Source organism: Ptychodera flava (assembly GCF_041260155.1).
Source record: "Ptychodera flava strain L36383 chromosome 23 unlocalized genomic scaffold, AS_Pfla_20210202 Scaffold_23__1_contigs__length_28996876_pilon, whole genome shotgun sequence".
Taxonomy (NCBI): Eukaryota; Metazoa; Hemichordata; class Enteropneusta; family Ptychoderidae; genus Ptychodera; species Ptychodera flava.
In genome coordinates, this window is record NW_027248277.1 from 27,844,730 (window position 1) to 28,133,087 (window position 288,358).

The 288,358-nt window shown below is 38.2% G+C and overlaps 3 protein-coding genes and 4 long non-coding RNA genes across 7 annotated transcripts; 3 read left to right on the forward strand and 4 right to left on the reverse strand.

The window, feature by feature from the left end:
• Positions 1 to 10,806: 10,806 nt before the first annotated feature.
• LOC139123702 (uncharacterized) lies at positions 10,807 to 201,785 on the forward strand. Its single transcript, XM_070689865.1, has 12 exons — positions 10,807 to 11,184; positions 154,697 to 155,982; positions 156,818 to 156,889; positions 159,109 to 159,191; positions 181,570 to 181,635; positions 181,767 to 182,180; positions 184,381 to 184,496; positions 185,521 to 185,641; positions 187,702 to 187,985; positions 188,729 to 189,747; positions 198,684 to 199,042; positions 201,521 to 201,785. The coding sequence occupies exons 6-10, from the start codon at positions 182,093 to 182,095 to the stop codon at positions 188,744 to 188,746; spliced, it is 627 nt and encodes a 208-aa protein (XP_070545966.1). The 5' UTR covers positions 10,807 to 11,184; positions 154,697 to 155,982; positions 156,818 to 156,889; positions 159,109 to 159,191; positions 181,570 to 181,635; positions 181,767 to 182,092; the 3' UTR covers positions 188,747 to 189,747; positions 198,684 to 199,042; positions 201,521 to 201,785.
• On the forward strand, positions 27,832 to 29,175 carry LOC139123889 (uncharacterized protein F54H12.2-like). Its single transcript, XM_070690040.1, has one exon. The coding sequence runs from the start codon at positions 27,832 to 27,834 to the stop codon at positions 29,173 to 29,175; it is 1,344 nt and encodes a 447-aa protein (XP_070546141.1).
• Positions 142,451 to 148,426, reverse strand: LOC139123700 (uncharacterized). The gene is made up of 3 exons (XR_011549770.1): positions 148,320 to 148,426; positions 144,179 to 144,252; positions 142,451 to 142,665 (listed from the first exon to the last, which is right to left on the reverse strand). It is a non-coding gene; the product is annotated as an uncharacterized lncRNA (long non-coding RNA).
• LOC139124202 (uncharacterized) lies at positions 159,918 to 161,385 on the reverse strand. Its single transcript, XR_011549884.1, has 2 exons — positions 161,271 to 161,385; positions 159,918 to 160,127 (listed from the first exon to the last, which is right to left on the reverse strand). It is a non-coding gene; the product is annotated as an uncharacterized lncRNA (long non-coding RNA).
• A 9,496-nt stretch (positions 201,786 to 211,281) lies between the features above and the next one.
• On the reverse strand, positions 211,282 to 213,241 carry LOC139124203 (uncharacterized). The gene is made up of 2 exons (XM_070690340.1): positions 212,887 to 213,241; positions 211,282 to 211,862 (listed from the first exon to the last, which is right to left on the reverse strand). The coding sequence occupies exons 1-2, from the start codon at positions 213,115 to 213,117 to the stop codon at positions 211,377 to 211,379; spliced, it is 717 nt and encodes a 238-aa protein (XP_070546441.1). The 5' UTR covers positions 213,118 to 213,241; the 3' UTR covers positions 211,282 to 211,376.
• Positions 213,242 to 225,315: 12,074 nt separating this feature from the next.
• Positions 225,316 to 234,089, forward strand: LOC139124204 (uncharacterized). The gene is made up of 3 exons (XR_011549885.1): positions 225,316 to 225,754; positions 233,009 to 233,110; positions 233,966 to 234,089. It is a non-coding gene; the product is annotated as an uncharacterized lncRNA (long non-coding RNA).
• Positions 234,090 to 283,811: 49,722 nt separating this feature from the next.
• On the reverse strand, positions 283,812 to 285,062 carry LOC139124207 (uncharacterized). The gene is made up of 2 exons (XR_011549887.1): positions 284,859 to 285,062; positions 283,812 to 284,031 (listed from the first exon to the last, which is right to left on the reverse strand). It is a non-coding gene; the product is annotated as an uncharacterized lncRNA (long non-coding RNA).
• Between the last annotated feature and the right edge of the window lie 3,296 nt (positions 285,063 to 288,358).

The following is a 288,358-nucleotide window of genomic DNA, read 5'->3' on the forward strand; positions in this document are numbered from 1 at the left end:
CTGAGTTAACTAAGGCACAATGACTCGAGATTTAATGAGGTTTGTCAGAGTAAAAGTCAAAATAAATAACGCTCATTAAATGCACAAACCGAGTTTAAAATGTTCCTAAGCCAAAATCAAAAGAGTATTGTTACAGTAGCTATTACTCAACGTTTTCACTTGTATAACAACAAAGGCATTGCGTCTTGGCCTCAATGTGAATGACCTTCCTCATTACGTCAATATTTTCATAGCCTGTGAAAAAAATAAACAAATCAAAAATTCATAGTGAAACACGAACATTCCAAATAAAATACGGAACTCTTTTTGCAGCTGGTCGTGTTGCTCCATCAGTGGACGCTATCAGCGTTGCAATACCGGTATGCATGTAATCTTATGGTTTCCACCGCGGCCGTCTGGCATGAAGTGACGGTACCCGGGCGATTGACATTTACTTCATTTTCTTGACAAATACCCAAATTTTTGTGTATGGAAAATTTTCGATTTCATTTTTAAACCATTTATACTATTTCGTAGTGTAGAAGTTTATCTTGAGGAATTGATATATCACTTGCACAGTATAAGGCCAAGAAATATAAAAAGTTTGTTCTCATCCTAGACATATTTGAAAAAGGATGCGAAAAATGCAAAATGATACAGCAGTGTTGCTTTGTGATTTTTGTATAGCAACAGTTCAGCGGTTTGACTTTCAGTGCAGGAAAGGATAGTTTTGAGGGCGTAATATAACAGTGACATAAGTTTACAGTTCTGAATGGAATGTTCGTGTCAATTATTTTGTTGACGGTTCTGTTTTATACAGTATTAAGTTCTATAGTATCGTCGCGTATTTTTGCGTTTCTTTTTTTATATCCTCGAAAAGTTGACGCGGCGGGTCTGAATTGACGCGCGCGAGGATGAGAAGCAAACTTTTAACTTTTCTTGGCCTAAATGCGGTTTCTTGCTCACGATACAGCTGCCACCAGCGTATCGGCATATTCATGTAACGACAGAAATAATAGTGTATAATTTTTTAGGTGTCCGGCCGATAAGATACTCGTATGTCGTGAAATTTAACCAATTATTATCTTAAAATTCAGTTCCGTATATTTGTAAGGGCTGATCAAGAGTTGAGGGCAAACGACATACAACCGGGCCGTCGTCGACCTGTGTATTATATGAGTCACACACTGGTTGCTGTTACACCCGTGGCCACTTTAGTGTTGATTAAACCTGTCTGATGCAAGCAGAAATTTTGTCTACGGGAGGTTGATAAAACGGTACTCTTCCCTGTATCAGTGGTGATAATGATCCTACTATCGGTACCCCATGGACACGCCGATTAGCCTGAAATTATGGAGTGATTACAAAATACACTGTATACAAATGATGTTGACCACAGCATTTGCCCTATCAGTATTTAGTTTCAGGTAAAACTCATGTGTTTCAAATGCAGTCAGTGTTACAGAACATCACACATTTTGTGCCGATTTCAATATTGCAGTGAATGAATACCAACGATACTATAGTGTGTATCGCAAGTGTCGTGTTCAGACTTTGTTCAGACGCGGGAATTGAGAAAATGCCAATTTGAAAATGTTAGCAATTAAATTACAGACATAGCCGTCTTGACTGCAAAACTTTCGAAATAAACATTCACTTGCACTAAGCCATGTTTCTTTCCTACAAACCATGAATAAACTTACTCCAATTTCACTTGGTACTGAAAGGTAAGAGTAAAGTACAGTCGGGGTAGCGTTTTACATGTACATATATTCACATGTGTGTAACCATATGAACGACACTTTTCTCATCCCGGTTGAAGGGAACCTGTCCTGATACATGTATAGCTCTTCCAAACTTTTCTGGCTCCCTCCACGCTTATCTTAAAACGGTCGCTTGCTTGTTATTTTGTAGCTCCTCGTGGTACCTCGCTAGATGCCAAATTGCCACCACAATGTCTTATATTTTGAACAATCAAGCTGCCCACGTCCTTACTGAAGGATTTTCCCGTATGATATTCGCGACCGTTGTTGTTGATGTTCATTGTCGGAGTGCAGACTTACAGCGTGTCTACAGTGCAGTGTTGTGATCGATTTGAATTGGGCAGGCGAGACATTTTAGTAGAACGTTATCTCAATCCTAACAGTGGGGTGCCGATAGTGAGCCTTACATTTATTACACCGACCACCACTTTGTTTCGTTTATACAAACAGAATTTCTGCTTGCACCAGACAGGCTTAATCAACACTACGTGGGTGTATATTAAGTGACCAGCTTTTTTGAGCTTTAAATAGAATGATTCATTACAAGTCTTTTCTATTGTGTTATTCAGTGCCTAGGTGTGGACCTTTCTACTCGAATTCAATACGTGTTGTCTGAATCAGCCTGGCAGTTATTGATAGCGGTCAGTTGAGGTCAACTCTTGTAAGAAAGTATATAGCGTTGCTGTTTACAAACCCCATAACATACAAGGTATAAGCGTTTGCTTTTCTAGTGGCCATAAACCATCTCATGGGAACTTGGCACGATTATACCAGTTTGTCCTCATTCACCCCTTCATAGAAGCTGTCATATCACAGGACAGAGACGCAGACAAGACCTAGTGCGTACATCGGAACTTCTCTATGCATGATGGGTCATTGACGGACATGTTTTGGCAATCATAATGGTATATGTACACAGTAACCTGCAATAATGGAAAACTTCATGTGAAATAGCGATAATCTAAATAGCTTAGCGTAAATTAGTGGAACTGCAGTTTTTCAGAATCAAACGACAGTTTCACAAACGCACTTTTAGTCAAAATACGGAATGTTTCATCATATAATTTCTATACCACTATCTTTCCGAAGTCGTAGAGAATCTGAAGCAGCAAAATGACGTTCTTCTTCGAAGTATGGCGCGAGAACGGGGCAAAATAAGAAAAGGGATCAAAATCGTACAAATCTTTTTACTGATTATTATTCACACATTTGCCTTTCTTATTAACAGTAGCTATTGTTATCTCCGTATCATCTCTGAAAATAAAGAATTACCATGACTGAAAATGTTGTGTTTATACGACTTTCAACATTATAGTACCTACAAAGCAAGTAAAACGTCAAATCAAACTTGCCTGTGTTTGTTTAATTATTTTTTATACCATAGTAAGTTATGTTTTTTATATGGGATGTATAGATTCCTGAATAAATAAATAAATAATAAATAATAAATAAAAAAATAAAATAACGGAGCTGAATTCATAATATTAAATAGATAGATATGGGGTTTCCTTCATTAAACTTAAATCAGTGAACAGTAATGTGATTGAGTCGACACGATCAGACATAAAATCGGAGAACAAGTAAACACATGTCTCACACTAGGGTCAGTCTGGGTCATCCCTTTGTTCGAGTTCTCAATGGAGTGTGAATTGTATATCGCTTATCCTCGCATTCGTTATTCAAAGTTTGGTGGAGTGAGTTTAAATCTAAATTCAAAATGTGTATAAGGCCGAGTCTTTTTTCGTCGCGAGGGCCTTGTTCCTCGCTTGGGTTCTGAAACACACAAATATCGTCTATCATCGGATACATAAGTGTCTGTTTGACTACGCCTAACAAACTTGCACTTTTCGGCTTTTACAGTCAGTTGGTGGGGACGCCAAAGGCCTGACTATATGTCGCAGTCACAAATCACGCGACCTTGTTTGCGCTGAAAGTGAAAGACTTAACGCATGCGCTGTCTTTGTAACTTTGCAGAAGAAGGAATTTCAGGTGAGTGGTAATTTCATTTCCTTAAAAACATTGTGGGCAAATGTCGCGGAACATGTCATAAATGTACACATGTCAGATAGAAAAGGCACATGTACAAAGTGTTAAGTTTACCGCACCGTCATAAGAGTCTCAAGTAATCTATAATCTTGTAAATTTACGTAAATACACCTTTGGTATGTTGATAAGAAAAATGTCCTCGTTATATGCACTGAATAATCTCAAGCATGTATTCATAGACGTACATTGTATTTTCATAGGTGTATAGGTTGCACATTTAGGAAAAAAGTCTGTTTTATAGCATTGCCATGTTGACAGAGTTATTTAGTTTGCCTTTGAGGTCAGAATGTTGGAAATATTGTAAGCACATTGTCCTCTCTTCAAAATGGTGAACTTTGAACTATGTTTTACATATCTGAGTCCTACTTAATAACAAGGTAGATACTTTCTCTAATATATATTCTAAAGTATAACGGCATTCTACACTGTTTGCTGCGACCCGGGAAGTCACAGATTCAAAATCCTCACCATGTAGTATCATGCTTTTTGCATCAGTGTGTGTTTGTGTCTTTTGTGAAGTTACTTTGCAGTATTATAAAACTATATTTAGAAAGAAACAATGTGAAAAAGTGGCTAATAGTAATTTAAGTGTTTCATTCAGTAAATATTATGAAAAGAGAGACTTACTGATAGTAAAATGGCACAGTGGACAGACAATATTTGGCAGATCAGTTTAGCCACCAATAATTGACTACATGTTCCACTCAAAGGGTCGCACTGAGTGACCTGTTTTGTTACCGTTTTCAATAGAAGACGCATGAATAATTGCAGCCATTCTGTGTTTCGTTATTCAATGGTTAGATGTGTATGTGCTGATAGAAATCAAGAAGGGTCACGTCTAACGACCTGGCTACTGTTGTTAGCTATTGACAAAGGTCAGATGTCACTTATTCAAGATTTGTGACACAGGGTCGGACTTTTAGAGGTCACTCGTGTTTAATTACCTGTATGGCATATTATAGTGAACTGTAACTAAAAATTGTTCTGACTAAGAGAACAGGAAAACATATATTCTGCAGTTATCTAACAGATGAAAAGTGACATGGAATAGAGACATTCAGTGTCGTTTCAGTCATCGCAGTCCTGATAAAGACATCGTACACACTATAGCTTGTACATTCTCGGTATGACTTTCCAGGGATTATCGTATCTGCTGTAGTGGGATTCTGTGACAGTACTTAAACTTCACGGAATGCTATGGCTATTCAGAGTCACTGTACGAATTGGTAACGTAAAGGTACCTTCCCTGTAGTGTATTATCTATAATGGTGTCTTTTTTGTGTCTAATTGATGACAATTTTCAGCGAAATGTGTCTATCTTGGTACTAAAACTTGTCATCAAGCAAGTTGGAGTTCACCTGTTCTACTTGATGCACTGTAGATTGTACTGTACAGTAGATTCAGACGACACGCAAAACGCCTACGGACATGAAAGCTGTCGCTTGTATATGCTTACAAACACTTTCATTACCGCGTTTATTTTCATGGTGGGGGGGGGGTAAAATAGTGCTTGCTCTTAAATTCAAAGGCAGAATACTGCAATCAAACAACACAATTATGAGTATAACTTGACGTTTCTGAGAGTTATTTGTTCCGTTTGGTCAGCTGTTTACGTCTATATCTTAACTCTCTAAAGTAGTTCCAATCGCAGTGGAAATAAATTTCATATTTAAACACGATAAAAATATCTATACTACCGAAACGAAATGGGAATGGCAATAAAGGCATAGCATGATCCTCATGTCTCGGTGGTTTTGCTAAATAAGGCTTCCAATAATATACATGTTCTTGGTTTTATTGGTTGTCCAGTAACGTGACTTCAAATGTTATATGACATATTTCATGGATCACATTCTTGGGTATCAACTTTTCTTGACATTGCTCTATTCCATTCATTCTGAATAGTTTCTCATTGTCTTTATGCACATAACAAAGTATCATATGTGGACTTGCGCATCTATCCTATTATGATAGGTACAGCTTAGCAGTGAAGAAATATTAAAGGAACAAAGTCGCTAGGGGTGGCTCGGGCCGTTATGGCGAGCATTGTAATGTCGTATAAAACAAAAAAGTAGCGATAAACTAAGGCAAACTGAAATCGTTCATTTAAGCCAAACAACCTATTATATTACGAACTATTGGAATTTCACCCAGTGATTATTTATAAAGTTCAAAAAGGATTCTTTGAAAATTCAAATGTCAAATGGGAAATAATAATTCAATTAAGATATTATTGACTCGTACTGTGACATCTGAGGGAGGGTCACTGTTTTTTGTGCATGAAAATTGGAGTGGGTAACTCTTTTTCTTGCAAATACTTTTGGAGGGCCTAATTATTCAGCCCAGGGCTATAGGGTGCGAAGAGTTTATGAATCAAATGTGATGATTTTATTTATTTATGTATTTATTTTTTTTTTTGGGGGGGGGTGTCACATTTTACAATGGATGGGTTGAAGGGATCAAATTTAAGAAATTTGATTTGGAGGGGGTCGCTTTTTACATTCCATTAGTTGCTCAAGTTCCACCGACCCCCTTCCCTTAAAAAACGAATGCTTAAGTTTATTGCTCCCTTAGTGTAGGATATACAAATAGTGCATTGTGATTATATATAAATAATCGGTAATTGTAATTAGTGTCTTTTGCACTTCGAAAAACATTGCACAGGAATGTTCTGGCGCCCTGTATATTCAGAATATTTAATTCTAAAATAATGAATTTTTAGCACCTTTAATATCTGTACACTCGCAAACACATCAAAGGATTACAGTTTTATTTGTTTGTTTGGTCTTTTTTTGTTCTCAGCATTTATGCTGTCGATATAGTGCGTTTTCTGTGTGGCTTTACTCAATGAATTATGACACAGTTCAGCTTATGTTGCAACGAATCCATACCATGAAGTAAACGTTAGTTTTGCTTTCGATGCCTGATGCACTGGTTGTCGCGAAGTATATATATACGGGGAAGTAAAATATTTGCAAAACGTGTCCAGCTGTTATCATAAAAGTTTGTTGTCCGTTCTGTGATTTCGTAGGACACGTCGAAAAATATTCGCCGAGCGGTGGAATTCCTCTTATGTTTCTATTACAGTCAATGCATTGAATTGCCCCTCTCACCCGGTCTCTCACTATATGTAAGTGCTCTCATTTTAGCCGAACTGAGCTCAGCGAGCTGGTGAAGCCACACAGGTGCCCGTGCGCTGCATGGATCTGCTGCGCGGTCGATTTTGATTTCGATCTATCGATCCCGTATTCAGGCTCAATCTGTCCGCCACTGAGTATTTAGGTTGCAGTAGCGGGCAGATCGAGTACGGGATCGATCACAGGCGCTTGGCACATTGCTGGGATAATAATCGTATTTAATATGTAGAATGTCTATATACGACTTGATTATTCAACAAGTCATCGTTGATGACACAGTCCCCGCTTGTCCATTTTGTAATAATCTTTGGTGTCTAGGTAGCTGTGGTCTAGGTAGCTGTGGAATGACATTGATGCAACGGGTGCATCAGGCCTGTGACTTGCATAATAAAATAATCTGAGGAATGTTCAATAAATGACTAATCTCTGCCGGTAATGACCACTCAAGGAACTTTTGATTACATCACACATAACGATGCCCTTACTGCCTCCAGTGTCATGATGGCACATACTATACACATGGTTTGGTGGAATTTTCGAAATGGTATGGGATCGGGTATGTTGTTGTAATCAGCCCTTTCGGATCATATAATGAAGCAAATTAATGTGCACAAGAATGCAGCCATAGTATTTTATCTTCGTATCACGTTTGAACAAAATCAGTCCATCGAGGGACAGTGGCCTATGTTTATGTTTAAAAGACATAAAAAATCACACCAAAATTGAAATCAAATGGCTGTCTATTGACCATATGGATCATAGCACAAAATTAGTAGACATGCATATGTATGCCATAGTACTTTATCTTTGTACCAAGTCTCAACAACATTGGTTGAAGAATATTTGCATATGATTAAGAATATGATATATGATTAAAATCCAAAAATGACCATCTGACAGCGAAATTGGAAAAAATAACAATCTGGCAGCCATATTGGAACATGTCACGAAGTAAATTGACATGTATATGTATGCCATAGTGCTTGATCTTTGTGCCAAGTTTGGACAAAATGGGTGTAATGACCTTTGAATTACGATTCAAAGACATGCAAAATTCCAACAAAATGGCAGTTCTGCAGCCATATTGGATCCTATCGCAAGCTTAATTGATACATGCATATGTATGCCATAGTGCTTTGCCTTTGTGCCAAGTTTGAACCAAATCGGTTCAAGGATGTTTGAGTTATGGTTCAAAGACATGAAAAAATCGCAAAAAAATGGCCGCCTGTCGGCCATATTGGATCATATCAAAATAAATTGGTGTTCATATGAAGGGCATAATGTTTTGCTTTTGTGCCAAATTTGAACAGAATCGGTTCAAGGATGTCTGAGTTATGGTTCAAAGACATGAAAAATCGCAACAAAATGGCCGCCTCACGCCCATATTGGATTGTATATTGCAATATAATTCGACATGCATATGTAGGACATAGTGTTATGCCTTTGTGTCAAGTTTGAACAGAATCTGTTCAAGGATCTTTGAGTTATGGTTCAAAGACACGAAAAATCGCAAAAAATGGCCGCCTCGTGGCCATATTGGATTGTATCACAAAATAATTTAAATGCATATGTAGGCTATAGTGTTATACCTTTGTGGCAAGTTTGAACAGAATCTGTTCAAGGATGTCTGAGTTATGGTCCAAAGACATGAAAAATCGCAACAAAATGGCCGCCACGCGCCCATATTGAGACATATCGTGAAATAATTTGACATGGATATGAAAGCCATAGTGTTATGCCTTTGTGCCAAGTTTGAGCAGAATGTGCTCAAGGATGTCTGAGTTATGGTCCAAAGACATGAAAAATTGCAACAAAAATGGCCGCCACGCGCCCATATTGAAACATATCGCGAAATAATTTGACAAGGATATGAAAGGCATAATGTTATGCCTTTGTGCCAAGTTTGAGCAGAATGTGCTCAAGGATGTCTGAGTTATGGTCCAAAGACATGAAAATCGCAATAAAATGGCCGCCTCGCGCCCATATTGGATCGTATCACAAAATAAATCGACGTGCATCTGTAGGTCATAGTGCTATGCCTTTGTGCCAAGTTTGAACAAAATTAGTTTAGCAGTGTCTGAGAAACTGTTGATGACGGACGGACGGACGGACGGACGGACGGACGGACACACGGACGGGACCCAATCTATAAGTCCCCGCGGACGAACTAATAAAAGAATCACCCGTACGTGATATTAGTGTAGGCCTATAGGCCTACATGTTGACTTGCATTGCAGTTGTACCTATGGCTGCCAGGCTCGGGCCCGGCGAACGCACTGCATAATCATCAATGTGTAGAATGTCTACATGACTTCATTATTTATTAAAGAATAACGGTGCGTGATATTACTGTACATGTCAGCTTGCTTAACTGACCGGCTGTAGAGCTCTGCAGGGCTTTGGCCCGGCTTTGGCCTGTTTTCTACTGCTGCACAGACAGGAAGTCAAGGCGTGAAAGTAATTCACAGCCCGATTTCATAAATCAGCGAAATTCACAAACTCTGAGCGTTTCCGGCGATAAAAACTGGCCAATGGTCAGATGGTTGCATAAACAATCGATCGACTGGCCTCTTTTGCCTAAAATCATACCTTACCCTATGCTACTGGCGAGAAATTGTCCTGAAATCGGCTGGGCACACCAACCCAGCGCCGGCCATTTTGAATGAGCTGCATTCAATGTATGCGTCCAATGAGAGAAGAGCAATGACGTCATCTGCCAAGGGTTGTATGCACTGGCGCATACATTGCATGCAGCTTATTCAAAATGGCCGGAGCTGGTTGGTGTGCCCAGCCAATTTCAGAACGATTTCTCGCCAGTAGCATAGGGTAAGGTATGATTTTAGGCAAAAGAGGCCAGTCGATCGATTGTTTATGCAACCATCTGACCGTTGACCAGTTTTTATCACCGGAAACGCTCAGAGTTCGTGAATTTCGCTGATTTATGAAATCGGGCTGTGAATTACTTTCACGCCTTGACTTCCTGTCTGTGCAGCAGTAGACAACAGGCCAAAGCCGGGCCAAAGCCCCGCAGAGCTCTACAGCCGCTCGCTTAAGCTAGCCGACATGTACAGTAATATCATGTACTGTTATTCTTTAATAAATAATGAAGTCATGTAGACATTCTACACATTGATGATTATGCAGTGCGTTCACCGTGCCCGAGCCAGGCAGCCATAGGTACAATGCCAGTCAACGTGTAGGCCTATAGGCCTACACTAATATCGCGTAGGGTGATTCTTTTATTGAATAATCAGGTTCAATATAGACATTCTACATATTAAATACGATTATTATCCAAGCAATGTGCCAAGCGCCTGTGGGATCGATAGATTGAGCAGAAAATCGTTCGATCTAGCAGACTACCCAGCGCTCGGGTGCCTGTGTGAAGCCGGCAAAATTGCTTTGCGGCCTGCAGGGTTACCCCAGTCTCGGTTCCGGTTACGCAGACTGGGCTTACGGTTCTCATCCGGGCGTACAGACGAGAGCCCTCAAGTGCAGTCTGGGTAACTTGAACTCGGGCGTGATATGATTTTGTAGAAAAATAGAGGTGAGCAGTATAGCTACGTACGTAGCCTTTACCTGTAAAAGGACTTGAACGCATTCAAATAATGATATCATTTTACGTATATTTGCTCTTCTTTCAAGCTAAAATGACTTCTTTTTAAACCAAAATCTTGTACTTTTATATGTTTACTTGAAGTTCTGTAGATTTGACTGTATTCAGGTCGGAATAATTTTTCTTTTAAAAATAAATTCATCAAAGGGCTGTGAGAGTGTCTATGAATGGCCGTCTATTAAAATCGATCAGGAAAACTGTAATAATCCTTGAGAATCTGAGCAATTAAGAACTAGTGTTTTCCTGAGTGAATGACGTACAAGGGGTCAGCTCAGGTCATGCGACGAAATGGCACCTTATCAGTCCCTACAGCCGCCCAGTTTATTTGTCGTTAAATATTAATAATTAACCAAATTCTATTATCAGTCTGACAGCCTTGACTACACCATTACTACAGAGTAGCAAATATTCCGGTTTAAGTTGCGTATGTTGATGGAAATTTAGTGAAGGACACTTTGTAGGATTAATTGGCTATCTTATTGACGGCACGGTCCCTCCACAGAGGCAACCAGTGCAATGTAACATCGACTGTGCTTGTGTTAAGACTGCGGAACATCAGCAGAGCAGCAGAGCAGACTCAGGCCTACACACCAACACCAAAGTAATAATGGCGTCCTAGTACAGCTTGGGACAAATACAAGAGGTGGGTTACATGTGTTGCTACGCTATCTCACAGCCCCGTGATGGCAACAAATGTTATAGAGGCTTATCTTCAAACAATGAGTTCAGTGCCTGAATAGTTGAACCAGACATGCATAGAGAATTTGCACAAGTTTGGTGTATAATACGGCAGGCACTAGTGACGTCAGATCAAGATAGGCTATTGACTAAGGTGTAGACTGTTTGTGATCCCGGGGGTCTGGAATATTTTCGAAAGAAAAAAATTCCAAGCAAATGTCAAAAAAATCAGCCAGAGAAGGATTGACAATAAAACGGGAGAGTTGAAAAAATGTACCTAATGGATCAGGTACAAAAATAATGCTACATCATCAATCTTCCAGACCCCCAAAGATATCATAGGGTCCACCCCCATTCACGCCTTGTCGGTCTGTCCGTGTAGACTATAGTAGCCATTGTGTATTCTAAACTTAGTACATGCTTCTAGTGTCTTCCTCGCTCGTCCCACACTACAAAATTATTGAAGATGAGCTCAACATTTGAACTAATGTTTCTGTAACTTTCGTAGGCGATGTCACAGAGTTTAAAAGAGGAACAAACATTTTGCTTACTCACGTTACTGGTCACAATTAAAATGAAAGAATGTGGACTTTGGTCTTTTGGTTTAGCCAGACCTGTTGAGCAAGATATGTGGTGATGTGAAGCATTGCAGTCGAATCGATAATGCGCCAGTCAATGTAAACCCCCACCCCCCCCCCCACCTCGGGCGATACGGGACAAATGTGGGGGATTAGACCGTGTGTGCCATGAAACTGTGCCCGAGGGGGTGGGGCAATTGCCTCGTTTTGATCCCCCTATTCCTTTGACGGACAGGCCCAGAAGATGTTCGTAAATAACTACGCATGCGCACGTATGCAGGGCCTGAAAATTACCCTGATCCGAGGTCCCGGACCAGTGATTTTTTATCCCGAACCAGTACTAATTACCCCTAAAAAGTCCGCAGACCAGTACAAACAGGAGCTAATTTACTTTGCAAGGGAATGTCCAGTGTTTTTCCCATATTGTGTTCTAGTGTCTTTTGACGAAAAATTAGAAACTACGTCCCCCCAAAATACCGAAGTTACTGAAACCATGGAGGTAGCAGAGACGCACTAAAGCCAGTTACACCACAGAGTAATATCAGACAGAGTGGCAACAGCTATTGTTTAAGGCGTGAAGCGGTTACGTAAGCAATCCATGTTTGCCTCGCCTCACGAAGCTCTTGGCTCTCTTTTCCGAAGAGTGCCGACCATGCACCCTTCGGTAATTTTCGGATTTTCACCAATTGTTAAGCGAAAGTATGTTCGACAAAGCTTGTGTTGTTTGTTGTCGTGTGGTGCTGATCGGAATTGATGTGCTGGCGAAAACGGGAGTGTTTTGAGCTTCAGGAAAGTGGGTTTTACCGTTTTAAAAATTCCTCTAATATTTTTATGAATATATAATGAGTGTGTTTGAACCAATTTGAAAGTCTTTTATCGATACTGTCTGGTTTTACTCAATGGTTTACGGTCAGTCATACCGTCTTTTACACGTGCGCCAAGAAAGGACATGTTTATGAAACTGCTGGCGTGTTATGTTTTGATTGGCGTGAGGCAGTGTTTCTGGCCTGAGAGCTCACAAAGTAACTATGGTTGCTACGCGACTGGCAGTACGATGCCATCTCGTCGTATGTTTCGCATAATCTCGTGTAATTATCAACCACAAACCAAGCCTCCAAAAAGTTTAACACCTTTTAAGCTCATTGTATATGAAAAGCCAATAGTCTACCGAGACGACCATGGAACAAAAGGCATGCAAGTGTTGCCACTCTGTTTATTTTACTCTGTGGTTACACTAAAACCAAGAGCCCATTCCATTGAGAGACTACGTCTTTTAGCTACAAAATTACAATAATTATCGCGTCTTTAAGTCAATCAAACATTTAAAATTTAGTCTATTTCTTTCATCAAAACGTAAACTCCAAAGGAAAATCAGTTACTCTATTACAGTTTGCGATTCATGATTTGAGCCAGGCGATGTGCGTCCATAGCATAGCAGCCACTGCACTGCAAAAATCAAAAGACGGGCCACGTAAGCTTACTCATTTTACATGCAAAATTTAATGTGGTAAAAACCAGACCATAGCCTCAGCTAAAAATATCAGCAACCCCAAAATTGTGTGAAAATATTATATCTCTGTCTATCAAAGTAGTATTTTGCAGTAAAATTCTCTGGAAGGAGTCTCATTCCAACTTTCCGATCGTCCGTAGCAAGCAAGCTTCTGAATTTAGAAAGTCACCATGCTGAATTCCTTATATAGTCAAGACCCCCTAGCTCGATTGTAATTGACCTTAACAAGAACCGCCTAGCTTGTCAAAACAGCGTTATGGCAATTTGCTATTGCTATCAAAGAAAAAGTTCCTCTCAGATATTTGGTGTTTTCAACCTATTTTTTACAATTTAAATGGAAAAGAATCAACCGCTTGGCAATTATAAAAATGCAGTGAACTCTATAGCAATTAAAAAAAATGTCAAGTGTGTGTACAAGAAGTTGAGAAAACTACCAAGTAAATATTTATGCAGTGTGTCTGTATTAAAAAAATTGGCAGTTTATGCTGTATGTAAATCCCAAGCAAATAACATGAGTATGAGAAATGAATCATTCTTATATTGTTATGCAAACTTTTGAGGAGCAGTGGATTTTACCTTAGGACCAGTGAAAAAAAACAGGTCACTGGTCCTGGGACCAGTGGGAAAAAACAGAAATTTTCAGGCCCTGGTAATGGTATGTTGTTGTTCAGAGCGGTAGCATGGCGAAAGGTGGCTGTCAAGGCCATGTGGACCGGTAAGCAGCTTTTCAACAGGCTATTAATGAACGCGATGCAGCAATATTCAGAGGTGTGTATGACAGTATATTTGTGATTGATGGCTTAAATATCGATAACTAAATAAATGATTTTCATCCGCCGTGTATTCTTATTTTTTGGAAAATTGAACATACCATACGCAAAATTTCCCACATTTTTCCACGTGAGCGTGACATTTCGGATGTTCACGATGCGTCATCGACATGCTATGATCCAGCACTAAAAAGACCTCCGGGTCAACTCTATTTTTGATAAAACTTAAAGGGACAAAGACAGCCATTTTTCATGAATTTTGTTTGATGCGATATACTACTTATTTTGTTTGACATGTTGAAAGATACTGAATGAATGAGTGACCATACATATATTCGACCCCGGTTTTATACAAATTAAGTAAAACCATCGCGAAAACGAATTAATGGTCATGACCATTAATTCATTTTCGCGATGGTTTGCATGTATCGTGTCTAAAACCGGGTCGAATATAAGCATGGTCAGCCATTCATTCGGTATCTTTCGACATGTCAAACAATATAAGTAGTATCTCACATCAAACAAAATTAATGAAAAATGGCCGACGTTGTCCCTTTAAATTGCTTGTGTATTTGGAAAACATGTTCGGTCACGACGGGATTCCCGTATTATCAAATTTATTCATGATGACCCATATAGCTAGGGAAACAGTTCTGTTTCATCAGTGTGATCATTCTGATCATCTAATCTGTTGAGTTTTACACAGTATCTTTCTGCCGTGTTTTGTGATGAATAAACACGGACCATTGTGAATTTTCATTCCTCTGCTTGTTTTAAATCAGTGCATGACTGATGTAGAATGTGTCATTGTGCTTGTAACATGAGAGCGAGAAGACAAAAAAGCTGCACTTGTGAGATTGGACATCATGTATCTTGTTCATCAGCTTTAATTAGTTTATTGAGGCGACATGTCTTGTGTGATACATCTGGTGTTTTGATCTAATTAAATCATTTGTTCTAGCCTGAAATATGTTTATGCCTGACAACATACATGCAAACTAGACTGAAAAATATTGTAAATTCTTGCTCCAAAATAGGTGAATTACGTGACAGTGACACCTCAACACTTTTATCTGGTCACAGTATAAGTGGCTGAAAAACAAATGCGAAAAGTATGTTATTTTCCTGGATCTATTTGTGTTGATTGTGATAGACATTTGTGAACAGCATAAATGTCACAAAACCCTGTTTTAAATGATAAAAGTTGTTCTAAAGTTGAACATGAACTTTTTATATTGATGCAGGTTGTTACGACATGAAAATTCCAAAGAGTGGTTGTGTGTAGGAATTTACAAATTCCCCACCCCATATGTGGGGGATTTACTTGGTTTAGGTGGGGATTTTCCGATGTCCTGCCCCAGGGGGTGGGGCATTTGGCAGATTTCACAGGACTAATTTCCAAATCCCCCACTAAACCCCGAGGTGGGGGGGGGGGTTAAATTGACTGGCGCATAAGGACTTAATCATTAAAATATCTCATGCGAGTGATCTAGAATGGTAGGCGTCGAAAAAGCTAAATATACGACCACAAAACACCATTTTTCCTGAAAAAGTAAGAACAACTTTGCAAATTTCAATAGTGAAGTCAGCGTACATCATGTTCTGTACGTCATGAGCACAGGAATGATGATATTAAATTACAGGACAGAGATGTTGTAAAATTTTACAGAAGATTGTCTCTAATGAATTCGTAATTAAAATTAAAAAGTAGAATAAAATGGTAAAAACTACCAGGGGGAGTGCTTCAGGATAACATAAAAAGCTAATTCCACAAAGTATATTATAAAACAAGTCATCGTTGATGACACAGTCCCCACTTGTTAATGGGTACTTTGATTACATGTCCTCAGAGAGGATAGAGTCCTCTTCATTAATTAGGTCTGTGATAAAATACTTTGATACAGATAGCGCTCAATGGCCAAGAATGACCTACATACAAGAAAGTTCTACATATGTATGACATAGTTTAATGTCCTTGTACCAACTATGAATAAAATCGGTTGAGATATGCCTGAGTATTATGGCTCTGTACATGAAAAAATCGTAACAAAATGGCCGCACGGCAGCCATATTGGATCGTATCACATAACAAATTGACATGCATATGTATGACAGTAGTCAATCTCCTTGTACCAACTTTGAATAAATTCGCTTGATACATGTCTGAGTATTATGGCTCTGTACATGAAAACATCGTAATAAAATGGCTGCCTAGCGGCCATATTGGATCGTATCACAAAACAAATAGACGTACATATGTATGACATAGGTCAATGTCCTTATACCAACTTGGAATAAAATCGGTTGAGATATGCCTGAGTTTTGGCTCTATACATGAAAAAATTGTAATAAAATGGCCGCCTGGCGGCCATATTGGATCGTATCACAAAACAAATCGACATGCATATCTATGACATTGGTCAATGTCCTTGTATTAACTTTGAATAAAATTGGTTGAAACATGTCTGAGTTATGGCTCTGTACATGAAAAAATTGTAATAAAATGGCCGCCTGGCGGCCATACTGGATTGTATCACAAAACAAATTGACTTGCATATCTATGACATTGGTCAATGTCCTTGTACCAACTTTGAATAAAATCGGTTGAAACATGTCTGAGTTATGGCTCTGTACATGAAAAAATCGTAATAAAATGGCCGCCAGGCAGCCATATTGGATCGTATCACAAAACAAATTGACTTGCATATCTATGACATTGGTCAATGTCCTTGTACCAACTTTGAATAAAATTGGTTGAAACATGTCTGAGTTATGGCTCTGTACATGAAAAAAATGTAATAAAATGGCCGCCTGGCGGCCATATTGGATCGTATCACAAAACAAATCGACATGCATATCTATGACATTGGTCAATGTCCTTGTACCAACTTTGAATAAAATCGGTTGAAACATGTCTGAGTTATGGCTCTGTACATGAAAAAATCGTAATACCAGATATGAACTGAAAATGCTCACGTGTTTCATTATATATTGCAGTTGTGTAAAATTGAACCTTTGCCACATGTTTACAACTTCATTGAAAGTATTATGATCAACATAATGAACAATAATCACTGCCGATTAGGTCATGAAGTATACAAATATGTAATAAGCTGAAATAATATATTAAAGTTCTTTGACTGCTGTCATTGTATCTCCACTTTATATAGCAAGTGTAATTACCATTGGCCAAGTCCTTCAAGCCATATATGCCGAGCTGTGAAAGCTCATTAGATATGCAAATTATAAATTAGCTGACAAGAAAATGTGAAATGACTTTCGATATTGTTTTAACCTGGTATAATCATCAATGTACATAGCATGTTTTGCCAACTTTGATCAAGTAAATCTCGGTATATATCCCTAATAAGCAAAGTTCATTAAATATGTAAATTAGGAATTGGCTTAAGTAAAAATGCTTAATGATTTTCAATAATGTTGTATGATGGTATATGCAATAAAAGTAGCAAGTTTTGTCAACTTTGGTCAAGTCGATTCAGATATATATCCCTAATTAGGAAAGTTCATTAAATATGCAAATTAGGAATTGGCTGAAGAGAAAATGCTTAATGACTGTCTTTAATGTACATAGCAAGTTTCATCAAGTCAATGCAGATAAATATCTCAAATTATGAAAATTCATTTAATATGCAAATTAGGAATTGGCTGAAGTAAAAATATGTCTTTTGACTTTCAATAATGTTATATCACAGTATCTTTGATGTATACAGCAAGTTTCAACCACTACAATCAAGTTTAATTCAGATATATATCCCTAATTAGGAAATTCATTAAATATGCAAATTCTGAATTGGCTGAAGTAAAACTGTTAAATGACTTTCAATAATGTTGTATCATAGTGTCTTTAATGTATATAGCAAGTTTCATAAATTTTGGTCCAGTCAATTCAGATATACATCCCTAATTAGCAAAGTTCATCAAATATGTAAATTAGGAATTAGCTGAAGTAAAAATGCTTTATGATTTTCAATAATGTTATATTATAACATCTCAAATACATGTAGCAAATTTGTCAACTTTGGTCAAGTCAATTCAGATATATATCCCTAATTAGCAAAGTTCATTAAATATGCAAATTAGGAATTGTCTGAAGAGAAAATGCTAAATGACTTTCAATAAAATTGTATCATAGTATCTTCAATACATGTAGCAAGTTTGGTCAATTTTGATCGTGTCAAATCAGATATATATCCCTAATTAGCAAAGTTCATTAAATATGCAAATTAGGAATTACCTGAAGAGTAATGCTAAATGACTTTCAATAATATTGTATCATAGTATCTTCAATACATGTAGCAAGTTTGGTCAATTTTGATCTTGTCAAATCAGATATATATCCCTAATTAGGAAAGTTCATTAAATATGCAAATTAGGAATTACCTGAAGAGAAATGCTAAAAGATTTTCAATAATATTGTATCATAGTATCTTCAATACATGTAGCCAAGTTTGGTCAATTTTGATCGTGTCAAATTAGATATATCCCTAATTAGGAAAGTTCATTAAATATGCAAATTAGCAACTATCTTTCACGTCACCCCTTAATGGTTCCCACTGCTGATATATCTTGGTGTGATCAACATTTGTAGCAAATCTCATCAAATTGTGTGCAGTTGTTTTAATGTATATCTGTTTTCTCTAAAATCATTAATTATGCAAATTAACAAAAAGTATGCAAGCCACGCCCACCAAAACCTTTTCAGTTCTAGCCATTTGAATTCTGAAGATGTCTACCAATTTGACTGAAATACGTTCAGCCGTTTTTGAGATAATGGGGATACAGACACACGGACACACAGACACACACACACACACACACACACACACACACACACAGACAGACATGGCTAAACCATATGCTCACGTGTGTGAACACGTGAGCAAAAAATGGCCGCCTGGCGGCCATATTGGATCATATCACAAAACAAATCGACGTGCATTTGTATGACATATGAAGTAATCCTTGTACCAAGTTTGAATGAAATCGCTCCCTGCATCTCTGAGATATCTGCGTGAACGGACGGACGCACAGACGGACGGACGCACGCACGGACGCACGCACGGACATGACCAACCTATAAGTCCCCCCGGACGGTGTCCGTGGGCACTAATTAAGGATGTACGATCGGAAAAAAATTAGCGTACTGCGCGGATTTCCACGCATAAATGTATCCATCGTAACCACGCGCGCATAGTGACGTTCCAAACGTTTTTGCGTTGTGCAAAATGTCGTCTGCAGGTAAAGGAAAATTTCTATTTCGCGGAGAAAAATCGCAACGAGAAAATTTTCAGCGTGCCCTCAAACACGCTGGAAGGTACGAGAATTATGCAAGAGATAAAAAAATGCAACATGACCATAGCCTGTACAGCGTAAGTCAGAAGTGTGACGTCCGACTCGCTATGAAGATCTAGAGGAGGTAGTGGACAATGTGAAAGACGAGTAGGCCTATTGTAATCCCAATGATAGTGTCGCTAGTAGACCTACCAGAGAATGGAAGAATGGCCGTCGCATTGTCGATTTGAGTGTACTAGCCGAAAATCTTGACACTTGATTTGTGTCACTTGTGGGCTTGCCTTACGATTGTCATTGTGTATTGGGGAAACGATTCACGGCCTCGGCTCCTGGCTCCATGTAGTGTGTGACAACTTAGTCTGCAGCGAAGTCAACCTAATCCCCACCGATAAGCGTCACGGCACGGCAATAAATATTACGTGATTTTTTGTATGCTGTATTAATATATAGACTCTTAAAAGTAGAAGAATCTGAAAGTCATTGCTTTGTTCTGTCATTCCCTCTCATTAAAGTATATGATGCGTGACGTGGACAAGGCCACTGCAGGTCAGCAGCATTTAAAGAGCGCCTTCGCGCGACAAATGCGGGAGAGCATGGTTTATCGCCAGAACCTATAATCCTAGTTACATTTTGCAAAATTGTAATCGAGTTCGGTGACCTACTAAACAAATGTGGTTTTGAAAAATTCACAAAAAGGGCTATTATTTAGCAAAGTTTGAGAAAATTGACATATGTAGAAACTATCAATAATTAATAAATTACCCTCTCCCATTCCTAAAATTGGGGCATATCTGTTGCAATTTGGTTAAAAAATAAATATCGTGACTTTTTAGCTCAACTTCAATGTAAGTAAAATCTTCAAAGTAGCTTAGGTTTATAATTTCTTTATTCTTTTACAGTGTAAACGTGAAAAATGCAATCATGATATAAATATGAAAATGATGACCTGTTTTATTGATTTTTAGTGATTTTGTGAAAAACCGTGAATTTTTAGTGTCATTTTGTAAAAAACAAGCGCGGTGACCCCATCTTTTTTTCCTAATTTTGGACTACTCTCATATGTAGGTATTCAAAAAACCCCATTTGAAAAAATTGACATTACTTTTACTTTTTCCGATCGTACATCCCTAACTACCTCGATATCTTTTATCGCTAGAAAATAATTTAGCATAGTTCAAAAATACCAGCGATAGAGATTTCTTTTATCTTTCAACCAAATGGAAATTTAACCTGTACATTAATTTTTTTTGTTTTCTGTGTCTTGTTTATTTTCTCTGTCCACTTTGACAATCATTTCGGTAATCTTTGAAAAACACAATATTGCAGAAACAAAATTTTAAATAAAAATTGCATAACATGATTTCTATGCATACTTAGGGGTTATTACACGAAGTTTGGGCGATACCGCGTCGTATTCGAGTGATGTGTCCGTATTTTGACGAGTTGCGCAGCAACGAGTCAAAATACGGACACATCACGAGAATACGACGCGGTATCGCCCTAACTTCGTGTAATAACCCCTTTATCATACATGCATGTTTTGGTTATGACTGTTTTCCCACAGACGCTCCGAAATTAGCGACGAAATCAACTTGAAATCGACCTTCCTTCCTCCGGGCTGTACTTACAAAAAGTTGGTTGCTAAGGAGTGATGACAACCGTATCACTTCTTGATATTATTCCGCTATTGGGCCATTCCACTTCAAAGGAGGGTTTATGGAGCACTTTTAAAGCGAACAATTTAAATATTACGATGTCGACACAGGTTTTCACAATTTGAAGAAGATTTATTTTTAATTTAAAATGACAGTGGATGTAAAACATAGGCGGGAGTTTGTAAAATGGGTGTGTTTTCGTATTTTAATATATAATCTCATCCCTGCGTGAAAGTTATGAGGCCGCCAAAATCGGGTCAAAATACTCGTGCCACGCCAGCGTTCGATTTCAAACTCGATCGAGTATGAACAGCTAGCTGAGAGCATGGAGCAAGCAGCTCTGCGACATCTATGAATGCACAATGGATATAATACCCGTACCAGTCACTTTATCTCAAATAATTATACATGTCCCCAGACGTCAAATATGCCGAATTTATCTTCTTAGTAAGCGGATTAGGAAAACATGAAGTAAGTACACTGTTAAAGCTGTAGTGTCGTAACTCATTCGTGACGAATAAAACATTTCAAAGGTATATCCGTCGTCTTGCTCGTATATTTTCGTTCCTGGCTTGCCTAAATAGAACTAAACTTCCTTTAACAACCTAAGCGAAAGTTTGACTTTCCCTAGATCTTACATTGTATCTGAAACCGCACCGCATTGGTGCCACCAGACACGATCATGACCTGTGAATCTCACTGACACTACAAATCGGAAATATTATGTGCACCTTCAACCTTGTCTGTCGCGAGTATTTTCAGCCCGGTTGGATTTTTGTGGCTCATTTACGGCTGTAAACGATGTAATTCACCGACCAGATACTTAAGCTCATCAACAGGAAACTTGTCGTAAAGCGGTTCTATCATGATGCACTGTCAACCGGGATCTTAATCTTCAGCAGCGTAGACGACATGAAAACACTGCACCGCCACGGGACCGGCCGTTAACAATGACCTGTGTCGGAAAAAGATACAAATTTTCAATGTGTTCGTTTGTATGTTTTTGGCACAACTGTACTTGTGCCTAGTTGCAATGCCATGAATTGACTGCAAACAACAGAAATTTTGGGGCTGACTTGCAGCAGTTTCGAAGTTGTAGCTGGTTGGCCGATTCAAATTATATAATTTGCATATGTGCATAATTTACCTAGAAGCAGTAATGCATTGACGGTTGTGGGCTCTGTTCAATGTTGTCAATTAAACCACAGTAGTAAAAATTGGGATGAGCTAAGTGTTCTTGACTATTTGTGCGTCTATTTTTTTTAAATGTAAATTTAGTAGGCTTGTTCTACACTTGGTTTTTTTTTTGAGGGATTGTGTTGTTCACGACAGCTTGTTCATGCTTTAAACTTGCGTTCGTTTCTGTTGATCATAGCAGTAGTAAAAGAAGTCTAGATAGCACACTTAATATTCATATATTCATAAAAATTATGAATATTTAATGAGTTACATCATACGTGCATACATTAATGACGTAAGCAGGAAGTACATTAGCATAAAAAGTATGAACAGTTTTACGTAATGATGACGTAGGCAGGAAGTCATTAATGACGTAAGCAGGAAGTACATTAGCATAAAAATATGAATAGTTTAGTGTAATGATGACGTAGGCGGGAAGCGGATTAACATTAATATGAATGCATTGGTATGATTATGAGGAGGAGTCGGAAGTTCATTAAAATGAATGTGGAATACATTAGCATGATTTTAAAAAAGGGATGAAAGGGTTAATTTGCTTCAGGAAACTGAAAAAATTGTAGTATTTATGAATGGGCTATTGTTCCCAGGCACCGGTGACTTTGACCTTCATGAATAATGTTCAAGGACAGGAACTGGTGAATTATGCATACCGGTAGTAGGGGGCAGGCAGCAACGTGCCCCTCTTTTGTCATTCAGGAAGTAAGGCGAATGAATGAAGCATACCGGAGCTACGTCGAGCTGTAACACGCTCGTAGCTTGACAGGTAGCCTAACACATATAAAGTGATGGTGGAAAAATCGAAGAGACATAAAAAAAAACTCTTCCCAGCTGAAAGCATACAAGTGTGTACTATAGCAACACCCACATCTGCAAGATGGCCAGCTTCCAACCTTCAAGCTACGAAAACGCTTCCCATTAAACAGAGATGGAAAGGTTGTATCAACATCTTTATGGAAGGGAAAGGTGAAAGTCCACATCCGACAGTTTTTCCAAGGTTGGCCGACGAAGAAAGGCATGACACTCGACCTGGAAGAATGGGAAGTTCTGAAGTCCCACATCAGCAACATCGATGAGGCGATAGGGGAGCAGATAGACATTCTGCAGAATGTTTCACCCATACAAGATCAACCACCAGCCCCACGAGCAGATAGACACAGACCAGTGCTAAGGCAGAGGAATATGTGGAGATCCCAAATTTCCAACCTACAGATGAGGAAGCCGTACGAAAAGGAAGACAGCCACTCACCGAAATCGTCGGGTTCAGGCCTTTTGTTAGACTCTATTACCCAGAACAAAGAAGATAATTATATGGGAGCAGCGCAGCCATCAATACAAGCTGTGAAGCCGTACCAGGATTGCAGTGATGAATGAGCTATTGTGTATAGACTTGACTGAAGTCCTGAGACTTAAATCACAAAAAACGAAAGAAAGAAAGAAAGAAAAAACTTTCAATGTGTTCTGATTCTTTACATACAATTTTTTTTTTATTTATTTACCAATATTATTTTTTCATGTACTCTCCGTGATCGTTTTATTTGTTTAATGAATTAAACTCAACCATTAACGTTTAAAGCAAACATTCATTTACATGTCTTTATTTTTTCATTTGCAAGTTGTGTGTTTGTGGGTGGGTGTGTGTGTGTGTGTGTGTGGGGGGGGGGGTGTGTGGGTGGGGGTGTATGCATGTATGCTTGTGTTGGCAGAGGAGTATGGTCATGTTGTTGTATATATAGATTGTAAAAGTCCCTATTTTACTCCTGGTACATGCAATAAAGAGGGCATCACCCCACTCATTTGGCCATTGCACATTTTATAGCATCACTGATCAGTTATACTCCGCCATTTGGTGAGTTGACAGAAATGTCCTGCTTTGAGTGCCTGCCGCCCCAGTTTTCACGGCTCCTCAATAGGCTAAGGTGTCTATGTATCTGCTGCGGTGGTAAAGTGGAAATTAACAATTCAACGCTGACGGATGGAGTTAAGCAGGTACCTAAGCAGAAAGTACAGAAACCCAGACGGTGTTGCTGCTTTTCGTGGTGTAGACGGGTTCTACAATGCCATAAAAGATGAAGGGACGCATAAAGTGTCAAAGGGAAAGATACGTAAGTGGTTATCGACAGAAGACAGTTACACCTTACATAAAACTGCACGAAAGAAATTTCCTAGGAATAAAACTGTTGCGTACAAGATAGATGGTGTATGGCAAATGGACTTAACCGATCTTCGTTCACTGTCGAGATATAACAAGGGTGTTAAATACCTATTGACATGCATCGATGTCCTTTCACGGTTTGCCTTTGTTGAACCTTTGAAAAATAAACGACCAGAGAGTGTAATTAATGCAGTCAAAAAGATTTTCCGTACGGGAAGAATTCCTTGGAGGGTACAGACAGACAAAGGTGGCGAGTTCATGAATAAAAAGTTTAAAGATTTTTTGAGGCTGAAAGGGGTTGAACATTATACATCTGGTAACGAAAACATAAAATGTGCCATAGTTGAACGGTTTCATCGCACGCTGAAGGGCCGGTTGTATAGATATTTTACACAGAAAGGTGATTACAAATACTTGGATCAACTTAAGGCGTTTACGCGGTCTTACAACAACTCAATACATAGAACTATCGGAATGAGACCGAACGAGGTTACAGAGGACAATCAAACATCGGTATGGAGGAAGCTTTACAGCGAAGATTTAAAACGTTCTCTAACAAAACCGGTGAAGTTTAAATTTAAAGTCGGTGATAAAGTCCGGATATCGACAAACCGGGGCACTTTTGGGAGGGGGTTCGATACTAATTTTTCGGAAGAAATATTTACTGTGTGGAAGCGTGTTGCGCGGCGCTATCCAGTGTACAGACTGAAGGACTACAATGGAGAAATTATCGACGGGTCTTTCTATGAAGCGGAGTTAGTAAAAGTTGTTAAAATGGATGGTTTATACCGTGTTGAAAAAGTTATCAGGAAACGACGTAGAAGGGGTTTCACAGAATATTTAGTTCGTTGGCTGGGTTACCCTTCCCAGTTTGACTCTTGGGTTCGTGATATCAACATAAACAGGAGGGGTGAGAGGAACTGAATGAATGGATTTTTACATGCTCTTGCCCAGCGACTCGAGTCAGTATGTGTATCCTGATAATGTGACAGGCCACTACGTGACGAAGCTTGCGCATCAAGTGGATTTGAAGGGTGACTGGGAGGTTGCACTGGTTCAGATGATTTATCCACGTTCTTGGAGTAATGTACTGGGAGAGAGTACGACGATTTCATGCATCGATATGAAACCAAAAGATGAGGGTGTAGAGGAAGGGGGAGAAGAAGAAGAGGAATATCAAAACAGAACAAACATACGTATTCCATGGGGTTACTACAGAGACAGTGCAGATGTGGTTACAGCTTTCTCCCACAGAACTCCCGAGGAATTAAAAATCATGTAAAAATGAATACAGCTTCAGGAGAGGCCGTATAGGGTATGAATTAAGCGATGGCTACTGTTTGGAACTGAACGAGAGCGCGGCTGAAATACTAGGTATGACTCCGGGGACGAAAACTGGTATTGGAATGGGTGAAAAACAGCCTGACTTAAACACTACGCTCCACGTTTTATATGTATACAGTGATGTGGTGCAACGCCAGCTGGTTGGAAATGTGTCAACACCACTGCTTTGTAACCTCCCCGTGGAAGGATCCCATCGCCAGACAGTCACGTATACAGTTAATAATCCCCACTATCTACGCCTCAGCCGCAACCAGTTTGAGACGATCGAGATCGATATAAGGGATGAGCGGGGTAAACCAGTCCCATTTGAGTCTGGAAGGGTCATCGTAAAACTTCATTTCCGACAGAGACGCCACCTTACTTTCTGTGAGAGGAGATGGCCAGCGAACCCTATTACAATTACTATATCAACCAAGCAAGGAGTAATTTCCCCGTGTATAGGGGATCCTACCAACGCGGATATGGGCTTGGGGGTTTACTCGGTAGTGTCTCGCGCTTTGTGCTACCGATGCTGAAACGTGGTGCAGCAGAGATAGGCAAAGCAGCACTTCATACCGGCATTAACGTGGCTAGTGATGTAGCTTCGGGGAAGAACTTGAAATCTTCTTTAAAGTCCCGGTCTCGCGAGACTGCTAAAGGGCTAGGGAAGCGTGCGTTGGAGGGAGTTCGCCGAAATATAAGCACCGGTAAGCGAAAAAGGCGGTCTATTTCCTCAGCAGCACCTACCAGGAAGAGATCGAGGTTTGCCCCTCGTGACATTTTTGACTAAAAGCGAAAAGAATTTGTCCAAAAAATGGCTTTCAACGAGGTAGTTGATAAAGCATCATGCGTGTGTACAAAAAGTGAACTTGATTTGTTTTCCGTGCCACCACGAATGAATGGATTTTTACATGCTCTTGCCCAGCGACTCGAGTCACTATGTGTATCCTGATAATGTGACAGGCCACTACGTGACGAAGCTTGCGCATCAAGTGGATTTGAAGGGTGACTGGGAGGTTGCACTGGTTCAGATGATTTATCCACGTTCTTGGAGTAATGTACTGGGAGAGAGTACGACGATTTCATGCATCGATATGAAACCAAAAGATGAGGGTGTAGAGGAAGGGGGAGAAGAAGAAGAGGAATATCAAAACAGAACAAACATACGTATTCCATGGGGTTACTACAGAGACAGTGCAGATGTGGTTACAGCTTTCTCCCACAGAACTCCCGAGGAATTAAAAATCATGTAAAAATGAAATACAGCTTCAGGAGAGGCCGTATAGGGTATGAATTAAGCGATGGCTACTGTTTGGAACTGAACGAGAGCGCGGCTGAAATACTAGGTATGACTCCGGGGACGAAAACTGGTATTGGAATGGGTGAAAAACAGCCTGACTTAAACACTACGCTCCACGTTTTATATGTATACAGTGATGTGGTGCAACACCAGCTGGTTGGAAACGTGTCAACACCACTGCTTTGTAACCTCCCCGTGGAAGGATCCCATCGCCAGACAGTCACGTATACAGTTAATAATCCCCACTATCTACGCCTCAGCCGCAACCAGTTTGAGACGATCGAGATCGATATAAGGGATGAGCGGGGTAAACCAGTCCCATTTGAGTCTGGAAGGGTCATCGTAAAACTTCATTTCCGACAGAGACGCCCACCTTACTTTCTGTGAGAGGAGATGGCCAGCGAACCCTATTACAATTACTATATCAACCAAGCAAGGAGTAATTTCCCCGTGTATAGGGGATCCTACCAACGCGGATATGGGCTTGGGGTGTTTACTCGGTAGTGTCTCACGCTTTGTGCTACCGATGCTGAAACGTGGTGCAGCAGAGATAGGCAAAGCAGCACTTCATACCGGCATTAACGTGGCTAGTGATGTAGCTTCGGGGAAGAACTTGAAATCTTCTTTAAAGTCCCGGTCTCGCGAGACTGCTAAAGGGCTAGGGAAGCGTGCGTTGGAGGGAGTTCGCCGAAATATAAGCACCGGTAAGCGAAAAAGGCGGTCTATTTCCTCAGCAGCACCTACCAGGAAGAGATCGAGGTTTGCCCCTCGTGACATTTTTGACTAAAAGCGAAAAGAATTTGTCCAAAAGATGGCTTTCAACGAGGTAGTTGATAAAGCATCATGCGTGTGTACAAAAAGTGAACTTGATTTGTTTTCCGTGCCACCAACGCAGACCAGTATACTCGAGAGTCGGACCGTGCAGTTTAATCCAATTTCTACACTCGCTGAAGGATCACCAATCGAATTCGTGGTGGCAGGTTCTCCTTCTGAATACATCGACTTACCAATGACAAGGCTTTTCATAAAAGCTAAAATTACAGCCGCCGACGGGTCCAATTTGCCGGCAGCTGCTCAAGTTGCGCCGGTGAACCTTCTCCTACACAGTCTGTTTTCTCAACTTGAAGTATCGTTAAATGGTAAGGTGGTTAGCTCATCGAATAACACATACGCCTACCGATCCTACATTGAAACTTTATTGAACTACTCCAATGAAGCAAAATCAACCCACCTCACTTCAGCTCTCTTCTACAAGGACACACCGGGTAAATTTGACAGCGCCAACCCTCTGACGGAAGAAGGAGGCAATCAAGGGTTGAAGAAGCGCCATAGTTTTACCAGCCAGAGTAAAACGGTGGATTTATTTGGACCGATTCATAGTGACATCTTTTTCCAGAATCGGCTCCTGCTAAATGGCGTGGACTTAAAGTTGAAATTGACTCGTGGAAAGAATGACTTTTGCTTGATGTCGAGCCAGCCGGCCAACGGGTATAAAATTCAAATTTTGGAAGCCAGCCTGCACGTGAGAAGAGTGAAAGTTGCGCCGTTTATTATCGAAAGTCACGCTCGAGCATTGGAGCTTTCACCTGCCAAGTACCCCATCTCAAGGGTGGAGTGTAAATCGTACGCCGTGACACCCGGTCACTTGACCTTCACGAAAGAAAATGTGTTTCTGGACCCTTTACCAAGGCGTCTAATTATTGGATTCATTGAATCAAACGCGTTCTCTGGTTCATACGAAAAGAATCCTTACAATTTTGAAACACAGAATATCAATTACTTAGCTGTATTTAGAAACAGTGAATTAATAACTGGAAAACCCCTAACCCCGAAATTTAGCGTCCAGGGAGGTCGGAATTACATAAGGGCTTACGAGACCTTATTTTCGGGGACAGATATTTTTACCGGGGACAAAGGCCATAATTTAGACAGAGACGACTTTGTGGGTGGAAATTGCTTATTTGCTTTCAACCTCACACCGGATTTGTCGACAGGCGGTGAACACTTTAACATAGTTGATAGTGGCACACTGAGTATTGAAGTGCATTTTGATATAGCCCTACAGGAGACTGTCAATTTAATTGTTTATGCGGAATTTGACAACATAATACAGATTGATAAACCTCAAAATATCATCACCGACTACTCAAGATGAACTCTGTACAGATAGATGATGTATTAAGAAAGGACCCTATTCAAAAAGAGATCACAGGGGTGTTTTTGCAAAGGATGAATTACCACGTTCAGTTTCCAGGTTTCCCTCTGCATACGTTGTAAATACACATCCGTCAACCCTGCCGGGGGAACACTGGTTAGCAGTGTATTTTGATAGCCATGGTGAGGCAGAATTTTTCGACTCGTATGGTAGGCATCCTTCAGAATATGGGCCGGGTTTTATTAATTTTTTGAAAAATAATTCAAACACACCGTACCAATATACAGGGTAGGATTGCAGGGGGCATTATCCACAGTGTGCGGTCAGTATGTTATTTTTTATATTCTTCATAGATGTAGAGGTATTAGTCTGTCAAAGATACAAAGTATGTTTACCACAGTAAAAAGTTGGAACGATCAAATGATTAGTGATTTTATACAGGCACGCTTTGGTATATTTACACCAGTAATAGATACTGACTTTTTTATACAGGTTTCAAAATCAATGCTGGAGTCATATCAATAAGATGTAGGGAAAACACACACACACACACACACACACACACACACACACACACACACACACACACACACAAAAGAGACATTCCATTGTATTGAATTAAGATTTAAATGTAATTTAATGTTCTATAGAAAAAATAAAAAATGGGAAAAAATACATTACAATAATGCACGCTTGTCTGTTTGAATATTTACAGTGAAATGGGATTTATCATAGCTCATATCCGTTATTAGTACTTCTCCCACTTAATTCGAGTCTTTGTTGTCTTTCTCTTTCTAATGGGTGTAGATAGAACTCTCCTCGATCTACCTGCTTTCAGCTGATTGCCACTATTGTCATCGTTTAATAGAGGTGTGAATGGTTGAGATACATAGGTAATAAACGGCTCGAAGTCACAAATACACCGTAGTAGTTCGTTGCTCGCCCCGCTTATTATGCCTCGTCGTTGCCTGTCGTTACAACTGGCGAGTACACGAAGTATGTCCGCGTGCTTCCTCATACGACTTGACATGGTGAAATGATACCCGGGCTAATCGGCGTAGGATTTTATTTCTTAACGTACACAGATGTCACCTCCCCTGGAAAGATGGATGTCCTCAGACGATACTCTTCACGGGTTTGGGGTTTTAAATCAAACACAATGTACCCGTAGGGTTTGCTGGTAGCATCAGCATACGCTTCTTGAACATATTTAGCATGCCCGGGGTAAATTTGTTTGGCTAGATGGGTAATCTGTGAGCTGTCTCTGGCATTCTTGAAAACTATAATATAATGCGAGTTAAGACTCAGAGTTCTCATACATTTACCGTTCTGGAAAAGGTTTTGCACCAGGAATAACACTGAAGCGTTCAGGTGATGAGTTCCTCTGACAAATAAATTGCTGATAGCACGATTATCCACACACTCTTGCAATAAATCATCCAAAATAATTAAATTCGGTGTAGAGGTATCCAACAAGTCTTCCAGGTTGCCAGGTAACCCTTCAATGAAGTTAACTCGGGGTAATTTCGACTTTATCTCCCCAAATACTGGTTGGAAAGCTCCATAACACCATATTATATTTTCTGGAGGTGGCGAGAACATCTCATCCGATGAAAAGAGTAGTTGTTTCACAAAGTGAGTTTTACCACTCTGGGAGGGTCCAGCAATGATGGCATTGAACGGGTGCTCAAATTTAACACTCATCTTGAAGTCTTGCATGCCTCGAACGAATGATAGGAAGTAGCATTCTTTTTGACTTTATATCTAACTACTCATCTTCATTGTAGAGCGATGCGAGTAATGCAACATCCCCGTCATCATCGTCATCAAGTGCTTTATAAAACCCATACGGTAGTGTGGAAAAGTTCTCGCACATTACCCGCTTGTCGTAGACCAGCCGGAATTTCTTTTCCTGTACCTCTGTGGTGATGTCCATCTTCTTCTTGTCACGTTTTATCTTGTATGGTTCAGTTGTTACCAGTGTACATGGACCACTTCCCGTCACCAAAGCCTTCATCGATTCGAAATTTATGACACTCGAATTTCTGAAGTTTAAGGTGACCCCTTTAACTTTACATTCGGTGACTACTCTTCCGTCATTATCAGGGGCTAGTTGGTATGCATAACTCTTGGGCCCCGCACTCACAAACGTAGTGATGTGATTTCCCCCAAGTTCATCGGTGAAGTCACCCAAATACGACCCTAACTCGGGTTCGTATTGCCCAGGCCTACTCACGAATATGCAAGAGTCCGTATCGTAGTACAGGAGCTGGTCATCATCGAACTTCTCAAGTGTCTCATACAATTTCAGCCTGGCTTGAGCTGTGGTGTAGCAGGCGAGGACGACATTGGACCTCGGGTTGGATCGTACAAATTCGTCAGCTTCCTTGTAAGTCACGTGAATCAGTTCGTCGTTCATCAAGTGCACATCTTGTACTTCCCTCTTGTCATCATTGAGGATGTCGTAGTACGTCTGTAGATCGGAGATGTAGGTGGATTGTGAAAGCTGGGGGCGTTGTCCTAACTTACCCCAAAAATTGTTCAAAAGCAACTTGGCCAGGGAGCGCATGCCAGGATTCGGTGAAATGTTCTCCTCATCCAGATGTATTCCCTCATGCTGGAAATAATCCTCCGCGTAGCGTTGTTTGTCTTCTCTGGATCTACACCAGCCGGGATATCCGCTAGCTTCTTGTTTCATCTTGAGAAACGTGTTTATGTACTGGGTGAAAAGTCCGCTGTTATCAGTGTCTTTGACGTAGGTGGCTGTTTCAGAATAGTGCCATATCTCGTGAATTTCTGTAATCTTGTATCCTAGGGAAACAGCTTTCTTCAGCTCGGGAGACGTCCAGACACCCGTTAGCGATTGCTGGTTGTTTGAGTGCCCACATGTAGGAGTAGACACTGATCGTTCAGAACACGTCCGGCACAATGTAAAAACCAGTTTGTTATTACACCTGCTCGGGAGCAGGGGGAGAAAGAGCTTATACGGTGGAAGTACTTCACACTTAATTAACCCTTCAAAGCCATCGATGTTATTATCAGCGGGGAATCCCTCCGTTATTATTTTCGGGTGGCCCACTACATAAGTGCCCCATTTACAAATATACGGGTAAAGGCTACATATGTCCACGTATTTTATCGTCTCCCCGGTTGAACGGTATAGTACAATTTAACTGCATTTGTTCGGCCACCAAAAAATGCATCTCGCGGTTTTAAGGGGTCATGTATTGCTAGATTTTCAATAAATTCCCGCATTTCTGGATCGTTTGTCAACTGTTTTCTGTACTGGCACTCCCATACGTCATGGAGGCGGTACCCCCGCTCGATGAAACCTTCAGCGCGCCTCACAGTGTCATCATTCATCTCACCCATTGTTTTATTTGTGACGGGGTTTACTGTGTCTCTGGAATAACATTTTAAACAACCGTGGTAAAAACAGCCGTAAAATTCAAACACTAACTTCTCAAGTTCAACGCACCCGCCGCATTGCTTTCTACCTATCCTGCACCCCCCCCATTACCCACATGCCTGATTTCCACTCCATGTACATGGGCCATGTATTTTAGCCAACGCAGTGCACTTTTGGAATATCGTACAGGGTTTTTCTTTCCCTGAGCGGGAATAAGTCCGATCGTGTCTTTTTTCAAAAAGTTTCTCTGGAACAACATCATGCATGCTGACGACATTGTGATTGCATTCTTGAAAGGACACATACCGGGGTCATTGGGATTTGATTTTCTCGCATTGGCCTTGGATACGTTGATAAATAAATCGCGGAAACGCAGGCAAGCGAGGCGTAGCACGTCAACATCGTTTTTACAATAGGCGATGAACTCTTTCTTAAAATCGAATTGTTTTCCCTCGGCAACCATCTCATTGTACCACCGGAGGAATTGTTCTCTTTCTTCACAATGCTTTCCATCTATGTCGTAACACTCTACAGGTGGCATAGGCCCTACGTAGCTCTGATTGTCAACCACGTTAATGGGGAAAGTCACCCTTTCGCAGGTTTTGTAAATTGAAAGCTTTTGGCAGCTTTTTAAGAGCCATTGGTAGAAAATTCAATGAATCGATTATTTTAATCTGCACCTGTGATACGACTATACTCATAATTTTGCCTCCATTATAGATTATGTCAGGCTTTACGCCGTTTCTCAGTAAATACTGCATAATAAAGTAAGAATCGTATCCTTTCAAATTATGTGCAAGTACAATAGCATTTGCATTTTCATTTGTGAAAAGCCATCGGCAAAATTGATCGGTGGCATCATCCCCGATAAAAATCTCTTGATTTTTCCCACAAATTTCACAGCGAGTACTCTCATCGATGTTTTCATTTGTAAGGCACTTGGTACATACACGTTGGGTGACACATAAATTTGGTATGTGGGATCGTGTTTCAGGGTCCATACGGGTCTCAAAATCAAAAAATATGAACAGGTCTTCGGTCTTTTGCTTAACCGATTGCTGCGCGGGGGAAGCTTGAGGGGGCACTTGAGAGGAAAGCTGTGTATTTTTTGCTGCGTTCAACCTTAGTTTTCTCTTTTGTCTATCCTCCCTTGATTCAGCTGTCTTCATGTAACATTTATGATCACTAGGTGTGAACCGATTACACGTGCGACAAACTGACTCCCCACAGAAATGCTGACCCCCTTCACGCTTCGGGTCCTCGCGATTCACCCCGATACCGCAGTCCCGGCACCTGTAGTAAGTCTTGCAGGTTGTCTTACCCGTTTTAGTTGGTTTCATGTGTAATTCAAAACATTTTTTAGTGTAAAACACACGGTTGCATGACTGACAATGGATTTTTGCATCCCTATCTACAGGCGGGTTGTCGCATTGAATTCTCTTACAATTAAGGCAAATACGCTCGCACGTATGCTTACGTTTTTCATCGTAACCCACTTTACACTTATCACAATAGTATGATTTATTTACCATGGCTTTCATACTGGTGATGACGTCGAAATGGTTATTGTTGTAAAAAAGGTAGATATATTTTTCCGCCGGTGGGCCTGAATAAATTATACCATTGTCAGCCGAATTTTGGGGGGAAAATATATTTATTTGATACCCGGGTAAGACTGTCTGAAATTGCTTGACCTCATTTATGCCACATCAACCGATCGGCACACCAGCCCTCTCATGTAGTTCCCGCGCTAGAGTTTCTTGGATGTTTCTTCCACTCCTTATCTGCTTATATTGGGGGTGGCCCTCTGTACCTGCCTTTGCCGTAACTATGGCCCTAGCACAACATATTTCATCGGTATTTTGAATTTGCACGATGCACCGCTTCGACCGCCGGAACGCATCGATATCGACCGCTTTAAATACCGGCCCCTTACCACCTTCTGGGAGACTGACGTGAATTATGTTCACAAACACTTGGTCATCGATGCCAAATGACTCACACGATTGAAGTACGCGAGCAACCTCAGCAAATACCCTATCTACAGTGAAATCCCTCACTCTTACAAATGGTAAATTGATTGCTCTTTCAAGATGCGGCGTGCGCAAGACAAGCCTTACGACATCATTTGATTTCATACCTTTTGTTAGGCTACTGATGAGGGCATCAAATGCGTGGTATAGGGCATTCAACGCCTGTTGCAAGTTTTTTGTCTGCACGGGGGTAAAATTGACTACATAGTCACTTGCCGTAGTCTTAAATTTTTTAACATAGCGCTCATTTACCTCTCGGATAATAAATAATTCCACCCTCTCCTCTTCTAAATTTTCCACACCAACCCATCTACGTTTTGGAGAAGGGGCAGGTAGTGCTTCCCCAACTCGTAGTTGCCGGTTTGGAGACCTCCCTACCTCAATCACATCGTCAAGGGTTTCGGATGTACTTCCACCGCACTGATTTAAATTATTATAAATCACTGACTGGTTTTGACATTGTGGCCGGAAAGTGGATGAACAAGGCTCTACCTCTGCATGAGGACTTACCTGAAACTCCCGGCTTTCACCGCAGGGTAATCGTTGATCCACCCGTTGAACTAGTCGGCAGCGTACATCCATTGCAACCATGAGAAGCTCAAGTGGCAGCTGTCCTTCTTGGGACTTCAGTAACGCATCAAGTTCATCGATGGAACGGCAGGCGTTGATTCTGTCCTCGCTGATGACATCTCTTTGACGCCCCTCCTGTATCAGACGACATCGTACATTCATGGCTAAAATTTGTAACTCAGGGGCCAGCCGACTTTCGCAGAGAAGCAAAAGTTCATCGAGGTCCTCGAGGGTACGGCAAGCGAGGATGGTCTCGGCATTCACATTGGTTTGTGCAGTGTTGAAGGCCATAGTGCTGGGTATAGTAGGGTAGTGGGGTTGTAGTAAATCTGACAACAAGGAAGCTCTCCACAGAATGAGTCGACGAGAAATATTTGCTTGAAAAGATATGAAACTTTATTTATTTGCTTGGGGGACGTTTGCCTTCTGTTTTAAATTATTATCATATGAAAAGACCACATACACACAAACACAAACACAAAGAGAATACAGTATGATTAAGTCTTAAAGTAAAAGTTTTAAAGTATCAATTAACACTGCATATACATGAAGAGTCTCTGACGGAAACTTCAAGTCCAACTGTTCAGTCAAGTGCAAACAGGACCGTTCAAGTTCAGAAGGCTAAAGTATAAACATACACCGATGATGATACGAAAAAAATAACGCAAAGCTAAAAACAAACCCCAAACAAACCCCTCCAAAATAAGAAAGTGTCCACCTCTGACTTGCGACACAAAATGAATCTATTGTTCGAAGCGATCGATTAAGTCCTCTATAAAATCGGATTTGAGTTTCGCTGCTTCCGTGGTTGCACGATACATCCACTTGTAGGTCTCCAATATGTCCAACAGCCGTGTGTTAAAATTCTCTGCTGGTCTTTCACGCTTCAACGTGATTATAATGTCCGCAAAGTCTATCCTCTGGACGGCCCGATCAAAATACCTGTGTATATTTTGTCGGCGATTGGTAGCATCAGGCAGGAATGATTCTTTTGTGATGGGTGTTGTATTTTGCAGCCCTCGCAACATTCGATGGCTATTTGATTGACCAGTCGGCATAACTGGCTTCCCAAAGTGCCTGCAAAATATTCTTCCATTGAAGATACCTCCGATACACCATACTCCCCACTCTCCGAATCAGCAATCTCCTCATCGGGTGTGACTTCAAAGTCATCTTCGTAGTTCTCCATATAATCTTGCCATTCTAGAATAGCGGCAGTACGTTCTGCTTCAGTGACGACTGATGACCTCTGTGCCTCTCTAGCTGATGCAGAGTTCATACCACCATAATAGCGAGATGCGACTCCTGTAATGGCTGCCATATTTCTGTCTTCTAGGACTTCTTCTGTTACAACTTGTGTATCAACTTTGGGTGAGTTTGTGAGGATTGTGTTCTTCCAATCGTTGCAGAAGCAATTTATTTCCAATGGCACCTCATTTTGGAAAACGTGTGAAATGTCAGAAACAACATGTCCTAACCTCACTTTAATCCCGTTTGCGCGGGAACTTTTGTAAGTGTACTCATCTCTAACTTCACAAAGTTCTGAAAATGTCGGCGGTGGATTGAATGTTGCCAGAGCTAGTTTCCAGAAAATTTCTAACACTTTATCACCATTGACACGGTGTAAAAAATAGTAAAGCAACTCTGACAAACATGACCGTAGATTTTCAGAATACAGGTTAAACAACTTCTAATAAAAAGTAATCTTCTCGAGTAAAACCGGCCCCCGCGTTGAATTTCATCCACAATAGGTAAATTCATTTCACGCCAATACCAATGAATGTATATCCAAACAATACACCTCAATGGCAAATTAACACTTACTTCATTCTGCATTCAATATACCGCATTGAGATATGACACTTGAATAATTACATAGCGTTAGAGTATTCATAAACACTACGGTGTCTCAGTCAAAGAAATTCGTACAGTAATAATAATCTTACGTCTATGCCATCAATCAACGTATTTCATAGTCCTAATTATGCTACATCCCAGTGTTCTTTGTGATTCATCCTGAGAGCGTGTTACAGCTCGACGTAGCTCCGGTATGCTTCATTCATTCGCCTCACTTCCTGAATGACAAAAGAGGGGCACGTTGCTGCCTGCCCCCTACTACCGGTATGCATAATTCACCAGTTCCTGTCCTTGAACATTATTCATGAAGGTCAAAGTCACCGGTGCCTGGGGACAATAGCTCATTCATAAATACTACAATTTTTTCAGTTTCCTGAAGCAAATTAACCCTTTCATCCCTTTTTTAAAATCATGCTAATGTATTCCACATTCATTTTAATGAACTTCCGACTCCTCCTCATAATCATACCAATACATTCATATTAATGTTAATCCGCTTCCCGCCTACGTCATCATTACACTAAACTATTCATATTTTTATGCTAATGTACTTCCTGCTTACGTCATTAATGACTTCCTGCCTACGTCATCATTACGTAAAACTATTCATACTTTTTATGCTAATGTACTTCCTGCTTACGTCATTAATGTATGCACGTATGATGTAACTCATTAAATATTCATAATTTTTATGAATATATGAATATTAAGTGTGCTATCTAGACTTCTTTTACTACTCATAGCTAGGCTTTTTCTGTGTTGAGCACTGTTGATTGTGTTGATCACAGGCTTTTCTGTGTTGAGCAGTGTTGATCATGTTGATCAGTGTTGATCACAGGCTTTTCTGTGTTGAGCACTGTTGATCATGTTGATCACAGGCTTTTTCTGTGTTGAGCACTGTTGATCACAGCTAGGCTTTTTCTGTGTTGAGCAGTGTTGATCAGTGTTGATCACAGGCTTTTCTGTGTTGAGCACTGTTGATCGTGTTGATCACAGCTAGGCTTTTTCTGTGTTGAGCACTGTTGATCACAGCTAGGCTTTTTCTGTGTTGAGCAGTGTTGATCGTGTTGATCGTGTTGATCACAGGCTTGTCTGTTGATCACAGCTAGGCTTTTTCTGTGTTGAGCACTGTTGATCGTGTTGATCAGTGTTGATCACAGGCTTTTCTGTGTTGAGCAGTGTTGATCGTGTTGATCACAGGCTTTTCTGTGTTGAGCACTGTTGATTATGTTGATCACAGGCTTTTCTGTGTTGAGCACTGTTGATCACAGCTAGGCTTTTTCTGTGTTGAGCACTGTTGATCATGTTGATCAGTGTTGATCACAGGCTTTTCTGTGTTGAGCACTGTTGATCGTGTTGATCAGTGTTGATCACAGGCTTTTCTGTGTTGAGCAGTGTTGATTGTGTTGATCACAGGCTTTTCTGTGTTGAGCACTGTTGATTATGTTGATCACAGGCTTTTCTGTGTTGAGCACTGTTGATCACAGCTAGGCTTTTTCTGTGTTGAGCACTGTTGATCATGTTGATCAGTGTTGATCACAGGCTTTTCTGTGTTGAGCACTGTTGATCGTGTTGATCACAGCTAGGCTTTTTCTGTGTTGAGCACTGTAGATCATGTTGATCAGTGTTGATCACAGGCTTTTCTGTGTTGAGCACTGTTGATCACAGCTAGGCTTTTTCTGTGTTGAGCAGTGTTGATCGTGTTGATCACAGGCTTTTCTGTGTTGAGCACTGTTGATCAGTGTTGATCACAGGCTTTTCTGTGTTGAGCACTGTTGATCGTGTTGATCAGTGTTGATCACAGGCTTTTCTGTGTTGAGCAGTGTTGATCATGTTGATCGTGTTGATCACAGGCTTTTTCTGTGTTGAGCAGTGTTGATCGTGTTGATCAGTGTTGATCACAGGCTTTTCTGTGTTGAGCACTGTTGATCGTGTTGATCAGTGTTGATCACAGGCTTTTCTGTGTTGAGCACTGTTGATCACAGCTAGGCTTTTTCTGTGTTGAGCAGTGTTGATCATGTTGATCGCAGGCTTTTCTGTGTTGAGCACTGTTGATCGTGTTGATCACAGGCTTTTTCTGTGTTGAGCAGTGTTGATCGTGTTGATCAGTGTTGATCACAGGCTTTTCTGTGTTGAGCACTGTTGATCACAGCTAGGCTTTTTCTGTGTTGAGCACTGTAGATCGTGTTGATCAGTGTTGATCACAGGCTTTTTCTGTGTTGAGCACTGTTGATCATGTTGATCAGTGTTGATCACAGGCTTTTCTGTGTTGAGCACTGTTGATCACAGCTAGGCTTTTTCTGTGTTGATCATGTTGATCAGTGTTGATCACAGGCTTTTCTGTGTTGAGCAGTGTTGATCATGTTGATCAGTGTTGATCACAGGCTTTTCTGTGTTGAGCACTGTTGATCACAGCTAGTGAAAATGCCACCAACAGAATACCTGTTAGCCATGCTAACACTTATTCTCAAAAACAACACATTTGAATTCGATAACGAATTCTATAAACAGATCCTGGGTGTATCGATGGGTTCTCCGTCGTCTCCGAATGTGGCTGATATCACATTTCATCAAACGGAAATGAAAATAAGACGTGAATACAAATCGAAAATATTACTCTGGCTTAGATTCAGAGACGATGTTTTCATGATCTTCATAGGAACAGAACACGAACTGAACGAATTCACATCAGGCATCAACAAAATGCACCCTACTTTCAAATTTTCGTTTGAAAGCTCGACACATGAGATAACATACCTCGATCTTGTGGTATACAAAGGTCAACGACATAACAGTGAGAAAATACTGGACATAAGAATGCCACGAAAACCACAGATACGTTTCAATCCTACATAGAACATCATGCCATCCAAAATCTACCTTTAAAGGCCTGATCAAAGGCGAAACACTAAGGTACATCAGAACTTGCAACAATGAGAATGACTTTAGTGCTAAAGTCAATTCATTCAATGCAAGATTAGTTGAACGTGGCTACAGACAGGATGAAATCTCTAGAATTACATCACAAACAAAGTTCGCCACCAGAATTACGCAATTACAACACCAGCGAACAAAAAACAGAACGAAAAACACACTTGTGTTCACAACAAGATATAGCCCATACATAAAGACACAAGCTATCAAACTAGCTCTGTGTGAAAACTGGGATCACATAGAAAAGGACGAAACATTAAGGAATTTATTTCCTAAACGACCGATCATCGCTTACAAAAGAAATACAAACATCAGCGACACACTGATTAGGGGAGAACCATTTGATTTTTTTGGGGGGGTTTGGAGGAAATGGGTATGGGAGCAATTTTTTTTTCCTGTCACAGTGACAGCAATTTTTTTTCTACTGTCAGAGCTGCATCAATTTTTTTTTAAATGGAGTAGCAATGCAATTTTTTTTTCTTTGTCATCAAGTTTGTGATGCCTTGTATATAAGGGAGCCGTCATTATTTACAGCCTGAAACTCAGAAATTTCAAGTGACACCACCCCCCCCCCCCCCCGTCAACCATGATGAATTTGAGTAACTCCCCTCTCTAACTCTGAAATTTTGACTGATCCCCCGCACTTAGAAAAGTTAAATACAAATACATGTATTTGTAAATTTATAAAATACAGCAATTTAACAGTAAAGACCTTTGAAATCCTGATGTACTCTGCTAGACTATCATCAGTTATCTCATGCGATGATGGTTCAAAAAAAAGTGAACCCATCAAAATGAAATTGCAAGTCACAATAAAATAAAAGCTCACGCAGTATCTAACCATATAGTATATTGTTTAATTTGGATGGGTATTATGACAAAGTTTTCACTAGGATATCTGACCGGGCAGAATTTGAAAGTACAGGGGGCGAACCGTGAGAGGCTTAGGGGGAAAGTGTCACAGGGGCTTTCCCCTATCTTGCATGGAAAGTTTAAGATATTGATGTGTGCAATGGTGCAGTCTGGTGTGATCTGAGAGGTGTTTTTTAATTTTTTTACTAAGTGAAACTGTTAGAACACCCCAAGGGGGAGAGCACGAGAGGGGGTTTCCCCCTCTCGTATTGGAAATTTTGGGAAATTGATGTGTTTAATGGTGCAATCTGAGAGAGTTTCAGGTTATTTTGCATTTGGTAAAACTGTTTGAAAATGACATTGAACACTGCAATATTTTTTTACATTTTATGCATGATCAGTGTTTGTGTCACAATATTCAACAACCAAACAATGACAATACAATTTGTGAAAAACATTTCTGTTTGCCAGAGACTGAAGATAAATAAATATACAGGAACGGAAAATCTGTGACCTTCTTGTGTCATTTCTCCAGCTGCCAGGTTCTAATGAAAAGTATGAATATGGTATGTTTGACTGTCAAAATGGTCATTGAACTGAGGTAAATGAAAACATGTTTCTGTGATAATAAAGGATGAATTCACAACAGTTCAGTTTTGTCCTAGATCCTGTGAAAATTTTGAGAAATTGATGTGCGCCACGGTGCAGTGTAGTGCAAACCGATAGGCATTTTAAATTTGTCTTTTACCAGTAACACTGTTAGAAGAGCCAGGGGGGAGAGACACGAGAGGGGGTGCCCCTCTCGCATTGAAATTTTGAGAAATGGATGTGTGCAATGGTGCAATCTGAGATGTGTTTCAATTAATTTCGCCAAAATAAATTGAGTAACTTGTCCCCCTTCTTCCTCTCCACATTTTGAGTAACGCCCCTGAAGTTTTCAATTTTTTTAGTGACCCTCTCCCTTGTATTTCATTACATTTGTTGTTCCTCAATTTTTCATCGTCAACTTGTACATCTTCCTAATATATTTATATTGAGAGAATACTATATTGATTTCAACACTAGTTTATTGACTCCTGTCTTGTGTTTTAAAATTTTCACAATTTACAGAAGTCAAAAAGTCCCCTTTAGATAGTGCCTATGCCATTGAGATATTGCAACAGAAATCCTGAAATATGATTTCTTGGGTCAGAAAAGGAAAGGAAAACATTGAGTGCACTGAGGTGTAAATAGACCTATGTAGTGCATGCTTATATCATAAGTGCTGGGGAAAAAACATAAGAATTGCTTGTGGTAAAAACATTTGCGCCGCCTATGGCGGCGCGCCGGCAAAGAATACATGAGAATAGGGTTTCCAAATTTTGCTAATTTCTGGTGCATTGTGACAATTTTTTTTTTCACTTCTGTCTGTTATGACAATTTTTTTTTCTCAGGCCATGGCAGGATCATTTTTTTTCTCACCTGGCGACAAATTTTTTTTCTCAAGATCCTCCATACCCCCCCCGAAATCAAATGGTGTTCCCCTTAAGGCTAAAGTCCATTGCATTAGAAACAAATCAATGAACGAACGAACACATTACGATCCAAACATAAGCATTCTGGCTTCACTGCTAGAAGAACAGGAGATCAACAATATCGACATGACATAAAACAAAAAAGATATACACATATCTTAGGCGACTGAGGAAGAGACCGCTCTGGTTTCGAAACGTGGGGATAAAAAAAGAGTCACTGCTGTCAAGGACACATCTGACTACGCCCACGTCTCGCCATGGCTTATTTGAAAATTAACGACTCGCTTGTTAATTTCCACACTAACAGCCAAAACACAACTCAGACACTAAACACACCAAAGCACATACAAGACGAGATGGCTGATGTGTGAAGCCACTTTCCCTTTATTACACTGCGATTCGTTTGTTAATTTTCACACTAACAGCCAAAACATTTCAGACACTAAACACACCAAAGCACATACAAGACGAGATGAGTGATGTGTGAAGCCACTTTCCTTTATTACACCACGACGGCCTTTTTCAAGGATACCCGGCCCAAAATGAACCAACGATTTTTATGAGCACGCTTCACGATCAGTCGTACGACCGTTATCAGTCGTGAACTGCTGCCAATGGCTATGAGCCTTGTGTGAAAAGATCATGTTTAAAAATACCCGGATGTAGGATTGATACTGACCGAAAAAAAAAGTTTATTGATATGTCCAGCTTCTCTGCATCCCGGAGTTGTACGGATAGATCGAGATGGATAGATCGTTTGGTCGCTGCGATGCACATGGGTTGAACTAAAGTACTTTTTTAAAGTTTTGCAATGAAAGTAATAATAAAATGTGAATTTGTCGGTGATGTTGGAATCTCCAGGAATCACTCATCAGGCTGTACACAGGGGCTGTACATAGGTAACCATGCTTTTAGGCCATCTGCACATTTCAGGCTAACCTTCGACCCATAAAACATTGCCAGCTGTACTCATGCGCTACATCCATTATTGCGGATTGCGAAGAGGAAACTGGCGACGAATAGTAGCTGAAGCAGTGGAGAAATACAAGAAAATTCAACTTTATATCATGTAACTTTATATCCATATTTATATAAAGCTGCGACCAGCAACCATTCATGGAGAAGAAATGCTAGTTAAAATGTCGACCGGTCGTGAAGAAACATGCAAAAAAATATCTACTGAAAGCTACGCACGACCTGCGACCGGTACAATGCCACTGAAGGTTTTTGAAAGAAAAGTCAGTGAAAATTCGTCCAACTTCTGGTGTCGGAAAGAATTACAACATCCGGCTGGAAAAGATTGGTGGGAATTACCATGTCACGCATGCGTGTTTAAAACGGTCATGACCAACTCGAACGGCGCATATTACAAAAAAAACCACGACGAAAATTGAGTCGTACGACCGGTCGTGTAGCGTGCTCATTAATATCGTTGGTTCATTTTGGGCCACATATGTTTTCAAGGCCAGCAAATTCTCCAAAAAAGAACTACCGTAACACAAATGCAAAATACAAATTTACACGATACTGTGTCACCAAACACAGAGACTTGAAAAACAACAAAATTGCCAGAAAAAGACGGTACAAGAGGAGACACCATATTATCTCAAACACAATGAAACACCGTACAAATGCCGAACATAGCATAAACATAAATAACAACACGAATCTTAGATTCATCAAAATCTATCATTACACAAGTTAACAACAGCAAAAATCAATGCACTGGGTAAGGGTTGAAATTCATCCCAACACCAAATCGTCCTCACAGAGTTCATCTCATACAAGACGCAAACATTAGGAGAAGGAAAATCCAATACATTATGCGACACAAATTGACCAAAAAAAGACAAATTCAAACACAAGTCTCGATGGACTCCACATACAACTAAGAACACAAATCGACAGATTTGAATTCTTACATAAAACATCAGGCCACCTGAAATCTACGCTTTAAAAGCCTGATCAAAGGCGAAACACTAAGATACATCAGAACTTGCAACACAAAAATGACTTTGTTTCAAAGGTCAATACACTTTATGCAAGATTAATCGAACATGGCTAAAACAACAGGAAATCTCCAGTCACATCGCAAGCACAGTTCGCCGCACGAGTTACGCAACTAGAACACAAGCGAACAAACGAAGAAACAAAGAAAACACTAGTCTTCACAACGAAAATTATAGCAACAATATATATAAGAACACAAGCTATAAAAAGCAACAATGTGCGAAAACTGGGAACACATAGACAAGGACGAAACACTAAGCCTGAATGAAATATTTTCACAACAACCGATCATCGCATACAAAAGAAATCCAAACATTAGCGATATACTGATACAGGCCACAGTCCACGGCATTTTTCTATTAGGAACAAGTCAATGAACAAACGACGAACACACGACGATCCAAACATAAATATTCTGGCTTCATTGCTAGAAGAACAGGAGATCAACAATATCGACGTGACATAAAACAATAAAGATATACATATATCTTAGGCGACTGAGGAAGAGACCGCTCTGGTTTCGAAACGTGGGGATAAAAAGAGAGTCAAGGTTGTCAAAGACACATCTGACTACGCCCACGTCTCGCCATGGCTTATTTTAAAATTAACGATTCGTTTGTTAATTTTCACACTAACAGCCAAAACATTTCAGATACTGAACACACCAAAGCACATACAAGACGAGATGAGTGATGTTTGAAACCACTTTCCCTTTATTACACTACTTTACTAGAATGCTGAAATTGAAAAAATACGCTAAGAGTTAAAATGTTTTGTCTAGTCAAAATAGTCCGGGGTCAATTGTCATTCCGTGTGTTTTGAGTGAAGATTTTTGCCAACATAGCTCATCAATTTACTTAATGGCCAAGTTTTTCAAAAAAAATTGTTGGCATTTTTTCTGACAACTCTGAAGGTCATTTCAAGGTCATTTCCTTAAAATCGATAAAAATCGTTTTTTCTTAGCCATAAAAAGATTTTATGGCCAGTTTGCAACCATATTACCTTTAGAAACATGCATTTTGATGTGAATTATTCCTTACAATCATTAACATTGAGGTTTTTTGAAAAAAAAAACGGTTATTGTATTAAAAATATATAGAACTACTTTACCAAAGGTCAATTGAAGGTCAGTATAAAATTTCTTTCTAATTTTCGTAGAAATGCCTTCCATATCTTAAAACATCACAATGATTATCTTGTATACAATTTCAGATTCATAAAACTTATACAACATTCTCAGGAAGTCAGATGTCTAACATTTCCTGTCAAAGGTCAATGACTTTTAATGCCATAATCTCTAATCTGAAGAAAGTTTTGTTATAAAAGTAATACGATCACACAGCAACTTCAAAACTTTGATAACTCTGCATGAGTGACTTTCAAAAAAACAGAAGATTTTCATGCTTAAGTTGTTAATCATTATCAAAATCATCAACAAAAGTGTCACTTATAGGAGGTGAACAGTTCGGACAATAATTTTCATCAGCCTCACAGTGACACATTTCCGTACATGTGATGTCATTGCATTCATCTTGCAAGAGCAGATATTTGTTTTGTATATATTTTGTTTACAAGAATATCTGATCAAATGCACAACAGCTTCAGGGAAAGGAGGAAGCATGCTTACTATGGGTATGAATGTGTTTTCCTCCAGCTTCCATTGTTAGTTTGCTGGAGGTGGCAAGTCGGGTTAGGCAATGATATCATTTTCCATATCATTGTTTGATAATGGGCTCTGAGAATTGCTTGGGTAAGACTGCCTTTGGCTGGTGTACTTCTTGAAAATGATATTGCTTTTCTCAAAATTTTGGCAGCTTTGAACAGTACTCTTACATTTTCCTCTGTACTTTCCTCAGCAACTCCCTGTATCTTTAGTAGCATTTAGCAAAACCAGTTCTGGTTCACTGTGTCGTGCAGATTTTCCAAATTCCAATCTTTTATGTGATCAGTTATAATTTTCTTTAATTTCCTATTTCCAATTGATGGGTTCACAATTCCATGTTCCTTACGTATTGCCAAATATGAGTCATGTACTTCACCCAGGTTTAAAACTGAACCTTCAGCTAAAGAATTTTCCAACAAGGAAACAATTGACATCTGCAGCAAGCATAGTGGTATTTATCATTACCGACATTTGCAGATCCAGTCTCACACAATGGGTCTGCATTTGTGTTTAAATTTCGCAATACATTTTCAATGTTTTTGGTCCAACATCTTTTGTGATTGATATTTAATGTCAATGGCTGTAGCATCCTTTGGATCTTTTGCACCACTTAGTCTGACTTTTAACAAGTCAGATTTTCCTTGGTTTACTGCTCTCTGTAGTTTTTCCCCAGCATTGAATGAAGAATCCTCATCGAGAGGACCCAAAGGAAATATATATTGTTGACAGAAAAAACACATGCTTTTGTCGTATATACTAGCTGATGATCTAGTGGAAGCAACTTTAGATTCAGGTGAACCAGCACTTTACATGGTAGATAAGGGTAAAGTTGATGTACAGGGTCGTCCACGAGCTAAACCTATTAATACAGAGCTATAACCTTGCTCTAACGCTTTTTTCATATAGCGCAATTTTGCTCACCGGAGTAGACCTTTGTGGCAAGTATTTGCATAGCATTCCCTATATGCCAGCTAGCACCACAATCTCGAAGGGAAGAGGAATCATCATCCTTGAGTCTTGAACATTATTGGAAAGAAATTATCACAAACTTCACCTCTCTGGTGACCAAACTCCAGCACTGTGTCATATTCAATGGGATATGTGACACAAGCTCACCACTTGCTTCCTGACATATCAGGCATAACGTCCTCTTTTCGGAGGAATGAAATGCTTTTTTACTGAAAGTTTTGACGAAGTTATTTGCATGCAATGTCAGTTATGTGAAATATGTATATGTGAAATGCAACCACTAAATGTCAAGATTCCGTGACAATAAAATATCGAGTAAATAGCCTTTGGATAACGGTTTCTGAGAAACTACTAACACCGTATATGACTAATCTCGTCGTTTTTAACCCTAAATAATCTACGGACTTCTAGTGTCTCACAATAAAGGTTCAACCCGTCGTTTTTCGTACTCAGTATCAATATTTTAACAATGGGTGTCTTGGTTAGTACAACATTTTGCGTACTTGAGTTGATTTTCAAAAGCCATAGGTAATAGCCTATATTTCTCAGCGCAGAGGCTTAGTTTTGATAAATGGCTTCTGCATGTAGCCTATGATTAGCAACAAGTCTCTAATCCCTGCTATTGTTCGGAAAAAATACAAATCGTTTTATATGACTTGGAGAGAAATGCGAGGAAAAGGGATGACTTACTCTCAGTACAAGCAGAGAGTACACACTGCTAGCTGCACAGCAATCCTGTCTACTCTAATGAAATTTTGCATAGAGGTCTGGAATTTACAACCTACCAGAGTTGGTAATACTGCGGATGGCTTACGCCGAGATGCAGGTAAATTTATGATGTAGTTGTCAAGCAAAGTGCATGTCAAAAACCGATCTGTGTCATTATTTAACACTGTGCATGGAAAAAGATGTACAACTGCAATATAAGCAAATCCTTATAATTGCATATAAATTCATATAAAATGGTAAAAAACAAAAACAATAAGGTTTTTAAATCTACAATGAGCTGTGAAGTTCCCTTCCACCACTGAAGGTATTATAAAGTAATTTGGTCAATGAGTATATCCATATTGTACGCACTACAATGCTTAATCAATGGAATTTGTGGAGTAACGAATGTCCTTGAATTTGACCTTGACGAAGTGGAAAGAAAAAATGCCAACAATGTTTTTTGGACTCTCCAGATATTAAGGAACAAAATGATATATGTTGACAAGAGTCTTCACGAAATGCACACGGAAGCCAAAATCACGACAAGTGACCCCGGACTAAAACGATACACCTACCCGGCCAATGTGCTGTGAGGTCGCCCATGTGACATTCCGGCCGGCGATGCAAGTCAGCGGTGCGCTTAGCCATGCGTTCAATGCTCTATTCCGCTACACTGCCTACGGGGGCCACCGTTCGTTATTATGTGAATATGTCATTTGGGGAAGAGTGATTACTATTTTGATCTCTACTGTTTTGTTTTTCTGGTTTTGCACTTGTCTCAAGCCAGCGAACATAACAATGTCTGAACAATGTCTGAACTCGCTGAACAGCAAAACTTTCTAAAAGCCATTCCCCAGCTGCTATGACCAATCTACTACAAAAAACCTTATCCAAAACATGAATTCACATGTTATTCTGTTCATTCCATTCACAATCCAATGTTCATATAAAAATGCAGACAACCCTGTGTAAGTCAAAATTCACATTTTGTCAGCAGTATTTTTCAAAATGGACAGGGCATTCATATTTCAATTTTTTTTAACAAACTTTAATTTTAAAATAGTCATGATGCGCATGTTTTCCGATGACACGAAACAATTATACATGTTAATTTGTTTTTTTTGCCTTTTCTGCCAGCCGCCACTGTGAAATCTTTGATTATAAATATCAGAATGAATGGGACACAAAAGTATTAGCATCAATACACAATGTGTAAGCCTATCCACATTTCTCCTAGCCTCATACACACTGAGATCACTTCTTGGACTACAGCAAATATCTTGTGTACACAATATTTCAACAATCCAACACCATAGCATTGGTGCAGTGCCACTTGATCTTCTGGATGCACATACAGGATTATTGGAAAATCAACCCTTTTGTAAATTTTTCACCATATATTTTTGACAGTAATACATAATATTTTTATTTTCAACATTAAAAAACTATTCGCTGAAAAGCACCTTGAAGATGAGACGGCCATAAATTTATTTTCAAAAAAGTTTATAGTAGATGTAAGCACTGTAAAAAGTTATGTAGAACATTTAAAAAATTAGAAAGGGTAAAATTGATGAGAATGAAACATACAAAAAAAGGAGCAGAAAAGAAGAGTAGCAGTAGCAGTAGTTTACTCAAAGGATGAAGTGGGTGTATATTTGGGGTAAAAAAACCTCAATTTTTGTATTAATGATAAAAAATAATTTAAGTCAAAAACTAGCCGGCTATTGAACCACTCTTTTTTGGGAGTGGAGATTTAGCCGAGTGGTTCTGTCTGTGGCCTCTCAGCTAGGCGACTGATGCCGTATGTTGTGGGTTCGAATCCGATTGAAAACTATCCGTATATAGTATATACTAGACAGTATTTTCTGAAATGTAATATTTCACTTGAAAGGAGAGTATTCATGTAGAAAAAAACAACTATTTTATTTGGCATTATCCATCCTCATTTTTAAATTGTAGGGGTTTAAAGACTGACACTCTAATAATTGATTAAAATCATGATCAGCAAAATTAAAATGCCTCTTATTCAAAATGCCTCTTATTAAAAATGTAAGAGCTTTATTGCCAAATAAAAAACATAATGTGAAATTTCAGAAAATTTGACCCAGCCGGAGTGGAGTTAAATTCTTTGGAAATTTTGAAATTGGGAGGCAAAAGAAGCCAAGAAATCGGGTGATTTGCAACATTTGCATTAATTAACACTTCTTTATCATGCAACTTTCAACTGCTTTACAAGCTACAAGGTAAACCCAACCTTAAAAAGACATTTGCTGTAATTTTTAGCATTTGTTCAATGTTCATCTCTGTGTATCAGCATTTGTTTGTTATTCTATCACTACATAGAACACCCAATGCTGTATTTAGCAACATACCAGTGTGAACATAAATGACCATTGTTATTGTTGATAAATGAATTCTAGTCTGGACTTGATCTGAGATCTCTTTTCAACAAAAACAATCCTGACTGTTCACGGTATGGTTTGTATTAACATGTTAAATACTGGACATTTCATAACGCTTCAGGGAGGAGAACAAGATACTGCAGTAGATGCATAAAACAAACCACTGTGAATATTACCGAATTTGGCAGCTAAAGGAGTTTAACTAAACATGTTGAGTTTATCTGTCACCCAGGTAGCGTCTATGGTCCTCTTTTGTAGAGATCAGAAATTCTGGGCAAATATTGAATTGGTGTTTTTTTTCCTTGGCCCCCCCTAAAAGATTGTGGTACTTTTGTCTGGCCCCCCTAAATTTTCTTGGGAAAAATGGGTGGCCCCCCCCCTGAAAATCCTCCACCCCCCTGGAAGTAAATTCTGAATCGTCCCTAACTGGTTATGGTTTTTGAAATTATGAAAGGGGAGTTGTTGAAAAACTTCTTTAACTGAGTGACTTTTCTCCTTTGTATTTGTGGGAATAATTTTACCATTTTGTCCAGAAAGTAGCGTCTAATGACGTTATTTCAAAAAGATGTATTTTGCCAATACGCGGACTACACCGTACACGTTATGTCTACGGAACACGGCGTTTCACTGCGGTTGTCGGCCCGACGCATACTACATATTGCAATATTGCTACTCATGCTCTCGTTCAAGGAAATTTCGGAACCAAAGTCTTTATATATGTAACTTTTGTTGTTGAGGGTCAAGAAAGTTCATGAATTCATGTTCAGCCAAATTTCGCGTGAGGGGCAGCACTAGCCCTACGAGTATGGCGAGAGTGTCCGGCTTTGGCTACGCCGCCTCCGCGTAGCCAAAGCCGGACACTCTCGCCATACTCGTAGGGCTAGGGGCAGCACGTGAGTAGCCATTTTTACCAAAGCGTCCGTGTATTGGCGGAACGAGTGTAGTACTAGGGGCCAATCTACAGCGAATATTTTGGGCAGAATATTTATCAGGGAAGTGGGCAAGAACAGAAAAGAAAACAGACTATAAAGAGATAGGCGACAGGCCTATGTGACATTCCGAACACTGCAGAAGTAACAGAAAACTTTGGGTTACCTGACTGTGCGGGACGGGACCTGACTGTACGGGGCTGCCAGGCACTATTCGAGAGTTGTGGGTGTAGAGCTGCTGTACGGCGCGGCATCAAAGACTGCGTAGCATCGGGGTAACATCAGGCATAGCAGGACGGCACCGTGAACACATACACACAATTACGGGGCTTCCTTTCCCCATCGTTTGAATTGCAAGTATAATAGAATGAAGAGCTGAAGACAAAAACAGTTAACTAATTTTTTTATCGATTAAACTTGGTGTTTACACCAACTGACATTAGTTTGATTCACGTACGTCAACATATGCTTTCGATAACTTGCCTTGACTTACATGTAATCGTGTCTCGTACGTAGTCATACTGTGTTAGTCAATCTGTTTTCAAAGTTGGATCACGTATTTTGACAAGCATACCAAAAGCGGTCTTTAGATAGAAAGAAACCACAAAGTATTGAGATAAAAGTTTCAGGCCCGGTTTATTTCAGTTAAAAAATACAGTGTTTTCAATTGGCTTCGAACTCACAAAATACGGTTTCCAGTCACCTTGTGGTGATGCAACAGACACATGTAAGACGCGACGCGACGTAGGATATATGTCACGATGTCAACAGAAACAACACATAAATTTGTAAACAAACTAGGTCGACCGTCATGGCTCTCTCGCTACAGTCTGGATAAGGCCACGATATCAACAGTCTGCATGAGCTTATCGATTGCAAGTCACTTGAAAATCAACAGAATACACTTCAGTTTAACTAAAATCTTACAAATTTCTTCATCAAGCACATTGAAAGAAAACCTCAACCACGGGGACCGTCTGGAGCGTTCAGCTTCACGCAATGATGGCCATACGGGTGGCCATACTGCTATCCAACGCTACGTTCAGTCGCAATCAACTTGGCTAGCAAATCGCTCGATTTTTCCATAGAATATTATCAAAAAAGTGGTAAAATCTACCGTTTCTATCACTCAGAGAGCAATAGCTGTACATGATATAATCGTCTTCTGTGTCTGAGTTGCGGAAAAGCTATCATATTACAGGTCTCTCGACTCTCGCTCTCGTTGAGTACACGGCAGCGGGGCAGCTGAGCTGATTAACTATTCACGTAAACCACTGACCCCTTCTCGGAAAGTTCGCATAAATTACTGGAACTCTCTATTGTTAGGGTTGATGATGTCATTATTTTGGTCCTTATATGGTACTAAATTGGGTTCAAAGGGTAAAGAAAAAGCTTTATGGCTTGCCTAGTTTGGCAACGCGTACCGAAGCTGGACAGAACGCATAGTACGCAAGCACTGTCGGGTATCGTAAACTTACGTGGCGCTGAGAGCGAGATTATAGTCACATTGATTTCATCACCTGATAGTATCGCATCGTCCACCGTGAATTTGACCAGGGTCTTTGAGTTTGAGGCCAGTTCGCCACACTTTCATGAGCGTGGCGAACCAGGAAGACATTTTAATCACCACCCAGCACTTTCTGTCGCACTTTGCGAATGTGGCTAGCGCTAGTGCGACCCCTGCCTAGCAGGCTCCAGGGATAAGCATCCACCATTGTAATGGAAATTTGACCTTCAAAATCCAAAATACTTGTGCTCGCAAAACATATATGCATAGTGATCCCCCTAGCAGGCTCCACAAGGATTGGGATTGCGCGCTATCCTAAAACCGTTGGGGCGGAGCCTGTCACTCAAACACACCAACCAATCAGTTCCAACCTTGGAAAATCGCTGCGAGTCAGCAGGAATTTTGACCATAATCATAATGACGTTTCTGATTGTCATTTGTCTTATTCGCTCAGCTGTTTGATAGGAACATATACCAACGAAGGTCATTCATACCAGCGAAGGTCACGCCTACGCGTCGCTGTAAGTAGTTCGGTTACAGTGAAAATATAATTCGTATTTTCACTAGTTAAAATACGGGTTCATATCAGTACCGTCTGAACAATAGAAAAATGGCAATACAGGCATAGCATGTATGATATAAAAGATTATTTGACAATGTATATTTTACTCTTATAAATGTTAAATATACAGGAAATAAATACTTTAAGAGAAAAATAAATATTTATTACACGAAACTACGCAAAAATGACCAAAGTACAGTATGTATAATCCATTATGTATATATTTGTTGCTGATACACTCAAAATGTGAAAACGTGTGATTGATAATCACTTTGACATTTAACCATACCCATCCAAATTAAACAATTCTATATGGTTTGATACTGGTTATAGGGTGATAGTTTGTATTTACATGCATTTTTTATGACTTTGAATTTCTTTCTGTTGGTTTCACTTTTTTCAACCATCATGAGGCAACTGGTAAAAATATAGTGTACAATTGGGATAATCTTGTTTTTTTCTACAAAACATCTTGTTTTTTTAACAAACAATCTTGTTTTTTTAACACAGGGAACTCCCTCTTACGCACATGCGCGTAAAGAGGGAGTTCCCTGAGTCAGGTCACTCAGCGCTAGCTATGACTGCACCTAACATCAATATATACTGTACTAAAATTTTTAAAAAAGAAAAATTATTACCTCCCTTCGGAACGAGTGTTGTCATTCCGGCCGGTCGACGGAGTCAAGCTAGTTGTGCTCCTTCCCCAGAACTACTCGTTGCTGGTAACCCCCGGAGCCGGAACGGGCTTTGTTATTGATATGGCTAACAGATGGTTATCTAAAAATAATTCAGTGTGGTATGTATAGACATGAAAGCTGCTGGTAGGTCCCCTACATGAAGTGAGGGTGACCTCACGTACGTGGACAGTCGGCACTGACGTCACTCATTGACAGATTACTCATTGTAATAGCTACCGGAAACTGACGTCAGTGTTTTTCCTGGTATTTCAACATCTGTACAGAAAGAAATAGCCACATTTCAATAATGGACGGAGACTCTTCAACACAGACTGGCACTTTCAAGCTCTACAGATGGATTGGAGTCCAAATAGCTCTGAGTGAGCGAATTAGGCGTGTGCGTGTGTGATATAGTTATTGGAACCAACACTGAAAGAACCGGGAGAATTTGAATGGTTGTTATATTTGATGACCAGTGGACCCCACCCCTCTACAGTGCGCAGCTACATACCCTACCGGAACCGTAGGGATGTTGCACAATACCCCTATCGGAACGTTTTCCAGTGGATGACTTTTGCAATACCATTCCGTTTGCTTAGCAACTTGTGATGTCATGAGTGAGATGTAACATTCTACAGTTTTCATGAAAAATCGTTCCGATAGGTTTCTACAGAATTTTTTCTGAACGATCTCGTTAACTAACTTTCATATCCATTTAATCCATAATGTCGTAGGTATCGTTCCAGCGGCGGACTAAATCCTTCTTGTTTTTGTATTTCTAGTGCCTGTTTGAAAATGTCCTGAATAAGTTCTGACTCGTTTTCTGTTGTTGCACCTTTTTCTTGTATTTGAGTAAACAACTGCTTATATTGCACATAATAATGTTTATACTTCTCTCGTCTCTTTGCTACACCCGTTTTTCCTTGTATCACATCAATAATAACACCTGGTATAGGAGTTAAAGCTAAAAGAACTGGAACTGTTGGAATTGCCGCTATTACAGCTGAACTTACAAGAATTCCCTTAGTCACATTAAGAGCCATATCAATTCGACCCATCAATTTGTAACTTCGTCGATATGCAGCGCTAGTTCTTTCAATATAGTCGGCCAATTGTTCAACGCTTTCAACAACTGAGATGTGCATTTTTTACTGTATATGTAAGGGATGATAAAAAATAATTGTAGTAATATAGAAAGACAATATGGCAGAAGGAGGAGAAAATATCGAACTCCAGGATTTCGATGAGGCAAATGTAAATGATGATGCTACTGCTGAAACATACTTTATAGACGATGCCCTTGCAGAAGCCGATCCTTTCCAGGCTAGCTCACGAGATAGTCCGTATGTAGATCCTACGATTAAACATAGAGTAGAAATTACCAAGCAAATGGCTGAACAATTCTTAAACGAGAATAAAATTGAAAATCCGACAGCACGAAGCGAATTAATTTTGAATGCTGAGATTAGGAATGGAAAGCTGTATTATAAAAACCTCAGGCTATCAAAAACTACAGGACGTGGATTTAGATCGCTCGAGACAGTAAAAAGAGAAGAAGGAGGATATGAATTTGTAAGTAAAGTATACCAATGGAGTGGAGCCGAATATCACTCTAGCGCAGAGCCCGAATTTGTGAGTTCTACATTGTATTCTGAAGATGTGAAAAACGATAAAATACCGGCTGAGAAGATGACGCCAGAAGACATGGGTATATACAAAGATGAACTGACATTCTTACGACAAGATGCTTCTGGTAATGCAGATAAAATACAAGCTTTTGAAAATAAAATCGAACAATGGAACAATCTAAACCCAGAATATAGAGCTATTAATGATGAATTAAGAATTGCGAATATGCGTATTAGCGACCTTAACAATGAAAAAGTTAAAATAAGGCTAGAGAAAAGAGAAGTTGAAAAACAGTTAAAGGAAATTCCTGAAGAACACACCCAAGCAAAAGAAAAAGCTGAAAAACTACTAGCTGAACTCATAACAAGAGAAGCTATAATTGACAATCGAATTGAATACGAATATGGTAAGATTAGCGGGGCACGTGAAAGTCTCGCTACTACTAGGTCTCTTCGTGATGTAATTTCCGATCCAGAATTATCACTCAAGCTGAAGCTGACAGAGTTATTTAAACGAAATGGTATAACAATCGCTGCAATACTGACTGCCCTTGGAATGACAATATCAACGATTGCCTTGGCTGTGGCTAAAGGAGGGGGAGGAGGAGACTGGAGCAAACACAGGTGGTTCAGGTCCGCCCAAAGTATATACAAAAGCGAAAGAAATTGTAAAGCAATTTGGCGAATGGTTAAAAACCCTGGCCGCAAAAAGTGCTGCTGCAATACCAGGTTTAATCGGTTCCCTTGTCAGTTTTCTATTAAAAACAGCAGGATCGGTTGTCGGATTTGTTGGAGAACAGCTATGGATATTTTTAACTGGATTAACATTAGTCATTATAAATAAAATTATGTATTAATATATGACTCCCCTACGGAATCGCCATGTTTGGTGAAAAGAATATTACAAAGTTTCTTTCTAAAAATAAAGACCAGTTAGACCTGTTTGGTTTCTCTGTCGAATTGGAATGGTGTAAACTCCGACGGGTAAATCGACATATCCTTCGGGCAAATCCAGGTGTCCGACTCAAAGATGATAATCTGTATCATAACATTTTAGCTTTCGTGAAGGAATGTCAAAAGACTAACTTCTTTAAGCGACTAGAATTCATAGCTGTATTCCAGGATACTGAGGATGACCAAGAGGCTCATCATCTCCAAGAATATTGGGTTCTTCGATTGATTCGCGACACAGGTAATCGATTTATATTTCAGGCAGACGGAAATATTTATGTAAAGATGTGATTTATTTTCTTTTTTTCTTCACTACTATATACATTACACGAAAATGGGGTACGATAGAACATTATCACCGACTTTCACCAACCGAATATCGAAGGGAACGAAGTCAGAAAGAACTCATCATGTGGTTGCTCATAATCCAAGTGAGGCAGATCCAGGCCAGACACTTATCATACGATGTCCAAAGTTAGAAAGCGGAGTAGTACTAGTTCCAGATACTTTCGACCTGGTTTTTGATCTCGAAGTAACGGGACATGAAGATAACCGAGTAGTACAAAATGTTGCAAAAAATTTGGTGGAGCGTATGGTTCTCACATTTGAGGGTCAGGCACTTTTCAATTTGAATAAATATAACCTTATTGAATGTTATCGTGATCTCTTCAAACATAAAAAGGAGAGAACGAACATGACACTGTATGGAATTCAGAACGAAAATCTAAGAAAATTGAGAAGTGGCGCGGCCGATGCAAATGCCGACAGGCTTTCAAAATGGGACGATCTTTTACTTTTCGACACATATAAAACAAAATATGCTATTCGTCTGAATCACCCCCTCATAACAGGTCATGGGGTTGCATATCCAAAAGCGTTAGGGAGTCATATCGAATGGGAAATTACGTTGGCACCCACCTCCCAATTACTTGTCAGTAATCATGTTGTTACACCAATTATAATTAAAAAACATTCAAATGGAATACGAAACAATTTCTGACCCCAAACTCGCGATAGAAACTGCTGGTTATTACAACGGTGGAAAAAGTTACCTTTACGAGCATATACATTATTTTAGAACAATCCCATTCAAAGAATCAACCACGGTTATCAATGAAAATATAAATGTACCACGACGTAGCATTAGAGGTATCGCTATACTCTTCACTAAAAATCAGAATCAGTCAGAACTGAACAGTGAACTTTTCTTTAACCCATCCATTGAATCTGTGTCTGTATCAATCGAAGGCATTGCAAATAAAGTGTACGCTCAGAAGATGATACCAAGACAATTTTGGCGAGAGGCACGACGGTATTTTGCTGAAGATAAAGATTGGTGTGAAATTGATATAGATGAAGTTGATTATTTGAAGAATATAAATTCTGTCTGTTTATCGATCTGCGTAGTTTTAAAGATATTGAGTTTCATGGAAATGGTTTAAGTGTAGAGAACACAAAGGATGGAATTCAACTTGAGATAATAAAAATGGACACTTCAGTAAAAGTTGGCGACGACGCTCGCGATGATAATATATTTGCCCACGTTTATGTTATCAGTGATGCAATGGTCGACATTAAGAATACTAAATTAGATTCTTTAATATTTTAACCGTAACGTAGGTTATTCCTATCGGATCTGTTTCTGCCAGCCATTCGCCCGTGTCCAGATCGCATAACTGCACACGCTTGATATCATTTGGCGCCATCATAATTTTACTACGCTTTTCACTACGGATTTCTCCAGCCTTTTTCCGTACAAACTGTACAAATTGTGCCCGCTCGGGCTCCTTCCTAGTTTTAAACAGATCCTTATAGTCTTCAAAGTTCAAATGTTTTCTAACACAAACATCTTTTATCCCTTTATTTTTTTTCGTCTCCGAAGTTGGAGTCCGAAAAGCATACACTTTCGAGTGTATGCCGACAAATTCAAGAATAGGTACACCATTCAACTCATCTTTAAATTTACCTATCACTTTTTTATTAATCTTCGGAAAGTTGGCGGGGCCGCTCATCCCACTAGTATCATATATAGACTTCTCACCATTCTTTTCCACATCTTCCCAAACTATATCATTGAAAGTTACGTCCGGGGAGGGTATTGGCACATTGTAAATAAAACTGTCAGTATCTATGTAGGCTAATCGTATTCCAGGGAACTGCTTTCGAAAGTAATTGTAATGTCTCTCATACATTAGCAGCTTAGAAAGTTCAAGCACCGCCGCACCAATGAAAACTGGCTTTTTATATTCATATCGATCCCTTTTCAGTTCCAGTAGGACACTGTCGCAGGAATCTCCATCCTTTTCACTAGTTATGAAAGTTATATGTTTCGTCTTTGGATTATACTTCTGAATCTTTTTACGGCCACTATCCGTACCATTCCAGTCCGAAACAAATTTAAAGTCTCTGTACTTTCGAACATCTTCTATTGTCTTACCGAACATTGCATTATTCATCAACTTATAGAAATTCTTTTCAAAATCTGTCTTTCCCTTTGCCCTCATTTTAGTGTTAAAGTCGATATATTTCGCGAGACACGGAGCCTCTACGAAAGCAAGCGCCCGATACACCTTTTTCAGTCGCATCCCCATCCGAAGATAGAATTCCAGCAACTTGTAGTGTAAGATGTATCTCTCTCTGTCCAACACACTTGTAATCAGTCGAGTGCCCTGCCTCGGAAATTCATAGTGATGCGGCGCTAATGGCAAATCGCTGTGTTCTTCATGTAATTCGGCTGGATATTCTAAGTCTACTTCTAGAAAACTTGGAGGAAAGGTGGAACCGGGTCCCCACCCTCCGGAACCTGCTCCGCCATTCTGAGCATACCATTCCTCCCACTCTTCCATCGTCATCCAATGAAGTCCGCCCGTGGGCATTGCCTGACTCATTGCCCAGCCGTAGAGATTGTTAGCATCGAGATATTTTATTTCGGTTAACGGTTTCTCCGGATCACAATTCCCGCCTATCTCGTCTGTTGCATAAGCCGGATGATTTGTCTGTAAGTAATGAATATTACACTGGCTGATACCACCTCGGATTCCCCGTTGTACGAAATTCATCTGCTCGGCATCTTGAATGAGCCCAAATTTATTACCTGTGTAAAGTAACATAGCATCCCATGTTAGACCGGGCGCCGACATGTAATGGGCCGGGTCTAACTTGTATGCCCCTAAACATGTGTCGCGGAAATTTTCAAACACGTTGGCAAGAATGAGAACGTCGGTCTCACAATAGAATTCCATATAATCTTTAATTGTCCGGCATCCCACTTCATCCCACACCTTCAATGCATGTTCATAATCAGACTCAGAAATCCCCTCTTCCGTCAATTCGCTATAAAATTTATCCCTCTCCGGGAGCTCCTCCTCTCCCAGTCTGTCAACCGAGTCTAAATATTCGTAGGGGAAGAAACCTTTCCCCCTTTGAATGTCCGGGTACATAAGTGGTACTGCCGTCCATCCGTGGTCCGGCACAGTCTTTGCCAACTTCGCGAGCGACCCCGACATCAATTGAGCACTGTCCATAAACTTTATCGAAAAGAAACGTTTCTTTATCTCCCTCTTCCGGTTCTGCCACTCTCCGCCGACAACAACTGAGGCGCTAAAGATAAATGTTTTCGAGAGACCCATAATTCCACCATTGCTCGTCTTAGCTATGATATTGGGCTCTGGTCCGGGACCCCCTCCAGTGTCGATTTCATGTAACTTTTTTAAAATAAAAGATCCATCGTATCCCTTGAGGTTGTGAAAGTATATAGGAATGGTTCTCGACGGATGGCATCCCTCACAATAAAAAGTCGTAGGATCCTTCACTACTCGGTACCCGGCAGGCGCCTCGCAGGCAATACAGACTGGATCGTTGTAATTAGAAGGATCTTTCATCGGTTTTATTTTCCAATAATACGATTTCGAATAATTCTCAGCCCTCCGCTTCATATCTTTTAGAAAGTCTGTAACACAGGAGAGGCCCGTGAATGTTCTTTTACCATAAACTTTCGGCTTACTGTCCAGGTCCCACCCCCGTTCCACCATAACATACGAAAGACAAATTGGAATGTGTCGGCCGGTCCCCTTCTCAATAATTGCCTCAGTATCTGCATACACGACGTAGGGGGAAGGAACCTTCTTCTTATACCCTTCGAATTGACATACTTCCTTAGGAAAAACTGGCTGAGCAGTGTCTGTTCCACAGTATACCTGATGTTTTTCTAATTCTTCTGTTGACTTAAAACCTCTTTTACAAACCAGGCACATACACTTCCGTCTACGCTCATTCTTGCGATTAGTATGAGAATTAAGAAGACGATTTAATGAAGTAATTGGCACGAAGTGACCCCCGTTCCCGTCTTCACCGACTATCAGTAATATATTTGCTATTTGATCCGCTCCGCCTTCCGTTCCGTCAGGGGTTCCACTATATAACACAGTTATGTCGGACGGGGCGGGATCGGACTCATAGATCTGAAACACTTGAAGTTTCGTGCCCGGATTTTGCTGCTCGAAGCGCCCGAATATAGTCAGATCGGCGGGCGTGGGAAATGGTATTCCATCCCAACAGTAGTCAGCAATAAATTTGTCAAACGTATTCCATTTTCTCCTTACCTGACCACATTTCTTTTTGCGAAACGAGGGATCGCTCAACTTTATACTTGCTACGACGGCATACTGAAAACAATTCTCGCTGCCAGAAGGTAGAATAAGATCACTCACACAATGTTTATTTTTTAACCATCCGGGAAGTTGGACTGCGCCAGCCCCCGTTCCAGCCCCGAGTAAAACTTCTACTAGAATTACTTCAAAATTAAGTATCTCCTCGAGAACGAGGCCAGAACCCTCAACAGCTTCAATTGTATCAAGCATATCGTCGTAGCGTTTTACTAATTGTTGTTTCACATCCGACCCACCTACATCTTTTGTGTATGTATCTTTTAATTTAACAGGCAATGTACGATTTTGTGTATTACCAGTTTTCGGATCCGATAATTTGACTTCCATTTCGGTATAAACAGAGTACATCTTTCTTTCTTTGGCCATACCTTCAATATCCACCAGCTCCCCGATATCCTCGACTCGCTTGACTTCAGGAAATTCTTTTCGTAAAACTGCTCCCTTGAATGCTGTATGTAATCGACGGGCCATAATAATCTTTATGATATATACTATCCTAAAATTTTTTAAAATGAAAAAATAATTATTCTATGATAGGTCATCAAAATCCACTATAATATTTTTGGCAGCATTTATTTGTTTATATATCTCGCCTAATCTTTCTAAGTCGACTAGTTCTTCCGCATCTTGAATTTCTGGTTTATTAGGCGCAGCACAAAATAATCTCTCAACAGTGAAAGAAAGGGTACGCTTACTTAAGCGCGGTTTAAATGCTAAGAATTCTATCTTACTACCTTTCCTGATATTACGAGGTACAATAGCAGGATTTTCTCGGACTGGCAATGGACTCACTGCTTTAAAACCACAGTCAATTTCTTGAACCATATCAATACATGTAGCGAAATCGGAAGCCCCTCTTTTAAACCGAAATTTAAAATACGCCACGCCCTGTGCCCCGCTCCCTCGCTTCTGATACACTTTAGATGGATTGTAAAATCCGCAGGAATTCCCTTCAGTTACGGTTCCGATAGGATTCTTGGAGTGAGCGGCCAGGCTTGCAGCATAACTTTTAGCAGTGCTTGCATCGAAACTTTCACCTAAGGTACTGAATACTATCAGATCGGTAAACTTTTGAAGACTCGGTTGCCAACGGACACACATTTCATCACATGTAGCAGGATCGTTGGATCCATATTTAGGTCCGATGTTGAAAACTACTTCTAGCTCACTGTCTACATATATAATAGGATCTACCAAAGATTCACCAAATATGAGTTTGCCGTCACTGATTTGAATATTGTCTTCTCCGGTTTCAAGTATTTTTATTGCATCTGAAATAGAAAGGATTGTCATTGTCTTATCGTATATATCTTAATAGAAAATAATTTTTAAAAAATTTTTCCTATGATATAGATATCCCAAAATGTCATACATATTCATAAATGGACCAACTGGAAGTGGTAAGAGTTACGATGCAGTAAATTTGGCGGAGGGAGTTGCTACGGTGACTCACGTACCAGAATTTGACACTAGTTTTTCCAGCAACATTGCCGACTTTTATAATGGGCGTGTCGTTTCGATTGCTGATTTTCAGAACCAGTTTATAGAACATACTCTTAGTTTACAATGTCGGGCTGGGAGGGCCTCCCCTTCGGAACGCTACATTATTTGTGACTCTTCCATAATTCAACATCTGACTTTTTCTAGAATCCGGGGCGTTTCCGTGGCAGCGGAAGAAAAAAAGATTGTTTCTAGAGCATTTGACCATTTACATAGTTTCATTATCATATTCAAAGATATGCCTTGGGATTATTGCAGGCAGAATGTGTTGACTCGAGCCAGGTCGTACGAAATAACCGCCTTAGAAGAACTAGAAGAGATTCATAACAAGTTCAAACAGACTTTCTTAGAAATTTGTAATGACTACAGACTTCCATGTTTGGTAATTCATCAATCTCTTACGCCTGACCTTCTCAAGAATATACTTAATCCAACAATTGATACCGAGACAGTCGGGTCAGTAGAATCTCCACGAGCTTTTGACTTTGGAATTGCATGGGCAGCTCACGCGATAGCGGCAGCCAGGGATTTTTAATAGACGGTTTCAGCAAGGAGGAACTTGAAAAAGCTTACTATCCACCTGGTCAAGAACAACTAGAACAACCTCGAGTCTCACTCAAGAACCTACACAAACTTCTTAATGCTTGTGAAACAGTGTGTGCTTATAATGCTCCGTTTGACTTACAGGCACTTGATATGATGAAACCTTACGGTTCTGTAAGAGGCTTTGAAGTTACTTGTCTATGGCTCATGTCAGTTGTGTACATTACACTTCAACCAGAACTTATCGATAAAGCTGAAAAAGGGGGACTCGAAAGAACGGACCATGGCAACATGAGAAGTCGCTTTGAAGATCTTGCAAACTTAATATGTTCAGGAACCGAGGTACCACCTCATCCACATACTGCCGAAAAAGATGCAATAAGTGAACATTACTTACGACAGTACATGATAAATACTTGGCCAGGTGGTTGGAAGCGGGGTGGTAAACTGACACTTTCAGCTTTCAAGAAATTAAGACTTCTTCCATGGTACTTATTGAATAACTTTCGTAAATACTTGCGTTAGTACTTACGTTAGTACTTACGTTAGTACTTGACAAGTACCAGCACAGGAACTTACGAAGTTCTAATAACATTTTCCTCTGGCTCCCAACTATTGAAACTTTCCGGATAACCTTTCCATTTTATCAGATAATATTTCTTTCCTCTAATTTTTTTCGTCTTCAAAATTCGTTCTACTCTGTACAGCTCGTCGAGGCGTTCCGAAAGGGCACTCTGCAGTTCATCAGAATAGAAAGTGCCGAGTATTTCCTCTCCATTCAGATCTTTTATTTTGTAAACTGGTGGCGTTCCTAGTCCAGCTGCGTACACCACTTTTGAAACTACGAAAATCTCCTCTGTCCAATTTGGTAAATATCCTTTCTTAAAAGTGGTCTTGTATTTTGTAATTCGGACCCTTTCTCCCGGCTTGAATTCAGGGTTAACTCCCATGGCTGCCAACTCAGGGTAAAGTGTATAAAATGCCTGCCAATCGTTGTCCTCTGTTACATCGACGGGTTTCATTTTGATACTTCCGTGTACGGTGTTATTGTAATTCTCAAGAAGTTCTGGTAGAATGGGGAGCCAGGAACGTGTCTGTTTATATGTAAAGTATTTCCACATCATCGTCTTGAGGGTCCGATTAAAACGTTCAACAACACTAGCTTTTTTGTCACTGTAGGTGTGAAACCAGTGAATTCCCGCCTCCTGGAGCCACCCCTGCATTTTTCGGTTCGTAAATTCCCGCCCCTCATCTGTCTGAAGTTTGTCGGGCCTTCTCCCGGATTTCTTAATCACGTCTTGTAGCGCCTGTAACGTGTGTTCAGCCGTTTTTGACTGTATCGGCCTGGCCCATGCATATTTACTGAGTACATCGATTACTGTTAGCATGTATCGAATGTTACGATTCTCTTTTGCGAATGCTGAAGGGAATTCCACAAGATCAGCCTGCCAAAACTCGTCCACCGATGTTACGAAAACGCGCCTCCCGCCACGAGTACGAGGTACCAGTTTATGTAGATTATAAGTTCGGGGGTCCTATCGGTGAAACCTTCCATGATTAGCTATATTAAACGAAAAAATTGTACGTCGTACGGATGCCGTAAATGAAATACTAGTTTACTGAATGGCCTACTTTTCAATTGTCTGACCAGGTCCATGACCTCCCGTTCTGACACCTCCATTCCATATTCTTTTATAATAGTTTTGTTGTCTGTCTTGCTCGGTGTGTAAAATAGTACTAACATCTGTATGTTTTCCCTGAATGGTTTACTAATACTAGTATATTGTTGAGTCAGAACCCAGACAGATAATCCGTCGTGTCTTGCGCTGAAACCAAGTTTGACTAAAACGTCACTGCGCTTCTTCATATCTTTGGACGAGGCGCAGTCGTCGAGTATTATTAAAGTGTTCGTGCGGGCCCATTTGTCACGTACGAAGGCTAGAGTTTTGTCCACAGCATCGAGTCCGACCGGAAACACAAACACGTTGTCATCTGTGAAAATGAATCTTTTATTGTACGTTTTATTGTTCATGAATGTCGGACAAATGAAAACTATATATTCGAATTTCCTTAAGTACGGACCGGTGAGGAGATCCATTACATATTCTGTTTTGCCAGAATTTGTCGGTCCAGTTACAATCATGTTGAATGGTACAGTTGCATACATCGGATCTATATACTGTACATGAATGAACTGATTCTCTCTTCTAGTTCTTTTAAGGTACTGGCTCGAGTTAGATGAAACATAATTTCCAGTCACATCGACAGCATCTGAATGAACTATATATTTAGTGACTTTATTCCACCTACAATAGTAATGAATATTGCTAAAGATAACAAACCAATTTTGCCGTATTCATGAATAGGGTCTGCGTCGGTCACGGATGCTGCTCGTTCCGATAGGGGAGGGGGATCCCGACTCGTATCATTGTGAGTCGCTCCTCCTCCGGGCTCGTCCTGCCACTTCACGGGATCCTCCCACCCTTCCATCTCATGTATAGCACTTTCTCGAACTTCCGTGTTTATATCACCGTTCACCCCGAACACCATAGATTCAGTTGCGTATTGCAATTCATTATTATAACCCGAGATTGCCGGGCCCGAAAGAATAACCATCTCAGACGGCAAGAGAAGTAAATTGGGCGAGACTGCCATATCAAGTTTGACACCAGTATTCATTATTGTGTCTTGATATCGCCTATAACTGATTACTTTGTCGGTATTGCGAATTTCATCTTCGAGGAGAACGCCGAATTCTTTTCTTACTTGCACTGCACTGCCAGTATCACCCACTATGGTACTGCGAATATTTGCTTGTGCGCCGAGTATGCAATATACGTAGGCTTCAAGGCTTTCATTGAGGCGAGCGAGACCGGCCTTTGTTAGACCCGAGTCTCCCGTCAGAGGAATGAAACTATTATATTGCCCCTCCGATCCATCATTTCGGAAGAAATAATAGTGTGGTCGGTCTTTGTCGGACAGTACATGTTTTTTCTTTCCAAAAATTGTATGTGTATAGAAAACACCTCCGTCGGCGGAGAGGAAAAAGTCATGACCGTTGTATATCGCTTTTGGCTGTCGAACGGGGCCACGATTAGTGTAATATTCATAACCATAGCCAAGACCTGAGTTTTGACCTTTTTGATAACGAAAGTCGGACTTCGTTGGACTTATATTTCCAAATTCTGTACATAGAAGTTCATATTGAACGAGATTGTACGGATTGTCACCAGCTTTGAAGGTGGGGGTATCGTCTGGAAGTGCAACGCCCATTTCATGAAGAATGCGACGTATTGTAAAATATACATGGAAACGGCAGAATGATCGTATTTGCGGAGGAAATTTCTTATCGACGAGATGGGCGAATGATATACCGCAACCAGTAGTGCTGCACCATACAGCGAAATTTAATTGCTGGTCCCAGTATTTCATGTGCGGGCTGCCCAGCCAGACATTACTTTCTTTAGCTGTTCGATGAGTGATTACGTTATCTTTGAACACATCCCGAGGATGAAAAGTAAATTTATCTGTCGGCGTTACATATATTTCTAAGTCCATGAGAATAGGTTTTATTCCCCCATTCGGTTTGGAAGGAATATCAGCATGCTGTACTGTCGGTATGCTCGTCTTATTCAATTGAAAAGCAACTGGGAATATGTCTGTACTCATTATTCGTGTTTCTATATACAGATAGATTTAAATGGAGGAGAATTTTCCCGGAATCCCTGTCGGAATCATACTAACATTCCAGACTATGTTAATACTTTATTTCGGATTCAGGTTTAAACGAATTTTTTATTTTTTACTAAGAATAGATAACATACTGCAAACAATGGAGAATTTAATAAAGTCATCGGCAGCGGCAAATACGCGTTCCGAAGGGCCTTCGGAACTACCTTCGGACACTCGATCCATAATAGAGACGAAACGTGAAAAAATACTCTGTGTCATCGCAAGTGGTCAAAGTAAGTTATTTTTTGGTAAGGAGTTTACAGTTAGAGAAGTGGAAAGGTGGAACGATGAATACATAACACGAGCCTTTAAAGTCTATGAAGCGAAATACAGTTCTCTTATAAGTGATACCATCACTCAAAGTTTCATAGATCTAGGAGCCCGCGCAATAAGTCAGGTAGTTCCAATCGATGATCGAGATAACTATGCCACTGATCTTAAAAAGGATTTTATTCTAAACAGTGAAATAAAACGATTATCAGGACGGATAGCGTACACGTGGGGGCCCGTGATTGCTCTAATTTCCACCGGTTTAATTACGGGTAAACATTTAAATTTTAAAAAAATCGGGCTTAATATAATACCTGAAATAAATGGATTCAACTTCGCAAGCACCGACTCAGCAAACGGTTCCAACACCGACTCAGCAAACGGAAACGACTCCGACACCTCCGACACAGCGCAACATAGAGAAAATTACGTTACCGACGAAGCATCCAGGGAGAGTTGCTGCGGGCAGGCGACTAGCGGAATGGAACAGGCAAAACAAGGAGAAGAAACGCCAAGCAATGGAGGGGAACGATGCGGTAGCGAGCCCCTTTCGGGACCCCTCTCGGCACGGATCCGTAGGGTACCACCACAACAGTGTGATAATAAATGGTATAATAAATGTTATCTTGTTTTAGGAATTGTGGGAGTTTCATTGACTGCATTAGGACTATATTGGGGGCGTGCTCGGCATACCCCCTGTCCAGATCGGAAAGATCCTCCCCAAAATCAGAAAGCGAAAAAAAACAGAGCCCGTAGCGGCTCCCTCCGGAACCGTTCTGACAGGGTTCCCAGCTCCTCTACATTGCATGAGATGGAGTAATACATATTTTATTATGACTAATGTTAAACTGTTCTCCAACTCCCCCATATTTTTTATTTTTATTTTTATATACTAGTCAGCAATCATGGATACTAAAACAGTTGTAAACACAATGTACGATGGTATTGTAATCGCAGGACTTGCGATGGGATATCTTATGATCTCCAGCAAATTTCTGAAATAGAGGTGGCGATCCAAGTCGACCAAATTTGACTCGCTTGGCAAAATTAGGCGGTGCTACTGCTGCCGCGGTTGCGACTAAAGATCTTCTTGAACAGAAAAATATTATTCCTGCAGAACCTTATACTTTGTAATGGGCACCTTCGGAATAATAATAATAATAATAATAATATTCATCGAACACTTATACTTTGTAATGGGCACTTCGGAATAATATTATTCATCGAACACTTATACTTAGTAATATATACATACAACGTACAACGATGATCATTTGGATTGTAAGCAAAACAGGCAAACCGGTTACTGTTAATTTAACCCTAGCATTGACATGACACAGTTTACGAAGATACGACTGCTAGAGTGCGGACTATATAATTCATGGCATAACATAACGAGGGCGAATAATGTACTAAAATATCAAGAAGGAAACGACCCAAAAAATAAGACAACAAAATCAATACGTCCGGGTAACTACAATATTGATACGTTAAACAAAGCAATCGGGTTGAAGCAAAAATTAATTTTGAAAAACATCTGCCGACAAACCACGTTCTTCTAACTTTGGCTAAAGATATTAAAGTCTATTTCAATGCCACAGGTAGCTTCGCCAACGTCGTCGGCTTTTCAGATAAACCTGAGGACAACCCCGTGACAAAAAGTACTATGAGTTCAGGTCGAGCAGATTTCTTAACAGTTACTAAATACATAGTTCATTCAGATGTCGTTGATGTTACTGGAAATTATGTTTCATTTGGCTCTGGTGAATACATACAGGGAAAATTATCGGACTGTTTACAAATACTTCCCGTCAAGGATACAAAAGAAATAAGTGAAAAGGTCACCTATGATTTTAAAAACGGAGCACTTTCCATGCCATTGAGAAAAGGTTCAGACCATATGAGTTCAATGCGTATTTGGATAACAGATCAGGATGGAAACATGATCAATTTCAATAACTGGCCAACTAGCTTTTGTATTGAATTATTGTAGTCGTTCCGAAGGATCCTACCGGTGCGTTCCGAAGGAACCCTATCGGAAGATAAACCATCCCACGACCAATCCTCCAGCAATATAAATCATTTCATATTTCTTTTGCTCAGGACTGGGCTGATAATAATCTGAGAATTGAACTGGCCTTGACGTAGAGTTGCTTTGCACCGCTTCTGCTTCTTCCAGGATTTCTGCATCTGTATCTCTTAATTCTGCCGCAGCATGCGCGTCCTTTGCCCGATTTTCTCTTTCCCAGTCAGCCTGTAGTAATCTTTTTTCTGACCAGACGTTGCGATCATGTTCAAATTTTTCTAATGCTTTATCATGTCGGACCTTTTCTTCAATAAGAGCGTCACCATTACCGGAAAGCTTTTGTCCGATAATATTCCTCCTGTGAATGCCGTTGCATTTAATACAGCACCGAGAACTGTCATTCCTATAGCTGAAGCCATGGTTGTATATTATTACAAGGTATTATTTTAATTTTCACTGTATATAGGTTAATTATGTCTGGTCCAAGTAACTTCGGTCTAGGTGCAATTCACGTACAAAATCTTGAGCTGAAGATCTGAGTGATGTTAAAGTTAACAATAATACTAAGATAGCAGGTAATCATAATAAGGATTACGTCCTTCGTTATAAGGACGCGAGAAACTTTTTGTGTTAGCCTCTGCCGCGGTGCAAACCCACGAGCATGCAGTAGAGTTTTCTGAACTGAAAGACATTGATGAGTCCATAATAGACGCTACAAAGGCTTCGAATGATCCAACTCCTTTTGCTCTGACGTGGGATGGGGATAGTCAGAAATTCATGCCTTATAATGTACCGCGTAACATCTTAGATATATTGGATAGTGAAATTAGTGGTGGAGTTACTGAACTGCCAGGAACTCCAAATGTTATTTATTTCGATAGCAATTTTAACAAGTACAAGTTGTTAGATTTTCGTAGTTGGCTTACTCCTACGAATCCATACATTGCACTTCTTGGTATACCGATTCACCTTAAAATTAGTCCTCTTAATACAATAATGAAGGCAGATAATACACTAAGAAGGTGGATAAACGAGGGGGAGAATTATTGCTCGTATACAGCTAGCGGAGTTCCAGTAAGATTATTTTGGGACACAACTTTAAAGAAACTGGGTCTTAAATGTCGGTGATGAGGCAGCTGAATTAACTTTACAGACAGTAAATCAACAGATGACTGATAATATGAAAATACTTCAGCATGGTACAGTTCTCATTAGATGTGTAAAGTTAGCTACGGAGACGAGTTTGATGATTTGGTTGGATATTATGCTATGAAAACAGATAACAGAACAACTTGTGACATTATCATAAGTATTGATAAAGATCGCAATGAAATGAGTATTGAATGTTTTGTTGGTGGGAATAGAGTAGAGAACGACTTAGGAACTACATTTGTACGTAGAGATAAAAGAGTGAACACTTTAGATATCAGTACCATTCATCTGAAACGTCTCATTTTATTTGAAGTAATGGTCTTCCGTCACATTTTAAGTTCAGAGGAAATTACTAAAATTTTATCTATCGGGTGAACAAGTTCGCACCGATAGGTAGCCCGTTCCGGCTCCGGGGTTACTGCATATTGGAGCAGTTCTGGGAATTATTTTTTCTTTTTAGTATAGTATATATTGATGTTAGGTGCAGTCATAGCTAGCGCTGAGTGACCTGACTCAGGGAACTCCCTCTTTACGCGCATGTGCGTAAGAGGGAGTTCCCTGTGTTAAAAAAACAAGATTGTTTGTTAAAAAAACAAGATTGTTTGTAGGAAAAAAAACAAGATTATCCCAAAAGTACACTATATTTTTACTACTTATGAGGCAACTGATGATAATCTGGCAGGGTAAACCAGGATTGAAATGTCTTTAATGTATCCGTATATTATACAAATACATGTATTGGTGTTTAGCGTTTCTTAATTTTTTTTTTTTTTGGGGGGGGGGGGTGGCGTGGACTCTGCTAAAATTTCAGTGAGGGGTGCGTTACTCAAATTCATCATGGGTGGCTGGGGGTTTTAACAATTTCTGAGTTTCTATTTTCTGATGTAATTCTTCCGACGTATCGGTGTATTCGTTGCCAGCCCTATGGAGTTACATCGAACTCTCAGTCGCAGGGCCCCGATAAACTTATGCATTAGAAAAATTGGCATATACAGCGAGCCTCGCCGTGTATTGAACCACTAGTGACTGTGTATATATCCACCATTTTATCACAGTCTGTTAGAATCACTTCAATAATTGATATGTCATCACATGCACATTGAATGCTACCTTTCACAATGTGGTCAACGGGATAGAGACACGATGTTGCGCCATTGGTTACTTTATGTTCATAACTATCAATGGTGTAGAACTAGTAGTTAAATATGAAGGCCGTTGCACTTTTAGCTTCTAATATACAATGTCTTGCAAAGATGTTAAATCGAGGTCAAAGGTCATCTCGGTAGCTTGACATTTTAGCAGAAAACTTAGCTAACGTAATCATCCCCGTCCACTAAACTTCAGACCTCTACCTTTGTTGGCTAGCCTATAATTATAGATAAGCATTATTAGTGAGGTACAGGATGATTTGAGGGTCAAAGTTCGGTGGCCCATACCAGTCATAGTTCAATAGACACCAGCTGTCTTTGACTCTTACGCAGGATAAGATATAGCCACAGTTTAGCTGCAGAGGTATAGGGCAGGTCAAAGGTCATAGAATTTCTCAAAAATAATATTGTAAAAATCTCCTTCAATGGACAAAGTTGGCCATTTTTCATGAATTTTGTTTGATACAAGATACTACTTATATTTTTTGACATGTGAAAAGATACTGAATGAAAGGCTGACCATGCATTTATTCGACCCCGGTTTTAGACATTATAAATGATTCCATCACGAAAATGAATAAATGGTCATGACCATTTATTCATATTTGCAATGCTTTATAAATTTGTACCCTTGTACATTATTTTTTCCCCACTTTCCCACCTTTTCTTGTTGTCAAGCCTTCTTAGGCTGATTTTTTTATTGACATTTGCTAATGTATGGATCTGCTTGTCCCATTGCTATAGAAGTTGATATGCATGTTTCTAAAGTTAACCTTCAGTACCTAAGTTGCAGACCTTATTTGCTTTTGTCATTCTTGTTTTTCTTGTTGTACTTGTTGATGTTTGGTACCAATACTAGTACCAATTCTGATCAAATGTAAGCAACACTATGTCATTGGTGGTATTTTGAAGTGGTAGGATAAATGATGTTAAAACCTTTCAATTTACATGCCACTTTCGACCCTAATGACAGTTTTATACACTTCTGTTTCAGGGGTAGCGCTAGGATTTCAAAGTTGTTAGCCACAGATTCCTTGCGTGGCGAATTGGTCATACATCTTGTTAGCCACACAAAACTTATGTACACTAAAAACAAAACAAAAATATTTTAAGGTCTCATCTTGTTTGAAGTGCAAGTTCACATGCAATCCACCCCTACCTACCTCCCCCCTCTTCTCAGACAAGGACTTTTTGAACGCAACTGCTTGTTATACTTCTTTAGAAAGACTGGTGCAGTTCATTTTCTGAGATAAGGAATCCTAGCAACCCATATGATTCAATTAGTACAACCAATAGAGGTAAACTATTGTGCAACACATACACACAAATACAGGGATTCCTTTCCCCATCGTTTGAACTGCAAGTATGATAGAATGAAGAGCTAGCTGAAGACAAAAACAGTTAACTAATTTTTTAATTGATTAAATTTGGTGTTTGGACCAACTGACATTAGTTTGATTCACGTACGTACAACATATGCTTTCGATAACTTGCCTTGATTTAATCGTGTCTCGTAGTCATACTGTGTTAGTCAATCTGTTTTCAAAGTTGGATCACGTATTTTGACAAGCATACCAAAAGCGGTCTTTAAAGAAACCACAAAGTATTGAGATAAAAGTTTCAGGCCCAGTTTATTTCTGAACAGTTAAAAAAAAACTGTGTTTTCAATTGGCTTCGAACTCACAAAATACGGTTTCCAGTCACCTTGTGGTGATGCAACATACACATGTCAGACGCGACGCGACGTAGGATATATGTTACGATGTCAACAGTAACAACACATAAATTTGTAAACAAACTAGGTCGACCGTCATGGCTCTCTTTCTACCTCCATGGTCTGGATAAGGCACGATATCAACAGTTTGCATGAGCTTATCGATTGCAAGTCACTTGAAAATCAACAGAATACACTTCAGTTTAACTAAAATTTTACGAATTTCTTCATCATGCACATTAAAAGAAAACCTCAACCACAGGGACCGGAGCATTCGGCATCACGCAATGCAATGGCCATGCTGCCATCCAACGCTACGTTCAGTCGCAATCAACTTGGCTAGCAAATCGCTCGATTTTTCCATAGAATATTATCAAAAAAGTGGTAAAATCTACCGTTTCTATCACTCAGAGAGCAATAGCTGTACATGATATAATCGTCTTCTGTGTCTGAGTTGCGGAAAAGCTATCATAAGTTCTCTCGACTCTTACTCTCGTTGAGTACATGGCAGCGGGGCAGCTGACCTGATTAAATATTCACGTAAACCACTGACCCCTTCTCGGAAAGTTCGCATAAATTACTGGAACTCTCTATTGTTAGGGTGGATGATGTCATTATTTTGGTCCTTATATGGTACTAAACTGGGTTCAAAGGGTAAAGAAAAAGCTTTATGGCTTGCCGAGTTTGGCAATGCGTACCTAAGCTGGACAGAACGCATAGTACGCAACCACTGTCGGGTATCGTAAACTTACGTGGCGCTGAGAGCGAGAGTATAGTCACATTGATTTCATCACCTGATAGTATCGCATCGTCCACCGTGAATTTGACCGGGGTCTTTGAGTTTGAGGCCAGTTCGCCACACTTTCCATGAGTGTGGCGAACCAGGAAGACATTTTAGGCCGCGTTCAAAAAAAGTGGTGTGGGGGGGGGCTGGAGGAATTCAGGGGGGATTCGAAATTTTTTGGGTAGTTGAGGGGGGGGACTTGAAAGTTTTGCTCTGCCTATAGGGGGGGACCTGAAAATATTTTGACTCCCAACATTTTGATGTCGTCCAATGGTTCTAATGTTAGTAATAATTAAACAAAATCTAGAACCGTTTTGTCATATTTTATGTCTTTAATCTCAAAAAGTCTAAAAATGTATGAATGCCATTAAATTTTCGTAGAACAAGTTGGCCTTGTAATGGGGCAGGAGCTACAACTGTTGATAATTTTTCAATATTTCTATGTAATGTATCAAACACAGTTCCTTGTTGTCTCTCTACAGCATGCTGCTGAAAAACACAATATTCAGTTTGTCAACAAAGCCCGTTTGTCTAAATATTGGTGATAATTGAATGATGCAAATGCACGGTACACGTAGGCTGTGTTGGCAAGCTGAATACTGGATAGCTCAACATTCTGTAGGGAGTAGAACAAGAACACAATTGTACAAACTGAACAAAAATATTGTCAAAATAAAAAGTTAATACAACTACTGCCCTGCTACTACATACTGGCAGTGACAGTGATACATGTAGCTCTGACTCTGATGTAGTTTAAGAAGAGTTTCAGTCATAGGACACTCAATTGACAGTGAAACATACATCTACTTGTACACAAGATCCAGCCAGAGAGCAACGCATAGAAGACTAGGGGACTAACAGTTACCATGGATTTTTGAATTCTGGCATATGAGAAGAATCAAATATTAGAGAAAAAAGATGGGGTCACAATACTTGATCTTATACAAATATACGATGAAAAGTCAGTTTTTCTAAAATCACTTAAATCAATATATAAAACCATTCATTTCAAGTTCATGCAGTGAATGAAATTTTCACATCTCATTGTACCAATAACACAAAAGTAAAACTTTGAACAGTACAGACTCTAATTTAAATGGAAAAATGTGACTAAATGGAATCTTTTATTTTTTATCAAATTTGCCATTATTACACCCAAAATTTCTGAGATTAAAACATTAATTTCATGGAATATTTTAACCTTCCAGTATTGTCAATTTTGTAAAACATTTTATAAGTGGCATCTAAGTTGTACATACATGTATGTCTTGTACTTTTGAAAAAAAAATTCTCGGTAGGTCACTGTGCTCATTTTTTCACAATTTGGTTAAATGTAGATAGGTATACACAATTTTCATACTCTCTCATGATTGTCATTTTGTGTGCTTTTCAGCTGGTGCCATTGAACTGGCCACAGTTGGATAAACTCAAGTCAGCTTAGACTGAGAAATCCAAAAAGTTCACTGATGCATTTAAAAATGAATCAATTTAAGAACTCGCCCTAGGTATATGGCTCTACAACCTGCTGATAAGAGGTAGTGTTGAACATTGCGTGCAGAACGACACATTACATGTTTTTTTTACTCGGCGTGCATTCCTAATAATATGCGGCTATATGGTAATTTGGGGGGGGACTTGAAAATTTTGAGGGTATCGAGGGGGGGGGGACTTGAAAATATTTGAGGGTATTGAGGGGCGGATCCGAAAAAAAATAAGATTTCAATCGCGATTCCTCCAGCCCCCCCCCCCCTCACCATTTTTTTTGAACGCGGCCTTATTCGCCACCCAGCACTTTCTGTCGCTTTTGCGAATGTGGCGAGCGCTAGTGCGACCCCTGTTTTGAGTCTTTAATGGATCTTATTCAAAGAAAACCCACAAGGAAAACTAAGGGTATTTTGAGATCAGTTTATTACACATTTGCAGCTATTGGGGCTTTAAAGGTTCATTCTTTTGCGTAGCGGATGATTTAAGTTCATTCACAATCTGCTTGTGATTACACAAAACGATATGTGATGGGCATACTAAAAACACTTTAATTTTGACTCTTTTTGGTGAAATTGGACCCTACTTTGGCAATAACTGTGCTGTATGATGTACACGGATGTAAATTCTTGTATTTTGTGAATAATCTTGTATTGTCAATCTATTTAGTGGCACCAATAAGCATTAAATGTATCGCAGCCATTGTCCAAAATTTCCACCGAGCGAATATTTTAGTGCATAAGAAACACAATTTATTACCGATTTAAAGTGGTTTCTTTGTTAAATTGTATATGTTTTTATATGCCTGAGACTTTTCTTTGAAGTCTCAAAGGCATATTTGGTGATTTTGATTGTCCAAGATGCTGGCCGTGTGATGGCCATTTTCCAGTACAGCTTCTGAACACATCCATATGCTGTTTTCAGCTCCACTCTCTTTGATGCAGAGCTTATCGTATAAGTGGTTGTGTAGCGGTGCCAATCAACCATCGTGCGTTGTCTGTCATCTGGTGTACTTTTTCTGGCGTCCATCAACTTTTCACATTCAAAACTTCTTCAAAAAATTGGCTAGTCTTACTCCTTTAATATTTGGAATACAGGTCCAATGGAATGACCTTATAGTCATATTTTTGTTCAAATTCTTATGAGATATGCAAATTTGTATTTTTGAGAGTAATTTTTGCTCCCATAGCCATATGTATATATGGCAATGGAAGCTATTCTTATAGGCTAGGGAAATATCTGTATGTCTGTATGTCTGTATGTCTGTATGTCTGTCCGTCAACATCAAAAACTCCAAAACCGCTGTACATTTCATCTTGATATTTAGTGTGTACATGGATGATGGGCTGTAGATGAGATTTTCTTCAAATGAAGTTGTCATTGCCAAAAATATGCAAATTAAGTGAAAAAATGTAAAAACAGTCAACATTCAAAAAAACTCAATAACCACTGAGCAGATTACATGAAAAATTAGCATACAAGTACTTTGGGCTGACATGAAATGATTGTGCACATCTTGGGTCAGTATCTTTGACTTGCTATTTTTCATTAATTTTTTTGTAATTTTCTCCCATTTTTGGTCAAAAAATCTCCTGCTCTGAAACCACAAGTCCGATTGATTTGAAACTTGAAATGAAAGTGCATAGGAGTGACCTTTCCCAAATTTGGGCAAATCGTGGTGAAATTTGCATATTTTTAGTTTACACGTCCATAGACTCCCATGTATAAGGCAGATCTCCATAGACTCCCATGTATAAGGCCACGAAAAATAAAAAATTAGTTTCTCATCGTATTCATATTGCAAAAAGGATGCAGTGACACAATTTTTAGTCCCCACGGATGAAGTCCAGTGAGCTTATAGCAGGGTTTTACATCACTTTTAACTTTGAGAGTCCCTGGGACTCCTGGTGTTAGAAAATGGGAGTCCTACATCAAAATATGGGGGTCCCAATTTATTTCACAAAAATGTTTTATAGTTTATCAATGCCATGGTCTTCACTGTGTTCAATTAGTATTAAAACACACAGCAAATAGTTGCATATTTCTTAAAATAATTCCTACATGAAAATTCTAGTTCATACTGAGGGCCCTCATTGATCAATTCAAAGAACATTATTCATGATATTATCTCATAACTTTAATGACAAGTTCACAACGTGAAATTTGAACAAATATTCAAATTTGTCAAATTGACAAGAAGGTAAGTAATTTCATACTCTGAAATGGCATACACCTAGCAAGTCCAGTAGGTTTGAGTTCACACTCTGCCAGCAGCTCCTTCAGCAAATAACCTACAGTAGCAGTGTTCATGAAGTCAAAATCATCTATGATGGGGCCAACCAGTTTGATGAACATTAGTCTATTAAGCTTTTGAGGATTGAGTCTATTTCGTGCCCTCTGTTTGATGGCATTTTGTACTGAAAAGCCCCTTTCACATGGGGCAGAGGACACTGGTATGACAAGAGCAATTTTAGCTAGGATGGCAAAATCAGGATACTCCTCTGTAAAATCAGTTAGCAACAGCTTGATATACATATCAAATTCAGTGCCTCCCTATGAGATCTTGTGAAGTGTTTGTAAAACAAGGAAGTGTGCCCTAGCTCTATCAGCATCAATACCTGGTGTATTGTTATAATGAATCAACAGTTGATCAAGCTGGTTGACCCCATAGTCAGGTAGGTTGGCCACATTTTCAGGATATCTGTGTGGGTTGAGAATCACATCAAACACTCCAGAATATTCATCTCATCATCTGGAAATCTGCTATCTAAATTCTGCAGCAGTTTGTTGATATAATTTTCTCTTGCATCACAGAACCTCTGTCTGAGTGGCTGATTGTCAGTATTTGAATGTTTTTGTATGTGTTTTCTGACCATTGCCAGGAACATCACCCAAATCATTAAAGACGTCTCTGACAGTGTGTGAATCATTAGTCATTCTATTCAATGTGTCCCTAGTAGACTGAACACTTTTTTGATATAAGAGGTGACAGAATCTTTCTGAAATGTAAGGCTCAAAATTCCAATGACAGTAAGAACATCAATCAATAAGGCAGTGAATAGCAGACACAATGAATTAGAGATAAATTTCAACAGCTCATCAGCCTTTCCCCCTTTTTTGTCACTTGCAAGTGCCAAGGCAATTGGCTCAAAACTGATGAAAACCATCTTGACAGCTGATTCGACCGACAGCCAGCGAACAGATGTAGCCTCAGTAATTTGTTTTGTTTCCCATTCAACAGAGTTTGAATTTCCCTAAGTTTGTCATATCTCACACTAGAGTCAATGAAGTATTTATACAATGAATGGATTATATTATATTCTTTGCAATATTCAATATCTCTGCCTGCTTGGGAAGCAGCAAGATTCAATCAATGTGCAACACAATGCACTTGAACAAGGTTGGGATTTCTGGCTTTTAATTTTGCACCCAACCGTTCAAACGGCCGGTCATTACGGCCGCCCCGTCTGTTCCTAGTCCATATATTTTGTCCACGGCTGCGTCACAGATTTCTTTCCTAGTCAAAAATTCAATCAAGGCGTTTTCAATCTCTGCAGCATTGGCATCTGTAATTTGCTGGTTACAGAGGAAAGAAAAATTCGCCTCGCCATTCTGAATATATCGAACATATATTGCAAGTTTCTTATGAATGAAATGTCACAACACAGTCTCATCCAACATTATACCGATGACGTCACTTGCATGTATGCTATCAATCAGGGACTTCTCGATCGCACGTTGAATACACTCTTCAAACTCCATAACTATCTGAGGACGTTTACAATATTCAATGTCTAAGCCGTTCAGATTCTGCAGATGAATGATGTCAGTGAATACATCGCATGGAAGGTCACGTTTAGCGATCAGGTAAACAGTACGTAATTGTGCAGCGTACGCCTCGAGTTCGTTACTCTTACCGCTACGTATCACTCCACTCGTAACTGTGCTCTTACCCTGCAACTGCCGGTCCTCATGCTTAGGATTTTAACGCTTGTGAGACGACTTTTCGAGTCCTGATGACGAGTGAGAGTTGAATGTTGAAAATTACAAAAACCTTCCATGAACGGGCATGTAACATTCGCTTTCAAACATACACCGCATTCCATGACGTTTCGCTCTTCAGAATATCGAAGCCATTTATAGTAAATCTATTGAGTCAACTTCTGTTGAATGTTCGTAATTTTGCTGACTTGGTCGGGGGACCTGATGTATCAGTATCGCATGGCGTAGCTGCCGTTTCGGCCTCGACCAAACCTGCATGGTGCTGGTTGCTGCGGCCGCCGAAAAACCTTCGCAGATCGGCCTGTTTGACACGACCCGCCATGATGCATAAACATATGTATATGTTAATCGACACAAACAAGAAATCGACCAATTAAGAATCAGTTTACATTTTGAAAGTAACTTTTCACAGCAATAGAATTTGTTTCCGCGGTTACCATTGGTTATGAAACAGTGGAGGCCAATGCACTATGGAGCATTCCATTAAAGTACGGGGTCGGTAAGGTTTACTGGATGTGTTTTACGTGTTCAGCAGCTTCGCGAGGTGTACACCAGCAACAGATATTGCTGCGTCCCAAGGGACGCGTGGTTTAGTTTTTGAGGGGTCCTGCGTCCGGTTTTATGCGTAAAGGACGCAGAAATGCGCGTCATGTAAAACCCTGTTATAGATTGGGTCATGTCCGTCTGTGAGTCCATCCGTGAGTCCATCCGTTCACGCATATATCTCGGATATTTTGACAAAATGTCATGTGACTTTGATGACCTTTGATCTCAAATATACATATTTGTCCATAACTCAGTAACCACAAGTGCTACCACCCTTCATATATGGTATGATGGGACAGCTTATGACGCCACATATTGTACCTCATTAATTATGCACATATCTAATTTTGAGCGAGCCAAGAGAGGTAGAGGTCTGATTTTTGGTATATAGGGATAACTTAGCAAAATAATTTTTTGACAAAATGTCACGTGACCTCGGTGACCTTTGACCTCAAATATACATATTGGTCCATAACTCAGTAACCACAAGTGCTACAGCCTTCATGTATGGTATGATGGGACACCTTATGACGCCACATATTGTACCTCATTAATTATGCGCATATCTAATTTTGAGCGAGCCAATAGAGCTAGAGGTCTGATTTTTGGTATATAGGGATAACTTAGCAAAACAATTTTTTTGACAAAATGTCACGTGACCTCGGTGACCTTTGACCTCAAATGTACATATTTGTCCATAACTCAGTAACCACAAGTGCTACAGCCTTCATGTATGGTATGATGGGACACCTTATGACGCCAAATATTGTACCTCATTAATTATGCGCATATCTAATTTTGAGCGAGCCAATAGAGCTAGAGGTCTGATTTTTGGTATATAGGGATAACTTAGCAATACAATTTTTTTGACAAAATGTCACGTGACCTCGGTGACCTTTGACCTCAAATATACATATTGGTCCATAACTCAGTAACCACAAGTGCTACAGCCTTCATGTATGGTATGATGGGACACATTATGACGCCACATATTGTACCTCATTAATTATGCGCATATCTAATTTTGAGCGAGCCAATAGAGGTAGAGGTCTGATTTTTGGTATATAGGGATAAGTTAGCAAAACAATTTTGTTTGACAAAATGTCACGTGACCTCGGTGACCTTTGACCTCAAATATACATATTTGTCCATAACTCAGTAACAACAAGTGCTACAGCCTTCATGTATGGTATGATGGGACACCTTATGACGCCAAATATTGTACCTCATTAATTATGCGCATATCTCATTTGAGCGAGCCAATAGAGCTAGAGGTCTGATTTTTGGTATATAGGGATAACTTAGCAATACAATTTTTTGACAAAATGTCACGTGACCTCGGTGACCTTTGACCTCAAATATACATATTTGTTCATAACTCAGTAACCACAAGTGCTACACCCTTCATGTATGGTATGATGGGACAGCTTATGACGCCACATATTGTACCTCATTAATTATGCACATATCTAATTTTGAGCGAGCCAATAGAGCTAGAGGTCTGATTTTTGGTATATAAGGATAACTTACCAAACAATGTTTTTGACAAAATGTCACGTGACCTCGGTGACCTTTGACCTCAAATATACATATTTGTCCATAACTCAGTAACCACAAGTGCTACAGCCTTCATGTATGGTATGATGGGACACCTTATGACGCCACATACTGTACCTCAATAATTATGCGCATATCTCATTCTGAGCGAGCCAATAGGGCTGGATGTCTGATTTTTGGTATATAGGGATAACTATAGGAGAGAAATTTTTTGACTGTCATGTGACCTCGATGACCTTTTACCTTAAATTTATGTTTATGTCAATAATAAGTAACCACAAGTGCTATGTCCTTTGTATTTAGTAGGATGGGAGACCTTATGACAACACACGCTTTACCTCATTAATTATGTACACATCTAATTCTGGGCAAGCGAATAGAGCTAGAGATCTGATTTTTTGGCATATAGGGATTAATTAGCAATATAATTTTTTTTTTCAAAATGTCATGTGACCTCGATGACCTTTGACCTTGATTATACATATATATGCATATTTCAGTAACCACAGTTCTATACCCTCCAATTTTGATAGGATATTAGACCTTAAGATGTCACATCTTGTACCTCATTTATAATGCGCATATGTATTTCTTGGCTGGCCAATACTGCTAGAGGTCTGATCTTTTTTTCCCGATTTAGAACCATAACTTAGACATGCCTCATGTGTTTCAAATTGGGAACAACGACATAGACCTATGTGCCCATAGATCTCAACATATACACTCCAGTGATACTTCTTAATGACCACATTTTCCTGCCCCATCAAGACTAATACTCCTATTACAAGTGGGGACTATGTCATTGTAAATGACTTGTTGAGTTAATGGTTGTATCACAGTATTCGATATATCTAATTCTGTATTTTTTCCATTTTATATTCTGAATAATTACATTAAACATATTTAACTGTCTCCAGTACATTTCATTTAAGTATTTTCACGTCATGCACTTTATCCCTTTCACACATGTTTAAATATCTGACCAGAGAACAAACACTAAATAGTCCAGGATGGGAGCTACAGTGTCATTGAGTAATTTTTGCTATTTTGGGCACATCGTCGTAAAACCATGCGCCTCTTTACGGCAACAGCTTAGCGCTACCTGTTAAGAGGCTGTGGTTGATTACGCAGAGATTCGCGGATCTATCGCTGGTTTCCAGCGCTGGCTAAATGGAGCCAATCAGAAAGTATGTCTCATAAAACCATATAAATTATTATAATTAGCAATACACAACGACGTGGCTGATCTTGTTGCTCACCACCACACCATGCTCACTGTCGATGAAGAGCACGCAATGTGTAAATGTGTAATGCTTTTGGACTCAACCGCTCTATTTAAACCAAAAAGACGTCATTGATATTTTTTTACAAGGAAAAGACGAGTTTCTTCGCACGAGGACCAGCAGTGGCAAGTCTGTACCGGTATGCTACCAGGCAGGCTGTCCCCATCGTGTTTCACAAGCATTGTATCGAAGGGCATTGCATATTGCAGGCGGTCTCACACCTGGCTGTGCACAGCTACCGACTCAGGCCTAGAGCAACACCACTGTGTAAAACATATATATATATATATATATATATATATATATATATATATATATATATATATATATATATATATATATATATATATATATATATATATATATCAGGGCTCGCGTTCACATCTATTTCTTGCTTTTTCACGCAAAAAATATGCTCTGTGCACGCAAATATTTTGTCACGGTTGCGTGACTGGCACGCAAAAAATCTGATATGCGGTATACGAACGCATAGCGCTACCAGTGACGTCGACGCCGCGCCTGCCTTGCATTGTCACGATAATGTAGGTGCAGTAACCTAGTGACGGAAAATTTCGCGCTGCCTGAGCTAAATAAGCATCCTCCAGGCGCCATGGCTTGCATACGTATGTACGTGATAACCAAAACAATAGACGCCACTCAATGCAACCATCCCGTTTTCCAGACATTCTCATGCAAATTATCAAAATAAAATGTTTCAATTTTGAAAAATGTGGCGACTTTATCGAACACGTTTTGAACCCTAGAGTAAACAACGACTATAAATCATGGCAGGCAGACAGCTATCGCTCTTTGAATTACACGTAGCTAACATCAAAAGACGGCAAAAAAGACCACTGAGGATAGTTCTGTGAGTGAGAGTCAGTCTAATAACATCGAACACAATTATGTTACCGAAGGAACCAGTGATGTTCCACACAAGATACGCACGAAACGCTATCAGCGAGATTGGGAACGGCAGTTTAACTAGCTCACGCTTAGCTATGCATCGTCGGCTACCCCCAAAATGCTGTGCCCGTGGCAAGAAGAAAAATAAATTCACCGTAGGTTGCGACAACTGTCAACGATCAGCTCTTATCAACCATAGCAAAAGTAAAGACCATGCTGATGCAGTGAAAGAACTAGCCATGAAACGGAATTTCGTGACCCGGGTAAGCAATGCCAATAAAGCCAGCGAGGAGACTTTGATTGTTCAGTTACGAAGTGTATATTAGCTGATGAAAGAGGAAATGCCATCTCGATATTTCCAAGTTTATTGACTTTGCAAAAGTTGAATGAGTGTCCGTCTGTAGCTGATGCAAACATCTATACGCATCACGATTGTGTGTCAGACATGCAGGATGCTATCGACAGCGTAATACGCGAGGAAATTGCCGCGGACATCACACGCAGTCGAGTTATCGGTTGCAACTCGACGAAAGCATTGACATCACCGTGTACAAGAAGCTTGATCTGTATCTAAAGCTGGTCATTGATGGAAGGGTACGGACTCTGTTTGCCGGGAATATTAATGTCCCTGACGGCAAAGCAGAGACCATATACAACGCGGTCATTCAGTACTTTCAGGACAACGACATTCCTATCAACAAACTAGTCGGACTTGGCAGCGATGGGGGCAGCCGTAATGACAGGGCAGCGGAGTGGCGTTGGAGTTACGCTGAAAGTTGATATTCCACATCTGATACACATTCACTGCGTGGCCCATCGACTCGCCCTTGTCAGTTCTCAAGCCGCAGCTTCAGTAACACTAACGATATCAGGACACTGTAAACCAAGTTTTTCACTACTTTGACACCTCAGCTGAACAATATAAACGTCTCCGAGCTTGCTTCAGGATGTGGTTGAAAGTACCAACGTAACACTTAAAAAGCAAACTCCGATGAGATGGCTATCGCTTGAGTCAGCAGTTAAAGTGATTGATAAATGTGGGCCAGCTATATGCATAACTCTCGAGAATGATGCAACTGCCAATGCCAAAGCCCATGGAATACTCACAAAAGTGAAGGAATATTCATTCGTTGCAATTACCAAATTATTATTGGATGTGCTTCCAACCATTATGCGAGTTAGCAAGATATTTCAAACTCAAAACTTAGATCTTTCCTTTCCACGAGTGATGGTCTTATCAGCCATCGATAGTTTGACAGCGATACGTGATAATAACGATCTACTTGTTCGCGTAACCGACTTCAAGACAACATCAACATTTCGACGGAGAACGTGCACGCTTTCGCGACGTCGAAGTCCTTCAGTCACACGATCAACGTCAAGCTCAATTTGATCGTGCTGTCACCGACTTCCTGAACAAACTCACATCGACAACTTAAATACCCGATTTCCATCAATGCCCTTGATGTCTTGTCCGCATTCGACATCATATTCAATCCCAGCGTCTTCCAGCTGCACAGAGAGAGATCGCAAATTTCGGTACGGCGGCCCTGGAGACGATTGTGAACCACTTCGGATACCAGAACAGGCTTTTTGATGTGGCACTACTGAGAGCTGATTTACTGCAGTTTAAATATCTCGCGAACGGGTATCGTCAACTGCTATTGCCCGATTTCTGTGAGGAACTTATTATGAATCACGGAGCAACATTTCCCGACTTCGCATCCCTTGCGGAAATTGCGGTGTGCATTCCGATAACGAGCGTCGAATGTGAACGTGGCTTCTCGTGCCAGAACAGAATAAAATCAAATTTAGAAGCTGCATAGGGAAAGGAAGAGCTTCAGACTCTGATGCGTGTATCGATAGAGGGGCCAGATATGGCAGTGTTCGACTTCCGCCGTGCGCAAGAAATTTTTTTGGCTCAAAAACGAAGGCAGAAGCCTTGAGGTCGAGTTCAAAGGCGGTCATGGGACGATGATGATACTCTAGGGTCTCTTGCTTGGTTTCGGTGTACGCCTAGCTGCTTCTGAAGGTTTTCAGAGGCAGTTCAGCGTACACCAAAATCAAGGAGAGATCCTAAACTATGATGATGAACATTCTCATAGGTCTGAACTTTTCCCCAGGACTTGTGTTTATATTTTTGTTGATGAAACTAAATACGTATAATACGTATCTTGATTTGAAGTTTGCAACCCGCACTTTCATCTTCTCCAGGCAAACAACAATGTAATAGCGTGAGCACGTGTCAACTTCATAATGTATGTAAATGTTATTCACGCAGTTGATCTTTATACATAACAAAAGGATCTAGGCCGGGGGACATTCGCGGTCGCTTTTTTCAGTAGGCGATATGCCACGCCGCCCTGGAAGATATCCTATAATGCATTGCTGTAAGGCCAACGCCTAAACCGGAAATAGGCTCATTTGGCGTCAAGACACCAAGGCGAGCGGATCGGCTTCGCTCATCCAATCTTGCCGCATATGGCAAACAATTGCGATAATGACGAATGCCTTATTTCCAAAAATCAGTAAATGACATGCTTTATCCATCCCCACTTCAGTGAGACACGTTCCCTTGTCAGTAAATGACAATGGGGCCGGGGTACCCCAGGCCTCCCACAAGTATCAGATTGTTCACAGTCCCGTGGATTGTTGTAGCGAAGCCAGCAGTTTTTCTCACAGAAACAATGTACTCAGTAAAACGTTGTCAGGTACATGTAACATGAAAAGTGACTGAGGTTGAAGTGACTAAGGCACCGGGATTGATTTGACCACAAACAACGACAAGAGGGTGTGAATTACTTGGGTCAAAACGGACAGGGGTCGAGGTGACCTGCTGCCCCGGGCCCCAGCTGCAGGCCTAGCGGCCTGGCTATGTTTACATAAGGCGTCCACATTTTAGAAATACGCTAAAAGTAGGTAGAAAGAAAGCTCCCATTAAGTGAAAACGCTAGGGGTCGATAGGGGTCGGATGACAGTTTGACACATTTCGTACCATTAAGAGTCGAATGATACTACATTGACCGGGTTGACCATATGACTTTCATCAAAAAACGTGCGGGGAAAAGTGAATACATTGGATGTTTGACCAAACTTTACAAAGCATCAATTTTTCGATCAAAAAATTCATGCGTAGAACTAATGAAAATTCGTAAAAAATACCACTGCCTTGTACATCAGGCAATAAAATGTCGTAGGCGTGAAAATGAGTTTACTAGAAAATACATAGTGGCTCTTAAAATTAGTTTGAAAATTTAGCGTCTTTACCGCGGTATCGCTAGATGGCCGTCATTTTTGAAGCGAAGATGAAGTGGTGGATTCTGGGATATCTTCCAGGGCGGCGTGGCGATATGCGAAAATGTAGTCGGGTACAGTGTATACCATTGTGTTTTAGAAAAAAAAATCAACACAACCCCTTCCAAGGTACAAAGTATTTTATTCACCACATTGTATTAAGCATTAGCGTCACTAGACAGTTCAATGTACACATTAAAGTGGTTACTCCCTGCCAAGCCAGCTTGTCTATTGTTACTTTGTTGCACGTAATTGAAATTTGTATTTACGCAAATTTTCTAGGGCTTTGCGTGCACTCCACGTGAAAAATAAAATTTCGAACGCGAGCCCTGATATATATATATATATATATATATATATTATATATATATAATATATATATATATATATATATATATATATATATTATATATACACACAAAATGTATACAATGTGCCCTCCCGGTTATCACCATAATGGCTTTATGGCAACCTCTGAACTTGGGCACAGATATATATATATATATATTATATATATATATATATATATATATATATATATATATATACATATACATATACCGGTATATGCGCACTTTTTCTCTTTCTGGCCTTTGTGTCATGAGTCGGGTTCGTACAGGGCTTTACACAGTGAGTATATCTTAACAGGAAAGTGGTAGCCGGCCTGAGTAATACTACACTGCTTAGCGGCCCCGTAAGGGTTTCTGACTTAATGGTACCTGCCGGCGAAGTTCTGCTGGGGTTAACGGCCCAACCCAGGCCAATAAAACACTGGGAGTCGTGTATTACAGCTCTCTGCCATTCAGCTTACAGTGTTATATTCTTTAATGGTTAAATACAGCATTCAACAGGAACTACAGCAACAGTAAAGCAACAGCTTTACTGCTAAACTCTCTGCTCTCTAAACTCTCTGCTTTACTTTACTCAGGATCGTACGTAGCTCCACTCAGCAGGGAATGAATGTCTGGAATGCCAAGTATGCCCACTGGAACTATTTGACAGCTACGGAGTACTGGAACGAACTGTCTTTCTGCTAAGACAGTCTAGCAAGGCTAGAGCAGCAACACCAGAGTTTAAGGTGGTACTCTGGGGACAGGAACGAGCAGCATACAGCCATTAACCAAGTCCTTAACTGGACTTACCCCTCTGCTCGCTTAACAGGAACCTGGTCTCAGTGGGGTTGGCTGTCGGCACACTGGCCGCTGGATCAATGCTGAAGCCCCTCGAGGCTAAGTCAGCAGCTGCTCAGGATATCTGCAAGCCTTGCCGCCGAGACGTCTGAGACGTCTCGTACACATACAGCAACTCCGTCTATCTGCTTACAAAACTCTAAGTCCAGAGCTTAGAGATCTCTGCTACTACTGCTGGGCATAACAGCATCCTTCCCCTGTGCGTGGAGTAGCGCCCGATGCTAACTCAACAAAATCACACAAAACACTGGCTTAAGTATGACTTCTCTGCCAATCAGAAGCTACTTTTGCACACGAACAAAGCCTTAAGCCAATGACATACAATATCTTGCTCATTATGATTGCCTAATCTGTATATTAATATCCCTACTTAATATCATCTTAATACTAATACTGCCACGTTGGCAAAAACAACTGTCAGAAGAAGTGATAAATGACTACACACTCTAAGACAAAGAGACGCATTGGAATGCAGTCCAGTCATGTCATCGGATATGTCTACTGACCTCTTATGTGTATGTACCAAGGACAGTGCGCTACTCGATACTATAATTAAACGTAAACAACAATTAAAAGGCACTTAACTAATTAAAAAACCATTACAAAGACGTTTACACATCCAGAAACGTCACATATATATATTGATCACATATATAGACCCAGTTACCCTATAGTATAACGTAACACTCTAGGTATATGACTACGATGAATCCATATTCCACATGTGGTGGATATGGGACCCAGACTACTTTTAAAACGTAAATCAGCTGTTCAGAACTTATTTTCAAATCCCTGAAATGCAAAAGTGGGAGGGTAATGAAGCATAAGGAAATATGGAGTATTAAAATATATGTGTTAAATACAAAATGCCGTCGATACTAGAATTTTTATGAATTTGTACGTGTTTCTTCATCGTTGATTTGCAATTGAAAAGTTTGATGACTACAACACTGATATTTTAATATGCTATATTACTGGCATTTTGTGTTGTCTACCTCGTAACAATTGTCCTTGTTGATATCCATCAAACAACATTAGCATAGCCGATAACCCAAGACACGTACCTCTTATCACTGCACCAGTAAGAATGTTTTTTGAAGCAACATTACGGGTTTCAAGTTCAACATCACAATCAATACTGCCGTGGCAGTCAACCAGTAGAGCCCCCGGGCGAGCCGATGAAGCAAAGAGCGTACATTCTTTCTGACAGCAATGACGATACTCCGGACTTGACTCATCAGAAGAAACGCTATTTTATTTTTCAAGAGCAACGAGTTTACGAGGCTATCAGTGTATTTAAAGGAGCAAGCTATTGTTTTGTCCATGCATATTATGCATCACGTTTCCTGTATTGTTCCTTGTTGTTGAACTTCAGTCGTCTCGTGTCTTAGCTGAGAAAGACTCATTGCTTGTAGTCTTACCTATTGAGTAAGAGCCTAACACTGTTCTTCATTATAATATTCAAACAAGCTCATTTTATTTGTAAAATATTACACATGCAATTGATAAATTTGTAAAACATAATGATTGTTCATTTTGAAAATCTCATACAAACATTGCAAAGCAGAATTCTTTGAACGATGGTCGAATATTGACAAAAATAACCCGTTCTTGGTGACTGCGGCTGAGTGTAACGACGTCCCGCCCGCTTGTACGTCCAATAATTTTATGAATGAATTTTCACTCAAATTGATGTTATAGTAAGTAACAAATCAATACCTTGCATTAAGAATCCATAGTCTTTCCTATTTCCGCTTGATTCGCACACAAATCTGAGAGATGCTAATTATCCATAGGAGCAGTGTCTGCGTGCTCCAAGTTAACCTCGATACGTTGAGCTGAGCGCAGTCAAGTCAGCTGTGACCCAGCCACGACCGCATAACACAAGCGTATGAATTCCTGTAAAATACTCCCACCCGTTCTTTCCCATTAATTATCATACCTGAAAGGTTTATTCACGAAAACCTGGGTCTATGCATGTGATTAAATATATAATCCCCTGTATTCCTCAACCCTGTGTGTCTGTGTCGTGGACTCATGATTCCCCGTGTAGCTCGGAGGGATACGGCCGATACATGGGGAATCACTCGTCAATGACGCGTTTGGAATACTGGGGATTATATATAAATATATAACGAGCTCCTCTGTGTTTGATTTTGTGTGATTTGATTTTGTGTGTTTGGTTTTGTGTGATTTGTTTTTCAGAAACTACTTGTCTGATAGCTTTGATATTAGGTTCCTAGGGAGGATATTAATGTAATCTTCAATTGTGTATTGTTGCAGTTATGTTTGCCATTTTTGGTCAGGCCATCCTGAAATTTATGAACTATCATGCATTACCACCTTCATCATCAACACATGTGTCACAAAATATACCGTATATCACTGCTCGCTGATTTGGACCATACCTACACGTTTTAAAGGGCTGAATAATAAACAGGTGCCGCAATCATAAAATGGCGCCCTCACGGAAAAGTACAAAAAAAACCTCAACAGTATTTCCTTGCACATACACATAGTGATCATACCAGAAAGAAGCATGGAGCCGTTTATTTGAATGCACAACACTGATGGCTAACATTTTGTGTTGTAATCTTTATATTCTCTGTCATATGAAAAGTAAGTTTATGAAAATGGCAGGATGATGTTAAAACATTTGGATACATGTCACTTTCGGCACTTATGATAGTGTTATACACTCTTTCAGTCTTTAATGGGTCTTATTCAAAGAAAACTCTTAGAAAATTGAGGATATTTTGTGATCACGGTTTTTTACATATTCACAGCTATTGGGGCTTCAATTTTGAGCATTCACTCTCAAAGTTTTTGTGTCAGCCCCATTGTAAAGGAATAGGAGGGCCTCTCGTCCGGTCACCCTAATATAGTCTAATTCATAGGTAAACAGTTTCCAAACTTCAAAGGAAGGCTGCTACTATTGAAACTTGACATAAATGTTGCATACATTAGACATGATTTTTTCAGTGAACTAAACATTTGTAAAAACGCATTCAGAGGCACACAAGACCTTATAAGAACATCTTTTCAAGGACAGATAAAGCATCACTATGTGAATTGGGAAAATACATACATACATGTTTTAAGGGGTAGACCCACCTTCCTTGAGTGATTTTGGTCATTTTTTGTTTTATGGTAATTTTGAATCTGTCTAATATGGCCTTTGAGTGGATGATAAGTTTGAAACCATAACATTATCGGAAATGGGTTAGATTTTAACAAAAATTAACATTGTAGGCCAGTTCGCGTGCCGTACGTGTTTTCTTATCGGGATGTCTTAATGGTTTCCAGATTAGTCAAGGCTATCTCAAGAGCGTAAGTAGATTACGTTAATTCCGTCCGGAGGAGTGCGCATGCATCAGTCTTCTTCCCAGCTGCCGGCAGGAAGTATGTCGCGGCTACTGAACATGCTGAAGGTAGCCGTTGATTACAAAGGATGGCCACAAAAGCGAAATTATCAAGCATATGGCCGGGAATGAGAGAAACAGTTACAATTGTCAGAGTTACAGTCAGGCTTAAAACTCCAGTTCCAATGCGTTGAAAAGGTATAAACTGGAAATGGTCACAAGCGAGGACTGTATGTAACGCAGACGCTTACTCATTCAACAAGTTGCCTGTCTGTTTTTCTAGAGGGTCTATGACTAAACTGAGCTTCGAATAAAAACTTGAGATACATCTTGCGCACAACAGAGAGGCTGCTCATTGTAGTTTACGTATTTTTACCTCGCTTTCCTATTACACATCTTTAAAGTTGCAATATGGATCAGAATTGACCTTCATATTTCGAAGATTTAACTACATAGAAAAATCCACAACAATTTCATTTGCAGATTCGACCATTAACAGGAACACGGGGATGACTGTAATTTGAGTAAATTGATTTAATTACCAAATAAATTGCTGTTTGGTACGTACTGTTTGCGAGAGTAAAGCACAGAATTTGAAACGTCATTTTTACTCTTTGAATATGTACGCATGCGTATTTGATGCATGGTAACGGTTTGTGAAATTGCAACATCGTGTCAACATGCCTAGCTAGCCTTCCCACGGGCAAGCGGTCAGGTCTCTGCCCGCGCCCTGGGTCTCTGCTGACTGATTCGGCCTTGCAAAAATGGAAGAAATCGGCCAAAAATGTCGGCAAAATAAACATTGTTTGGTCAGATCGAAAGATGGAACCAGAAAATGAGTGACACGCGACTACTGCACCACGACGAGGAGCCAGACTCTGTCTACAGTTTCTCTCGAAAACACCAACGACGCCACTGTGTGATGATCAACTTCGCTAGCTAGCGGTGTTTCCTCGGGCAACACCGACCTACCAACACTGTGGCCGTGCGGACCCCACGATTTGTAATGTGAACCGGGCCATAGTCCCCCCGCAAGGAATAACTTAGATCTGTTAGCATTCATTGATAATCTATAATATCCTTCAGGTCAAATATGCATTTTTCGGAAACAAAGAAAAACGGCAGTCTCCATCATTTATACATGTCATGGCATGGTCTCATTTACGACGCGTCGATCGACGCGCTGACATGGCCATGCAAGACCAGACTGAGGGGCAAGACAGTTGCCGAACTTCTGCAGTGGTGGATGATACTGAAGTGGGCAAAGCTTTCAAATAAATATAGCGTGCAGATACCTCGCCTTTTAACATGAAAAATATAACAACATGCAACGGGGAGAGGATTGCGGAAACGCTGTCAGGCACGCGGTGAACACAACCAGATCGGTGTACGTGGTCTGGACGCTCGATCGATCGAACGTACACAGTAGGTGCACACGGCTCGGCAACATACATGTATATGGGTGAGAAAAATCAATCACACGATCTTTTGTAGAGCTGTACTTTATCATATCGATATACTTATATTTCTGAAACATTGTGATGCTATCAAAGTTAGGCAAACGCAAAGTTTACAAGGAATTATCATTATGTATGTCAAGTTCTGTCAGCGTAACAACATCGCCCCTCCAACGTGCACTCCAGTGCGACGTCATCACTCTTGGTTGTACTTGTCACGTGCACAGCAGAAAACGCCAATGTTTTTGTTTTGAAAGTTTGTTTACAAAACAGCTTTTCTAGGCGGCCGCAACGTATCAAAATGAACGTATTTGTGTGTCGGGATTGGTAAGAGGCTTAGCTAAGAAGAGTACTTCAACGTAGTATGGTCTATTTGCTTTAGTTTACGAAAAAAAAATCGACAATTTTGATCCATATTGCAACTTTAATAAAACTGTTCCCGTGTAAAACAAATAACGGCCGAAAATCCAAATAGTAGGTATTTGTCTTTACATGTTTGCCAAATAAAGTCCAGCACTCAAAATTAATCGTCGCCGAAAACCAAAACGTACATTTGTGTCCGCTAACAAATGACGTGGACTCAATGCAAAGTATAGTCTGACATTCAAAACTGACCCCGCCCAAATCAAACTAGGCAACTCCGAAAATCCAAAAATTACGTCTTTTTCTGATAACAGTTTACACGTTTGTCTGCACCTAATGAAGTCTGACGTTCAAAATTGATCCTGCTCCAAACTAATTGCGACTGATGATAAAAATGTCAGATGATTTTTTTACGTCTGCTAATGCCCAGTGAAATCTGGCAACCAAAACTGTTACTGTCCCCGCTTACGTTACAATTTACACGTAAAGCATGCAATGAAGATTACGTTCCTGTACGTCACCACAAGTTTTCTATCTTTTTTGTGAAAATGGTTGCGACGTCTTTTTGTTTCGACAGTTGGGCGAGCAACATTCCTCTCAGTAGAAATTAGAAATATGGCAATAGTTCGAAATTTTATAACGATCTCGATTGAAAAGTATGCGATATTTCACAGCACAAATTCATGTCGGTATAGCTTTAAAATCATTGCAATTGAATTGTTATTACGTAATTATAAACTTTGCGGTAAATTTAAAGAAACCAAAATTGAAAATGATAAATAATTTCCATGAACTTGAAAAAATTAAAACAACCATGAACGTGCTTTGTTCGAATCAGCAACTACTTTGTCCTGTGGATAAACTCAATCACGCTGAAAAACAGCGTGCTTCTGGTCTGTCTATCGTCGTTATTATGCCACCGGAGAACGACGAATGCTCGTTTCCACACATCAGCCAACGCGATATTCAACTGTTTGACTGAAGTTTCACGCATTTCATTACTTGTACGAAATTCGACCGTCGCGATTTAAGAATGACGCATTCAATTTAATATTAGCGTGGTCACAGATTCACATTGTTTTAGGTACTCGCCTCCATGGTACTCGGCGAAGCCGAAAACAAGTCGCTTTTAGAATTGTTCAAGTTTCGTGTCAGTATCGATTTATTTCAGTTTTTCGCCAACTTTTTATCTTGCTATTAGGAAATCGTTTTAGATACCAGATATTGTCAGGTGTTATATTTAGTTTAGCCTAACGATGGGTTCTAACCTGGCACAACACAAAGTTAGCCCGGCACTGGTGCTTCTGAGGTCGGAAACCGCGTTCATGTAGCTGTCCGTTTTTAGCTCCTTGCTATGTTCAAGGCGGACTGTGGTCGTACTTCAACATGTAGTACGGAACGTAAAAGCTAACGTACGCAACACGGCGTCTGAATGAACTCCGTCTTTGTCGGTATGTACCACATTGTAAATTCATTGTCACGTGTCTCTCTCCGGGCAGGAAGCTGAAAACGCGGTGACGATTGCGCAACCAAAAGAGAGGAAAACACAATGTCATCGGACTTGGCATGCAAAATCACATAATTTTACGAAGTATATACGCAGCCAGCCATTTCTTCGCTTGATAATCAATTTTAACTGGTACACTACAGTGCACAGTTAATACGCTAGTTTGTATTTAGCAAGAAGATTATCCCCAGATTTAGCTCGGAATGACAGTTGTGTAAATAAAGCCTAACGCTTACGCCGCGAACTGGCCGTTTCAGTGTTCATTTTCTTCCAATTTTCACGTCATGTATCATTTCATTCATACCACAAATTCAGACAATTGTGTAAAAAGTCCTGTACTTCATTATGGGCTGGGAATTTCCACTGAAAATGTGAGCTAACCGGAATTTTAGCTGACTTTGTGCGACTCCAAGGGTCGCATACACATTTCTGCGATTTACTCCGTTCCGTTTTTGGCAATGTATCGCAACTTCTGGAGAGTGTAACTTGGCGCCACGTTGACGGATTAGCCTCATCTTTGCACAGGTTGTAGTTAGTGACTGTTTATACAAATTTATGTCTTAGAATTCCGATAATGTTCCAGAAACAAAAGATATCGTGACAAACGTGGACAAAAGCCGTTAATTTATTCAGAATCCACACTTCTCACTTTCAAGGCTAATTGTGCAAAAACAGAGAGGAATATAAAATCAAAGACACTGTTTTTTACACACTTACCTTGCTATCGATTGCAGTAAACGGCTCACCAATGGCCATCACCCTCTCGTACTTACACTTTTTTAAGTGAAAAAACTCAAAAACACAAATTTTTGAGCAAAACAAACACACGCAAACAGATTTTGAAATACTCTGACAATTTTATAATCTTCAATTGTCAAGCTACCCAAACTATACTACATGTCGGATTAAAGATTCATTTTGAGTGAAAAATCAGGTTAATGATAAGTGTCTGCAAATGTGGGTCTCCCCCTTAAACTCAGACAAGACAAAATGAAAAAACAAAGTAAACTATTATGAACCTGTAATATGTTGACTCATATATATATATATATATATGATATCTATATATATAATATATATATATATATATGACCTCATATATATATATATATATATATATATATATATATATATATATATATATATATATATATCTTTCATTGTTTTTTGCAAAACCTTTATTGTACTTATGATCAAGATTCCAACTGGGATACGATTTCAATAAAGGCTTACTTTAGTTTACTTTACATGATGTATTATTGGAAATAATTACTTTGTTACAGACCAACCATGGAGTGAAAATAACTCTGATTGTGCAAGTAACATTTGTTTAATGTTTGTATTTTAGTCCTTGTATGGGGTATATATGTCAAGCCATTTTCATAGCTTAGATCTATTTTCAGCTAAAGCATTCTAAGAACATCCCTTCCCACCTGTAGAAGCTGTTGTAAGACAAGCCTGTATAGACTTACCAAGACAAGAAATTAGTAAGGCAGAAAACTTATCAACTTGTCTTCCCACCATAGTGGGCTGTCTTCAGAGAATTGAAACAGACAACTACCATTATTTCTGGGAATGTTTGATAAACTGTAACAAGACATTTTGACAGGATTGAAAGTCCTTAAAAATAATCTACCCCTTATTATGTTTAGAAAAAAGCATGATACCCTTTTGCAGTTTGAAATTTCAGATGACCTCCCCGCCAAATTTTGCCAACCATAACAACTGAACACTCCCCAATAGCATCTTTAGCATAATTAAGTACCAGTATTTGGCTTGTAACTGGCATTTATGTGGTGGCTACCATATTAAAGAAAAAGACAGCATTTGATTTAAGTGACTATGTTAAATATATTTTTAAATCAGTACAAACCTGTAATCACCATTTCAATGATTTCAGCAATATTTTATTTTCAAATTTTCTCATTTCATATTCACACAATATCAAGAAATTGCCAATAATGTGAATGTTTTTCCTTATTAAACATATTACTGCAAAAAGTGATCTAAGATCACAAAATACTTTCACACAGTTATCATGCTATTAGTTCCAGAGACCAGCTCTGGAACTGTTAGTTTTTGCTCACTTTCCTTCTTTCTTTCTTTCTTTCTTTCTTTCTTTCTTTCTTTTCTTCTTTCTTTCTTTCTCTATTTCCGGTATTACTACCATAGACATGCTACACACAAATTTTACCTTAATTACCCAGAATGCATTGCAACACACTTATGACGTCATTGCTCATCTCAGACGGGTTTTACGGGCATTTCTTGTTTGTTTACTTATTTATTTTTTATTTGTATTGCTCAACTATCATATTGCGATCAGCTATTAATAATTCTAGCTTTCTTTCGCTTTGTTTTTGTTGCTTTTTGTTGGCGAGTATTTATTCTCTAAATACTCACCGTACGTGGTGCTATACTGTTTCGCCCGAATGCTCATGGTTGAATGACATTAACAATGGCGGCGGACACTATCGCTTCGCTCGCATAGAGAGAGAAAAGTAGGCTTTCCATAAGTTTACAAGCGCGGCTTGGCACATCGTGTACCTAGGCGAGGTGGGTGTGCTCGAAAACGAAGATCAATGCAAAATTTGGATTCAAAATCGGCTGTTTTGGCGGAGAAACTGCCCGCCGTATTTCTGAGGAGCCACCAGCGGTTTTTCCTATATCAGTCTGCGGGGCTGTGGTGGGAGGCCGTTTAACGCCGGTAACACACAGCCCTGCCATGCAGAGCTAGGCATTCATAGTGAACTGTCTGTCACCGCACCGGCATGCGTTGGCTGCACGTAAAAGCAACTCAACTTTCCAAGATCAAACGGTCAGTATCTTGTGAAAACAGCGACATAGCAATGAAAATTGTTTTAGTCTGTGCTTTTAATCAAATGAAAATGCATGTGGCCTCGGCTTTCAATTTCAACGGGCTAGGTCCGATGTTTCCTCTCGTCTGATCATCGTCGTAAACCATGCGCCTCTTTACGGCAACAACTCAGCGCTACCCGTCAAGCGATTGATTTTTGCGTAGGTCAGCGGAGCAAAAATATTGCTCTGGCTCGCGAGAATGTCGTCTGGTAAACATTTCCGTGCGTTGTCGCCCCGTATGTATCTGTTGCGTTTTTACCGTACATGTAGGCATTTGTAATCTGTGTACTGTAATTCCCCGGACTGCCTTGCTTTTACTTTTATTATGATGTTTACTGCTATCAGCCCTAACTATAGGTGTGTGCTTGAATATTAAAATCCAAAGCACTCTTCATTCTGCACCTATCTTTGTCACACATTCTCTTGTTTCTTCCGCTGCTCTGGTCTCTGGAACTTCGCTTTTGCTTGCAAATGCTTTCTAGTTCTGATGTCATAGTGCAAAAGTAACAGTAGTGAAACATCATTATTTGACCAATGCTATATTACTGTTACTCATTTTTTTAATCAAAACACTGTTCTCTGTCGGACTGGTCTTAGTATTTTGAAATTCATTATTTCAGTTTTTTGAATGCCCTAATAAGTTCTCTTGTGCTGAATTAGCAGAGGTCGCACAAGTGTTTTCTTTCCTGCATCCCCTGGGACGCAGTTGAACTCAAAATTATGTCCTCTACTCTTTTGAATGCATTCTTACCTAATTTGCATAGGTAAAGTTATAGGTTTGGTCATGTCTTTGCATCCGTGCATGCGTGTGTTGGTGCGTGTGTCCGTCCATCCGTTCAGCAGATATCTTGGAGATGCCGAGCAATTCGTTCAAACTTGGTACAAGGATTATTACTTATGCCATACATATGCACAACAATTTGTTCTACGATCTGATCCAAATATGGTAGTCTGGCGGCCATTTTGTTTTCCTGTATTGGATGGCGGTCTGTGTACGTTCATGCAAATTTCTCAGTGATGCTAAGAGCGATTCCATTCAAATTTGGTACATTAATTACTCTATATATATACATTGCACATGGTTTTTTGTTTTGATCCGGTCTAAAATGGCTGCCTGGTGGCCATTTTGTTTTCCTATATTTGACGACAGTGTGCGTTTGTTCATGTAAATTTCTCAGCGATGTCAAGTGCGATTGCATTGAAAGTTGGTACATATATTAATCACTATCACATATACAGTGTTTCAGTCAGCGTGCGGCATTGCGACATTTGACGCAATGTTTTTTTGTTTTGTCCCGATGAAATAACAGTTGTGGGTCACCATGACGCAAGCTGAGTAGGCCATATATTAGTGGCTATTGATTTTTAGACAGTGCTCCTGAAGAAATACGCTTTACACAGTCCCTCTTGTGGAAGGACAATGTAAGCTAACAAGAAATGTTGTAAGATGTTGAAACAGTTTACCCTCCTTCCTACAAAGTTGCAATGTATTGAAACAGTTTACTCTCCTTTCTACAAAGTTACAAATTCCCTGGTACGTAAAACAAACATTGTTGCTGTTCGATACTACAATACATCACCGATGTACAACGTCCACACTGAGCTTGGTTTGCGACAGTCCCTGTGGTTTTGCCATGGGTGAGTGCCGCGTACCGGTCATCCTTGAGTTCAAGTTCAAGCTTCAAGTTCACCTACATTGCTTGCATCAAAATTTGGCTTGCAGCGAAACTTTCACAAACAGAGTCATTGTACAAGTGAAAAGGAGAAAAAACTGAGGTTTTCTGAAAGGTCAAATCTGGGTCATTTCACGTGATGTCATGAATGAAGACATTATTAACCAATTATAGTTCAAAAGAAACCACCTAGGGAGGGCCAATAGGTACAATCTTATGTTAAAAAGAAATTTCTTGGTGTCCTCCAATTGAAATGGCATTTAGCTTGACTGTCAGTTTTAAATTATACTTTATTAAGAGTCATGGCAAAGGGAAATTGTCAACAGTACTTGCAGTAAGCATATTCATTTTCAAATCTTCACATTTGAGAGCTGCAATTTTGCATGGTAACTTTACATCAAAGCAACAATTCAAAAGTAGAGCTATTAAAATTGTCAATTTGGCATATTTCAAACTGCTATAACTTATACAAGAAATGGTGTGATTCTAATGATTTTAATATTTCTGCGGATTCCACCAGTTTAATGATATTAGTGAACATCACTAAACATTTCTTGATGACATCAAAATATAAATGAAAATATTTCTGGGCCAAAATGTTATCAGAATCTTTGAAACAATGATTACTCTAAAACATTGGGAAATTAAATGACAATATCATTGTGTATTGTTTTACAGGATTTGGGTTTGGCCAAACATTTTTGTCTCAAGAAAGTTACTTATGCTTAAGATGCTATTGAGCCTGCTTGATCACAGCTATGACAACACCAGGGCCTTAAACACCACAATAATTGTATCTACATTGCCGCTATGATACCAAATGCCATTCCTCTGCATGGAAAATTTTTATCTTGTGGCTCACAAAATTTTCGTCATGACTTAAAAACTGCATAAATTTGCCACATAAGGAGCTTGTAGCTTAAATGTATTAAGTTGTCATTCTGGTGAACACTGACAGAATGCTACAGAAATATTCTGTATCTTTGATAATATAATTTCACATTGCTACCTGATTTTTAGCTCCCATAGCCATATGTATATATGGCAATGGAAGCTATTCTTATAGGCTAGGGAAATGTCTGTATGTATGTATGTCTGTATGTCTGTATGTCTGTATGTCTGTATGTCTGTCCGTCAACATCAAAAACTCCAAAACCGCTGTACATTTCATCTTGATATTTGATGTGTACATGGATGATAGGCTGTAGATGAGATTTTGTTCAAATGAAGTTGTCATTGCCAAAAATATGCAAATTAAGTGAAAAAATGTAAAAACAGTCAAAATTGAAAAAACTCAATAACCACTGAGCAGATTACATGAAAATTAGCATGTAAGTACTTTGGGCTGACATGAAATGATTGTGCACATCTTGGGTCAGTATCTTGGACTTGCTATTTTTCATGAATTTTTTTGTAATTTTCTCCATTTTTGGTCAAAAAATCTCCTGCTCTGAAACCACAAGTCCGATTGATTTGAAACTTGGTATGGAAGTGCATAGGAGTGACCTTTCCCAAATTTGGGCAAATCGTGGTGAAATTTGCATATTTTTAGTTTACACGTCCATAGACTCCCATGTATAAGGCAGATCTCCATAGACTCCCATGTATAAGGCCACAAAAATAAAAATTTAGTTTCTCATCGTATTCATATTGCAAAAAGGATGCAGTGACACAATTTTTAGTCCCCACGGATGAAGTCCAGTGAGCTTATAGATTGGGTCATGTCCGTCTGTTCGTCCATCCGTGAGTCCATCCGTTCACGCAGATATCTCGGATATTTTGACAAAATGTCATGTGACCTTGATGACCTTTGATCTCAAATATACATATTTGTCCATAACTCAGTAACCACAAGTGCTACCACCCTTCATATATGGTATGATGGGACAGCTTATGACGCCACATATTGTACCTCATTAATTATGCACATATCTAATTTTGAGCGAGCCAATAGAGCTAGAGGTCTGATTTTTGGTATATAGGGATAACTTAGCAAAACAATTTTTTTACAAAATGTCACGTGACCTCAGTGACCTTTGACCTCAAATATACATATTTGTCCATAACTCAGTAACCACAAGTGCTACAGCCTTCATGTATGGTATGATGGGACACCTTATGATGCCACATATTGTACCTCATTAATTATGCGCATATCTAATTTTGAGCGAGCCAATAGAGCTAGAGGTCTGATTTTTGGTATATAGGGATAACTTAGCAAAACAATTTTTTTGACAAAATGTCACGTGACCTCGGTGACCTTTGACCTCAAATATACATATTTGTCCATAACTCAGTAACCACAAGTGCTACAGCCTTCATGTATGGTATGATGGGACACCTTATGACGCCACATATTGTACCTCATTAATTATGCGCATATCTAATTTTGAGCGAGCCAATAGAGCTAGAGGTCTGATTTTTGGTATATAGTGATAACTTAGCAATACAATTTTTTTGACAAAATGTCACGTGACCTCGGTGACCTTTGACCTCAAATATACATATTTGTCCATAACTCAGTAACCACAAGTGCTACAGCCTTCATGTATGGTATGATGGGACACCTTATGACGCCACATATTGTACCTCATTAATTATGTGCATATCTAATTTTGAGCGAGCCAATAGAGCTAGAGGTCTGATTTTTGGTATATAGGGATAACTTAGCAATACAATTTTTTTGGCAAAATGTCACGTGACCTCAGTGACCTTTGACCTCAAATATACATATTTGTCCATAACTCAGTAACCACAAGTGCTACACCCTTCATGTATGGTATGATGGGACACCTTATGACGCCACATATTGTACCTCATTAATTATGCACATATCTAATTTTGAGCGAGCCAATAGAGCTAGAGGTCTGATTTTTGGTATATAGGGATAACTATAGGAGAGAAATTTTTTGACCAAATGTCATGTGACCTCGATGACCTTTTACCTGAAATATATGTTTATGTCAATAAATAAGTAACCATAAGTGCTATGTCCTTTGTATTAGTAGGATGGGAGATCTTATGACAACACACGCTTTACCTTATTAATTATGTACACATCTAATTCTGGGCAAGTGAATAGAGCTAGAGATCTGATTTTTTGGCATATAGGGATTAATTAGCAATATAATTTTTTTTTTCAAAATGTCATGTGACCTCGATGACCTTTGACCTTGATTATACATATATATGCATATTTCAGTAACCACAATTTCTATACCCTCCAATTTTGATAGGATATTAGACCTTAAGATGTCACATCTTGTACCTCATTTATAATGCGCATATGTATTTCTTGGCTGGCCAATACTGCTGGAGGTCTGATCTTTTTTCCCGATTTAGAACCATAACTTAGACATGCCTCATGTGTTTCAAATTGGGAACAACGACATAGACCTATGTGCCCATAGATCTCAACATATACACTCCAGTGATACTTCTTAATGACCACATTTTCCTGCCCCATCAAGACTAATACTCCTATTACAAGTGGGGACTATGTCATTGTAAATGACTTGTTGAGTTAATGGTTGTATCACAGTATTCGATATATCTAATTCTGTATCTTTTCCATTTTATATTCTGAATAATTACATTAAACATATTTCACTGCACTTTATCCCTTTCACACATGTTCAAATATCTGACCAAAGAATAAACACTAAATAGTTCAGGATGGGAGCTACAGTGTCATTGACGCTATTTTTAGAATTCCCATCTAATTTTATTTCTGGCGGTAAAAGTTTACCACAAGAAATGAAAAAATGTTTCTATCACTTTAATGTCATAAAAACATAGATAATTAATGCAATAAAAACTGAACAAATATTTCTTTAATGTAAAATACAAAACATCTTGATTTGAAAAATGAAGAACTCCTGAATAACAAGAAAGTTGTTGCCACACTTGAGATCATAAACTGCCTAAAATTTGTTCAAAGTGGCTACAAGATTTTGATTTGGCTAATGAGTTGGCTAATCATCTTGGTAACTTAGGGGGAGCCCTACCGTAACAGTTTATGCGCATACCACGTGGTAGCAGTAAACTTAATGATACTACAAGTTTCATGTTGGCACAATTTTGCACAACACCATTGGCCTAATATATATACTTACCGTTAATGTACTCACCTGACTTGCCTAGATTGAACATCAAATATAGTACCAGGTCATAATGACACATAATGACACTGTACTGTGTTGTTTTATTGAAATACATTACATGTCCCCCAAAAATTTAATTTGTCCCCCATTCAGACCTACTATGGGTCACTGTGTCCCCATGCAAACAAAAGCTGGCTGAAACACTGCATATATATGCATGCCAATTTTTGTAATGATTCGATCAAAAATGGCTGTGTGACGGCCGTTTTGTTTCCTGTATTTGGTATCCATCCACAGGCTCCCCAGGTATGATCCACAGGCGTTCCAGGATGAAATTAATATAAATGCATTGTCCATTCATAGGGGCTCATGAATGCAGATATCTGAGATATGCCTGTGCCAATTCTTTTTTGTGCCCACGGACACTGTCCGGGGACTTATAGATTTGGTCATGTCCGTCCGTCTGTTCACACAAATATCTCAGAGATGCCTTGAGTGATTTCATTCAAACTTCATACAAGAATTACTTCATATGTCATACATATGCATGTCGATTTGTTTTGTGATATGATCCAATATGGCTGCCGTGCGGCCATTTTTTAATGATTTTTCATGTACTGAGCCATAACTCAGGGACATCTCAACCGATTTTATTCAAAGTTGGTACAAGGACATTGATCTATATCATACATATGCACGTCATTTTGTTTCACGATATTATCCAATATGGCTGCATGGCGGCCATTTCGTTACAATTTTTTTATGTACGGAGCCATAACTCAGGCATGTCTCAACCGATTTTATTCAAAGTTGGTACAAGGACATTGACCTATGTAATGCATATCTACATTGATTTGCTTTTTCATAGGATCCAATATCGTCTGCGTGCGGCCATTTTGTTTTTAGATTTTTTCATGTACAGAGCCATAACTCAGGCACATCTGAACCATTATATTCAAAGTTGGTACAAGGATATTGACGTATATCATACATATGCATGTCAATTTGTTTCACGATATGATCCAATATGTCCGCATGGTGGCCATTTTGTTACATTTTTTTCATGTCCTTAGACATAACTCAGACATGTATAATCGGATTTTATTCAAAGTTGGTACAACTTACAAGGACATTGACCAATGTAATAAATATGCATGTCAATTGGTTTCACAATTAAATGCAATATGACTGCCTTGTGGCCATTTTGTTTTGATTTTGTCATCTCCTCTGAGCCATAATTTGGATATGTATCAACTGATTTTTTTACAGCTCCGATATATGCTTATGTATATATGCAAAATGGAGGTATTCGTATAAGGTGGCAAAATGGCGTCTGTGTGTATGTATGTAAGTATGTATGTATGTCTGTTAGTCCGTCCACATCAAAAACTCCTAAACTGTAGCACCTAATGTCTTAGTATTTGGTGTACAGGTGCACCTAGGGGTGGAGATGTGAATTTGTTCAAATGAACATGTCAGTGCCAAAAATATGCAGATGAGGGGGAAAAAGGAAAAATCCTGCAAATGGCTAAAACTTAGTAAGCATTGGTTAGATTTGGTTGAAACTAGGTATGCAGATTTCTTGTAATATTCTTAATTATGTGTGCAAAAATTGGGATGAAATTTGCGTGTTTGTATTTTTAGGGTATTTTTTTCCCTTTTTAGTCAAAAAATCTTGTTCTCTGAAATCGCTTGTCTGATTGCTATGAAACTTAATATTCATGTTCCTCAGAATGACGTCGATCATTCTTGTACAAATTGTATTGATATTGTCATATTTGTAATTTTTGGGGCAATTTTCCCAATTTTTGATAAAAAAATTTTTAATCCAAAAACTGCTGATTTGATAGCTTTGATACATGTACCGTATTTGGTATACAGGTATCTAAGATTAATCTCAATATAATGTATCGAAGGTATGTTGAAACTGGCATTTTTTTTTCTTATTTGGGTGCAATTTTTGCCTTTTTTGGTCAAAAAAATTTTCGCCTAAAACTTCTGATCTTGTAGCTTTTTGATATCTAGTGTACCGGTACATGTTTCTAGGGTTTATGTAATTATATTTAAAATTAGGATGAAATCTGCAATTTGTATTTTGGGGGGCAATTTTTCTCATTTTGGTCAAAACATTTGTTTCTCAAAATTTACCAGTCTGATTGCTTTGATATTTAGTAAACCAGTCCTTAGGGTTTTTGTTAATAAGACATATTGAAATTGCTTTGATATTTAGTAAACCAGTCCTAGGGTTTTTGTTAATAAGACATATTGAAATTAAGTTGAAATCCGGAATTTTGAATTTTTGGGGCAACTTTTTGAAACTTTCAGTTTTACTGGAATATCTTTCATTTGGTATTTTTAATTTTTTTTTTGGTAATTTTATACCTACTGGAACTAAGAGTATATAATGTGGTGATTTAGTAAGCATTTGATATGGTAAACAGTATTGGTACATTGAAATGCGGTAAAAAAATCCTGGTAGATTTTGAAAAAATTTCCAACAAATGCCAATAAAAATTCAGCCAGAGAAGGTTTGACAAAAAGAAAAGGTGGGAGAGTGGGGAAAAAAGAATGTACAATGGATCGGATAAAAAAGATAATGTACCTCATCGATCTTCCAGACACCATCCCTTATCAAATGGTCCACCCTGATGTATTTTTGTGCACAATTAACTATGCAGTGTATTTTAGTTTAAGATGTCAAGTTAGGTAAGGATTTGAAAGGAATAGTCAAGTTCACCACAGTTTAACTTTACCTCTTGTGTCATCATCATTGTGCAATTGGTTAAGTTTGTAAGTTGTTCCAGATGTGGATGTACCAGCTGTTCTGGAAGAAAACAATGTTTACTTTTTCCTGTAGGGTTTCTGAGTTGATGATTGTATGTTGAAATTTCTCCATGTATCCGGTGTATCGGCAATGTGTAAACATTGGTTGCATGTTATGTATTTCAGTCTTTGTCAAATATTGTAAATGAAAAATCAAGAACAGTTTACTGTGTGCTTGTAAAAGATAACATATTTGTCCATACATAAACTGCCTTGCAGGTTGATTGTCTTAAATATTATCACAGAAGTAGAAAAGGAAAAGATCACAGTTCAACGCACGTATGATATACACACATTGGGTAAAATTAAAGATGGTGGTGTATCGCGATCGTGGTAGCAAGTTTTGCAGCCTTCGTCATAGTTACACTTGAAGTAACTTAGTTCGTTAAAAAGTCATAGATGGTGAAGCAACTTAGTTAAGAGTCATCATGCCATGAAATGGCATAATGTTTGCCTGGACATTAATACGGTATGTGCGCGATCTCCACAAACACGCAGGCAGACCGTACATGTTTTGCAGGGTGGACGTGGGAGCTCTTGACTTCGAGTTGTTTTCTGAATGTTTGTAGTAGTACCTTAAATCGACAAAATAACAAAAACTATGGTAGTAAAAAGTTAAAATTGTTTGGCATATTCAACTGTGAAGAGAATGCGTATGCAATCATATTGCCTTGTTGCGAGTGGCCGACTTCTCCTGGCCGACTTCTCCCACTGGCCGAGTTGGTCGACACTGGCGCTGGCCGAGTTCGCAACTGCCCGACTTCTCCGGTTACCCAATGGAATATCGGTAGCCTATGCCTACGAGGACTACCGCGAAATATTAACCCAAGTATCAAATATAAATATAACATAAGTTGGATTGACAACAGTAAAATATGTGATATTGTGCAATCTTTGGGCCTAAACAATTTGTAAACGTGAGCAAGGCGTCAGCGGAGTGCAACACGTTCCTCATTCTAAGCGGCCATCTTGTCTTCTGATGGCGGGACGGTGTACGACCTACGGGGCCAAAGCAGTGACTTGCAGGGCATGAACAAGAGTAAAACTAAGTTAGGGGGCTTAAATAATGTTTAGACTGTCTAACTATTAAAAATATTCACAATAATCAGCTGGGCCTGTAGTTGCGGCAGCCCAATGGTAGGCCAATGTTTAGCGAGCCATAAATTGACAATACACACATAGCACCAAAAGTAAGCCGTAGAAGTCGATAAAAATTCATAGGCACAAAGTTACCTGCCTTATATGACCATAGAAACGTCTCTGACATCGTTTGTTGGGAAAAATTGGGCTGAAATTGCCCCCCCCCCAAAAAAAAAAACAGGAAAAATCACACTAACGGTCAAGTAGCGCCCTCATCACTTCCATTTGAACGAAATTCTAATTTAAATATGCAATAGGGGTATCTCTGCTCAGGCTGTTTAACTGTGGCTCCTGCAAGACGCCCTGCCACATGGTAGACTATACAAGTACTCTGTGTGTAATGCCTGGACTGACCACAATGCCCACAACACTACCAACATATCAAACAGAGACCCCCCGGCCTTTTCGAGGGATGTGACCGTCCACAACAGCTACAATCACAATGCCAAAACGGACAACATCAATCAATCTCGCTAATTCTCAGGTGCTGTGTAAGACTATGGTGGCCTGGAGTTGTCACTAATAAAAATACGTCTAAATTATTATTGTATTTTGTTTTTATGTCAAATATTATTTAAAAAGCGAGTTTTTAACAAACGAATTCGTGCGTAATAAGTGATATCGAAACAAAAACGAAACACTATCGCAAAATAAGTCAAAATAAATTTGAAAAAAATATTTTTTTTTTCTTGAAAAGGAAAAATCAAACATAGACATTGAAAACAAACTTGTTTGTTTTGTGATTATTTTGATTAAAAAAGCAGGAACATTTCATTTGAAACATTTTTTAAGAAACAAAAAAATAAAATCATAATTGAAATGAAAATATGATAAAGTGAAATTAATATGAAAAACATTTCACGTGAAATAAAGAAATTAAAAGTTAAATGAAAAAATTAAAGTAAAAGTGAAAATAAAAATTCAAAGTAAAATGAAAATAAAAGTAATTCAAAGTAAAAAAAATTAATTCAAGTAAAATGAAAACGAAATGAAATGTATTTCAACTATGGCCGACAGTTGTCATAGTAGACCAGCATCCTTTCGGTTCCCATAGAGTTACATGCAGTCTAATGACAATCCTCGGCCGTTGTGTCACAAGCAAAAATTTTCAAAAGACAAAAATCACAATTTGGCGATGGCCAATTCAATTATGATTTTATTTTTTTTGGTTCTTAAAAAATGTTTCAAATAAAATGTTCCTGCTTTTTTAATCAAAATAAAAATCATAAAACAAACAAGTTTTGTTTTCAATGTCTAATGTTTGATTTTTTCTTTTCAAGAAACAAAAAAACTATTTTTTTCAAATTTATTTTGACTTATTTGCGATAGTGTTTCGTTTTTGTTTCGATATCACTTATTACGCACGAATTCGTTTGTTAAAAAATCGCTTTTTAAATAATATTTGACATAAAAACAAAATACAATAATAATTTAGACGTATTTTTATTAGTGACAACTCCAGGCCACCATACAAGACCATCCACATGCACAGTTCACAGCCTACCTCATTCACGACCTCATTCATGGTGCTGACATCGGCTTCAGTGCGACCCACGCAGCCAAGAGATGACAGTGTCAATGACTACATCTACAAGGAGGACTACACCCTCACCTACTCCTGCGTGGATGATGCTGTTGCAATTCGCAATGGTACAAAGACTTGGCAGGGGCTTGCTTCTTACAAAAGTGGAAATTAAACATGAGTTCCATCTCTGCCCAGTACAGAAAACAGACTTGTACCTCCTTGGTGTCAAATGTCAGGGACTCTTCTTCTTCAATCCCATACTACCCTTCACCCTACACTCAAAACAATTCCTATTCAACGGCCTAGCCTAAGGACTCCTCTGGATCATCGAAAGCATGGCAAACTCACAGGACTTACGGCATTACCTAAACAACTACCTTGAAGCTGGGCCCCTAACTCCCCTCAATGCCAAAACCTGACCTCAACTCGTACCGTATGCGCAACGTATGCAACAACCTAGCATTACTGTGATGGAAAAAATCGAAGGACCTTCATACCCATCATCACATTCCTGGCATTACCTTGAACACTCTCACCATGAGGCTCCGCCAGCTGGATGATTAAGCTACAGGATCAGTGTGCCCTCTAAGGGCAAGGGAAAAAAGAGTCAAATTGAAGAAAAGTTGACATGCTGTGCGTCACCGCAAACATGAACAGGTTATAGCTAAAAAGTCAGCAGTAAGAAGTATAGCGCCCTCTATGGTCATATGTCTTTCCGACACTTTTCACCTTGATGCAAAGTGATGATGTGACTTTCTACTGACATGAAATGGCACTGCCTCATTCCTCAAAACAAAATGTACTCTGTCTCGCCACCTTGACCTTTACACTGATAACTCTGGCATGGTTGAATGTGGTAGCTATTTCAGAGGTCATTGTAGACTATCGCCTGGCCCGGTTCTTTGAGAGCCTCAATCAAATTGAAGGGGATGTACCCGTTACACATGTCTTGTTCAATTTTTGGGCACCACTTGTGTGGCTGCGTACTTTTCCACTGGTACAATCAAACTGTTGTGCATATCTGAAAAAAGGCACAATGAGATGTCCTGACATATGCAACTAGTAGGAAGCATCTTTTACAAGGGAGCCAAAGAAAATTATCACGTTGTGATCGCCCATGGCAATGGAATGGATAACTCAATTGCTGATTCACTTTTCCCTTCAGAGATAAGAGATTCAGATCATTGGTGCCCAAAGTAGATGCTGGCCCTTATACTCTTGTGCTACTGTGCAGAATATGTGATGCATGTACAAGGTAGAACAGACTTGTTATGCAGATTTCTGCTCACTGCAGCACACACTAGTGCCCGTACCTGTTATGGCCAGGATAGCCATACTCTTTGTGATGAGCCTGACTTGCATTGGCCGCAACTGCCAATCATCATTTACCTTCAGGAATGCCTACACCAGTACAACGACATGTGTGGCACGTTAATTTTATGATATGGGCCAGCTTAGTGCTGACTTTCTATGGTGTCCTGAGCAAATTCACCTTGCAAATGCCAATACAGTTCGATGTAAACATCACACTACTTGCCCAGGACACAATGCAAACAGACACAAAATCAAAATCAAATAATCGAAGACAATCTGTATGAGGGCATCGCACCAACTGGGTCCTCTGTGTTTGAGGGTCACGCGTATTGAAAGTATACAGAAAACAGATTCTTTGTGTGTCCTGAGGAACCAGCATTCTGATTCGCTGATGGCACATGGCTTACATGACAAGGACTAAATCAGTGCCTGCAGGAATTGGTAATGTTGGCAGGGATTGCCTATGCTGGGCTATATGCCACTCATATTTTCCATAATGGAGCTGCTAAAACTACAGTGGAAGCTGGCTTGCCTGACTGGCTCATCATCAAGACACCAGGCAGATATGCATACCAGATCTATATCAAAAACACCGTGAGAGACTCTAGATGTGATGCTGATGGCGCTTGCCACATGGAGAGTGACACTATAATAACTTAGCCCCGGACTTGATTCTCAGCAGACTTTGCAAACAGTGCAACAGCACAAATGTGAACTCTAGAGATAGGAAATATTACAAACTGTGGAAAACACTGTCAGATATCATCCAGCAGCGTGGCCCCTGCCGCTCCACCCCAGCCATTTGTGCCTGCAGTTCGGGGGTTTCTGTCATGGGCCTGTAGAGGGTGCCCAATAACATGCTGCCCAGTGTGTGGTGGGATCCCGTGAGGGACCCGGCACTGCTTTCCAGGCCGCTACAATCCCTCAGTGCCCCCACTGTGGCAGCCAGTACGTCTATTCTGGTAACATGCTGCCCTCCCCAAAGGCCACTCGTAGATTTGAATGGCCAAGGCTATTCATCTGCGAGTGGCCTGGGAGGAAAGATGGTGACAATGCCTGGATGTGCCATCGCCCAACCTTTGTCTTTGAGACATTTCTTTGCATTAAGTTACCATTTAAAAAGCTGCTTCTATTGACACTTTATATTGAGCTTACTTTTACAATACGATCTTACCATCTCTCCTTGTCTATTCAATGGGACTTGGGAAGTTAATAGAGCCCATCACATTTGCATAATTAATTAAAAGTAAACAAAATAATTTTAAGAGCAATAAAAACGTTTTGTTTCACCTCAAATATGTCACAAAAAACAAATAGGGAAGAACTGAATCTTGTAGGACATCAGTAGGGTACCAGTAGGGCAAGGCAGGCCCTATAGAGCAACACTATTTATGCCCTATATGGCAATATTATACCCTGTAGGGCACTTACCCATGCCCTATAGGGCACTTTTATTCCCTATAGGGCACTTACACATGCCCTATAGGGCACTTTTATTCCCTATAAGGCATTTACCCATGCCCTATAGGGCTCCCAAATGTTTTGCCGTATTGACCACTGAAAACATGTTGCATGCAGCAGTATTTACACAATGGGCCCCCTACACTGTCCCTGTGTAGCACAGTTACTTGACCTATAGAGCAATATCAAGCCCTGCAGGGCACATATAAGTGACATACAAAGTGTTTACAAAAAAGTATAGAAAGTAGTCAGTAAATATCATACACTTCTTTTAATCTACACCACATGTGTTTGCCGGTACCACCCCTATGGGATCTTAGTTTGAGTAAAGAAACAACGAGCATTTAAGAACAAGATCTCACGTAGGGCGGGATTTCGGCGGGATTTCAAGTGGCAAGTAGGGACCCTGCTAGTGTCTTATAGGGTGGCCATGTAGGGACCCCTCTTGTGTCTTACAGGGTAGCCCTATAGGGACGCTCTAGTGTCTTATAGGGCAGCCCTATAGGGACCCCTTTAGTGTCTAATAGGGTCACCCTATAGGGACTCCTCTAGTGTCTTATACGGTAGGGCAGCACTAAAGGGACTCCTGTAGTGTCTTATAGGGTGGCCTTATAGGGAATCCTCTAGTGCGTTATGGGGCGGCCCTATTGGAACTCCGCTAGTGTCTTATAGGGCGGCCCATAGGGACTCTTCTAGTGTCTGATAGGGCGGCCCTATAGGGACTCTTCTAGTGTCTTGTAGGGTGGCCCTGTAGGGACCCCCCAGTGTCTAATAGGCTTGCACTGTAGGGACTCCTCTAGTGTCTAATGGGTGGCCCTACAGGGAGACTGCTGGTATCTTATAGGGTGGCCCTAAAGGGACTCCTCTAGTGTCTTATAGGGCGGCCCTATAGGCACACATCTAGTGTCTATAGGACGATCCTACATGATTTCCAATAAGGATCCAAAAGGTCTTTTTGTAACTGGTTAATTGCTTTCATTGTTCATTTATTCCTCATTTTGAAGTATCAAAGGGGTAATTATTCAAACCTATAGATCACATAGATGTCCAACATGGAGTTGAGAAAATGAAAGTTATACGTGCATTGCTGACCTTTTTCTACACAGGGATATATGCCAGCCGTGATAGATCTCACACTAAAGCCAGCAAATGTCAACAGCTTTACATTTCTGTGAATGGATATCTCAACCTTGTTACATCTGCTCATTTTGGCTGCCAGTGAGCTGTATAGAGGTGTCTTGAGCTGCCATTGAGCTGTGACAAGTTTACCAATGTCAACAGTTTTACATCAGATGATTTTTGAGCTGCATGATAGCTGCTGTTCAAGCTGCACACTTGATACTTGAAGCTGCCAGAAATAAATGACAAAGTGTTCCCCATGATTTTTTACAAGAGGGCGAAGAGTGATGCAAAGTGTGCATGATCGAATCACATGCTTGCATTCTGCTTGTAAATCACGTGGTATCTCCCTCTGGCTGTTGGAGGTTTTAAAAAGATTAGAATGGTGTTATTTTGTGGTCCATTGGGAGTATTTTTTCAGATTTTATTCGTATAAAAAACTCAAAGAAAAAGAAATCTGTGTTCAAAAACTTTAATTAAGTTCACTAATTTCAATGAAGATTACATATTTTGAAAACAAAAAAATAGCAACAGACTTATTCATTGATGTCCAAACACATAACACTCACGCATTCTCAGCCTCTTACATGTCTGTGCTGAGCCCTAAAAAGGTCATTTAGCTAACCTCCTAGAAAAACTTCAGTATACCGTACTCTGCTGTCCTCGGTTACCCTCACACTCTCTGGCATGTTTACTCAGCTAAGTACGTAGGCTAATTTTATGGCCTGTGTCATGCAAACATGGCTGCAATTGATGACTTACAGATGGGCTTATGACCTTCAATGACATCACAAACTCATGAGATTGCAAGATCGATAAGAATTACATTTAATTTACAGCTTGCATGATCAAATCACATGTTTGCATTCCGCTTGTAAATCACTGTAAACGTTTCTGTTTTAAAAAAAGTAAATCTTTTCCATTTGTGGCAAGGAGGCTCTCAGAATTTACAAGAGGGTACTATGCATTTGTTACCTTATTCAGGGAGAACACTATATTATTATAGCTCCAAATATTCTGTGCTGATCTGTAGTTTAGCTGCTGTGAACTGTCACAGTTCTGAAACCAATCTGTGACAGTCAAGTGCAGATCTACAGCTTTGCAAGGAACATTATTCAATTTTCGGTGGTACATATATCTTTATTATTTTTCAATAATATTTCACCATTATCACTAATTGTTAGTCAAGTTGTAGCATATTGAATGAAGATACAAAATTTATGTAGGTGTGCATGTGTTGGTTACTCAGTTAAAAAATTGTGTGTAGATACAGGTATAAATAAATCTTTGCCAACTATGTTACGCAACATATGTACATTGTACATAACAAAAACCAAGTGAACTGATGAGAAACCTTTGAGATGACCTTTTCGCTATTTCACAGATAACAACATGGTTCATATTTATCGGAACTGTGTGATATTAGTCGTAGTTTGTGACATGTGAATTCCAAAAGACTATTTGTAACCTTTGCCCATGTTATGAAGTTGGTTGACACATTTTCTTTTAAGCAAAAACATTAGGCTTCATATTTCATATTTATCACAAAATTACTTCTACATGTATATTGACTTTGCCCTAAGAAGATATTCAAAGTTTGTCTCTTATTGTAACAGTGTTTCTGTTGAAAATGCGGACCAGTTTAAGACTAGGTTTGATTTAAATCATGGGAACCCAGTAACATTGAAACTATGTTTATTCCCAGCGGATGAAGTCCAGGGACTTATGCTTTGGGTTCCATCCGTGCAGTCATGCAGATATCTCAGACATGCCAGAGCCAATTCTTTTCAAACATGGTACAAGGATAATACACTATGGCATACAAATGCACAGCTATTGTTTTTGGTGTAGTACACATAATTAGTGCTAATTTGCATTATAAGTGATTTTTGGAGAAAACCGCTCTCGTTCTTAAGAGACAATGTAAAATTTGATGAAATTTTGTGCAGATGTTGGTCATACAGAGTTCTATAATAGCAAACACAGCCATTTGTCAGTATTGTGTTAATTGCTCAATTACATATTTAATGAATTTCATAGTTTGATGAAACTTGGTACAGATGTTCAAATACCAGAGCTGTAGGAGTGTGTAAAGTCATTGAGCAGGACTGTGTCAAGTAATTGCTAATTTGCATATTTGATGATTTTTTGTAATTAGGGTGATATGTCAAGAAATATCAAAGTAAATTTTATGAAACATGTTACAGATGTTGATATACAGGAGCTACAAAAATGTGCAAGTACATTAAGTGGGACCAGTATAATTAAGTGCTAATGTGCGTATTTGATGATGTATTTAATGTATTTCATTTTCTCATTTTGTTAGCTTTTCTATTATATATTTACATTTTATTTCATAAACAATGAAAAAAATGTAAACAAAATGACAGAATGGCACAAAAATGCTAACATAATGAAACCAGATATGAACTGAAAATGCTCACGTGTTTCATAATATTGCAGTTATGTTGGGATTTGAACCTTTGCAACATGTTAGCAACTTCATTTAAATATTATGATCAACATAATGAACAATATTCACCACATTAATTCTAAAAGGCCATGAAGTATACAAATATGTAATTAGCTGAAATATAAATTATTAACTTTTTTTACTGCTGTCATTGTATCACCACTTTATATAGCAAGTGTAATTACCTTTGGCCAAGTCCTTCAAGACATATATACCAAACTGTGAAAGCTCATTAGATATGCAAATTATAAATTAGCTGACATGAAAATGTGAAATGACTTTCAATATTGTTTTAACCTGGTATAATCATCAATGTACATGTTTTGCTAACTTTGATCAAGTAAATCCCAGTATATATCCGTAATTAGAAAAGATCATTGAAAATGCAAATTATGAATTGGCTGAAGTAAAAATGCTTAATGATTTTCGATAATGTAGCATCATACAATCTTCAATATATGTAGTGAGTTTCATGAACTTTGGTCAAGTTAGTTCAGGTATATATCACTAATTAGGAACATTCATTAAATATGTAAACTGGGAATTGGCTGAAGTAAAAATGCTTAATGATTTCAATAATGTTGTATCATAGTATCTTCAATATATGTAGAAAGTTTGTCAATTTTGGTCGAGTCAATTCAGATATATATCCCTAATTAACAAAGTCAATTAAATGTGCAAATTAAGAATTGGCTGAGGTTAAAATGCTTAATGACTTTCAATAATGTTGTATCATAATATGTTAAATGTAGATGACAAGTCTCATCATCTTTGGTCAAGTTAGTCAGGTATATATCACGAATTAGGAAAGTTCATTAATTATGCAAATTAGGAATTGCCTGAAAAGAAAATGCTAAATAACTTTAATAATATTGTATTATAGTGTATTTAATGTATATAGCAAGTTTCATCAATTTTGATCAAGTCAAATCAGATATATATCCCTAATTATGAAAACTCATTAAATATGCAAATTAGCAACTATCTTTCATGTCACCTCTTAATGATTCCCTCTGGTAATATATCTTTGTGTGATTATATTTGTAGCAAGTCTCAATGTATAGCGTTTTTCTAAAATATTTATGCAAATGAGCAAAAAACTAAGCAAGCCACTTCCGCCAAAAACTAATCAGTTCTTGCCATTTGCAAACTGAATCCATGTACCAATTTTTTTTTTATACATGCAACTTTATTGAAAAGAAAACAAACAAGGAAAAGTTACAAAACAGAAGCAAGACAACCTGAACTCTTCTGGAGTCTACTAATTGCATTTGTCATCACATCCTTTTTGTGTTTAGGCTCATACTCATATCTTAACTTATAACCATTCCACTTGTCTCGGTAAACTTTTGCAGCATTTACGATAGAAAATATAATTAAAACATTTTCAATAGCTTTAAACATTGGATTACCTAGTAAGGTATCAACTTTAGCTAACCCATGAAAATTCCACTTTGTGTTCTAAATTTGATTCTGATCTGATAAGCCGTTTTTACATATATGTATGGCGAATGGGAGGTTATATGGTTGAAAAATGTCTGTATGTGAGATGTCTGTCTGTCTGTATGTATGTATGTATTGTTATGTAGGTCATTTACCCCACACTCATCATGACCTGAGTTCAATTAGTCTAGAAATTCTCAAGGTCACTGCCCTTGATGACCTAACAACCTTGAATTCAATTAGTCATGTTTGGAATGTTCTGGAAAGTTGATTAGTTGTGTAAGGGAGATAATTTTAGAACAGTAATTAGCATGTCAATAAAAGTTCTAGATTGTTCTTATATGCCTTTATAAAAGGGACGTGCTCAGCTTCCAGTCAGACTTTTGGGATCGTGTCTCTTGTGTGTTACTAAACTCCAGCAGTAGTCATTCTCAAGACTTTTCAAGACCTTCATGTCAACGCTGGATTTATACTGTGGACTTTGTGCAACTACAAGCCTGCAAGCCGAAGGACTGTTCATTCATCCGACTGACTGTTACAACTCTGAGACTGGAGCTTGCCGTCCCAGCTGAGATAAGTAGTCTGTACACTTTTAAAGCTTGTACTCTATCCCTGACTTAGCAATTAGTTTTATTTTCGTAATAAATTTTGTTTAAACGTTAACTGCTGAGTTCACCTTTTTTTTGTTTTCTCTGCACGTAACAAAATTGGGGGCTTGTCCGGGATACGAATATTTTGAGCCGTTTGACAACATTTTGACAGCCTTTTCAAAACTACTGTATACTGTGAACTCAGCGAAATTCAATCATGGCGGAATTCAAGCCAGACGAATTTATGGATGACCTTGATCAGGACACATTTAATTCCCTCAGAAAAGACAACCTCATAGCACTGGCAAATTTCCTTAAAGTAGATGTCAAAAGATCTATGCGCAAGCGAGAAATTCAGTTCAAGATTGCAAAACATTTAGTTAATTCTGGCCATTTTGAAGAGTCTGCCTTAAAAGATTATGAGCCTGAGTCTTCCTTCGAACTCAAAAAATTAGAATTAGAAATACAGGCAGATTTGGAGCTTAAGAAATTGGAATTAGAAAAGGAAAAATTGCAAATGGAAGAAAGGGAAAGGCAGGAAAAATTACAAATGAAAGACAAAGAATTACAAATGGAAGAAAGACAGAGAGAAAAGGAGAGAGAATTGGAAGAACATCGACTACAGTTAGAAATGAGACGTTTAGAGCTTGGACAGTCAGGAAAATTCTTCCCTTCAGACAAGTTTGACATCACTAAGCATTTCAGGTTAGTTCCCCCTTTCCAAGAAAAGGATGTTGATAAATATTTCCTCCATTTTGAGAAAATTGCTCAGAGTCTGAATTGGCCTAAGGAGTCCTGGTCTATGCTTTTGCAGAGTGCTTTGGTGGGGTAAAGCCAGAGAAATTTACATTCAGTTGTCAGTAGAGCAGGCTTCAGATTATGATTCTGTGAAGGAATTAATTCTCAAGGGCTATGAGTTGGTGCCTGAAGCTTACCGTCAGAAATTTAGGGATTGTGAGAAGGTGAAGGATCAAACTTATGTTGAATTTGCTCGAACAAAAGAACAACTGTTGATCGTTGGTGTTCTTCGGAAAAGGTCAGTCAGAATTATGACAAATTACGACAGCTTGTTTTGATTGAGGAATTTAAAAGGTGCATCCGGAGTGACATCAAGACATTTATCAATGAACAAAAGGCAGATACATTGGAGGTTGCTGCACGTTTGGCCGATGATTATTCATTGACCCACAAATCTTCATTTCTCAGCAAACCATCCCAGTCCTTTTCATACAGAAACAATGCAGGTAAATTTAACTCCTCCTTTTCATCCAAGAATTTCTCAAAGGACAGTAGAAAATCAAATGACAACAGTTCACAAAATTCAAGTAACACTCCCACATTATCAGATCCCAAGTCTCAATCTCCTTCTGACAAACAGTTCGGTACACTTTCTTGTAATTATTGTAAGAAAGACGGCCATTTAATGTCAGATTGTTTCAAATTGAAAAGAAAACGTGAAGGTCAAAGTGGTCAAAGTGGATCTAAGCCCACAGGCTTTATTTCTTCATCAACTCAATTAGAGTCTAATAATGTGTGTAACACATTTTCTGAGGTTAAATTCCTCTCATCCCCAATTAATGAGGTCAAGGTCAATTCTTCTCAAGATAGCATTATGGGTATTTTCGAACCATTTATTCATGATGGTTTTATATCACTTTCTAGTGATTTTTCTTCCGCTACCCCTGTCAAAATTTTAAGAGATACCGGGGCTTCCCAGTCTCTTTTGTTGGCAGATACCCTGCCGTTTTCTGAAAAGTCATTTTCAGGTTCTAAAGTTCTTATTAAGGGGGTAGATTGCAATGACTACATTCCTGTTCCTCTCCATAATGTCTACTTGTCTTCGGACTTTGTTTCTGGACCTGTGACTTTAGGTATTAGGCCTTTTTTGCCTTTTGAAGGGATTCACCTTCTTCTTGGAAACGACCTTGCTGGGGACAAGGTCATTACTAATCCACTTGTGACTGATAATCCTAGTTTAGATCAGGATCCAGAGCCAATTGAACAAGAGATACCCGATTTATTTCCTTCATGTGCCATTACTCGAGCCATGTCAAAGAAAACTTCCGAGAATCAAAATACTCTCAAAAATAATGTCACAGATGTTGACTTAAATGACACCTTTCTCAGTCAGGTGTTTGACACGGATCATTCCGTTATCCCTCGTGGATTTGAAACTTCCAGTAAAACTTCTGCTGACCAAAGTCAGACATTTTCTAGATCAAATCTCATTGCAGAACAACACAAAGACCCAGATATTTTGTCTTTGTTTGACAGGGTAGATGATGAAGGTAAAACTTCAGATAGCTCTGTTTCCTATTATACAAATCTGGTATTCTCATGCGTAAATGGAGACCTCCAGACGTCTTGGTTGATGACGATTGGGCTATAAAACATCAAATTGTGGTTCCAAAGCCCTATCGTGCTGAAATATTGCGCCTGGCCCATGAAACGCCCTGGGCTGGTCACTTAGGGGTCAGGAAAACTTATCACAAAATTCTCAGTCACTTCTATTGGCCTAATCTCAGGCAGGATGTAACACATTTCTGTAAAACTTGTCACACATGTCAAATGGTAGGAAAGCCAAATCAGACCATTCCAAAGGCCCCTTTACAGCCAATTCCTGCATTTCAAGAACCATTTAGTAGGATACTAATAGACTGTGTTGGGCCCCTACCAAAAACAAGATCAGGAAATGAGTACATGTTGACAATTATGTGTACATCAACTCGGTTCCCAGAAGCCATACCACTGAGAAATATAAAGACAAAGACTATAGTGAAAGCTTTAGTCAAATTTTTCACTTTATTTGGCCTCCCTAAATGTGTCCAGTCCGATCAAGGCTCCAACTTTATGTCTGGTATTTTTCAACAAGTAATGGATCAGCTAGGCATTAAACAGTATAGGTCATCCGCCTATCATCCAGAAAGTCAGGGTGCTCTTGAGCGATTTCATCAAACTTTGAAAAACATGATTAGGACCTACTGTTTTGACACAGAGAAGCAGTGGGATGAAGGAATTCATTTTCTGCTCTTTGCTGTTAGAGAGTCAATTCAAGAGTCTCTTGGTTTTAGCCCATTTCAGCTTGTATTTGGACATACAGTCCGTGGCCCACTTAAGCTCGTTAAAGAGAAATTCCTATCAGACGATGATGATTGTCTGAATATTTTGCAATATGTGTCAGATTTTCGTACAAAACTCTCTAAAGCATGTGAATTAGCCAGAGAAAATCTTGAGTCATCTCAGCAGTCAATGAAAATCAAATACGATAAAACCTCAAAACGGAAGTTTGAACCAGGTCAAAAGGTTCTTGTTCTACTTCCAATTCCTGGAAAACCATTCCATGCTCGTTACTTTGGGCCATATCTAATTGATAAGAAATTGAGTGATTTAAATTACATCATAATAACACCTGACAGGCGAAAACAAAAACAGCTATGTCACATAAATATGCTTAAGCCATATTTGGATAGGGATAATCCTACTATAACTCAGCCTGTCAGTGCAGTCAGTTCAAACCATTATGAAGATAGTGATACTGAAACTGACTTGAGTGAAAATACTCTAAACTCAAAGCTGGGCTCGGTCAAGCTTCAGAACTCAGAAATCCTGGAGAAGCTGGAGTCTACAAAGTTGGCACACCTCCAGCCAGAACAACAACAACAGGTGAAAGAACTGCTCCACGAATATAAACACCTGTTTCAAGATGTTCCAACGAGGACGAACGTCATCTATCACGACGTTGATGTTGGGGACAGTAAGCCTGTAAAACAACATCCATACAGACTGAATCCAACAAAGCAAAATATCTCCAGGAAGAAGTCAAATACCTGCTGGACAATGACTTTATTGAACCCAGTAAAAGTAACTGGAGTTCGCCGTGCATACTTGTTCCCAAATCAGATCACAGTTATCGTATGTGCACGGACTTTAGGAAGGTCAACACTTTAACAAAGACAGACACTTTCCCAATCCCGAGGATTGATGACTGCGTCGACCGAGTGGGAAAAGCCAAGTACGTGACGAAATTTGACCTACTGAAGGGATTTTGGCAAGTCCCTCTGACGGATCGTGCTCGTGAAATATCCGCCTTTGTTACACCAGACGGATTGTTCCAGTACAAGGTGATGCCATTCGGAATGAAGAACTCTCCGGCAACGTTCCAACGGATGATCAACGATGTCATATCCGGGCTAGACGGATGTGCAGCTTACGTTGACGACGTCATCCTGTATAGTGACACCTGGGAGGAACACATTAAGCTCATGCGGAAGTTCTTCGAGAGACTGAGTAAAGCAATGTTGACTGTCAACCTTGCCAAATCTGAGTTTGGTTGGGCGAGGGTAACTTACCTCGGACATACTGTAGGACAGGGTGAGGTAAAACCTGTTGATGCCAAATTCAGTGCCATTTCAAGTTTTCCAACAACAAATTGCAAGAAGATAGTCATGGGACATCCTGTTTGCTACTTTTCACACAAATTTAACAAATCCCAGAGAAACTACTCTACAATTGAAAAAGAGTGTTTATCTTTGATATTAGCTTTACAGCATTTTGAAGTTTATGTTACTTCTTCAAATCAGCCAATAGTGGTTTATATGATCACAACCCTCTTGTTTTTCTGCAGAAATTTAAAGGCAAAAATCAGAGATTGCTAAGATGGAGTTTAATGTTACAGGAGTTTAATCTTGACATTAGACATATCAAAGGCAGAGACAATTTAATTGCAGACTGTCTCTCTCGTATTTAGAGTTTATTGTTGTTCACTTTCAAGAAATTTTACTTTAGAGTAAAAAAATTTTGAGTACTTAAATCTTTTTCAAGATTACATTTGTAAAAGAAAGATTTTTCTTTGAAAAATTTTCTTTTTTTGAAGAGGGGGTGTGTTATGTAGGTCATTTACCCCACACTCATCATGACCTGAGTTCAATTAGTCTAGAACATTCTCAAGGTCACTGCCCTGATGACCTCAACAACCTTGAATTCAATTAGTCATGTTTGGAATGTTCTGGAAAGTTGATTAGTTGTGTAAGGGAGATAATTTTAGAACAGTAATTAGCATGTCAATAAAAGTTCTAGATTGTTCTTATATGCCTTTATAAAAGGGACGTGCTCAGCTTCCAGTCAGACTTTTGGGATCGTGTCTCTTGTGTGTTACTAAACTCCAGCAGTAGTCATTCTCAAGACTTTTCAAGACCTTCACTGTCAACGCTGGATTTATACTGTGGACTTTGTGCAACTACAAGCCTGCAAGCCGAAGGACTGTTCATTCATCCGACTGACTGTTACAACTCTGAGACTGGAGCTTGCCGTCCCAGCTGAGATAAGTAGTCTGTACACTTTTAAAGCTTGTACTCTATCCCTGACTTAGCAATTAGTTTTATTTTCGTAATAAATTTTGTTTAAACGTTAACTGCTGAGTTCACCTTTTTTTTGTTTTCTCTGCACGTAACAGTATGTATGTATGTATGTATGGATGTCTTTCCAACGCAAAAACTCTGAAACTGCTACACGTATATAGCTGATTTGTCCCCACGGACACCGTCCGGGGGGACTTATAGGTTTGGTCATGTCTGGTGCGTCCGTGCGTGCGTGCGTCTGTGCGTGCGTCCGTCTGTTCACGCAGATATCTCAGAGATGCCTGGAACGATTTCATTCAAACTTGGACAAGGATTACTTCATATGTCATACAGATGCATGTCGATTTGTTTTGTGATACAATGCAATATGGCCGCCGGGCGGCCATTTTATTACGATTATGAATATTTTCATTTACAGAGCCGTAACTCAGACATGTTTCAACCGATTTTATTCAAAGTTGGTACAAGGACATTGACCAATGTCATACATATGCACATTGATTTGTTTTGTGATACGATCCAATATGGCCGCCATGCGGCCATTTTGTTACAATTTTTTTCATGTACAGAGCCATAACTCAGGCATATCTCAACCTCTTTTATTCAAACTTGGTACAAGGACATTGACCTATGTCAAATATATGCATGTTGATTTGTTTTGTGATACGATCCAATATGGCTGCCAGGCGGCCATTTCATTACAATTTTCATGTACAGCGCCATAACTCAGACATGTTTCAACCGATTTTATTCAAAGTTGGTACAAGGACATGACCAATGTCATAGTAGGTACCGGTATACCAGATGGCCATACAATGGCTACTGAACGCGTGCGTGACTACAGAGAACGACCATGTTCAGAAATAAAAAATGTTGGGTTTTTTCAAGAAAATGAGGCTAAAAAGGTGCTAATCCGAGTAAAAAGATACCTTAGTGTCACTTACTTGTCTTTATTTCGAAATTTTACGTAACAAAATGAAGAAATGGCCATCGTAAAATTGCCACAGGGTGAGCTCTGAGCACTGACCTCGAAAGACGCATTTTGACCTCCAGCTGTTTTATGACCTTGCCCATAAATCATCGGGTGTCGCTGCTGAGTATGCGCAGCTAGACAAATGAAATGTTCCGGGTATTTTTCGCAATGAAATTGCCTTTCGAATGGTACCATTTTCGTCTGCAAATTCTGACTAAATCTTGTGAAAATCGTCATTTGAAAACTTTTTGAGCACATTTTGGACATTTCTAAAGATTTTAACCAGGGGAAAATTACATTGATATGTTCACTGATACCTCGTGTATTCATTAAATTTGAAATGTAGATGAATCAGAGACTCAATAGCGATATGTGATTTTTTTGGTGAGAAAGCCGCTGAACCGCTACAACCAGGCGAACTTTGAGTCTTGTTCACGACATCTGTAACTATGGACGCTACCCGACACTTGGCACTTGATCTTTCCGGCTAGGCTTGACGGGGGGAAATATTGGTGAGATTTTGTCAAGATTCTCATAGAATGGTAAGTTTGTTGATATTTTTCTCAATAAATATTATACTTTTCTTGTAAGGAAGATATTTCTAGTATAACAATAATTGTGAACGACTGTGATTTTTTGCTCTGAGCTGGAGACTGTAACTTATTTAGCATCATGTTGGATGAGAAGTAATCCCGTTATTTTGATATGATTTGGTTTTTGAAGCAACAAATTCAGGTAAACGTTAAACTTTTTAGTATAGTACATTTCCATTTCTCCCCACAAAATTTTTTCCAATATTTCATAAATTTTTTCTTGAGTTTATTGCTGATTGTCTGGGTTTAATCTGCTGAACAGCAGCTGCCATGGGCCAGTTGCCCATGCAGGGGAAACCTGTGCCCAATTTTTCAATTTAAAAAAAATTAAGTTCTGTCTTTCTGGTTGACACCGGCCTTAGTTTTGCTTGCTCATCTGATGTCAACTCTTTGTTCAATTTTTCATATTTACACTGATATGTGGATAAAAATGGACATTGAAATTGATCTAAATGTTACCACACTTGTGTACTTGGTTTGTAAAGTTTTTCATAAACTTGCCTCAGAAGTTGCACTGACTTGTGAAAATCGAAGAGCTTTTATGGACCCATAATAACACACAGCAGCAGGGAGTACACTTTGCAGTGCACTTCACATACACAGAATCATATTACATTCCTGGACACTGCTGGTCTGAGTTACATTGTATCACAGCTGTGTCAAAGTCTTGTTGTCATATGACTTTTGTTGCCTTTGCATTGTATGAAGTTCTTTGGCAAAAAATCATGATCCACAGGAAAAGAGGTGTACATACGCCAGAAGCAGTACGTGAGTTGTCGAAATGTACAGTGAGAGGTCAGGAAATATCATGTGTCTGTTGTTTGCTGCAACTCAACTAACATACTGACCTTTAGTAAATTTTCAAGCAACTTTACAAACCAATTACACAAGTGTGATAACATTTAGATCAATTTCACTCTCCATTCTAGAGGCTTAACTTTAGAAGTTTAGCTCTGTCAAATTTTTGTCCTAGATCTCACCAGAATTCAGGGAATATCATGGCAAACTTTAATATAAATTAAGAAAATATAGCAATAATATGGTTTAATTTCATTTTCATTGCAGATGGGAAAAAAATCACAAACGGAATTTTTCTTCTTCTGTTGATGGTAGCAGGAAGTCTTGTAACTTCAGTATGATTGTTTGAAGTTGCACTGTTGCCATGGAAACCAGTGGTTTAGAATAAATTTACAAGCCACTTTAATTAATGTGTACAGTTTCCTTAAAAACATTGACTGCCAAAATTTCATGGTGATATGACATTGAGAACCAAAACTATGTTGGTTTTGCATATTTAATTAGGGGCGGATCTGATTTTTTCCAAGATTATAAACCAAAAATAGCAATATTTTAATGTTTATGACCCAATTTTTCTACATCAAAGCAAATATATCAAATTATTATACTATAAATACATTAGAAAATTGTTATATTTTCTAAATGTACCTAAATAACTTCATTATGTATTGATTTTTAGTATTAATCAACCCTTGAAACTTGCAATTTGTCTGAAAATAACTACTTTGAGCCTTACTTCGGTCAGAATTTTGGTGAAAATTGCCATTTTAACCCCATTTTTCCAGAACAGAGGCCAAGCTATAATGTCAAAAACACTTTTTCTCTGTAAACATATTCCTTTTTTCCTCAAAGGACTATATAATTTGTTTTGGAAGTACAAATTATTGAAAAAAAATCATTCCAAATTTTGGAATTTATTTACAATTTCATATATTTACACCTATGACGGATGATGTAGGCTTTTTGAGCAACCTTTAGAGGCTCATAACTTCTGAACCAATAACGCAATTTTCATCAGGTTTTCAATTTTATTCATCCCTTGCATAGTTCTTGCTGTGAATAAAGAACATTTATTGCAATTCTGATTTTAAAATTTTGGTCTGGTATACTAGTCATAGATATGCACGTCAATTTTAGTACTTTGTGCCTCTGGGCACAAGGTACTAATGTGATGACGCGGCCCAATATGGCCAACATAGTGGGCCGTATGCTGTGGACGCAGGTATCTCAGAAACGCTTCAGTAACTTTTTCTGAAATTTGGTCTGGTGGTCACTTGGGCATGTATCTCAAACGGTCTTTCTCTTTTTTTGATTGAATCATTTTTAAGGTCACTTTTTAGCTTTTTTCTGAAAACCACTATTTCCACTTTTTCCTCAAAACCACTGATTTGATTATTATGATGTTTGGCATGGGTGTTCATATAGTTGAAATACCGTCAGAAATGTTCAAAATTTGGTGATACATGCCTTATATTATTTTTAAACAATATTTTTATCCATTTTTATTTTATATTTACTTGATTTTGCCTCACTTTCGCTAAAGCTACTGTCTGCGCATGCGCACAACTGTAGGACAAAATCTGAGTTGAAGAATCGAAACGGACGCCATCTTGTTTCTCGGTATGGGCACTTTTTTTACGTTGTGAACGTTTCACTGTGTATTTCAATATGTTCTAATTCTATTTGAATTTGACAGTGATGCACTTTTGCAGCTGTCCTGTATTTTTTGGTACGAAAGGCGCCTTTGATCGACTGAAGAATGACGGCCTCCGTAGGCGATAAACTGGCAGGCATATCAGTTCTACTGAGGAAGTAATCCACTGGCCCGTATAGGTCAGGGGCTCACTTAAGGGAGAACCACTTGATTTCGGGGGGGGGGTATGGAGGATTTCGAGGAAAAAAAATTGTCACCAGGTGAAATAAAAGAAAAAAATTAAGCCTGTAATGGCTTGAGAAAAAAATATTCTCATAACAGACAGAAATAAAAAAGGAATTGTCACAATGCTGTTGAAATGAGCAAAATTTTGGAAACTTCATTCTCATGTATTCTTTGCTGGCATGCTGCCAAAGGCACGCAAATGTTTTTACCACAAGTAATTCTTATGTGTTTTTTTTCCAGCACTTATGATATAAGCATTCACTACTTTACACCTCGGTGCACTCGATGTTTTCCTTCCCTTTTCTGACCCAAGAAATCATGTTTCAGGATTTCTGTTGCAATATCTCAATGGTATAGGCAATATCTAGATGGGACTATTTGACTTCTGTAAATCGTGAAAATTTAAAACACAAGATAGGAGTCAATAAACTAGTGTTAAAACCAATACATTATTCTCTCAATATAAATATGTTAGTAAGATTACAAGTTGACAATGAAAATTGAGGAACAACAAATATAATGAAATACAATGTGTGAGCCTTGTTTCTCTGACCACAAAAGATAACATCTCCCCTGAGAACTTAAAAGGAATTGACTGTTTTAAAGAAAAGCAGGTATAGTACTGATCACAGTTGATTTGCCAAAAAAGTGTTCTATAATTTAAAGTTGTATATATAATAGACTTTCCATTTTGTTTGTCATTTGTTGGAATTTAAAATGAATAAATAAAAACATCCTGTGATATGTGAAACACTGGCTTAAATTTGAAAATTGCACTGCTACTCCATTTGAAAAAAAAATTGATGCAGGTCTGACTGTAGAAATAAAAAATGCTGTCTCTCTAACAAAAAAAAGTTCCCATACCCACTTCCTGCATACCCCCCGAAATCAAATGGGTCTCCCCTTAATATGCGCATGCGCATATAACAAGTTAGCGTTGTTTTTCAAGGACTTTGAAAAATCAAACCGACGCCATCTTGTTTCTCGGTCAGTGCAATTTTGACGTTTTAAAGGTTTTAGCGTATATTTGATTGCTGTCATGTATTTTTTGGCACGAAACGCTCCTTCGATAGACTGAAGAATGATGGCCTCCGTACTCGGTACTCCCCAGTACCGGCGAATCCATTGCTTTTAATAGCGAGGCAATCCCACCGGCGGCCCGTACTAATAGCTGGGTGAGAGCGAGGGAATGCTCTGTCCTTCTACCTCCGGCCTCCATGTCATAACAAACTAGCGTCTTTTTATGTTGATGTACTGTCCTTTCGACACAGCGATAACTTTTAGTTTTCTGTTGCTTATTTTGGGTAATTTCGACAGTTGTGCATTGATTTTGACATCATTTTTGACTTCGTATGTTGACCGATTTACTATATTAAGGAAGTACGCGCACTTCAGAATCACGGCATAATCCGACATGGTAATTTGTCTTGATCATCAGATCATACATGATCCGAGATTGCACTTTAGCAAGGTCACGATAACTAATGTTGTTTGTTTCACTGTCGTTTAATACCTATATTTCCACTAAAAGACCATTAGAATTTCCTCCTGGCTACTTTGAAATCGTGCACTGGCATGCATGTAGTTGTCAACATCACTATGCTTTAATGTACAGTAGACTCTCATACTATGAATATATCGACTGTCACTGCATGTGTGCAAATCACTCCATATCATATCAAAAAATGTAGTATTGCAACGTTTGAGCTGCCAGAAGCCAGAATTTACAGTTTACGAGAAAGTTATCTTACATGTAAAACTCAGTTCTACTGTGAACAAAATGCAAGCTATGTTGTATAACTATCGTGAATAGCATAATATTTTGTACCTATCACCGTGTCAGAAAATCAGAAGGAAACAACCAGTCAGACAAACTGTGGTCAGGATGATACTGTCCAATTTTAATATTTGTCTCTCGGCACACACCAGATGCTCGTGACTGTAAAACAACATTTCCATATAATTGTATATTCAGTTTTTATATTTAGTTCTATTTCACCATATTGGTATGTCCTTCCCTGCACTACCTAATTCAAAATTAAATATTGTTTTTGGCCTTATACATACTTGATGGGTATAGCTTATTTAGTCTCATACATTAAAGATGCACTGTTGACCTACAGAGTCCAAACTTTTTATCATTGTATTGTAGATAGGTGTACACTCCAAATACTAAGTACAAGTGTGGTGAGTGCAACAAGCAAATGTTTTTAGTCCCCACGGACACCGTCCGGGGGGACTTATAGGTTTGGTCATGTCCGTGCGTGTGTGCGTCCGTGCGTGCGTCCGTCTGTGAGTCTGTGCGTCCGTGCGTCCGTCCGTTCACGCAGATATCTCAGACATGCTCAGGTCAATTTCTTTCAAACTTTGCACAAGGATAGTACCCTACCCCATACAGATGCACGTCGATTTGTTTCACAATGCGATCAAATTTGGCCGTGTAAGAGGACTTTTTAGTTTTCACCTCCATAGAATCCCATGTACAAGGCAGTCCATAGACTCCCATGTATAAGGCAGTCCATAGACTCCCATGTTTAAGGCAGTCCATAGACTCCCATGTATAAGGAAGTCCATAGACTCCCATGTATAAGGCAGTCTCCATAGACTCCCATGTATAAGGCAGTCCATAGACTCCCATGTATAAGGCAGTCCATAGACTCCCATGTATAAGGCCAAGAAAAATAAAAATTTAGTTTCTCATCGTATTCATATTGCAAAAAGGATGCAGTGACACAGTTTTTAGTCCCCACGGATGAAGTCCAGGGGGCTTATAGATTGGGTCATGTCCGTCCGTGAGTCCATCCGTTCACGCAGATATCTCAGATATTTTGACAAAATGTCACGTGACCTTGGTGACCTTTGACCTCAAATATATATATTTGTCCATAACTCAGTAACCACAAGTGCTACACCCTTCATATATGGTATGATGGGACAGCTTATGACACCACATATTGTACCTCATTAATTATGCACTTATCTAATTTTGAGCAAGCCAATAGAGCTAGGGGTCTGATTTTTGGTATATAGGGATAACTTAGCACTACATTTTTTTTGACAAAATGTCACATGACCTCGGTGACCTTTGACTTCAAACTCAGTAAACACAAGTGCTACACCCTTCATGTATGGTATGATGGGACACTTTATGACGCCATATATTGTACCTCATTAATTATGTGCATATCTAATTTTGAGCGGACCAATAGAGCTAGAGGTCTGATTTTTGGTATATAGGGATGACTTAGCACTACAATTTTTTTGACAAAATGTCATGTGACCTGGGTGACCTTTGACCTCAAATATACATATTTGTCCATAACTCAGTAACCACAAGTGCTACACCATATATGGTATGATGGGACAGCTTATGACGCCACATATTGTAGCTCATTAATTATGCACATATCTAATTTTGAGCGAGCCAATAGAGCTAGAGGTCTGATTTTTGGTATTACCACTACAATTTTTTTGACAAAATATCATGTGACCTCGGTGACCTTTGACCTCAAATATACATATTTGTCCATAACTCAGTAACCACAAGTGCTACCACCCTTCATATATGGTATGATGGGACAGCTTATGACGCCACATATTGTACCTCATTAATTATGCGCATATCTAATTTTGAGCGAGCCAATTGAGCTAGAGGTCTGATTTTTGGTATATAGGGATAACTTAGCAACATAATTTTTTTGACAAAATGTCACGTGACCTTGGTGACCTTTGACCTCAAATATACATATTTGTCCATAACTCAGTAACCACAAGTGGTACACCCTTCATATATGGTATGATGGGAGACCTTATGATGCTTCATACTTTACCTCATTAATTATGCGTATATCTCGTTCTTAGCAAACCCGTAGAGCTGGATGTCTGATTTTTTGTATATAGGGATAACTATAGGATAGAAATTTTTTGACCAAATGTCATGTGACCTCGATGACCTTTGACCTGAAGTATACGTTTATGTAGATAAATACGTAACCACAAGTGCTATGTCCTTTATATTTAGTAGGTTGGGAGACGTTATGACACCATACGCTTTACCTCATTAATTATGCACACATCTAATTCTGGGCAAGGGAATAGAGCTAGAGGTCTGATTTTGGCATATAGGGATTAATAATCAACTCGATGACCTTTGACCTGAAGTATACGTTTATGTAGATAAATACGTAACCACAAGTGCTATGTCCTTTATGTTTAGTAGGTTGGGAGACGTTATGACAACACACGCTTTACCTCATTAATTATGCACACATCTAATTTTGGGCAAGGGAATAGAGCTAGAGGTCTGATTTTTGGCATATAGGGATTAATTAGCAATACAATTTTTTTTCAAAGTGTCACATGATCTTATGACCATTTGACCTTGATTATACATATATATGCATAACTGAGTAACCACAACTTCTATATCCTCCTTAAGATGTCACATCTTGTACCTCATTATTATGCGCATATGTATTTCTTGGCTGTCTGATACAGCTAGAGGTCTGATCTTTTTTCCTGATTTAGAACCATAACTTATACATGCCTCTGTGTTTCAAATTGGGAACAATGACATAGACCTATGTGTCCATAGATCTGAACATATACACTCCAGTGATACTTCTTAATGACCTCATTTCCCTGCCCCATCAAGACTAATACTCCTATTACAAGTGGGGACTATGTCATTGACAATGACTTGTTAGTCAATGGTTCATATCAAGGTTGTTGATACTTAGAATCCACACTTGAACTTATGCTGGAGCGGTAACCAACCAGTTCAAATAACTTTCATTTATGTCAAAACAATTTGACTTTTTGCCAAATTTCACATTTATGGCAATTAATAAACAGTAAGGAGGTGCAAAGGACGTCGGTGGCTGCTGTGCGGCCATTTTGTTACGATTTCATTGTGTACAGAGCCATAATTCAGGCATATCTCAACTGATTTTATTCAAAGTTGGTACAAGGACATTGACCTATGTCATACATATGCACATTGATTTATTTTGTGATGCGATCCAATATGGCCGCCATGTTGCCATTTTTTTACACTTTTCCATGTCCTGAACCATAACTCAGACATGTATCAAGCAAATTTATTCAAAGTTGGTACAAGGACATTGACTTATGTACTTCGATTTGTTTCTCGATATGGTCCGATATGGCCACAGGGTGGCAATTTTGTTATTTTTTTTCATGTCGAGAGCCATAACTCTGGCAAGTCTCAACTGATTTTATTTAAAGTTTGTACCTGGACATTGACTTATGTCATACATATACGTGTTGATTTTTTAAACAGTAAGATCAAATATCGCTGTGTGGGGGTGATTTTGTTACGATTTTCTCATGTACCGAGCCATAACTCAGACATATTTCCCAGTATCATTTAAAGTTGGTACAAGGACATTGACCTATTTCATACATGCTCGTCAAGTTGTTTCACATCATGTAAGCAGTATCATGTCAATTATTGACGTTTCATAATTAGGCTGATATGTCAAGAAATACTGCATAAAATTTCATGAAACTTGTAAGATGTTAAGCTCACATTGATTTAACATTGAAAAAGACATTTATCAGTGTCATTTTAATTAATTTGTAATTGCATATGTAATGAACTTTCCTAATTAGACTTAGAGTGATATATCCACAAATACAACGTCAAATTTGATGAAACTTGATACAGATGTTGATCTCATAGTGTTGTAAATACTGCATTAACTTTATGAAATATGGTACCGGTGATAATCTATTTGTGTTAGGATAGTATGAAAAAATGTTTTGCAACATCCTGTCAACTAATTCCCAGTTGACTCATTTAATGACCTTTAGGATAGTGGCCTACATTGGTTTTATGTTTTCATCACCATGGAACTCATTCTTGGCCATTGAGTGCCATCTGTATCAAAGTATGTTTTATCACAGACCTAATGAAGAGGACTCCCTGAGGACCTGTAATCAAAGTACCCATTAACAAGTGGGGACTATGTCATCAACGATGACTGGTTTTGGTGTAATGATGCCATATATGATGTGATGTGCCGTTGTTAAAATTAACTTTTAGTCTCATGTATATGCAAATGAGGTAGAAAAAGGGGCGAAAATGGTCAAAATTAGTAACTGAGGAACTACTCTTCTGATCATTGTCATATTTGATTTTTAGGTATCTTGGGCCCTATCTATTCATACATATAGATTTGGTGTCAATATCGGCTACTTTCTATTTTTAATGAATTTTTTCTCTATTTTTTTTGCCATTTCAGTAAAAAAATTCTTTCCTCTGAATGCAATGGTCTTTTTGCTTTAAAATTTGGCGTGCAGGTGCCTTGTGATAACTCAAAAAAGCTTTCATCAAAATTTGGCAAAATTTGCATGTTTGTATTTTTGGGCAATTTTTGCCATTTTTGGTTAAAAAATTTTTCCTTGAAACTGTATGCCATTACTTTGTAATTGGATGTGCGGGTTCATAGGAGTGACCTGAAGATGACTCTGGAAAATCATGCTGAAATTTGCAAATTTTGTGGTCCTTTTTCCATGCTTTCAAATTTGGTACATAGGTGAAATGTAGCAGGCCATGCATTCAAAGTCAACTACTGCCTGTGTGAATGAGCAGATTATGATTGTACTGTTCCAGGCTGAGGTGCTATTTATAGGAATGATGCAATGTTAGACGGTAATTGGTGTTTTAATTAAATTTGACTTACATCGTATCTAACTCTTGTACTGTACAAACCCTATCAATTCACCCAGAAAAAAAATAATGAATATGATTTTAAGTAATTGAATTAATTAGGTAATCAACATAGCCAAAATAATTTTAGTGTAGAATTATTAGAAAGTTCATAGACCGTTCATAGTGAAATGCTTACCATCTTGGAGGATTAAAACATGTAAAGGTAACTTTCCTGAATCCCGACTTTGACATATTCTGAACCGTCATATATTGTGCTCTGTATGTTATCTAAAAGAAATTGCTCATAATAGTTTGTCATGATAGGTTGGTCAAATAAATAGAGATAGAGAAAGTTCCAATTTCCATTTATGGTTGACTTGGTAAGGATAAAATAAAAGAGAGGTCAATTAAAAGAGTGGTCAAAGTGATAGGGTTTTATGATAAAACTGGGCTGTAAGATCCTCATGTGCTATTTATAGCAATTATGCAATCTGTGTAAACTGTGCAGTGAAAGTGTTACATGATTCCTATAATGCTTTTGATGACCTTGAACTTCTTAAGTTGCAAACATTTGTCTCTTCTGTGTGCTTTCTCTGAGTACCTACAAGCTCTACTTATTCAACAGAACTTACTTGCAATGTTCATTTGAAAGTTAAAATGTGCTTAGTTAATAGGATTAAAATACTGATAAAGATAACAGTTGAAGATTCTTTATAACCTGACAGATATGCTGTTTTTTTATGACGTAAATCTTGATAAGTAAGTCTTGTTACTTGAATTAGAATGTAATTAATTAGCTCATTTATATTATTATAAGCAGTAGTATCAAGTTGAACAAGCTGATATTGACAAGTTGGTCGGCTGTTGGAGGTTAAAAGCTGTAAAAATAAATGTATGCATGTCTGTCTGTCTGTCTGTCTGTATGTATGTTAGTTAGTATGTGCGGAGGTATGTCCGTCCAAATTAAAACCTCCTAATCCGCGGCACCTACCATCTTAGAATTTGGTGGACAGGTGCATCCAGGGGCGGAGATGTGAAATGAACATGTCAAAGTCAAAAAGATGCGAATGAGGGCGAAAAAAATGGAAAAATCCTGCAAATTGCTAAAACCCTGTGCACTGGCCAGATTTGGTTGAAACTTGGTATGCAGGCTCTTTATAGTGACTTAAGTTACATTTCTTCAAATTGTGGCGAAATTTTGAAAGTTGTATTTTTGGGCGATTTTTCCGGTTTTGGGTCAAAAAATCTTCTTTTCCGAAAGTGCTCAACCTCTTGCCTTGGAAACTTGTATGTGTGATCCTAGGGTTTGCCTCTGTCAGATTTGTTCAAAATGTGGTGAAATTTTCATATTTGTATTTTTGAGGCAATTTTCCCATTTTTTGTCAAAAAATCATTTTTCAGGGCTTGACAATTTTTTTTCGGTTCACTTGTCCGTCGGACAAGTGGATTTTGAATTCCATTTGTCCTCTCAAAAATTTTACTTGTCCTCCATTTGTAATAATCAAGACCAAAATACTTGCGACGAATTCCGTAGTGGCTTTCAGGGCTTTCTTATTTTGGTAATTTTGCCGACGTTGACGCCGATTTTTCTCAAAAGTTTACTTTGAAGTAGGCCTGCGTACAGTCTGTGTGTTCCCGGCGTTATACGGCCTCCACCACAAGAGGCTGTATAACGCCAGGAACACATAGACCTGTACGCAAGGCTAACATTGAATTTGAACGTACATATCATATATTGGCTTCCCGTGTTTGGCAATAAATGCCGCCGTAAAAAGATTGGTCAGTTTCTGTCGCTGGTCGTCGTCATTCGGTTCACGCATTGCGAGTGCATGCGATCAGGGTGTTGGCAGGTGAAACCGTATTGGGCTCAGCGGGACCCACAAACTTTCCACAATCATTGTCCCCGTCACGGTCTCATCTGCGATGCCCCAAGCAGTCCAAATGCGGTTGACTAAACTTGTGGGTCCTTATCGATTCAACGTGAAACATGTTGCATCCGTCAAGAAAAGCATTTTGCTTGGTTTGGCCATGGAGGTAGTCTTTATCTACCTCCATCATGTCCATGGTTTGGCAATGGGTGGGGTATTTGAGACACGATGTACAGAACATTTTGGAACCGTCATATTTCAACCAAGGCCATTGTGCCTTCCATTTCGGGAGATAGCATATACGGCGTTTTTCCTCATCATAACGCTTATGTTTAGATCTTTTGTCAGAAACATTGATCTAATCATCACATCGACTAGTCGTCGATTCTCAGACGATCCCACTCACGCTGGTCCTCATGGCACCGTCGCAAATCATCACAACGTCGTTTCTCAGAGTTACACAATGCCCATCGTCATGAACTATGCGCCTCTTCACGGCAACAGCTTTGCTTGATTTTTGCGTAGGTCTGCGGAGCGGAAGTTACGCTCTGGCTCGCGAAAATGCATGATGCCTTGTTTGCGTTAGTGGAAATATTACCGTAAAATACTCATATTTACAGCCATCACTCAACAAAGTATCTGCCAACAATGTTCGACTACCTCGCGAGGCCGCATAAATGATTTTGAAGTACTGCACGGTCGAACGCCGATAATCAATATGATTGGGTTGTGCAATTTTTACCTAATTTGTTGGGGAGGAGCAGTCAGCATACAACAAAGAAATGCCGTTTACGCCAAATTTTAAGCGACTTTTTTAATTGGACGATGAAACAATTTCATGTCGATCATCAAAAAATTGCAACATTGTGAGAGTCGGCAAGTGAATCGCAGAAGAACGTCACAATTGTATCTAAAAAAGTCAGTGATTGACATTTATCTGGTGTGAACGACAACGCAAATCGGGCGACACGTGCACAAACCGCAACTTAGGTACCTGGTTTGCGTTGATTGCGCCAGAAGTTGTATAAACAACTTGTCCGGCGGGTGACCAGATTTTATTTTTGACTTGCCCGAAGGTAAATTTCACTTGTCCTGGGCGTCGGGCGATAGGAATTGTCAAGCCCTGTTTTTTCCTAAAGTATTGTTGGATTGCTGTAAAATATGATAGTCTTGATCCTAGGGTTGTTTTCTGTAAGATGTGTCAAAGTCATTATGAGATGGAGCATTTCATATTGCTGGGGTATAAGATTAATTAGTCCTGTTTCATAAGTCAGGTCCATGACATATGTACAACATCAGTGATTGGTTCCATCTTGTAATTTAAGGTCCATTTGCGTTATGCTGATTGGTGGGACCTCATGCGTTATGTATCATTCACTTTGCAGCTCCCTGATTGGTTATGTGTAGGCCGGTCCTCCAGCGTTCACTGCCTCATTATGCGATGTCCCACGTACTTCCTGGCTACCGCTGAAGTAAATGTTATTCTTGATGTTCAACGGATTGGCCAGAAATTACAACGAAAAATGCCCGACAAACTTCATGCGTTAAATTTCCATGTTTTTACCTTCTCGTGTCTATTTATAGACAGAGAAGGTATTAGAGTTGAAAACCAGTATGCTGCTGTCAAGACTTCCGTCTGTCAAGACTTCCGTCTATCAAGATCCGTTGCCGTCATGCCATTGTGATGGGTCATATCATAAACTGGTGGGGGTGTTCATGGCTCAGGTTGAGGTGTGGGAGAACGATTTTGAGCTATGACAAAAATCAAAAGGGACTTGGCGGCATTGCCACAGTGTTAAGCCTTTCTCTAAGGTTTCTTAGTTGACTACAATCTATTACAGACTACTGAGCTGACGTTAGGGGTACTCACTTTGTGTTTGCTCACTCTGTGAGTGCTAGTGTTTGGTACTGAGTTGCGTGGATATCCCCTCATGGCCTCACGTGATCTGGGCCTGTTGCATAATCTGCAGAGATGATCATATGCCTCAGAGTCTGAAAACTGTCATTGTGTAAGCCTGTTGGCATTTTCCTTGCATTTTTTCTCATTTACTTTTGCAAAATATCGGCAAGTACCTCAATATTTCAAGATAACCCTTTCTTCCCAATCGTTTCCTGGAGTTTCAGAGTCATATGAACGAAATGAGTGAAAGTTTTAGACAGGCAAATCGGACGTTGGCCATGTTCAATGTTTACAGTACAATCAGAAGTTTACGTGGAGGAATTAACCAACGAACTCTGTTCATGATGCCCGCCCTCTAGAGGCAGACCCTCCTATATGAAGTACTACATTTGATGCTTGTGGAAAGCTTGACCACACAATGGAGCATTTAAACTTTTAGAAAATGACAAACTGAATAAGAAGGTATTCAGAAAATGTCAAATACTGAGGAAAAATGCGCAAATATTCAAAATAAACAGGTTAACTGATTGGTCAGCTATAAAAAGCAATGAAAATGTTTATGATCAAAAGTTTTTGAGATGCGCACATTTAACAAATACAGAAATTATTAACATTGTAAATATAAGACCAAACTATTTTTTCAGGGATGGGACAGGTTGGAAATGAGGGGTGAGAGACAAAGGCACTCCTATTGCTGCATGTTGATGCAGCCACACCATTTCATTTACAGCATACTTATTCACTGTGTTGTGTTCAAGTTCCATATTGTACTGACTGTCATACAAGGATAATATAAGCAAATCAAATCAAATTAGAAAAGATCAATGCTGTTGTGTGGATTTTGCTGAACATGGCTGATTTTAATATTTCGCCCTATATATTTTGTTTCCAGTAAAGGCATATTTTGATGTAAAGTCAAAATTAACACTACATTGCTGACAATATATTTTACCGTTTCTACATGAACTTTTCTTTTTTAAATTATAGTATATTAGTACTTCAAACAGATTAACAGTTATCGTGATGTCAATCCATAATTTTACATCACAAAGACTGTAATTCTGCCATTTTTTTTGTTTTTCAGTCATTTATAAATTTTGCACTGCACAAGATGATTGAACAAATTGCAATGTTTGAATTTGTAAACTCAAAGAATAACAATCCTTTCGTCACAGATTAAATTATTTTTTGAAAAGAAATTTACTCTTAAACACTTTTAGCATATATTCTTTACATTGTCATGTATTTCAAGGAAAATATGCCTATTAAAAACAGTAATTTCTTCACTTTCAATTTTTTTCAATACTATGACAATTATCAGCCATGAAGTTATACAAACACATGACCAGATAAGCGTTTTTCATCATTTCCAAAGGACTCTTTGGAAAATCCATTAAAAACAGTTAAAAGTGACTTAAATGATCACTTGGTATACATTTAATTTACAGATGCCAGGTTGTGTATTTCACATGCACTCAGGTCAGTAAGGAAGTGCGTCATTACTATTTTGGACTGTTAATTCTTATTTCTGAATTATTTAACTTTTTTCCACATTGAACTATCTTTAGGCAGTTTATACTGTAGCTTAGAATTTTTTTGATTGATGTATTTAATCATCTTTTGGGTTCTTTGGGTCCATATCTCACCTCATACCCCTACATCAACTATTTACCAACAACTCCATGCCAACAACCAATTACCTGACCTGGCCACACATCAGAGAAGGTACAGCGTCATTGACGGTATTTTTACTTATCCCTGTCCCTTTATGCATTACAGTAGACTCGGTTCAAGTCTATGATTTGTTAATGTTTAAGTGGAGTGAACGCAACGATATGTATTTTGCTTTCATGTGAAACGCGCGTGTGAGTTGAGTGAGTGGACGCGATGAGTCGGGTGAACGCTATACAGGGGAGTTTCACCCGGAGGTGAATACGGCAGAAACTCACTCACTATCCTGCGTAGACTCAAAGGTAACGCATTCAATCGCTGGGAAAACATGGCCTGGGCTACCAAATTCCGAATAGTTTTGTACGAAATAGGAGAGACACAAGAGAAACTATTGTAAATGATTTTATTTTTTTAAAATTCACCGACTTGAACCAAGTCTAGCATTACAGGCATGTTGGCTCGTTGTTTTCCAATTGTTGGTTACGTACAAAGTTCACGCTTTTCATTTTCATTTTGATTTGACGGTGGCATTGGCTGCATCGACAACAGTGAGGCATGTGAATGACAAGAGGAAACGATAGAGCTTCAAGGCATTACGTAACAAAAATTACGTAACGGTTTCAGGCGTCAGTAGCTCATTTCAACCATGGAGGTAGCAGACCAACTAGCGCAGGGAAAAGGACAAAATTTCTCCTGACAATATTTAATTCATGTATAATTCACAGTATCACATAAAATGCCATGAATAGTGAAGGAACTCTCGAACAAGGTCAAATCTAACTAGATATTTTGACAAATACTCGGCATGAGTACCCTTCTTCATATACTGGGATCGAGCTGCGACCACGTTCAGGCATCATCCAAAAGTACATGGGACATTGCATAATGAGGCAGTGAACACTAGAGGACCGGACCTACACATTAACCAATCAGGAAGCTGTAAATTGAATAATTAATAATAATGAGACCTAACACATGAGGTCCCTCCAATGACTGCTCCGAAAGTGGACCTTAGAGAAGCAGATTAACCAATCAGAGCATGCAGTACATGTGTGTAGGACGTATAATGTAGTTCATTTTGAAACAGGACTAGTTGGACTTGCAATGGAATTTTCCAAGTCATCAACCTGTAAGAATGCAATGTCAAGTGTGTGTACTAGTACTAAGTATCTCTGTAAAATGGGAGGACAGTGTCGTTGACACTATTTTGAAATATCGAGCACAAAGAGAGACGGACAGACAGACAGACAGACACAAGCAGACAAATAGACAGACAGACATCGCATGCTCACGTGTGTGAACTTTTGAGCAAATAAAAATGCAAACATAATGACATAAGAAAGCAAACACAATGACAAAATGAAATAAAAATGCAAACATAATTGAATAAAAATGCAAACAAATTAAGAACATGAAATAATATAAACATAATGAAATAATGTTTACACAAGTACCGGTATTTGGCACTAATCTCACCCCACAGAAATCAAGGTGTTAAGCACAAAGATGTGATGTAAATTATTGTAATTTACACTGAACAGGCATGCACCTTGGATTTCATGAGAATTTAGAATTTATATCAACTGATGTCACTAGCGTGCGGTTCCATTGTCGCCACTACTATCTGAGCGAGCAAATTTTCCTGATCTCGCCCTGGCTTTTTTCAGAATGGAACATTTGTGGATAGCAACATGCGTTGTAACCCGAATGGAGGGCCTAAGTTCAGAAGTTCAAATGATTGTCAATATTTGGACACAGTACTAGTGTGCCTGACAACTTTGAATCTTGCGGATTGATGTTTAGAGTAGATGTTCTAAATTCGATGTAATCATCCAAATTTGGGCACCGGGTCGGGGCATGATACTTAAAAATAAGCATGGGTACAAAGGCGCTTTCTCCCATAGCTTAAAGGGTATGTCCCACATAAATTTCAAAGTTAATTTTGCTTAAAATGAGCCATGCTATATGATTTTGCCATCCCTACTTTATCAAATAAATGCATCACCCCAAGGAAACGACGCGGTTAAATATTATAAAAATGCAATATGTTGTGCGACTTTGAAGTTGGCTGCCATTCGGGTCGTTTCGGAATTCGCGGGCATTGCCACCGGAAATGACGTAACTAATTGAACGTACGAGTGAGTGTGTTCACCTCGGCCATAGCGAATGCTTACCGCTGTGGCTTCAACATGGTGAGAAGTTACGCTTTTGGTGGCTGAAGTAACAGCAGCCATTGCCAGTTTTATTGCATTTTAGAATGCTGTATTAGCAGCATTTGCCAACATTACAAGAAAGGGTCAGAAAAGAGGCACTCTGAAGACAAGAGTTTTCTGCGGTGACATTTTCGAGTGCCGTAACTTCGCGTCGAATAAACACGGTTCGGAAGCCAGATGTACGGTAAGATAGACTTTAATTCCTGGACTTACTAAATCGATTATGTAATCGCAATGCCGTACCAGTACGACTCTTGTCACCAGAAAGCGTTCGCGTGTATCATCATCAACTGTGGACAAGAGCGAGAGCAGCAGCAAGACTGCGACAGGTTGCCCAAAACATGTCAAGGGGATGGGGGGCCGCGGAGAAGTATGGCTGTGTTTACATCCACCAGGACTGAACGCTGATTCAGCTGCTTCACAGAAGTGATTGTAAATAAATAAATAAATAAATACAAGTACTACATCTCATGTATGTGTGACTCTATAATTAATAACGTTAGGAGATATCTAATCTATTCCTAAAAAGTTTACGTAGTGATTGACTGACTCTTTGTCAGACTGAACGATAGGTTGTGTCCCTTACCGAAATGATACCCATTTACATTGTGTTTCTTACTTGTAAGAAACATGTGTCATATTCATGTTACCTACAGGTTTCAAAACATGTGTCTGACCATATTGTTTTAAACTTTCTGTTATGTATTGACAACATGAACAATACATGTTAGAAGCATGTATGGCTTGAAATCCAGGCAGCTACACCCAAAATCTGTGCTGTTCAATGCAACATGTTTGTCACATGAACACAACACATCTCTGACATGTTGGCAATCAAGAATCTATCCTCTTCCATGAAGGTCCCTCAAGGGCACAAGAGCTCCTGGAAAATCTTTCCCGGAGAGCCCAGGATTAGATTTTCTGGATCTCTTCTGGAAAGATTAACAGGTAAGCTGCCACTCGGCCTGGCAATTAGCTGCCTCTCTGCTGGGTAGATTTCCTAATGCTGTGCTTTATAAAATCAACCTACCTTCTGCACTCTGAATTATAGTCACCCCAACAACTTGAAACTTTTTTATCACTGCTGCTGAGAAACTGCCATCACCTTACCACTTCAGAACACTCTTCTGCACAAACAAAAATAATGCGAGAGCTAAAAAATTTGGTAGGAATTAAATTTAATCCACCAGACTTTAAAAGCCGATCAACATAATCAACATCAAACTGTTAAGTTGAAAAAATGTTCAAGTGTCCATAAAGTCAAGAACTTCATATTGCCATGACCATGAGCTCTGTTTAAAAGTGTAAGCTGTGATTGTCTGTTATGGTTTCAGTTATTGCTTGACCTGTCATCTTGAGGTTGTCCTATGCATAAGCTGGAAAAAATAAAAAACATCAAGTAAGATATAAAGCTTATTAAGTTTATAACAAAAATATGTAAAATGTTAGAATTGCTAAAAGCTGACAATTTTGACTCTTTCAACAGCTATTAAACATTGAAGAATGAAATTTGCATGTAGTCAGAAAATAAAAAAAACTATTATATACCCTCAATTTGCGATGATCCAATGTGATTTGTTGTACAAGTATCAATCTGTTCATATTGCAAATACCTTCAAACTAGTATATCCATAGACAGTAGTATCAATGACATAAAACAAAATTTATTTTTCAGATGATTTATCCCGCGGGAAAAAATGTTAATGTCCCTCTTTATTAAGTCAATGAATCTTTAAAGTTATTCATGTACGGAATAAGACAGAAACGTTGCCATAAAAATTGATCTGTACTTGATCTTAAAGTATATATGCCAGAACATTTTATCCAAGTATGTTATACCTCATTTAAACTTCATGAGTCAATATTGTATGATTTGCAAAGGTTCAAGCGAAGTAAATGTTTATTGGTATAATGCAATTAAAATTATACACAGTCTACTATGTAACGTCCATCATTTGGTTTGAGTACACTTCATTGCATATGTCACATGAACGTTCTCAAGTCAAATTGGAACGCAGCATAGGAAAAGGGTAGGTTTTTGTATTAAAGGCGAGTTCACCAAAGAAGATTTTAATATTTGTTTTTGGTCACTTACCCAAGAATTGCCATTTTTGCCATTTAGAACTTGATAATTTTTACAAAAATGGATAAAAATAGTGGCAGAAGTTGCATTTTTGGGCTTCATCAACTAAATTTATTTTGAATGATGAGAAAAATAGACCAAGCTTGGCGCTTTCATCAAATGATATGGCAGGGTGCATCTTCTGATTGGTATGGCATTGTCCACTCTCTCACATTCATGCAAGGCTGTGAGTATTTGCATAGTAAATGTGGTAAATGAAATGAAAAGTGACCCAGCAGGGACTTGCACAGAAGCCGCCAACTTAGGAATTGACTTTTTGGTAATGAGGATCAGTCATACAAATGATGCAGCCAGAGAAATGCAATTTTGGGGGTTAAAAGTTGTGACTCACCCCAATATACAAATAATAAACAAAATAATTAAAAATAATCGTATAGTGGGGTGAGTCACAATTTCAAATAAAAAAAATACACAATAGTTATGTAAATACACAAAGCCTGGTGTAAACGTTACTGACAATGCCATACCCATTGGAAGATGGTCCCTGCCATATGACCTGATGAAAGCACCAATCTTGGCAGCTTTTCCCATGATGAAGCCCTATAATGCAACTTCTGCCACAGAGTTTATCTTATTTGTAAAAATCTGCGCAAGTTATAAATGGCTTTTCCGGAATAATTGACCTTCAAGCGAGAACATATGTAAATATCACCCCTGGAAAACTCCCTCTTTAAGCCAAGCTCGAGTTGCACAGACTCACTGAGAGTACTATTCATTTAGGAATCCTAAGGTTGAATTTTACTTACCATTTAATGCTTCAAGGTTATGGGTCAGTCTTTGATACCCAGCTCGTAGTTGTTTACTTTTGTGAAACAAAGCTCTGTTTAAGAAAAAAGGTGAAGTACATTATTATAAACACATGATTAGTAATAGTGCCATTTGATGTTTATATTCTGCTCCCCACAGAATCCTTAAAAAGTACTGTGCATTGTTTGAAAACATGTCCTTCACACGTGTAATCACTATTGTTACTGTTGATAAATGAAATCTGTCCAGTTATACATTAGTATACTGAAATAATCTGCTTGATCTAATGAAATATTTCGTCTACAAAAAAAAACCTATCATCTGTGCTCTCGCTGTCGCTCATAATGTTCATAAATTGAGAACAAATATAAAAATTTACGGGAAAAAGTAAATGCATGATTGGCCATTTACAATTTTGTTATTTTTGTAGCCTGATTTATTGTTAAGTTTATGAATTCTCAGGAAATATTCTGTCATATCTTGTCTTTCAAAAACTACTCTGCCCCTATCATCAGCCTTTGATCGACACACATGGTGATAGCACAGCCCCTCTACTGTGGTGATAGCCAGCTTTGGAATTTGACTTTGCCTGCATGAGCAGTGAAGTCATGCCAAGTGAATAATTATCAAATTTCAAAGCAATCGGATTTACGGTTTCAGAGGAGAAGGCAATTGTTGACGGACGACAGAAGGACAGATGATAGCTGAGAAAGTAGCCTGTTTGATAAGCATTGAATTCAGGCAGCAGAGCAAAAAAATAAGAGAAATTGCTAAAAACACAGATAAATAAATATCACCACAATTTTAATAAATCTGACAGAGGTCAACCCAAGGATCGTGAATATAAATTTTCAAAACAAAATGATTTTTTGACCAAAAACGCTAAAAATTGCCCCCAAGTTACAACCATAGAAAAATTAACCACAATTCTTGGCTTGGCTGTCTGACTGAATTCAATTTTGCCAATGCATTTTATAACAACACAGAAATACAAATGATTTAGCAACAGTAGCCCTGCGTACAGGTCTGTGTGTTCTCGGCGTTATACGGCTTCCACCACAGCCTTGCAATGGTCTATGGAGATAACTGGGGCTGATCCGGACCGCAACGAAAACACGGTCTTTTTTGCCGAAATTCTGCTCTATCGGGGCAAAATCCTTTCCCTGCCTACCTTTACCTCCTAACCGACCCAAGAAAAGATGCGATGAACTTCTCCTAACGTCCAAAGCCGTTCGTTTTCTGAAACATAACGTACTCGACAGGTTGTTTACCACTTTGCCCATGGAGGTCGCCATTTTGAATCTCGCTGCAAGAACACAGTTAGAGCCATAGACCGTTGCAGGGCTGTGGCTGTGGCTGTATAACGCCAGGAACACACAAACCTGTCCGCAGGGCTAAACCCGTACGAAAGATCAAAACTTGCTACATATTAGTACATATATGTTACAAATTTGATACACACTTTAATTGAACATGTGAAATATGCACCAAGTTTGTACTAGTTTGGTACACACTATGGGATTTTCACCATGGTAGTTGTGACATTTGTACCAAGCTTGTAGATATATATGAAATACAAATCAAGTTTGGTACGAACTTCAGATTTTTTAGCTTTCCCACGTGGCACTGTTTTGTCACAGAATTGAAACAATGATCGAACTACGTACCCTGTGTTCATTGTACAAAATGACAAATTAATTCTTTTTTATTCAAATTTTTTTTAAATACTCTCGGTTGTTAAACACATATGAATTAGGTTACGCGTGGAATGCACAAATTTATAAAAACCATTGAGGTAGCTACCTCCATATCAAACCATTGCAACATCATGAATGAAAAACATCAAAAGTCAACTTCGCTGCCATTTTTCAAACAATTTCCTTGGACATATTTTAATATGATAAGGATCCAAAAATGGTACTCGAATTCCATTTAAAGACTTTTTTGTTCCGTTCACTAGTCGTAACCACTGAAAGTACCTGTCATGTGTCCGCCAAAACACATTCACACTGTCATACCAGTACTGAGTACGCTAAGAGCAGGGAAAGTCATTGCCACGGCTATAAATGATTACTTGCATTATTACCACATGTCCAAAGACCATGGATCCCAGCTGACACCAAATGTCTTCAAATGATTGATTTCAAGTGCATAAAAGTTTGTAAAAAAGTAATATACTCTCCCATTTCTCGAGAAACTGACGTTTCAGATAAATGAGAGCATCGAGGTCACAGGTCACACAGCCTATTATGTATTTGAACTTCGACCTTACAAGATCACATGTCGTGAAGAGAGACACTTGATTGGCTAATTTGGCCAACACCAGCATTTGAATTCCACTGCACCATAGCAAGTCATGGATCATGCACTGCTTCAGCAGTCAAATTTACAACGTTTTTACCTGCTGTTTTGGGGAGAAATTGTAGACTATTTCTGTCATCCGACGATTAAGGGAACAAAGAAGAGATTTGGGAGTACAATTGTTGTTTGATGAAGGACACATTGCCTCCGTTCGACACCGAGGGTTTATGTAAGTTAAACACATTCAGTGGATCATGGATGACCGTTATACACTCAAATGACCTTGGACAATTCCGCGGGATTTCAGTTAAGTTTCAAGCTAGAGTTTGCTGCTTTGACACTTTCCATGCCACAGAGGACCATTTCAAACCAACCACTGTTCATTGAGAACATCATGATGACAAGAAGTGAGACTGTCCCTATCGATCATTGCATTGGTTCTTATGATAGAAACTCCACTGCATGCTGTGCATTGGACAAATCGGACATGGCAGAGTTATTTTCGTCACAGTTGTCAGTATCTTACGGTGGAAACAATATTTTGGACTCGGCGGAACTAATCTATCATCCAAGTGATGTGGAATGTGGTTGTGTTTAGTTGTTTCTTTTTGAAGTTGGACTGAACACTAAGTGTCTGTTCAAATATCGCTGTTAAGTCAAGGTCATCCCATGAAGTTTTTATTTTTTTTGTAGCTCTGGACAATGTTTTTCGATGATTTTGCGTTTTGATTTGAACATGTAATAATACAACATTAAGTTCAAACTCTTATGTTTTACATTCAATCGGAAAGGTATTTTGAAATGTTTAAAGTGAATTTTATTCGTCAACAAAAGTATATATGTCACAAAAATAACAAAATTTTTTGAATAAGTTTTTCATAGTTAACTATCTATGAGACTTTAATATTTTTTCACCACTCAGTTTCTATTTGGTACACATTTAAAAAAATTGTGATCTGTATGATCTTCTTTAAAGAGACAGAATTTACCATTTTTCAATCTAAATTCCATTGTCAGGGAATGTTTTGAATAGAGTGTACTGTACATATATGCCAAAAAGGAATATATTTTACAGCTCATTTTATGTATAAAGTACAAAGATTGTATGTTTATTATAGTAGAGATACTGTTTTATTCTGCAGTAATATATTGTGTTTTTTAGTTAACAAAATTTATTGTGCGAGAAGTTTTTTCTTTTTACAGTGTAGTATAGTTGAATGTGTCGTAGGGTGAGTGCGTGTTGGATGTAGTAATATCCTCTCAACTTTTTCATAGATGTTCAACCTAACATCTGGATACATGACTCTAAGGTGAATTTTAGAATCTGCTGCTCACAAGGTAAACATATCTAAAGAGTACATTTATAAGCCAGTTTAGAAATTATCATTTGTATACAATACAATGGGGAGTAGCAGCACGATGATGTCATGTACCACATGTTGTGTGAGCATTACTTTGAAAAAGACGCTGTCAGGAATTACAATCATCTAAATCCCCTGAAATGTAACCAGGGCAACAGTATATGTCTGTTGTTGCTAAGGCAACAGATACCATGCCCACGATATTGAATCCCCCCCCCACATCTCCAAGCTTGGTGCACACTCAATACAAACAAAAACAAAATGACCTCTACATTCTCTGTACAAACTTGGTGCAATGTTCATCACACTCTCCACACATACTTGCTGCAAACTTAGCCTATTTTTGAATCAAAGTGTATATAACTGACTAGCAAGATTGGTGCTTGTTTGGATGTCAGAATTTGTATCAAGTTTGTAACAAATAAGGAATGCAAACTTGTGGCAAATTTTGATCTTTCGTAAGGGAAGCTACACTTACCCTGAGTAATGTAGATGGCATCAAGGGTGGTTTTGTCATCATTGTGCTGCCATTACATGGCAACATTTGAATTCGTGTCAACCACTGGTGGTACAAACTCATGCAGTGACGCCCGTCTCGAGAGTCAAATCGCCATTGAATCGCCAGTTTTCCAGGACATGCAGAGGAATCCGCTACAATGTATTTTACAGACTCGACTCATTTTCTGACGTCTGAATCGTTCTCACAACACACCAAAGTCATGATTTCTTGTGTAAAATGACAGCGATTACACAGCAACGGAGCTGACACCGGCAGCTGCAAGCTGTCGACGTGGCAGCCTTGAACAGTATACACATATTGACTGGCCATGAGGGCAACAGCATACGTCTGTACCCCGAGGGACTGTGAGTCACCCCAAAAACAGACTGTTTCCCGAGGCCGTAGGCCGAGGGAAACAGTCTGTTTTGGGGGTGACTCACAGGCCCGAGGGGTTAAAGACGTATGCTGTTGCCCTCATGCCAGTCAATATGTGTTTTGTAACACACCTCATCCGTAGCCATGCATAAGAACGTACTATACACAAAACGTGTCGCATGTAGGCCTATGATGTCGTTCAGTAAGAAAAAGTTTTGCCCAAAAGGATCGCAATACTTCTGCAAAACGTTCAATTCACCTTTGATTATAGTTTTTGTCCGTATCGAGTCCTTGTTGGAAACCAAAGCATTCAATTCTCTTCAGAAAGTAGGATAAACCAAGAAATTTCTCGACTATCGTTTCGATTGGCCGCAGACGACATCTTTGTTTACTTTCCGGTCCGCGTTCGCGTCAATGTCGTTTTTGACGTCAGCGGGCATCATTTTTCGGAACTGATGCCTGGCAGGCAACAGTTCAACAAATGATGCCTGATGACGCCGTTTACGTGGATCAGCACGAAAAGAACGCATCCCACGTGACTATCAATTGACGAATTAGAATACAGACTGCGGATGAGGTGTGTTACAATTCAAATTGACTGTTGATGTCAAATTGACGTTCAAACTGATCAAGCCTCGTTCTGGTTCATAACGGAAGTAAAGCGTCGACCCCGTTTTACTTGCGATCAGAAGATTCGATTCGCTGGGATTTTTTGGCAACGAACTGAAATGTCTGTGCACACAATTTATACGACAATTACGGTTACGATTCTTTGTTTAGAACAAAAACAAGCGTTTTTAAGGTGTTCATTAATGACCTCTGACATCACATGACTTACCTTTGATACGGAGTCAGCTGTGTATGTGACCCTTGATAGACTCATTCAATCGCGCAGAGCTGTACTATGGGCATAGAGTAAGTACAAATCTAATGTATTTCGTGCGTCCATCCTTGAAATATTTGTGAAAGTTACTCAAGATGCTTTTAAAGACTACTAGAAACTAATTCTTCGTTAAGGGATATAATTTAAGCAAACTTAGTTTTGCAGCGAGGCATTCTTGTAAACCCGGAAGTAAGCCCCCTCTTTCTACCTCCATGCTATAATGTAGAGTGACCGTGGCTCTATCGACGACTGAATATCACTACTGAAACTCAATTTGTTTGTGTCGTAGGGCTGACAATTAACCACATGGTATTTTCGACTCTGACAGTAACTGCTTTCAAGTCACTCGATGTTGAAAACAAAAACCAAATCTACATGAAGATCTTATTGGTCCAGTGCTCGTAAATATGTGTGTTGTAATTTAAACAATAAATGTTTACAAACAAAGATGACACTTTTTGTTACCACTCAAAATTATCAATGTTATGTGATTTAATTTGGTCAAACTTTGGTCAAACTATTGTTTTCGCCAAAACTACTTGCCTTATAGCTGTGATATTTGGTATGCGGGTTAATGGGGATAATAAAATGTGATGAGTCTTTCAAACGATGACGAAATCTACAATTTTGTAATTTGGGCATTTTTTACAATTTTTTCGTCGAAAAAGGGTTTCTCAAAAATTACGAGTCTGATAGCTATGATATTTGGTATGCAGGTTTCTACAGATATGATGTGCTTTATTTTATAAAACTGCCCTTCAGAAAAAAAAACTAAGTCAGCAATATGCATATATTAAACATATTTATCTCATGTAAACAGTGCATGACCTGAAATCCGCTCTCAGACTTACCCGTTTCAAACATGAATGCAAAAAAAATAACATGTATGGTATGTGTATACACAGCACCAACAGAAGTGTCCCTGGGCTTAAACACTTCAGTAGCTATTTGTAAACACCTTCTAGGCATATTGATTTCCAACTATCATGAACTGTTTATGAATCTGGCATGCTAGAAGCTAGTTTTCACTTTGTCATTTCGGTAAGGGGTATAATACAGCACTGTAGCAAAGAAGTTTCATACTGTTGACGAAGCAGTTGCGTTGTCGTCATCTGTTCCCTTCTGCTCGACTAAGTCTCCCCTAAAATATTTTAGCTTCTTTGAGAATTTCGCAGTCATGAAACAATGAACACTGTGCTTTATATCGCTGACACTTAATCAAGAAAAAACCTGCGGAAGCGTAGCTGATCACTCCGTCACAGAAATGGCCAGCTGAGCCACCCGGCCTCGGGTGACAGGTGCCCGATATTTACATCATGCCAATTTTAATTTATCTCTTCCCGAGAATTTGGCTAGACATGTCTTCACGGTCACATATTTTTAAAAGTACCAATGTTTATGTGAGGTTTTATAACGCCAAATGAAGATTTTGCGGCGAAAATACTACTTAGGTGTTTATGCTGACATGACCCTCAGCCTGTTCCACTTCCAGCTGTTGATAGGAAAGATGTGTGTTATAATTAAATAAACGGTGGACAATTTTCAACTTGATCTCTACTACATTTATCTACAAGCGTTATGGTGTAATTCAAATTTTTATATCCAGATTTTGAACGAGGCAATTTATGTTGATAAGTAATAATGAGGTGGGATGGCAACTCCAGACTTTTATTCATAGTTTGGTAGCTTGCGTGTTTGACTGTGGTCACAGTTGGCTTGTAATAGACGCGACGGTCAACAAGAGTTCGGCTCTTGTTCTCGTTTAGGTTAAGGTCCCGACGGTTAAAATGTGCAGGCCTGTAAATTCTGAACAGCTTTGTCATATCTTTTGTGACGATGACATTCTCAGTTGCACTGCTTTCACTCATGAAATTATCATTATCTCCATAGTCAATGCACGAAGTCACCATCACGCGTTCTATTAGTGACGTCACAGCTACTTACGCCAAAACGGGGCGAGCTCAGCAATTTCCAGAAAATGTCGCCATGATTGAAGTTGAACTAGGGGGGTCGCAGGTCCTGGATGGCCCGTTCTGGTGCGCGCACGTACAATGCTAACGCACAAAAAAATGGAAAATATTGTCGCTCGCCTCATAAAAAATATGACAACTGGATTGAAAATAAAAACCTACATTTATTTACCTCAAAACGATTGCCAAATTCGCTAATTTTCTTGTGTCTCTGAGTTTCCTATAAGTAGTTATGTGACCTCAAAGTATAGAGGTTTTCTACAGTTCATGGCTAGCCGCCGCCGCTGTCGCGATCATGCGATCGCGCAGCGGATTTTCGAATCATTCTCCGGAGATCGCCTTTGCACGTTACACTTTCAAAGTAACTGTAATTAATAGCCGAGGATTCGACCTTTTCAATGACGTCACTGCTTTTTTGGTACGATGATTTGATGAAAATCTACAATCAAGTGAAGTTTTAAAATGCGTTTTACAGAAAATCGTTCGATATGAAAGTAAAAAAGCAGCTATATCATGAAAAAATTCAGAATTAGGGCTTTTAAATGATAATAAATTACATGTAGTATGGTCGAATGTGGCGCACGGAATTACATGCTAACGTCATGCTTACAACGCATTGAGGTCAAAATGGCATGTGCCCTCGCGATCGTATTCAAGCTATGCGGAAGTGTGACATCGCTGTCTTCAGACGACGCGCGCCGCCTGATAACTGACGGCGTTCGTCCGGGTAAGCATTTTACTTTGTAAACTTTGAATTTCGAATAGTGTCTTCTGTTAATATTAAAGATATTGTCAAGAAATTTCGTCAGCCGCTACTGCTTGGTTTACGCGGCGTAAGTTTGCCCTGACTTCAACCGTAACGGGTAAATTGTTACTACATATTGAATATCGAGTACCGGCAACTGATTTTCTGAGTTTAGTTATCAATTTCCCCATTTTTTATTTTGGATAAACTGCTGTGTACAATTTTTAATATCTTTTTATGCTTTATTGTTTTTAGTAATCAATTTATTTTGTATAATTTTCAGTGTGCAGTGGTCTTGTTTTTTTTTTCAGGCTTCACTCAAACTTGTGTTGTGATTTTTGGTTGATTTTTTACAAGCATGTTCTATGAATCTATGTTAAGTTTTTCTGATGATATTTTTTTTTTGCTTCTCAGATTATAAATTATGGAATATACCCGGTACTGAAGCTGGTACACTGAAATTAATTTCATTCTCTTTTTTTGAGTGTGCATTTTTAAAAACATATTTGCTTTGCTCAATTATCATGTAACAATTGTTATTAATTAAAATAATTTTTTGAATTTGTTTTGTCCTTGTATATTATCTTACATAAATTTAATAAAATATAACCTTCAATATATCAAGTTCTTGTAGGTTTTCTTTCACAAAAATCATACCAATCATTTTCTTTCTCTCTCTATTTCTGTCTGTCTTTCTGTCTGACTCTCTCCCCTCTGTCTGTCTCTCACACTCAATTTCTCTCTCTCCTCTCTCTCTCTAAAATTTCTTCAACTTGACAAACAATGCGCGAAACCCACAGCTTTTGATAGTTACGTTTGATAGTTGCTATAGGATTTGGCTTCTTTATGGGTATTTGCAAACATTAACTTTTCTTGAGTAGATTGAGGTAAGCTGATATTATCATTGAAATCAGCACCCCTAAAAACCTTTATAGCAATCATAAAATTTTTGTTTTTCATTGCGTAAGTCTGCTGTTGCTATGGTTTGGCTTAGACGGTTGCCACGGCAAGAGATAATCACTAAATCTTATCCATGTGTGATTAGAATACCTGCTTTCTCATGGCAAAACTTTCCAAACATATGTCAATTTATAGCACTTCTGTGAAGTTTGCTGTTGTTATGTCTTCTATTTGACAACCGTCGCCATGGTAACTTACATTTCTGGTGACAATATGCAAAAAGAAATACCAGAAATGAATTCTACTCCAAATGTGTGCAAAATGGCCAATTTACTGTACAACTAGGTATTATAAAGTCAGTCTTTCTGTTTTGGTGCTGGACTTTGACAATTTCGTTGTATGCAAATCAACGACAGAGGGTGATTTTTGGACTTTTGTCAGATTTTGAGGTCTGTTTATTCACTCCAAATCAATGCAACCTACCTTTCACACTCTTTTTCCTGAAAACATGAGTCATTTTAACAAAATAACAAACTGAAATAAGTTTTTAACATTTTCATTAGTATTTTATTGACTTCTAAACTTGTAAAATTGTTCAAATAGCTATTTTTGTGGATTTTTGCCGGAAAATATGCTAAAATTTGAGAATTTCAAATCCACATATCTTGAGAACGCAACAACCAATCCACATAATTTAAATGGCATTCAATTTCTTTTTGAAATCTCTATTAAAGTACATGGAAATAGTTAAAGTAATGATTTGCCTTTTTTTTTTGTGACCCCCCCCCCCTAATTGAAGTTGAAAAGTGCAACTTTTAACATGTTTTTGTCGAAATAACATGATACAACCGTCTAAAAAACCGCTCAAATAAGCTTCAGTTTGTGTGTAAATGTTTGTTTTATTAATACCAATTTCATTGACAACCAGAACTAGAGTATACGCCTCAAGTCAAACGAAAAAACCTCAAAATGTGGTGGGACTCACACTTTAACACAGTCACGTGAATCTTGGTATATAATGTGTAAAAATACTGCAGACGCAGGAATTTGATGAAACCTGGTACTGGTGTCAATCTCAAACTTGAGTGCTGTAGTAGCATTTTGGTTCACATCTGGCATTCTGACTTATTTCAAGAGTCATTACTTAGATATGCCTTTACTTTTTTGCAGATTATTTGAATTTCGACATTTCAAGAGCCAGGTTATGACGTACTTAATTTTGTCTAACTTACTTAAAGAACACAACCCTATGCCATTCATACTATTATGAATGTCTACTTGTTTACCATACAATCCAATAAGGGTACCAGTCACAGACAAGGCTTTTGTACCTGCATTTTTTTTTCATTCACACTATATCGACTTCAGTTTAGTCACTTCCAGTAACAAATTCCCAAACACATTGTCATTGACTTGTCACTGACTTGTTCACGTCTTATAATTGATGTTGACAGATAGATTCATTCTCTTTTTTTGATTTCAGGTTTGCAGTTGAGTGAAATGGCAGCATTAGTGGTAGCAACAGAATGGTTACCAAGGCATGGGGATTTACAGGTTACTCTTGTTCAAAGGGAAAATGCCTGTATCCTCAGGAAACATGGCCTGGATGTGTACTACATGGTACTGCAAGCCACTCAGGAAGACAAAGCTGATGCTGAGAAACATGGAATAACATTGGTAACTCCAAAGGAAATTGATCTGGTTGCAAACAAGAATCCATCTATAGACTGGTTATTGCTTCATCAGTCCATGTATCCTCATATTAAGAAATACAAACACATTGGTGTAATCATTGGCCATGTAACTGCTGATCCAAATTACAACACTGCAAATGCAGCCCGTAGTATACAAAAAGAAATCTTCGAAGTTGCCAGGTTTGTACCAGTCTTCCATACCATACCACAAGATGTGATATCAAATGAAGAAACAGCTCATGAACTTGAAAGAAATATGCTGGAACTTTCTGAAGGTGCAAACCTTGTTCTATCTGTTGGGCCAAAAGTGTGGAAGTTCTTCAGCGACAAAGTTGCCAAAAGAGACTACATATATGCTACTTGCCATTCGTTGATGAAAGTATATGCAGCATACACTTTGAAGAACAGAAATCAAGAATAATGTTGAACTTTTGTCCCATGTCCGTGAATCCCTAACAAAGTGTTGTGATGAATATAAGGCAGTAGCAGGTGCTGTAGGAAGAGTTTCCACTTCCTTCTATGACACTATGGACTTAACTTCCAAATGGAAGTTTGCTGCTGGACATCAACGTAGACCAGTTTGAAGAATTCAGGAGCAAGTTTCATAAACTTGCTAACAATGCTCAAAGCTTGGAGATCAACAAGGTCCATACAGGGTCAATGAGTGACTTGAGTAACCTTATGCAGCAAAGCCATATCTTCATACATGGACCAAATACTGACCCTGTTGGCATAACTCCTCTTATTGCTTGTACTGCTGGAATTCCCTCAGTCATTACAAGCAACTGTGGATTTGCTGAATTCCTTCAGGAACAATTTCCTTCACTTGCTGAACATGTTATTGTCCACGTTGGACTTCATCAATCAGAAGCAGACACAGAGGAATGGAGAAAGGCTGTATTGAGCGTCATCAAGAAATATTCCCATCGCCAGGAAGTTGCTCAGGAATTGAAGAAGTGTCTCATTGAAAGTGCAAACAATGGCGCAATCTCTGAATGTCATAAGATATTTGCTGAATATTGTTTGACAGCATGTGACACTCTCCTACAAGACGGGGATGACACAAATGCTGAGGGTAATTTGTGTTTTTAAAGACATTGAAAATTAGTAAAAGACTGCCATAAAATCCTGTGAGGATCAGACTAAGCTTGAAAGTAAATTGATATTTATTGAAAAGTTAATAAACGACTGTCATCTTGGAAGGAAGGCAAGTATCATAACTGCCTACTATTTATTGCCTCTTCAGATAGAGGTGCTCATTATTCACCAAAAGTGAGATCGTTGAAAAATCATTTTATAATCAAGGAAAGTTGTAGGATTAATTTATCCACAAATAGAATTGGCGTATTGGTGTATCAAACAGAAATTCACAAAAATTAGTTTCTCAATGTAAAAGCAGCAAATTGCCTTGAAATTCAATTACAGCAAATTTTTCCATCACCCCAACCCAAGGGAGGTGGAAAATATTAAAGAATAAATATTTCATGATAAAATGCAGTTTAGCTCACTTTATATGTTTTTGTACAGGTGTTATATGGGCAACTACCAGAATCACTAAATGCCGTGTGTACAATGCATATTCTAACAAACTCTGTCCAAAGGCAACAATTATTACAATCAAAACACTAAAAAAGAGTTTCGAACTTTTGATACAGTAGGGACTTTGTCATTGAAGCTGACTTACATGATGTATTATTGTCTCTCAAATATTGCTTATACCACAATACACGGTATATTGTGTAACTTTTCTGCATAAATAGACATTCCTTCTCAAGAATAAGGCACCATGGGCAGTGGTTAGGGCAATGTTTTACTATCAAAGAATGATGAGTTTTACACCCATTCATTCTTGGGTAACAGGTAAATAAAAATAAAATATAGTATTATAATAATTCCTATTTGACACACAGATGACAATGGCGCTGGTAAAAACCCTAAGGATAGAGGCGTAGCGAACGTTTCACCACGGAAGCGAAAATTTGGTAAGTACTGCATGCAGCTATAAATCTGGGATAAAATGAAAAACTGTGTTTGTTCAAGCTGTAAAAGCAGCTTTTCTCATGTAACAAAAGTACTGACATTTCTTTTTTATAAGTAATGGTTGCGACAATGATCAAAATTCCCAGTAATTTTTTGTTCCACAACCAGCATGCAGTATGTGTCTCATCAGCCATACGAGGGGTTGTGTCCCCATCTCTTACAAAAAGAGCTGCAAGTCCTTATCTGTCAGAGTCTAGTGTTCTTGCCTCTGTGTCTGTCTTTAGTTTCGGAACCGCTGCATGCATCTGATCTACATACACTTCACTATCTCGATTGAATTTCTCCAATGCCCTATCATGCCTTTCTCTCTCTATATCAAAGGCTATCCCCCGACAAGACAGTTTCTGGGCAAGCACGTTGCTGCCAGTGAAGTCAGTTTGCATTGAAAATTGCACTGAAAAGCATCATCACAACTTCTGCTGCATACTTAATTGTGCTCAAAGAGTGGGATCTGTTGGAATAACGTTTTTCTGCTCAAGTGAGTCTTTCATCACCAGAGCCACAGCTGTTGCTTCCCCTAGCTGGAGGACCCTGTACAAGGCGCGTTCCAAGGGTTGTCCTTCTCATCTTCAGTATTTTTTTGACACCCATTGACACAGCCCTGCCAGCACAGCCCCATCATATAAGTGGTGATGAGGGTCTTGGTGTCCATTGCATCATATACTAGTATACAAATATTATTTCAAAGTTGAATCTCCCCCAACTCCTCACAGGCATACAGGCAGTACATAAATTATTTCATTTTTGTAAAGAGACTGCCACAGAGCAGGAGCAGGAGAAGGAGGAAGGCCCCTGTAGCCTGATGCCTGCACCATGGCTGGTGAGTGGACTGGAGCATTTTGTGTAGTGCAAGCCTAGGGCTGTCAAAGAGACCCCAGCCACCCTAGGAGAATGTAAAAATCACTGTATCAAGTCTGAGAGCTTGCGGCCTCCTTTGCCTCAGGACCCTCTTTGGAGGAGCCACACTGTCCCTATGGGCCAATTTTCGTTGTTTTTTCTGCTGGCTGATCTCAGGTAACGTCTTCTGCAATTCAACTTCTCTCTTCTCTTTCTTTGGAAGTGTAATCTTCTTCATCTTTGCTGTGTGCAGGCTCAACTGCCAGAATTTCCATGGTCTTCAATGCTAGGGGATCGGTGGCCTCCACTGCATGTGCACCCTCCTGTGAGGCTATCTTAGTCTATGCTAGTTCCCACATTCTTTTGCCCTTGTTTTTATGTCAAAGTGTTTGGCTGCAATCAGCCCTGCGCTGACAACAGTGAGAATAGGCCTCCAATGTAAGCCTTGAAGGCCCCCGCATATTCAGCACTTCTGACAAGGAAACTGTCATTCACAACCTTTGAAAGCCCCTCCACATTGTGAATCAGCAGCAAGCAGCCCAAGCCCTTACTACCCAAAGAAATTAGGTTCTTGACTATGTTCTCGCACACCAGGGCCTTGAGCACTTTATCATGAAAGTATAGTGCTTGCTGATAAGATCTGCTTCTTTTTTGATGGCCTATAAGATGAAAAGTTTGCCAAGCAAGTCTTTACTCTGGCTGCTGCAATCATGCACAGCAGCTGCCGCCTTTTCCTTTCTATGGGTCCTTGTCTGCCACTTTCAGAGGAAGAGGCCAATGGATGGGTAACCTGCTTCCTGCCACATGTCCTGCACCATTTTTCGTCCATTGCTTCTATCCTTTGCAAACATTTTATAATGCAGAAGCTTTTATACAAAACAAAGCCAAAAAGGTGCTGCTGTGTCAGTGAGCTACTGCTGTAAGGGTGTCCATCTATATAGCTTGTACAGACATTTCTTAAAGGCAATGGACTTGATACCCGGGACCAAGTTAATCCCATTCACCTTTGACATTTACTGGCGGGATCGAAGGTTTATGTGTGTGTAAATTACTTTCACAAGACTGCGGATAGAATCAGTATATTTTTGCCTCCCTTAAAGGCGTGTTATTTCTGGCAAGACCCTTGTAGGGAATAAATCTACATGTTACTCTCAATGTATCCTGTGTGGAAAGCAAGGCTCATATTCAACCTGAAATAAGCTTTTCACATTTTCTGTACTACTACTCTGAGGTAAGGATATTTTTGTATTGGCCAGTAGTTTTGTGTAAAAATAATCAACATAATTATTAATGAATTCCGTCATGAATAAATGTGTTCTTGCAGGTGGAGATAAAGAAGGGCCATCTTCCACAGCATCATCACGGAAGTAACCAAATCAGGTGACCCTGTATCACCACCTAAGTCACGTGAGTATTTATGGTTTCACTGCCAGCAACATACACAGATTGTTGCTCTTCATTGTCTTTTATCCATCATCATCAATCATCTGTTGGACACAGTTGCACAAATCGACGAATGTGTTCTATGTGTATGTGTGTGTGAACATCTGTCCATGCGTCTGTCTCTCTATCTGTCTGCCTGTCCGTCCATACACGGATTTTGTTCCAATCATAACTTCCCTTATGAAAATTTTAGCCTTCCCGACAAGATTTTCAGGAGCTCTCCAGAAAAGGTCCCGCAGTGGTCCAGGAGCTCTCCAGGACCATCTTTCCGGGAGAGCGTGGCATTGCTAACCAAATTAGGTTTGCTGGATCCCTCCCGAAAAGATTAATGTCTCTCTGCAGGACAGGTTAGCTGTCGCTCTGCTGGACGGTTATAGCTGCCGCTCTGCCGGGCTGGTTAGGTGTCGCTCTGCTGGGCGGGTTAGCTGTCGCTCTACCGGGCAGGTTAGCTGCCGCTCTGCTGGGCAGATTAGCTGCTGCTCTGCCGGGCAGGCTAGCTACTGCTCTGCCAGGCAGGCTAGCTGCTGCTCTGCCATACAAAAATCAACCTACCTTCTGCACTCTGACTAACATTTACTCCAACAACCTGAAACTTATCACTGCTGCTGAAAATCAGCCATTACCAAGCCATCATCTCACAACCTACACCACTATGCTGCCCCCCCCCCAAAAGAATGCAAGGGCTAAAAATTTGGTAGGAATAAAATTTAATCCACCATATTTTTAAAGCCAATCAACATGACCGATATAAATACTTAATGTTCAAAAAATGTTCAAGTGTCCGTAAAGTCCTTAACTTCATATTGTCACAACGACGGATTATTCTGAAAGACTTGTACTTGTCTGTTACAGTTTTGGTTATTGCTTGACTTGTTATCTTGAAGTTGTCCTATGTGTAAGCTGGAAAAAAAATATAAAAAGTTCAAGTCAGATATAAAGTTTATCAAACTTATGACAAAATTATGTATGCAAGTTAGAATCCTCGTTGGGGTTGAAAATTTTGACTCGTTCAACAGCCATCAAACATTGAAGACTGTGAAATTTGCATGTATTCATAAAATAAAGAAAATGTTCCCTCAACTTGTGAATGACAAAATGTGATTTATAGCAGTAGTCTAGTGTCAATCTGTTCATCTTGCAATTTGCTTCAAACTAGGAAAGTAGTAGAATCATTGGCATAAAACAAAATTTAATTTGCAGATGATTTATCCCCTGCAGTAATTCTGTTAAAATTGTAGACTTCACCATGTAAAACTCGCTTGGTTTGAGTACACTTCATTGCATACCTACATGAACTTTCTAAAGCCAAATTGAAACATAGTTAGAAAAAAGGTAGGTCTTTGTACTTCAAGCTTATATCTAAGTTGCTTATCAAAAGGTTGCAGCATTAAATGCAATAGAATATGTATGCATATTTTGTGATGTAAGAGTTCATGTAGAACTTCAATGAAATATTGTAATGAAATATTGTAAAATAATTACTGATTCCCCTTACAATATGCCAGCAAAATATCTACAGGTTACATATAAACAAATGTCAAAATACGTTAAAAATAAAAATTTTAAAATAAACTTCAATTTAAGGACACACGTTCAGAATGATCTTGTAAGCAGACATATGTATATTGATGTCAAAGAGAAGTACGTTTTGGAATACATGTAGCAGGTACCAGACTCGGTCAAGAGTTTGAGAACTTGATTCGTATCCAACAATTCCTACATGTATTGTTCTTTCTTTGTTTTATATCTGTCCTTTTATATCGTACATTGAGGGAAATTTGTATACATGAGCAAAAGTTTTACCTTTGCCAATGCAAGAGAGAAGTATATTATTGTAGATAATAGTATCGGCATGTACTCCATTTTTTGTGTACACTGTGCCACGGTCCCTCTATCGTTGTACACTCTACGTTCAACCTCACGAGTTATACCAATTTATTAGAATTCATACAATGAACAGTATTACTCGAGAATTGCGCCGAACAAAAACAGTAAAAAACTACGTCTTCACGTCGCAGAGAAGGCAAATCGAAAATTACTTACCGAAGTTTAAACGATCGCCTAGATCCACGGGGATGTTATGGTGATCATTGTTCAAATCGACGAGCCGATCGATCTCCACAAGCTGATCATGACAACGATGACTTTTTTACGCGTCTGTAACCATAGACAATTTTTATTTTTTTCTTTTCTTTTCTGATTGTATATATATACTGTATACAGGTACTATACGTACCTACCTAATACGAGCGAGTAACCTGTTAGCGAGAGTGGGTACAGCACCACCAGTGTCAGACTTTCACTGCTGAGAATCTCGCGATATCTGACGAGATTCATTAAAGAGTTTGACTTGCAGACAACTGCACATTTTCTGTGTCTGCCTCATTGATATTTCTTTTCAAGCTTTTGACAGCAGTGAATGTTGTGGTCGAGTAAACTGTAGATGTATACTCTCCTTTATTTTAACAGGTATGTTTGGTATAATATTTCAGTGATTTTGCCGAGTTTTGCTCAGTTGAAAGTTTTGGATGAGATTGCCGCCCATGAGGAGACGCGCCATGTGTTTCATGAGCTATTTTTAGCGACTGTGCAAGTGAACTTCTGATGTGTCGATCGATGCGTCTAAAAGACTTATATATAGTTCTCAGTCATTGAAACGGAACAAGTGGCTCCGGCGATAGATGTAAACAAATCGTCTCCAGCGTAGTTAAAGTATCATAACTCATTTCTGTTTGTTATTGAGAAAAGGCCTTGTAGTTTAGTGTAGTAGTGAACGTGGATTCTGATCAGCTGTTCAGTTTTTCATGCATGTGTTGAAACAGTACGCCAAAGTTTTCATGGCGTTGCCTTGTTGTAAGAGATTGTTGATTTTCCAGATTCACTTAAGAGTTTGACTCGCAGAAAACCGCAGATTTTCGGTGTCTGAGATTTCTTTCAAGCTTTTGATAGAAGTGAATTTTGTTGTCGAGTAAACAGTAGATGTATACTCTCCGTTATTTTAACAGGGTTTCCCTTACACTGGCTACATAATTTGGCGCCCAACGTGGGAGCCCGTTGCAAAAGTGTTGCAGTACACAAGCATATGGTGCCCTATGAAGTTTATGTCGCAGTGTTTGACAGGTGATGTATCGAGCATTATCTCCATGGTAACTCCAGTCAACTATTAAACTGAACCACAAGTTATACGTCGCTGAAGAGAAATAAAGAGGTTTGAACTGAACTGTTGCTGTGCTAGTTGAAAGTACAAGAGAGACTCTGTAAACTGTATATATATTTTTTCTTCTACGATAAATACCTGCTCAATATCTGATTGACATACTTGTGTTTTTACAAGCAACGATGGATACCCCTCCACATACCTGTACACCCAGAGAATTTAGAGCCCTGTTGGACCATACGGTTTATATTAAGGGCATTGCAGGGAGTGCTACATGTGAGGATTTGAGTGAATTCCTGTCATCTGTCGGTACAGTCAGCCATATTGTCTGGCCAGTCGACCCAGAGTCGGTTTGTCGTAGTGACCATGCTTTCTGCCAGTTTGCTGACAAGGCCACAGCTCAAGAAGCAATTGTGAAACTTAATGGCCAACTGTTTCTGGGTAGCAAGTTGACAATTAGTAGGGTGCCTGTCAGTTTGTACGATAGACTCCGATATGAGGCCACACCATCAGCATCTAACACCATACCCAAGACAATGAGCAGCAATATGACATCAAATCCAGTTGTCACGCCAACCAGGTACACACCCTGTCAAAAGTTGCAGTACGAGAGTGAAGTAACCAATGCCGGTGAAGTCGACCAGTCAGAATTGAACCGCATGATCGAAGTTCTGCGTAAAGCTGGACATGAAGTAACCCCTGTCAGTCGGCAACCTGGTATAGGAGTCAAACCAAAGTACGGTAGCCCAGCGGTGTCATGTCCAGTTACAACTGACAAGTCTACGGTCATGCTACCAGCTGCATTGTTTCAACCGCCAAGAATTTCAACTTTTTCTGGTGACCCAAAGAATAAAGGTGACTCAGACTTCGAGTCATGGAAATATGAAATTGAGTGTTTGCAGAGAGATGGAACACATAGCAGGGAGACGCTGGCCACAGCAGTTAGGAAGTCACTGCGCGGAGATGCAGGTAGAGTTGTGATGCACATGGGGTTAGATGTAACCATTGAGGCTATCCTGGAAAAGTTGAGTGGCATATATGGTGTGGTTGAAACTGGTGCTACTCTACTACAGCAATTTTATAACAGCAACAGGAAGAGAAGGAGACAGTGGCTGGATATGGATGTCGCCTTGAGTTAGCAATTAACAAGGCCAAAGAGAGAGGTGGTATAGCAGCAGTGGCAGTGGATGAAACTCTCAGAACTGTATTTGGGAAGGGTTTGCGTGATGAACGAGTGAAAAATATGCCAGACATCGCTATAATAAGGCAACATCATTTGATGAGTTGCTCCGCATCGCCCGCCTAGCAGAACAAGAAGTGAAGGAAACATTTGCGTATGCCAAACCTGCACGTGCTGGTATCTCCAATCAGACCATGTCCTGAAAGGCAAATGCTGTGAAGGAGGACTCAGTAGTAAAGGAAATTCAGCAGCACATGCAGTCTTTGTCAGCCAGACTTGACAGGATGGAGGGTAATGGTACGAGTTCAGATGCAAACCCTCAAGACATGCCCTTACAGCAGGGCCGTGGTAGAGGTAGGCAAAGAGAAAGAAATCTGCCTGAACAGAATGCTGGCACAAGAAGGAGGAGAGTAGAAGTCCAGAAGGTACTGGCCGCATCCGGGGACCTGTAATTTGTTACAGATGTGGTCAGGAGGGACACATATAGCCAGAGGTTGCCGAAATCCCAAGATGTTGGACAACGCCCCTTCTGTTCCGGAGCAATCTGGTCAGTTAAACTCCCAGCTGCCTCCACTGGCGGGCGGGTGGTAGGCAGAACCAATGAGCAAGCCCAAGCAAACGTCATCATTCACCGTCAATCAGTACTCAACCGCATTGTGGGTGATCCTAATGAAGAAAATGCATTCATTAATGGGGTGTGCTGCCGCAGTTTAATTGACACTGGTTCTCAGGTAACGATGGTCAGTGAATCATTCTACAAGAACAATTTGTTGTCATGCGAGATACATCCCATTGAAGAGCTGTTAACCATAACTGGAGCACAAGGTCAGGTGGTAGAATTCCTGGGATACATAGAGGCGGAGATCTCTTTTCCAAGAGATGTCTTTGGTACTGATGAGACTTACAGTGTGCTGGTGCTGGTTGTATTGGATACAGCTTACAACCAAGAAGTACCATTGTGTGTTGGCACCAACCTCATTAACTTGTACAGGAAGAGTTCCAGGTTGTGTAAACAAAAGCCTTATCTGTCCAAAGTTTGATGATATCAGCTGCTGTCCAGGACGCTTACAATCACCTTGATGCCAGGGACAAATTCTGTGGTGAAGATGGTAATCTTGGTGTGGTGAGAGCCCAGCTGCGGCGCCCAGTTAGAGTTGAACCTAACAGCATTATCAACATTATGGGTAAAACTAAATCGGGCCCTCAGGGAGACGAATACATTGTTACTGTCGAACCCAGAGGGACGAGGCAGTTTCCAGGTGGTCTTGTTGTTAACCCATCAGCCCTAACTATGAAGTGTACCGGAAAGAAATGTAGGGTACCTGTGCAATTGCAGAACTTTTCTAACAAGACAGTAACTGTGAGGCCAGGGAATGTGATTGGTGAAGTTCATGCTGTTACGTGGGCAGGATCACCTTCACAATACCAGCCTGGATTCAGCAACAGATGACGGCCGCCAGACAGGATAGTAATTGCAGTGATCACCTGGGTGCTAATGTATCACTGGGCAGCAATATAGACTTACACCACTTGAGTGCTACTCAATATCAGCTGGCCCAAGAGCTATTAGCGAGGAAGTCTGATGTATTCTCAAAACATGACAATGATCTTGGTTATTGTACAGCTGTGCAACATGAGATACCACTCAGTGATACCCACCCTATTCGTGAAAGACATCGCCGCATACCCCCTGCCATGTATGATGAAGTGAGGTCCCTCCTCCAGGGTATGTTGGCAAGTGGGGCCATACGTGAGTCAAGTAGTCCCTGGGAAGCCCCCATTGTGCTTGTCAAGAAGAAAGATGGGTCAATTCGCCTATGTGTTGATTACAGAAGGTTGAACGCCAAGACCATCAAAGACTCGTATGCCATGCCAAGAATAGAGGAGAGTATGGATGCCTTGAAAGGAGCCAAGTGGTTTTCAACAATTGATTTGAAGAGCGGCTATTGGCAGATTGAAATGGCGGACAAAGATAGACCAAATACAGCCTCTACCATGCCCTTTGGATTCTACGAGTGCAATCGTATGCCATTCGGGTTGACCAATGCTCCAAGCACGTTTCAGAGGCTCATGGAAAAGTGTATGGGAGACTATAATCTAAAGATATGCCTTGTGTATCTGGACGATATAATCATATTCTCATCCACTTTTGAAGAACACCTTCAGTGGCTTGAGGCAGTCTTTGATCGTCTCCAAGAGTATGGGCTGAAGGTAAAGGCATCCAAATGCCAACTTTTCAAGAGTCAAGTCAAGTACCTTGGGCACGTGGTTTCAGGAGATGGCGTAGAGACTGATCCGGACAAGGTTGAGGCCCTGAAAACATGGCCTGTTCCGAGGAGTGTCCACGAGGTCAAGTCCTTCTTAGGTTTTGCCGGTTACTATCGGAGGTTCGTCCCAGGTTTTTCAAAGATAGTGAAGCCATTGAATGATTTGACAGCTGGACTCCCAAGCAAGCGCAAGGACCGAAGAAGAACCAAACGCCCATCACTGCCTGAGTTTGTGTGGACAGACCAATGCCAGACTGCTTTCAATGACATCATTCACAGGTTATAAAACCCACCTGTACTTGCTTATGCTGACTATGGCATCCCATTTGAACTCCACACAGATGCGAGCCTTAATGGTCTAGGTGCTGCTCTATATCAAGAACAAGATGGCAGGAAGAGAGTTGTTGCATATGCGAGTAGGGGTTTGTCTCCGAGTGAAAGAAACTACCCAGCTCATAAACTTGAGTTTCTAGCCTTAAAGTGGGCAGTAACTGACATATGTATGGGAACACATTCAAGGTAGTTACTGACAACAACCCTTTAACCTATGTAACAACCAGTGCAAAGTTAGATGCCACTGGTCATCGATGGCTTGCCGCACTTTCAACATATAACTTCAGTCTTGCTTACCGACCAGGAACAAGAAATGCTGATGCTGATGGCCTATCTCGCCGGCCTCACACTCCTAACCAAGAGACCGATTCTGACTCACTTCAGGATACCCTCAGTCGCTATGAGACAGGAGGGAGTGAAGTGCCATGTGAATCGGTAGAGGCTGTGTGTCAGTCTTATATGACTGCAAGGATTCCCTTGGTAGAGATGGTTGGTTGTTCAAATACAGCAGTACCCGAGACCATAGATTGTCCCCCAACACTGCCAGGGAGTGAATCTTTACCCACACTGACTCGGGATGAGTGGATGGCTGCACAGCAAAGAGACCCCGCCATTCAACGCATCGTCATCCTCAAGGAGAGTGGGAAACTTCCAACCAGAACAAAAAGGAAGGCTGAGAGTTCAGAGGTTCAGCGCTATCTCAATGAATGGCAGAGACTCAGTTTCAAGAGCGGTGTTTTGTACAGGAGTCGTATTACAGGTGATGGCAACAAGGTGCATCAACTAGTACTCCCTAGACGTACAGAGCCATGGTCCTCAGACGTCTGCATGATGATGTTGGACATCTTGGTAAGGACAGAACACTAGACTTGGTGAGATCTCGCTTCTTCTGGCCTTACATGGCACATGACGTTGAGACTAAGATCAAGTCATGTGAGAGATGTGTGAGAAGGAAGATGCCCCCAGGCGCAAGATCAGTTGCTCCATTGGTGAACATCCAGACCAGTCAACCAATGGAATTAGTATGCATGGACTATCTGACCCTAGAAGAATCCCAGGGAGGTATATCTAACATTCTGGTGATCACCGATCACTTCACACCGCTATGCAGTTGCAATCCCAACCCAGAACCAGACCGCACAGACTACAGCTAGGCATCTCTTCAACAGCTTAATGGTGCATTATCGGTTTCCAGCCCGGTTACATTCGGACCAGGGAAGAAACTTTGAGTCTGAGGTCATTCGACAACTTTGCCAAATAACAGGAGTCCAGAAGTCAAGAACTACCCCATACCACCCAATGGGCAATGGACAGACAGAGCGTTTTAAACATTACTTGATATGCTTGGCACCTTGGAGGAGCACCAGAAGAAGGACTGGAAATCATATGTCGGTCCACTCGTGCATGCATACAACTATACTACCAACGATTCCACTGGGTATGCCCCCCTATTATCTCATGTTCGGACGCCATCCCAGATTACCTATCGACGTGTACCTTGTATTGGAACCAGAGAGCGATTTGCCAAATACATATGGTGAATATGCTCAGGACCTCAGAGACCGACTGGATTGTGCATACACGATTGCATCAAAGGCAGCTGCAAAGAAGTCCTCATACAACAAGAAGAGGTATGACAGTAGGGCAAGGGGAGCTGTGTTGGAGCATGGTGACCGGGTTTTGGTGAAGAATGTTAGCAAACGAGGGAAACACAAGATTGGTGACCGATGGGAGAGAGATGTGTATGTAGTGGTTGGCAAGACAAATCCTGACCTCCCTGTGTATACAGTCCGGCCAGAGTCTGGGGTTGGAAGAGAGAGAACTCTCCATCGCAACCTACTGTTCCATGCTTCTCATTGCCCTGCCCATCTGGGAATCAAAGAGCAAAACCCAAAGAGACTGTTGATGATACAAGATCAACAAGCAAGGCAGAAGAATCACAGGATCATGGTACAGTTTCGTCAGAATCGGATGGTGATCAGGATGTTCATTTCGTCCCAGTCTATCATGCACCACAGGAGAGGGTACTCGAACCTGAAGAGGCATCAGACCCAGATACCGTGCCCAAAGAGGAGAAACAGGCCATGGTTGGGAAAAAGTCCACATCAGGGGTAGTGGCGGCAGTCCGCTAGGCACTACTTCAGATACACTTCCGATTGAGAATTCCTCACTACCAGAAGTACAATGTGTTGTTGAGAACGAAGTGAGCGGAAGTTTGGAGCCATCAAATGACCTGAGTCTACAGGAGGATGCTGAGCCACACAAGGAGTTTGAAATTCAGGAGGAAGTACACTTCGAACCCATGCAAGAAGTGGAAGGGGAACCCTTAAGGAGATCAAAGCGGACAATACGACCACCAGATCGCCTGAATCTTACTCAGGTTTGCAGTAAGCCAGAGTGGATGGTCAAAGCAGATTACCTCACATCTGTGAAGTTTAATGCCCAAGGTGATTCTGTAGAACGTCTTTGCGCCACGTTGATTGACATTGTATAAAGGGTTAATCACTGACTGTGTTTTCTTATGAATATCGGGACGATATTCCAGAAAGCAGGGGAGTGTGTAACCATAGACAATTTTAATTTTGTCTTTTCTTTTGTGATTGTATATATATACTGTATACAGGTACTATACGTACCTACCTAATACGAGCGAGTAACCTGTTAGCGAGAGTGGGTACAGCACCACCAGTGTCAGACTTTCACTGCTGAGAATCTCGCGATATCTGACGAGATTCATTAAAGAGTTTGACTTGCAGACAACTGCACATTTTCTGTGTCTGCCTCATTGATATTCTTTTCAAGCTTTTGACAGCAGTGAATGTTGTGGTCGAGTAAACTGTAGATGTATACTCTCCTTTATTTTAACAGGTATGTTTGGTATAATATTTCAGTGATTTTGCTGAGTTTTGCTCAGTTGAAAGTTTTGGATGAGATTGCCGCCCATGAGGAGACGCGCCATGTGTTTCATGAGCTATTTTTAGCGACTGTGCAAGTGAACTTCTGATGTGTCGATCGATGCGTCTAAAAGACTTATATATAGTTCTCAGTCATTGAAACGGGACAAGTGGCTCCGGCGATAGATGTAAACAAATCGTCTCCAGCGTAGTTAAAGTATCAAAACTCATTCTGTTTGTTATTGAGAAAAGGCCTTGTAGTTTAGTGTAGTAGAGAACGTCGATTCTGATCATGGCGTTGCCTTGTTGTAAGAGATTGTTGATTTTCGAGATTCATTAAAGAGTTTGACTTGCAGACAACTGCACATTTTCTGTGTCTGCCTCATTGATATTTCTTTTCAAGCTTTTGACAGCTGTGAATGTTGTGGTCGAGTAAACTGTAGATGTATACTCTCCTTTATTTTAACAGGGTTTCCCTTACACTGGCTACATTGCCTGTAGGTTTTACATACTAGTTAGCGTGTATGAAGTCGTCACGACGATGTCAAACAGCAAATTTACGCGAAATTTTGTCAAACTTATAGGGGAAAATCAGTGACGATTTACTCAGTAATTCAAAGGTCGTAACTGTCCAAAATTTGCCGCTGAGATTTGACATTTGATTGTTTTACCAATCTGACCAATCATAACGAAATCTTCACATGATCTATGATGTCATCATGCGTGATACTATTACTTCCGGTACAAAGTCCTCGCGATCGCTGCAGTGTAGCTGGCATGAAGTACAGCGGACTTCAAAAGCGTTTAAAAAGTACACTGACGGAAAGTTCATTGAAAAAACCTAGAGCGTTCGATCGACTATCCAAGCAACAGTACATTGAGAGCTCCTGTGGCCATGACTAAGTCGCGACACGATGTCAGAACATAGCAGGAATATAGTGGCGAAACCCTACTTATAGCATTCCCATATGCCGCTGTGCTACAAGTTACAACTGTGTATCGTACAAAGGTACTACTACTAAATCTATAGTGTGCCTTTTCAGTTTTACGGGCCTAAGTTTCAATGAAAATTGTGTTCTTTGCGACAGAGTGAGATACGAAAACCAACGCATCAGTTCAACTGTGTAAACTTGTGTTCGCGTGTGTTTCTCTGGAGAGTTGAGGTTACACGTATTACGTGCAGGGACACGCATCCATGGGTTGAGAACACAATAACAATAATGAAAATGGATTTAGAAGATTTATTCCCTTGTCTTAAAAACTTCAAAAGTCGGCGATTGGTAACTGCACTGATCAAAGTAAATGATGTTTTTGGAAATAATTGTCGATGAGATAATTTGTAAGGTCAAATATTGTCACAGACGTGATGTAAATCCTATATTTAAAAGCAAGCAATGAAATGTTATTGTTATCAATTATTATTTCCTTCGTGGACTACGGCCGATTTTCGAGAGATTTTCGTTGCTGCCATGACTTTAATTTTGAATTTTCTTACGGATTAATTTATCATTGGCTTAAAAAGTAACCTGATGGGCAAAGAAAACATTTTCATAGGAATCTTTTGTGGCTGCCTATAGTGTACTCATGAAACAGCATTGTTAATCATCAGAATACCCTTTTTAGCAGTTTGTAGCTCGATCGCCTCAATCACATCATAGCAGCTTTTACTGTCTATGTGAATGAACTATTAGCACTGCAAACCCACGCTCACGTTCATACATCGCTGGGGCTTATGTATACCATCTGCAAACTTCATTTATTTTTATTTTATTTTTTTATATTTGTGATAGACAATACTGCAGCAAATATTAAGCTTACTGATCGCCTCTGTGCAACTATGAACACATGTAAGTCGATCTGTCCTCTGCTACCTCCATGGTCTGATAGTCAAAATGCATTAAGTGCAGAGATGCTGCTCCACTCCTATCATTTTCTGTCGCTCTACGGGCCAGATTTGTTGTTAGATATATCTGATCAGCCACAATTATTAGGCCACTAATGTTCCTGCAGAGATGCTGCACCATTCAAGTAATTTGCTGCCGCTCTGCCGGACAGATTTGCAACAAAGTGATCTGCCCAGCTAGCGGGCCAGAAATCTGCCCTGGAACTCTGCAGCTTTAGTCCCAGAACAGTCCTGTCGCTCTCCCGCAGCTGTCCTGTCGCTCTCCAGCCAGGACCTCATTTTGTAAGGGTTAAGATTTATTGGGTCAAATGTCATATAATTTAGTATTTAACATTGTCATGATAAGATCGGGATCTGATTAGATTTTTGTGGATGAGGCTTTCAATTCATTGCTCATTAGCATATTTTAATGAATATATCAAGAAGTACTTAGGAGCTGTCAATAATAAAAGCGGACGTTCGACAAATGTAATTCTTTCACTTAGGTAAAGGCCCATTTCGTTTTGTGTGTGTCAAAATCACATTTATAAGGATTTTCATCTATTGTTTTCAAAGTGTGACTTTGCAGGGAGAACGCAATACTACCTTTGCGTTCATTGAGAACAGAATGACCACAGAATTTTGAATACAACAAAAGACATAAATGTAAAATAAAAATTTGTATGCTTTTTCAACGTAAAACATTTACGTGAAACATTTTCCTATGTGCGAAATAAATTAAAAAGTGTCTTAAAAAGTGAAATACGTAAAGTGGAGGTTTATGAATTAATATGCACTTTTGGTATTTTTTCATGGGCGTGCAGATCGGAGAGGTGTGTGTTGGTCTGTCAGAAATAGCATCATAATACGAAATTAATTTCGCATAACAACTTTTGTTTTGAAGAGGGAGGGAGGAGGTTTCAAGTAAAGCAAAGGAATTATGTTTCCTTTTGTCAGCTTTTATTATCGACAGCCCTTAACCAAATTTGATGTGACTTTGCACTCCTTTGATTACCCTATAACGTAGCTATGCCGAAACCTTAGTGTGTTTAGTTGACTAATTATCATTTGCATATTTAATGAATGTTTTTTGATTAGGCTATATTCAAGAATTTCTCTAGCGGACATACATTGAGAACGGCTGTAAAGAATTGAGATTTGCTACAAATGTTGACCACACAAGTATTTATCTACCATGAAAAACATAAAGGTTTGACATGAAAGATAATTGCTAATTTGCATATTTGATGAAGTTTTCTAATTGGTGATCTATCTGAATTGACTGGATCTAAAATAATGACATTGGTATGTAAATTGAAGATACTATGATTTAATAACATTATTGAAAGTCATAGTAATTTTTACTTTAGCCAATTCCTAATTTGCATATGCAATGAACTTTCCTTATCAGGGTGATATATCTTGATTGACTCAACAAAAGTTGATGATACTTACTATCTATATAAAAGATCCTATGATACAATATTATTGGAAGTCATTAAAAAACTATTACTTAAGGCAATGCCTAACTTGCATATACCGGTATAATGAACTTTTCTAATTTGGAATATATATCTTGATTATCTGGACCAAAGTTGATGAACCTTGCTATGTACCGGTACATCGGATATACTATTATACAACATTATTGAAAGTCATTAAGCATTGTTACTTAAGCCAGTTCATAGTTTGCATATTTAATGAACTTTTATAATTATGGATACATATCTGGATTAACTTGATCGAAGTTGGTGAAATATATTATGTACATTGACGATACTAGTTAAAACAATAGTTAAAGTAGTTTAGAATTTTCACTTCTGCTAATTACTAATTTGCATATTTAACAACCTTTCCTAATTAGGGATATATCTAGATTGACTCGACCAAAGTTGACAAAACTTGCTATGGACATGTAAGATACTATGATACAACCATTATTGAAAGTCATTAAGCATTATTTTTTTCTGCCAGTTCATACTTTGCATATTTAATGAACTTTTATAATTACGGATACATACCTGGATTAACTTGATCGAAGTTGGTGAAACATGTTATGTACATTGACAATGTTTGATCTAGGACTTCAAAAATAGGGGCCATCGTGGGCCCACTCCTTTGAAAAAAAGGGGCCATTGGCATAATAAGGGGGCCATGCTGGGCCCCTTGCAATTTTTAAAGAGGGCCCTGTTGATCCCAACCAGCGGATAAAAAGTGGTCCCCAAGAATTATTAATCAAATTAAAATTGCAATTAATTGTTTTTAAAAGGCTTATAATGGACAGATTGGGTTGCCAGGCAACATTTGCAAAGACAGATTCCACTGTGCTAAAGGAATTGACAAAAAGGTGCAGTAGCTGTAACTATTGATATTTTTCTTTCTGTGTGTCATCCAACAATGGCAGTTTTCTATTGAGCTTGAAGTTATTTCACTAGCATTCAGTTTGTCAACTACGTTTTAGTTATTCACGTTTTAGTTGTAAAGTAAACCCTTATTGTTCACAATTTAATTTAGATTCAATTGTCAACAATACCACTGCTAGAAATAGAGTGGATATACAGACTTTGTTGACAAACTTGATTTTTAAGAATTACAAAAAACATTTTGATACTCAGAATAAAAACACTGAAAGCAGCCTATTAAAAGTGACAGCTACTGTCCCTTGAACCAAACAATATGAAGATACTGCAGTGACTGCCCTTGAACCAAACAATATGAAGATACTGCAGTGACTGGCAGTTCACCCGCAAGAAGGATCTCTACAAAAAGACAGACGTACAGGTGAGTCAACATTTAATAACACACTTTTATTCGTTTTTTTTTTCAAATTTTGACCATTTTCTCAACTCAATACTGATGATTATGCATATGTTTTATTGCAGACATGTACCATCAGCTACCATTCATCATGTCCATAGTACAACCAGTGCCATTATGACAGCCACTTCACCTGAGAGAAGAAAATATGATTTTTTTATTGAGCTGTAAACACTGAAATGCCAAATCTGATTTTAATAAAAATTTCACCACAACATGTACCATTTCTGAATCAATTTTAAGTATAGAGTAAAGGAATAAAATAAAAAGAGGGGGTAAATAAATTAAAAAAATTAACTATTAAAAATGTTAAATACTAGATTTTGGTATCCAGAGAAATAATAAACTTAGATTTGAGAGTGTGTCCTTTATCTTATATTTCTTCAAAATTTCAAGTTTAGAGTAAAGTATAAACATAAAATTTGGGGGTTAACGTAAATAAGTTGAAAAAAATAAATTATCAAACCTGTAAAATACTAGATTTACGTATACTTGAGAAAAATTAAACTGAGACAAAAACACTCACTCTCTTCTCTATTTGTTTGATGACAGAAATATGAAATATCTAAACGTTTTTGTACGACTGGAAACCCCGCATGGCTACCACGCTTGTATGTGAGTCACTGCCAAACGAATCAATAAACAAGTGACTTGTTCTCGGAAACTCGCAGCAGTTTACAAACATAACCATCCCCTACCACTTTTGATCACCCCAAGAAATGTCAGAAATTAGCGTCCACGACACCATGCACTGAATACCAGTCCCGGTCACTCCATCATGTAAAATAGTTATACCGTATAAGCATTGCTTGCTATTTGATCATAACGTACTACAGTCTAGGCTTACATATGGTAGCCTAATCGAAGTCAACGGTAAAATTCCCAAAATTGTATTCACCTGCGGGGTGCGGTTGTGTTGCGAACCGGCAGCATTGGTCTGCGTGTCAGTTTCTGACACTTCCATCGATGTACCTCCTTCATCATCGGGCGTGGGTGAGGAGACAACCTGACAGCTTTACAGATATAGCCACGGCATTGTAACCATCGTACCGCAGCGCTGGCATCGTACCGCTGGCATAGCTACGCAGCGCGCACGGCCTTCTGCACACGTCCCGTCAAAGACGTCATCCCAACTTACGTCATTGTCGCAAAATGTCGTGATTGAATATTACCACGTTATGGTAAATCCTCGTGTTGACATAGAGCATGGCGTAAAACATAGTGGCTGGCAGAAACAAACTACCAGGCGCCGGTCTTGAAATATTTCGCCCGAAATGGCGCCATGGCCTGTGAAAATAGCGCCATAGCTGATTTTTTTGCGCAAAATGCGCAATGGCGCACTCTAGATCAAACACTCATTGATGATACTATTTAAATAATTGTAAAAGTCTTTTAGCATTTTCAGTGCAGCTAATTACAATTTGCATATTTTGATTTCATACCAAGCTTCTTTTTTGAAATCAACTAGCTATTCAGTGACACATGTTGATACGGATGACTTACATCATATTCTACCAAACTATCATGAAGTATACAAATTAGTGTTTTTGAGGCTATTTTTGCATATTTCATGAAAAAAACTCCAAATTGAGCCATTGTGTTTTATTTTGCCTATATGAGGTGATCATATTCAATCAATATAGGTTTATTGATATGGCATACATCTAAAGGTCAATATTGGCAATTCCCTTCCTATTTAAAATTTTGAACCCCTGACATGTAATCTTTATTTTTGCGAAAAGCGATGGTTACATTATACTGTGAATTTTTTTGAAATATTGGCAAAATGGCAATATCAGCTAGTCCACGCTTCCTTATTTTCCCTTTGTCCTTATACGGTATAAGGTCTAGATCTCTAACTACTATCAATAGCTCTGATAAACATGCAGATGTCCATGCTCGCTCAATGATATGGCCAGTAATCAGGTGTCAAAACCCTGATTTTTGGCGCAACCCAGAATTTTTTTACTTCAATGGTTTTTGATTGCTTATGTTCTTCAAAGCCTTTTGAATCAGAATGTGCATGATGGCATCCTAGCACCCCCTTAAAAATGCCAGGAAAAAATCTTCAGACTAGATTGCAAAATAAAAAAAAAAATAAACTCAGAAGGCAAATGTGTAGAAAAATCTGCAAATTCTTTCAAATCTTAAATTTTTTGAGATTTAACAAGCAGGAAACAGTTATCTGTAATGCATATACCCCTTAAATTGGAAGTAGCGATTATCTCATGTTGTATGAATTTGTATTCTGATCACTTTAAAATTATGAATTAATAAAGTCAGATTTCCATTTGTTTTCTACACACAAACTTTAGAATGTACCAGGTAAACCATGTAAACAAATGAAACTATATTATGGTCGCGAAGACAGAAAGTTATATTTTGCTTTCAATTCAAAGGAAATGAAGGTTGCTTTACCCATCGGATCTACTGTGGTTAGTAGTATGATATAGTGAATGAGTGAATGATGTTATTATTTTGTGTTGAGCACATGGCGAGACACAAAAGAATCAATAGCTTTGACCCTGGTCATGTGATCTGGGACCCTGGTAAACAGGGTTTATTTTGAGTGATTCGTCTTAATGTTTTTAAAACAAAAAAACCGGGTCCCTTCTAATGTCTTGTTATGTATCCCTTCCATTTGGCTGTGTGATAGTCATCTTTCCTCATTGAGAAGAAGTTAGTCTAAGTTTCGGTTTGGAGAGATACACAATAGACTGACTCTATTTAGTGTGCAATCCGGTGTGTGCTGTCATAATTAAATTGACCCAGCCTCAACTGGTGTTCTGGACTCAATAAGATATGGTTTTGAGGCATATTTTGAGCGTGACTAGTGCTCATTGTGTAAACAGTAATAGCCAAACGAGTAGCTAGCTGACACCTTGTGAAGGTATGTAAGGGTACCAGAAACTGACAAGTGCGTAGCCAATGTGAGGGCTCTAAAAATTGAAGTGTGAGCAAATGTGAGGGCTTTCAGTGAGGGCCCTATTCATTCCCAGCAGCAGTCTCGGGAGCAGTCTTGCCTGATTATATGTGTAATGTTTGATTTACTGTAACTTGCTCTACCACACTTCCCATAGTGTGGTTTTATGCAATATAATTCTTATTAGTGTTAAGCTTATTCCCAATTTTTATAACAGGAAAAGGAAAACCTCAGAAAACAGATGCATTACATTTAGGGTTGAAGAAATGATGATGTTGTTATTTATATATAAATTTCAATGTAGATCCAAAAATTCTTTTCTGTTCCACTCCAAAATCCAGCGGGCGAAAAATACAATTTTTAGCTCCCATATATGCATATGTATTTATGCAAATGGGAGGTATTCTTATAAGGTCGTCTGTGTGTATGTCTGTATGTACCAGTATGTATGTATGTCTGTTAGTCCGTCTAGATCAAAAAACTAAACCGCAACAGCTGCCATCTTACTAGTGTTTAGTGTACAGGTGCACCTTGGGGTGGAGATGTGAATTTGTTCAAATCAACATGTCAGAGCCAAAACTATGCAAATGAGGGGAAAAAGGAAAAATCCTGCAAATGGCTAAAACTCAGTAAGCATCCATGGTCAGATTTGGTTGAAACTTAGTATGCAGGTTCCGTTGTGTATTCTAAATTATGTGTAGCTACACGAATTGGGGTGAAATTTGCATGTTTGTATTTTTAGGGTAATTTTTAGCTTATATTTGGTATGTATATAAATACCAAAAAGAGCATATATGGTGAGTCTGTGGCTTCTGTATGTCTATCTGTATGTATGTACAGCAAAAACAGGATGGTTGAACAGTCTCATATATGTTACGTTTACTTTTGTGTGTGTCCCACACAAGTTCTGTAGATAACATTGTAGATAAAAAGAACCGATGCATTTGAGTGAAATACTAATCATGTTACACTTCACTCCACTGTTTAACCTTGTGTGTCTATAAAAACAGATCGGCATCAGTACGTATACATTGCATTATAGTTTGCTTATCCAGAGTGCTTTCCTAATTAACTTCGGTCTCTACTATCAACTCGATAAGTAATTTAGCAATTCCTTTCTGTGTTCTATCCAGACACTCAAATGAGTTGGTTCTTTTTTAATCTACAATGCTATCTAAAACTTGTGTGCCACTTCCAAAAAAGTTACCGTAATGTATATGAGACTGTCCAACCATCCTATTTTTTGCTGTATGTATGTATGACACATGAATCAGTGTTCAACTGCTTAATCAACAAGAACTCATCAACATACTAAACTAGTATTGAATGGTTATACCTAGAATATGAGAAAAGTATCCATTTTTCGTGGGAAATCACAACAGCACAATCTTGACGTGATTAGCTTTGAATAGCTGATTGGCAATCATAGTTGAAAGTCTGAATCTGCACAAGTCTATGAAAATACATTTTCATCTCTGATACCGTTTTCAGTGTAAATGTTGTGCATTTACACGTCGGTGCATCAATGAATAATTGACAGTTGTTTGAATCAAGCAACAACAGTTTCCTATGGACTCTTAACAATTTTCTGCTACTGATTTTCAATTAAAATCTTCTTTATTTCAAAAAGCTGTGTCTATATGTATAGCTATGTGGCAGATGTGTTTACAAAACCAGACGTGCTTGTTTAGGCCTCTTTTGGCCTGGTTGAAGCTTGCTTTGGGCGATTTTCACAGAGCGCGCTGCCAACTGTTAAGCTACCATGCAGTTGTCACTCAAATTAATATTGCATATGAATCTCTAATGAGTAAGGTGGCGTTTTACGCCCCATAGTGGTTTTTAAAATGTATAAGGTAATGTTATCTATGAAATATGCTGAAATGGTTGCAGGCTTGACCTCTTCACTTGTGCACTGAGTTTTTGCTTTAATAATTATATTAATAATAATAATATTTATTTCTTTAAAAACGCCTTCCATGAATGGAACATCTCAAGGCGCCTAACAAAACACAATCAAAGACCAAAAATTACAAGAGTAAAATAAAACATAACTGAAAATCACAATAAATACAATGAAAAGAGAGTCACTGATTAAAAACTACACAATGTCATTCTTAAAAAGATAGGTTTTGAGATTTCACTTAAAACATTAAAATTAGGAGACGTTCTGACCCCAAAAGGCAGTTTGTTCCACAGACGTGGGGCACAGACAACAAAAGATCACTCACCATATTATACTGTGTTACAAAACAGTTGATGCAAAGTCATTACCTCCTCAGTAGTTGAACGCAGCAAATGGCCAGGAGTGCGGACATTTAGTAAATCCGTTAAATAGGCTGGTGCCATACCATGAACAACTTTATAATTAAATTAAAAAAAGTCTCTGAAGTTTAGCTTCAAAAACAGCTCTTGCTGTTTGTATTTCTATATACATAAACTTATAGACAATGGTGTTCGCTTATGCCATACTGTTTAGTCTCCTTTAACACAAGTATTGTTTTAACTTCCTCATCACAATCAAAATAGATACTTTTTCATATAAAAACAGGTAAATGATTGAGGCAGCTGACCATATGCTGTATACTGATGTACGGACACTAAATTTAAAATGTCAGGCATGCAAAAAAGAATGTAAGGATTTAGGTTAGAGCAATTAGAAGAGAAGTGCAACCTTGTACTCTCTCATAACATCGTATGATGACCATTATCACTGAAAGTAAGTATACAATTGTCTATTCCTTGAAGTTTAGATTAAATTTATCAGCCATGGATGTGGTCATGATAGTTCATTTTTGTCCTTGCAATGGTGGTAGCAACTTTTGTGCAGCTATAGCCTATACAATATAGGCCATTGTATCGATACTGCCTGTATGGGATCTTTCACATTATATCAAACCATTTTTGGCGATATTTTCCACACTTCTGAAATTGTGGCTTCTTGCTGACAATATGTCTTATTTCTTGCCCAATCCAAATACAATTAAACCAAAATAATGATTGACTTGTTTGTTTTACAATTAAAAAGGTCTTATGTCATTCGCCTCATTTACCTTTCAAACGGTTAGTTTACGAAAGGGACTGGAAATTTTAATTATCAAATGATTATTCTACTTCTGATTATGTGCTTCACTCAAATACCTTCAATTTCTGGAAATTGTGTTGAATCAATTTTGAGTTTGCTGTTCTGCAATCTAACTGCAGTGTTCAGAGGTCTGTACTATTTTGTGATGGAGTGTACATCAGTACGAGTGGTGTTGGATTACTGTTTGCACATTCCTAACATATATCTGTCTATTTTTCTTACAGCCTTTTTGATTTTCTTATTTCAGTTTGGTCGTTATAATCACTTATTGATACATTTTCATCATAACGTTATTTTATTGTACATGTCCTCTACCATTGCTAATTATTGTATGTCATATTTTAAAGAATTGTCAGCTCAAAGTCATCTTGTCACAAGTTTCATCATGGAATGGTAACAATGTCAGAGTTATACAAACTCTGTCTAAAAATAATTTCAAATAAAAATGAGGGGAAAAAGATGTCACATTGATTTGATCTTCGGACAATGGAGACATTTTTTATTAACCACGTTGATCATTCTCATATTGAAACATAGACAGTATTCAGCCTCTTCTGACTCTGGTCAAAATCATGCATTTATTCAAAGTCACTTGTACACTGCATTACAAGTCTTTTAATGCACTTCTATATCACACTTGTGTTAGTTTTGATGTAAAACAGTAATATTTTTTGAAGATCCCAGGGACACTCACCAGTACATACATTATTTAGTCAAAAGTGACAAATGAAAATTTCAGTGCCTGCAAAATTGAAAATGGTTGATTTAAGAAGGACAAAAAAGTCTTGCAAAAGACTGGTGTGAGGAAAGACCAAATAACAAGTAAGATGGAAGCCTTAACACTCTCTAAATAATCTTGTTACATGCAAAGCATAAATCAGCTAGCCTTGCCAATCCTTTCCTTCATTTAAACACTTAACAAAATATTCACTCAAAATGACTTGTTCTATTCTAAAAGAGTACAGAGTGATATATTTCAGGGATGAAACAACAACCAACCTATTCATGTCATCGCGTTATCAAAATAAATTTTTCGGGTAGGGCTATCTAAATTGGCCAGTGGTTTCTGCATTTATGTTACAATTTGCAACAAACAGAAATCTTTAGAATGGGTTAAATCAGTGTGATTATTTTTCTAGGCAAGTTTAAAGTGTCTTCATCGTCATTTACATCCATCTAACTTAGGATTTTGAGTTGCATCTAAAGTTTCTTTACTACTTTATTTTGCAGGGACTGCAGTACTAGATGCTGGCAACCAATCCAACAGAGAGCAGCAATGTTTTCACAAACAAAGAGCTACTTACTTAGTCTGTTTTCACCCTTATACAATATTTGCAATGAATTTTTTTTTGTATGAATTTTATGACACAGCTATACAAGTGAATGTGGTGTACATTGAAATAAATGTACTCTGTTTATTAATTGAGTCAAGAAGTATGATTTGATTGGTACTGTAACTAAATCTCAAAGAACTTAAAAGTTTAGCAAATGTTATCTCAGTGTACATTTTGAGAGTGAGTGACTTTATTACCCTGAAAATAGTCCCAATGGTTTAAAGTACTGTGTACTTAACAGTTAATGGTTACTATAAACATTTGTCGCCAACTATGTTCGTCACTGTAGTGACTTTTTTAATGGAAGCTTTCTTTAATGTACTTTTAGTTAAGTCAACTTTTGTTAGAGTTACTGACCAGTATAAGATTGATTTTCAAATTTATTGGTATCAATATAGGTCATATGCCTATTGAATGTGATCGAAATAGGAACCTGTTCTCATTGTCACTAATTTGCCCTGCTCACATTGCAGAAAGACATGAAGAACATGAAACACAAGAGTCCCCATCTCTCTCAGTTCCTTGGAATCGGCAACCATGTAAGTTATGTCGATCTAGAATATCCAAGGTGTATTATACAATTCTATTCAGTATATTTACTACATTATGCATTGCCAGGACTTGACTTTTTGAGTTTCAAAATTTTCTTTTGGTACTAATTTTTCATCAGATGAAATAGTGATTCACATCAAGCCTCACCACTTTGTGTTTATTGTAAACCCATCAAAAGAGGAAGCAAAGTTGGACATGACATCATATGTGGGAATTTTAAGAGAAATATTCAGCACAGTGAAATCACAGAATGATCTCCCCGCTGCCATGGAGTATGCTGAAAAGATCGGTGCAATACTGAAGGACATTCGCACTGGTAGTTTGCTTGTTGTCTTTGAATGTACAAACACTTCAAGCTATTGAAATTCTACAGAGAGATGAAAGAGAGGGTAAACTGGGGGAAATATTCGAGAAAGATATTATGACAGAAGAAACTCTCAAGAAATGCAATGCAACTTCTATATCTTTGAAGACAACAGTAGAAACATGCAATATCAGAAATGTGCTCTTGAAATTAAATACTATCAAAAAGGTAAGTAAAAGTCACAAAATGTGATGAATCAGTACTTATCATAATGATTGGAATATTCTGAACATGCTGATTTTTACCAAATCTCTGCAATTCATAAGTCCCCATCGTATAAAGTCAGCAACAGGGACTTATGCTTTTGGTTCTTTCCATGTGATTGCCTGTGTGACCATCCACAGCTATTTCTTGGACATTACTAATTTATGTGAACTTTGTATAATGTTTTTTATTTGTTTTTTATAATATAATCAATAGGGCCACTTGGCTGCTATTATATGCCAGAGTTGCAATGAACAAATGCCCATCATAACTAGATATTGCTGGACGGAATGTCATGTAAATTTGTTACAAAGCAAAATGACAGGAGGATCTAGAAGTCATTACATTTGGAGTGTGTGTTCTCTCTAACAAACGAATTTAGGCTAAACTTCAAGAACTACATGTATGTATTCTGAACAAAATTGAATGTAACTTTGCAGGCACTTAGACGTATATGCTCGCTCTATGCTAAAAGTTAAAAAAAGTTAATTTTTTAGGCATGACTTGCAGATTATTAGCTCTTTGCATTCAGAAAGAATTACTGTACATTAAAGGTACATGGTCCACGTAAATTTGCATATTCCATATATGGTAAAGGGGCGAGGCTGAGCATACTACCCCGTAACACCTGTAGCTGTCTGTCCTCAATATTTATACATCAAAGAACATGGTAGTGGTGTACGCTGCTAAGGATGCCGGCGCCATGGCTGGTCGTGTGGAGGCGCCCTTTTTAAAAAGGGCCACCCAATTAAAATATATGATTGGCTATGACAATACAGGTGACCGAATTCCTTTAAGCTATACATCAACATTTAATGTTATTAAATTTCCTCATACTTCTTTGGTGTGTTGGTCATATTAAGATCAAAATGTGCTGGAAGTTTGGTAAGAGTAACTTCCTGATTATTTGCTAGTTTGCATATTTAATGAATATCTTTACTGAGGCTATATGTCAATACTGAATGCACAGATATTGACTAAGTCTCTGTTATTTATTGATCATAATAAGTTCTGCCTGTGTTGTAATTTTAATAACCACAATGCTGATATTTAATGAATTTCTATATTTAGCCAATTTATCAATATTGAAGTCATTGCTTTTGACCAAACCTCTGCTATTTATCTTTCATTTTTAGCCCACCTACATTGTAGTTAGATGAGCAAGATATCTTGATTATAAGCTCATTTGCATATATATTGAATTTCTGTAGTTTGGCCATACCTGTGCACTGAACGCACTAATGTTGACTTTACCTTTACTATTCATCGACCTTTTATGTACTGTAGCCTGTTTCTGATGTAAGTTTGATAAGTATAGCATTCTGATTATATCTCATTTGCATATGTATAATGGACTTTTGTAAGAAGACCATATATCAATACTTAAGGCATTGGTTTTGATCAAACCTTTACTATTTATTATTCATTGCTGGACAAAGTCTTAAATGGACATGTATGCATCAAAATGCAAAGGTTATTAGTCTATCAGTTCAAGTTCAGATAATTTGTGGCTTCTTTGTTTTAATTTGTGTTGGTTTGGAGCCAGTATTGTTACTTGACTGGACAAATTTTGATAAAACATGCTGAAGGACATATTACACTGCTGTTCAGATGCATGTCAGTATTTAACTTGCACTACAATTTAATATGGTAGTCTGGTGGCCATATTGATTTTTTGATATTTTTCCTTCCAGGGCCATTTCTCAGAAATTTGAGGAACAAATTGGATAGAAATTGGCACAAGGGTGTAGCACTATAATGTACTTACACTACAACATCAATTTTCATGTGATGTGATCCAAATTGTAACCTTGCATCCGTTGTAATTTTTGCAGAGCTGAAACTCTTACTTAACCAGACTAAGATTAGCACAAGGACAAGTTGCCATGACTATATATACCTAGCAGTCTCGCATTCTTATTTATGCATTGTTTTGACTACAATTTCTTATATTATTAAATTATAATCATGGGTTTTGTGGATTGTGGAGGCAAGGCCAGAGATATGTTTTCTCTCTTACATTGAACTTATGGCATCTGCCACAACTGCTACTGTAGGTTCAGAAGTTAAGAGAGTTTGATATTGAAACAAGCATACGAAGTTCAAATGTATCAGATTATTAATACAAATCCAAAGCTTAAAGTCTTTTTTGCGATAATTTCAGGTGCTGTGAGAGATGCTGACAGAAAACTTCAACAGGAGAAAATTAAAGTTGATACATCAGCTGTTGCACCAAAGGCAAGGCCTGAGGAGGAAACAGTCCAGGGTGATGACATTGAGGTAATTGTAAACATTTAAATTCATGAAGCTATGAAAGATGAACTACATCTATCATCTCTATGTATGAAACTGCTGAGTGACACCTTTCATATTTGGTATGGCATATGTTTCTTCTTTATTTTCATTCACTTTTTTTGAGACTCCATTTTTGAAACTATCTTTCATCAAAACATGATATGAATATCATAAGTAAAGCTATCGCAAAAAACAACACATTCACTTTCAGGTGCTTTTTGTTTAAAGTCAATTCCATACCAAATTGAGCAATCCTTTACCTTTCCCAAAATGATATCAATTTGATTGTAATTCATTTATTTTCATCATTTTGATAATATCACTGATGTATCATGAAAGCAGTGCCTGCATTTACTAAAAAAGTTACTTTAAGGCTGGATCATATTAGGTTCTTCTATTTTACCCTGTTTATGTGTAATATGGTTTGTCAATATTCTGTATATGCAAATGTAAATTCATAGTGCTCTACAAATTACACATATTCTTCAACCTACTGTACAATGTGTTTTCACAAGTTAAAACCCAGCATAGAATTGATAGACTACATTTTATTAAATGTACAGTTGAACAAAGTTTTTATATCTGCAATTTGAAGCAAACAGACAGAAAACTTTTCACAAAAACAGTTTCTGTTTCTTTTACATATATACTCCACACAAGAAAAAGTGATATTAGGATATTATCATAGAACAATGCTGGGTTAGTAAGTTAAACTAAGCTAGTAAGTTCAGCATTGTAGAAATATAAAGTGATAGATACAATTTTTTCAAGAAAGTATGGTTTTGGCTTCACAATGCCTGTTTGTTTTGCCTTGCAATATTTTCCCTAATGATAAATATTATATTACTAAAAAGATTTTGGCTACCTATTGGATACCCTACCCATTAATGTGCATTGGAATTAAATGAATACTATTGTGATTTAAGTCTAATCACGTACAATACTTGATGTGAAATAAATCGCATATAAATGACTCATGTACACATTCTTTCTACATTCTACATTATAGAGCTCACAATTAGCTGATATCTCTGAAGCACATGTTTACGATCTTATGATTGGTGACACAAGCAAAGTTGTGAATGAAATCACTTCTCAAGGAAAACACTTACCATCAGATGAAACTCAAGGTATGTTTTCAATGCTGTAGCTACGGTATGCTTTGTATAAAAGTTTGCTACTTGGTAGGTTAGTTGCATTAAAGGAACCAGTTGCTTCACACATACATGCTCTTGCCTTGCTGGAACGAATGAACATGTCAATAGGGAAACAGTAACAGTACAATGTCTCCTGGTCGATTAATTCAGTTTGAAATCCCATAATGGATTAACTTACAGTACCAACTACACCGCATTTCACATATTTGCCATTTTTAGCTCACGTGTGTAAACACGTGGGCTAATGTCATAGCGATGTCTGTCTGTCTGTCCGTGTGTGTGTGTGTGTCTGTCTGTCTGTTTACACGATAACTCAAAAACGCCCGAACGGATTCAAGTCAGATTTGGTACACATGTACCATGTGCTACTTGCAAGAACTGATTAGATTTTGGTTAGTGTGGCTTGCATATTAATGAAGTTATGCAATATCATTTTTTTCCATACAATGGTTTCCCTATGGAGATGGTAATGACAGTGTAGACATATATCAAGAAATACTGCACAAAATTTCATGAAACTTTTCACAGATGACAATCTAAGAACATTATGATGATACTGTGAGTGTCATGTCAATTGTCTTCTCATTTGCATATTTAATGAACTTTTGTTATTAGTGAGATAACTCTGAAATTCCTGCACCAAACTTGATGATACGTGCAACAAATATGATCTGATATATATCTAATTATACTTAGAAGCATTAGGCAGTGTCAAGTTAATAAATAGCTCATTTGCATATTTTATGAAGGTTTGTAATTAGTCATATAACTCCGATATAACTTCACCAAATGTGATGAAATCTGCTGCAGATACTGATCCGACTGATATCTAACTGTAGTGTAAAGCATTTAGTAGTGTGAAATTAATTAAGGGTTCATTTACATATTTAATGAACTTTGTAATTAGGTATATAACTCTGAAATCACGGCACCCAAGTCAGTGAAATTTGGTACAGATATTGTTTTGATAAATATCTAATTGTACTGAGAAGCATTTGGCAGTGTCAAGTTAACAAATAGGTCATTTGCATATTTTATGAAGTTTTGTAATTAGTGATATAACTCCAAAATAACTGCACCAAATGTGATGAAATCTGCTGCAAATACTGATCCGACAGATATCTAATTGTGGTGTAGAGCATTTAGTTGAGTGAAGTTAATTAAGGGTTCATTTGAATATTTAATGAACTTTGTAATTAGTGATATTACTCCAAAATTAAAGCATTAAATTTGATGAAACTTGCTACAGATGTTGATCTGATAAATATCCAATTGTACTGAGAAGCATTGAGCAGTGTCAAGTTAATAATTAGCTCATTTGCATATTCCATTAAGTCTTATAATTAGTCATATAACTCCGAAATAACTGCATCAAATGTGATGAAACTGCTGCACATACTGAAACGACAGATATCTAACTGTGTTGTAAAGCATTTAGTAGTATAAAGTTAATTAAGGGTTCATTTGCATATTTAATAAACTTTGTAATTAGGTATATAACTCTGAAATTTCGGCACTAAAATTTTGTGAAACGTGCTACAGATACTGATGTGATAAATATTTAATTGTGCTATGAATCATTGAACAGTGTCAAGTTAATGTAGTTATTTGCATATTTAATAAACTTTGTAATAAGTGACATTACTCTAAAATTACAGCATTAAATTAAATAAAAAGTGCTACAAATGTTGATCTGATGGATATCTAATTGTCCCATAAAGAATTGAGCAGTGTCAAGTTAATTGACAGCTCATTCGCATATTAAATAAAGTTTTGTAATTAGTGATTAAACTCTGAGAGTAAACCTGCTACATATAGTGATAACATATATCTCATTGTTCTGTGAAGCGTATACTATAAATGAACCTGTTGTAAAACACGTGAGCATATTCAGTTCATATCTGGTCTTTCATATGTTATCCATCCATTCCTAACATGGTTACTGTATCACCAACAAGTTGGAATATTTAGATCATTTTTGATATGATTGAGTTTCTTTAACAGGCAACTTCATTACTATTAATATTTTGCAGACACTTCAATCTTAGCCATGGAAGTTGAACCAAATGTACATCTTTCTGATGTTTATAAAGAAGCCTTATCAAAGTGTGTTGGGGATTTCACACAGATTCCACCTAAAACGTCAGAACAATCAGCTGGAAATGTCTTGGTTCTGCTTAAGCAAAAGCAGAAGAATATGCCTTTACAACGATTAGAGATTTTTCACCTGCTAAGAATAAGGAAGATCTTTAGAAACATCTCTCTTGAGTCATGCATTCAACAGATAATGTTGGAAGAGAATGCTTCAGTCCATCAAGTACGTTAAAGTGAATACACTCATTTTTGTGACAGTGTTTATAAATCAGTGTGTGGAGGTTTTTTCTCCAATGTTTGGCCGTACAAATATTTGATTTGTATTCGTAGTAATTTTCATTTTTTCTTAGTGTGACATCATGATTTCTGAGATCATTGAATTTACATGATGTTCAGAAATGATCCTCATTTTGATTCAAAAATATATAACCTCACACAAGTTCTGATGGTGTAAACATTTGATTCACAAAAACTTACTAGGCTGTGTACATTTGTTAAACATTATGGTTGTACTGATTCCTGTCACAGCATCTTCCTCATTTAAATCTATATGGTCAACTGATATAAACATTTGGTATGGACATTCACAGAACTTACCTAATTTACTGCTTTTGAAATAATTACCAAGTGTGCAATTGTAAATATTAAGGCTCAACTTGCACTCATTTTGTTTAAGAATAAAATCTCTTGAATAATTTTTGATAGCTTTGAATCGTGTTTGATGGGGTCATTTAAACAAAGCCATTCTTATATATTGAAATTATCATGTATTATGAATATTTATATGAATTGTAAATGTAACATCATCATCGATGCAGTTGTTTTTTGTGATTGTGCACTTTTGAAAGTAATGATACAAAATTATAGAAGAACATGTTGTTTGCTATTGTTATCTTACATAGTGACTTCAAACTTTTAAAAAGAGTAAAATGAGGTTTATTATTATCTATATGTTTCTTTACACAGGCCTACATAAACAACTAAGTATTGATGTGGCAGAATTATTCACAAAGCATTTGAAGACAGTGAGAGAAGAAAGCCGGTTGGCAAGAGCACTTACGCCTTTGAAGAGTATGAATGTTGACAAGACCCATCAGCTTCTATGCAATCGTCTCCTTGCTGAATATAAAGAGTGTAAGTTTGCCAGAACAGAACTTGAACTTGCCAAAAATCAATTGGAGGAATGCAAGCACCAGCTGTCCATTGCTGAAGAAAAGAATAAAAAACTTCTTCGGGAGAATGAGCAATTGACGTCTCGACTTAATAAAAAGAAGGACAGCAGCATGACTGGGCTGAATGAGGCATTGGCTAGGGAAAAGAAGAATGTCTCTGTCCTTAATGAAGAGCTGACCAAGAATAGCAAAACAAACAGGGAACTTCATGAAATGCTGTCTAGGGAAAGGGGTAAAATAACCGAGTTAAATGAAATACTGGCTAAGAACAGTGACGTAATCACTGACCTGAATGAAATACTGGCAAAGCAAGAACATACCATCGCTGAATTGAATGAAACATCTGCTAGGGAAAAGAAGAATGTCACTGTGATTAGTGAAAAACTAGCAAAGTATAGCAAAACAAATAGTGAACTTAATGAACTGCTGTCAAAGGAAAGTGATAAAATCACCAAACTTAACGAAAAACTTGCAAAGAAAAGGGGCAGTATCACTGAGTTAACTGAAGAACTGACTGAGAAAAATGACAAAATCACCAACCTGAATGGAATACTAGCAAAGCAAGAACACACCATCACTGAATTAAATGAAAAACACAGGCCAAGAACAGCAATACTGTCTTTGAACTCAGCAAAGGTCTAACTGACAAAAGCACATTGATCAACAATATAATTACAACACTTGAACAGAAGACTGCCAACCTCAAGACTCGACTCAGCCACAAAGAGGGAAAGAACGATACTCTTACAATACAGGATTTTGTGTCAGAACTGGAAATGCTGATAAAGTTATATTCTCAGGATAAAATCGAAGGTATGATTATAAGAAAACCCTTAAAAATTTATAAAATATATCAATTTGGGTATTTTAGTACCCGTCACTTGATCTTCATGCATTCAGGTGAGTGAATGACAGGTAAATTTAAGTTGTTTTATACTGTCATCACAAGTTGGGTCAGAACATCTTTAGTGGTTGGGCAGAAGTTTGACAAGTAAATTTGCTTTCTTTGTGCATTTTGCAACCAACTCAGAAAATTGAACAGCTGCAGGTCTGACCTATCCACTTTTTGTTGACAAGTCTTTCTGTGTGAAAAATATAGCTTGTTGGCATGACTGCCATAGGCAGTGATGCTATAGGCATCGGGTGCCTGTGTAGACCAGTGTGGATGTATGGGTAGAGAACCAAAATGTGTCCATAAACCGTTTAAACTGGAGAATCCCTGCTGACATTTGGTCACAACTTGGCTAAAGGTATGAAGATAGGGATTCAAATGAAGTTGATCCGATGAATCTAACCGAACTGATAGATTTAAAAAAAATGATTATTTTATATTTTTGTGCATGGTTTTCTGCCAAGTCATCACTTTTGGACGGTACCATTACGAAAATAATGCCACTGTAAAGACGGGTAGGTAAGCTCCATTTGGAGGGATTAAACGTTAAAATAGGCCAAGAATTATGGAATATGGCAATGGGTGCCTAAGTAAGAGTCCAAGAGGGCTAGTGTCTATTGAACAATGACTGGTAGGGGACCAAAGTGCACACCAAAATTTTGCGGATGTCCCGTGCCCTTTGACCTTAGCATCAGCCTGCATCACATTAAATATGCATATATATATATATATATATATATTATATATATATATATATATATATATATATATATATATATATATATATATATATATATATATATATATATATATAGAGTCATTGGTTTGCAAATAGAGCTAGAGGTCTGATTTTGGTATTCAGGGGTAAGTTGACAAAATGTTACGTGACCCTGGAGGCCTTTAATGTAAATTACACATATGTGTCCGTAACTCTGTAACCACAAGTGCTACACCCTTTATATAGGATGTGATGGGAGACCTTATGACACCACATCCTGAACGTCATTAATTATGAGCATATCTTATTCTGAGCTAGCCAATAGAGCAAGATGTCTGATTATTGGTTCACGTTGGAAACTATGAGATAAAATTTTTTGACAAAATGTTACATGACCTCAATGACCTTTGACCTCAACATATATTATGCCTATAAATCAGGAACCACAAGTACTACAACCATCATATGTGGTATGATGGGACGCCTTATGATGCATCACCCTGTACCGAAATAATTATGCGCATATCTAATTCTGAGCTAACCAACAGAGCTAATGGTCTGATTTTTTTGTACACAGGGATAACCGTAGGATAAAATTTTTGACAAAATATCATTTGACGTCGATGACATTTTACCTCAAATATACATATTTGTCCATAACTCAGTAACCACAAGTAAGCTATGTAAGGGTCCGAAAATGGACAAAGTGAGCGTCAAAGTGCTTGATTGAACACTTCACGGAAAATGGCAAACTGAATGTCAAAGTGCGTGATTGCGCATTTTGTAGAGAGCAGCAAAGTGAGCATAAAACTGAGCATCCCTGGATTGAACGCAAGGGCCATGAGGTGCATGCGTCGAATCAGCTTTGTCAGATCTTGTTGCTCAAGGCTATTTTTGCTATGGAGCCAGAGAACTTGCATACTTCAGCACGTTCGCATGTGGAATGAATTAAAGTTCATTGCCTGACTGTTATGATCAGCGATATCGAATATTTTAGATCTTTGTCACCATTGTTAATTTGAGTGGTAGTTTTGTCAACAACGCAATTGACTGAGTCCTAGTCAGCCTATAAGGCCTTTAGGGCGACTGACTCACATATTGCTTATAATAAGCCTAAGCTGTTGTCATGAACAATTCCTGCAATAAATTGAAGAAGTATCTCAGTAATAATTATTTTGGTCAGCCTAACTCCAGGTTGCATTCATCTACTTGGTGAAATCGATCATTCTAAACTATTTGTCACACTATCAATGTTCTCGGTTCATATCGCCCCAAACTTGCATCTTATTGATTTTTTATTCAATACGACACATTTGCGGATCCGAAAAATAACCTTAAGTGTAATAATGTTGAATAAAGTATCCCATAAGTTACGACAGTTAATATGACTCTTAGTATTACGTTTTAGCTCTCCCTTTATGTACATTGTATGGATGTACTGATCGAATGTCGTCTCATATCTGATTTTAAAAAAAAATTCACTGCTAGTACATTTGTGTTTGATGTCGGAGAAATGTGCTGATATTGTGCAATTTCCATTTTCATAAAGAAGCTATTTCTTTCTAGCAGATGTAAGCAACATTGTTAGAGTAACACAGCCATCCTGTTCATGTATTATGTTGGGAAAAGTAAGCCTATATTGCTACCTTTTTAGCTGTTGTTGAAAGATGATTGTAATTTTAACCTTTCTCTCCCTGTGGAGTGTTGAAACATTGCAACTTCATGGTTTCATGCTGTTACAGTTTGTACTTCACACATATTGATGAATGCCACAATCAATGCCTGTATGACGAATGTCATGACTTTTTTCTTGACAACTTTTCTACACGTAAAAAAAGTACTAAGTTTTAGCTTCTGGCCTACTTCATCTGCCAGATCAGATGCTCAGGGAAGAACACTTGTGATCTCTATTTTACGAAAATATTACAATTTTGGTCAATTTTAATTTGGGTAATGGATATGTTTCTTGGATTTACTTATCAATCTATTGTGAGTTAAAAGTGAATTCGTTAAAAATTCACATACACTTATTTGGTGGAGGGGGTAATAAATTTCGCATTATGAATCTTTTGCTATTTAACGAAAATGACATATTCCATGTATGTTACATTGAACATTATTCGAAAATGTTTCAGAACCTCATAAAACTGCATGCTATAAATTATTAAATATGCGGTATAGGATTCGAATCTCCGATATGCAGCATCTAACTTAGATAGAAATCAGATACTTCTGTTATCTGAAACAAACAAATGAAGTGAAACAAATTTAAAATTTGTTTGAGGAGTTCCTTTTTTTGTAACAATATTTATTCATACTCAATGCTCAGTTTATCATTTTCCACACCTGGTCTGATTCTCACTTTCGCATTTTCAACTCCGCTCCCAGTTTGTTGTTTTCAAATTTGGGAGGGGGGATTTGCTAAGTTCGACCCTCACTTTATCGATTTTTGGGCCTTCACGTACCTTCACAAGTGCTAAACCTTCATATTTGGTGTGATGGGACACCTTATGACAAAACTGACCCGCGCATGATCAATAAGCCAAAGCCCTGCTGCGTAATCACAGCTACAAGTAGATGTGACATGTTCATGGGGATTTATATCCTTAGACCTTGTGTTTTAAAATAAGGATTGCCAAATGCAAATACAAGACCCAGTAACTTGAGAGTGTTGGAATGGGTACATGTGCCTGAACAATAGGCATGACTAAGGTTTTTGGATTGGCCTGGCTCTCATATTATGTCAAATCACTGTGTTGTAATTGTGATTACACGTACATCATAAATTCAGTCCTCAATCACAGGCAGTCATGCTTCAGCGACATTGGCTCTATTTTTGTAGTTACATAGGAGTGATCACTCAGTCATGATGAAATTATAACTTATGGAATTGGCTGTTACATTATTACAGTTATTAAAACTAACTGATGCTGATGCATTAGACATATGATTTGTGTCAATACTTCAAAATATCTGACTCAAACTTTCTGGAAAGCAAGCTGTCACAATGCTCTTCCAAAGTGTGTCTCCGGTTTTTTGTGTCTTGCTTATTTTTTAGCACAATTTTAAAGAAATCAACAAGGGGTTAAATGGTTTAGGAGGTTTAAAAATTATAAGACACACCTGGAAGATCCTAATACGACAGCTTGCACTCACACAAAATTCAGCCACATATCTCACAGCATTGAAACAAAAGACAGGAAAAAACGATTTTTTGAAAGGTATGCAAATTACCTGTCATGTGATAGTTATATAAACAATGGTAACACTATGGTAACCAAAATGTTTCCCTATATCTAGGCTTTCTGAAAATAATACGAGGTTCTGAGCTTATTAACCGGTAGAGAATTGTAACCTTAAAAAGTCAATTTCTTGTCTTGGAACCTTAATGGCTGGAGCTATGATAAGAATACTCATACATGCACCATAAATTCGCTAACATTTTACACAAGGACAGTGATCCATGAGGTATATGAATTTTTCATATCCGAAATGCTTGGGCAATTTTAAGACTGATAGCTTGCAGTATTGACAGTAAGGACAATGTTGTAAGATGTACACGTTCATATCATTTTTGTATCACAAAATGATCAATTCAGTATTCAACAAACATGTCGTGCTGCAGCCTCACGCTGATAACATACCCTTTAGTTCACTATAGTTGCATGCACTTCTGATGTACCAATGTCTTGGCTGCCTACTACAGGAAAACAACACCTCCAAGACCAGTTGATAGGGTCATTTAAATTAGCTATGGCCATCATGAAATAAAATTTACAAACAAATGTCATAAAAACAGAAATTACCATTTTTCCAGATCCTATTTCATTGACAAATACTTTTTGAATAAGAGCTGAGATTTTGGAGCGACTCCACTAAATTTGGTGAAATTTTGTAAAGATATTGTTTACAGAGTTCTAATACTGCACAATGGCATATGTCGGTATTGTGTCAAATAGTCGCTAATGTGCATCTTTAAATAATTTTGTAATTATGATGTAATGTCTAGATAAAACTGCAGCAAATTTGATGAAACTTGTACAGATCCATGGCATACAGTCCTCTTATAGTGTACAAAGCCCTAGCAGTATCATGTGAACTAATTGTAAATTGAATATTTTAATGAACTTTCCTAATTAGTGTGCTACGTCAAGAAATACAGCATCAAATTTGATAAAACATGGTACAGATGTTGATTTTCAAGTAATGTAATGGTGTGCAAAGATATGTAGCAGTATCATGTCAATATTTGTTTGCATATTGGCTGATATATCAAATTTCATGAAACTTGGTAAAGATGTTGCTCTCACAGTGCTGTAATACAATTCAATGAAACTTTGCAGTATTGTTTATATTTATTACTCATTTGCATACATAATAAGCTTTTTGTTTTTTAGGTAAATGTCAAGAAGCACTGCATCTGTATGCAATGTGCATGGTAGTGGTGATAATCTGTCAGTGTTAAAATAGGATGCAAAAATGTTTTGCAACATCCTGTCGATTAATTACGTATTGACTTGTTTAATGACCTTTTGTAATTATGGTGGCAGGGCAGATTGGTTTTACGTTTCCACAATACTGGACTCATTCTTGGCCATTTAGCCTTATCTGTATCACAGTATAGCTTCTCCTAAACCACATTGATCTTCATTGGCCACACCTCAAAACTGCAGGAAAACAACCTCTTCACCTCATTTTAAATTTAAACAGTAAAAAGCTATATTATATTATATCATGCTACCTTGCGCCATTCTGATTGGACGAGAACTGCATTCCACCGATGCTAAAATACTGTTTTAGCACTGATAGCGGTGGTAAAACAAGCCCCTAAACCGGCATTTACGAAAATTGCCAGGTCGGTGCATTTGAACGTACCTATCTAAACCATAGACTCGATAAAAACCTAAACAGTCCACTTTGTATCAAGGACCGAAGACCGAATATTGATACACAGATAAAATTTGGGTCTGTAACTCACCTCTAGGTGTAAATAAGTTTGGATATATGATGAAAGACATCTCTAAAGCAGTACATTCTGGGTGTGATGCACACAAATATTAGGGCGACATAGCGCACCATGAACTTTGCTTGATATTGCGGGAGTCGAGACGCGATATGTCTTACGCTCTTTAAATTGGAGATAGTATTCGTTCATACACTACCCTTACCAAAAAGATAGCGATATTTAAAGTAGATATAGCGCTATTTTGTAGGTTCTTAGGAGTTTTGGTAGATCTCAAGAGGTGTTAAATAGGTGTCAGTTTACTTGTAGGTCTTCAGGAATAAGTCTTGTTGTGCATCTCCTTAGTACCTAATAATAATCTTACACCTACTTCTGTATTAGATCAACTGTAGGTGACAAATAGATTTGTGTAGGTAAAGCACACCTACATGGACCTATCATGACCCTAAAGGAAAATTGAGGCGCCCTCACAGGCAAACAAACGTAAAACCGTGGTTGAACTTTAAACCCTATTTGAATAAAGAATTCTGCCTACAGGGGTACACCCAATTGAATTGCTTAGGGGATTTCCCGGCCTTTCTTATGATAAAAGTTTGTCGGCTGCAGGCTGGTGAATATTTATGTGACCTTTTCGCTTGTTTGGTTCCGTATTGCACTGAGTTTTCGACCCAAATGTTAAAATTGGCCGATCTGAGCGATAGCACGGAGGTTGGACATCGCTTGCTGACATTTTTTGTGGTAGCAGCAGTGAGTCATTTTATGGTTTACCAAGTCCCGACATCGAGGATGACATATACATGTACTCTCATTCTATGTGATCGCCATGAATCGACTGACAATCTAAAAGTTGACGAAGACAGTGCAGCAATGATCAACCGGAAATAACGCTAACATCGATTCAAGATCAACATCGTATGCTTCAACAACTTCAAGTTGCAGTAATTCTGACGACGATTCGGGTGAGTGGAGTCATGAATTTGAAACGAGAGATCGTTTGACGATAAGAACATTGATGTTTGGTCATGGCGGGAATTTCGTAATCGGAGAATGACGGTACCTGTTGTAATATTGAACTGCATCGTTACCCGAAGCCATGGAGGTACAATGAGTTGGATGTGAGAAGAAAACGATACGCGAACTAACTGAACAGCATGGAGGTGAAGCAAAATGATTCTAAGTCAAAATGGCCTGAGAACATGTTGAGAACCCGGAACATTTTTGATTGAACATTTTCAAGTTTGTTTCGGACTAGTAACACCAAGATGGTCTGGTTGGTATGCAATGTATGTTTTTCAAATATTTTAGCTTGAATTTCTGGCCAAATTGATCCAGTGCCTGCCTTCAGTGCTACTATGCTAGAGACATGTTAATTAACTTTGTTGACAGTGACAGAGTAATACATAAAAGAGGTGATCCTGCAATTGACAAGCTTTGGAAAATTCGTCGAATTCGTGGAACATGATCACCGGTATAATCTTAGAAAATTCTGAGCGATGTTTGTCTGTGGATGTAACCATGGTCAAGTTCAAGGGACGATATTATTCCACAGAAACAAGCCAAGCATGTAAGTTAACTGGAGTCTAAGCACAAGCACATAAAAAAAATAAATTTCTTGTAAAATTTTCGAACCAAAGATTGCTAAAATTCTCAATTCATAAATTGTAATGTTACTTGATCAAGTGTGCATTTCTGTGCTTTTCAAATGTAGTTACTGTGGTCACATACTGGTCTATCATAGGTCACTAATAGGTGCTAGTTGTATCTTAGTAGGTGTGTTGCAGATTTATGTAGGCATGTTCGTAGGTCTGTCGTAGGTCTGTACTAGGTACAAGGTAGGTGTTTCAGTAGGTGACTAGTAGATTTCTGTAGGTATCATGTAGGTGGAAATCCTTTTTTTCCAGGTGAGGCTAATGGTAGGTGTGCAGTAGATTTTCCTAGATATTTAAATGACTTAATTTGCATCTCATAAATTTCGCTGAAATTACTATGATAGACCTACTTGTTAGCTTGTAGTTTTGTAATAGGTGTAGGTAGATTTCAAGTAGATATCCATTGTTTCAGTTGGAAATAAAGCTCTGTACACAAAACTTTCACCTCTTTGTCACCTATTTGTCACCTCTGTAAAATAGCACTATCACCTACTAAAAATAGCGCTATGTTTTTGGTAAGGGTAATAAATTGACACTTCCTCACAGTAACGGTATGTAAGATATTCTTTACCAAAGTTTGGGCTGTAACAGACCGGGTGTCCTAACGATGTAGACCAAGAGGTTTGACATCAAATGCGCAACAGTGTCAGCGTCCAGCTCTCCCTGTATCGGGCAACACACTCTGCACAACTGTTCATCACAGTTGCAGTCATCGCAAGTCTGGATTATTTCAAAACTGCTTGTTTTCTGGTACAATTAACGTCCAAATTATCCATCAAAAATAGATCCTGTAACTTCACTGTGCCACCTCTGAATGTCGCGACGGTCGGCGTATACCGTATACGCGTACGTATGCGGTACAGAATGAGACAAATCTGTTTTTAAGACTATTGTTCTTATGTAAATTTACGAAAAAAATTGTTACTTTCTTTTGATTTGAACTCTTGACCATTTTCTGTGTAACTGCAGCAGGTATTTATGTATAGTGTTCGTGTTGCATGCGAATAAAATGCAATGTCGATATGAACGTAATGCGTATTTTTCGTAGGATACAGTGTGCCTGTACGTAATCATAACTTATAAAAATGCTCGGTCTCGGGCGCAGAATTTCCGACGTTCGATCTCTCAGCCGTCCGTTTTCTGCATTTGGGGCTTGGAGTGATGAAAATACCCCAGTTAGACAACAAATACACGCAAGTTGATATAATATAATAGCAATAACCCCTTCGCAGGAGGGTACACACTCGATTTGGTACAATTCGCTTCATATAGCACTCGCCTATCGGCTCGTGCTATATGTCGCGCATTGTACCAAAATCTCGTGTATACCATCCTGCGGCGGGGGTTATTGCTTAAATCTAGATAATATGAGAGCCTTAACAGTATCAATAATTCCACTTTTGTTCCTCCTATTAATTTGTTCCTGTCACTGTCTTTGTCTTTTAGCCACCAGATTTAGTTGAAGAGCTAAAACTGATGATCACATATGTTTTGAAATGCATATTTCCGTTATATTTCCTTCTAAAGGTGTAGAAAAGACTGAGGAAACTGTTGATGTAGAAAGAGCAAAAAGCCCCAAGGCTGACAGTTTAATTATGCAACACAGTAAAGAGAGTGCTGTTCAAGATGCTGTAACTGGTAGAGTGTTGAGGAATACAGTTGAAACTGCTACTAATACCTCTTCAATGACAGAAAAAGCAAGACCTGTGCCCGTTATTGAACAGATACCTGAAGGGATCCGCACAGAAGACTCTGGTTTGCAGACGAAGACAAAAGACGTAGGTGTGTGGAAGAGTGATGATGGTTCCAAGATGTCTGAAGATACAGCAGATTCTGATATTTCTAAGAAGTATGCAAAGTCTGAAACGTCAAGATATGATGAAAGAGTAAGGAAACAACTTTTTATCACTCAGTAGATTACAGATTAGTCATTTCATTCAGCTTGTTTCATTCAGCAGTAAATGTAATTCCCCAAAACATCTTATGACTGCATGCTCTAGTTTTAATATTTTGTGTGTCCAATGTGTCATTTCCATTAAATTTACTGAACTTTACGGCTTTTCGTAGAATATTTCTGTAAAATATGTATGTTTACCTATAACTGTCATATGTACGCATATTTTTTTCCAAGTCATTGAGTACAACAACTAATCAGGGACTTTGTAATATTAAAGAGCACACTAGCCAAGAAGTATGATAAGGATGTACTCAAGAATACAACAGGTACTGCAGGTTGATGAATTGATGAGATCAAATCTGTTTATAAAGTTGAACATCAAACATCTTAGCACATTCCAATCAAATATAAGTAATTGTCAATCTTGAACATTGAACATGGAATTATGGAATTTCAACTTGAAAGTATGTATGAGTATGTAAGAGCAACCAATGTTGCATCGACAGTTAGTTTGATTGCTCCTACGCCCAAACTGTCTTTTTGGAATATCAAATTCAGTTTGGTGACAATGGGGGTAACATCCATGAGGAACGAACCAGGTGATGGTAACAAACTTCTATTGGATGATTTGTTATACAGTCCAACCCCTTCCGGGTCTTTATGCATGACGCATTGACCGAAGTAGGTCACCAATGTGTGCAATGATTGGTACACCATTGTAGTGAGTGATAAAAGGCAAACCATCTCACTGCATGTACAGGGTATCCTTGATTTTGAGTTTGGGGTTATTTAGAATTTGTTTGATAAATTTCTTTGAATTTTGAAGATCGTAGGGAAACAAATGTTTAAAATAAAACGAACTAGTGAGAATGTCCTTGAACTCCTACAAGTAACTGACAGTCCCGGCTGCTTAGCTGGTGCACAACACCAGTCTATGAGTTACGCAATGGATATTCAGGGGAAAGGGATTGAATTACCTGAGTTTCACGCTGACCCATTGCTTTTGCCAACTATCACTGATGCCTGTCACTTCCTAGACCCATCATTTCATTTTTGTCGAGTTGTTTAAGTTGGAGTGCCTCCAGTAATTTTAAGGCAATTGTGGCCGCATCTTTTTCAATGATGTGAAAGGCACCGAGAAAGTAAAAAAGGTACTCGTCATGATGTAGACAACATGTTGCCCAGTCAAATAAATATCTGTACTTTCATCAATTAGGATGCTATACATATCAGCATTCTGAATTTGTTTCGATAACTTTATATGATGACTGATGATCACAAATCGTATTCTGTAATCTTCGGCTGTTGCTGATGACTGGTAATTTGCATTGCCACCAACCTAGAGGTTACCGATGTGTTCGCAACCGGAGACTTCAAGCAACTTTAATAAAGATGTATATTTATCAGTTGTAATAGTTTCTTTAGCCAGCCAATACATGGCTTTCATTGCCTTTACTTATGATGGCATCTTTTTTGAGTGGAACATTGAGATGGCTTTTTGCAGATCCACATGCTTATATATGTCTTTTGACGGCCTTAAAATAAATTGTACTGTTTGCATGCCATGCCAATGGCGATGTTTGATAATTACAAAAGCCATCTGGGCTTGTGAATAGGTTTGTTTCCTGCATATTTTGCACATAATTCCAGCAACATTGCTGGGTGCTTCAAGCAAATGTTTCCATTTAGGTTGATTGAGCTAGAGCACTTTTGCTCATTTTCAAACGCTTGGTCATAAATCCCCTGGGCCTGCAGGCATATCCCAGGTGTCCAGGTGTATCGTACATTGTGGCACTATTTTTTACGAAACACATGATCACAATATTTTTTTTACGGAACAAAGACAGTGGCTACAGACCGTGTGTCTAGGCACTCAGTTCGAGTGTTCTGGATTGATATCATTTCAAGAGGCACTGGTCGCCCCTTGATCCATTGCTAGGGATGCCACAAGGTCAATAGAGGGTGAATCACCCCATCACCCCTTCTAGATGAAACACTGCCTCTCATCTCAATATTTGGTGTATAGGTGCACCGAGGTATGAAGATGTGACTTTGTACACATTATCATGTTAGTGTCAAAAGTGAAGTAAACAAGGGAGAATCCTGCAACTTGATTAAAAGTCAGTAACTACAGGCCAGATTGAGTTTAAATTTAGTATTAGGATTCCATTAGGTACCTAATTAAATTTGTCCAGTGAACTTGAATGTTTGTATTTTTAGTGGAATTTTTCCTATTTTTGGTCAAAAAATCTTCTCTGAAACTGCTTATTTGATTTCTTTGAAACTTTGTACCGTATGCAGGTTCCTTTGGATGACTTGAGTCTGGTTGGTTCAGGCACTGTTCTAGATACCAATGTGGACGAGAGTGTGACTGACCAAAAACAGACAGAACTTGGAGACACTAAATCAGGGCAAAGTAAAACAGAAACAACAACAGAAAGAACAAGGGAAAATACAAAGATGGCAGAAAGTAACAAAGTTGTTACTGAGGTGCAGGATACTGCTACGGCAATGGAAGGTCCAATGACTAGGGAGTTGACTTCAAGAGATCCAAAATTTACAGGAACCAAGGACACCAAAGATAAATTTTCCAGAGATACAGCGACAGATGAAGACATTGGTTGGAAAGATAGAAGGAAGGGTACTTCTGAGGCTTTTGGTTCATCAATGGACACAGGGGACTCTAAAGTCAAGGAAAAAAAGGTAAGGAAGCAGCTGTCCAACATTCACAAAATATCATATGACTCTAATACTTTTCAGCAATGTAAATTTGCATAGATAGGGCTTTTAAAGTGACACTGCAGTACATTTATATGGACATTCAGTTTTCCAATTTTTTAGTCACTAATGTCATCTTGGAAATATGGCGATTTCATATATTGACAGGAGAAAGGATTCATGTTCCGAGCTTAATACACAATATCACTTGTTCCTTTGTTGTATCAGAAATAGTATCATTTGTCCTTGTCAGATACAATATGACGCAAAGTGTACAGTGTCATACAACACAAATAACATGAATGTTGATGTGGCACAAGAAACAGGCAATATTGGATATTATATATCATATCAGTATATTGATGGTGCAAATACAGGGATCTGATTTGTCGAGACTCGAAAAGAACCTTGGTATATTGGCGATATACCACGGCTGACATGCGCACAAGCTCTCAGCTTGAGCAACATAAAGTCAATTTATGACATTCCGCGCCAGAATTTCAATACACCGTTATGATATTTAGAGGTTATTACCTAATATCGCCTGTTCCTGTGTCGTATCAGCATGAGTGTCATTTGTGCTGCGTCAGACACGAGACGAAGTCGAGTGTCTGACGCAGCACAAATGACACAAGGAACAGGCAATATTGGGTAATGACCGATTAATCACATACCCATGCCCATAATTTTACTACTAGAACGAAAAACCATAAATTTTGAGGCTTTACTTTATTACGCCTTGCGCATAAATATCAGAATATTTATGTGAACTGGCTTCATTCATAAAGTATACGACGCAGCTGTCAACATCACGCGCGACATCGCTGCAAGTCGTCCATATCTCAATGAAACCAAAGAAGAAAGACACCGGAATACAAAAATCGTCATACAGAACTAAATTTTTAAGGTGCAATATGCTATTACAATTGTTACCAATCAAAAGTGTGCTCATCTTAAAATCTATCCTGATTTCGATCGTCGTACGGCACGGAGCTCGCACGGAGAGGGGACGCCATTTTGTTAGTTTACCCTGAGAGTTGCCAGGCAACAGTCGTCGTGTGCGCGACATCCTGTCACACCACGCCGCTCACTAACTGTTCGGGGGAGCCCCTGCACAGTGCGGGCGCCGTGCTAACGGCAGAATGTTTGCTAGAACTTGACCCCCAAAATACCATGGGGAAAACATTTCAACACTCAACATGTTATTTCCGTATTTTGCAATCAGAAATATCCGTGTTCCTCGAAGCCCTTCAAGTTTTACGTCGGCGACATCGCTTCACAGGCGGGGAGCGGCAGCCATTTTGTTGTTTACATTGTTTTCCAACAAGCTGCTAAATTATGTAGTTCGGGAAAACTCTAAAACTGATGACGTTCATTGTGCATATCTCGACGTTTACCGTGAAATATCACGGCTGATATTTTACGGTGAACGTCACTAGGATGTAGCAATATGGGCATGGGTATATGATATAGCGATAAATCACACCCAGCGACGGTGTACCACTCGATTTTGACCAGTTCACTTCAAATATGCACTGGCTATCGCTCATGCATATATGTCGTGAACTGGTCAAAATCTCATGGTATACCATCACTGGGTGTGCTTTATTGCTTAACTATATATAACTTTGTCAATACCAGTGAATTTTGTGACATCATATCCCCATTTTATTACTGATAATATATCTGATTATTCAGCATTGGGGCCTCACAGCAAACATAACACTAAAGTTTTTTTTAAACGAAAAAAGGACTGCTCATTTAAAAGGAGGGAAAGTATTGGATGAACCATGTAATACACAATAATAATGTCTTACTGTACGATTTATCATTTTTTCCACCCGCATGCACACATCGTCTGCTCTGTCTGGCTCGTGCTCAGCATGCAGTGCCCATCGGCTGTCTGATATGCTGCATGCAGAGCACTGTACCATTACCAGTACTACATTGTTTACGGCATGGCTCGCTTCATTGATGTATAGGTGAAACAGAACTAAATAGGCGTGCAAACTCCTAGACGATACTGGGTTTGACACATGGCATATAATGTATGTTACTGGCCATGTAAATGATAGCATGAAAGGCTACTTGAACCAGCCATAAAGTAAACGGGCCAACAACGGCAACTGTCCTCAACCTAGACCGGAAGTGTCTACGGAAATTACTACAGAGCCATTCAAAGGCTCGGTCAAAGGTCAGCTACTGCCAACACTCATGATGACCGTGGACTCTCTGTTGATCTACATCTCAACCACCTAGTTCTCATGCACTGACTGTGATCGGAGACAACTTTCATTCATCATTTTTTTTCTCATATTGTCTGTGGTTTCACCTAGCCTTGTTCTCCATATTGCTACAGAGACCCTCAAGTATGTTTGTCAACTGTATCTTTCAAGCACCCATTTACGTCAAGTTTTCCAATTCCTCGAAATCAAGTAGCCATCGAAAATAACATTTATGGACAATTATGAATGAAATATAAACATTTAAATAACATTGTTGAACTCTGTTGATATCGTCTGCAATTGAATGCTGTACTACTAGCAACATAATAATGATCATATTGATCAGCTGATACCATGCAGCTCGCTGATCATGCTGATGTCGATGCATGAACATTCGGTTTTCTTTATGTCTGGCATTTCACCTTGTTGACATTTTTAATGGCATGATATTGAAAGATTGAAAGGTGATGTTTCAAGTTTGATATAGACGGTAGGGATGCAATTCCTTTTTCATTTCCTTCAAAAATACATAGTGTTTTATTTCCAAATTGAACCGTTTAAGTGCTGCTCATTTTTTGTGTTGAACGTGTGTGTGCAGTACAGTGTAGTGTGGAGTGCGTGTAAATATACCGGTATACAGTATACAGATTCAGGGCCAATCATGTTGGACGATGCTCACTGGCTTCAAACTCTGTTTAAATTTCTTTTTGTATTTGTTTTTTACATCTACAAATTCACTGGCATTGCCAAAACTATAAAATAATAGCAATAATGTACCCCCTCCCGGCCCATAATGGACTCAAGCAAACTTTGCACTCTATAATGTACTCAGCTTTGCCTCATACATTATGTTGTGCAAGGTTTGGTTTTGTTTTGGCTCATATCTGGTGTTCTGATTTTTCATGTCAAGAGCCATATCTCTGACATGCTTTGCCAGTTCCTTGCAAATTTAGACGTTTCACAGGCCAGTGCATTACATACCTAATTCTGTCCAACTTGCTAAAAGGACATTTTATCCCCATCCCATTCATACTAATGTCTCTATCATGTTAACAATACATTCCTATTTGGGCATCAGTCGTAGACAGGTCTTTGGTACTCTAATTTCTTTTCTTCATGAGCATCATATTGACTTAAGATTGGTTAATTACACCAACCATTTCTCAATTGTCATTGTATATAACTTGTTCATATTTTTCCCGTACTTGTACAAAAAAGACGGCAAGAGCTACAACAGACCTGCGATAGGATTCCACTCACTACAAGATTCCACTCAGTACTTCTCTATTTATTTACCAAAATATCCTTGTTCCTGACAGCCGGCCCTCCAACTTTTTTTGCTGGTAACATCACATCGTAGGGGACAGTGGCAGCTATTTTCCTTATTTACTTTGTTTACTTGGATTTTGAAAATGTGGTTCGGGAACATAAAAATGATAACCTTTAACATCCATATTTTAATGTTTACCTTGAAATATCATGGCTGGAATGATATGTGCATGGCCATATGAAAAAAGGTGGGCGATAGGGTATATGTTTTATTTTTGCTCAGAACACACACTACGGCCCAAAGGCGCCCCATTTTGTACGGTAATAGCGTCCCGAATTTTCGCCACACATACGTGGAGTGCGCGTTCAGAGAGTCAATTTCACCTCCCGCGTCATGTTGAAAATTTCGCCGTATTTCCTTGCTGCACATCTAAATCTTAATGAAAGAGCAACAGGTCCTATTTCCCGTATATGCTGCTCTTATTTTGGGAAGAATTTCACAAGGGAATTCCAAAAATACGTAAGCGATAAGAGACATATGCAAAATCAAGTAAAAACACAGTCAACAGCAAAACGATCTTCAACTCGTCATTTCATAAAAATAAGAGGGAAACTAAAAAAATTAAAACCATAGAGTTTTAGTTACCCTTCATGATATGTGTCATACCAAATATTATAAAAAATAACAGCGAAATGAAAAAGTTAAACCAACGGTTTTTTTCAGATGTATTTTTCATTTTACGATGTGTCTAATCTGTTCGATTTCCCATAGAAAACAATGGCGTTTTATGTACTGAACAGACCGTACAACTATCGCTCGTTCAAATTTCTCAATTCTGAACCAATTATAGTGAAAAGTGGCACGGTGATTCCTTGATATATATACAAAATTGCTGTCGTTTTAGTTTTTTGAATTTCTCGACGAAACTTGTTTTACTTGCATTTTACTTTTCCGATCGCTGAATTTTTGCTCTTACCCTCAATAAAATGGCGATCTTACGGCGTTTGCATATGCAGAATCAGGGTCTAATATTGACCCATTTCAATCAGTTAGCATCTCTTAAATTGTAAAGACCAAATACCAGTAAGGTTGTTGTAATTTATACCAAATTTTGGCGAATATAAACTATGAAATTCCAGAAAACTGCAAAAATAACACAGAAGAGAGGCGAACGGGCGTAGAGTCTCCACTGTAATCGTGCAGTGAACGTTATCGATCGATATCCTTTTGTCCGAAATTGATACATTGTTGTCTCGCTCACTCGCGTGTAGTTCCCCGTTCACAATGGCGCCAAACTACGCCGAGGTGCGCCAAAATTTAATGTGCTGAAACGTACGTAATAGTATCAACAAAACTGAAAAAAGTTGTCGTTGATTTAATTTCGGTACAGGAAACCACCAGATACCTTGATGTTAAAGTGTATAAGTCAATATATGGGTTATTGTGGAATTGTTTATGACGTGACCTCAACACACGAGCGCCCGGCACAAGCGGCGCCCAAACAGATTTTCGATCGATAATCTATTATATAGTATTTAAAGCCTCATCACTCCGCTCAAGGATATTTCTATTGTTAAGGATTGGGATCGAGATGTTCATTGTGGTAATCCTTAAGCGAAGTGTTCCCATAGGTCGGGTGGGTGGGAGGGGAAATTAAAGGCCATTCTTCATCGAACGCCTATCCCTGGTACTCTCTTTTCATTGGACAGTGTTTAGCTGCTCAGAGTGCCCTGTCGCTTTCCTTACTCTCTATCCTCTATTCCTGGGCAAGGTTTGACACTGTGTCTTTGTTTCACCTGATTATATACCTTGCTTATGAATATTAATGATATATTTGCATATTGCGGATGTATATCGCTCCGTGATGAGGCTTTGAATAATATAGTATTTAAAGCCTCATCACTCCGCTCAAGGATATTTCTATTGTTAAGGATTGGGATCGAGATGTTCATTGTTCCCATCCCTGCTGTCGTTTTCCATTTTTTCACCCATTACTTCTTTCTCCAATCCTCCAAATCTTACACCATGCATTTCAATTTCCTCACACTTCATCCCATACCTTCACTAAAGACTCACTCCTTAACTCAAAGCTCATTTCGCATAGCTGGTCTTAACCTAAACGCCTTATCATATAAAGCATTATCCATATGCATAAAACGTTGCCCAAAAACTTTTAATCACTTTATTGCGATTATCCAAGACATAATTACATTTATGCTTTCTCTCATGTTGTGTTTACTAACATTATGTATTTGGGTGGAAAGCCACTGTAAACCCAGTAAGCTTGTCCATATTTTCGTAAACAGTTGTTTCGGGGACACTATCGACTACTTCCCTCATTTTATTAGCAGCAGTTCCTACCCCCGACACTGTTAGCAATTTAGTATAATGATTTGCTGATGCCTCTGATCGCCAGCCAATGTGGTCCATAACCTGCTGTATACTAGCACCAGTGAGAGACATGGTTATGGCTCACGTACTTCTGAGGCTGTGTGGCGTTTCACCCTCATCCATATTCAACTCTTGAAGGTATGACTTCAATCTTTGATACATAAGTTGAGATGATAGGGGCTTGTTTTCTACTTGCCCTGCAGGGGTTGTTGGTCGAAAAAGGTACCCTGTGTTCAATGAGATGCCTAGTGTTCCCGCAAGATCGACATATTGTTCTAAGGTATTGATTGGACAAATTCGAATGTTCCGACATCTCTTTATGGCAAACATATTTGTCCCAGCTCCCCGTAAAGTCTTTCCAAACGTATGGTTGAAGATCATGCCCGAATTATCTGGAAAACGTAGAATTTCTTGTGTTTTAATTTGCCCCAAATCACCCGCTCTATCACCCGAAAAAAATAATATTTTCAGAAAAGCGAGATCCCTCGCAAACATATAGAGGTGTGCTGCTGATAGCGCTGTTTTCATCTTCTCGAGAATGTAGTCAAACACACTTTCCATCTTGGGCCAGAACAGTGGTTTTGCTTGCTTTCCGGTTATGTGGGCTTTAGCCTGTTCTTCTTGCATCTTTTTTACATACCTTTGAACCATTATAGAGGTAGCCGGATTCTCCCCGCCTTCTTTACCTTCTCTTTGCATAGCCTGATAAAAGGAGGATAATTTAGATACAATGTTTTTCACTGTACCAGCCCTCAGTCGTTTTGGGCATCCACACGAAACATGGCCGAACCGCCCTAGAAACTGACAATTGTAGCGGTGGACTTGCGTCCTAGAGTCCTTGTCTTTGAACACAAGAAACCGCACTACATCCTGTGGACTCGCCGAAACAACAGATTTTGGTGTGGGTAGACTCTTTAAAAATGACTCAAATTGCTGAATAAGTCTGTCTTTCTGAGTCTCATAGGCAGACTTTTCTCCCAGTAAGTCGTTAATACGTTGATCAATGTCCTCCACATTAATAGGCTGATCATCCTCTGTGTCTCGTGTCCTCATAATAGCTGACCCGCACATTCTACATGATTTTAGAAGGGGGTGATTCATACTTCCACATATCCAGCATATCTACGTACAAGAAATCAAAGGAACGTCCTCAGATGATAAACAATTTTAATTCCTTAATATCGTTTTCTGCTATACAGAATACAATTATATTCTACAGTAGAGAAGCTAGTTGCTTCTTCATGTATCGCCATAACCAATAACTTATCCAACAATAAAGACCCTTGTCTATTTAGAGGGGTTCAATACTGCTCGAAAGACATTACATATAAATCACAAGGAAGTGAACAATCAACATATCCTTTACGCGAGGGGGCCATTATGACATTTCTGTCTCCTCGGTTTGCCAACTTTTCTACCCTTCCCACGTGACATCTTACCAGTGGCCAATAAGATTGTAAGAAACGATATCGTGGTACTATAACCGTAGCCTTAAGTTTGCTCTTAATGATATGCCTAAGTACTGCTGGTACCAACATGAATGGTGGGTACACATAAATGTGTTCACACTGATCAAAATTGTGCTGGAAGAAATTTGTTCCTATACATCCAATTTGGCCAAATTGAGACACATATCTTGGCAATTTCCTATTGGAATAATTTGCCATAGCATCTACCTGGTGCGGGCCAAACTCTTTGTTTACCCAGCCCATGCTGCGTCCGACAACATCGCATTACTTAGCGAAGTGTCTCGTGACTGCGCATCGGCTTCATTATCAATGGATGCTACATGTGTCATTGTGAGACGTATATTATTATCAAAACAAAAATTGAATATACGTTTTAATGCCTCATTCAGCTCATACGCTCGTGCCCCAGGGACGCCATCGTTCCATGACTGCACAACAGGCAATGCGTCGACACACGCATCTACCCTCCTATCACTGATATACTGCTTAATCGCCATGAGTGCTCTGAAGACAGCCTCTGCCTCTTTCCTAACTATTGGCTCATCTTTCCAGTCGTTCTCCCACATATCTCCTACCTCTATCTTCCTACCATCTAAATGTGTGACTGCACCCCATTTATATGCACTGGAATCTGTGAATATTTTAACGCCGATGTGGCCCTCAGCCGGCCACTTAAATTCTCCCGACTTTTTAATTATACTTTTCCACTGCTCGATTTCCTGCTTAAGCAGTCCCCGCACTGGTATCAGCATCTTAGCATCTCTTTCGGCTTTAGTGCAGGCAAAAGCCATCTGCCTTATATACAGCCGAGCGCACGGTATAGCAAGAGCAAAAGAGACACACTTCCCCATGATTCTTTGAACGACGGACAATGGTACTGCCCGTTGCGACAATGTGCTATCTATTATCTCCAAGAATTTAACTTTCTTTGCATCAGGAATAGCAAAAGACTGTGATTCTGAATTGACAGTGAACCCTAACATGACTAATGACTTTGTTGGATGCAGAACACTTTTCTCTATAGCCAAAAAATAACCAGCCCGTATCACTAATCTGCATAATATGTAGGCTGCGGCTTGCGCACGTTGTAACTGGTCCCATGTGTTAGACTTACAACCTTCCCGTGGTGTCAAACCTCCCCCATGCCTGTCGTCAATATATTGGATGCACGGGACTCCTAGTGACCTAGCATAATTGGTCACACAATACCCAATGGTATGGTATATATAAGCAGATAGTTTCCAACCAAATGGCAAAGTGTTATTAACATACCATACACCCGCCCACTCAAAACCTACATACGTTCTTTCTGACGGTTTAATCAGAATGTGGTCATAACCACTCTTGTCGTCACACTTGAAATGATAATCATTATGTTCTACATATCTGGCGACTTCTATCAGCGTGTCCAACTTGAAAGGTATACTTTTGATCCATAAATTGAGATACCTCATGTCTATACACATTCCCAGCTTAGTGGGTTCCACAGTAATCGGCATAACCACGCGAGGAGGAGGATCTCGTCCAACACTGCCCCAAACTGAGACTGCCCCTGATCTTATTCTATCATACAGTTTTTCTTATGAATTCACCAAATTTACTACAAACTGCGTTATAAAATTTTCTAGGTGGTGGCTACTCGTGGTCATATGACATGCCTTTGAACCGTCCCTTAAATGTACAAAATAGTCCGATATGCTGATTTTGTGTTTTATCCAGTTCAAGATTTCTGCTTTATTACCAACAAGTTCGGCCAGTTCATCCCAAGTCTCCAGTTTTTTTGTACTTCGTCCCCTATAAACTCATTCGGGTTTCTAAAGAAGAGATCATTGGGCGTTGCAAAGTTGTCTCCATTGGCCACCATTTCAACACAAGGTAGTTTGCTAGCAAGGCCCTGCCGAGGGGCGCCCCCTAGGGTCACCCAGCATAGCTGAGACATTTTGGTACATCTAGGTTCACAGTGTATTCCATCTCCCAGTCAGGTACATGGAACTGAAAGTCGACATTACATACAGAATAATTACTCTCAACATCTCTCACAAGGGGGCGCCCCTGGACAGGACCGTGCGAATGGCAGGTTGCAGAAAGCAAAGGGCCTATTTGAGGCCCCCCTGTCAGGGGTGCAGCTATACAATAAACGAGATGTGACTCATCATTTCAATTTCATACACCTTTTAATGATCCATCCTGCTACACAAAATTACAGGTGCCAAGATAGACATTAACTTCCTAGCTGCTCGTTACAACTAACTAATTTTCGTTAGCTTTGGTATTACATTCTCTCGCAAAGTGTCCCATCTTTCCACACTCGTAACATCTCAAAAACTTTTTGGAACGTCGAGTTCCGAAAGTCGCCCGCCTATCCGGATATGGTCGAAATCTAGAGTTGTTACTGTTGCTCGTGCTATTCTTTATAAATTTTGCAACCTTTGATGCTATTCTCTTTTCCTCTTTATTCCCTAATAATAACACAATTAGGCGACCAGCATCATTGCCAAAATCGTTGGCCTCAAATTGCGATAATACAGCCCTAAAACGGGCCAACTTAGAGTGAGCTGATCTTGTTGCCCTATCTACGAGTGTTCTAAGAGCATTCAATATTTGCTGTCTGGACACAAACGCTGGCATCTGCGCTATCTCCATTAACTTTTGAAGGGCTTCTTCTACTGTGGCTGTCCCCGCCATCTTTTCCATATTCTCTACCTTCTTCATGATCTGTCCAATTTGATCTTTCATCTGAAAGATACACACAAAGGGGAAGGTAATCAAATGAAGCATAGTTCACAAATCACCGACCCTCATCAACTTTTACATAACAATGACTACAGTCGTCACCAGCCATGACATCTGCGCACAATCAGCATGCAACTTTCTGAGTAAAGTATGGGCCAGCATTATGCAATAACCACGCCTTCGTGAGGCTCTCGATAATTTTTTTTTTCATACATCCGGTGCCCTTCATTTTGACACTCTTTCATTACTTATTCATTTGTCCACAATTTCGGTGCCTCCACATGTATACACGTTGCCTTTATCAATACCCACAGGTGCCCCATGAATCGGCACTCATTTTTCTTATCCATTCTCCGTGCTCCAATTTCTCCATTAATACCTTATCAATACTCCGTGCTCTCCAAGCACTCGTTCTCCCTTGTCATATTCTATACTTCTCCACCCTTTAGCACTCTTTTACTATATCAATACCTACAGTGCTCCGCCAATAGCACTATTCCTCCTTGTCATTACTTGGTGCCCTCCAGTTTAGCACTCCCCCGCACGTTACACCCGCTCCATCCTGAAGATGGTGCTGTACTCCAGCGTTCCTTACGGCAGTAAATTAAAATTAAGTGGGAGTGTGTGCGCGCGTGCTCGTGTGAGTGTGGGAGTGTCTATTAAAAAAAAACATGAAAAAAAAAGAAAGTGGCATCAAATCCATAGGAATGCAGCCTAACCAATAGCAAAGTACAGTGTTTTAGGGTAAAATAGCAAGTCGCCGAATGCAAAATCTAGCAGCAACCCCAAGCAGGAAGCTTTTGAAAGATACGCAACAAAGAGTCATAGCCGCAGGCACAAACATTTACACATTATTCAACCTGCACCTGTCCCACATACAGGTGTGACCTTTCAATAAATTCCATAAACGACACCCAGCCCCTACAAATTCTAATCCCCACATACAGACATTTTGAAGAATGGTTCAGTGAACGGTGACTATCGATACAAAATGGTACCCTCTTGCAAAATACAATATGCTGCATACCTGCGACGGAGCATTGTCAGAATTCTGGTTATCAGCAGACGTAGCTGCAACCGGTGGTTGTGAAGCACCCCTTCCTGCCCCAGTAGATGCATGCTGTTGAGCTGTCGAGGTCCGTGCTTGTGCTTGGCCAGTGCCTGGAGCAGTGGTTGGTGTGTGGGCTTGCACAAAAGTAGCACCCGCAGCCGTCACGTTGGAGGTCGTGGTAGTAGTATCTTGCCGAGCAGCTTCCATGTCTCTATCTCGTTCCTGGGCAAGGTTTGACACTGTGTCTTTGTTTCACCTGATTATATACCTTGCTTATGAATATTAATGATATATTTGCATATTGCGGATGTATATCGCTCCGTGATGAGGCTTTGAATAGAAAATAAATTGATACAATGTTTGCCGTTGTCAATAGCGACCGGCTGAGAGCGCTATTCGATAGAAATTATGCTTCGCGGAATACCGTACACTGAGGCATACTTTTGGGCCGCAGTGACATCATGTATATTCTTCATTATGGCATATAAGTTCAGTTTTGGGGTTTTTTCATTGTGATTTTATGGGCTACTCTATACTGTCCATTCAAAAAATGTAGATGAATGTGTGAATGAATAATACCTATGAAAATTATTCTGGATGTAACCTTTTAATCTATAAAATGGCACTGACTTTCTATGCAGTTCAACCACATTTATTGTGAATATTTGGAATACAATGACTGCCAGCTGACGAATCGATGCTTCACTTCTGTAAAACAGTCATTCCCTCTAATAAAAGCCAACTCAGTGTGGATTTAAAAGTTAACAAAATGAAGAAGCAGTTCTGATGATTAAATATTTGTCTGTACACATTCAGGTTGGAACATTATTCAATTTTTTTGTATGTAAAATGCAATGATAATGATTCAAAAGCCTTTAAGCTATAACTGATACCCAAAAAACTTTACATTAATACCTATTTTGTTTTATGAATAAGGTTATATCATCAAATGTATCTAATAACCGACATACCCTGTACAAACAATACTTGCTGTTTTTGTGTTGTAAATGTCCATTTAACATGCTTACCAAAAAGCACAGAATAATTATATTTTGTATGTATAACATTAAATACAAACTGAGAGATACTTGATTTGAGCCAACAATACAATCCTCTTGGCTGAACATTGTAATGTACATGTAATTTAATAGTCCCCCCGGACACGGGACTTATAGGTTTGGTCATGTCCGTGCGTCCGTCTGTGCGTCCGTCTGTCCATTCATATCTCAGAGACGCCTGGAGCGATTTCGTTCAAACTTGGTACAAGGATTACTTACCTCATACAGATGCACGTTGATTGTTTCTCAATGCCATCAAATTTGGCTGTGTTAGAGGACTTTTTAGTTTTCACCTCCATAGACTCCCATGTATAAGGCAGTCCATAGACTCCCATGTATAAGGCAGTCCATAGACTCCCATGTATAAGGCAGTCCATAGACTCCCATGTATAAGGCAGTCCATAGACTCCCATGTATAAAGCAGTCCATAGACTCCCATGTATAAGGAAGTCCATAGACTCCCATGTATAAGGCAGTCCATAGACTCCCATGTATAAGGCCAAGAAAAATAAAAATTTAGTTTCTCATAGTATTCATATTGCAAAAAGGATGCAGTGACAGTTTTTAGTCCCCACAGATAAAGTCCAGGGGGCTCATAGATTGGGTCATGTCAGTCCGTGAGTCCATCCATGAGTCCATCCGTTCACGCAGATATCTCAGACACTTTGACAAAATGTCACGTGACCTTGGTGACCTTTGACCTCGACAAGCTCAGTAACCACAAGTCCTAAACCTTTCATATATGGTACGATGGGACACCCTATGACACCACATATTATACCTCATTAAAGGAGCGTTCAGTTTTTACGGCCTGCGGGCCGGCAAAATCTTGTCGCTGGTGTTCAAAAAAATATAGACCCCCCTGCATTTTTTGTGAAAAAAGATGACCCCCCTTTGTCAGATGAAAAAAATTGATGACCCCCCTGAAAAATAACCAAAACCCATATGTCAAATTTACCCGCATGGTTTGGATTTGAACTCCGGTACGTGGCGCACTTTATTCGTGTAGCAGAGATGCCAGTGCACAAACTTCTCAGCCACATCCATTGAAACGTCTGTTAATTAGGACGACTGTAAGGTAATTTTTTACTTTCATTTCCATAGACAACTCATGTCCATGGACATTGTATAAAGTAAACTTTATTGGAGTGGTTCACAAAAGGCAGCCCTCCGGTTAAGAGGGTCATGGGCCATTACGTAAAGTCAACTTTATTCTAGTGGGCCACCAAAGGTGGCACGCCGGTAAAGAGGGTCGATCATGGCTATTGCATAAAGTAGACTTTACAGGACAGGGCCGCTGAAGGAGCGCGGCCATTACCGTTATTCAGTGTGTGATCCCAGGTGTCCCTCAAAAATGTTTCTGATACAAGCCGCGGCTTCAATTGGGAATTTTACGGTAAGATTGCCGTGGGGTATTACATAAAGTCAATTTATTGTAGTGGCCGCCTGCGGCGGCCCATCGGTAAAGAGGGTCGATCATGGCCATTGCATGAAGTAAACCTAATTGGAGTGGGCCGCCAAAGGCGTCTGCCCATTAAGAGGGTCATGGGTAATACATAATGTATATTTATTGTAGTGGGCCGCCAAAGGCGGCCTGCCGTAAAGAGGGTCGATCATGGCCATGGCATAAAGTGAACTTTATTGTTGGTATTATGTTTTTGAAAATGTGGTGACCCCCCTTTTCCTACCAGTGAAAAAGCGATAACCCCCCTTTGTGGATTCCAAAATTACGGTGACGCCCCCCCCCCCCCCGGATTTTGCCGCCCCGTCCCTCCCCCCCCCCCCCCGGCCATAAAAACTGAACGGTCCCTAATTTGCACATATCTAATTTTGAGCGAGCCAATAGAGCTAGAGGTCTGATTTTTGGTATGTAGGGATAACTTAGCAATACATTTTTTTTGACAAAACGTCACGTGACCTCAATGACTTTTGACCTCAAATATACATATTTTTCCATAACTCAGTAACCACAAGTCCTAAACCTTTCATATATGGTATGATGGGACACCTATGACACCACATATTGTACCAAATTAATTATGCACATATCTAATTTTGAGCGAGCCAGTAGAGCTAGAGGTCTGATTTTTGGTATATAGGGATAACTTAGCAATACAATTTTTTTGACAAAATGTCACGTGACCTCAATGACCTTTGACCTCAAATATACATATTTGTGCATAGCTCAGTAACCACAGTGCTACACCCTATATATATGGTATGATGGGACACCTTATGACGCCACATTTTGTACCTCATTAATAATGCACATATCTAATTTTGAGCGAGCCAATAGAGCTAGAGGTCTGATTTTTGGTATTTAGGGATAACTTATCAAGACAATATTTTTGACAAATGTCATGCGACCTCGGTGACCTTTGACCTCAAATATACATATTTGTCCATAACTCAGGAACCACAAGTGCCACACCCTTCATATTTGCTATGATGGGACACCTAATCACGCCACGAGTTTTTCAGTTTTGTTGTCAGCTAGAGGTCTGATCTTTTTTCCCTATTTAGAACCATAACTTAGACATGCCTCATGTGTTTCAAATTGGGAACAATGACATAGACCTATGTGCCCATAGATCTCAACATATACACCACTATTCCTGCCCCATCAAGACTAATACTCCTGTTACAAGTGGGGACTATGTCATTGTAAATTACTTGTTATGTGTAGCTAATTGAACTTCAGCCAAGTCTTGTTTGAATAATTTTAGGACACGTTTTGCACCTGGGACATCATTCTCCATCAGCGTTTAACATGTGCCGTCCCAATGTTGTTTGTCTGCATTTGTTTACAAAGGACATCATTATGAATATTTACTATAGGTCTGCTGACATATCTCAGAACTGCTATTGACCCTTTTGTTCAAAGTTAAAGATTATAGCAGAAAAGTGCAGTAATTTCTCGTCATTTTGAGATGCAAGAGGTTTGGACATCTGAACCTCTGCAACAAGATTACACGGAATGAAATGTGCGAGGTATCCATGGGGATATTGAACATTGTGCCATATTTAGCATGGTAGCTATTGTTACGTGCACAGAAAACGAACAAAAGGGTGAACTTAGCAGTTTACAGGTAAAACAAAATTTATTACGGAAAATAAAACTAATTGCTAAATCAGGGATAGACTACTTATCTCAGCTCGGATGGCAAAGCTCCAGTCTCAGAGTTGTAACAGTCAGTCGGATGAGTGAACAGTCCTTTGGCTTGCAGGTTTGAAGTTGCACAAAGTCCACAGTATAAATCCAGCCTGGCAGTGAAGGTCTTGAAAAGTCTTGAAGTTACTACTGCTGGAGTTTCCAAAGATTTGAAGTAACACACAAGAGACACGATCCCAAAATGTCTGACTGCAAGCTTTGCAAATCCCTATTTATACCCATGTGCTTACATAAGAGCATATAAGAACAATCTAGAACTTTAATTGACATGCTAATTACTGTTCTAAAATTATCTCTCTTGCACAACTCAGGAAATTTCCAGAACATTCTAAACATGACTAATTGAATTCAAGGTTGTGAGGTCATGAAGGACAGTGCCCTTGAGAATGTACTAGACTAATTGAACTCAGGTCATGATAAGTGTGGGGGAAAATAACCTACATAACACTATGGAAACCGGTGGTTCTGCTGAGAACAGTCAGGATGGTACTGCATACAGAACATTCCCCTTTGCTTTATTCAGACTTTCACTCTCTCGACGAAATGGAATGGTTGATGTTATGTTTGTCAGGGATCCCCTAAAATCAAAAGCTACCATGGCGCAAACAAGTTCATGTACCTGTCACTTGTTCATGGACATTCATGAGGAGACACTTTTGACTCAAGTCTGTCGGGGGATTTTTGACCACCCAGTTTAATGTGAACTGGCAAACACTCAATGCTTCGAAGATTTGTAGCCTCAAAAATGATGCAGATTGTCTGAGATCAAAGGCCATAAAATGATACAATCGCCTTTGTTAGTGCAGCGTCCTTAGGAAAACACCCCACCATGGTGACATGACAGCAGTAATAAAATTTGAGACTGAGCGGGAGGAAATGTTGTCTGTTGATTTGCAAACGGAAGACCTTGCCTCACAGTTGAAATAATACAGGCAGGGTACTTACAGAGGTGTAAAAGAGGTGATTCCAGTATTAAGATAAGCCGCTGGCTGAACTGCACAAACAAAAAATTGACTTAGTTTGCTTTGGGATCTACACACCTGGCTTTCATCCTTGCCAGTTATATAGCTAGAGGAAGTGATACACATTGCCTCGTAGTAACAAAAAGTGGACTTTAAGGTTGGAAGAGTGATTTTACGTGTTGTTGTATAGATGAGATGTGGACAATTAGTGCCAGATTAGACTCCGTCATGTAATGTTCCTCAACACTCCCATCATTATATCAAACATTTATAATCAAGACCAATGTGAATTGCATCTGTAACACAGGCATATTTGTAATTTACATGTGCTGAAGTCATATTAGAAGATTGACATAGATTAGATTGACCAGTCAATGTGTTCCAAGATTATTAGTTTAAGTGGTAAGATCGGGGATGGCTGGCCATGTATTTAAATGTGTGGTAAGTCAGGGAACACAGAAACTCCATGGAAGGATTGTGCTAAGCTGTTGAATTTTTTGGCAACAGTCATACATCAGTGAACAATTACATGTGCATGAACAATAAAGAATTAATATAGGGTAGTTAGATGCTTTTACAATGTACTCAAAGATTGTTTTTACAATGTACTCAAAGCAATTTGTCATTTTGTTTCCTATTTGTAAGCAATGCCGACAACCCTTTAGGTTATAAATTCATGATTCCTTCCCTAATGATTATCTCTAGTCTCCAGTTATTTGATGTGTTTTCAATACTCTCATATTTCTTACCTGTAATGTTCTTGAAGTCAGAAACACCATCACTTACGGTCTTTTGATCTCAACAACATATATTGTCCAACGTTATCTATTTCCCCATTCCTTGAATCAATTTGGTGACAGGACAGTTTGATCTAAAGAGCTTTTAAGTGCAGGTGTCATTACATTGTTGGTCAATACTAAAGCATTGGTAACAAATTTCTGAGATGGTGTGCATGATAATAATCATAGTTTGTCATGCTTGGTTGTGCTGTCAAATATTACCTATCAAAAATGTAATGTCCACAGGAGTGATTGTTGCAATAGTAGTTCGACGATCAGTGACCAAATACTTTTCTGAGTACAATATTTTGCCAGACTTTCTAAGATATCATTTTTTCCTTTAGTTTTTTTTTTAGCTATGCTGTCAGTGACATGAAGCTTGTCTTATAGGTGGCTGTGTGGCAGTGTCCATCATCCGTCTTCAGCGTTCGTCAGTTGTTTACATTCCAAACTTTTTCAAGACGACCTTTCCCAATCCTTCAATGTTTAGAGTGCATGTCCCAAGGGATGACCTCAAGAAGATTTGTTCATATTTTGATAAGACATGCAAATTTGTACTTTTTCAGGCTAATTTTGCTATTTGTTGCTTAAAAATTGTCTTCTCCTTAGCGGCTTATCTGACAGCTTAAACATTTTGTACGACAGTCTCTAGAGATATGACTTTATTCAGATATGTTCAAATTGTGATGAAATATGCAAATTGTATGTTTAAGGCAATTTTGACATATTTGATCTGAAACCTTAAAAAATCTTATTTAAATCTGCTGGTCAGACAGTATTTCAGATATAGGTCCCTGGTGATGACCTCTTTCAGATTTGTTGAAATTGTACAGAAATATGCATTTTTTTTTTAGACAATTTTTGTCACTTTTGGTTAAAGTTTTCTTTTACTGAACCTCCATGTCCAATAGCTTTGATATTTGGTGTATGGGTTCATAGGGATGATCAAAATGTCATATATTAAATTGTGATGAAATCTACAACTGTATATTTTTTGCAATGGGCAATTTTGCTACTCTTGGTCAACTTAATTTGTTTCTCAAAACCTACTCAGCTGTTAGCTTTGATATTTGGTATAAAAGACTTTCTTGGGGATAATCTTAATTTGAAATAGTGAAAGAAATCTGCAATGTTGTATTTTGGGGGTTATTTTTGTCATTTTTGGTAAAAAAATAGTTTTTTCCAAACTACTTTTCGATGTTTAAAAGCTTTGATATTTTGGTATACAAGTTCCAAGTATTAAAATTTATATGATACATTGAAATTATGATGAAAACCAAATGTGCAATTTTGTATTTTGAGGGCAATTGTTTCTATTTTTGGTCAAAGGATTGGTTTTCTCAAAAACGTCTCGTCTGATAGCGTTGATATTTGGTAGACATGTTCTTAGGGATGATCTTACTTAAATTCAAGGTCAGTCTGGCAAGTGTTGTCCTCCAAAGGATTGATACTTGAACTCTTAACTTGAATTTACATTTCCAACTCCTGGCAATCACATTTAGTGCTTGCTGTAGTGGTGCATTTAGAAACCAGTTCAAATGTGATTTCATGCCATTAACATTCATGTCAATTAATAAACACTCAGGAAGTACATTTGATGCCCCTGACCCCATGTTTGTAAATTATGATAAAGTTTTGAAGTTTTGTGTTTTGGGGAGCAATTATTACTATTTTTAGTAAAAAAAATTGTTTTTTAAATGTCTGATAGCTTATATATCCGGGGGCATGTTCCCAGGGATGATCTCAATTACCAAATATGTTCAAATTATGATGAAGTCTGCAATTGTGTATTAATTTTTACAGCTATTATTACCATTTTTGTCAGTTCATCCAGAATGAACTGTCAAAGATTTCCAACTTCATGAAAACATGCGTCACAAATAGTTAGTCTCTACATAAAACTGGTGAAGCCCTATCAGCGATAGGTTCGCTTGTTTAAATTTATAATCACAAATCCATCAAACATGTTTGAACAACCATTTCAACCATTGCTGTATTATGTGAACATTTCATTTTTCTTTTAATGTGTTTGCTGTGTTGTAAATTTGACATTAACAAGTAATATAAATCTTATATTTCAGGACGGCAATACATATCTACACATTGCTGCAGAATCTGGTGACATCAACAAAGTAAATGCTGCTATCAAGGCGGGAGTTGATGTGGAATGTAAAAACAAAGTAAGAGAAAAATGTTCAAGAGAATATTGTGAATAATGAAAGCTATTTAAACAAAGTTAATTAAGGAGATAAAAGCAAGGATCAAAATTTTTAATTGTAATGGTTGAGATTGCTGGCTATTATTAGCGATCCGCAATCTAATATTATTGTTAATAATTGTTTTTTTTTCTGTTATTACTTTTTCCATGCCTTTAGTGTACATTTACATAAAAAAGAATTAACGAATACACTAAAACATTTAACCGTCTTTCCTACCTCGTTTCAAATCCCTATCATACATGTCAAAATATCAAATTTATATTTTTTGTAATTGATTTTGTAAATGATTATGTTGTCATGATAATCATACAACCTGCTTGTTTTAATTATAACTGTAAAAAAATAGTCAAAATAGAATAGAATTTTGTATATACCATTATCATAGCAACATTTAGATGCGATTAGCTGTTGGTGAATTTTTCAATCTGGAATTTTTATTTAAATACATAATTAATTAATTTGTTTCATCAGTTATATCTCAAGAGAATTACTGAACCAAATCTAATATAACTCAGATACTCATACTGCTTTATGGTCATACCATATAAAGGATAGGTGAGTTCAGCTTACAGATGTGGGCTAATTTACTTATCTAACACATAATTGTTACATAGACTGTACATAACTATTGTGCTCACCGAATGCCATCATACCTCTGATGTACTTTGGCCTGATTTGGTCAAATAATATAGGGTTATTCACAAAATACAGCCCTGTATGGACGAGGGCTCAGTGAGTGACATATGGGACGAGCCAAAGGCGAGTCCAATATGTCACTCACTGAGCCCGAGTCCATACAGGGCCGTATTTTTTGTATAACCCTATTATTATACACCTCCCTTCATCAATCGTCCGTATAAACTAATTTATGGTAAATTTTGAGGGATGCGGCACGCGCGATATGAGTGGAACGCGCGCAAACGCGAACGCGCGTGTTGTGATGGCCAAGTCCTGGCACCTTGCCGATGAATATGCGTGCATCGCGTGTCTCCAGTATTTGGGACTCCTCGTACTATACAAACTACGGAAAGTTATTTGACGGTCAAACTCCCATTGGTTACGGCAGTAGGTGTATAATAATGCTGTGTAAGATAAGTGTGCCCTATGACATATATTGGCTGTTTTACATATTCAACAAACTTACGTCATTTACCAACACTGAATGTACTGATTTTCATTGGACTTGAGAGATACAGTAGATACACTAAATTTAAGCATGAAATTCTTGTGTTTAACTCATTTGCATATTTAGTGATTTTCTGGAACTAGGCCATTTATTAATGCTGGACAAATGTGCTGAATTTAATGGATCCAAACAGGTCATAATCAGAGTAAGTCATGCAGAACATACTCATTTTATGAGATCTGCGGAGACATACCGTTATTGTTGTACGTTGTAGGAAACTTTAGGTGAAAAGTTTAATGAATATGATGTTCAAATTATTATATAATTCCTATATTTATTGAAATCATGTCATATGGTCAGACATCACAGCTGAATGTACTGAATTTTATCAGATTTGTGAGCCTAACGGGCCATACTTAGTAACACTATCACAATAACATCTTATGAGAAAACATTTTACCATGATGTTGAAATCTTCAAATGAAGAGTAATAAGCAGCATTTCCTGAGAGTTTCTTAAAAATGCAACATTGCTTGTTTATGTTTGAGTGTTTTCATATAACCGCCAAAGAAGAATCAAAGAACCCAATCAGATACAAAGCAACTGGCAAACAAAGCTCCTAAGGAACAGAGATTTTGTACAAACCAGCAACCATATCCTCAAGATCACAGTATTACTCTTTTATCATAATGATAACTCACTTTTATATGTAAATATTCTTTGGGCTTTCCTTACAAAATGTCTTTGGAAGCTCATATGAATGGTTTTATGTATAATTGTGTGCATGGTTCAGTGCATCTTCTGTAACAACTGCTGAAACTCAGGCACCACATACACGCATTACTAAAATTATCATAGAATTGGCCAAAGGAAACAAAGCAAGTCTTTGAGTGGTTTTCTAGTTACATAATGAACTATTGATACAGCGCACTGACAATTCTAACTATCATTCCACATGTAAGTGCCATCTTGTCTCTTGTCCTTGGCAAATCATATCGGCATTCAATCGGTAATGCATGGTGCTTAAGCTTTATAATAACCTCTGTAAATTTTAACAGTGCATTTAAACATCTACTGCACTAAACTCAGCATATTTTGCTCAAACATCACTTTTTTTGCAAATATTTATTCAATTTTAATTTATTTGTTGACTCAAGATTAAAATATTGGTTGGGTTCACCTTTTAGCTTGTCAAGCAGTCAAAAGTTGCATGATAAAGAAGTGTTAATTTATGCAAATGTATGCAAATCACCCGATTTCCTGGCTGCTTTTTCCTCCAATTTCAGAATTTCCAAAGAATTTAACTCCACTCTGGCTGGGTCAAATTTTCTGAAATTTTCACATTATGTTCTTTAAATACAATATAACAAAACGATTATTTTGTTTGGCAATAAGTTCTTACATTTTGAATAAAAGGCATTTAAATTGTGCTTATCATGATTTTGATCATTTTTTTATATTGTCAGTCTTTAAACCACTACCATTTTAGAATGAGGATAGACTGAAAGATTCAGTCTTGTGTGGGCGCTTCAGCGCGCTGCGACCTACGACCCTTACTATGAGTGAGGGACACTGTTCAAAATCTGTTCTCCAACAAAATGTCGTTGGAACCAATCATATTACAGGAGCGAGTTAATTGACCACATCGCTCACTCATTATGTCATTATATGGTCATTATGTAAATAGCCAATGAGATGAACATTCAAATTATACTACCATGATTTACATATTTGAGAAGTCTGTAATGTCAGTTGTGGGCGGATTTTTTTCTTTCGAGTTTGCCGTGGCCGAGAACAGTGTGCCTTTAGTCATAGTAAAGGGTCGTAGGTCACACTCAGTGCGCGTGAGCGCCCGCACACGACCTGAATCTTTCAGTCTAAGAATGAGGATAGATAATGCCAAATAAAATTGTCGTTTTTTCTACATATACCCTTCTTTCAAGTGAAATACTTTAAGAAAATAGTGGTCAAGTTGTTGACTAAATTGATTTTCATCATTAATACCAAAATTGAGGTTTTTTACCTCAATATACATTCACTTCTCCTTTGAGTATACTACTGCTACTACTACCACACTAAACTTTAGAGTCTCTGCTTTTTCAAAAAATACCCGGTTTCCTTGTCATCTTTGATGAGAAATATTGTTCTTGAAAAAAACTGTGTTGGCTGTATGCAGCTCCACCTTAAGCATCTATTGTAAATAAATAGTTGTTGTATAACTAGTAAAAACATTGCAAAGACTAACAGCGACATGGAAGATGATTAGTTACACAAGAGCTCTGCTCGGCTCAACTATACTGGTGTTAAAAATCTGAGTGATTAGCCTTTCCCTAGTGCCGTTGTTAATATTAATTACATTTAATAATAGCACATGAGAGCGAGGGCAATATCACGATTTATTGCCTGCCCAAGGGATGGTGGTCATGATCGAAATACTGATGATGCCCGAGCCGTAGGCGAGGGCATCATCAGTATTTCGATCATGACCACCAGCCCGAGGGCAGGCAAAAAATCGTGATGTTGCCCTAGCTCTCATGTGTTATTATTTTTATTACACCGAACAAGCAAACATGCAAAGACACAAAAACACAAAGACTTCTTCGAGTACAGTTCGCCTTTCTGAGTCCGTACCTCAGCGTACAATGTTGTCAGTGCCGAGTCTAGGGTTGCCGATGAAAGTTAGCCGATCTCCTCGGTGGCGTGTCCAAATTTGTTGCTTGCATAGTCGGTGAACACAGAAATTGCATTCGTTGTTGTCATTTTCGTTCGTTTGCTGTTTACTTGCATCAAATATCATCTAACTGTGCCGATGACAGCTCTGCGTGACGTTTCGCATAGTTGCCGACTGCAAGTACAAGCAAACGACAATTTGTTGCGCGCAGAAAGGATGCGCAGTAAGTAAAATGACGTAATCCATGTAATATCAAATGCAGAGGGCATCATCAAGTTCGCAGAGGGCATCATCGCATTCGCAGAGGGCATCATCAAGTTCTTTTACATGTCACGTGAGTCGTGTTTAACCAATGGCAGTGCACGCTGAATGGGTAAGGTGTAAAAATCTGCCATGCCACATGCATTTGCACAGCTCCAATACACTGTTGCCCTAACATCAGTCCTTTCTGTCCAGCTTCCTATGCACCACCGTACATGTGTATGCTGTACTGGGTAATGAATTACAAAGGTCGATGGGTAACTGAATCGTTTTACATATCACACTATGACTGAGGTGATGACCTTCTGGGTGCCAATGTATGAACTATGTGAACTCTGTGTGATCGACCCATGCATATAATGTTGCGCCCTTTGTGGTGCATCAAACGGTGAAATGAGGACCATTCTAGATTTTATTGCACGAATTGCGCAAGAGCATTTCATAGAATTAACTCTGCAGGTACCTGTAGTTCATGGTTTTCATATTTCACTCTTCAGGATGGCTATACTCCACTGCACTTTGCTGCCCGAAATGGCCATAAAGATGTTGCAGAGATTCTCATTGGTGCTAAGGCAAACATAGAAGCTGTCACAAAAGTAAGTGTAACTATATCTTCAAGCAGAAAGTGATGTATACACTTCCATTTCTTTCCAATATGTATACATGCCAACTGTCAATTTGTATACATGCCAACCTTAAGGATGTTTTCCCCAATACAAACAATTGGGATAACCTTACCAGGGTCTCAAATAGAATATGATTTACTATATGCAAATAATTAAAGTTGAAGTCACACATGAAATCTCACAAAATTGCCATCTGTCAATTATATCTTTTGATAAATTATCATCTTCTCAGAGTCAAACAATGTGTTGTAGAGAGAACTGGACAATTTCGGCATTTTCAGATAAGCTCTAACATCATTGGTAAAGGTGTGTCAGAGAATTGCACATGAAGAAGATCTGAAACATTTAAACAAACAGCATAATATTGCAGTGATTTAGCCTGTAAAGAAAATATCTGAAGCGTTATTATTCAGTCGTTGGTTATAATAAGCATTTGGAATGTGACTTGAGGTGTCAGTCTGGATTGTAATGCTCTCATATATACAATCGACTCACAAGTTGGTGGTTTTGTCAAAGCATCTCTATCACAAGGTGGTAGTGTCTTAGTATTCCTGGTCTTGATTCTCATTTTACCATTTTGCCAAGGTATACAGCTGTTATGAGTTTGTCTTGAGATCTAAAACGGCCATTCTGTGGTTCATCATTTGTTTTTAAAAGAGGCATGCTTTGAAAGTCTTACTTGAAGTTGCATCTGCAGTACATTTATTATTATTATTATTATTCACTCATTCTTCTAGTTCTTATCTGAATCTGTAATAAACTTGCAGTGTTGACCTTAGAAGATGGGTAATAACCCGCCTGCTTTGCATTTCTTCCTAGCTACTTTTAATGTAATTAGATTACCTTTATAGACCATCATTTCGGATCACACTGCCAGCTGTCAGACGGCACACTTACCATTAGCAGTTTCGCGACCCCTTCGCTCACTTGAAAGTGCACAAACATAAAACAGTTTCTAAATACCCATTTGTAGCTTTTGAGCCTGATCTTTTACTTGTTATTATATCATAATAAATAGTGTGATTGGCTGATTCATACGCCTATGGTGTTGCCTTTGTTACGAGCAGCGTCATTGGTTTGACTAGGATGATGGTCATCTTAGGTCATCTTTAACGATGGTGTCAAAAAGAAATGTTGTGATGGCCAAGTCCTGGCACCTTGCCGATGGAATATTTTTTCCCAAAGAAAGCCTATGTATGAAAAACTTAAATTTGGCTGAATTTGTGAGAGAAAAGCACCGAAAAGATGTGATTTCGATCGACGATTCGAAGTTCATGAGACTGGCAAGCTAGTTTTCTGCTGCCGTGCAGGCTGCCAATGTCACTACGAGTATGATAATCTTGTTTTCAGAACAATACCAACGCATTTTCTAGATTTTAAAAATGAACTAGAACTGAATTATTCATTATTTTCAATTTTCCATCCTGATTGTGTTTTAAGTATGATTGGAATTATCACAGTAAAGAAGTAATGGGAACATCTGATAGATATTCATCAAATAAGTTTCAAGAAGTGGGCAAAACTTAAAGCGCAGTGGTCGTCGCGCTGCGCATCCTCCTGAGGGGGTCCCCCTCTGTTGTAAACAAATCCAAGAACGCCGCACATGTTGCGGGTTGATTGTAATGTTTGCGATATTGCCGCTTGTTAAAATGGCGGCTGATCTGTCACAAGCATACCAACTATCAAAATGTAACACGCAATAAAGGTCAATTAATCTAAGTTAAATATCTTCTGAATATTGAACAATGATTGCACGCTGGATTGAGATCACATTTGCTCATGATTTTCTTGAATTAGTTGGATGGGGCTCAGCTACTGTTATCGCTCGCCATAGAGCTAGACGTACGCATGTATACGACAACAGGCTATCAACGACGGGGCTCTAGTTTTCGACATCGCTAGCAAGGATGAGAGCTTTCATTTCAAGAGGCCCGACAGGAGTACAAAGACAACAACCCAAACTACAGAAATCTACAGCTCGCAGAGCAATGCCCGCTGCAGCAAGAAGCATCTCTGCATCTGTTCCGTTCCGTGGTCTGTATGAACGTCCGTGTCAAACCGGGTATATGACGCGCTACACTCGGCTGTGGAGAATCCAACTCAACTACAAAGTTTACCCCATTTGGGGGTGCAAACGAGAATTCCGAGTACAGGTATCAAGTCAAGCGAAGGACCTTTCATAGGTCTTCTTGTTATGTGGGGGTTATCTCACTTGAAAGAGGATTCAGACCTACCCGGCAATCAGGAGGTACAACAACGAAGTTTGCCCAGCACCGGTAGGCCTACACCAGCTAGTCTTGTTTGTTTATTGTTTCTGTCATTTTACTATTTCTTACCACGTAATACTAGGAATAGTAAGACATGGTGATCAACTGTTGGTTGTGGGCCAAGTCGTAGCGGGCCGGTACGTTGTGGGACCGGATTCTCTATATCCGTGTACGTCAACGCGGTGACCGTCTCCCAACAACATCTCCCGTGTCCTGCTCTGGCTTGCCGATCATGTTCTTGAGTTTAATTTTTGTGTTAGGCATTGTGCTTGTTGCTGGTCTACATACATAGGCAATGTTGATCATTTTAGTAATGTATTTTCACTGTACTGTACATAGTATTGTGTACACCAGCGTGATCGCGCAATCAAACCTTTTTGTTCACTGTGTCTGCGTGCAGTAAACTCAGCGACATAATGTGCTGAGTGTAGTGTCCCAATGTTCGTAGCTCTACACGAGTTTATAGATCGAAATACACCACTGAAGTTCGTTTCCGATCTTAATATTTTACTATTGCATGATGTTGAGTCTTACAAAGGCTTAACAAAGTGGGGGACTGCTCTCATCTCACTCCTATTGAAGTTGAGAAGACTTATGTTTACAAAAATTATGTTTATCAACAAAAAAAATCACGCACGCGCAGCGCGACGACCACTGCGCTTTAAGAATTAAGTTTTTTATCCGACATCATATTTTGACGTCACGGTCCCTAAGTTAATTAACTCTTTTTGATTGAATTGGATATCAATTTTTAAATATCATAATGAAAACAATATAAACAGTTATGTAGGTAGGCCATGATGGTGAATACTTACAAGTATTAATTTAACGTAGATTGTACTTATCATATCAGCGTTTCCGTTACAATTTCAAAACTTGCGTACGATTTTACGCAACTTAGTTTTTATTTGCATAAAATGTATAAAAATGCGTATGGTAGGAATCGGTATCTGAAGTGAGTTGGGCAGTCTTTTCTGTAGAATTTGGGGGATTTTCCTGTAATGCGCATGCTCTGTTATAGGGGAAATTTACCCAGACTTTCTTAGGTAATCAGGTCGTTATTTAGTGAAAAATAAACTAAATAGCGTTGGTTTCATTCACTTTCACTTGTGCATATTAGCACAGTGGCCACAAGCTGAACGCACGGAAACCGGAAGTGACGTATCAAACTTGATAGTCACAGCGGGTTCAAAGCGAGGTCACTTATAACAAAGCTCTTCTACGCCAAGTCGAGTACGCGTACGCGGTACGCAAACCTCAGCGCTCGACTGAAAATCATAATGGCGAAGATAATCGGTAATAACTTCAAACCTGAACGAGCAATCGATGATCCAAGACTGACATCGTCAGAAAGTTACAGCGACTCGAGTTCGGAAAGTGACTATTCTAACTCCGATGACGAAGTTCAAATTACTCTCTGCGATCAATCATGCCTGTCATTGTCAACCCAATCGCTGTGAAATCATGCCACACCGAAGTAATGCCAATGCTCTAAAGAGATCGACATTAATTCTAAAAGTGCAAGCATTTTTAATGTGTTACAGAACACCCTGATGTAGCCATGATTAGTCTAGAACCAGTGGTCCTGTCTACAGCGTTCCGTTTCTAGTGCCTGAGCGTACGCACAGTCCCATATGTACAAGCAAAGCACTTGGGGCTGGATATGCCCCGGGCAGTTTTCTTTTAGGCTTGTAGTTCAGTAGTTGGACTTGCAACTTTCGCTAAAAGCAGCCCTTCTCAAAGTTGTATTCGCAGAAAACTTTATTTCTGCTCGACTTAAACATCGACACCGAGTGCTTGGCCCCTATATTCTGTAGCCATTCTATACACTGTAAGTGGAAATGCTTACAGTTGCACCCCGGCGGTGGCAGTCCCGGGTTGGTGGGTAACCATGCTTGTTACCCAAGTTTGAAAGTACCCTCTCTCCTAGAATATTTCTGAAAAAAACACCCCCTATTTGTGGCAAATCTGGGAGAAATTAGCTGTAAAATACATACCCTTATTTTCGAAATTTAGGAGGTTAGTATGTCGACTTCCAGGATTGACCCTGGAGGTTGACTTTGTATACATGTACATACATCACAAATGTTTGTTCTCACCTGATTTTAGTCACATTCATACACAATCATCTTCCTTATCCGTTTGGAACGTACGGTACTGTTTTTCATTTTCTTTGTGAGTGAGACTAGACCAGATTTAGTGTCCTAGGGAGATTATGAAAGGACTAACCCTAATCTCGGAGGTTACTCTGAAAAAGTACCCCTTTTTCTCGATTTCATGTACCTAGAATCTCCGAGATGACTTAAGAAAAACACCCCCTTTTCCGTGAATTTGGTAACGCGCATTGGTACCCACCAACCCGGGGACTGCCACCACCGGGAGTTGCACACGTCGACTGCTTCAATGACCAAGTTGACGACGTCACTTCCGGTATTTTAGTACACGGCTGTTCGTTAGCCAGTGAGTGAAAGTGAATAAAATTGACTCGAAAGCCTTTCAATGACCATATCAGTTTAATATTCCAAAACTGAGGGTAAATTTCCACTTTTAACAAAAAACAATAACCTGGGGGGCTTCAAGATATACGTAGCTGAACGCTGGCAATGCCGTAATGCATCCATGGTTGTTGAGCAGCCTATATGACTTCATGTTCAAAGAAAATACTTTCTGACTATGGAATTAGTGTTTTCAAAGGGCCAACAAAAAGCAGATACTGATCAAAGTCCAGCGGGACCTCTCAAGAATGCAACCCGACAGAGTCTAAATCGTCACCCGTAAACACTTCCCCACCTAACACGCAACGTAATGACCATTAACAGTAATGTGTTACCAACAACGTAGACTCAATCGATTCTCAAATTTTTTGCATCAAATTCTGTAGTGTTATTGTCTTTACAGAACTGATTGACATGATGCTTTGTGATGATGAAATACAATGTTTCATAAAGAGTTGCGATCTGCCAAAGTCTAAAATGTTGCAATATCATGATAACTGTCACTTGCAAGCAGGTGCATATGTTCTTTTTTTGTCCTGCATTGAACCACGTTCAGGCAATGTAGTGCGGGCCAAGTACGGTACGTTCGTGTCACGGGGCAGCATTTCTCAATGCGTATAAGTTTACGCAGTCATGATTTTTTGTGTATTTCAGAACAATTTTTCGTAAAATACGCAAAATTTTGCGTTAACGGAAATGCTGATCATTTTCATTATAATTTAAGCATTTTTTTTGAGTGAGTCTGGGGTTATAGTCACTAGTATTAATTAAAAGTAGATTGTACTTATCATATATTCTTTCAGATTAAATTTTTTTTAGCATTTTTTGAGTGAGTCCTGGGTTCCAATTTAGTTATTTTTATATTTCTCTCAAACATTAGATGACGAAGTTCTATCAATCACTAAACAGCCTGATTCCACCTCTAATGTCAAATGTCACCTCAGATGCCACCAGAGAACAACATTTCCACTCAAAATTTCATTTTTCGCCTTGCAAGAGGGGGTTCAACCCCCCCTCGTGCTCTCCCCCCATCGTTCACTACACTCACTCACAGCACCTGCCTACTTTCTTAAATTACCTGGCTACTTTTAAATATAAGGACAACACTGAACTTGTAAATTATACTTACCATTGTTGATTGATATAACACTTAGCATAATGTTTATACAAAACAGTGTATCTTAGTAGTTTTACTCTCTGTTTAGGCAAAAATAAAAATTAGTGCTATAGAAATCCAATGTTTTTAACAATATGCCATATTTAAGGTTCATATCTACAAGCAAGGTTATTACAAGGAACAAAAGGAAAAGTTAAATTTCAGCCACTGACATTGAAGATAGGTTTTTTCCAGAATGATGATTATATACAGCAGTATGGAAAAATATGTCTTTTCACAAACAACAACAAAGTTATCTCAATTAGGCTAATCTTATTACTCGGTATGTCATTATTTTTAATATTATCTGTAGGGAATTAATAATGCCAAGTACTGTGGCAAATGGTTCATTGGAATCAATGTTATTACAAAATTGCCAAGAATAAGTTGAAGTTGTCAACATTTAAAAAATTGCTAGTATTGTTGTAAGATCTTGTAATATCAAAAGCAACAACATTACACAACATATATCGCTGCAGTCTAGCAACATCAGTGCCTTTGTGTTGTTTACCAAAATTAGTATTCTTAAAAAGAATAGCATCAATTGTTCGATTCTTAATTTTCTACATTTTACAACTAAATTTGGTAATCCAGAAACATGCCATTGAACTAGAAATGTGCAAATTGTGACTTTCTGGTACTTCACATGTTAACATTCAAAGGAAAAGAGTGCCAGTGAACGAATGACAATCTTTTAGCTGTTACCGGTACATTAGGTGTAAAATAGATTTCAAAGTTCTTGTAAACCATAAAGATAGCTTTTAGCAAGTTTGATGTAAAGTATTGTAATGGAGATTGATAAAAAACAGGCCATACTGTATCTCAGTGTGTATTTAAAGTAATAATATTGTCATAGCTGTGTGTACATGTCAGGTTACCATATTGAAATATACAAATAAAGAGTAGGCAAAGTAATAAGCTGTATTTTCTTAGAGTTTCTTTAAAATACCTCTTTGCTAGTTCATGTTTGAATGATTTTCGGATAATTTCTGTGGAATCATTCAAAGAAAAAGAGTGCCAGTTAACTAATGTCAATATTCTAGTTGACCAATATTACACATGGATTTCAAAGGTATTGTAGACCAGAAAAGATAACTTGTATCTTTAATAAGTTTCATGGCATTATGTTCATTTTTTGCAATATTATCTCTTCTCACAAAAGCTCTACATCATTAACAATTTGAAGTACAATGTTTAATGTATTTAAGATGCAATGCAGCTTGTCATTATTTTGGGCTAAACAATTCCTTTAAAATTACTTTCAAATTGATAAGACATCAATAACAATATTTCATTTCACATGCAGAAGAATGAAATGCCAGTGCATCTTGCTTCTTGGAAAGGACACCTTGATATTGTGAAGTATTTTATTGAAACTCTTGGTATGGACAAAGAAGTCAAAGGACAGGTAAGTATATTTTCAATAAAGTAATTAATTTCTAAAGAATGAATAAAATTCTTTTGGAGTTTATCCTTATATATGACCAACTTTAAGATTAGAATGCCTTTATTTGAAAAAATACGATCTTTATGATGTTGTTAATTACATTAAACTTCATTTTGCCATACCTGAAATGTTTATATTTCTTTTTAAGAATTTTAAATCCTTTGTTGTCATATGTACATGAGAATAGGAGCTAGCTTATCAAATTGCTTATCTCCCAGTTTCAAAAGTTTGAATTTCTTCTGTCTACGGTACATCAAGCTAATTAGTCATAGTTTGGTATAGATAGTTTGTACTTTAATTTGCAGCGATCAACATGGGATTATGTAATTGACACTTTTTCAAATTTCAATAGCAGTTTTCAACTCTCACGGAGAAGACCTAGCTGATAAACACAAATATATTTAATGTACATGTGATCAGAGTCAGTGTGTTTAATATTTGGAATGCAAGTTGAGTGAAAATTAATTTCACAGGTTAGAGATACTGCATTTGAGGTTTTGGCAGAAATGTCCCAGCGTGACAAAATGAGATTGAAAGAGCAGACAATAATCTGATCAGGAAATGTGTACCTAAATCATCTTCTATTCTGGAGAAACTTGGATCAAAATCTTGATTTCATGGAAATGATAAGATTAATGAACTACGCAGAAGTGCGCAGCACTGCATCAAGACCATTAATTTGATCAATTTTAACTGTTCAATATAATTCCTCCCCTAGATCAAGTTTCTGAACTCTGTTTCTGAACTCTGTTATATGTTGATAGTGTATACCTCATACATTGAACACACATTTATCTGTTTACTCTTCAATTATAGGTCAATAAAACACCCCTGATAAATGCTGCTGAGGGTGGTTGCAGTGAAGTGGTGAAATATCTACTTGGTATCGGTGCTGACATTGAAGCTGTTACATCAGTAAGTGTTTGAAAAGATATTCATCACACATTGACTTTGTTACTTATGACACATCAATTGCAAATTATTAAAATTTATGCTGATCATTATTTACATCATGTCAAATTGAAATGTAACAATCACTGGTAAGATAAATTATATCAGTTAAATGTTGATTCTTATAGCCCAGTCATATTAGTCAAGTATAGGTGGTAATTGTCTATCGTTGCTACATCATCGCAGTTTATTAGCTCCCATTTGCAATACATATATGACAATTGGGAGTTTATGTGGTTGGAAAAAGTCTGTATGTGAGGTGTCTGTCTGTCTGTCTGTCTGTTTGTCTGTCTGTCTGTCTGTCTGTATGTATGGATGTCTGTCCGTCCAACGCAAAAACTCACAAACCGCTGCACTTATTAAGCTGATTTTTGGTGTAGTGATGCCATATATGGTCTGGATGTGCCGTTGTTAAAATGAACTTGTTAGTCTCATGGATATGCAAATGAGGTAGAAAAAAGGGCGAAAATGGTCAAAAATCAATAACTCAGGAACTACTAATCTGATCATTGCCATATTTGGTTTTTAGGTACCTTGGGCCAAACTCATTTAAACATATAGATTTGATGTCAATATTTGATGCTTTCTATTTTTAATGAATTTTATTTCTTTTTTTTGCCATTTTAGTAAAAAAATCTTTTTCTCTTAAACCAATGGTCGGATCGCTTTAAAATGTGGCGTGCAGGTGCCTTGTGATAACTCAAAATAGAATTCATCGAAATTATGGCAAAATTTGCATATTTGTATTTTTGGGCAATTTTTGCCATTTTTGGTCAAAAAAATCTTCTTTCAAACTGTGTATGCCATTACTTTCTAATTGGGTGTGCAGGTTCCTAGGAGTGACCTGAAGATGACTTGGTGAACTAAAGGCGAAATTTGCAAATTTGCGGTACTTTTTGCCATGCTTTCAAATTTGGTACACAGGTGAAATGTAGTAGGTCATTCATTTAAAGTCAAGTACTGCCAGTGTGAATGAGCAGATAATGATTGTGCTGTTCCAGGCTGAGGTGCTATTTATAGGAATGATGCAATGTTAGACGGTAATTGATATAACTGAATTTGACTTACATTGTATGTAACTCTTGTACTGTATAAACCCTATCAATTCACCCAGAAAAAAATAATTAATATGATTTTAAATATTTGAATTAATTAGGAAATCAACAAAGCCAAAATAATTTTAGTGTAGAATTATTACAAAGTTCAACATTTTTGACAGTTCATAGTGAAATGCTTACCATCTTGGATGATTAAAACATGTAAAGGCAACTTTCCTGAATCCCACTCGGACATATTCTGTACCGTCATGTATTGTTCTCTGTATGTTATCTAAAAGAAATTGCTCATAATAGTTTGTCATGATAGGTTGGCCAAATAAAGAGAGATAGAGAAAGTTCCGATTTCCAGTTGTGGTCAACTTGATAAGGATAAAATAAAATTACATTTTGAGGAAAAAAATAGAGTGGTCAATTAAAAGAGTGGTCAAAGTGATAGGGTTTTTATGGTAAAGCTGGGCTATAAGAGTCCTCCTGTTCTATTTATAGCAATTATGCAATCTGTGTAAACAGTGCAATGAAAGAGTTACATGATTCCTTATAATGCTTTTGATGACCTTGAACTTCTTAAGTTGCAAACATTTATCTCTTCAGTGTGCTTTCTCCGAGTACATACAGTCTCAACTTATTCAACAGAACTTACTTGCAGTGTTAATTTGAGAGTTAAAATGTGCTTGGTTAATAGGATGAAAATACTGATAAAGATAAACAGCTGAAGATTCTTTATAACCTGACAGATATGCTTTTTTTTTAATGACATAATCTTGATAAGCAAGGCATGTTTACTTTAATTAGAATGTAATTAACTCTTGTTTATATTATTATAAGCAGTAGTATCAAGTTGAACAAGCTGATATTGATAGGTTGGGCGGCTGTTGGAGGTTAAAAGCTAAAAATAAATGTATGTATGTACGGTATGCATGTCTAACTGTCTGTCTGTCTGTATGTATGTATGTATGTATGTATGTATGTATGTATGTATGTATGTATGTATGTATGTTAGTATGTGCGGATGTATGTCCGTCCACATTAAAAACTCCTAAACCGCAGCACCTACCATCTTAGTATTTGGTGGACAGGTGCACCCAGGGGTGGAGATGTGAATTTGTTCAAATGAATATGCCAAAGTAAAAAATGTGCAAATGTCGGGGAAAAAAGGAAAAATCCTGCAAATTGCTAAAACTCTGTAACCACTGACCAGATTTGGTTGAAACTTGGTATGCAGGCTCTTTATAGTGACTTTAGTTACATTTCTTCAAATTGTGGTGAAATGTTGAAAGTTGTATTTTTTGGGCAATTTTCCCGTTTTTGGTCAAAAAATCTTATTTTCTGAAAGCGCTCATCACATTGCCTTGAAAACTTGTATGTATGATCCCTGGGTTTGCCTTTGTCAGATTTGTTCAAATTGTGGTGAAATTTTCATATTTGTATTTTTGGGGCAATTTTTCCCACTTTTTGTCAAAAAATCAGTTTCTCCCAAAGTGTTTGTTGGATTGCTTTAAAACATGATAGTCTTGATCCCAGGGTTGTTTTCTGTCAGATATGTAAAAGTCATTATGAGATGAAGCATTTCATATTGCTGGGGTATAAGATTAATTTGGACTTACAATGGAATTTTCTTAGTAATCAACCTGTAAGAATGCAATGTCATGTGTGTACTAGTACTTAGTATTTCTGTAAAATGGGAGCACAGTGTCATTGACACTATTTTTTAGAAATGTGAACAGCATCAGAATCATAGAGAAATCAATAACAAAGTGTTGCAGCTCAGTTACATGTGATGTCTTCTATGATGTAATCACAGCAAACCAATCAATTTCTGATCAGTTTATCCTTTTATATTTCAAATGAATTGATAATTGTTATTCATTTGTTGAAATATTGGATTATATCAGGCATAGTGTTGATCAGACATGAAGTTAATTACCAGTTATGGTGATCAGAAAACACATGTGAGAAACAATGAATTAAACACTACACTGATGAATACAATTGGAACAAATAACAAAACTTAGTATACTTAATTGAGAGTCTTTTGTTTGCAGTGTTTGTTGTTAAGAAATTTGATATTTTAGATGTAAAAGATGACAATAGACAGATCTCATAGTTAACAAGCTGTAGAAATATTTGAGGGCAAAAGTTACCATTCTACGTATAAAATATATTCCAACAAATTGCATCTGAAAACAAAAAAATATAAACAGCAAGGTGTAAGAATATTCATAAATTGGAAGTCATGATTTGATATCAAAATTCTTTGACAACAACATTTTAGAAGGGAAATTGAAAGGTGAAAGATAAAATATATTCAAATCAACACCGTACATCAAAGCTGGCATTATGATATACTGTATCTTACATATATTTTATCAATTTTAAGTTCTTTTTCTGTAGAAACACCCATTAGCTTTAAATACTGGATTAAAAGAAGAGCACATACTATATAAAGAGACACAATACAATTAACATGAACGGAGAACACAAATATTGCGGCGTTTTTATTATTAATGAAAAGTTATGAAATGTCAATGCTTTATAAAGCAGAGTGAATACCTTTTAAATGTATAATGACTCTACATTTTTCAAACTCATTAGTTTTCTGGGCAATTTTAGTTAGTACTTGTGTGTGGTCCATAAGGAAGTCAACCATGGGTGCTTATAATGATTTTGTATCACTGTCAATCAAAACTTGTGCAAATCAAGATACTAGTCCACTAAATGAGTACATAATGTGAATTAGCATTCACTTCAAATGCTAACAGTGACAAAAAGTAAATATAGTAAAACACATTTCTTGGAGACATGTTCAATAGTTACGTGTTTAATAGTATTCACCAAGCATTGACTTTGTTACTTATGACACATTCAATTGCAAACATTCAATAATTGGGTGTTGTATCATAGTATCTACAATTTTCATGGCAAGTTTTCGTCAATTTTGTTCAAGTCAATTCAGATAAATGTCCCTAATTAGTTCATTAAAGTTCATTAATATGTAAATAATGAATTGGCTGAAGTAAAAATGCTTAATGACCTTCAATAATGTTGTATCATATAGTATCCTCAAAGTGCATAGAAACTTTCATCAATTTTGGTAGAGTAAATTCAGATATATTAAGAACGTTCATTAAATATTCCAATTAGAAATTGGCTAAGTAAAAATGCTAAATGACTTTCAAAATGTTAAATCATAGTATCTTCATTATACATACTAAGTTTTGTCAATTTTGCTCTAGAAAATTCTGATATATCCCTAATTAGGAATATTCATTAAATATGCAAATTGGCATTATTTTAATGTTACACTTAATATTTTATAACTTGGTGTGATCAACATTTGTAGCAAGACTCATCTAAATGTGTCCAGTAGTTTTCAATGTATAATTATCTTTTTTTTTTGATAAAATCATTAATTATGCAAATTGGCAAAACATAAACAACATATTCCCATTGACGTATGCATGAGCCATTGACAACCAATGCACTTCAAATGTGCATGTTGCTCAAAGTTCACGTTTGATAGTGAATTAATGCCTACTTTTGAGAAATTTATCTATAATTTCCTCGTCCAGCTTTTTGCAGTGCATCCAACTTTTCTATTTCCAAACCAAACAAAGTACTGTAACACACGAAATGTCTTGTTTACTTTTGTATGCCACCTTCACGGCCATACAAAATTTATGTAAACTGGTTTAGTATGTCAAGATCACAGTTCAAAGATGCTTCAAACAGCAATATGCAACATACCTGCCCTATTGAAATATTTCTAAGCCATTTCCAGTTATTACAGCTAAACCATTTTAATGTATTTCTTGATTCAATTCTGCCTGAGATGGAAGCTGTTGTTCACTTAAAACTCTACATACTGACTTAATAAACAGAATGCTTGGGACATCAAGAGATTTAAAGTTGACATTTCAGACTTTAGACTCATGAACCGACATGGAAGCATTATTTTGTGGCAGTCTTTAAAATCCGGTGAAAGCTATGATGAAAACCGAGTACTTCTTTCGTCAATCGAGTTTGGAGAAACAGTAAATTTCAACATTTATATCTCGTTAACGCTCAACGATACTGTGATGTCAGCATATTAACTGCATGTTGCACAAAATTATCCAGTCGCCTGGATTATTCTTAAGTGCTAGATATAAATTTCAAGAGATTCAGTTCCTGATGAACTGACTTTGATTATCTTGATACAAAAGTGGAAGTTGATTACTTCGTAGTTTAACTGAACTGAAACTCTTTAGAGACTAATGTAATTGCTGATCATTTTATTGATCATAAACTTCCACGTGAGTTTTCACAGAAACTTCTAGTGCTGAAAAGGTATTGATAATCTTTACATTTAGTTTGACTTTGTTGTCAAATTGTGAGGTGAGGCTGAGTCTGGAATGTAATTGTTAGTGTCTCAATAAACGGTATCAGGTATTCAGAAATGATTTGTGAGAATGGCACATTGTGACTGTTTGACTGATTTCACAGTTTGCTTATACCTGGAGAAAAAAGTCATTACTGGCTCTTTATAATGGGCCTTTTAATATTCAGCAAATCATTAGATGGCCATCCAAGGGGCTCTGTTTTATCTATCCTTTGGAGCAAACAGGTGTCAAATTATACAAAGACATAACAGGAAATACTTGTGTGTTCCCTTAACAGCTTGAACGTGTTATTAAACAACAATTTAGAATGAAATTTTATTTCTATTTATGTTAGGTTTCTTCATGATATTTTAAAATTTAATAAATGCATTGAATGATGTTGAATACTTGTGAATTACATAAAAAAGTTGCATGTTTTCAATTGATTCAATGGAAATATTTTCTAGTTTTTAGAAGGCTCCAAGTTCATGCAATTATTTATGTTAACAAAGCATGCAGTGGATTACATATAGAGTCTCATATTGGAGAGTATAAATGCTTCTAAATTGCAGTATAAATGCTTCTAAATTGCAGCTATATCATGAGTTATATAGTCCAATAGTGCCCTTAATCAAACCATGCATTTCATTAAGTATTATCACATGCATAAGTCGGTCATTCCATTTCACCACAGCCTGTGTCTATGACATTAATTTTAGTGTGTTGGAACATTTTTGCGTTGATATTCGATGTGCCTGTCAATGTAAACAAAGAACATGGAAGCCAGTATTTCTCCTATGATTGAAATTTGTGTCCTGATGTAAAATTTCGTAAAAATTTAGTTAAAATTATTGATGTCTGATAAATTACATCCACTTGGCGAATTTTCAGATTCCTTAAGTTTTAGTTTTGTTGCCAAATGAGGTTCATATTTGCATACATAGACTCAAATGCCTGAATTACCAATTTACGCTTGAGCGAGTATTTGCATACTGTAGACCATATGCTCATACTGTATAGTTTCCTCATACTGTATGGTTACCTCTACAACAACAGGGATCAAGACGCTGCATATATAATGTATACTGAGACCTAAAAAGTCAAGTTGTAAAAATCAGTATTTCTATGGACTGTTGGAATAATCATCAAAACAATGAAAACACACAAGTGTAACGTCTGTATAGTCAGAAGGGATTACGCATAATTTTCATAAACACCAGCTCAAAGTCAGTTGAATTAGTGTTGAGCCAGTACGTGTCTATGCGGTCTTTGTAATTCTTCTAAAAACCTTGTGGAAGGTATAAATGTGTAGACCGAGGGATCATTCAGTATTTGCCTCTTACGTAAGTTGGAATGCTCTTCCTCTCAAGTGACCAAAGAAAATAAATTATTGGCAATTAGCTGACAGGGTAATGATATTATTCCAAAAGTAGTTCAACGGTTTCAACGCAGGTTCATTTAGGATTTTTTGTTTGCGAGAAAAAAAATGAATTTTGAGCGTAAAGAAATATTAAGAAAAGAATAAAGACAAAAATACCAGATTAGGGAAAAATTACATCTCATTATTGGTGTAGATCAGTGCAATATGGTAGCAGACTATGCTGTGCCATACCAGGCAGTCTGTGACACAGTAATGATATTATGACAAAAGAAGTGCTACCGGTACAGTTTAAACCCAGAATCCAGAATCATTTAGGATGTTTTGTTTGGCGAGAAAAAAATAGGAAAAATGAAATCTACCGGTATGCACCATAGCAGGCAGTGTGTGATACTGATGGCTGCATGAAGTCAAGTGATGCAACTGAAGTTCAATATGAGCATTTTGTAAACACAAATAATAATCAATAAAGAAACAGTGAGAATAGTTCAAGTTCAAGGAAGAATAGTTCAAGTTAAGATGCATAAATTCCAGTTATTTTAGGTAAATGAAATTGCTTGTGTGAGCTTAACGAAAAAATGTTTTTTTAAAACCAGCACCAATGTTGAATCAAATATGTGAACTATCGATGACATGTAAGCAAAGGGTTGCTCACTCATTTTGACTGACTAAAGAAAGAGTTGCTGTAAAATTGGTCTGATTTAGGAAGTAAACAGATGTATACAAATTTTGTCCTGGTAAAACATTGACTTTCCCACAGTAAATGTATGTTGCAAGCTAGGTCAACAATTTGGAACATTCTACAGGCAGCAGTGTGTAAACAAACCTGGTGTCTGCTATAGCTACTTGTATCATTAGTAAGGCAGGCACTGACATTAACTGTTAATCATTTAAATATCAACAAAGTTCAGCAAAAAAAATCTAAAACCTGCTGTTTCTATCACGTATTTCAATTCAGAAAAATCATCATCTTTCCTGTGTGGCAAAATAGCTTTCGAAAAGTTGGTCATTGAGACAGTTGCTCAGTCTGATATTTTTAAAATATTCACTGTAAAAATAGCTGACTTTGTTTGATTTGAAATTTTGCTCGAACAATTTGACTTTTCCCTAATTAGAGTAAATAATATTAACATTGTTGTTTTAAAATGCAATAACATTGGGTTCATTAAGTAGGAGATTGAATAATTTGTCGAGTGACTTTGTTAAGATCAAAAATTGAACAATTGCTTAAGGGGATATTTGGTTATAAACAAATCTGTTTAAGCATGGCAAATGTGTGTAAGAGGAGGTGGACGATACCCTCGTACACTTACATGTAGACTTGTAAATGAATGTTGAGGATTAACATAAATTGCAGCGTGAGCTGTATCATGTACATCTAAACTCATCATTTTAAAACACTCAAATTTAGAGAAGGCAATGCTTTTAGGAGTGCTTTCTTGGAATTAAATATCAATGCCTACAATATACTCTCAAAAAACCTGCTCATTTTCTCCTAATTTTTAGCTACTATAGACTATAGTCTATAGAAGCTATTGGGATGGGTATCCGTCCGGCGTCTGGCTGTATGTATGTATATGGCTAGTTTTCAATCGGTACGAACCCACAACATACAGCATCAGTCGCCTAGCGGAGAGGCCACAGAGAGAACTGCTCGCTTTTTGTATGTATGTATGTATGTATGTCCGTTTGTGAGGCATCCGTCCACTCAAATATCTTGAGAACGGCAGTACTTACTGATTTGATATTTGTTGTGTATATGAAAAATATGATTTTGAGAAACTATTTTTTTAATTTGTTGATATTGTTGAAAATATGCCAATTAGCGCCAAAAAGGCGTTTTTGGTAACAAATCTTCTTCATAACCGCTGGTCATACAGCTTTGTTATTTGGTATACAGGTCCCTAGGGATAACCCAAGATTGATTTGTTCGAATTGGGATGAAATATGCAAATCTGTATTTTAAGGAATTTTTTTTTTTCATATTTGGTCAAAACTTTATTTAATCAAAACCGCTTGTCTGACAGTTTTGATATTTGGTATACAGGTTTCTACAGATGAATCAAATATGATATATTGAATATGTGATGAAATCTGCAATTTTGTATTTTTGGTGCAATTTTTGCCATTTTTGGTCAAAAATGTGTTTCTCAAAAACTACTTGTCTGATGCCTTTGATATTTGGTATACAGGTTCCTAGGGGTTGTCTTAGTGTGATATATTGAAATTTGATTAAATCTTCAATTTTTGTATTTTTGGGTCAATTTTTGCCATTTTTGGTCAAAATATTTGTTTCTCAAAATTACTCATCTGATAGCTTTGATATTTGGTATACAGGTTCCTAGGCTTTATCTTAATCTTATATATGAAATCTTCAATTTTGTATTTTTGCAGCTAATTTTGCCATTTTTGGTCAGGCCATCCTGAAATGAGCTATCAAAGACATCCACCTTCTTCATCAATACATGTGTAACAAAAAGGTATTCTCTACATAACACAGCAGGGTGCTGTCAACTGTTGGGTCGCTTGTTTTTTCAAAACCACTGGTCAGACTGCTGTAATATTTAGTTTACAGGTCCCCAGGATGACCGTAGTGAGATAATCTCATACAGTCAGGAAGTACTTAATTTTGTATCCATGTCTATAGTAGCTTCAGGGACTATGGCCCTATGTTTATAATTGTCATTTACATACAAACAGACAGACAGACTATTGAGTGCCTTTTGTCATACTAAAAGAGGGAGGAGACAATTAAACACGTTGTGTCACTATTTTCAAATATCAAAATAGAAAGCTGGCTGAACTATGAGGAATGCTTTCCTAGAGTCCAACAAAGATAAAACAACAGTGAAATTGTTCAATCTTATAATGGTTTGTTCTAATATTAAACTAGCAAAGTGCATAGCAATCCAAACTAAAGTAATCACCATCTATGAAAGATAAAGTATCCTTGACTCTATTTTGCGTAATATATCATTGTGACAAAACGCCTATGAAGATACTATCTCTGAGTCAACAAAATACTCTTGCTTGCCATCTTGATCTGTCATCATGTATTTGTGCTCTCTTGACTCATCAAGAAAATATTTGTAGGCTATTTTTTTCTGGCCAAAGGGAAATGAGTTGCTTTGTATCTTTGTTTACTTTTACAATTATTTTTTTTGTCATTAAATTTTCTTGAATAGAAAATAACCACAATTAATGCAACAGTATATCATTCATTGCACAGAGGGATTGTGCCTACTAAGTAACATTACATTTTATAAAGAGTTCAAAAAAGACTAGTTCCTATATAATCATGCTACATAATTTCATTTGTAGAATTTTTGTCCATCACCATAATACCAGTGATCTATATTGTTGATGGCTTCTGAATTTATTACCATAACTATTGATACAAATACCTGTACTTCATTGTTTTCATATTTCACTCTTCAGGATGAGGCCACTGCCCTGCACGTGGCTGCCCAATTTGGCCATAAAGATGTTGCAGAGATTCTCATTGGTGCTAACGCAAACATAGAAGCTCTCACAAAGGTAAGTGTAACTATCTCCTTCAGCAGAAAGACGTAAGTGAGGCACTTCCACTGTTGCCAATTTGTATACATGCCAACCTTTATAGGATGTATTTTTTTCAAATACCAGGCAAACAATTGAGATAACCTTACCCAGGGTCTCAAATAGAGTATGATTTACAATATCCAAATAATTAAGTTGAAGTACCACATGAACTATCAAATATTTTGTCATTTTCCTCTTTTTTGGATGAATTATTGTCTCTCACAGTCAATGGATGCGCAGTAGAGATAACCACACAATTTTCATTTATATTGTCTGTGGAAAGAAACCACTGTGTTTTAAGATAAGCAGTTATTTAGTCTGAATGGAAAGTATCATAAAATATCACTGGTTAAGCATTTGGAATATGCTTTGATGTTAATCTGCATCGTAGTGTCAAATATACCCATAGACTCACAAGTTGTTGGTTGTTTCAAAGCATCATTATAGATCTCTATCATAAGATAGCAGTGTCTTAATGTTCCTTGTCTTGATTCTCTTTTTACCCCTTTGCCAAGGCGTACAACTGTATGTCAGTTTGTTTTGTGATCTCCGATTTATCAGTACGTATTATGTTTTCATTCTGTCTGTCCAGGCCATATAATGCTTCAAATTCTACCATGCAGTTGATCTTAAGAAGGGAAAATCTAGTACAGTTGGCTGCTGTGCATTTATTATGATAAAATGATAGATCTTATCTTAATCTGTGAAGAGCTTGTAAACTTATCTTTACCATTTTTAACCAATAACTTAGCATAATATTGACACCAATACAGCATATTGGGAGCTTCTAAAAATTATAATATCCGTACTTGTACTCTCAGTAAAATAAAAATATTGCTATAAAAGAAAATATAAAGTATTTGCACATTATGCCATATTTCAGACAGGTATCTACAAGTATCATCATTATGGGAACCTAAATGGAAAATTTCAATATTTTTGTCTAGTGACATCAGAAAAGATTTTCCACAAACTGATGACAGACAGTAGTAGTGCAGTACATGAAACTAGAGCTTTATATTATTATTTTGAACAGTATCTCTAGGAAACTAAATACTTTCAAGTTATTACTTTGATGTGTATATCGTCACACAATTATGTGTCTTTGATGTACACATCATGTGCTTTTTATGTATAAATGATATTTTATTGATGTACACATCATGTGTGTTTGATGTTTCTTTGATGTATGGTAATTTCGGTAAGGGAAGGCATCAGCAATAATAGGGTCGGCAGTGACTGGTAATTATTTCTTTGGGAACAACATTTTGTACCCAAAACGATGTACCCAAAACGATGAAAATTTGACAACATATATAAATGCTAGCATTGTTGTGAGATCTTGCAAACTCAATGATCCAACAATAACTACACAAAAATATTGCTGCATCCCAGCAACATGATTGCCTTTTATGTAGTTTACAAAAATGATTATCTTTAAAAGAACCCTTTCAATTTTTCTGTCTCTTATTTTTTGTACATTTTACAACTAAAGCATCATCTAATCTGGTCTCAGCATCAATTATCCACGCTACAAAGAAATCTGGCTGCCCATCAAAAACTCTTCAATGTTCATTTGTAAACTGTCAATCAATGGGAAATAAATCCAGTGCCATCAACGAGTATTTGCAAGAACATAGCCTTGACACTCTTATTTTAGCTGAAACTTGGCCACGGGATGATTGTCACTGCCGACCCTATTATTGCTGATGCCTTCCCTTACCGAAATTACCATACATCAAAGAAACATCAAACACACATGATGTGTACATCAATAAAATATCATTTTATACATAAAAAGCACATGATGTGTACATCAAAGACACATAATTGTGTGAGGATATACACATCAAAGGTACATCCATGAGATATGGATGTATACATAATGTAGTATAGATTTGGAACCAAATGTGTACATGATGTGTACATCAAAACCAACATCATACATACATCATGTATGGATTCCAAACAAAATACACACACATGATGTGTACATCAAAACCAACATCATACATACATCACACAGTGATTTATTAGCCCTAGTGCAATGGCAAACATTTGCGGTACTAAATCATTACGAAAGGAGAATTTTCCAACAATTTCACAATAATGAAATGTTACCATCATATGTATATTTATCAATTTTGATTCAGCTTTCAATTTTTGCCGCTTTGTTAATCAAGAATGTTGGAAATATTTCCATGAAAAAGTGGTTCAACTGATGTCTCAGCTGGCTTAAACCCTGTGTTGGATATTACCATGCAATCACAATTGACGATCACCAAGACATACACATGAGTTTGCATCACAGACATTTGTAATGAAAATCATTATATATGACTAATAAATGCAATAAAAACAGCAAATTTTAATTTTATTCTTTTATTCACTACATTAATAAAGTTGTCAGGATGACTACATCACAATATGCTCAGCTTTTTAGAAGGAATTATTTTTAGCTACTATAGACTATAGTCTATAGAAGCTATTGGGATGGGTATCCGTCCGGCGTCCGTCGTCAGTCTGTATGTATGTATGTATGTCCGTTTGTGAGGCGTCCGTCCACTCAAATATCTTGAGAACCGCAGTACTTACTGATTTGATATTTGTTGTGTAGATGAAAAATATGATTTTGAGAAACTTTTTTTTTTAATTTTTTGATATTGTTGAAAATAGGCAAAGTATAAACCCCATCAATTAACCCAGAAAAAAATAATTAATATGATTTTAAATAATTGAATTAATTAGGAAATCATCAAAGCCAAAATATTTTAGTGTGGAATTATCAGAAAGTTAAACTTGTTTTGACAGTTCATAGTGAAATGCTTACCATCTTGGAGGATTAAAACATGTAAACATAACTTTCCAGAATCCCACCTTTGATATATTCTGAACCACCATTTATGTTATCTAAAAGAAATTGCTGATAATAGTTTGTCATGATAGGGTGGTCAAATAAATAGAGATAGAGAAAGTTCTAATTTCCATTTATGGTTGACTTGGTAAGGATAAAATAAGATTACTTTTGGAGCAAAAAAATAGAGTGGTCAATTAAAAGAGTGGTCAAAGTGATAGGGTTTTTATGGTAAAGCTGGGCTGTAAGATTCCTCATGTGCTATTTATAGCACTTATGCAATCTGTGTAAACAGTGCAATGAAAGTGTAACATGATTCCTTATAATGCTTTTGATAACCTTGAACTTCTTAAGTTTCAAACATTTGTCTCTTCAGTGTGCTTTCTCTGAGTACGTACAATCTCAACTTATTCAACAGAACTTAATTACAATGTTAATTTGAAAGTTAAAATGTGCTTGGTTAATAGGATGAAAATACTGATATTAAAAGATAAACAGCTCAAGATTCTTTATAACCTGACAGATATGCTGTTTTTTTATGACGTAAATCTTGATTTAAGCAAGTCTTGTTTACTTTAATTAGAATGTAATTAACTCTCGTTTATTTGCTATTATAGACTAATATAGTCTGATGAAATATGCAAATCTGTATTTTTACGGAATTTTTTTCCATTTTTGGTCAGGCCATCCTGAAATGAGCTATCAAAGATATATCCACCTTCTTCATCAATACATGTGTCACAAAAGGTTATTCTCTACATAACACAGCAGAGCTCTGTCAACAGTCAGGAAATACTTAATTTTGTATCCATGTCTATAGTAGCTTCAGGGACTTTGGCCCTATGTTTTATTGTACTGCACAGGCTGTAACTCGTTTTACTTCCAAGGCAGCCTATGCCCTAAAACTGGCCAGAATAATTTTTGCTATCAAAGGACACTTATTTGAGTTAAAGGACTGAGTGCTCTGTTTTATAAAATCTAAGACTTACCTCTACATCATGAACAAAACGCAAGACAAAGATTTCTGATGTTCAGCTTGCAGACACCTAATTTAAAGTAGACTAGATATTTAATAAATATAATAGAAAAATCAGACTTCAGCTTTTCTTTTGAGTCGAAACTCATATTTATGAAATGTCAATCCTCACACACTACTGATCCTGTTCGCAACTTCACACTTAAAATGTCCTGCTCTAGAGATCTAGTGATATAGAGAGCTGCCTGTTTGTTGTTCAGTTTTCCATACCCTAAGAATGATAGAAAGAAGAAAGAAAATATGATTCAAAAGAGAATTCAATCTCAATAATATCAACTACGAAAAATACAAATGTTGACAGACAGTGTTCTAGTAGTCTAATGCTACTTTCAGTCTTTTTTAAACTCAATGGTCCAAGTACATGCAAAAATGTACCAGAAGTGCATTATACACATACAAAGAACTACACAAAAACCAAATGAAATTAAAACATTTTAGTGAACGAAATGTAAGTCTTGACTTTTTCACAAATGATGATGAATACTGGAACATCATTGCATTCAAATTGTTGCCCTGATGAAAAAAAATGACGCTGAGGACCCATGAAAGAGTTATCTGAGAAACAACAAATACATACACATTCATGATCCGCGACCGCGATCCCCCCCCCCCCCCCCCCACGAAAAAATTTGCAACCATGCCATGAATAAACAAACCTGGAGACATCGGTAATGACAACCCGTTAGAATGACAATATTTTTTTTTTCAAATACACTAAATTTCAACTCAATTATGTAGTTATTATGAGCTTACCTGCATAACTGAAATATGTGACCGCGTAGTCCGTCCATATTATATTTAATTCAATTTGAGGTATGTTCTTGACAGCGGTTGTCCATCTATACCACAGTGCCGCTGGTACAATTTCACTTTGCACATGAATAACTTGGACGTCTTGACCAAAGAAGATGATTTCAGCTATCTTTTCAACAAAAACATTGTCTTCTAAGAGAAATCAAACGGCTCATATTAAGCTATTCTTTCGTACAGTCGTTCACGCCACTTTATCCTGTAGGGCAAGGTCTCACTGTTTAAGATTTCAAAAGAGCGGGAAACGACGATCTGTCGTGAAACGGTATGTTCTGCTCCTGGGATTAATGCCCGTTGTAACATTCATTGCATCGCTAGCGACCCATGAGAACAAAAACAAAAGCGACTTTCATCGTCTTGTAAGTAGAATGATTTATATACTATCATAGAAAAGTAAGTTGTGTTTTGGGGTCAACCTAACGAAAATGTGAAATGACAGGTCATTTCAGTCCTTTGAGCGTCGAGCGGCCCATATAGTGTATCGTACCCTTTTACCGCAATTGCGTCATTTCCTATGACCTTCGCTTCTGAGTTGGACCAGTGCAGAAGGCAGCGGCGGAGAATTTAGAGATTACTGTTACACTTTGAAACTTTTTACACTTTGCTAGTTCATGATGAACCTCAAGTCGGCATACGGAATTTGTCAATTAAGGATTCTGAAAGTGCTAGTCGAGCTTTACGGCGGCCCGGCAAGCATAAACAAGTGTTCTGGATACGATCGACCTGTGTGATGTTGATCTCCTCAAAATGAGCATGTAAGCACCGCCTACTGAACGCTGTTGGTCAGACCTTAGTGACATCGATAGCAGATAGCCGTAAACCGTCGGGAATTGTCAAAATTGCAATGCAGCTCCGAAGCGTTTGAGAACAGCTAGCTGCACCACCGGCGCTAATTGAAACAGAAATGACAGAAAAATCCGGCGAGCGCAGACCATGGGCTGTCAACAATTATTGCAGCTAAGAACAGGCAAGCACATCGGGATGTTACTCACTACGGAGAGCTCAGTATCACCAGTCCAATTACAACACAATCTCACAAACTCCAGACTCGATTCACTCTGAGGCTGTTAGCATCGTACTCATGGCTTGTACTAAAGGATTCTAGCGTGGTGAGTAATAATTTAACGATTCATGGTTGGAAACAAAAATCATACTGCGTACGCAAGTTTATGTTTTTATTCCAAATGTCAGTCAATGTGATCCTGTTTATGATAAGTGCGATCATCTACCAGCAATTGAAGCATGTATGAAGTTTCCAATTCTTTCTTTTGTCTCGTTTTTTATCTGGTACGTTTAAACTTTATTATCAATACATAGAAAAATCCTGAGAAATCAGTGCATGGTTATGAAGTATTTCATGTATTATTGGAAGCTCCTCTTTCATTGACGAAATGTGTGTCAAAATATTGACACTTCAATAGCAGCGCCCTTTGTATTTTCCTTCTTTTTGAAACTTTCATAGACTGTTTGTCAAAATGATTTGAAATTTGGTACACGTGGATTCTCAAGGATGTCTTAAAATTACTTCAGAATTGTGTCAATTAACATAACATTGCGCAAGTAAACTAATTTCTTTTTCAGTCATCATACCAACACAAACGTTCTTATACTTTGAAACGTTCAGAGTTTCATTAAGGGGTTTCACTTTTGTAATTTTTTTAAACATAGTTATGATGATATATATACATTTCTCTATTTAGCAGGGTAATTTTTTCATTGAATATCTTATCTGTAACAGCGTGTGTTAAATGCTAAAGAGTAAATAAAATAAGCATTGACTGTGAATGATCTCATACTGCAAATGAAAACTGAAATCACAGTAGAGGTATTTGCTGCCAAGATCATATAGAGAGGGTGTATTTATTTTCCATCACTGTCTCTCAGATCATCATACCATTGTTTCTACAGACATAACTTTGTGCAGTTAGCCTATGCCTTTTCATTTACATGTTTTTATTGATTTATTTCAGGTTCCGTCATAAAGTTTGGAAACCCATTCACACCCCGGTGAAACATGCATTTTCTTTTAAGTGAATTGAAAACCCATGTTTATTATGCGACCAACACAGTTGAAGAATGTGATAACAGTGGCAGAACTGGACATTTTTACCGTGCTTATTTCCTTGAGCAGCATAGCAGATATACATGTATGAAGCTGAACAGTATATAGACATAATTAAGGTGTAGCAATTACCGACTATAATTTGTCAGCACCTAAAGATGGTGACTCGAAGCAATAGAAGTTGTATGTTATTTTTAATGAACATTAAAGCCATGGTAATGTTACTTTTTAAATATTTTTAGTCCTTTGTGCCCTGTGGGCACAAAGTACTAATGTGATGACGCGGCCTCTGTTGTCGCATACAGTGGGCCGTATGCTGTGGACGCAGGTATCTCGAAACGCTTCAGTAACTTTTTCTGAAATTTGGTCTGGTGGTCACTTGGGCATGTATCTCAAACTGTCTTTTTTCTTTTTTTGATTGAATCATTTTAAAGTCACTTTTTTAGCTTTTTTGTGAAAACCACTATTTTCAATTTTTCCTCAAAACCACTGATTTGATTATTGTGATATTTGGCATGGGTGTTCGTATAGTTGAAATGCCGTCAGAAATGTTCAAAATTTGGTGATACATGCCTTGTATTATTTTTAAACAATATTTTTATCCATTTTTATTAGCTACTATAGACTATAGTCTATAGAAGCTATTGGGATGGGTATCCGTCCGGCGTCCGTCGTCAGTCTGTATGTATGTATGTATGTATGTCTGTTTGTGAGGCGTCCGTCCACTCAAATATCTTGAGAACCGCAGTACTTACTGATTTGATATTTGTTGTGTAGATGAAAAATAGGATTTTGAGAAACTATTTTTTTTAATTTTTTGATATTGTTGAAAATAGGCAAATTAATGCCAAAAAAGGTGTTTTTGGTAAAAAATCTTCTTCTTCATAACCGCTGGTCGGAAAGCTTTGTTATTTGCTATACAGGTCCCTAGGGATAACCCAACTTACATTTGTTCAAATTGTAATGAAATATGCAAATGTGTATTTTTAAGGAATTTTTTTGTCATTTTTGGTCAAAGTTTGACTTACATTGTATGTAATTCTTGTACTGTAAAAACCCTATCAATTCACCCTGAAAAAATAATTAATATGTTTTTAAATAATTCAATTAATTAGGAAATCATCACAGCCAAAATAATTTTAGTGTGGAATTATCAGAAAGTTGAACTTTTTTTGACAGTTCATAGTGAATTGAGGATTAAAACATGTAAAGGCAACTTTCCTGAATTCCAACTTTGATATATTCTGAACCACCATTTATGTTATCTAAAAGAATTGCTGATAATAGTTTGTCATGATAGGGTGGTTAAACAAACAGAGATAGAGAAAGTTCTAATTTCCATACATGGTTGACTTGGTAAGGATAAAATAAGATTACTTTTGGAGCAAAAAAATAGAGTGGTCAATTAAAAGAGTGGTCAAAGTGATAGGGTTTTTATGGTAAAGCTGGGCAGTAAGATTCCTCATGTGCTATTTATAGCACTTATGCAATCTGTGTAAACAGTGCAATGAAAGTGTAACATGATTCCTTATAATGCTTTTGATAACCTTGAACTTCTTAAGTTTCAAACATTTGTCTCTTTAGTGTGCTTTCTCTGAGTACGTACAGTCTCAACTTATTCAACAGAACTTACTTACAATGTTAATTTGAAAGTTAAAATGTGCTTGGTTAATAGGATGAAACTACTGATATTAAAAGATAACCAGCTCAAGATTCTTTATAACCTGACAGATATGCTGTTTTTTATGACGTAAATCTTGATTTAAGCAAGTCTTGTTTACTTTAATTAGAATGTAATTAACTCTCGTTTATTTGCTTTTGTAGACTAATTTAGTCTGATGAAATATGCAAATGTGTATTTTTACAGAATTTTTTTCCATTTTTTGTCAGGCCATCCTGAAATGAGCTATCAAAGATGTCCACCTTCTTCATCAATACATGTGTCACAAAAGGTTATTCTCTACATAACACAGCAGAGCTCTGTCAACTGTTGAGTCGCTTGTTTTTTCAAAACCGCTGGTCAGACAGCTTTAATATTTGGTTTACATGTCCCTAGGATGACCTTAGTGAGATAATTTCATACAGTCAGGAAATACTTAATTTTGTATCCATGTCTATAGTAGCTTCAGGGACTTTGGCCCTATGTTTTTATATTTACTTGATTTTGACTCGCTTTCGTTAAAGCTACCGTCTGCGCATGCGCACAACTCTAGGACAAAATCTGAGTCTGATCGAATCGGACGCCATCTTGTTTCTCGGTCTTGGCACATTTTTTTACGTTGTGAATGTGTCACTGTGTATTTCAATATGTTCTATAGTTATGAAGTTGACAGTGATGCACTTTTGCGGCTGTCGTGTATTTTTTGGTACGAAAGGCGCCTTTGATCGACTGAAGAATGATGGCCTCCGTAGGCGATAAACACCAGTACCGGCAGGCATATCAGTTCTACTGAGGAAGTAATCCACTGGCCCGTACAGGTCAGGGACTCACTTAGGGGAGAACCACTTGATTTCTGGGGGGGGAGGTATGGAGGATTTTGAGAAAAAAAATGTCGCCAGGTGAAATAAAAGAAAAAAGATAAGCCTGTAATGGCTTGAGAAAAAAAAATACTCATAACAGACAGAAATAAAAAAGGAACTGTCACAATGCAGTTGAAAAGAGCAAAATTTTGGAAACTTCATTCTCATGTATGTTTGCTAGCATGCTGCCACAGGCAGCGCAAATGTTTTTACCACAAGCAATTCTTATGTGGTTTTTTTTTTCCACCACTTATGATATAAGCATTCACTACTTTACACCTCAGTGCACTATATGTTTTCCTTCCCTTTTCTGACCCAAGAAATCATATTTCAGGATTTCTGTTGCAATATCTCAATGGTACAGGCAATATCCATATGGGACTAATTGACTTCTGTAAATTGTGAAAATTAAAAACACAAGACAGTAGTCAATAAACTAGTGTTAAAACCAATACATTATTCTCTCAATATGAATATGTTAGAAAGATTACAAGTTGAGAATGAAAAATTGAGGAACAACAATATAATGAAATACAATGTGTGAGCCTTGTTTTTCTGTCCACAAAAGATAACATCTCCCCTTAGAACTTAAAAGGAATTGACTGTTTTAACACTTTCACTGCGTAATTATTTTTGTACGTGCATTCCTGTGCGTAGTTTTCTATGGGTATATGGCCTTATAAGTATTGATTTACATGCATGTGCTATATCTTTGTAATTATTTTAGTATTCGGACAATTTTTTCAGTGAGTATTGCAATATGACAGAGCATCATAAAATGCCAAAAGGTCATGTGACACGCCTTGAAGATCACGTGTTCATGGCGGCCATATTGGATTTTACAAAAAAAATTCAAAAATGTTGCATTTTTTGTTATTTCAATATATAAATGTATTTTTCTCGGCGTAACACTTTAAAAAATTACCACTTACGTTTTATCAACTCAAATTCAGTAGGAGGAACACATACGCTAAATTATAAAACATATTCCACGTAAATGAGATTAATATGCATATTTATTACAGGTTTATGTCAGAACAACAGGTATCATCTGACATTCAAAGGAGAGCTATGTTCTATTTAAGCTTATATACTGGTAGCCAGTCCGATGTGTAATTGTCATTGATAGACTGATGTCGTACAACATCCACAGGATACCCCATCAACGTTTGTGATGTCAGTCATCGGTCCTTTGTCGCACTTTGTCGCATGCTCAGATTGCCTACCTTCCTGTCAGTGTCTTGCTTGCGATCTCTGTGTTTGCTCAACTGGTTTGGGAAATATTTAAGTTCTGTATTAGAGTTGTAATTTGAAATTTGACTTCCGCCATCTCGTCGAGTTCAGTTTCAAGATCAGTGACAATTCCACTATTAGTGTCTAGAAAAATATGCTCAAAGGCTTTGTCGGTGTTAAACTGTGTCCGCATCGCCATTTTTAAAAACCTCTGAGAGAAAAACAACAACCGATCACACGATCCTTACAAATCATGGCCAAGAAATGACCGAATATGGCGGCACTTGTTTACAATTTGGCGCGCATGCTCATTTAGGTTTGACCTCTACCTCGTATGCTACGCTAGGCTTGAGGAAATAGTCAACAAACATGATGTAGATCAAACAAAGCCAACGTATATCGAACGCAAATAAACGCGTACAGTCTGGCCGTTGGCGCAGAATGCGCCCTCCCATGGTGAAAGTGTTAAAGAAAAGCAGGTATAGTACTGATCATTGTTGATTTGCAAGAAAGTGTTCTATAATTTAAAGTTGTATATATACTAGACTTTCCATTTTGTTTTCATTTGTTGGAATGTAAAATGAATATATAAAACCATCCTGTGATATGTGAAACACTGGCTTAAATTTGAAAAATTGCACTGCTACTCCATTTGATAAAAAAAATGATGCAGGTCTGACAGTTGAAATAAAAAAAATGCTGTCTCTCTGACCAAAAAAAAGTTCCCATACCCACTTCCTGCATACCCCCCTGAAATCAAATGGGTCTCCCCTTAATATGCGCATATAACAAGTTAGCGTTGTTTTGCAAGGACTTTGAAAAATCAAACCGACACGATCGATCTTGTTCCTCGGTCTTGTGCGAATTTTGACGTTTTTAGAGTTTATTTGATGATGTTTTGTAAATATGAAGTTCACAGTGATGATACTTTTGTTGCTGTCATGTATTTTTTTGGCACGAAACGCTCCTTCGATAGACTGAAGAATGATGGCCTCCGTACTCGGCTCGGTACTCCCCAGTACCGATGAATCCATTGCCTTAGCTAAGACAGTGTGTGCTTATGTTGACCGATTTACGCGCACTTCAGAATCACGGCATAATCCGACATGGTAATTTGGCATGATCATCAGATCATACATGATCCGAGATTGCACTTAAGCAAGGTCACGATAACTAATGTTGTTTGTTTCACTGTCGTTTCCACTAAAAGACCATTAGAATTTCCTCCTGGCTACTTTGAAATCGTGCATTGGCATGCATGTAGTTGTCAACATCACTATGCTTGAATGTATAGACTCTTACTATGAATATATCGACTGTCACTGCATATTGCATATGTGTACAATTCACTCCATATCTTATCAAAAAATGTAGTATTGCGACGTTTGAGCTGCCAGAAGCCAGAATTTACAGTTTATGAGAAAGTTATCTTACATGTAAAACTCAGTTCTACTTGAACAAAATGCAAGCTATGTTGTATAACTATCGTGAATAACATAATATTTTGTACCTATCACCGTGTCAGAAAATCAGAAGGAAACAACCAGTCAGACAAACTGTGGTCAGGATGATACTGTCCTATTTTAATATTTGTCTCTCGGCACACACCAGATACTCATGACTGTGAAACAACATTTCCATGTAATTGTATATTCAGTTTTTATATTTAGTTTAATTGCATTTCACCATATTGTACCGGTATGTCATTCCCTGCACCACATAATTCAAAATTAAATATTGTTTTTGGCCTATACATACTTGAGGGGTAAGCTTATTTAGTCTCATATTAAAGATGCACTGTTGACCTACAGAGTCCAAACTTTTTATCATTGTATTGTAGATAGGTGTACACTCCAAATCCTAAGTACAAGTGTGGCGAATGTAACAAGCAAATGTTTTTTAGTCAATGGCCCAAATTTATTTTCTATTTGATGGACAATAAATACATGTGTAATCAATGCCAACATTCCAGTTTAAGTATTTGGTTTAGATTAGCCATTGTCCATTATATTACAATAGTTTGTGGCTAAATTTTCTCCCCTTCTGTATCATATAAGTTCACCGTTTCCTGTTTTAGAGATTGTTGATCCTATGGGTCCCATCTCTTATTCTTAATTCACTTTCACACATATCAAGGTTGTTGATACTTAGAATCCACACTTATGCTGGAGCAGTAACCAACCAGTTCAAATAACTTTCATTTATGTCCAAACAATTTGACTTTTTGCCAAATTTCACATTTATGGCAAATATAAACAGTAAGGAGGTACAAAGGACGTCGGTGCCCCCGGGCCCCATGTTACCTTTCAAATTGCATGTACAAAGCATATTGTCAAGTTTCAAAGATATATTTCAAAGAAATATTTTTCAAGTGTATCTATTCTGTTCAAGCATTATATGGTCTTGCAGCCATTCATCTGCATATCGTCCTCCACCGAGCACTTCAAATGGACTGACTGTCAACAAGTTCTTTGACGATTTTAACATCCTTTGACATATCACCTTACTGAAAGTGCACCACTCGTCGTCATAGGCGATTTCAACATTCATTTCGATGATCCTTGCTGTCCCAAGGCTCAAAGATACCGCGACATTTTGGAAACATTCTCAATGAATCAGTTAGTTACTGGTCCTACTCATCGTGCTGGTCATACCATTGATCACATAATCACCCGTTCTACTGAGTCTTCTATTGCGGACGTTCGTGTTGAACCAATCTATGCCATCTCAGATCATTTTCCGCTGTTCTTCTCCATACGGGATTTTGAACGCACAAGGCAGACTTACAAACATGTCATCACAAGAAGTTTAAAGTCATTTTCTGCAAGCAGCTTTGCATCTGACCTTGGAGCTGCCTTGGATTTTCATTCTGACATGGATTTATCTTCAAAAGTGAGTTATTTCAATCAAGTCATTCTTGATAAATTTAATCTCCATGCACCTAAACGAAAGCGATTGGTCCCAAACCGACAACAGGTTCCATAGATAAGTGATTCAATCATTAAAGCGAGACAAGAAAGATTGAAATCAGAAAGAGTTTGGAGAAATTCCCGTCTTGAAGTTCATCGCCAGATGTACAGAGATCGTCCAAAAAATGTAGTGCGTCAAGTCGACAGAGCAAAGAGAAGTTATTGTGCTGGTCTTGTGGAAAGTTGTTTTGCTGATCAGAATCAGCCATTCAATGTTGTTTCAAGGCTTCTAAGAGAGAAAAAGAATTCAATACCACTACCTGACGATGATGACTTGGCTGACCTTGCAAACAGATTTACCCTGGCAGTTCTTTTTAACTGTGTTCAAACTCTAAGCTTAAAGTTTACATTAACAAGCACAAATACATCTCCGTCATCATCATCTTCTTCTTCAGGGCCTGAGTGTCGATTGGAGTCATTTCAGAGTACTACAGTGAATGACGTTGACAAGATTATCAGCTCATTGCCCTCGTCTGCTTGCTGTTTGATTATTGGCAGCAATGACACGACGAGGAACTAACGTGAACACATGAACTTTATTTGCAAGCTGGCCATGCCATGCTTGTCAACACCAGAACGAGGCTTACAGCCAAAACCTTTGCCATAGAGGGCGATATCACTACATCTCCCTTCTAAGATGAAGTTGTCCCTGCTGATGATTACAGAATTACAACTTTTTGAAAAGCAACAAATTTGATGTCTGATTTAAGACAGTATGTGTAACTTTGAACTTGAACAAACACAACTATTAAAAGTTTAGTTTAATGCATCGCCGTGAAGTCTCTAGAGGTGTAGAACAATATTCTACTGATTTTTCATAAACATGTCTGAAAGTGGTTTTCTTGCATGCACAACATGAACATCACAAGTCTAATTTGCTCGGCGGTTTTACAACTCTTCCTGAACGAGTCATGTAGGGTTTACTAGTTTCCTGCATAAGCGGTTGTGCAGGTGCAACATTTTCACTGGCAGTAGCTTCCCTTCCAATCTCCTGTGGTTTGTGTGGAATGTCCTGTTTGAGCGCTCTCAGAGGAGTGTTTTGTGGAATGTCCGTATTTCCTCTGGTATCTGCATGCGGAGATAGTTTTATGTCTTTACTTAGCTGTGAATGATATGTCAAGTGACGACAGTTACGTCTAAGTGTTCCTTTTGGTGTTTGCACAATGTACGAACGCGGGGTGCCCGCTGCACGAACAACAGTAGCGGGTATATTATCTCCCTTTACATACACTTTGTCTCCTGGTGATAAGCTCTTACGCTCCTGGACGCGATGACGAATGTCGAAGTTGCGTTTCTGACGGTTTCTCATCGACGACTCCTTTGCTCGTAATGCATCATTATTTGGGAGCTATGGTTCCAATTTCTCAGGTAGGATTGGTACAGTGCTACGTATTCTCCTGTTGAACAATAGCTCTGCTGGTGAGTATCCGTTTTCCAGTGGTGTCGAGCGATATGCCAATAAAGCCTTAGGCGGATCATCCACTGTTTTCAGCAACTTCTTGACTGTTTGCACAGCTCTTTTGATTGCTCCTTTGACTAAGGGTAGTGTGGACTACTGGTTACTGTTGCAAGGTGATAGTCTATTGCGAATCGCTGGAACTCTTCTGAGGCATACTGTGGGCCATTGTCTGACATTACAGTTTCTGGTACACCGTGGCGTGCGAAGATAGATTTCATACATCTGATGACTGTGAATGAAGACATAGAGTTGAGTTTTGACAGCTCCACATAGCGAGAATAATAGTCCACAAGTGCGAGGTACATTGAGCCTTAAACTCAAGAAGATCGGTGGCAACTCTTTGCCATGGACGTTGTGGGAATTCGGTAGGAATTAATGGTTCAGCTCGATCTTTCTGACTTTTCACACATGTGTCACAGGTTTTCACCAAGTCGATGATTTCACGACTGAGTCCTGGCCACCATATTGCAGATTTTGCACGAGCACGACATTTTGATATGCCCTGATGACCTTCGTGAATTCTTTGTAGTAATTCACCTTGCATCTCCTTTGGAATTACTAGTCTACTTCCTTTCACAAGCAGTCCATCATGAGTGGTTAATTCTCCTCTGACATGCCAATATGGTTTCGCGATTGGCCAGTTTTGACCATTCTGGCCATCCAGCTTTGATGTAGAGTGTGATCAGCTAACAAGCTGGGTCGTTTGATTGACATTTACGGATTTGTTCAATGCGTGATGATGATGCTGGTATTCCTTGGTATGCAGCATTTACATAAGCTGCAGTCTCCTTTTGGAGTGCAAGATCCTCTGTTGATGGTGATGATTTGATCGGCGCACGTGAGAGAGCATCGGCTGTTGTCATATTTCCACCTGGTACATGTGATATTGTGTATAAATATCTCATCAGTGTGAGGCAGAAACGTTGGACTCTGGGAGGTAAGTCTTCCAAGTTCTTCGTCCCAAGCAAGGGTACGAGTGGTTTGTGATCAGTTTCAATATGAAAGGGTAGTCCCAGTAGGTAGTTGTTGAAGCGTTGACATGCTCATGTAATAGCCAGACTGTGCTTCTTTCTCTATTTGTGCGTACCTTTGTTCTGTGCTGGACATAGCTCGTGACGCATAAGCTACAGGTCTCCAATGTCCGTCAGTCTGTTTTTGTGCCAGAAACTGCACCTAGGCCATATGCTGATGCATCTGCAGAGAGTAACATCTCAGACTGTAGGTTGTACATGGTGAGAACCGGTGTCGAACTAAGCAATGATTTCACTTTGAAAAATGCCTCGTCTTGCGCATCAGACCAGTGCCATGCATTTTTCTTGATAAGAGGTCTCTGAGGGGCTTTGTAGTCTCTGCCAAGTCAAGTGTGAATTTGCTCAGTTGGTTTGCCATTCCCAGGAATCTTCTCCATTCAGTGATGTTGTTAGGTTTATCAATTTCGATGATTGCCTTCACTTTGAGAGGGTCAGCACTGATGCCATTTTCGCCGATGATATGGCCAGCAAATCTTACTGAACGAACTGAAAACACACATTTGTCTGGATTTAAAGTTAGACCAGATTTCTCTAATCTGCGCAGAACATCCATCAGACGTTTGTCATGTTGCATCTGATTTTCTCCGAAGATAAGGATATCATCCATTTCACATACTACTCCTTCTAAGCCTTCGAGGATTCGTTGCATGCGTTTCTGGAAATGTTCCGGCGCTGATGAGATACCGAAAGGTAACCTGCGGAATGCAAATCTTCCAAAGGGAGTCATGAAAGTTGTGAGTAACTGAGATTTCTCGTCTAGATCAATTTGCCAGAACCCACTGTTTGCGTCAAGTTTCGAGAATACCTTGGCTCCCTGTAACTGTGCCAGAGTTTGGTCGACTGAAGGTATGGGATGAAGTTCCCGGTGTACTGCTTCGTTGAGTCTTTGTAGGTCAACACATATGCGAACACGTTCTGAGTTTGCTTTTGGAACAACAACCATGCTTGCACACCAGTCGGTTGGCTGATCAATTGGCTTGATTACCCCGAGGTTTTGCATTCGTGTCAGTTCATCCTTGACTTTGACACGAGCGGTTGCGGAACTTGTCTGGGTGTAGAAATTGCGTACGGCCTCACATCATCTTTGAGGTTGATTTCATATTTACACTCAAGTTTGCCCAGTCCAGTGAATAGCTGCAGAAATAGCTTTTTGCATTTCATGAGTTTATCTTGTTGCTCAGAGATACTGCTGAGATTAGCTCTGGACAAAATGTGTAGTGCTTCGATAGCTGGTCTACCAAGTAATGCTTGACTAAGGTGTTTCACAACATAAATGGTTTGACGTGATTGGGGCAGTGTTTTACGGCCACTTCGGTTTGAATTCAAGTGCAGTACTCCTTGAATTTTGCCGATAGTCTCAAGCTTGGTTTGTCCTGGTCCATAAAGTACTCTATCTGTTGGCTGGAGCTTTGATCGGTCAAACATCTCTGTGAATGTTTTCTCCGTATTGCTGTCACATCTGCACCCGTGTCAATCTTGAAGTATACATTGGCACTGCAGAGTCTTAGATCTACCATCCACGGTTTGCCTTCAGTGGATTGACTTCACCCAAAAATTCTGAGTCAAACTCAGTTCTTGTAGAACGTTCATTTGTTTGGGTCGGCTTTGACTGCCTCTAGACCTGCAAACTTTTGCAAAGTGACCAACCTTTGAGCATGCGTTGCACGTGGCGCTCTTCGCTGGACAGTTCACTCTGTTGTGGTTTGGTTGGTTTCCACACCATGAACATCTAGAGTCGGAACTGTATTTGTTGTTCTACTGACTGCTTGATCTTCCCATGGTGCCCTTATTACTGGTGCTTTTGAATTTTGATGAAATCATTTCCCTTCATTTGTTGACTGCGTCGTTGGTTTCGTCGTTTGCCCGACTTGACTGCATCCATATTGTCGTTGCTCAGGCTGGTTGGGTTTCGAATGGCATGCTGTTGGCTTTCACAGCCTCACTTTGACGTGCTTGGTCGACTGCCTTCACTTAAGTCAAATCAGCATCCATTTGCAATTTCTCTGAGAGTTTCTCGTCACACAGCCCTACAACTATTCTATCACGGATCATTTCTTCTCGTAAGGCGCCGTATTTGCAATGCTCGGCCAGTCCGTACAGTGCTATCACACATGAACTTTATTTGCAAGCTGGCCATGCCATGCTTGTCAACACCAGAACGAGGCTTACAGCCAAAACCTTTGCCATAGATGGCGATATCACTACACTTGCTGTCTTCATCCTGTCCCCACGGGATCTTGAAGGATAAAGTTGTTTATTCCAGTTTTGTTACCTTTCATCACCGAAATTTGTAATAATTCACTAAATACGGGGTTGGTACCCACTTCTTTTAAACAAGCTGTTGTTAAACCCTTGCTGAAAAAATCCACATTAGATTGTGACATCTTAAACAATTTCTGTCCTGTGTCAAACTTGCCATTTCTATTATAAGTTTTGGAACGTATTGTTTCCATTAGACTGAAGACACATATTTCTAGTAATTCTTTAGATAAACCTTTACAATCTGCTTATAAACCTGGTCATAGCACTGAGACTGCTCTCTTAAAAGTAACCAATGACATTTTACTTGCTCTCGACTCAAAGCATGATGTATCCGTCATTTTCTAGACCTTTCAGCTGTTTTGACACTGTCAATCACACTGTTTTGTTAAATGGCTTACAGTATCGCCTTGGTATCACTGGTACTGCTTTAAGTTGGTTTAAGTCATATCTTTCAAATCGTAGACAATGTGTAAATGTAGACTCTGCTAAGTCAACTTATTACTCTGTTGATACTGGTGTACCTCAAGGTTCTGTCCTTGGACCTATACTTTTCAATATTTACACATCTCCTCTCGGTGATGTGATTTCTAAACACGGCTGTAAATACCACTTTTATGCAGATGACTCAAGCATGTACATGGTTTTTCAGAGAGCACACTATGATGTTACAATCACAAATCTTGAAGCATGTATCTCTGATGTCAGAAACTGGATGTTTTCTAACTTCCTGTGTCTAAATGACGACAAAACTGAATTTGTAATTTTTTCTTCATGTAATGATCCCACTGATAGTGGAGCAAGGAAAATTCGTATCGGTGATGCATTGATTCCAGCTAAGTGTAATGCAAAGTCCCTGGGTGTTCTTCTTGATTCATGTTGAGAAACATTATACAAAGATAGCTACTTCTTAATTCCTTGACAATGAAGACAGATTGTAATCTCTTCAGTTCCTTCCAATATCCTGTGTTTACACATAAAACACAATTGGAACTATTTGTGATTATAAGATCTTGAGCATTTTGTTGTAATCTATTTAAAAATCACGAATCTAACAGTGTTTTTGTGTGAAGACGAGGGCAAATTTATAAATTATTGATAATTGCACAATCATCAAATACACCTACAACAAATTTTACATTTTTGTATAGCTTTTCGCACTCTAAGGAAAGGAGAACCCATTAAATGTAACTGATTTGTCAATTTTGTTTAGGTTTAAGTGAAAATACAAATTTCCTTTCCAAGGCTGATTTGTAGGCATTTGCTTTTCTCACCGAACGATGCATGATAAAATTTAAATTTTCGATGGTAAAATGGCCTTCTACCTCTACCCAAATCAGTTCTGCTGTAGTGTATGTTTTTTTGGTAATCTCTCTTTGAAATGATTTGGTAGATGTTAAGAAAATGACTTGTACATTTATTTATTTCATATATAAGGAAATGAGACCTGGTAAATTTGATAAAACTACCCTTTTCTTGTGCTTGTGCTAATTAATGCTGGAAATTGTTTTAAAATCAATGAACTATTTCAGCCCTCCTATAAAAAATCAACTCTTTTTGGTAGATTCAAAGAAATGTAATCAATATCATCTATCTGTTGAAACCTTAAAATATTAACGGCAAAAACCAACAGTTTTTGTCTGGAATCTTTAGGGACTGTGCAGAGATGTCTTTGCAGCTATCAGGGACCACTCCGAGGAGACCCTAAATCTTTTAGAGACCACACTGACATGACCTTGAAACTTTCAGGGACCACCCAGATGAGTCCTTGAAACTTTTAGGGACCACCCAGATGTGACCCTGAATCTTTCAAGGACTATCCTGATGTGACATTTAAACTTTCAGGGACCACCCAGATGAGTCCTTAAAACTTTCAGGGACCACCCAGATGAGTCCTTGAAACTTTCAGGGACCACCCAGATGTGACCCTGAATCGTTCAAGGACTATCCTGGTGTGACCTTGAAACTTTCAGGGACCACCCTGATGAGTCCTTGAAACTTTCAGGGACCACCCAGATGTGACCCTGAATCGTTCAAGGACTATCCTGGTGTGACCTCGAAACTTTCAGGGACCACCCGGATGAGTCCTCGAAACTTTCAGGGACCACCCAGATGAGTCCTTGAAACTTTCAGGGACCACCCAGATGTGACCCTGAATCGTTCAAAGACTATCCTGATGTGACCTTCGCTCGTCAGCTTGTGCATTCACAAGCATTACTTGACAAAGCTGACAGACAGACGAATCACTGAAAAGATTTGGTCCAACTTCCTGCACATACAGCGTCAATATTCATGACGGTCGAAGCTAAGATTATGTAATGGCTTAACACAGCGTCCTCATCGCTCCCATGTGTGACTGGTCGGCCGGCTCCAAAACACGTCTTTGCATATTTATCACGCGACGAGATCTACAAGGCATGTTCTTCCCGGCATAAATGTGATAAACTGGGCAGTGGCTGAACCTTCAGTCGACTTAGACGAGCAAGCCTTGACGATTAATGGTAATTTACTTGCTGGTTGAAGTATGCTGTTACTGGCCGACGCGCCGCTGGTCTGAACAGTAAACAATTAATGATTCGCAAACAATCCGTTCATAATGGCACATTCCATTTTAACCTACAGGGGCATCTAGGATTGTGCGATTGTGTAAGGTCCCGGGTAAGGTACATGTTGCTCTTTTATGCTGTAAAGTTTCCCCACCATTTAAAATACTATGGTTGTATGTTACAGTCTTCATGATTGATTTGGAGATATAGTCAATGATACTTTTCTCATTAAGCGACACACTGAATCGTACACCAACCAATATGGTCCTTGCTAATTTACATAGTAAAGGTCACGGGTCACATTGTTGTGAGGCTCTGCATTGTTTCAAGTCGAGTGTGTAGACAGCGTCATTTTCGAATGGATTTTGACTACTGCACTTATTCCGAGCGGGAAAGGTTGCCGATTCTGAATGTAGGACGTCCATTACCACAATTATTTAATGACAGGACTACATGGAAAGCAACGGAATACTGGATACTCCGACGAATTTGATGTCTGTTACCACGGTCCTTTGTGGAGTGACACTGACAGTGCTGTTCCCGATCTCGACAATGATGTCAGCGACTGTGATTGTAGCGTGAACATGACTAAGACTATGAGTCCTTGAAACTTTCAGAGACCAACCTGAGGTGTCCCCGAATCTTTCAAGGACTATCCTAATGTGACCTTGAATCTTTCAAAAACCGCCATTGCAAGACGAGTCCTTGAAACATTCAGGGACCACCCTGATGTGTCCCTGGATCTTTTAGAGACCACTCTGATGTGACCTTGAAACTTCCAGGGACCACCCGGATGAGTCCTTGAAACTTTCAGGGACCAACCTGAGGTGCCCCTGAATTTTTCAAGGACTATCCTAATGTGACCTTGAAACTTTCAGGGACCACCCAGATGAGTCCTTGAAACTTTTGGGGACCACCCTGATGTGTCCCTTAATCTTTTTAAGGGACCACTTAGATATGACCCCTAAACATTTTTAAGGACTGGCCTAGAGAGGCACTTTGAAATAGTAAAGAACCAATCAGATATGATCCCGAAACCTTCAAATGCATCCAGGTCCTCTAAACAATACAGCAATCATCAAGTTTTGACCTTTAATCTTGACATTTTCAAGAATGTGTATCAATGAGATGAATTATCCTTAAAAAATTGTCAAAAAGGATAAATTTACAATTTTTGAAAAGCAGATGGCTTTAAATACTACAATTTTTTAAATACTACTTTAACATTTAATTCAATAATTACAGTTTTGATGTTTTCACTAGAAAAATTGACAATTACTAAATGCTTTGAGTAAACCCTCTCTTAGAGAGCACATTCTGTGACTTTTACTGTTCATCTTATAATCACAAAATAGTTCCAATTGTGTTATAATTTTAATTCTTTCTGACGTGTGACTCATCTCTAACCAATCAAAGTCAAAGACACTTGGATTCCCGCCAAAACCGGCTATGTCACAGCTTGAATCAGCCACTTTACTTTAGTATATGTTTATGTACAGTATAGTGTATGTGTATGCGTATACTCAGAGCGCATCGCTCACCACTGGATCTGGTCGTCACTTATCCACCCACTGATCATTACATTATTGTAGCAGTAGTTCATCGTAGCTGTAGTAATAAAGTTTGAAGAAATACAGCCGACGCCTTTGTCTCCATCACTTGAACTCAAATATCCTGGTTCGTAAACAATCCCACACAATTCATGTCTTTCTATGAAAACCAACGTCGGCTCAATCTGTCAGTCCACTATGTTTCACATTTGTCGCATTGCCCTCATCCGTAAATATTTGTCTAGGACAACTACTGAACAGTTAGTTCATGCTCTAATAACCTCCTGTATCGACATGTGTAATTCTTTGCTGTACGGCATACCTAAGTACTCAATTAGTCATATCCAACACATACAAACATTGCTGCCAGGATTGTTACCCTTTCAAATCGTCATGCTCACACTAGCTGACCAATATTACACTGGGTGTAAAATAGATTTCAAAGTTCTTGTACACCATAAATGATAACTTTTAGCATGTTTGACATGAAGTATTGTAATAGAGCTTGATACCAAACAGGCCATACTGTATCTCAGTGTGTATTAAAAGTAATAATATTGTCATAGCTGTGTGTACGTGTCAGGTAACTATATTAAAATATACACATAAACAGTAGGCAAATTAAAAAGCTGTATTTTCTTAGAGTTTCTTTAAAATACCCCATTGCTAGTTCTTGTGTGAATGATTTTCATATAATTTCTTTGGAATCATTCAAAGAAAAAGAGTGCCAGTTAACGAATGTAAATATTCTAGTTGTCCAATATTACACATGGATTTCAAAGTTCTTGTAGACCATAAACAATAACTTTTAGCATGTTTGATGTAAAGTATTGTAGAGATTGGTACAAAACAGGCCATACTGTATCTCAGTGTGTATTAAAAGTAAAAATATTGTCATAGCTGTGTATACATGTCAGGTTACCATATTGAAATATGTATATAAAGAGTAGGCAAAGTAATAAGCCATATTTTCTTAGAGTTTCTTAAAAAACTCATTGCTTGTTAATGTTTGAGAGATTTTCATATAATTTCTGAAGAATCATTCAGAGAACCTATTCAATTGCAAAGCAATTGGCAAAGGCTTCCTTAAGAAACAGAATTTGAACTAAAACAAAAAGTTATTCCCTAAAGATCACAGTTCTGCTCTACTCTACTCTGCTCACTATGTAAACTTTCTTTTGGACTTCCTTACAATATTTCTTTTGAAGTTTATGTGAATGGTTTTATGAATAATTGTGTGGTTCAGTGCTTCTTTTATTACAATGCACTGCAGCTAAGGCACAACATATTACAAATTGCTACAAAATTATAATAGAGTTGGTCAAAGGAAACAAAATTAGCATTAGTCTTAGAGTTGATATCTAGTTACATAGTGAACAATTGTATGAAACATGTACACACAGAGATAGAAATGTAAGTGTACCTAACTTTATGATTCATTGAGCCCCTTTTGCATTGATACAATGTACTGGCAATTCTAACACGTTTGTTCTACATGTAACTGCTATCTCACCTGACCTGTTGCAATAGTTGTCGTCTTTGGCCCATTGTATGCTGTTCAATCAGTATCTCATAGTGCTTGGTAAGGCTTGTAAATTTAAACACTGCATTTAAGCATACATACAAATACTTGTGTATCTTCTAACTAGAAGTTATAGAACATTGCAAAAGACCAACAGCAACATGGAAAATGATGCTTTACATATGAGGTTGATCAGTAATGAATGAAATATCGTTTTGAGGGTGTCACTAGTAGAATGCACATAGTCCTTTGAAAAATAAAGTGATTTTTTATTCAAATTTGATTGCTGTGATATTTTGTGCATTACAAGTTGGTAATGTTCTTCCATTTGTTAAATACAAATATGAGTTTGACTTGTGAGTTTGGTAAAATGGCAAACTATTGTGAAAGTAATGTTTACACCTTAAGAAAGTGTTAATGCACATAAAGGTGCTTAACCCCTTGACTACCAAGGCCAATGTATTCCTATATACCAGGCTGCTTTTTAGCTCCGCTGTCAGCGACGCGGAGCTTATCAAATAGGTTGATTTTCCGTCGTCGTCCGTCGTCCGTCGTCGTCCGTCGTCCGTCAACAATTGCCTTCTTCTCTGAAACCGCAAGTCCAATTGCTTTGAAATTTTATATGCAGCTCACTTGGGGTGACCTCACTTAAGTTTGTTCAAATCGTGGTGAAATTTGCATATTTGTATTTTTGGGGCATTTTTTGGTGTTTTTTGTAAAAAAATCTTCTTCTCTGGAACCGCTTGTCCGATTGCTTTGAAATTTGATATGCAGTTTACTTAGGGTGACTTCAGTCAGATTTGTTCAAATTGTGCAGAAATATGAAATTTGCATTTTAAAGGCAATTTTTGCCATTTTTGGTCAAAAAATGTATTTCTATAAAAGTACTGGTCTGATAGTTTTGAAATTTGGTATACAGGTTTCTATAGAAGAACTAAGTAATATATATGGAATTTCTGATGAAATCTGTATTTTTGTATTTTTGGGGCAATTTTTGCCACTTTTGGTCAAAAAATGTGTATTTCCAAAACTAGTCATCTGATAGCTTTGCAATTTGGTATACAGGTTCCTACAGATCACCTTAATGATATTTGTGGAAATTATGATGAAATCTGCAATTTTGTAATTTTGGGGCAATTTTTGCCATATTTGGTCAAAAAATGTGTCTTTCCAAAACTACTCATCTGATAGCTTTGAAATTTGGTATGCAGGTTTCTATAGATGAACTAAATAATATTTATTGAAATAATGATGAAATCTGCAATTTTGAATTTTTGGGTCAATTTTTCCATTTTGGTTAAAAAATGTGTTTCTCAAAATATACTGTTTTCGTGTCTTGTAAGCCCTTGGGGCTAGGTGAGGCAACCAAGCTGTTTAAGACCACACATGACACTTTAATAAATTGATATAACATAGCATAACATAACTGCTCTAACAGCATTGAAATTTGGTATACAGGTTTCTATAGATGAACTAAATTTGATCTTTTGAAATTATGATGAAATCTGCAAATTTTATTTTGGGGGCAACTGTTGCCATTCTTGGTCAGAAAATTTATTCTCCAAAAAATTACTCATGAGATAGCTTTGGTTGACATGTTCTTAGGGATGATCCCATGTGATATATTCAAAGTATGATGAAATCTTTGATTGTGTATTTTTGCAGCTATTTTAGCCACTTTTTCTGGCCACTGCATTGAGCTATCAAAGATTTCCACCTTCTTCATCAACATGTGTCAAAAATAGTTATTCTCTACATAAACACAGCGGAGCTATATCGGCCGCTAGGTCGCTTGTGTAAATATTGATAAAATCTTGGGTGTGGTCATTGCTTGAACACTGTTTAGAGTAAAAATTAAGTAAGTACCAATAAACCATATATTTTCTGAATCAGTATGAAATTTCCCACTTTTTCATACATAAGTTTTGTATTTCCAGGTCACGTGACTGGTCACATGACACATCATGTGACCAGAGTTGGCAAAGAATATGAATATTTGAAGCATCAGGATGTGTTTTGAATCCATAAAATGACGCAAATTTGAATACAGTTGCAATTTTCATGGCATTGTCTTTACATATATATAATAATAACTACCCTTTACTTTATTTATAGATGTACCTTTTTAAGATTTTTCTCACAAAAGGCAGAGTAAATGAACCACAAACATCAGCATCTGACATGATTCTGTATTTGAAAATCAAAACATTTTATATTTGTAAACACCTGCTTATGTCGTCCTTGCAGAAACATGCATCTAAAATGGTTATGATTTATCAACAAATAATTCACAATATTTAAAAATACATTTTCGGGAACAACATATCACATGACCAAACACATGACCAGCATGTGACCAGTCATATTGATAATTTGGCTGCTATAAAATTTCACTGGATTTATAGTAAAAATTGTATTTTCTCTAGTTTCATTCACGAATATTGCTGTTACTGAACATGTTTACATATAAATCATTTGTTTTCAATAAATAAACATTTCATTTCATTAAACAAAACAAACCATAAACATCTTCGCGATCGTCCATACTTCTGAAACTGTAAACAATCAGCGCGACGCTTCTGTGATCAGCCTGACCTTTCAGGGTTGAGGTCATGGGTCACGACATTTGCTTCCAGATTTTGGCCATACTCTGATGTAAGGGGGCGCAATTGTAACCTCCACAAATGTAATAATCTCCACAAATGTAATATCAACCACAATTGTAATAAAATCAACCACAAATGTAATAAAATAGTCAACCATTAATGTAACAACCCGCAACCACAAATGTAATAAACAAATTAACCATAAATGTAATAAAACTCAACCATAAATGTAATAAACTTGAACTTGCATATGTGATTATTTGTTTATCAATGCCCTGAGTAAATAATAACTTTAATAAGACTAGTGTAATGTTATTGCATACTTTCCTGAAACTAGGTTTCCTTTTCGAAACACAGAATAGAAAACGGCGAGGCACTGATCAAAATGTTAGATAATGGAAGTGTAACAGCAGCTCTAGACACTGATAATTACATAAAAAGGAAGCGTCAAAATAACTCATCAACCAGTGATACCACACAAAGTTTATGACAGATGACTCGGAACAAATAACACAGAAATATAAAACCTTATAACAGAAACTTACGACACAAAACATGTTGACGAGAACATATATTTCAATCTAGTAAAAAAACAATACGAACACTACCTTGAACACGGTAGAACAAAATTAGACATCCTGGCATCCCTAGTGAAGGAACAAACTTCAAGTGGGACAACATAGGAATACAGACAATCTATCGATTATTCCACACAATTTATCCACTGAAGACGAAGTTGAGGCGATTGATTAAGAAAGTACGGCAATTTTCTAAAAAAAACGGCGTTAAAGGATCGTAGTGTTATACAGTTTTCCCCACTCTGGAGTAAAGACTGCACTGACGTTCAGATTACAGCTGTGTCTAGCCATGGCCAATCAGTTCTGTACGCAAAACAGGGAAACGTAAAACACACTTTCAAATATGCAAAACACACTAAACGCAAACAATTAAGAAATGAATAATGTTTGGAGTTGCTTCCCTTATTACATAGATCAATATTTACGGGCTAATTCCTCAACTGTGATGACAAAATAGATTTATTACATTTATGGTTGACAAGTATTACATTATTGGTGATTTTTTTATTACATTTATGGTTACCATTTATTACATTTGTGGTTGGTGTTTTTATTACATTTATGGTTGATTTTTGTTACATTTATGGGCGATATTACATTTATGGGTGCATTTTATTACAATTGTGGTTGATATTACATTTGTGGAGATTATTACATTTGTGGAGGTTACAGCAATCACATTCAGGCCAGATCGGAATACATCAATCTTAGTCCCGCTGCATGCCGACGCCGAAATTACGGGATTTTTAGGGACAAAAACAAATAAGCCTATTTAACTGTGCCAGATATTTCCGGCACTCAAGGAATATGGTAATTCAATATGGCGCCAGATATCCGGCATTCAAGGTAGTCAAGGGGTTAAAATTGAATAGCTTTGATAATGTGGGATACTCTGTGCGATTTTTGTGTATAAATTTATATTAAATCTGACGTCATATTGTGAGATACCTCCTGTGTCATAGAAGTTTTAAAGAGAAGTAAGCAACTTCATAAAGGAGACTAGCAGTAAATAACAGTCTACAGAGAATACCTGATAGTGCTAGGTGGCATCAATTTACTTCTGTAATGTCTGCAGACTTGAAATTATATACACATTGCAATCTTGTGCACTTACATTATGTTTTAAATCATGAAATAGAAACTGTATGAAGTACAATTACTTGAATATTTTGATGGACCTTTAATAGTTCTGTCAGAGTCTATTTCAGTTTGTCTTTACTCTCATGCTGTAAACTGTAAAGTAAGATACAGGGGAGATATATACATTTTTTGTGAATCCACAGTGACATTTTAGTTTTGTGACAAATACAACATGTTTATAATTATATCAATGCGCGTTTGGAATAGAAACCTAAACAACATTTTTTTTTCAACATTATATTCTTGCCTCATAACATGATGAATCTGAGTCATTGCCTAATGTCACCTTCTTTTTATATAGAATTGTAGTATTAGCTTCATTTGACTTGTGACAATTCAGTGCCCTAGTTATTCAGAAGTTGTAAATTAATAAAAGTGAAGGTCCTTGTGGTCACTAAACACTAGAGCAACCAAATAGTGGTAGCTTTTTGTTTTCATTTTCAGGGTCAAACATGTTTTCACCATGCTAATAAATTGCATGTACCAGTACATGTATGATCGAAGCTTAACTGTCACAACAAACAGCACACTTTGTAAACTTGTGATTTATACAAAGAACACAATTTTACATAATATCTGTTGGCAAAACATGAACGAAAAGCTAATGACTGTGACAAGTAGTGTGTTAGTACAATGGAAAGTATTCAAAACATAAGAATACTACATCAGATTGACTGAGCTGAAAGCTAGGCTAACAATTAAGACATATGATATGCATGATGTTTGCCATGTATTTTAACAGGCATTGTGTAATACATTGACCTTGGTACTTTTGTGTAATTTACAGTCTTCTCAGGGGCCGAGTTAGTTAAGCACTCTCTTTGGTGAACCTCTACCTCAGCCTGTCTCTGATTTGAATCCCACCTTTTGCTCAGTCTGCTCGTTCATGCCAGTAGTATTTTGCTAACTGTTTTTCACATCTTTTGCCCAATGTTCTGCGATCCGAAGAGACTGCAGCATTTGTAAAGTACCCGTCAGTAAAAATTAGAGCTCCACTGGTCAAGTCTGTACTGTGTATGTGAGTAATCCTTTCTACTTCTGGTCATCGCCCTTTAAGATGGCAGACAGTCATTCACCTCTACTTAGTGAAGCCAGAGAGGACCAAGCGGTGAAAAAGAAGACCAATGTCAAGGCAGCCAGTTCCAAATGTGCTGATGATCCATCTTTTGTAGCTCTACCTGAAACAAAGGAAATAATGCAGTCATGGTCTTCTTATAGTACTCCCTCAGCCAGCAGTGACAAAAAGGGCCCTGCTGTTGGACTCCATCAAGAAAGAAAATGATCAATTGGTTTTGGAACTTGAATTTGAGCAAGCCATATTCCCAACTGAAGCAGAAGCTAAAAGACCGGAAAACCACACATACAACTCCTCAGACCTCAATGAGTTCAGTGAAAATGAGTGAAAATGTGATGCTGCTGTAAGGAAGGAAAAGAAAAACTTGGTGTTGTATATATGTCTCGTCAACATCCAGCTCTACCACATCCGCCTCTGAATCAAGTGAATTAGAGACAACCACAAAGCAAAGAGGTTGGCACTTAGATTACAAGGCATTTCGCAGTAAAGATAAAAAAGAAAAAGCTAAAATCGAGTGCTTTGAGGAAGGCAGCTGATCAAGTGTTGTATATGATGCCCAGTAAGTGAGGCTACCCACAATTCTCCATGATCAGTACACACGGAGATCACTCACTGAACTGAAGCAAATTTCTTCTGTACACAGAACAACTCGGTCCATATTTCAAAATTCTGGCAACATAGTTCTGATCATCATAATTTTCTGATTTCTCACTGTGAATAATGAGAAGATCAACCCCTTTCTGCGGAGGAGATAGCAATTTTGTAATTTTGTCCACATAGATTTTTGACAGCCATACACAATATTTTCAAGGAACAAAGGGAATAAGTTGCATCTGTGTTGGCAAAAGAAAGGGTATTGATTTTTTTTAATGTTTGTAACAAAGGAAATTTGCATATTGACAGGTGGTATAATGAGACCACCTTAGTTGCTGATAACTTTATCTTGACAAGTGTGCAATTTTTAGCACCTCCAAACATCGACTTCTAATTCAATTTACTCTTGAATTTTAAACATAATCAATAACTTTGGAACATAGTTTTAACAAATAATCCTGAACTTAAATTGTAAGTTAAAAATTGTTAAGAAACTGATAAAATTGAAAAAGCCTTTAGCAAAAAATGTCTGAGTGAACAAATCAAGGGGAATTGTGGGTAGCCTCACTTACTGTGTGATGCCATGGCCCCACAAGTTCACTTCCAAGGCCAGTGCTGGGAGTGTAGCTGATCTCGCAATTTCTCAAAACTATCACTTTCTGCCCTTGTGCGAGGTGAGTTATCAATCATTTTCCATGAAGAGCCAGAGAGTCAGAGGCAGTACAAAGCAGAGCACCTAATAGACCTCCTCCATCTAACAGAAATTTACTCCTGGCTCGAAGTGAGAAAATGTCACTGCAAAGTCCTGCAAGGCATAGAAAGGGGGTACATTACATGGATCTCTGACTATTCTTGTCTCAAGGCAAGATGTCTGCAAACCAAATTAGGCAAAGCCAACACCAACAATAAGATCAAGGCCAGGTACTGTGCAGACTACCAAGTAGGTAAATGCAAACATATTACGGACCATCCTTACTCACAGGGGGAAACTGAACATGATATCTGCCATCCATGTCTATTCATACAGAAGGTACAAGCCAACCACCCAGCTGATACTTACCCCCAACAAGCCTCAACGGGACAAAGACTGACTATACCGGTACTTATACTAATCATGATCAACATTGTTTTCTTGATAGACTTTCATGAAGCATTAGTGGGAAGTTCCAAATGATGAACAGTTCTGATCATGCATTCAGCGCTTGATGTTTCTTCACATTTCCGGTCTCTATAAGAAGAGGACTGTTGTCATCCACCGTCTGACGAAGATACTAGTCTTGCAGTGACTTCCCTACCATTTCAACCGACAACATCGCACATGCCCATTTGTATCTTAAGTATTGCCTCAGAGTTACCCTTTCTGTGCAATAGCTGTATTAGCTTTCAGGCTAATGACAATCCGACTAGTCGTAAAGGAGTGGTCCCCCAAGTTGTCTCCTCTAATTCAGCCTCCGACTGCGAACAGCCAAGACTCGGTTTTGACATGTGATGCCTCTAGTTCCACGGAATCGCCCCTTTAACATTCTGCTGGTACCAATTCCATTACAGATGGCACACCAACCCACAGCCTTAGGCACAGGAGTCTCATACCAGGTTCTGGCCCCAGTTTCTAAAATGTATATACCCCTGCAATTGGTCATCTGAATTTCAACATACAGTCACAGAATACTAGCAATGTGTGTTCATCAGGAGCGCTATCCACCGCGCCAGTTTCCGGGGCAGGCATTAGACTTTGGCTTTCTTATTGCTGCTCATGATGCTGTCTTGTCATCTCAGCACCCAAACTTCCTTGGTGCCCGTATACCTGTTCCCTCCACTTTTGATATTGACTTATGGCAGACAAATCTTCAGAGCTACGAGGACAGTGCAGTGGTTGATTATCTTCAATTTGGCTGGCCAATAGGCTACACAAGGAATGATCTACCTAGCTCAACTTTACGCAATCACTCATCAGCTCACCTTTATGCAGAACACACAGAAGCATACATCAGGAAAGAAATCACCTACGGTGCAATTCTCGGTCCTTTGATAGCAACCCATTCACAGTTAAGGCAGCATTGTCTCCATTGCTGTCAGTGCCAAAGAAAGACACATCTGAAAGACGATCTGTCATGGATCTCTCCTTCCCATTCGATGTATCAGTTAAAGACAGCATCCCATGTGACGACTTCTTTGGCACGCCATATAAACTATCGTGCCCTTCCGTGGATGATTTTATCAACATCATCAATTTTTACAGTCCTTGTTGTCAAATCTTTAAGTGCAACCTTCGCCGTTGTTACTGCTGGATCCCCATAGACCCAGGCGACTATCATCTTCAAATACAGTGTAACAAAAACAAATCAGATGTCAGAGCAGAATTATGGATCATACTACATAGCTGTGGTAAAATTACAGGTATATTTACTCTGAAATTACATTTAAATAAGCATCACATAACAAGTGCTAGGTCTAATTTTGTTTCTTGTGTCTGTTGATCGAGTTTCCAAGTTGTCCTCTTCAACAACTTTCATGGCATTATGTTCATTTGTTGCAATGTATCTCTTGATACAAATGCTGTACATCATTTAAAATTGGAAGTACACACTTCAATATCTTGAAGATTCAAAGCAACTAGTCATTATCTAAGGCTAAACACTTCCTGTAACCGTTACTTTTAAATAGATAACACTTTCATATCGATTTTTCATTTCACTTGCAGGATAATTCAATTCCAGTGCATCTTGCTGCTTTGAAAGGACACCTTGATATTGTGAAGTATTTCATAGAAATGCTTGGTATGGACAAAGACATCAAAGGACATGTAAGTGTATTTTCAATAAGGTAATTAATTTCTGAAGGATATTATAAAAAATGTTTTGGGTATTTTATTTCCCTATAGGACAAACTTTGGGAATGGCCCTTTAATTTTACAAGGCAATGTTCGTGATGTTGACAATGAAATTTATTTTTTTTTTTAGAATTGTAACTCTCCTTTTTTGTCATGTGTACATGAGAATAGGACAAGCTTATCAAGAAGCTTACTTCCCCGTTTTAGACATTTAAAATCACGTACTGTCTATATTATAAGCTAAGTCATTTAGCTTGATGTAGACATTAGTAATATCAGCATTAATGTACAGCTCTCAGCTGGGATTATGTAGTCGACACTTTTTTAATTTCAATATCAGTTTTCAACTCTAACAGAGAAGACGTGATCACTGAGACTAATGTACATATGATCTATTAGTCACCACTTTAATATCAGGAATATAAGTTGAGTGATAATAAAGATCAAGAAGTTAAAGTGCATTCAAGGTTTTGAAAGCAATAATCAAATCATAATTACTGAAGGAATCATAACAAAACTACCAAGGGGTATATTTTTCTTCAAACAAATAAAAGGCTTTAAAAGTTTGGCTGTTATTAAAACAAACCAAGATCTTTCGTGAACTAAATATGCATATATCTGTGGTACATTTAGATGAGGACATATTTTTTGCTTAAATCATCTTCTATTCTTGATGAAAGTGGAATCAATATCTTATATCACCGAAAAGATAAGAGTAAATAATTGACTATGCAGGAGTGTACAACACTGCATCAAGACAAATAATTTGACTAAATCTAAGTATCTATGATATTTACTCCCCTAGTTTAAGTTCATAAACTCTTTTATACTGTCTATTGTGTTTAGGCACACAAGTTTATTTGCTTAACTCTTCAATTATAGATCAATTCAACACCCTTGATAAATGCTGTTGAGGGTGGTCACAGTGAAGTGGTGAAATATCTACATGGTATTGGTGCTGACATTGAAGCTGTTACATCAGTAAGTGTTTGATACGATATTCATCAAACATGGACTTTGTTACACATCACATTTATGCTGATCATTGTTTATATTGTGTGAAATTGAAATGCAATAATCTCAGGTAAGATAAATCTATCAGTTAAGTGTTAATTCCCATAGCCCAGTAATACAAGTTAAGTATAGGTGGTAAGTATCGATCCTTGCATCATCATTGCAGTTTATAGTGATTAAGCATCAGAATTATGGAGAAATCGATAAAAAAGTGTTGCAGCACAGTGATATCATCTATGATGTAATCACAGCAAACCAATCAAATTATTATCAGTTTATCCTTTTATCTTTCAAATGAATTGATAAATTGTTATTGTTGAAATATTGGTTAATATCAGGCATAGTGTTGATCAGACATGGAAAAGTAATTACCAATTACCGTGGTAAGAAAACACATTTGAGAGACAATGAATTACACACGACACTAAATGCAATTGGAACAAAAAAGGGAAACTTAGTATACATACTTGAGAGCCTTTTGTTTGTAGTGTTTGTTGTTAAGAAATTTGATATTTTATCTGTAAAAGATGACAATATTTTAGACTGATCTCATAGTTAACAAGCTGAAGAAATATTTGAGGGCAAAAGTTACCATTCTACGTATAAAATATATTCCAACAAATTGCATCTGAAAACAAAAAAATATTACTTAAACAGCAAGGTGTAAGAATATTAATAAATTGGAAGTCATGATGTGATATCAAAATTCTTTGACAACAAACAATATTAAGAAGGGAGATTGAAAGGTGAAAGATAAAAATATATTCAAATCAAAACCGTACATTAAAGCTTGCATTATTATATACTGTATCTTTAATATATATTTCATCAATTTTAAGTTATTTTTCTGTAGAAACACCCATTAGCTTTAAATACCGGATTAAAAGAAAGCACATATTATATAAAGAGACACAATACAAGTAACATGAACAGAGAACACAAATATTGCGGCGTTTTTATTATTAATGAAAAGTTATGAAATGTCAATGCTTTATAAAGCAGAGTGAATACCTTTTCAATGTATAATGACTCTACATTTTTCAAACTCATAAATTTTCTTGGCAATTTTAGTTAGTACTTGTGTGTGGCCCATAAGGAAGTCAACCCATGGGATGCTGATAATGATTTTATATCACTGTCAATCAAAACTTGTGCAAATCAAGATACTAGTCCACTAAATGAGTACATAATGTGGATTAGCATTCACTTCAAATGCTAACAGTGACAAAAAGTGAATATAGTAAAACACATTTCTTGGGAGACATGTTCAAAGTTACGTGTTCAATAGTATTCATCAAGCATTGACTTTGTTACTTATGACACATTCAATTGCAATTATTCAATAATTGGATGTTGTATAATAGTATCTACAATTTTAATAGCAAGTTTCGTCAATTTTGCTCGAGTCAATTCAGATAAATATCTCTAATTAGTTCATTAAAGTTCATTAAATATGTAAATAATGAATTGGCTGAAGTAAAAATGCTTAATGACTTTCAATAATGTTGTATCATAGTATCGTCAATGTGCATAGAAACTTTAATCAATTTTGACGTGAAGACCAAGTGATCATTCAGTATTTGCCTCTTACGTAAGTGGGAATGCTGTTCCTCTCAAGTGAACAAAGAAAAGAAGGGCAATTAGCTAACAGGGTAATGATATTATTCCAAAAGTGGTTCAACGGTTTCAACCTAGGTTCATTTATGATTTTTTGTTTTGCGAGAAAAAAAATAATTTCAGGCGTAAAGAAATATTAAGAAAAGAATAAAGACAAAAATACCAAATTAGGAAAAAGTTAAATCTCACTATAGGTGTAGATCAGTGCAACATGGTAGCCGACTATGCTGTGCCATACCAGGCAGTCTGTGACACCGTAATAGTTATACAGTTCAAACCCTAATCCAGAATCATTTATGACTTTAGCTCCCATATATGCATATGTATATATGCAAATGGGAGGTATTCGTATAAGATGGAAAAATGTCGTCTGTATGTATGTATGTATGTATGTATGTATGTACGTCCACATCAAAAACTCCCAAACCGTAGCACCTACTGTCTTAGTATTTGGCGTACAGGTGCACCTACGGGTGGAGATGTGAATTTGTTCCAATGAACATGTCAGTGCCAAAAATACGCAAATAGGGGAAAAAGAAAAAAATACTGCAAATGGCTAAAACTCAGTAAGCATTGGTCATATTTGGTTGAAACTTGGTATGCAGATTTCTTTAGGTATTCTAAATTATGTGTGCAAAAATTGGGATGAAATTTTCATGTTTGTATTTTAGGGTATTTTTTCCGTGTTTAGTCAAAAAATCTTGTTCTCTGAAATCGCTCATCTGATTGCTATGAAACTTAATATTCATGTTCCTCAGGATGACCGCAGTCATGCTTGTACAAATGTATTGATATTGTCATACTTGTAATTTGGGGCAATTTTCCCAATTTTTGATAAACAATTTTTATCCAAAAACTACTGATTTGATAGCTTTGATATTTGGTATAAAGGTATCTAAGATTGATCTCTATATAATGTATTGAAGGTATGTTGAAACTGGCAATTTTTTTTTATATTTTGGGGCAATTTTTGCCTTTTTTGGTCAAAAATTTTTTCTCCTAAATCTTCTGTAACTTCTGATGGTAGCTTTGATATCTAGTGTACAGGTTCCTAGGGTTTATGTTAATTAGATATATTCAAAATTAGGATGACATCTGCAATTTTGTATTTTGGGGGGGGGGGGCAATTTTTCTCATTTTTGGTCAAAAAATTTATTTCTCAAAATTAACCAGTCTGATGGCTTTGATATTTAGTAAACCGGTTCTTAGGGTTTTTGTTAATAAGATATATTGAAATGAATTTGAATTTTGAATTTTTGGGCAACTTTTCGAAACTGTCAGTTTTACTGGGATATCTTTTATTTTGTATTTTTAAGATTGTTTTGGTAATTTATATGTACTGGAACTAAGAGTATATAATGTGGTGATTTAGTAAGCATTTGATATGGTAAACTGTATTTGGTGTTGAACTGCGGTAAAAAAATCCTGGCTGATTTTGAAAAAATTCCAAACAAATGCCAATAAAAAATTCAGCTAGAGAAGGTTTGACAAAAAGAAAAGGTAGGAGAGTGGGGAAAAAAGGAATGTACAATGGATCTGTTAAAAAAAGATAATGTACCTCATCGATCTTCCAGACACCATCCCTTATCAAATGGTCAACCCGATATATTTTTGTGCGTAATTAACCATGCAGTGTATTTTAGTTTAAGATTTCAAGTTAGGTAAGGATTTGAATTTAGGAATAGTCAAGTTCACCACAGTTTAACTTTATCTCTTGTGTCATCATCCTTGTGTACTTGGTTAAGTTTGTAAGTTGTTCCAGATGTGGATGCACCAGCTGTTCTGGAAGAAAACAATGTTTACTTTTCCCTGTAGGGTTTCTGAGTGATGATTGTACCGGTATGTTGAAATTTCTCAATGTATCTGGTGTATGGGCAAAATCTAAACATTGGTTGCATGTTGTATTTCAGTCTATGTCAAATATTGTAAATGAAAAATCAAGAACAGTTTACTGTGTGCTTGTAAAAGATAAACTGCCTTGCAGATTGATTGTCTTAAAGATTATCACAGAAGTAGAAAAGGAAAAGAAGCCAATCAAATTGCTGTAATATATTCACTCTCAGTGCCTGTATAGGCCCTTACTTAACTATTTTATCATTACATTCAGTGTTTGTTATATCTTTATCACTCTCCATGGGTCAAGGCACACTTGGGGTCAATGTCATCACTCTGTGCCAGTGTGTGTATGTCAGTCTGTCTGTATATGTATGTCCATGTTTCATACAATTGTTGACTTGTTTTGATAACTATATGGGAGCGAACAGTGATGTTGTCACTATTTGTGTTTTGCGAGAAAACATTATGTTACTGCAAGTAATGCAACTGAAATTCAAAATGTGTATATTCGTAAAATAAACAATAATAATAAACAAACAGTGGCATTTTTATAAATACAATTGTTTCCCTTATATTATTTTCACAGAGGCACAAATAATGAGATTTTAAAACAATTTACAAAGTAAATATTAATGGTTTAAATGACAGGTAGTGAAAAAGCAAATAACTGGAAAATGATCTTTCTACACGACTTTGGAATATGATTGCTGCCAGATATGATTGTTCAGTTGTTATGTCATAAATTTGTCTGGGAATACTGAAACTGGTCAGTTATTTGCATTTAAATGTTTCATGTGTGTGCAGATTAAACCTTATTACACAAATAAAATCAGAGGGCATTCTTTACCACTTATACTTAATTTGTTAAATGCGCAATGCATAGCATGGGAAGTTTAAAAATAAAAAGAATCGGTCAAGTTTAGCTGCATAAATTCCAGTTATTTCAGGTAAATGAAATTGCTTGTATGAACCTAATGAAAAAAATATTTACAAAAGGCGAGAAAAAAAAATTATCTGTTTAACGGGTCCGACCGACCCATATTTGGACCAGTCCACATTTTTCTTTTTTTTTCCCGAAATCTTTACTAATCTGAAGAAACGCGAAGATGTTATTTGGTGAAAATCTGTCTGTAAGATGAATTACCTTCCCATTTTCGATGACATTGACTTGAGTGAGATTGATACAGGCAATGATTTGAAGAGTAAAGGTGGAAGCGCATCACAAACATTTGGTCAAGGTGAAGGCGGGGTTAATACGCCATGGAAAATAAACTATTACGCCACGTGTTCCGTATAGCTTAGACACTCTGTACCTTATTGTTTCACCGGTGTTTATTTCACGTCCGAGTGGTTGTACAGTCTATATTTTCTACTGTTCCTATTTTCAGTGTTCCTTGAAAATTCTATATTATTCTTTGAGTCATCACTTGTTCCTATTTTCGTCATGGCTTTCTCCAATCGAATGTGTGATTGTAAGCAGTTCTCACTGCAGGACAGACATGGTTTGTGTTTCTGTTGTCGAGAATGCACAAGGAGTCAACCTTGTGACATTTGTTTGACTTGAACACAGGATGACAATGGTCTAATTTCGCTTCATCGCTCGACGACGCCACCCCGGACATCCCCGGGGCTGACCCGTCAGTTTCTGAGTCGCGAGTTTTGGTTGGAATGCACAATGCTCATATGGCTGGTGACACCAACACAGAAATTAGCTCCGTTAGATTCAGGTGCCGCCAACGAAGCTGTTCGTGCAAAAAGGTGTTCGTGCGAAGTTTTTCAGCGGGCGGGCAGATTTCAAAACTAATCAGCGGGCGGGGAGAAAATATCGATATTTATGTGGGCGGGGAAGAAAGAAATTTCATTACTTTCAGCGGGCGGGGAGAAAATTTTTGACAGTGGGCACCGGAAAATACGTAGAGGGAGGCGAATGCGGCGTGCTTAATAGAACCCCCGGCGGTGGCAGTCTCTGGATGGGTGGGTACCCACGCTCGTTAGCAGAGTTCGAAATGTACCCCTTTTCCCAGAATTTTTCTCTGAAAAGCACCCCCTTTTTTGGGAAAATCTGGGAGAAAATCACTGCGAAAAACATCCTCTTTTTTCTGATATCTGGGAGATTTTACCTAAATGTTTGCGAAGACATTTGAATACCATAATTTACCAATTTCAAAGCAAGTGTGCTGACTCTTGATGAAAAAGGAACACATAATACACTAGCTTAGCATGGGTTGACTTTGTTTGATGTGCACAGTAACAGACTGCCTTGTTCAATGTATGCTTAGTAACATAATGAAAACTTGAAATACAGTGATCGTTCAATGTTTTGTCTTCACCATATGTTCATCAGTCACACTCATATACAATCACTTTTCTGATCCGTTTTGATCTTGTATTAGTTGATGGCTCTTGAGTTATTAGACATCATCCGTCATCTGTAGCTGCAAAAACAAAAAACAAAAAAAATCCTTTTGTAGAAAAATCACTTGTAGCTAAGGGAAATTTGCCACCAGCAACAACCATTTTTTTCACATAATTTCAGCAAAGATAAATAGTACTCTCCTGCTTTCAGGTAACAATCTATCATAATCTACTACAATCTCAACTGTTAATACAACTACATACATGTACTACAAAACACTACATGTAAATGTAAGTACAACAAACCGGGGTACAATCTACTGAATGACAGTTAATTCAACTAGAAAAACTTCTTAGTACAAAACACCACATTCAACTTTTATTACAATAACCTGAACAGATAATCGACCAAATAAATGACAACCAACCCAACGAGAAATACTACAACTACATAACACCTCATGCAAGTGTCAGTACAATCTATAAAATGACAATTGATATGATTCAACTAGAAATAACAGTAGGCATTATAATGTTGATTCGCTGACTTGAGTTGACCAGCGATGCCTTACAACTTGTAAGCTATAGTAGCTATGGGCCAAGCTATGATATCGCAGTGGTGTTGTGGCATCTATCGAACGTGCTCGGGTCAAGGGTCATCGCCACAGACCTTGACCCGAGCGCATTCGATAGACGCCACTCCACCGCTGCGATATCACAGCCACTATGGATCAAACAGCACAGCTAGCTACATTTTTGCTGCGGATTCGTAGCCCTACCACTCCCTTTGCTAGTTGTGTTTGGGGAGTCCCCAACACAACCAGCAAAGAGAGTGGTAGGGCTACGGATCCGCAGCAAGCTACATTTATTAATTTATGAGTTTCGCTAAGTTTTTGAAAAGACTTACTTGACTCGGAGAATTCACTTTCCAACATTTGAATCACTTCTGGAATCACTGTGTACTCCAGGTACACATCCACAATAACCACATCTCAAACTTTCATTTTCACTGACAAATTCCATGCATTCTGCACAGGTTTTGCATCTCCCGCGAAGAACACCTCTACCATCGACTGCCATATTGCTAGTCATACAGGAAGTTGTTGTTGGATGTTGGATTAGCTATCTCCCCCCCCCGTAATAAAGCGTATCGATTCATAAAACACAAGAACAACGTTTATCACAGGGACGGTCACTGGATTTCTAAACAGCCAGAACATACTAAATTTTAATCGAACTGATTTGAGGGGTGGGCACGTAGCTACAATCACCTTCACGATGTGATGTAAGGTTCTCCCGGACGGTTCTGGATCATGGCTTAGGGGGACCGCCGCTGGGTTTTACTCTCTCGAGTGAGAAAGCGTCTTGGGAGAAGAACCAGACCTATTCTCGGAGGGTGATCTGAAAAAGTACCCCTTTTTCTCGATTTCACGGACCTAGATATCTCCGTGATGTCAAACTAAAATTCGACCCCTTTTCCGCGAAATTTCTAACGAGCGTGCGTACCCGGCTGCTCCGAGACTGCCACCACCGGGATATAACCTAACTAAGAGGGAGCAATGTTCCAAGGTATACTGCTAACTGCTTGCATGGTTTTGTGTTGATCTGGGTAGCCTAGTGGGCATCTAGTTGGCAATGGGGAATTTCAGTAGTGGGAGAGGCCAGCGGGGAGCTTGCATTGTTGTGGGGAGTGGGGAGCGGGCAGACTGTAGATACCGGAGGGCAGTGGGCATCAAAATTCAGTGGGAGGGCACATTTTCAGTGTATACCAGTGGGAGGGCAGTTACGAACAGCTCTCACTTTCCCCTCCAAATTTTAGGTCAGGGTCAAAAATAAGAAAAATCGGCATATCAGCCTTCAAAACAGGTTTTGTGATGATTTTGAGAAAATCATGAAATTTACCAGTTGGCGGCACCTGTAGATTGAACTGTAGAAGTGAAGGCAAAGAAGCTGTTGTGAGACAACCAACCCATGTCAACAAAAAATTGAAAAAATCATGAACGACTACTAAACAACATATCCAGTATATGTTATGTGACTAAGAAAAAGCATGAAACACACAAAAAGTGTTTATATTATATGTTCTGTTTAAGAAAAACCAAAAAAAAAATCAAAAAAAAAATCCGACCTACCTACCCAACTTTGAAGTCATCCCGCCCGTTGAACAGCTTTTTTTTGGCCTAATAATGCTTTTAATAACCAGCACCAATATTGAATCAAAGATGTGAACTAAAGCTGACATGTAAGCAAAGGGTTTGCTCACTCATTTTGATTGACTACAGAAATGTTGCTCTGATTGGTCTGATTTAGGAAGAAAACTAAAGAATGCAAATTTTTCCTGGTAAAACAATGAGTTTCCCACATTAAAAGTATGTTGTAAGGTCAACAATTTGGAACGTCCTACAGTCAGCATTTTGTAAACAAACCTGGTGACTGCTATATATAGCCACTTGTATCATTAGTAAGGCAGGCACAGACCTCAAGGTCTACAGCTGTACACTAACTGTAAAATTCAATCAAATAAAAAAAATCTACTATTTGCTGTTTCTATCATTTATTAAAATTCAGAAAAAAATCATTGTCTTCCCTGTGTGTGCATGCAGGCACAAATAACTTTCAAAACATTGGTTATTGAGACAGTTGCTCAGTCTGATAATTTAAAAAAATATTCACAGTAAATGTAGCTGACTGTTTGATTTGAAACTGTGCTTGAACAATTTGACTTTTCCCTAATTAGAGTTTAATATTAATATTGTCGTTCTCATATGCAATACGAACATGCATATACGAGACATTATGAACATTCTGTGTAGAACAGTAAACCTACTGTCATCTTCCCGCCTACCTACCACTATGATAAAACAACTGTGAAATTGTTCAATCTGATAATCGTTTGTTCAAAAGTTAAATGTTTGATACTAGCAAAGTGCATAGCAATCCAAACTAAAGTAATACCCATATAAGGAAGATAAAGTATCCTTGACTCTTTTTTGTGTACTATATCATTATGACAAAACACCTGTGAAGACAAACAAAATACAACAAAATACACTTGTTTGACATCTTGATCCATCATAATGTTTTTTTGCTATCTCTCTTGACTCATCAAGAAAATGTTTGTAGGCTATCTTTTTCTGGTCAAAGAACAATGGGTTGCTTTTTATCATTGTTTAGTTCTACAATTATTTTTTTCAATAGATAGAAATGTTCTTGAATAGAAAATAATCACAATGCAACGGTATATCATTAATTACACGGGTATTGTGCCTACTCAAGTAACATTACGTTTTATAAAGAGTTCAAAAAAGACTAGTTCCTTTATAATCATGCTACATAATTTCATTTGTGAGAATTTTTGTCCATCAGGTCTACCAATAATACCAGTGATCTATATTACTGATGGCTTCTGAATATATTACCATAACTATTGATAAAAATACCTGTACTTCTATTGTTTTTATATTTCACTCTTCAGGATGGTTTTACTTCACTGCACTGGGCTGCCTCAAATGGCCATAAAGATGTTTCAGAGATTCTCATCGGTGCTAAGGCAAACATAGAAGCTCTTACAAAGGTAAGTGTAACTATCTCCTCAAGCAGAAAGAGATAAGTGTGGCACTTCCACTGTTTGCCGATTGTATACATGCCAACCTTTAGGATGTATTTTCAAATATGCTGCAACCAATTGAGATACCTAACCCAAGGTCTCAAAAAGAGTATGATTTACAATATTCAAATAATTAAAGTTGAAGGAACACATGAAATATCACTAACTTTGTCATTTTTCTGTTATTTTGTTTTTTGATAAAATATTGTCTCTCACAGTCAATGGATGCGCAGTAGAGATAACCACACAATTTTCATTTCTATTGTCTGTGGAAACAAACCACTGTATTTTAAGATAAGCAGTTATTTGGTCGGGATGGAAAATGTCTTGAAATATCACTGTTAAGCATTTTGAATATGTTTTGATGTTAATATGCATCGTAGTGCTAAATATATGCATGGACTCACAAGTTGTTGGTTGTATCAAAGCATCACTTCAGATCTCTATCACAAGATTGCAGTGTCTTAATGTTCCTGGTCTTGATTCTCATTTTACCCCTTTGCCAAGGCATACAACTGTATGTCAGTTTGTTTTGTGATCTAATATGGTCATCAGTACGTAATTTGTTTTTTAATTTTCTGTCCAGAGCCATATGCTTTGAAATTCTAACTTGCAGTTGATCTTAAGAAGGAAAATCTAGTACAGTTGAATGCCTTGCATTTATCATGATAAAATGATAGATTCATGTATTCTTTTAGATCTATATCTTAATCTGTGATGAACTTTTAACATTATCTTTTCCATTGTTCACTAATAAAGTTAGCGTAATATTGACACCAACGCAGCATATTGAAGGCTTC

What these genes read in the sequence shown, in the direction of transcription:
- LOC139124203 (XM_070690340.1), bottom strand. Translation starts at nt 213,117, where the DNA reads ATGGAAGCTGCTCGGCAAGATACTACTACCACGACCTCCAACGTGACG. An exon ending in CTGACAATGCTCCGTCGCAG is followed by an intron (nt 211,863 to 212,886) that starts GTATGCAGCATA and finishes TGTATCTTTCAG; the next exon opens with ATGAAAGATCAAATTGGACA.
- LOC139123702 (XM_070689865.1), top strand. Translation starts at nt 182,093, where the DNA reads ATGCAATGCAACTTCTATATCTTTGAAGACAACAGTAGAAACATGCAA. An exon ending in TCCAGGGTGATGACATTGAG is followed by an intron (nt 184,497 to 185,520) that starts GTAATTGTAAAC and finishes TCTACATTATAG; the next exon opens with AGCTCACAATTAGCTGATAT. An exon ending in ACCATCAGATGAAACTCAAG is followed by an intron (nt 185,642 to 187,701) that starts GTATGTTTTCAA and finishes AATATTTTGCAG; the next exon opens with ACACTTCAATCTTAGCCATG.
- LOC139123889 (XM_070690040.1), top strand. Translation starts at nt 27,832, where the DNA reads ATGGCTTTCAACGAGGTAGTTGATAAAGCATCATGCGTGTGTACAAAA.